General features: G+C 33.0%; 5 protein-coding genes and 1 long non-coding RNA gene across 23 annotated transcripts; 2 read left to right on the forward strand and 4 right to left on the reverse strand.

The window, feature by feature from the left end:
• Positions 1 to 5,234: 5,234 nt before the first annotated feature.
• Ciao1 (cytosolic iron-sulfur assembly component 1) lies at positions 5,235 to 44,403 on the reverse strand. Its single transcript, XM_076461131.1, has 6 exons — positions 44,134 to 44,403; positions 30,879 to 31,139; positions 8,846 to 8,934; positions 7,267 to 7,468; positions 6,096 to 6,183; positions 5,235 to 5,616 (listed from the first exon to the last, which is right to left on the reverse strand). The coding sequence occupies exons 1-6, from the start codon at positions 44,261 to 44,263 to the stop codon at positions 5,385 to 5,387; spliced, it is 1,002 nt and encodes a 333-aa protein (XP_076317246.1). The 5' UTR covers positions 44,264 to 44,403; the 3' UTR covers positions 5,235 to 5,384.
• A 7-nt stretch (positions 44,404 to 44,410) lies between these two features.
• On the forward strand, positions 44,411 to 45,822 carry LOC143229184 (uncharacterized). Its single transcript, XR_013015716.1, has 2 exons — positions 44,411 to 44,576; positions 45,530 to 45,822. It is a non-coding gene; the product is annotated as an uncharacterized LOC143229184 (long non-coding RNA).
• An 18,113-nt stretch (positions 45,823 to 63,935) lies between these two features.
• Su(fu) (suppressor of fused domain protein) lies at positions 63,936 to 142,879 on the reverse strand. 11 transcript variants are annotated; one of them, XR_013015723.1, is made up of 13 exons: positions 142,464 to 142,879; positions 138,567 to 138,701; positions 114,721 to 114,857; positions 104,056 to 104,198; positions 99,603 to 99,761; positions 88,353 to 88,518; positions 87,623 to 87,710; positions 78,044 to 78,199; positions 76,943 to 77,081; positions 73,303 to 73,371; positions 68,032 to 68,130; positions 66,792 to 66,938; positions 63,936 to 66,612 (listed from the first exon to the last, which is right to left on the reverse strand). XR_013015723.1 is itself a non-coding variant. In XM_076461136.1 (12 exons), the coding sequence occupies exons 1-11, from the start codon at positions 142,628 to 142,630 to the stop codon at positions 68,059 to 68,061; spliced, it is 1,431 nt and encodes a 476-aa protein (XP_076317251.1). In that variant the 5' UTR covers positions 142,631 to 142,879; the 3' UTR covers positions 63,936 to 66,612; positions 68,032 to 68,058. The 11 variants fall into 11 exon arrangements, 4 of the variants coding, with proteins under 4 accessions (XP_076317251.1, XP_076317248.1, XP_076317250.1 ...); XR_013015720.1 differs by having other exon boundaries at positions 138,567 to 138,713; positions 142,464 to 142,691; XR_013015721.1 differs by having other exon boundaries at positions 66,116 to 66,612; positions 67,991 to 68,130; positions 142,464 to 142,854.
• Positions 142,880 to 145,041: 2,162 nt separating this feature from the next.
• Positions 145,042 to 146,994, reverse strand: LOC143228054 (THAP domain-containing protein 2-like). Its single transcript, XM_076459393.1, has 2 exons — positions 146,715 to 146,994; positions 145,042 to 146,253 (listed from the first exon to the last, which is right to left on the reverse strand). The coding sequence occupies exons 1-2, from the start codon at positions 146,890 to 146,892 to the stop codon at positions 146,096 to 146,098; spliced, it is 336 nt and encodes a 111-aa protein (XP_076315508.1). The 5' UTR covers positions 146,893 to 146,994; the 3' UTR covers positions 145,042 to 146,095.
• A 44,222-nt stretch (positions 146,995 to 191,216) lies between these two features.
• LOC143229186 (stabilin-2-like) lies at positions 191,217 to 197,750 on the forward strand. Its single transcript, XM_076461137.1, has 3 exons — positions 191,217 to 191,693; positions 192,097 to 192,317; positions 194,285 to 197,750. Exons 1-3 carry the CDS (start codon positions 191,234 to 191,236, stop codon positions 194,414 to 194,416), a joined length of 813 nt encoding a protein of 270 aa, XP_076317252.1. The 5' UTR covers positions 191,217 to 191,233; the 3' UTR covers positions 194,417 to 197,750.
• A 3,881-nt stretch (positions 197,751 to 201,631) lies between these two features.
• Positions 201,632 to 225,529, reverse strand: galla-1 (cytosolic iron-sulfur assembly component galla-1). 8 transcript variants are annotated; one of them, XM_076461145.1, is made up of 7 exons: positions 225,080 to 225,293; positions 221,782 to 221,880; positions 220,027 to 220,188; positions 211,468 to 211,517; positions 208,390 to 208,435; positions 206,898 to 207,033; positions 201,632 to 201,768 (listed from the first exon to the last, which is right to left on the reverse strand). In XM_076461145.1, the coding sequence occupies exons 2-6, from the start codon at positions 221,828 to 221,830 to the stop codon at positions 206,930 to 206,932; spliced, it is 411 nt and encodes a 136-aa protein (XP_076317260.1). In that variant the 5' UTR covers positions 221,831 to 221,880; positions 225,080 to 225,293; the 3' UTR covers positions 201,632 to 201,768; positions 206,898 to 206,929. The 8 variants fall into 8 exon arrangements, with proteins under 8 accessions (XP_076317260.1, XP_076317254.1, XP_076317255.1 ...); XM_076461139.1 differs by lacking the exon at positions 201,632 to 201,768 and adding an exon at positions 225,511 to 225,529 and having other exon boundaries at positions 203,971 to 207,033; positions 225,080 to 225,151; XM_076461140.1 differs by lacking the exon at positions 201,632 to 201,768 and adding an exon at positions 225,313 to 225,329 and having other exon boundaries at positions 203,971 to 207,033; positions 225,080 to 225,151.
• Positions 225,530 to 288,358: the final 62,829 nt, after the last annotated feature.

Raw genomic sequence — 288,358 nt, forward strand, 5'->3', positions numbered from 1 at the left:
AAGGAGATAAATTCCCATTCGTTTCATATAAACTAACACAACTTGGAAGTAAGAAGTGGTACTAGCAAAAACTAGTCTGTCGGTGTTTGGGTAAGAAAAGTTCATACCCTGGAGAGTCAGTGTAAAATATTTTCTCAACCCAAAGGAGCCGTTTTTGCATATGGATATTATTTTGATCCTTTTCAGGGTAATGTCCATGTATTGTGGCTCATATATAGTGATTATTTTATTCTATCAGCAGAATGTCAAGTTTGTTGGTGGCATTTTTTTTATTGTTTAATACATATACATATATACATGTATATATATTATTATTATTTTTATTATTATTTAATATATATATATTTTATTTATTTTTATATTTAAAATACAAGTTAACTGGGGAGAGATATTTAGGACTAGCTTTATCATGTATGAGGTACCTGCCTAGTTCGCATAGTAATTCGTTTTTCATCCAATTCTTATTAAAATACATTATTGTACTATGTAGGAGTTTACTGGTATGGTTGGTATGTTCGAGTATTTGTGAATGAACTGAGATGATATAGTTCTTGGAACTCTGTATGCAGTTGTGAGGAGTGTATTTTGGATTGTTTGTAGTTTGTGGGGCAATCTGGAGTAGTGTGCCATTCGTATATAATTCTGGCTGTTGTTTCATTTTTGTTTGTTTGTTTTGGAATTTCGCACAAAGCTACTCGAGGGCTATCTGTGCTAGCCGTCCCTAATTTAGCAGTGTAAGACCAGAGGGAAGGCAGCTAGTCATCACCACCCACCGCCAACTCTTGGGCTACTCTTTTACCAACGAATAGTGGGATTGACCGTCACATTATAACGCCCCCACGGCTGGGAGGGCGAGCATGTTTGGCGCGACTCGGGCGCGAACCCGCGACCCTCAGATTACGAAGTGCACGCCTTAACGCGCTAGGCCATGCCAGGCCCTCTGTTGTTTCATGTGTTTTGTCAATTTCGTAAAGACTACGAATTGTGTTTTTGCTGTGTTTATTTTTATTCTATATTTTTGACAGTGTTCACTAATTCTATTTAGTTGCGGTTGTATGTTAGTGGCTGCTATCGTGGGTGTTACGGCACTTTTCCAGACTGTCACATCATCTGCGAACTGTGAAGAGAATCCATGATTCGGATCCCTCAGTGGCATATTGTTTACATACATGATGAAGAGTATAGGGCTAACCACCCCTCCCTAAGGGACACCAGCTTCAGGAGTAAAGTATTCAGAAAATGTTCCTTCAACATTTAATCTACACTTTCTATTTTACAAAAAGTTAGATAACCAGCGAATAATTCCTCGCGGTAGTTCCATTTCATTCATTCGGAACCTTAGACAATCGTACCATACAGTGTCGAATGCTTTCTCAATATCAAGGAAGCAAGCGACAGTACATTCTTTGTTATTGAAGCTATCTATTATGGTTTCGGTTAATCTGATTAGGTGGTCTGTCGTTTGTCTAAATTTCCTGAATCTATTTTGTTCTTTTGGTAATTTTGATGTTATCTCCAAGAATGTGGAGAGTCTATTACAAATTATTCTTTCAAGAATTTTGCCTACACAACTGGTCAGGCTGATTGGTTGGTAGCTATTAGGTTTATTTGCTGGCTTTCTTTCCTTATGGAACATTAATATATTTGCAAGCTTCCAAGAAACTGGGATGTATCCTGAGGATAGTGATAAGTTAAAAAGTGAATTTAGGTGGTCAAACAATTTAGGAGTGCCCTTTTTTAGAAGGATATAGGTTAGCTATAGGTTGGTACTAGCAGTCAGCCAGCTCGGGGTCATTTTGACGTTCGCGCGCTCTGTATAAAAGGGAGTTATGTTTGTTTACGCAACTTTCGTAATTTTCGGGTTCTTCTTAACATTGGGGGTGATAATGACCCCATTTATTTCACATTATATAACCCAGAGCCAATTAATAATGAACCCATACCCTCAATTCACGATTTTGCTAACACTGAGTGGGGCCAGTTCCGAACATTTCTTAACTCTTCTTCCATCATCATAGATTATACCTGTCTCAATGAAGATACGATCGACAACCTGATAGAAAAGAATTTCCCTTAATATGATGATTGGAACATTTTCTCCCTAGTTGTTCCTCTCTTCTAATTTATCTATCACCGCTTCAAGAAGTACGGAATTCAACATAAATTGCTTATAATATGTCGTAGCTCAAGCAAAGAACAACTTTTGTAACTTATTTGGTTACAAAGCCATCAAAGAGAAAATCAGAACTCTCTTGTCACACTCATCTGTCAAATCCTCTCTTTCAGTTAGTTATTTTATCTAATGTTTAATACTACATTATTTACAATCAATAAAAAACAAAGTTACAATCTATCAAATGACATATATTATATCGTCTTATGTACAGAGAATTATTTATTTCCTTTCCGATTCCAACTTTATTTCAATGGGAAACACATTGATGAGATCAGTAGAATTTTTAATGGTTCTTATCGCATAGTTAGAAATTCAGAAAAACTGTGATAATTATAGTATGTGTTATTTGATGATTTATGCTATTATTTAAGAATTATTTAACGCACTAGCATCATTAATACAAATATAATAAAGTTTCATTTACAGCCGACAGTAAAAGAAAAATAAAGACTCTCGTAAATGATATATTTCTTGTTTTTTATATGCATTTTCTATTTATTATTATTAAACCAACTATAGTGTAAAAAATTAAAACCTTTTCAAGTTACATTAGATAATTTGTTTGTTTGTTTTGGGGCCCGGCATGGCCTAGCGCGTAAGACATGCGACTCGTAATCCGAGGGTCGCAGGTTCGCGCCCGCGTCGCGCTAAACATGCTCGCCCTCCCAGCCGTGGGGGTGTATAATGTGACGGTCAATCCCACTATTCGTTGGTAAAAGAGTAGCCCAAGAGTTGGGGGTGGGTGGTGATGACTAGCTTCCTTCCCTCTAGTCTTACACTGCTAAATTAGGAACGGCTAGCACAGATAGCCCTCGAGTAGCTTTGTGCGAAATTCCAAAACATTTGTTTTTTGCGAATATAATGAAAATTTTGTTTGTGTGTTTTGGAATTTCGCACAAAGCTACTCGAGGGCTATCTGTGCTAGCCGTCCCTAATTTAGCAGTGTAAGACTAGAGGGAAGGAAGCTAGTCATCACCATCCACCGCCAACTCTTTTACCAACGAATAGTGGGATTGACCGTAACATTATAACGCCCCCACGGCTGAAAGGGCGAGCATGTTTGGCGCGACTGGGATGCGAACCAGCGACCCTCGGATTACGAGTCGCACGTTAATCAGTTTAAATCGCCAAGTAATATACACATTTTATGATGGGATTATTTGTTAGAAAGAACAGTAAAATTTAAGCATAAACATACATATATATATATTGTTAAGAGCCTTAAGTTATTTAGAATAAACAAATGTTTGGTTTGTTTTGAATTTCGCGTAAAGCTACACGAGAGCTATCTGTGATAGCCGTCCCTAATTTTGCAGTGTGAGGTTAGAGGAAAGGCAACTAGTCATCAACGAATAGTGGGATTGACTGTCATATTATAATGCTCCCAAGGCTGAAAGGGCGAGCATGTTTGGAATTATGGAGATTCGAACCCGCGACCCTCAGATTACGAGTTGAGTGTCTTACCCACCTGGCGATAAACAAATGTAGTTTCATGTTGCAATTTAAACTCATTCGAGAAATAAAAAAAGGTAATTTAGATTTCAATTTTTTTTCCTTTTTGGTGATTATTGAGTTAGAATAAAGAGAATAACAGATAAAATACAGTTTTACTGAAACAAATGAAATGGTTAGATATTACGCAAATGAAATTTGAAAGTTTTCATATGAAAAAAGTGTGTTTTTTTTTAAAAGTTAAAATTGCATTACTTGGAGCAGTGAATTTTTTGACTTCCTATAATCATGGAGAATTTTCTAGGTTAAGATATTTTGTTCTGATTATATATAAAACGTACTACAAGTTATAGTATGGAGACTCCAAAGGTCAATTTTTAAGTCGAATAAACTAAGCCCTTGCAATGAGAGTTCTTCCTTTGTACTCCTGTATTTATGCATGGGTTGTTAGACTACCTCACTCATAACAAGTAATTTTTTATTATGACATTTTATAAGTTTATTGTTCTCAGGTTATGTAAAGTTTGTTAGACAAGTGATTCACAAAACTTTTCTCGTATCTAATTCGTCAAAAAAATCCTTTACAGCATTCCTTACAAAAAACATTACTGCTATATTAGCAACTGTTTGTACCTAGTACAAACAATAATGCAGTGATTTATGTAGTGTCGTAATGAAACCCACTATACTAATAAAGAAATGTGATGTAGTCCTGTTGCAGTTTTGACTAGTACAGTTACAAATTACAATATGCAGAACTCTTGCATTTCATGGAACCTTAATATTCCAGGGAATTCCAGGATGTCTGTCAAAGAATTTGAGAAGCACAACGTTAGATTACTCCATTCTAAAGGGATGGGGGTAGGCAAGATGTGTAACTGTCTTTATATTTGAAAAGTTTTTGCCTTTCTCTTTGTTATTAAAATGGACAAGAAGGTTTTAGTATAATGAGATGATTCCCTTCTCTCAAATAATAAACGGTTAAAGTTTAATTTAGTTTTTGTTGGTTATAGATTTAGGAATGGCTGTGTTAACCTGGAGGTAAAGGGGGGAGAATGGTACTATGTATCTGCTATTCAATTAAGATATAATATTTTAATTTTTTTTCAGAACTCTTAGTTGGTCACTAGAGTTACGCAAATAATACTTTTAACTATTTCTGTCCTAAAAGTATATATGATTTGGGTTCACTAATTGGTATTTAACTTACTTTCCACAATGTTCAAAACTTAGACTGAATAAATATTGCAATTTACATTTTCATCATGAAGAAAGGGTGTTAAAAAACTTCCTAATTCATGCTTGTGGATCAAACCAATTTTATTTGATTTTGTATATCTTTGTTTAATAATAAAATTTATGTATTTGACAGTGAGATATATTTATTAATCACAGATACAATACCAGCATTTTTCATGTGTAGATTTCATTCTTGATCTGACACATTTAATTCTCAATGTAACATTTTTTTTACTTGATAGTAGAATAGGATAACTTATAATTTTCAACAAAACAAAACAACAACAAAAAAAAACAACAACACACAAAACAAAACAGCTTAATGATAAGTTACTTTTTACACATTCTGACTCACACTACACAGAAGTAGATTTGGTAAGTGAATATTTATTTATTTACTTGAAACTTTATATGAAGCAGCCTGGAAAGGTTCTACAAAATTCATAGATTTTTAGTATTCTAAAATTCAAAATTTATACCCTTATGGAGTTGCTGACAGTTTTATATAATGATGATATCATATATAAACTACTTTCCATAATTTTACAGTGCCATCATCACTACAAGAGGCTAACAATCCACCCCCTTTTGTATTCCAAGCTACAGAATTTACATCCTGGGAATGTGCTTTTGAAGCAGTTGCTACTAAATTAAATTGTGGTGCATTTGAGTCTGAGGAGTTTTCTTCTTGAAACAGCCTGATGGCATCATCACCTCCTGCTGTGACAATCAATTCTGAGATTGGGCACCTAATTGAATAATAAAGAAGTTGGTTTTCTATTATTACATATAGTCCAACAATTTATTATTAAAAAGTGTTTCACAACTTGTTGATAAGTTATTCATCCAGTTTCAGTAATATAAGACTTAAAAGGAGTAGCTAAGAAAAAACAAACCTGATACATATAGATGAACACTATCTAAGATTACATTTGCTAAGTGATCGATAGCTTTGCTTTACATGCTCAAACTAGCAAACACGATAAAAAAAATTGATGACACCAATCTCATATTTTTCATTATAGCACATGTAGAATAAAAATTTTAAAGAATTTATTATTAAAATATTTAAACAGTGATTTTAATTACAAGAAAAATCATGTACTTTTCTCTGTTGGTCTGTTGAGATGCTTGAAAATAGTTATTCATTGGATTTATGGAGCAAAAATGAAAATATTTCCTATCATGCAAAGCTTAAGAAACCAACCTTAGTTTTTTATATACTTACCAGTTAATGTCATAAACTGTACGAGGATGAAAACCTGACAAAGTACACACACACTTCCACACAGGATCTACTCTATTTGTAATTATACCTATACAAAGCAAGAGTGGCAGGCTTTTAGAAAATTTACTACTGAATGCAAATAATTAACATATATAGAGCACACAGTTTGGTAGTCATTTTTCAAAACTATTGTTTAAAAACAAAACGATACTAAAAATTATGAACTACTATACATTCTACATGTTTAATTGTTTAACTGTATCATCATCAGGAGTATATGTCAAAACATGTAGAATGTATGAAAATGTTCCAAATTTCACAGTTTTATTTTTATAAGTTAAGACAATTTGTAATGTATTTTGAGAATAGGAAAAGCCTGTAGTTTGTTTTTTCTTAGGTTTTAAAATTGCAGCTCTTTTGTTACTTTTAAAGTCTTCATAAGATTTTAGGGCAGATAACTTTAAAATAGAATGTTAGTAAATTATATACCTCAAATTATTTCATCTAATAATAAGAGTTTGCAACTTACAAATTGTCTAATTTTTTAAACTTCAAGGAAATTACATATTTAATTTTGCCTTTAAAATGCAGTTCAAACTGCACTCCACCAAAATACATTTGGAGTGAGAAAAAAAATGTTCATGGCTCTTCAAAGATGAAACTTCTGAAACAATACATAGGGTTAAAATTCTATAACCAAGAAATTCTCTAAAGAAAAAAATTATTAAATTTACTAATAAAAGTTACCTTTTTACTGTTAATTAAGTGCATTTCTTCTGGAAAAAGGTAGAAGCTGTTTTCTAAAATAACTGTGCATAAAATATTGAACAGATGCATATAAAACTGCAGAGTCAGTCTACTAAGTAGCATTTAGTAACCAGCAAAGGCATGTCAGAAACAACAAACTGTATAAAAATAGTTATTGCTAAAATTAGCATACAAAGATTGCACGATTGAAGAAAAAAAATAGACAACTGTATTCTTCATAAAATCTTAATTTATTCATGTCCATGGTTTTGCTAGTAAAGCCATCATCAGACATATACTGAAGTTTCTTTGAAATGTATAATTGTCTTTACTTTTTTGTTCCATTCTATAATTATCAAGTTTCATCAAGTACCAATTGTAATCAAGAATTAGATAATTTTAACTGTAATCATCATCACATTACCCTCACTATTTCCAGGTAAGTATTCTTTCCAAATTTTAATAGTTTTGTCATCACTACAAGAAGCCAGTCTTTTTCCAAAATGGTCAAAAGCAATGGACCAAACAGTTGATTCATGTGATTCTAATGAAGCAAAGCAGCACCAGTCATCACCATCTTCTTTAAACAATTTGATAGTGTTATCATAACCTGCTGATGCTAATATCTGAAAAAGAAAAGAATAATAAGAAAAGCAATGAGGAATAAATGTATGTGCACAAACCACATTTTGTTAGTGAAAGCCCAGGACAACTAACTTGTGCCACAATTTTTGAATCATGTATTCATTAAATATTAAACTTTCTGCATAAAAAAAATCTACCCAAAACATTTTGCACTATAAAACACATATTAACCAAGTTAGCACACTGAATATTGTTTTAAAAAACAAAAAAAAATAAATTCCATTTATCACTAAGTAATTAGGGATTAACTGTTTAACAGTGAATAATAACAACCACTAAGTATGGCAGTGTTTAATATGTAGGGATGGGCTAAGAAAATAATGACTGTTGCATTCAACCTATGACTCTATGATGCTTACAAGTAACTGCTAAAGTTGAGTTATAGCCTTATTTGAGTACCTATTTGCCATCATTAAGTGTTTCATAGCTTGTGCAGCTCACAGTATCATTGAAAAGTGTTACTAAAGTGGAGAACAGAGAACTAGCTAAAGACCCAAAGTGTTCATATTTCTTGTTTCTTTTCCCAAACTAGCCAAAAAATGTGTATATATTACCATTGAATTATAGAAATAAAATAAAAATCACCTATCAACCTCCTTCAATGAAATTGTTTAAAAAAAACTAAATGAAAGATACAAGTAATAAATATTTGTTTTGCATAAATTAAGTGTGATGTAGGAATGTTAGTGTCAAAAAATAAAGAAACAAGACAGGGATAAATACACAAACCATACAAAAATCATTACACAAGTAGTCAAACCTATCCAAGAATAGCTTTTACCTACAACTAAATGTTAAATTTCTCTCAGTTGCTGAATTCAGATTTGAATACAAACATTTAAACTGAATAGTGCTAAAAAATCTTATAGTGACTAATAACCAAAAGTTTATAAGACTGACTCAGTACTTACTGGTTACTTATGTAGGAAATTTTGTATGTTTTTGTGTATTCACCACTACCTTTTTTTCTGTGTTTTTGGTATTGCCATCCCTACATCATACTCAATTTTTGCAATTTTTTTTATTATTTGTAAATGTTAAATTGTCATAGTGAGATAAACTTATAAGTGGTACAGTGTAAAACGTTATTGTTTTACTATCATACCAAATTGAAGCCTGCTCAGGAAAAAAGTTCACAAGAATGGCCATATTTTGTTTCAATTCAGCATTTGTTTCACAAATGACATCCCACAGCTTTAAACAGTATATAAAAGTATTACCAGCTTGTGAAGCAAGACTACTTTTGAAAATCATTGCCTCATGTCATATAAACTATTTTTTGCTGGTCCTTGTGAACATATACATGATAAACAATTTTTAAATTGCTAAACCTTAGCTGCTTTTTACTATAAACCTACCTCTTTTTGTGGATGCCACAAAACTTTTTTCACATCTTGTGAGTGGGAGTTGAGAACACTGACACATTCATACTCATCATCATCAGAAACTGACAGTTGTAAGAAAGTAAAAAATAAAGTAATTTAGTGTTACATGGGGACTTATTATATGTTGTTTTACTCAAATATATCTCAGTAAGTAAAAAGTTTAACAACAAAAAAGTGAAATAGAAATCCAGCCAGTTTGACAGTGTGCAAAAAAAAAAAGACAGAAAATTAGAACTAAATAAACAATAGTATCTGCATGGTATATTTCTGTAACATAATTTTACACTCAGTAGCCACTTTATTTGGTACACCTATCTTGTATTGGATAGGACCCACTTTTGCCTCCAGAACAATCTGAAATCTTTGTGGCATGTTTTCAACAAGGTGCTGGAAACAGTCCTTAGGGATTTTGGTCCATGCTGACTCAATAGCATCATGCACTTCCTGCAGATTTGTTGGTCACACAATAATGCTGCAAACCTCCCCTTCCACCTCATCCCAAAAGTGCTCTATTGAATTGAAGTATGGGGACTGTGCAGGCTATTGGAGTACAGTGAGATCATTGTCATATTCATGAAACCAGCTTAAGATGATGCGTGCTTTGTGCCATGGTGCAATATCCTGCTGGAAGTAGCCATTGGAAAACAGATAGACTGTGACCATAAAGGGATGCAAATGGTCAGCAACAATGCTCAGGTATGCTGTAGCATTCAAACGATACTTATTTGGTATTAAGAGGCCTAATGTGTGCCAAGAAAACATTCCCCACACTATTACACTACCATCACCAGCCTGTACCATTGACACAATGCCAAATTCTGACCCTACCATCTGCATGTCCCAGTAGAAATCCAGATTTGTTAGACCAGGTGACATTTTTTCAATCTTTAGTCCTCCAGTTCTGGTGATTCCATGCCCACTGTAGCTTTTTCTTCCTATTTTTACCTGATAGGAGTGAAAATTGGGGTGGTCTTCTGGTGCTGTAGCCCATCCACTTCAAGTTTCGACATTGTGCATTCAGAGATGCTCTTCTGCACATCACTGTTGTTAAGAGTGATTATTTGAGTATTTGTAGCCCTCCTGTCAGCTTGAATGAGTCTGGTCATTCTCCTCTGACCTCTCTCATTAACAAGGTGTTTTCATCCACAGAACTGCTGCTCACTAGAATTTTTGTTTTTTGCACCATTCTCTGTAAACTGTAAAGAGTAGTTATTTGAGTATTTGTGGCCCTCCTGACAGCTTGAACAAGATTGGCCATTCTCCTCTAACCTATCTCATTAACAAGGTGTTTTTGTTATCATTAAAAGTTTTCTTGTCAATTAATAAATGTTGTTCTTTGTTCTCTGGGATCAAAGTGAATTTATTTGCACTGAATTATTTATCACTCACTGTAACAAGAATGTTATTGGTTTTATTACATGACAAGTAAAGACAATTATTTTTAATGAAAAATCAATTTCTTTAATTTTTATAGAGTGGTCTTGTTAAAATCTGTGGGTAGAAATTCACTGGGACATTATTTTTTGTATTTACAGCTTGTTACAGCTCTTGCTTGAGAAAAAGTTTACTCAGAAACAAGTATACTTGAAAGGTACTGTTAATGGACTACATGTCTAAGAAGTTTCAAATAATGATGTTTTGAGCTATTCAAAACATTGTTCAAAATTTCCTAGACAGATCCAGTTCATTAACAATACTTTTCAAATTTTTTACAGGTTTTACATCACATTGTGTGAATGATATACTTTCACGTAAAACAGTTTTAGTTTACAAAACAGTAACTTAATCTTAAATTGAGGTACCTGAAGATTTCTATCATATTAAGTAAAGAATTGTTTGAAAAAGTCAGTAAAAAGACAAACATCTGAAAATAGAAAGATTAGTCTCATTATAAAATAGTTAATTAAATGAATATAACTGATTAATAAGTATAACAAGTAATCACTTAACATATTCCATTACAGAGAAGGAAAAGTTCTTATACATTTTTTAATTATTTAAAGTAGTATTATCTTTTGTACTAATTTGGATTAACTAAATTTAATACAATTGATAAGTAAAAGTAAGATGGTCAAAGTTTATTGATTTAAATTGTACAACATCAAATTATGCTTAGTATATGTAATGGCAACTTAAGTTTATATATAACTTAACTTACTGGTAAGTCATAAAATAGGTTAAATACATTGTTTTATTAGACAAATACAAATCAAACATTGATTTATTGCTTTTTCCATGTTCTAAGAATTAACTTGTTCACATGAACTTATACTCATTAGTTTAAATTCAGCTTATGGGCCAGGTTTTCATAAGTGTCAATTTGATGATGTCAGCATTTTGGAGTAAACTTTTTTGAGTATGTACCACACATAAAAAATATAACAATTTCAAAATGATGGAGAGAGCTGTCCAAACACATGCAATACATAGAGTTTCTGTTAAGTTTTTTCAGCAAACCAAGGAAATAAGCCACATTGGGGTGTTAAATGTAGTATGTCACGAGCAGAAAATTTAATTTAAAAAATAACTAATGTATGTGCAAAATCCATTTCTTTATAACAGAACACAATTTTAAATAAAAGTACTCTCTTCATAACAAAAGCATGACTTTCACTAGGACTGTAGAGGAGGATTTGATTATATCTTTATTGGCATAGTTCTTAAATGTAATACTAAAGAACCAGTTTTAGAAAACTATTGTTTTTTCAATAAAGGATAGTACTTTTTACTATATAAAAACACTGCAGTTTATATCAGTAAAATGTATGAAAATTTTGAACTCTGTACATTAAATCATATTGATGGAATGAATTGTGTATTACTAGAGTCTAATACAAACACTTTTTCTGTGCAGTACTTCCCAGAAAAATAACAAAACCTTTTTTTTTAAACAATGAGGTATGAATACAATGATTAGTGATTACTAGCACAGAAAGTCACCTGTATGACTGTTACTTCTGTCCATAGGGTTGTGTTTTTACTAGTGGTGTTAAATGAACAATAATGTTAAAAACATTTTTACCTTAATTCTGATTTTATAATAAGTTAAATAAAATTGGTAAATATTAAGTGTCACCAATTTAATCTGTTTCATAGAGAACTTAACATTTTCAAACACTGAAAATGTATTTTACACAGATATTCATCTCCTTTCACATCTAAATTTCCCAATGCTGCTCTCCGTATGTAAACATTTTTGCTTACCACTAGGTTTGAAGCTCCCACCTAATACTGCTCTCTCGTTGCATGCAAATGAGCATGTGGTAACCCTCCACCAATTGAAGTTCAACACCACTTCTTAGTGCATGTGGTTCCCTCTATCATTACTTAAAGATCACATAAGAAAATAAGGTGCATCTGAAGAGAGAATGATGGGAGGTAACTATCTATTGGAAATATATTTTTAGAGTTGGGAAATGTTAACTTCAAATATGATACTAACATTCTACTAGATCTAGCTAAAATCCCATGTTGAAATGGTGGAAAGAACAGTGCAAAATTTTATCAACATAAGTCCCCTTTAGGAAGCATCCAAAGAGAACTTATGAAGTGTGACACCCTATACCTTAGAACAGTGTGGGGCACACTTGTGGGAGATTGCATCTTGACTGTAAAGAGTACGCTCTTAGTCCAGAAAAGAAGAAAGTGTCACAAGTGATTCAAGCTCAGTCCAACATCTGCATCAGGCTTTCAGAAGTGCTAGTTGTATGGTATGGCTATGGTGAATCATACCATATGTGATGGGTCAACTCCCAGCCAACTCCATACAGCACCAGGAATTTTGGCTTCTGGGCTGTGACAGGATGATGGACCCTATAAATTCTCATTGAACCTGATGAGGCAGAAAGAAAAAGTAACAATTGCTTTGCAACTAAAAGATAACTTGTGTTGGCTGGTCTTGAACCAATTCAAGATAAGACCACTCAGAAGCTAATTTCTAGGTAGTGGTAACATAGGAGAAAGCCATCTAGAGAGGTAATATGTATTACACTGTCCTACTCTCTAATGCGTGGAATTGGTCACAGTGTGAAGTATCCTGATGGAAAGAACCTGTAAACACCAACATACTTTTCCAAACAACAAAGAATGTGGTAAATGGGTAAGATGATGGACCCATTCAGTGAGAGTAACAGGAGAAAGATTGTAAGTAATTGAAGAATTCTATGGTAGAAAGAGATGGAATTGGGAACCATGAAAAGAAGAAATGTGGGCTAACTAACAAAGGAGTGCATTAATAGGATAGAGGGAATGAATGGGAATAAAGATGAGAATGATAAGAAGAGATATAGAGGTGAACATATGCACTGCAGATGTTTTATGGAGAAAAACATATCCAGGCAAAAAATAACATAAAAGTGATGAAACAGAATGCAAAAAGAATGAAAGGTGTACACATCAGAATGCCAATAATCATTGGCACAGAGAAGGAAATATAGTTTAAGGGGCAGATGGTTTAAGGAACAGGAAGTCAAAAGTGCAAATGGAAGTAAAGTGAAGGCATAATGAACAACATTAAAGACAGTCAGGTAGGCTAGAAGAATGGAAAGGGCTAGGGAGAAAAAAAAATCAACATAAAAGGAAAACCAGAATGTAGTCAAGAGAGCAACATGCATTAAGCAGAGGCAGCTGAGCTATGTACTTTCTGTTATTTCCTAACTATTGCAGAGCTTGATTTCATCACTTGCTCCTATGATTTTACATGTATGTCTGTATATAAAATGTTGAAACTGAGAGTCAACATAAAGTAGAGACAAAGAATCTGCAATAATTCAAAATTTTATGAGAAAGATGAAAATGCAATGATATACAAATAGTCAGGTTCATCCACATCCCTGCTTACAAGATTTCACCAAAATAATGCTGATAGCTGTGGGATGACAAAATTTATGTTCTATGATGTGGATGAATAAACAAGCTAGACAAGTTATTTAAACAAGTGGTCAAAGTGGAAGGGGATAAGTCACAAGAAGAGGAGGAATCCCATAGAAAAAAAGTAAATTGCCTTGAAAGGGATCAATGTAAGTGAAATAGAAACAACCAACTATAACAGGACAAAAGAGTTGATCAGATTTAGAATGATCATAAACAGAAAAATTAAAGGGAAAGTGACTGCAGAAAATATCCAATCACCTATCCAAGCAGCCCAAATATTGGGGAGGAGATAGCAGCTATGAAATGAAATCAATCTGTCCTTGTGGTGAAGAATGCAGGCATCAAAAGCGAAACAAAAGTGATACCTCTTGCAAGAAAGAAAAAGAAAAAATACATCATGAGAGAAAGATGGCACAGGAAACAAGTGACCAAAGATTCAAATGCAGGGCATGTACAAATCTTAAAGACTCATCATAAGCTTCAGTGAAGAAGAAAAACTGTAGTACTGATTAGAAAACATTAGAACAGAATTGTAAGAACCAGAGTAAAAAAGAGAATGATGAAAGTTATACTGCATCAAATGATCAAAGAAACATAAAGACTCTTCTAAAGCCAGGATAGAAATTTAATTTTTACTTTTGGTTTTGTTTGGAATTTCACAAAAAGCTACTTGAAGGCTGTCTGCCATTAGCTCTCCCTAATTTTGCAGTAATAGACTATAAGGAAGGTAGTTAGTCAACACCATTTACTGCCAACAGTTGGGCTACTCTTTTACTAATGAATAAATGGATTTAATACCACACTATAATGCTTATATGGTTGAAAAGTTGAGCATGATTGGTGTTAGATGGATTTGAACCAAACTGCAAGCTGAGCATCTTAACCACTAAGCTATGTCAGGCCTGGGTAGAAAGGAAGTGAGATGAGGAAGAGTTGAAAGACCTGGAGGAAAAGACTGGCAAATGGATGAGCATTGATAAATCATCCACCTACTGATAAAATGCATAGGTGGGCCACTGACAAAAGCAAGAAAAAAAACACAACAAAACCTGTTACTCCACAATATAAAAGTTTGTTCATTTTAGAAGGGGCCAGACAAGGGCCACATATGAAGATGAAAGTGTGCAATAATATTATGGTGAAAAATGAGCATCCAACACTGATGTGCAGTGCACAGGATGATGGTGTGTTCACCTCTATTATATCTCTTCTTATCACTTCTCATCTTATTCCCATCTTTATGGTCAGGGATGATGTTGTAACTGAGAGTCAACACAAAGCACAGGTTTAAAGAATCTGCAGTAATTCAACATATTATAAGTAGAGGTGCATGCAAAAAACTCACATAAGAATTAGAAGAATATAGCTGAAGTAAAACAAAAGCTCATATACTTGAATTATCAGAACAGCATAGAATAAATTTGGTGTTACTTGACCCTAGTATGTGATAAAAGAACCAGAAACATAGAGGAGGTTGCAGAAATAGCCGATTAAAGTCTTTCAAATACAAGGCAGACTCAGTAGAAGGCCAAGAGTGCTGGGTCTGAGATGAACGAACAATATTATACACAGTGGTGGTAATACTTCTCACCATCTGGACAACTTCAGTTGACAGGGAAAAATGATATGACAGCTCCAACAAAGGAAAGTCTGAATCTTGGAAGAATTCAGAAACATGGATATAACAAAACTGTATACAATAAGATTTGTATGAATTATTTCATGAAGAATAAGTCTGGTATGTCCACTTTGGAAAAGACCTACTAAAGAAACAATACTAAAGATTCAGGAATATATGTCCCCATAATTGGATTAAAAAAAATCAAATTAATATGAAAATTTGTATTATTATTTTGCAAAATCAACAAAATAAAGGAAAGAAATATAACACTTTGAATATTAACACAAAGTTTACAATAATGAGTGTAAAAAATTTCCTTATTTAAAAAAAACATATCTGAATCATTAGGAATGCCAAGGAAAGACTACTAAGCAATACTGACTTAAAATTGATCTTGGAGATGGAAGATGATGGTGACTGCATAAGATAATACCAAACTGCCCTAACAAGTGAGCAAGAAAAAGACAAAGAAGAGCAGAAAGAAAATACTCAAGGCAGAATGTATAGAACCAGGAGGCCATGAGTCTTGGGTCCAGCCTGAAAATAATGAAACAGAAATACTATCACCCAAAATCAGGGAGAGTAAAAGTCCTCCTGTGCTTCACTAGAATAGTTTGTAATAATAAAGAAAAAAAAGCTGAAGCTTCACAGAAAGCTTTCTGCTTTAAAAACATCTGAGACCTTTTATTGTAAGAGACATAATCCATAGTTAAGACTTTAAAAACGAATGGGATCTAAATAAAAAAAGAAAATTCACTTTTCTCACATTAACACTAATTTTTGGGATACAGTAGCAAGTTTTATAAAGGTAGTGATAAGCACATACTATGTAACCCTCTTGTTACAACTCTTCTTACAGTCATAGGTCAAAGAGCAATTCATCACATTTTTAGACTTACATTCAAAAATTTTGTTTAACTATTATTTTATGAATATATGTTAATAAGTTTGGTATCAAGTTCTAGATTACAATTTATATTTTAGTATTATATGTTAGTTTCTTAATTTGAAAGTAAATTTTTAAAAAACAACTAAATAAACTAAATATCAGTTTTCATAATCCATGTGGCATGTTGTTATGATGTCTAAATACAAATTATAGTTTCTTAAGAATTTAAAACTCAAATTATTGATACAGACAAACTAGAATACAGAATGAAAACCTTTTTTCTATTTGCTGAAATATCACTATAATTAGTGAAACAAATGTTTCCATTTTTGGAAACACTTCCTTTCATACACCTACTTTGTTATCTCATGGCTTTAGAACCAATCAAAACTTCAGAATTTCTTCCACATAGAGTTAAGAAGTTCCCAAGATTATTTTTGTGTCTTATCTTAGAAGGGGTATGGAAATTATATTCAAAATATCATATTTTCTAGACCAAAACAGCTTAATTATTATAATGCGTGGTAGATTTTAGTGGATTTCTGTGATATTGAGATCATTATTTACAACTTTCTGTTATTTAAAAATGCATACATGAAACCTAAAAAATACTTTGTTTTAAATCCTCCATGTGTGAAATTTGACAAGACTTATTAGCAAATTACTGCAAACAGCAAGTACAAAGTCAGTTAAGTTAACAATATTGTTTTCTATACTTCTTTATTTACTGTTCTATGTTTCAAGAAAAGTAACAGAATTTAAGAACTTATTTGTAAACAGTGATAATATGTATACATGTTTAATGTATTATAGCCAAAATGTGATGGTATTTTACAAAATACTGGTCCACTAAAACAAAGCCAAGACAAGACAAGACAAGCCATTTTATGAAGGTCAGTTTTACACCAGTGAATATAATATCATGAATGCACGTGCACTGCATCATTGCAACTTCTGTAAAGTTAGTCAGATATGACAGAATGATCAATTATATATATACACACACACACATGTAAAATTTTGTGATTTAGGCTACTTAAATTAAACATTTATGGTTTCTTGTTATAATAAGCAGTCATTCTAAAATGAAAAAAGCATTACTTGTGTCTATTTCCTAATTTTTATGGTGGTCATGAGATTGGTCAAATCAAGCAAAGTTATAGAGAAACAATAGTGAAAATAACAGATGAAGTACAATTTTTCTAAACAAAAGAAATGGCATTTGATAATTATTTGTAAGTTATAAAGATTTCATATGCTAAATTTTCTAATGTATAAAAGTATTTCTTAACCTAAAAATCAAAATTACTCTGCAGGTTGGTTAGTCAACATTCGAAAAGAAAAAGTGCATAAGGAAATCTTACTTAAAAAGTCTTAAAACTTAATAAGAAAATCTGATATTTTGTGTACTAAAGCCTTGCAATGTTTACTGATAATCTGCAAAAGTTTGCAAAACTATGTAAACTGTATTAAATGTTAATTTGTGAAGGATGACAGGAAAGTAGCTAACAACTATATACATTCAATGTCAAATAATAAATGAATATGAAAACAGTACTAATAATAAATTAACCAATATAAAGTAATAAGTCTCTAACATAAGAAGATATTTTGTCTCATTATTTGTTCAATTTTATTAGTTTCAATTTGTTATTTGATTTCAGTAGAATTAGCTTCTCAAAATTGTTATTTATCAATCCAGCTCATTTGGTTTTAAAATTTTGAAAAAATGAGCTGCATGCACAGCTGTATTAAACAAAATGGGCATATTATAGTAAATAAAGAGATTTTAAAGCTGGTTAAGGGAAGAAACATGATTATATATCTTTTGAAGCAGATGATTCTGTGCTCAGAAACAGTTGTTTGATCATTGCTACTTTGGGACAAATTACACTTTTTGCTTGTTATTTAAAGCACACAAAGTCTTTGTCATCCTCCTCAATGCTATAGAATGATGAAAACATTTAAATCAGTATTTGCTGAACTTTCATCATTCCCACCTTCTATCTTCTTTGAAAGTTTTTTAATCAAGCTAAGACAAATTCTTTCAGACCATGGGTGGATAGCAGCTGCAAAAATGTGATCCTCATTGATAAAGGCAGCTCAAAGCACTTTTAATTTCCTTAAATCAAAGCATTAACAAGTGGATTGCAAGTCTGATTTACCACAAAGATCTTTCAGTTTTGTCAAACATATGGTTAGTGTTAAAAGTAAGTAGTTATATATAGACCTTAGTTTCACTATGAAGTAAATCCAGCATGCATGCTAAAAGTTGCATGACAATTATGTATTCTTTGATGAAGTTTATATCCCAAAAATTTAAAATGAGCAGTGCTTAGTTAATCACACACTTTATTGTTATTATGCTTTCTATACAAATGAACACACTGCATCTTGAATTCCACCTCACAGAATAAGTAACAAGAAAAATTTTCCCTGATTTTTGTTGTATAAGGTCAACTGCTATTGTGCTGAGGCTCTATTAAATCCAAAGCATCCCAGTCTTGGCAAATGCTCATCAGGACACTATCTTCAATGTACCATTGCTCAAAGCCTTTTTTGCATCATTGGCTACTATTAAAATGTATGTGCTGCACATCAAAAACACTCAAGAATAAAGCAAACTTCACTGAACTTTGTCTCACTACTGATTATATCAGAAATCCAGTGGAAGTTTGTTTCATTTCCTCATCCTTCATCTCTTGACTCAAGTGTGCTTTGCTCTAGTTTGGAATGAATGGCATCACTGTTTACAGATTCAGTTCTTGATTCAATGGAAAAGATCCTGAAAAAAAAAAGTGAAATATATATATTAAAAAAAGAGGTGTGTGTGTGTGTCTATATATATGATTCATGGCTTAGCAGTACCATCTTGGCCCAATATGATGATAATTTTTCATGCAGCACTCCTCTATTTGTCATCAGCCATTCAAAGTGCCTGTTGATGACTGGTCTATAAAACAGTTAAAATCCAGGTTAAAGACACGGTAGATTTTGTGTTGCAGCTCTATAGGGAGAATGTTTAAAAGCCTAGAAGAGTAGAGAGAATATGGCATGATAACCAAAGTCTGAAATAAAGAGAAGGAAACAGTACTGGTATTTATATATACTTGTCTCAACTCAAGAAACATCTGCAGTACTTTTCATGCCTTTGCTTGAGCTTTCATTATTTGTCATTTTCATGCATTACATTTAAGCCATGCTTTCTTGAAAGCATTGTGTGTTAGATTGATGAATTTTGTTCAATTTGAAAAAAATTATTCAGTCAGACAAACAATTTCATAAAGACCTAACTTTACTTAACCCTACAAGACTCAGTGCCACTTTTAAATTCCTTAGTGCATTGGTACTGCATTACATTCAAAGTTTCATTATCATTGCATTCCAATGACATTATTATAGCATATGTTATAGTTCAAGGTATCATATTAAAGTTTTATTTCTAAAGAAACATCTAAACCAACAATTAAAAATTGCAGTTTCTGCTGTCATATGATCTGCTCATGGTCATAGTTTTTAAACTTTAAGAGCTTATACAGAAGGAACTGTGTGTGTGTGTGTGTGTGTGTGTGTGTGTGTGCACTGTAGATGATTCCTTTAGATGGCTAAGATATACCATACATATGTTGTTCACTGCTTTCTTAGTCATGTGTAAATAATTTCTCCTGAAAGAAACCACTGTAAACATTTCTTTAGTTTAAGATTGGTCTCACTACTTACAAAATTAAAGCTGTGTTGCTATGCAACAGTTTTAAGTTGAATGACATACTTATAAACAATAAAAAGACCACAGTTCACTCTTGAAGATCATTAATGTAATTGGAAATGAGTTCATACAATCATTTCCAAACAGGGTAAAATGAGTTCAAAGTCCACTGTTGAAAGAGAAATCTGTAAAGACAAGACAGTTGTATATTTCACAAATACAATATTTACTCACAACCACGGTTTTACCAGTAGAGGCATCATATTATGGTCTTGAATAAATGATGCATGTGAAATGCGTGTCTTGTTTTTTTCTCAATTTTGTAATTAGGTAGTTTCATCCAATACCAATGCTTTCAAGTATCAATTATATTTTGCTTTTATATTCTAATTAACACCTTTATTTGTGGTTTAAAATGCATAATTGAAAGGACTAATGATTTTTATAAAATTAATTTGTTGACGCCTGGATTGTAAAAGCTCATCAGATAAACAGACAGTTCGTGCAAGCACCACCTCTTTTAGGGAAACACTTCTTTAACTGGAGTCTGCAGATAATAAATATAAGCTCCCACAGGCACCAGTTGTTGTTATTGGCATAAACAATAAAAGACAAAGAACTGGAAGGGTAAAATTAAATATAATTGATAAGTGAAAAAATAAAAATAAGATTGAAAACTATTCTAGAAATAATTAAAAGGTATTACATATTTCCATTTGTTAATTTTAAAGATTTCATTGCACTACACTGTAGTCTGTTTCATCTGAGCATATTTTATTTATTCTAAGAGCTTGACTGCCAGTAATGTGTTGTTTAGTGTGAGAGAAGTGACAGCTTTAATAATGAAGATATTGAGGTCTGACTGTAGGTTTTTTTGTACAAGTCAGTGTGTAAAATAGTTTTTTTTAAGAAACTGTGATGTGAAGAAAGTTAATCTGCATAAGTGAGTAATTGCAAATAAACTTGATTGTTTTGTGAAAGGAGTTTGCGTACGTGATAAATTCTGTAAATGATTTAAGACTGGCTGTCCAAATGAAAAATATGTTGGCTATGTAATGTTTCAATGTATAAAGTTTTAAAGGGCTGAGTTGAAAAACCTAATTTTCAATATGATCCATAAAAATGTTGGCATAATTGGGAGCCATTTTGGTACCAATTGCAGTACTGTTAACCTGAATATAATGCTCATTATTAAATGCAAAGTTGTTCAGAGTTAAAACTAGGCTGGCAAGATTGGTTATTGTTTGAGGTTCTGATGGGTTAGAAAGGTTTAATGCACACTTAAGACTTTCTAGTCCTTCATCATGTGGAATGATGGTGTAAAGGAAAGAAACATCCATTGTGCAAAATCCCTCAGTATTAATATCTTCTACAATGTTAAGAAAGTGGGTAGTATCATTTATGTAAGAAGGCAGGGAAGAGGGAATACATTTTATGTGTTGGGCAACAAATGCAGACTGCATTTCATTAACCATGTTTATATTAAAAACTGAGTTGGCCAGGATTGTTTGGTTTGTGTATTTTGGGCAAAAGCTATCAGGAAAAAAGCTTGTCTAGGTATCAAATACTGAAAGGTTTCTTTGTTAATTTTACTGTTTTGGAGTTATTTTAGTTTATAAGTTATGGTCTTAATAAACTGAGATGTAGGATCATGTAAGAGTTTTTTATATAAATTAATGTCCTTTAGCTGCCTGTTAGCTTCCATGATTTAGTCATCATTGTTAAGAATAACAACAGCTCCAATAACAACTGCTGACTGTTGTTAGAATTAAGATTATTTGAAGCACTGTTTGGTTAATATTATTAGGACACTGCTTGGAAGATTTTAAGGTCTGTATTATGTTATTTTCTATAACTTTAATATAGCTTTCTAAATTTCGTTCTCTGTTTGGTGGAGGTGTCCATAGACTTTTCTTTAAAGTTCAGTGTATGCTGATTTTTCAGTTAGGTGGGGTGTGCTGTGAAAAAAATTTGTAAAGTCTTAATTTTTTAGATAATTCATGAAGGTCAAAAAAGTTTTAGCTCATTAGTATAACTGTTATTTGGGCAGAAGTTAATACCTTTCATAAGGAGACTGAGTTCTGCTTCAGAAAAAGTTATATCTGAAAGATTAAAAATGTTAGAGATGTGTTGGAAGTCTTCATTATTATTTGTATGTTTTATAAGGTTGCTGTTATTTTCAACAGATTTGTTAGTTTGAGAAGGCTTATGAATATTAGAATATAAAGTGTTTTTAAATGGTTTTCAGACTGTAGTTATGAGATAAAGGAATTTTATTAGTTTCTGGTAGACTGCTTAACGTTATGGTTAATTTTTTATGACAAAAAAAAAAGAATGCTATTAAAAGTGCTTTTTGAATTGGTGTTATTTGTAGAAGCTGATTTTTGTTATTATTTTTAAGAATATCAGTTTTATTTGTAAATATTGGTAATTCTTTTTCTTCCAGTAAAGGGTTGTACAGGTGATAATAGTGGGAAATTTCTTTGTCTAGAATATCCCTAGAAGTTTGACAGCAGATTTTAGTGATATTCATGAGTTCTCATAAACAGAGAAACAGGAGATGTTTGGAGTGACTTAGAAGAGGAAGACAAGAGTGGGAGAATGTTGTGGTAAATAAAATACTTGAAGTTTGAGGCCAGGGAAAAATACCAATAAAGTTGAGAAGTCTATCTTATGCAAGAAAATTAGTGGGTGGTATTATGATTGTGTGGTTAATGAAGGCAAGTAACAGTACTTTTGCTCAAATAAATATTTTCAGTATTTTACTCATCACTGTGACTAGAGATTTTGCAAATAATATATAAAAATTGTAAGATAATAAATAGTAAGTTTATACTTAAAATATGACAAAATAAATGTTACCTATTATATATGTAAAAATGGCTGGTTTGGGTTGAGAAAATTTTTTTCTACTATGTGTATATAGTTATACACATAAATATACAATTATGTGTATATATTAATCACAGTATATATATATCTGGGATTTTCTTAACTAATTATCTGACATGAAATATAAACTAGATAGTTCATGTGAATATCTTGTATTATCAATTGAAATGTGTTAAACAAGAAAAGTTTGTTAGAATTATCCAGCTCAGGAACTTGATAAAACATTCAAGAGTAATTCTATACTAAATATTTACATAAAAGTAAATTGATAAACCTTCTAAATTACTTATAAATTAAACTGAATATATAAACAGTAAATATTAATTATAACAAATACAAAGAACATTATATACATATTATGTATGTAAAAACAACTGGTATGGGTAGAGAAAGCAATATGTAGAGGAGCAAACAACGTTTCGACTTTCTTTGGTCATCGTCAGGTCATTATGTGCATTGTATCATGGACAGTTTTTGCTCCATATCACATCAGCTGAATATTTCACATAGTAGTAGTAAATCCAATTAAGTCCAAATAAATACATACAATAATTATATATACACAAAAACTATACAATTAAACAAAATTATATATAGTATACAAATGATCATAATTTATATTTTCTATTAAAAATGTAGCAAATATTGCTTTGCATACATGAAAATTGGAGTGACACAACCTGCAATCACTATGAATTTTCAAGTGTAGCATCAGTCCACTAGTTACTCCTGAAACAGAGGTGCTACATAGCAGGTGTTATGCACAGCTCTGATTGTAGTTACACGAGTTCAGAAATCTGTACATTTGTTGATCACCTGTGCATGTGTATCTTTGAAATACTATGCCTGTAAGTGCTTTACATAAAGTCACGAGTATGCAAAAAAAAAGTATCTTATTACACTTTTAAGAAAATGAATATTGTATTTGTATAATATACCTTAGGCTGAACCATATATTCTAATTATACTAGATATCTTTAATTAATTGCATTTTTATTTCTGGTAATACTCACATCAACAATGAAATTTCTTGTTTCAATTTTAAATACATCACTTTTAGTTATCTTACATAAAGAAGACAGTTGCAGTTCTCATTCATTTTGCAACTATTAGGTATAAGAGTAAATCCAGTGATTTCCTGAAGCACTTTGGTCAGGTGAGCTAAAATCCTACAAAGCACTTCCAGTATTATCTCATTATTTTACAGGTGTGGTATTAAAAAATGTTCAGTAAAGATTTAAAATTAATATTGTAATGGTGTTCTAGCTTGTATCCTAAAAAATGTGACAAAGTAATTTCAGTTGTGTAACTATAATGAGTTTCATCAGGTCCATGAAAATCACTTAATGGAAGCTTTCCTGAACTAAATTTAATTGATAGTTGTTTTGCAAATAAAAGATTGCATGCCTAGATATAAGAATAATGAAAAACTGTGCTGAGGAACAACTATTTAGTAACTTCTGTCATGAGAGCTTCTAACAGTCTACAATTGTAATTAAAATCAATTTCATTTTTAATTATGAGTAACAGTAAACTACAAATTCTCTCCATGAACACACTATCTTAGATCATCAGTAGGGTACCCTTACTGCTAGTAGGTAGCTTGCTCTGACTGTAAGTCAATATTAATCAGAAAAAAAATACAGTAGTTGTACAGATGCTTTAAACTAAGCAATCTGAGGCAAAATTTAAAAATGTTTAAATTAAAACACAATCATCTTATAAATTAACATTTTCCTGTATCAATAATGTGTTTCTTATAAAACCTCTTCTGACAGTTTAGTTTTATCATAACAAAAGTTTCTTTTCATTGCCAATCTAAGCATGCTCCAGCCTTTATACCCCCATTATATTCTAATACAGGGTGTTCGGAAAGTCACTGTGCACTTATATATTTATTAACGTACAAAACTGCACAGTGACTCTCCGAACACCCTGTATAAATTAAAATCTTGTGATTCTTTCTACTTGTGTTGATATGCCTCCTATATCAGATTTGCATACAAGTTCCTAATGATTACTTCCTTTTCACTTTGAGATGATCCAAATTAACAGATCCAAAACCATTTTATGAGAAGGAAGGGAAGAGTTAAGTATTATTAGAAACAGTTTTTTGACATAGTAAGATGTTAACTGCTGAAACACACCTCTTCTTACACTTTAGCTAGAATCCCATGTTGAAAAAGTGAATAGGCTAGTGATGGAAAGATACAAACAGAAAGCATTTACATATACAAAGAGGTGTGTGAAAATGAAATATAGTAATAACACACCAGTGAGGTATGCCATATTTTTGGAACAGGTATGGTCTTTGCCCTGACAGCATAAAATGTAATTCATGGGCAGTAAAGACCAGACCACAGAGGCAAATGTCTTATAACTTTAAAATAACATTAATTCATCCAGCCCCCAACCAATCAGATCTTCCACACCTCCTCATTGCAATTACAGGACTGAGGACCCAAACTGAAATCCCAAGTATAGTGGCTAGGGCATTAAGGCTGATTTATTCTTAGTCTTGTTTAGCAACATGGTACTATTGGAACCCAACATGAAAAGTACAAAATGTTGTATGGGGAGCCACCAGAATTATGAAGAAAATATGAGCAATACAAAAATGGACAAACCCTTGCCTCAACCTGATAAGTGCAAAATGCAACAAACTGAATTTGGAATTACATGACTTCACTCAGCTCAAAGAAACAGAGACTGGTTGATATTTGGTTGTTTGGAATTTACTGGTGCAAGGCAAATAGGCTACATGCACCAAAAAACAGTAAAAAATATAAAAGTAAAATTAGTATAAAATGAAAAAATAAAGTAAATTAAAACAAAATAATGTCCAAAATTCAGTTAACAGATTTCAATAGAATAAAAAGGCTAATGGTCCATAAAAAGTTAAAAACACAAAGACATTGGACAGTGTTACCATCACCAGTGACACTGTCCAATGTCAAGCATAAATCCAGAGAAAAGACAAGTTGTAACAACAGCACGTTAGTAAAACATAGGCTATTATGACTTGAGTTTCACAAAAGCCATACTATGATGGATCAGTCTCTGATAAAAGAAAACAATAAGTTAAAAAAAGTGTGAATAATGCATCACCTAATTCGGACAACTTCCTCTTCTGAGTATTATGGAAACAAGATGGCCAAAGAACAAAAGGACGCTTAATCTGGAAAAGGCTTGTAATAACGTTGCTCACTCCATGTCGATTGGGTTATTCATAATAAACAGAAGAAGATTCAGTGCCCACTGACCCCATCCTCCATGAAGTTTTATGAGGGCATGCATTACAATGTCAAACAAGGACATTGCAGCAATGCCAAAGTTTCATGAGCACTAGACCCAAACACCAGCATCAGAAAAAATGCCCAATACAACCAGCCAATTGACCCAGGGGTCCACCCCAAGGTACCTATCTACAGGAATTAAAGGCCCAAGTGGCATGTTGGGGTTGAACCCTTCAACCACCAAGATCCTCTCCTCCCCTTCATGGGTCACCATGCACAGCAAACACGTGGGTGGATGTTTAGATCCCAAAGGAGGTAAAGTGAAAGTACAGAACTTTCTCTGGGAGGGCCCATGGAAATGTACAGGTATGCACATTGAGGGGAAATGGAGATTACCTGGTTTAAGATTACCAACTAAAATCCTATCTCCCTAGCCTAAGAGACAAGGCAATATCTCCTGTTCATGAAATTAAAAGGAGGATACATTGCATCATGCCTGGAACTCCAATTAGAAAGAAGAGGATCTAGCCTCTGAAAATTTAATTATGGGTTTTCCAAGCAATGAAAAGCTAAGGCATGGCAGCACCCTCTCTCCATCTATCAGCAACTCTCAAGGTATGCAAGCAATGTCTAGGAAACATGGAAAGATTAGGTAATCACTCAAATGGTTGTTCCCCTTGTGATAAAGGAAAAGAATCATAAGTCACAGGGAGATGTGTACAAAACTACTTGATATACTAATACAAAACGGTGTAGAAGGTGAGATGTTTGTGTAAGGCTTTTGTTTAGCTGTCTAAGCAAAAGGAAATGGCTGGAAAAATAGAGTTTAAATTCTCCACATTCTGCTCTGAACCCCTGCAAGCTAAGTCATTGAGTTGACAGAAGAAACATCACAGCTCATGTAAGACTTCACTATTTTACATATGATAGATTCTATGTCCCCTACAGAAAGCTCACCCTTCCTTGATGACAGAACAAAATTAGACTTTAGAGGCAGCAGATTAAGAGCACTAAAAGATTCCATGCGTTTTCTTATAGCAAAGCCACACGGGCTATTTACTGAACCCACCAAGGGTAATCGAACCCCTGATTTTAGCATTGTAAATCCATAGACATACTGCTGTACTAGTGGGGGACAGAGATTCCATACCATAGATATGAATATGGGAATTCATATTAGAAATGTCTCAGTTCTTTGTTGTTTAGGAAATTAAAGAAAATAGACAAATTCAAAACCCAACAAAACAGGCCTGAAAAAATTTGTCTAAATTGTAGGTATAATAAAAGTTATACAACACATAAGAGAAACCTGCAACAATCACATAAAACTGTCGTCATAATATTCTATTCTTGAAAAAAAGTAAATAGGAAGTAAAAATAAGGAGCTTATTTAAAGATCTAATATATAGGAGCATTGATGTAGGTGGAGGGAATCACAAGATTTAAACTGCTATGGACACTGTAGTGGGGTATAAAGGCCAGAACAACCACAGTAAATTCTATACCAATGCTTAGATGGGTAGAGAAGAGAAACTTCTGTTGGGATAATGCTAAAGTGTGTTTTGGAAACAGATTTAAAAGACAGTCCGTAAGATTTTATAACATAGTTTCAAGCTCTGAAAAAAAAAGAGAAAGATATAATCTTTATAAAGACAAACTCTAGATCAGGAGTGGGCAACTGTGGAAAGCAGCATGCGGCCAGTGGATAGCATAATCATGGCCAGCTCTAGTTTAGGAATCAACTTTTCCATCATTTATTTTTTTTATTGCAAATTTGGTAATCAGCAACTGCACTGTCTCACATAATCGCTAATGCCGAGCTCTTCATCACTGCCACATTTTGTAACGTCAGTCTGGTTTAGATGCTTCTTATAGAGTGTATTGTTTTGCATGCACTTTTAAAGATATTTTTATTGTGCAACTTTAAAGTGTTTAAATATACTTTGTTTTTAATCCCATAATATGGATAGGTGAATAACTTGAAAATGAAAGAATCCAGATGATGGTGAACACTTAAAAAATAAAGGCACAATTTAATTGATTCTGGGCATTACTGCCAAAAACAGAATGTCGCATCACAGGAAAAACATGAAATGAGAATTTATTGAAAGTTGGGAGTTGAAATTTGCAGTGATTGAAGCAAATAATAAGCCAGTGTGTCTTTTATGTAACAAAGGTTTTAGAAATAATAAAGTATACAACCTTAAGCAACACTTTAACAATTTTCACGATGAATTTGATGTAAAATTTCCAGTTGATAGCAAAAATTGTATTAATGAAATTAGCTGTCTCAAAGCACAACTTCACGAACAAAAGGAATGCCTAAAATGATTCTTATCATCGATAGAATTAGTTATGTTAGCTAGCTATAAAGTAGCTTGGATTCTAGCTCAAAAAAGAAATCATTTTCTGATGCTGAACTATTAAAAGAAATATTGATTGTGGTCAATGAAACTCTGTTGGAGAATTATGATTCAAAAATAAAAGATGATATTCTTTAAAATGTAAATAATTTGCAATTAAGTCAAAGAACAATTGTTTGCAGAATAATCAGTGATGTCGAGAAACCCACTTGTTGAGAAATTTATATGCAAAAACGGCTCGTTTGGGTTGAGAAAATATTTTACATAGAAGAAGCTGACCAGCTTCCGGTCAGTTACCTCTTTCTTTGTGAACCTGACGATGACCGAAGAAGGTCGAAACGTTGTTCGCTCTTCTATGTAAAATATTTTCTCAACCCAAACGAGCCGTTTTTGCATATAAAAATGTTTGCAGAATGCTAGAGTTAGCAAAAGACATAGAAAATCAGTTGCTTGAACAACTAAGACTGTATTTCTCTTTTGCACTAGATAAGTCAACAGATATTAGTGACACTGCACAGTTGATATTTTGGGTTTGATATGTAGCTTCAGATCTTCAAGTGATGAAAAAAATGTTTTGCCTTCGTGGATTATGAGATTAAACATGTGGAAAAAACACTTTTGTAAAATTTCTTGAAATGTGAAAAAAATTAAATCTGGATTTTAAAAAATTGGTTTCTGTCACAACAGATGGTGCTCCTGCCATGACTTGGGCGAAATTAGGATTTGTTTTTCTTCTGAGGCAGCATTTAACTGAAAATAATGTGAAGTCCACGCTGCCATCTTTCCATTCCATTTTGCATCAGAAAAATGTATGTGCTCATATATCTAAAAGTGATGAATTGAAAATTCTGATGGACATTGTTGTAAAAATTGGGAATTATATTAGAAGTGGAAGCTCTCTCATCCATCGACAGTTTGTTGAGTCTTTGAGTAAAGCAGTGATCTTACTGATTTTGCAAATGTGCAATGGTTAAGTAGAGGAAACGTCTTGGAATGATTTACTTCTTTCTTCCCAAAATAAAAGAGTATCTTGTTGAAAAAGGTAAGATTGAAAGTTCCCTGAAATTGAAACTTTGTCATGGCAGTGTGATTTGCACTTTCTGTGCGACATGATGGCTCACTTGACAAACTGGGATACGAAGCTCCAGAGAAGAGGTAAAATAATAAGTGAGCAACCACACAACCTATTCATGAATTTCAACTAAAGCTAAACCTTCTTGCAGAACAATTACAAATGAATTATTTAACACATTTTGCAAAGTTGAATAGTTTTCTAAATAATAATAAGGATGATGATTTCTCTGATACTTAAGATGATCTCTATGTAAACTGGATCACAAATCTATCTTCAAAATTTGAATCACATTTCTCTGAATTTAAAAATTTAAAACTGATATTTGAATTTTTGCATGATCCATTTCAATTTGACTTAGGAAATTTCAGTAAGGAAATTACATTTTATTGTTTCTGAATAAGTGTGGATTTGAAGATGAGATGCTTACCCTGCAAAGTGTAGAACACATAAAAGGTAAACTAAAATGTTCTATCAGAGAGATGTGGCTCACTATTTTAATAAATGAGAGTTTACAAAATTTAAAGATAGCAGTTTCAGAATTATATGTCATGTTTGGATCCACATGGGTGTGTGAATCAACATTTTCTACACTAGATTTTCTCAAGTCTAGATACAGATCATTGGTTTACTGACATAAATTTAGAGGAAGAGCTAAGATGCTCATTGAGCATATATATTAAGCCAAATTGCACGAAACATTGATGAAAACCCCCCTCAATTTTCACATTGAAGGTTAGTTGAAATGCAATTATTTTGATTCAACTAACATCTTTCTTCTTCTTCTTTTTTTTTTGAATAGTGTGGCCAACATTGTTTCATTAGCCACAGCTATGGCCACTATGAAAAATAAGTTGTCCACCCCTGCTCTAGATATATAACATATTTACAGATGACACTCATATTACCAACTTGTCTTTTTATACCGTATGCTATGGATAAGGTCCATATATAGCATTATACTGAACAATTTTATATTTTTGACAGTTGCAACACTCAGTGTAAAAACTTATAAAACAAAACTGGAAAAGTCCATTCATTTTCTTAAAATATAAAACAAACAAAGCATCCCATCAATACTTAGTGAAAGTATTTGCAATATTGATCCAAGGCACCCCTTTTTAGCAAATTATTTTTACCAACAATGTCACTGACCCTCAAGCAATTTGGTGCATAAATAATTTAAAAATACATACACAAACTGATAACATTGCAGAGAATTACAATGCAATTCCAAGATTAATTAAACATGTATAACACTGATTTGTAAATTTATAAACCAAATTAACCAAGTGTACTACATTGCATGTTTTCTATACATTTACTCTTAATATAAAAAAATCAAACTTTTTTACCATCCCATATCCAGACACTTTTATCTCTACTACATGTGGCAAGAAATTTTCCTGATGCTGACCAAGCAACACTTTTAACTTCATTTTCATGTCCCTCAAGAGTTGCAGTGCATTCAAATTGTCCACTTTTTTTGTCCCAAATACAAGTAGTCGCATCAAAACTGGTTGAAGCTAACATGCTGCCACATGGAGACCAAGCTACACTACGAATTGTACGTTGATGTCCTTCAGTAAGAATGGTTTTGCATATCCAATTTTCATCTACAACACAAGAAATACAAAATTATATGATAAACTAAACAAAAACACATACATATTACACAAATATCAAAGATTACTTGTGTATAAATTTAATAGAAAACATCTGTTCTAGTTAACACTAGGGATATGGGTAGATAAAAGGGCCCATGTTATTATCTATTTGGACTGTTGCATCCCAATATGTACTGAATAATGTTACAATTTTCCTATACTGAAAACGTATTTCTGATAGGTACTTACCACAGCTCACATAAATAGGTATTATGATTCAGTACTGCCCTCTACATGAAAAAAAAACACATACCACAAGTCTTTTATCTCCCCTCAGTTGGAATTGAATGATTTCAATGCACCTCTCATGCAAATCAACATTTGATAGCCCTGTACCAATAAGAATGCAAGATACTCTCATGACGTATGACTCCCTCTATTCAATTCTATTGGCTATCACTGACTTTTGGCAGAAGATAAAAGCACTTGTTTTCAGTGGGGTAGAGGGTGGGAAGTGTGAGAAAAAGCAAGTACCTCTTAGAAGTACATTTTCAGTTTTGATATATTATAACTTCTGATACAGAACATTACCTTCTCTTAGATAAATCACTATAATCCCATGCTGAATAGATGGAGGGACCAGTGAAAAGAAAAGAAAGAAATCCTTTGAAAGCATCCAAAAGACACTCTCTAAGATGAGACAGTAAGATTTTACAATCTGATGTGGGGAAACACACCACTTCTGAATGCAGTTTACTCTTTGACTATCACAGAAAAATATTACACTAAGAGGAACACATTCAAGTGAAAGAAAACTAAGGCCAGATAGTGATCTAAACCATACAATATTTATGAAACTCAATTCCAAAAAAAAAATAAAAATAAAAGTAGATAAAATGAAAAGAATTGTCCCAGATCTAGAACAGGTACGGCATGATGGATTGTACATGGCAAGTCAACTACATCTAGAACTCATGTTGCTGGGTAACAACATTCATGTGGGAATCAGAAAAAGGATCATACCGATGGCAACTACAATAAAAACTCAAACATCTGGTTGGAGGATAAAAAAAGAGGGTCATACAGTCTTCATAAAATTTAAGAGCCCAGGGGAAATCAGAAACTCCAACTTATGAACAGGGCGCATATTAATATAAAAAATTGACAGATCAATCCAGAAATCTGACATCTAAAACTGAAAAGATGTCTGTGTAACATAAACTATCTCCTTCAATATTGAAATTGACTGAAACTGCCTCAAACACGGGATAATAAGCAATGAGGAATAGTGGAAGGGGAAGTACAGTAATAATCTGCAAGTACTTTTACTGTGATCCACAACACTAATAAAGTAACAAGAATGTAAATGATGGAAGAATACTGACACCTGTAATATGTGTTTCGACATACGTTGATTGGTTCAACTTTAAATCCAAAGTCAAGCTACTGGGAACCAACATCCACATGGGGTTACGATCCCAATCAACGGGGAGAATTTTAACAGCTAACTCCCATGCATTTCTCCTTCATATTGGAAAATACCACATTTTACATCAGCAAAGCACCACAGCCCTACTCTCAACTGAATGGTTTTATATCTTATGTTTCATTAACCCATTCAAGAGGATACCCCCACAGTCCGCCACTCTCATAGCTGAGTACTAGAAAGTGGTAAAAGTATTTCAAAATCCATTGGTTTGGTGTTTTATGGCATAAAGCAGCTAGGCTATCTGCACCAAACATCCAGTAAAAAGTTAAAGTAAATTTAGTAAAATTCATAAAAGGAAATTAAGGTAAAACAAAACATTAATAGTATTAAAACAATGTTTACATCTAGTCTACAGTGGTAAGAGAAAAACTACACTAATACAAGTTGTACAGGAATTTTTGTAGCATTAACTGCAATTATCATAATTTGCCAGGAAAACAAACAGGTAAGTTCAAAAATCACCATCAGTCACCTGAAGTTGGCCTTTCAAGTCCTTGTTCCATGTTATTTGATGTTATAGCCATTTTCAGAGAGTATAGTAATAAAAGTTTTAAAAGACCTGTAGCAAAATTTTAATAAGTTGCTAGGATGACTAACAGCTAGTTCAAACAGCAGTGTTAGTCTCCTGAAGTTGGCCTTTCCAGTTCTGGTTTCGAGTTATTTGACATTATGGCCATTTTCTAATTTCAAATAACTAGATGAACTTTGATTCTTAAAAGGGGAGCACATTTAAAAATGTCTAATGTATAAATTAAAATCTTAAATAGCATTAAAAAGATTAATGGCCTTTATAAAACTAAAAGCATTTCCAAGGTGGACAGTGTCACCATCATCATCAATAACACTGTCTAACATTATGGATAAACCTTGGGACAGATCCGGTTAAAAACAATCAGAAGAATAGCAACAGAAGCAGGAGATAGATGGTGCAGCATGTCATAGTGTACATCATCAGGTCCAACTGATGTGCTGCCAGACCAATGAAGGGCCAGTTTGAGTTCCACCAGTGTAAAGGGACAATTACAGTCATAGAGACAATCAGCTCGAAAGGAAAGAGGTGATTGCTTGGCCCGAGTCTTGATGGCTAAGAAGGTGGAGGAAGAAGCAAAAGTATTAGATACCCGACAAAAGCTTTCACCTAGAGTGCAATGTGGCAGGCAGGATTCCACTGCAGACGAGGATACAGTGAAAAATGTGTCCAGGTTTTAGGAATGCATTGAGCAGCTGCTTGTATGATACAGCCAGTTACTGCTGCCACACAGTCGTCTATTGATGGCTTACAGACAATAGCAGGATCAAGTTCTGAGAGAGCAGGGAAAGAGGGCCAACTTGCATGATACAGCATCCACTGGGGCATGCAGATCGAGTGACATCAACCACGGCCAGCCTCTCTCAAAATTATAGGAAAATGATCACTGCCTTGTGAATTATTTTCAACTTTCCATGTAAAATGTGAGAATAATAAAGGGGAGCAAATTGAGAGATCAATAGCAGTAGAGAACTGACTAGATGCATGAAAATAAGCAGAAGAACCAGTATTAAAAAGAGAAAGGTTGTGATCAGAGAGCATACACTCTACAGAGCGACCCCTCCTATCAATATCAGTACTACCCCAGAGGGGATAATGTCCATTAAAGTCCTCCGTGATTAAAAAGGGAGATTGCAACTGTTCAGTGAGAGCATCAAGGTGTTATTGATCATATGTCTCTCCAGGCAACAGGTAGAGAGAATAAACAGTAATAGTATGATCCAAGGAAACACGGATGGCTACAGCCTCCAAGGGTGTGTTGAATGGTAAAGACAAGGTAAGCATATGCTGATTAAACTCCATGTACTCGTCCATCACACAGCCTGTCATTTCTGTACAAAGAAAACTGCAGAAACTGACTGTATCTGTAGGTTTCAGAAATGTTTCGTGCAAGGAAAGACATACAGGATGATAGGAAGCAATCAGTGTTTTGTTGTATCCAGATTAGAATGTAAACCTTGACAGTTCCATTGTATCAAGATGGCCATTTTTATTTCTGTGTAGGTGGATTGGGTGGAGAACTCTTCTGTTTACAACCACATCTTTTTTCCTTACAGTCCTTATTCAAGGGAGGTCTACTGACCTCCATGGATCCTGCCCTGGGTTGACTGGGCAGATCTTTGCTGTTGGAAGGGGATTCCAGTGACTAAGGACATGAACAAATGATTGTTTTGCATCTTGGGGTGGAAGAAGAAGATGTATCTGAGGATATGCCTGTACTCGGAACCAAAGGGAGTGGATCTTGGGATTTGTTGGAATGTAATTAAGGGACAGAGGTAGGTGTTGAAGGTGATTCATCAACTTTTTTAACCATGGAGGTCAAAAGACTTTTCATTTGTTTTGAGAAAGATTCTTTGGAAGCCACAAAGAGATCTGTCTGCACTCCCACTGTAGTTGTGGAATGAAGTGCTGCAGCATATGAGATGAAGTGGTGGAAAGCAACTTTCAAGCCTCAGGATAAGTAATGTTATGAATATTTTTCAAATGCTGCACCTCTTTTTCTTCCAACCATTTAGGGCAGGAAAGAAAGTAGGACAGGCGATAGCCATTGCAATTGACACAATGAGGGTCCATTTTACACAGATAGGCATCATGATCCTTGCCACCACAACAAGAACACATCAAGGAACCACGACATGACTTCTTTGAGTGACCAAACTGCTAACACCGGAAACATCTGAAAGGGTTTGGAATGTATGGCTGTACCCTGCAATTAAAATAACCTGCCTTGATAGTGGCAGGTGAGTGTTGTGATGTAAATGTCAGAACGATGATACTGGTCGGTATTGCAATTCCATCTTTGTGAATGGAGATATGCCACACTGCAGAAACTCCATAAATGGAGAAACCAGTGAGAATCTCTGACTTGGGGATGTTCTTCAAACCCCTCTCAACAATAACTCCTGGTGTGAATTCAAAGTAACATGAGGTGTAATCTCAATAGGCATATCCATAATCACCTTTCAATGCAAGAGGAGTTCACTGTGTTGAGATGTGGATATCTCCACCAATGTGTCACAATATTGTAGCTTCTTTACTGAGTTTGGAGAGCCAGAAAGTCCCTCTAGTACATTCTGAATGAAAAAGGGAGATATTTGCCCTAAAGGTTTGTCTGAAATAGAATGTAGGATAAGAAAATGAGATACAACAGGTGTAACAGATGTTGAAGATTGCTGCACAGAATCTCCAAGATGTGGTCATTTACCTATGGATTGTTATTTTAATATTTTATTTAAGTTTTTATTTGGAGGATCCATAATAAAAAAAAGGGAAATTTTGGTGCCCACTGACCCCACCCACCATGAAGCGTTATGAGAAGATGCACTACAATACCAAACAAGAACACTGCAGCAATGCCAGAGTTTTGTAAGCACTATACCCAAACACCAACATCAGATACAATGTCACCAACACCTGTTGAGAACATCCAACACTGGTACTTGGTTGACCCTAGCCCAAGTGGTCCAACTGACTGACCCAAGAGGGGCCACCCCAAGACTGTCCATCTATTTGAACATACAGGAATCCACACCGAGAGGCCCATTAGAAGAAAAGGATGTAAAAATGCAGTTAAAGTTCAGAGGAATGACTGTACTTGAGACAGTGCAATAGGTGACCATGAAATGCTATTTTTAAAAGCAGATCACATTATGTTATTCAACAAAAGACATGGAAGGCACAGGCAGCAATCCCCTTCTGCTTTACCCATGTTGTCCAATATGCGAGTACTGTGAGCATAAACCTACAAGCGATTTTGTCAAACACCCCATTTGTGCAGTGTGCATTGCATGGCCATGACAGTATATTAAGAGTAGTCCACATGTCAGATTGAAGAATTTCCTCCAAGGGACAATGAAAATAAGAAACTAATGAAAAGGTAAGGTGTGAGATATGATGAGAAAGCACCCAGAACAAAGAAAAAAAGGAAAATGATTTAAAAGCCAAACCCAATTGATGAGGGTTGAAGGAGAAAGAGGAATAAAGAGGTAGGAATGGGCACAACAAAAGGAAGCTGTAAGAGTAATGTAACAGTAAAGGGCATGAACAGGATGTAAAAAATTAATCCAGATCTGGCTGAGAATAAAGGTTGAAAATGGAAGGAAGGGAAATCAATGAAAAGGAGAAGTTACCCTCATGAGCTACCAAAATTTTGTGGAAAGAAGAAGAATTGAGGCACAGTAGAAGATATATAGAATGATGAGGAGTACAAATGGCAAATAGATCAGACTTTAAACAATCATAAGTTACAGCACTTGGAAAAACAAAAGGTGTGGGATAAGGGTACCAAATAACCTGAGATGAAGGAGAGAAGAGGCCTTAAAAAGCCAATGAAGAAATCCATAATACAAGGAATGGTGAGTTCAGCAGGGAAAAAAACCCTTGCCCCAAAGACCAATGGTAGAAAACACTTCATTTATGTTGATAAACTTCCAGAAAAGAAAATGAATGACCTCCATGGCAAGGACCAGATGAAAACCAGGTGCAATAACACAAGTTAAGAAGAGCTGAATAAAGCAACAATGACCAATGTGGATGAAGAAGGTTGGAGTCAGAGGAAAAGGGGCAAGTTAGAGTTGAAGAAGCTGGTGAAACTATGGCTGAGCTGGCCAGAAGGAATGTGACACATAATGATATGAATATCAAAAGTGTGAACACAAAAAGAGAAGATCCAATGTAGGAATACAGAGGGTTCAAGAATGGGTACTACTCTGGTGATTGAGATAAGCAACAACTGTAAAATTGTTGGAATGGATCATTACCAGATGATTCCTGACCAGACGGAGAAAATGAATCAAAGTACAATCTACAGGAAGAAGCCCCAAAATGTTGATATGATAAGGTTGGGCCCAACTGAGATGGCTGTTGAGAAAAACACCCAAATGTACAAGATGTGTGGTAGATCACACGAATGACTCCTCCAACATGATTAATAAGCCCACTCAAGCAGCTGTTCACTGCGATGAGTATCCCTTTTTGAAATGAAATAACAGTAGCTAGCCCTCCATATAATGATGAAAACACAAGCCATGAGCACATAAATGACAAGTAAATGCTTTGAGCACCGAACAAAAACATACAGAGCCAGAGTATGTTTAAAGGACAGTGCATAAAACTGATAGATCATAGAATTGTAACTGGTGAGATACTGGGATATTCAAATAAGCAATCTGTAGTAAAAGATTGCTAAATAAATCAAGCTCTCTCTAAACCAGAACCCATTGGGTGGGTAGTCACTGGTACTGTTGGTAACATGCCCATCTACATTAAATAATACAAAAAGATGAGAAAACAACCTGAAGAATGAACAAGTAAAGGCTCAGAAGGATTAGGACTGGAAAGAGGAATAGGGGCTTCTCTTGGCTCTGACTGCAACAAACATGCTATCAAAGAAGAAAAGGTAGGCTTTTGATGCAAAAATTCCACACATGATTTCAAAGTTTCAGATACACAATTGAAAATATGTTGTTAAGAAATAGGACTCATACCTAAATCCATAAGATAAGGGGCAGCAAATGAATCTGGGACAAAGCCACATTTTGTCCCAGAAGATACCAATAACAGGAAAATCATGTGTAAAGTGAAAGCCTAAGACAACAATCTAGCTAATGTGGAGGTAATAAGAGAGATTTTGCCTTGAAAAACCTACAGGGTCTCAATGGATTGCCTCAGAAAGGAGATGGATGGTAGATAAATACCATAGGAGGAAAGTAAGTGTAAGATGAAAACTTACATGAAAGGGATGAAAACTGGGCATGGGTTAAATGCACAGGAAAATCAGGAACCAACCCTCACACAAGTAAAAATGACCCCAACTGTGAAGGGTCAAGAAACAGACAGTCAGCTTGATGGTAAGTTAATAACAACTGAACCATAGTCCATGCTGGCACCCTCAACCAATTGTGAAGCAAACTGCTCAACCTCAACCCTAATATCCTAGGAGGGTGAAAAAACTAAGTATGGATAGGAAGAACTATCTTGCAACAAAAAAGAACATGGATCACAGGAAATTCATGAAATAGATAAAACATCAGATACTTGAGAAATCATGTTTAAAAATGCAGTATTAGACCTAGTTGTTCTACAAGTGTGGCATAGGAAGACATGGCAAAATATGATTATGTGAAAAGGCTAATAAGATCTTCATTAGCCTGAACATGTATGATTTGCTCATGAAGAAGTGGGAGTAAGTCCAGGAGAAGAAAATTTACTTATAGAATGATCAATCTCACAGTAGATAATCACAGGTAAATTCAACAAAAGGTCTCCCCCATCTGCACCCTGTGAAATAGTGCTAGTAAAAAGTATGGTACTCTAAGTAGTAACACAAACCTCAGAATCCATTGTAGAAATATACATGAAACAAAAGTGTTTGATGTAAAAAATGCAAGTGCGAGAAAAAAAAGAAGACTGGGAAATGAATTTAAAGTAAAATACCTCTTGAATGTAAATAAAAATATTAATGATAAAATCCCACTTCAGAAATTAAACGATTAAAGTCATGAATGGAAATTACCTGAAAAGCACCAAACAAGAAGTGATGATAGTTTGATAGAACTGAAATGAGAGAGGCTCATGCATCATTATGATTTCCAGCAACAGAAAGGCATTGGATGCAGTTAATTACAAATGAGGGGAGATAAAAGGTTTGTGACATCCATATTTTATTTTATTTTTTGCATATAAAGGGCAACACTGAACAGTAATAGCTATTTATGTGAGAAAAAATGGTATAACATTCTGGAATCAACTCTTAATATTACACAAGTTTTGATTTAATTATTTTCAACATAAATGTTCTATCAAGACTGTTCTATCTACTATACTTTTGAAAATGAGAGAATCTTTCATAGCTGCAGCACTTGAAATTATTTTAGGCAGGATTAGAGTAAATTAATTTACAACACCTTTTTTATTTATTACAATTTTGTGCCCCAACAATATTAAAAGTGGGTTGCATGTATACCTAATTCATTTTTTATTGCTCATCAGGATCTCTACAAGGCTACCCTTAAATTAAAATTTTTTTAGGTAGGATTAGAGTAAATTGATCTATGATCCCTCTGGCTAAGTCAGATACATTAATGAAAAAGGGTTTCACTTCAAGAAATGACTGAGCTATAAGCTAAAAGTTTGTTGCAAAAAAACAAACCAAAAAACAGAACAACAAAAAACCCACAAACTCAGAGTTGTTTTATGAGCCACAGCCAGAAATGTCAATAATTACCTTACACATTTACTATTACATCCTTTATAACAATCAGAAAGAGAAGACACAGCACTAGTTGCAGGTGTGCCCCTAAAATGATAACATGAACTTTGGAGTTCATAATCAAGAAGAATGAATCAAAAACTGAAATTATAAATAAACATGCAACTGTAATAAATTGGGATTAAATTAAAGTGAAGAAACTGTCTGAATAAAATTGGAAGTAATTTAAATGAAAACCACTTCACGAGCATACTCAAATGGAATGCAAAAAACTTGAAACATACAAAGAAACATCTCTGAGTAGAAGTGTTGCCAAATGAGGAGTGATAGTTGTTAGAGATGTATAAAGGAAGTCACATGCATAATGTATGACATGCAACTATTGGTGGTGAAGTCACACATGATAATTTGCATGAGAGACGTATTGCAATCATTTGATTTTAGGAAAGTACTGTATCAGAGCCTTACTTTTATTACCAGTTTGTTTTAAGGAAGTAATTATAATACTAACTTATAATGTATTTTGCATAAATCTTAATAATGTAAGATACATTTCAATTTAAAAAGCCTTGTACACCTTAATAATATAACTCAATCTGTTTTCTTAGATGATATACATCAAATGTCTGTCATGAAGAAGTGCCAAGACTGCAGGCATATAGTATGTGTAACTTTGCAAGGTAACAGACAGAACAATACAAGTTGCTCATGGAATCTTAGACATATCAATCAAATAAATCATGAATAAATTTTTTTATAAACGTTTTTGACAGAATTTGATTTTTCTTGTTGTCATTACTATATTTTCCATTATAATCATATCTTAAGAAGTATTCATATATATATATATGATTACAATTATATGTTTGATTCTACATGGAAATTTAGGAAAGTGTTGTTTATATATTTTTATACGCTACTAGTTTCTTTTGTACTTTTTCATGTTTTAGAATTATCAGGAACTTGCACAGTAAGAAAAACTGAATAAGATATAAATTAGAAATGCAAATTTCACCTACAGTTGACACTTCCATAATGGATTTAACTTTTGTAATATAAACATATCACATACAAGTTCTATCCAGACTTACTAGTAAGAATCAGCTTAATTCAAATAAAATTATAATTATCCAAAATAACTCCAATATCAAACCCATGTAGAATCTATACATTACATACACAGTAAAGTGTTCACTTTTCTACAATGATAGGCCAAAGTTTTGGATGTGAAGGAAAATAATTTTGAACAGTCTCTCTCCCGCACTCCTGGCTGGTCTCTGCTTATTACATATCTTTCTTTATACCTGTCTGGTCATGTTGCCAACAATAAAAGGCAATTAAGAACTTTCTATCATTGAAACCATTGACTGAAACCTCCACAGACTTAATCTCTTGACAACTGGTTTTATGTTTTCATTCCCAACAGGATGTAGGTCATCCAATACATAAACACCTATATACTTTTAAAAATATCTATCACTATTGGTCCTATGTATAGCAATAGGTCAAAGTGTGCATGTTACAGCCTTTATACAGAGTTACATTCAAAAGTTAAACTATTTTATTGATGTATGTCACAAAGCTTGGTATCAAAACATATTTATAATTTAAGTTGTTATATTTTCTAACCCTTAACTTAATTTCAAAAAGAGATATCTGAATAAATTCTCAATCTGTATCTATAAGAGGTACTTGATTTAATGGTACTGCGACTTTTCATTTATAGCTTTTTTCACCTCTCTTATTTAACTAACTAGAAACACATGCTATAGATACTGATAAGCCAAATATAAAATTTTCTACCTTTTAGTTTTTAATTTTGCTTTACTAAGCTCTCACTATATTTGTTCAAACACAAAATTCTCTTCAATATCCTGTTTTATTACATGAAGTGAGTACAATCCTAACTGCTATTGTTAATGGATGTGTTTATAACCAATGGAAAGAACTATTTCAGTACTATGTCAGAAGTATTAGAACTGGGAGTGCTATAGCACCCCAACTCTGCATGTCAAGCAAAGCACCCTCACTTTGCAACTATTTCCTACACCACCACTATATGTTTCAGCAGTAAAACCTGGTAATTCATCAAAATGCCTTGATGTATTTGGACTGAAGGAGTAATACTTTGTTCTTAAAACTTATTTATAGGTTATAGTAAGAGTAGAATTGTATGTTCCAATAAAGTGTCTTGTGTATTTTGTGTTTTTAAGTGCACACTTATATCTGAAGGTGAGTAATGGCTCCATGGTGAAATGGGACAAATTTAGAAACTGATTGATGCAAGACAAATCTATTAAAAGGCATCAGTCCCCAGTTCTCTTGGGGACAACAAGCAGACAAAAGTAAAAGTTTGTATATTTATGTATATTTTTTCACAAAAGCAACTTAAATGTGTGAATTATAAACAAATTCAAATAAATTAAAATTTGTTATTCAGGCATACATATAGGATGTCTTTTGATGTCATATGATTTGATACTTTGTGACTATAACTTGCACAAAGCTTTAGGTGAGTCACCTAGTTTTCTGGTACATGGGTTAGACAGTTCACAGAGCAATGAAAAAAAAAGACAATCAAATGAAAACAGATGTAAACTTCTATTTCTTTTAATATGAACTGATTTTCACAAAGTAAATTTTGAAAGTATGAAACAAGAATTATCTGTTGTAAATTTGGAAACTGAATTAACTGGAGATACAGCTCAAAGGTAAAAACCTTTGAAAATAAATTTCTGAATATTCAAAACACAAAAAATGGTGGTGGTAAATAAAAAAAAAACAAGTTGGTTTGTAAATGTCATATAGAATAAGTTTAACCCTATATGCACGAGTTAGATTCAAAATGTGAACGCCAGAACCTTTAACAGAGAGCCCTTCAATGTAGTATTATGTACACAAGAGTTATCAACTATCCTTTATCCTAAATTATTGATATAGTGACAGTAGAGAAGAGACAATACTGGATGTAATACATATAGGAATAGTGAAAAATAACTGTAAACATGCAGGCACTTTATGGGATCTAGAGGTTATGCAAAGGCAACAGCAAACTGTATGATAGACAAAAGTATTTTTAGCCTTCCCTGAGCATAAACTTGCACTCCAACTTGCCACTGTCTATAACAGACTGACATCCTTGATTCAAAGATATATTATAACATATTTGATCTGTTGTACAACAGTTGTAAATTTTACTCAGAGTTTGGCATATTTCAAATAAATACACATTATAAACACAGAATTATAGTCAAAATTATTTCTTCAATACAACTACAGTTAAATACACCTATACAGTTTAGTAGATTAAATCTATTAAACTATCCAACATTGGTGTACCTACATAAAAACTGGATAAAAATCTAAAGAGATTATAATGTGAATTATTAGGTCACATTTTGAATATCATGTTTGGTCATGAGTGCATAACATTAAATTGTTTAAAATGCTTCAAAGAAGGGCAAGCATGATACCTGGAAAGGAAAGGTTCCCATATAAAGGCAGATTAACCCTACCACTATAGATCAGGGGTTAAAGGCCATGTCATTGTGATTGTTGATTTGCATTCAAAATTTTATAGAACTTCTATTTTATGAATTTATATCAATAAGTTTATTTCAAAATGTAGATTATAATTCATATTACACACTATTCAATTTCGTTATTTAAAAGTAAATATTAAACAAAACTTAAACATTGATTTTTGTATGTGACATGGTATGCTGAATGCTGTACTGATTCAAACTAGATATTTTTATGCTATAATACAAAGTATATAGTTCTGTATGAATTATAAGCCTAAATAACTGATACTAACATGCTACAATATAAAATAACCTATCTTTTCTGGTTGCTGAGAAATTATTCATGTAGTGGATCAAACATACTGGTCCTAATCGTTTTTAGAAACAGTTCCTTATGTACACTTACTTGTGTATATGACATGTGAATAACCAACTGAAAGGTGTCAGCTACTTACTATACTTATGGTTATGCATAAATGTGGAACTGACTATATTAGTTCCAAAAATTAGCCCTAACATTAATACTAGTAATACTATTAAACTATTGTTTCTATATTATTCATATAATACTTTTAGTTATGATCTTGAAAATAATATCCTATTGGCATTATCAATAGTAATGTTATAGTTAAGATTAATACTATTTATTAAACTAAAGTTGAAACATAAAGCACGCTTGGTTAGAAATTGTAGCGTCATACCGTATACGCTCATACACATATATATTGAGATTTAAATTTTAAAACTGTTACCTTTCTGAGCCCAAATTCGAATAGTTTTATCTGCACTACAACTGGCTAATAATGATCCCTGCGGATTCCATGCGACACACCAAACTCGATCGCCATGTCCTTGTAGGCATACAATTTCTCTTAACTCCATAATATCTAACTTAGTAGTAGGTTAAATCTTAAAGTTAAACAAGGTTTAGACTGTAGATATTTCTCTCTATATATCTCCCCCCTCATAACTATCGCTTTACCACGAAATTTCATCAATGCTCAAATAGCATGTGCGTAGCAGATATGCGCGTGCGTATGACCTGTCTTAAATAATCGTCCAAATATTATCTTTCTAGTTGTATCTTAACTTGTAAGAGGTGCGTAAGGTATGGTATTGTATGTTTACTTAATATTAATACTGTTGTTTTTTCGTTATTATACAGGCTTAGAATTGGTCATTTCCTTTTGAGAAGGTAATTTATTTCTGTACTTGTTTTAATTCCTAAATACTATTGCTTTTGTTTTCGGTATCAACAGCAACTGGTTATTGATATTAATACGTCATATTAATAATACCAGTATTAAATGTGTGAGATTGACATGATGTCAGTATATTTTATTTTTAAACAATTATATCATTACTTAAAAAATTCTTGAATACAGGTGAGTGTAGACTAATGAAAAAAAAAACTTGAAAGTGATCTAATTTCAAGTGTTGTATAAGCCTAATTTCAGTCTAAGACTGGTATTACAATTAGTGCTAGTAGTAATAATACTTACTAATGGTATAATAGTATTAATTCTGATAAATGTAAACAACTGTTCAAAATATAACCTTTTTATGATTAAAATTAAAACTAATAATGTCATATTAGGAGTATTATGTTTTCACATTTTGGGAAATATTTACAGATTAATTTTATTAAGTAATATAAGTTTTGTTGTGCTGGAGGAAGTAATACTACTGTGGTAATATTCTGAAGTAGTTGATTTTAATTTTCAGTTGTGCTGGCTGTGTTTGAATTTTTTAAGTATTTCAATTTCACAGTAGGTGCTGTTTAAAGAATTATGTTCTTGTGCTCATTCTGCTAGCCAACAAATTGTTTATAATGTTAACCATAGTAATATTATTAACAAATAATAACACTTGTATGTATTCTGATTTTATAAATGGATGAAACCTACTTTTGTGTCAGTATAATAACATGTAATGCATTACATTTATTTGCAAAACTGTAAATGTTGAATTTTTGTATTTGTTTAGAATTGTTTTATTTGTGCTTGCTTAGCTTTTTAAGTTGTTGTTATGTGTTGTTTTTTGAAGTTTTATTATCACCTAATTAACTCTACTTGAAATGTGAATATTTTGATAATAAGTTAAAGAATCTTGCTTATCTACATCAGTTCTTACTGTTTTTCTTTGTAGTGCTATTAGAGTTTTTATTCTTCCATTGTCTTCAAGCTTGATCAGACCTGGATTGAATATCAGCCAGAAGAAGTAATCAAAAGGAAACATTATTAATAGTGTCCAAGTTTTTAGATGTGATAGGTGCATTAGATTAAAAACAAAAAAGTTATGAGGAATTCTTTATCCTATGGTATTGGTATACTGAGAAAAAATAATGATGTGGCTTAATTGTTGTTTACTTTTCCCATTATACATTGAAAAGTTTGTGGTAATTTTGTTGATTTAACAATAAATTTTAATACTGACCACAAGTTAAGCATTCAGCTATATTTTATTTAAAATAGCTTGTAACCATAAGAACAATTTGACAGTTTTTAGTTTCAAACACAATGAATTTGGTAAATAGAGACCATTAAAACAGGCTAATAATGATCCCTGTGGATTACATGCAACACACCAAACTTGATCTCTGTGTATTGAAGGGGTCAATTTGGCTTATTTCTGTAAACTTTCTTTATTACTCTAAGAGAGTATTGTATTATAGTGTCATGTAAATAGTAATGACACAAGCAATAATTTGTTTCCTTAGTTTCAGCAGAATTCTACTTCAATCATTGGCAGTAAAATAGACACAGAATATAAGTTTGTAATTAAGTACAAAGCTACACAATAGGCTGTCTGTGATCTACCCACCATGGGTATTGAAACCTAGATTCTAGTGTTGTTAGTTGGCAGACATACCATTGTGCCACTAGAGGTTGTAAAGAAACTAAATGTGAAATGTTTATCAGTTCAAACTTTGATCAATAATAAAAAAAAAAAAAAAAAAGAGGCACGGTTAATCCATCACCTGAGACCTCCTGTTGACTATGTTCCATGTCTTGGCAATGTGCAGCTTGGAAACACTTGTCCTGCATACATCAAACAAGATATGGGGCATTAAGATTAAGAAATTTATTACAATAAATATGGAATTCAGCTTTGCATACCTTATTTTTGGTATTAAGTGCATCTTGCTTAGAGGGAATTTGGACATTGTCAGAAGAGTGCCCTTTTAATGCAGGAGTGCTAATGTACTTAACTATTTACTAAAAGAAGGATGTAATTCCAGAGCAGGCAAAAATACAAATTTAGTCCAGAAACAGTAGCAGGCTCACAGAAGTGCTATTTGTGTATTGTAACTTGGGTGCTTCAAACCATATGTGAATCATTCATCTGGTGTGATGTATGAGGAGGTTTCCCATGATCGTGACCTCAAGTTCAGTGAAGTATAATTGGAAAGTAACACCTGCCCTGTAAACTGAGTGAGGGTTTATATTGGCTGGATATTGAGTTTCCAATACCAGTCTACCTGAAAACACAACATTCAGTCAGTGATAAGAAAAGGGAAAGCCATTTCTACCACACTGACAGAACATTACTGCTCTACTCTCTACAGAGTGGAATGGATTGTATGTAGGAAAAATCCTGCATGGTTCAGACCTCAAATAGCTAGAAACTGGTGAGTAGCAAGGACTCCCATTTTTCACAATAAGAAAAAGAAGGAAAACCCAATGGAAGGTATCATAAAGACAGTAAAATGGGTGACCATGAAAACCCTATTTTTAAAAGCAGACCAACATTATATTTTAAACTGGATATAGGGGATGCACAGGGATCCCCTGTCTGCTTTATTTATGATAGTCCATTAGTGGATACAGTCTGGATGTGGCCTTGTTTAAGAGAAAGAACATTTCAAGGATTTCACTGGCAGTCTTATGGAACGCTCCATCTCCTAAGTGAGTGCCTAAAAAGGCTTTGATGGTCCTATATGTTTACCTTGTGTGACATCAGTTTTACTGAGCAGGATCCAGTAAGGTATGGAAAGGGAAAAGGTGTGTATAATGGTACTATGAGCATTCCATAACCTGATGATGATGAAACAGATTGCTGAGATAGTGTGTGAGGAAAAAATGTAAAGGATTGTCAAAGACATATAAAGTGCTAGATTGAATGCAAAAACACTTGGAAGCACTGAGGACTATCCTCATCCAAAGAATATGCTAAATGAATGAGTTGACAAAGCTGTCTAGTAAGGGTGATGTGAGAAATATCATGGGTCAAAGAAGTATTTCAAGGAATAAAGAGATGGGAACAATAAAAGAGACCACATAGCAATGATTTGTATGGAAAGGACAAGACAGGCAATCGGAACAAGAATAAAGATGGGAAAGATATAGGAATGAGCATGCTGAGGCATTTTGGGGAGAAAAGCATTATCAGGATAGAGAAAGGTAAAGGAGAAATGAGAGAGAATAGGGAATGAATCGGTGGCATACACAAAAAAATTGATGACCACAGGTGAAAAGGAGGAAGAAATAGGTTTTTAGAGATTGTATAAGGATATGGAAAACAAAGGTTCAAATAGAGGAAGGGTAATGACATGGAAACAGCATGCAGCTCAAAGCTGGGAAGGACAGGAAGATGGGGAGAACTAAAGTGTTTAAATAATTTGTGATGATGAGAAACTCATTTGAAGATCAAAATGTTGTTCTCTGCTTTATTTGTAAAAGTGTTAATACCTATACCAGTCATCCTGAGATACATTTAAAGTAGTTAAAAGAATGAAAGAACATAATGGGGAAGAAAACTTTATGGAAAGAGGAAAATTGACATGAGAGATAAATTTATGGTAACCAGCAATGGTTGCTATTGATGAACCACGGTTGAAAAGTTACATGAATAATTCAGAGAGATGGGGAACAGAAGGGGAAAGAATGGTGTTAGTTATCAACTCGCACCACACATTAAACTGGTTATTTCTAGTGTAATACATAGACGTGAACAGACACACTTTCACTGATTACAAGACACAAAACAACACAATAATTAAACAATAACAAAATTCAACATTTTAATGAATTAATCAAACAGTTATGCAGACTCAATCCCCAACTTGCCTTCAAACCACACAAACCTAATACTACTCGCTGATTTTCGTACATAAGATGGACTTCACCTAAACTTTTCTGATATTTTTACCTTGGCCTCAAACTTCAAATACTTTATTTTCCACTCTTGTCTTCCTCTTCCAAGTCACCCCAATAATATCCTATTCATACTTCTAATAGCCCTTCTACTCTTTCCTGTCCAAACTCTACATCTCTTCCTATCTCAGAAGCTACCAAATCTCACAGTGACACTCCTACCACTCAATCTACGTAATCAAAAACTCATTCATTCTCTCGCAGTGAATCTTGAAGTTCTCCTAGAGGACTAAGCACAAATCACACTTCCCCCAAAACATCACATTCCACAACTTGCAACATTCGGTTTTCTTATACTTCTGTTGTTGGTTCTGGTTTACCCACGAACCTTTCCACTCCATTATTTCTAAAACCACACCAAATTATTACCAATATAAACACCACACGTTCCATACTATAGTCTTCACCAGTCAATCAATCGCTTGTAAAACTACCTTAATTAGAACACCATAGTCTTTCATCTGTTAGCACAAACTCTCAGAACGACCAGCAATGCACTCCACTCTTAAAAAGATAGTTACTTTCCTATTCCTTCCCTTACACCAAGCGATGAACCACTCTATTACAGTAAAAAACAACTATTTCAGGAACTTAGAAAACTCGCTGAGAAACAAACAAAACATTATCAACCTGCCAAGTCACAAGTAATAAGATAAAAAAAACAGAAACGCACCTCAATCTCTCACATTGAAAACAACGATAACAGTAGGAGCACATGCCAAGAATTTTTGCAACAAATTGCAGCAATCCTCAAAAACACCTCCTTAGAACTCCTCAATATCACTAAAACATTCTGTCGATATTCTAGATAAAGACATTTTCCAATATTATTTATACAACCCTTTGGAGGAAGAAATAAAAAGAACTAAAAATTATAAATAAAACCGATACATTCCTTCTTAAAAAGAATAACAAAAAAATAATTTTCAATCAATAACACTAATATGGACTTAAATATCTGGATAGGTTGGAAAAAGTAGAAGTAGGAAATGAATTAGGAGGTGATTGAGAAACAAATATGTGCCAGAAGAGAGAGTAAATAACATGCCTGAAAAAACATGTCCCAAAATTACGAAAAAGGCCTAGAAGGGTCAATGACAGCACGAGTAGAAGATCTAGCAAAGGTATGTGGTGGAAAAAACAATTCTTGAAATCCCCTTTGTCACAAGTGAGAAATGTAGGAGGAAATATATTAGGTTCAGAAAAAGGTCCAGACTACAAGAAAGACACCTTTTCCAGTTGCACAAAAACAATGTCTTGTTGTCCTACACCAGACAAAAAGATACCTTTACTTGTGAATTAATAATGTGGAATGAAATGGCACAAAATCAGCAGGTGCCAGGTATGTTGCAATACTAAAATCTATATTTAATATTTCTACAACGGTCAATGTTTCTTTTTTAAAAAATGTTATATTTTGAAAGCTCAGAAGGAAAAAACACGTTTTTACACACAAATACAATACTAAAGCAAAAAGTTATGATTGAAAAATCAATGTAGGAGTTAGTTGCACAAGCAGGGTGTGACACACTCCTATCAGTGAAAGGTTGCCATTTGACTTATTTAGAGAGGAAATTTCCTTTCGTATTGGGATTGACTTGATGCTTAGGACAGGTGGAGAAGAGGTAAGGAGGAATAATTATGAAAGTGATACAGGTAAGTTGTGTAAAGAACAAAATTATGCTATTACAAAAGTATCGTTTAGAGCCTAATAGTCATACATTACCATGTAAGCAACTTGGTTCACATACCAACTTACATTAAATAAAAAACTTGGACTCTCCCACAGCCTATTTAAATGATGACATTACTACTAACACTATGTAACAAAATTTTTACTTTTTTATTATTCTTGGGAAGAAAGTGTTATGTCCCAATTGCTTTTGCCTAACGTAAATGGAAAAGACCTATTTTTCTCTTTAAACTTTGCTTTTGTGACCTGGAAGCATATAACAAAGACATGATGGGAGATTATATTTGGGAGCTGATACATGAAAGTGATATACATTACTACTCACTTCTAAACATATTTGTTCATTTATGTATAACTTTGGTATAAATACATGTAAATCTTGATTGATATGTTGTTTTATTCAGACCTCACGTAAATGAAAATGTGCAAATTTGCCCGTTTTTACATAGAAAATAGGTTAATTTCTAAATTTCATTATCCAGATCACAAAAGCAAAGTTTGAAGGGAATAATGGCCATTTTCTGTACTTTTACAACATAAGCAATTAAGAAATAACATATACTATCAAGGAACAAATTTTGTGTTACATAGTGTAATTGCCAATACCAATTGAATGCAATAATGGTTTCCAGAATGTTTGCATCTTTACAACAGAGAATACTAGTCATTCAACAGTTGGTAAACCAAATAGAAACTTTATTCAGTTTTTTTAATATTAATAACCATCACTGGGTAACCATATTCAATAGAAATTGTGTGGAAGGAACAATTCGAATATATGACAGCCTAGCAAAATGGCGGCTTCAAATGTAGATTGCCTGGCAGGAATATTTACACGTAAATATTCCCATTTCATTATATAAAATTCAGCTACACAACGATATATTGGGTGAGTCAGAAATGCAGCAACACGTGAAGATATGTTTTGCAAGCGGTAAGATGGCACCATTTACGCTAATTAAGGAAAGAAAATAACCATATTTTATAGATGTTAACCCTATGGTATGATGTTCACTGTGTAAAGAATGTTTCCTTTTAACATGTGAAAATGTGGGAAAAGGGGGACTTGGAAATAATAGTTTGTTTTTCACTTGTTCTAAATGTTAAAACGTGAAAATGTATAATGTATGCAACAGTGATATTTTATATATATCTTTTAGTGTTAATGTTTTGGTAACCATTGTAATTTTGTTTGGTTATGTATATTTCATTGTTATAATAACTTTTAGTGTTGCTTTTTATTTTAGTGTTTTCTTTTATTGAATTTTTCAGTAGTTGTTTTTTTTTTAATTTTGCGTAAAGCTACACGAGGGATATCTGTGCTAGCCATACCTAAGTTAACAATGTAAAACTAGAGGGAAAGCAGGTAGTCATCAACACTCACCGCCAACTCTTGGGCTACTATTTTATTAACGAATAGTGGAATTGACTATAACATTATACGCATCCACGGCTGAAAAGGCGATCATGATTGGTGTGACAAAGTAAACCCCGACTCTCGGGTTGCGAGTCGATCGCCTTAACCACCTGGTCATGCCGGCCGAATTCTTCAGATAAAAAACGAAGTTGTAAAGTATATTTTAACGGTAGTAATTCGTGAACTATTAGACGATGATGTAAATGAAGTGTCACTCTTGACATAAAACTGTAATACGTATGTAACAAATATGGGGTCCGGAAGGATGTGTTCCAATAAAAACATCCAAGATAAGTTTTTGAGTTTATATAAAAGACCGAGCTATTGGAGGTGAATGAATAATTATAATTTGACTGTTAACAGCCAATAGAAAAATATTTTTTTTTATTTTTGAATTTCGCGCAAAACTACACGTGTGCTATCTGCGCTAGCCATCTCTAATTTAGCAGTGTAAAACCAGAGAGAAGGCAGCTAGTCATCACCACCCATCGTCAACTCTTGGGCTACTCTTTTTACCAACGAATAGTGGGATTGACCACAACATTTTAACGCCCCCATGGCTAAAAGGGTGAACATGTTTGGTGTGAGGAGTATTCGAATTCGCAACTCTCGGAATACGAATCCAGTGCTTTAAACACCTGGTCATGTAGAGCCGAATTCTTCAGATAAAGAACGTAGTTGTAAAGTGTATTTTAAAGGTAGTAATTGGTGAACTATTAGACAATGGTGTAAATGAAGTGCCACTGGTTACTGTTAACATAAAACTGTAATGCGTATATAACAAATATGTGTCCGGATGGATTTGTTCCAATAAAAACATCCAAGAGAATTATTTGAATTTATATAAAATACCGAGCTATCAGAGGTGAGTGAATAATTATAAATTCACTGCAAACAGTCAATAGAGAAAGAGGATCTGAGGTTCTTGATTGTGGACAAACTCGTAAATGAGTTATTTTGGGAATATATCATGAAAATGACGATCCTGCACACAAAATGTTTTGAACATATTTGAAGTTAAAAGAACTGGAATGACAAAGAAAATTAGAACTTGGAGGTTATAAAAGAAATGAAACTAAAAAAAGTTAGAAATTAAAAAGGACAAAAGAATCAGATTAAAAGCGTTTGAAATTAGAAACCAAAAGAGTTCTAACATAAAATCGTCACAAAAGATTGACCCTGGTTGTTATATCAAAATAGTACCCCCATTTAATGAACATCAAAAAGATAAATACTTTCAACATTTCTAAAGTGCAACCCAAAGTTTGGAATAGCCAGAAAGTTCTTGGTAAATTTTATTGCAAATTATAATTAGAGACAAAACTCAAAAAGCTCATAATACATGGTACATTCTTGATTGACAATTGTATGAAATATGATGTAAAATCTGCCATTCTCAAAGCCTATGAACTAGTTTCTGAGACATACAGGCAAAAATTGTTTAATTATCGACAAGTAACAACCAATCTCATGTGGAATTAGCCTATGAAAAAGAAGTTTATTTTGGAAGATGGTGCTCGTGTAAAAAAGGTGAATGACAACTTTGAAATTCTGAAATAATTTATTTTGGTGTAATAATTTAAAAGATGTGTTAGGGATGACATCAAGAATTATCTTGATGAGAGTAAAGTAGAAATTTCGGAACAGGTTGTCACATTGACTGATGATGTTGCCTTTACTCGCTAAGTTAGAGCGAATACGCTCAAGCATTTTGATTCTTTTCTTATATAAATGGAGGTAGTAGTAGTTTCAGTGCTCATTCAGGTAGTTTTCGCAAGTACTCCTTTGCTCTTAAAGACCAAGAACAAGTTCGAAGTTCGGTCATTTAGGTTTAAGTAGTCCTATTTGTTATTATTAGAAGAGCACGGGTGACGTGATTTTCTAATGTGAAACTGAAAGCAAGGAATAAAAAGGTGTCACCTAATACTCTTGTTTCCTCGCATAAGAGTCATTGTGAGTCCGAACCTGTGAGAAAAGAATTTCTACCACTAGTGTCAGAGGTTTTGTATCCATTAGTAGGGACAAGTCTAATCCCATGCCTATTAAAATTACTGGGGCTACTCAGTCTTTTTATTGCAGAAAGCGCTGGCTTTTCTTGTGAGTCAGTCACTGTAGAATTTATTTTAGCCTAGCGCACTGAAGACAGCTTTGTGAATTTACCTCTGCATAAACGTTATTTACAGTTCGACTCAGTCTCAGGATTTGTTAACATATGTCTTAGGCCTAAGTTACCAATTAAAAATGTATCTTTGCTGCTGCGTAATGACTTGGCAAGTAGTCAGCTTGATGATGATCATTGTGTTATCTCGAACCACAACCCTTCTGAGACTAGTAAATTTGTTGAGGCAGAAATCTCAGATTTATTTCCAGCCTGTGCAATGACTCGAGGGATGGCCAAAAAGTCTTCAGTAGATACTGAAAATTCAACAAGGATTAAAGCTGTGTTACAGGATGATTTTATTGATTGGTCAGATATATTTATGTCGTATACCAGGAACAATGATCATTTTATGTTATCAAAAACTCTCTCTTAGAAATAAAGTTTGTAAGGGGTCTTATAGGGTATGAATGTTGAGTTGTTTTTGAAAAGACAGCTTCTTTTAGAAGAATGTAGAGATTCCGAGATTATTGTACTTGTGAATACGGACTTATCAGTGGATAAATTATAGACTGTCCATGTAGTATATCTCATTAAGAATTTTATACTCACGAGAAAATAACGCCCAGTTAATATTCTCCCCAATGAATAGTAACCTGTTCTTTCTTAAGTTGTTGTACATAAGGCATAGAGATGCGAGATTGTTTCGGTGTTTGCTTTACGTATAAATTTTCACTATTAAATTTTAGTTAAACGTAATCCGACGCCTATATTACAAATACGTAAGAATCATTACGAACGTCGGCGAATTTTATACGTAACAATATGAGCACAATATTTTTTGTAAATTAAACATTCAGGTATATAAATAAAACAAAAACTACTATGTTGCTTTTCATATATAATTAATGCCGAGAAAATCAATATGTTACCTATAATTTTGTAAATATAAACTTTTAATATATTACCTTGTCATCTGGGAACATCTCCAGTACATTTATAAGCGTTTATCACAATTATTACAGCCCTGACACAGCCAGGTGGGTTAAGGCGTTCGACTCGTAATATGAGGGTCGCGGGTTCGAATCTCCGTCACACCAAACATGCTCACCTTTTCAGCCGTGGGTGCGTTATAATGTGACGGTCAATCCCACTATTCGTTGGTAAAAGAGTAGCCCAAGAGTTGGCGGTGGGTGGTGATGACTAGTTGCCTTCCCTCTAGTCTTACACTGCTAAATTATGGACGGCTGGTGCAGATAGCCCTCGTGTAGCTTTGCACAAAATTAAAAAAAACAAACAATTATTGCTGTCAAGTATTATAGTACACAGACTGTAGCAGATGTATAATATTCTTTTTCTCGGGGTTTCGGTTTAAACACCTAAAGGTGAAGTCCTTAAAAATTCAGTCGGCCGAACAATAAGCTGGTGTTTTCGTAAAACATATATTGATGCTCACACTCGAGAACCTTCTGCATATTTAAAAATATTATGTATTATAATTCATCCCGGACGAGTCTCCGATTTGTTATGCTTCGTGCGTTGTGTATTACTATCTCAAATAACCGGACATTTAAATTTAGAAGTTCATTAAATATTAATATATATCAAGGGTATGATATTTGCCATTAAGAATGATAAACACAATTTCCTTTCGTAACACACATTTATTTGTAATAACACTATGTAACAAAATTTTTTTTTTTTGTTCCTGGGCAGAAAGTACCATTTCCCAATTGCTTGTGCCTGAAGTAAATGGAAAAGGCCTCTTTTTCTCTTCAAACTTTGCTTTTGTGATCTGAGTAATGAAATTTTCAAATTTACCCATTTTCCAAAACATTTCAGGTAGATTCAATGCTGAGTAGCTGATAGCGAATTTTCTCGAACTTACAATAATTTTCAAGAACTTTCTAGAATGTTGTAGAATTTACGAGAATTTTCTAGAACTTTCTATAGTAATATATATAAAGGGGCTCACCACTCTCCACTTCAGTTTAGTTCTAACTGCGTAAGTGAACACATAGACCGATCTGATTTTATCAGAGATGGTATCAAGAAGCTGCAAGCATTCTCCAGACGCATTCTGCTATGTGTGTGGCCAATTTATCAAGCGAAAAAGTACTCTCTGACAGCATCTGCTAAAATGTGTGAAGCCTACAAGCACATTTCGGTATGCCTGTCAGGGGATCAAAACAAACCCTGGGCACCTCATTTTACCTGTGAGAACTGCAAAAAACATCTAGAAGGTAAGACGGACAATTTTTGCTTGCTTGAATAGTAATATTTTATATTATACAAAGTTTAGACCTTTTAAAATTTAAATATCTTTTTATTTTTTAATTTCCAATAGTATAGAAAAAATATCACATATAAAACATTTTGTATGAACTTCTTACACATTAGTTGTGGATGAAATAAATTTATTCTTCATAATAACAATTTTATTTTGCTCTTTTGCAGGATGGTACAGAAGGGAAAAGAGAGCCATGAAGTTCACTATTTCAAAAATTTGGCGTGAACCCACTGACCACTCAAACAATTGCTACTTCTGCATAGTGGACCCTTCCATACGTCTTGCTGGCAAGAATGCATCTGCTATCCGGATCTTCCATCATCCATTGCCCCAGTGCCACACTGCCCTGAGCTCCCTGTACCCACTCTGCCAGAGAGAAAGCAGCCAGCCTTAGAAGAGAGCAGCAAATCAGAAGAGGAGGCAGACGTTGAAGATCCAGATTACAATTTCAGAGGTGCAGCTGACGAGAGAAACCCATACTACCCCAACTAAAGATATCTTAATGACTTGATCAGAGATTTTGCTCTAACAAAGTTGAATGCCGAGACTATATTTGGGGGCTGATACGTGAAAGTGATTTACATTACAGTCGCAAATCTCAAGAATCTACTCATTTATAAACATTTTTGTTCATTTATGTACAACTTTAGTATAAATACATGTAAATCTTGATTCATATGTTGTTTTATTCAGACCTTATGTAAATGAAAATGTGCAAATATGCCTGTTTTTACCTAGAAAATACGTTAATTTCTAAATTTCATTATCCAATTCACAGAAGCAAAGTTTGAAGGGAATAATGGCTATTTTTTGTACTTTTACAACATAAGTAATTAAGAAATAACATATACTATCAAGGAACAAAATTTGTGTTGCATAGTGTAGGCGTTAATCACAATTATAGCTTGCGAGGCCTATAGCACACTGACTGTGGCTGATTAATAATAACAATAATAATAGTCTTTAATGCTTCTGTGTTATATACACCAAGCATGCGAGATTCTTAAAATTTCGACAATGTTCGAGTATGCTAGCGTTTTAGTAAAACAAATATTGTTGATTTTTACTTCCAAAAATCATCTCCAAATTTCGAGTACAGGCGGGATTTGCGTAATACACATTCAACAATATAAACTGCTGGCCAAAATCTTAAGGCCACTGAACATAATGAAAAAAGATGCATTTAGCGTTGTTAGACTCAACCACTTATTTGAATAGAGCTTCGAAAGATGAAAATAAAAAAAAAACAAACTTTTTACCATTTAATAGGGAAAATGTGAACGAATGGTGGGATTAATCGTAACGCTCTCAAAGTTGAAAGAACGAGCATGTTCGGTGTGAAGGGGATTCGAACCCGCAACCTTCAGATTACCAGCCGAAAGCCTTAACCTGTCGGCCCATGCCGGGCCTGCCCATTTAGCCAACTTTTTTGTCTTTCCAATCGCACTCGGGTAGTTGGCAGTGCTTGATTTGCCTAGCTTTTCTGCGAGTTTACACACTGTTGTGCAAGGGTCTGTCTCAATTGTTTCCCTTAATGTTTTGTCATTCGTGATCTTCAAAACTTTTATCTCCATGTCGAAATTTTGGAACCAATGCTGAACTATACGTCCAATAACAGAACCATGGCCAAATGCCTGGTTGATGTTCCGTATAGTTTCGGTAGTTTGTTGTCCAGGTTTGAAGTCATAAAGAAAAAATCAGACAAAAGTCCTTCTTGTCCATACTGCTTTGGGGGTTGCAAAACTTACTCTGAGTAGAATTGAAACAAGAGACAATTAAGACACCTTGTAAGCGACGAACGCTGGATTAAACCAACCAACCAAGGATAAGTTACTTAATATTTAGCTTCTAAATGTCATCGTGAGAATTCCGGCATTCATTTCTGGACAACCTTATAATACAGAGTGAAATCTCACAGTTTGAAAGCTTAAGTACTTTCAACGCTATTTCAACTTTAATTTATACGTGTCGTTTACCGAGTATCATGTATGAGGCTTTAATAACATTAGGAGAAATATTTTATCACGATAAAACAGAAACAGTCTTTTGGGATGCACGCATCAAGCAGTTCGACAAAAGGAAGCAAACTGCACCAATGAATAATTGTGAACTGGAACTAGCCACTTAAAGGTGCACTGAAATATCAACATTATGCTAAATACTATTTTCAGTTAGTGCATTGTGCTAAAAAAATGCTAGAAGAAATACTGAGTAATTTTTGTGTGACTTTCAAAGTCGTGATACTACAAATAACTTGTCTTTCTTCAAAGATAACTAACTGACAAATGATACTCATTATTTTTGCAGTAGAGCTCATTTAGAATAGTAGGTGTAAAATACATTTTATAAAGGCGGGTTTTGTTTTTAATATCACCTTAATGAATTCATGATTTATTTTGACAAACAAAATTTGTTTTAAACTTGTTTGGTATGCATAACAAAATTGCATGTTGTTGAACGTGCTAGTAGCAGTGATGATTTTAATCTAGCTGCAATGGTGTGTTATCTTTATGCCTTATACAGTGATATCATTAATACTTCAGCCTAGCTGTCAACTAAATATGGGTACATCATGCAATCAAATCAACATTTCTTCTCCTTTTATTCCAGTGTCCTCATTTTTCCTACATTCGACCATACTACAAAGGTAGAGACCTCAATGTCACTACATTTTTGTTAACCTTTTTACTCGCTCATGCATAACCTTATGTGAGATTGATTTCATTGTTTTATCAGTTACTAGTAGCCCATATGGAGGATCTGGTCTTTAACCAAAGTTGAAGTGCCGTTTGCTTTTGTATTATTTCTTTCTCACAATAAATAATTGGATGTTTTAAAAATAGCATAGTCAGGTTACTTAACACGTTATTATTCAAAGTTCACACTGTCAAAATTTTATAACCTATCAAGATCTCTATTATTCTGTAGAATTAATCCTCCTGGCCACTATTTTTCGCCCACATAATTATACATATCATTTCTTTAGTTCTTCTCTCACTTGAATTGGTCCATAGCTTGCCATTTTTTGTAAAGCTCAATGACGATGACTTTATAATACCACTGTATCAAAGTCAGGGGCGTAGATCCTGGGAGGATGGGTTGATACATTCCCCCTTCATTTTAGGTGGGGGTATGGTGCATACAATCATCCCCCTACAGTTTGGTCTGTTGAATTGTTTTATTGCATCACAGGCCTACAAATTGTGTTTGTTACTGCAAGCCAGTTACTAGTACTACAAGTATTAATGCAGATAATCCAACAACCTTAAGCAAAGGAATAGAAACTTGCCATACAGAGGAAATACCATGTTAATCAGAGGACGAGTCTGAAAATGCTTGTGCAACTATTGCACATCAAGAACCACCAGATAGTTGTGAAACAAGTTTGTGCAGTAATGAAAAATCTGACATTCCACAGGTACAGTGTGGAAAGCCATATCATCCAGACGCACAACTAATACCGTGAGGGAAAGCAAAATCTCAACTTCCAGGGCAAGTGATTTGATGAGTTCCCATGGCTGCACTTCGACAATCAGACTCAAAAAGTCATATGCTTTCATTGTGCCAAGACAAAAAATAGAGGCCTTTTTACAGGGAAATTGGAGAGGCCAGTGGAGTATACCTTCATATCCACCAGTTTTTGCAACTGGAAAAAGGCAAAACAGAAATTCAACGAATACCAATCCTCCTCTCAGCACAAATTCGCTATATCTCCAGAAGGTTCACTCGATGTAACTCCAGTGATTGTCCAGCTACATGATGGAAAAAAGCAGCAGCAGGAAGAATGCAAAGGAAGTCTAGCCAAAATATTCAGAAGTTTTCGTTTCTTACTGCGTCAAGGTTTAGCATTACGTGGACATACTGATACGGAGGGGAACTTCCTGCAATTAATGAAGCTTCTGGAAGAGGAAGATCCTGAGTTGACGGTTTACTTGTCAAAGAAAACCACATTCACATCACTCCAGGCTCAGAATGAAATAATGGAGATGTTCAGTCATCAAATATTGAGGAACATAGCACACGAAGTGCAGCAAAGTAAAATCTTTGCATTAATGGTTGATGGCACTCAAAATGTTACAGGTGCCGAACAGGAAGCAATATGTGTACGATATGTAGATGAGAACCTTGACGTCCATGAGACATTTATTGGTTTGTATAGTGTTTCCAATACATTTGGTGAAACGATATCCTCGACTATACTTCATATACTGACTAGAATCAATTTACCACTGTCAGGATTAAGAGTACAAACTTATGATAGAGCCGTTAACATGAGTGGTGCGTACAGTGGATGCCAGGCAAAAATAAAAGAGAAGCAACCGTCAGCTTAGTTTTTTCACTGCGGAGCACACAAGGCTAATTTAATAATGCAACATACAGTTGAAGCTTGTGAATGTGTACGAGATTCTATCTAGTGGGTACATGAACTTGGTGTCTTGCTTCAGAGGTCAGGAAAATACAAGACAATCTTTGAAAATATTGTATCGTCAGACAGCCACAATGGTCCAGTTAAATACATCCGCCCACTGTGTCCAACACGCTGGTTGTGCCGCCTATTTGCAATTACATGTGCTAATGATCACTACAGTGACATTGTTGATCCTTTGTCTGAATTAGCAAATGAAAACTCGGATGTAGCAGTGAAAGCACGAGATATGCTGGACAGATTTGACAAAGAAAAGACAGTGTTAGGATTGTTGATGGCTCAGCATCCATTAGCTACATTAGAGGAACTAAACTGTGCATTCCAAGCAAAATCAGGGACAGTATCTGGCATGATTGAAGCAACTGCAATGACAGTTGAGCAATTGCAGGAATTGCGAACAAAGGAAAATTACAACAAGATATTTGATAAAGCTGAGAAAAAAATAACTTCCCTAGATCTGGTGCCTATTGAACTACCACGCATTCGCAGACCCCCCAGAAGGATCACAGGTGATGGCTCAGCACACTATTCTGCAACAGCTAGAGAGTACTACAGAAGCCAATATTTTGAATTTGTGGACACAGTTATAGAACATCTGACCACTAGATTTAATGCAGACAACAATGACTTGAGGCAATATCTGGTACTTGAGAACATGATCACATCTGGCAAGATTGACATCTCGGTTATAAACTTCTATCCAGAAATCTCTGCACAACGGCTCGAGTTTCAGTTGCCCATGTTCAAAGGAACAACAAAGCAGTATCTCTGAAAGGTGCGAAGAATGCTTACTGTAAAATGCATGAAACAAGCAAACAGATGTTTAGTGAAGTGTTTCTTCTCATGAAAATTTGAGTTGAAGATGGGTTGAATACGTGGTTAAGGTCAACTATGTCTCACTGCCGCCTTAACCATGTGGCAATTTCTCACACAAAGATGAGGACGACAAGATAAATATAGAAGAGCTTATGAAAGAATTCATAAACAGATCATCAAAAGAAGGTATACGCTTGGGAACATGTAGACTATAGGACTAAATGAATCTTACTTCAATGAAAAGTATGAATAATTATGTGCTACATTGTATTGATGTGTAATTTTCAAGAGTTCGCAAAGACATTTTAATTATTTTTATCAAACAACAATAACAGTTTTTCAGTAGATATAAACTTATTAAGGGTAATTACTAATTTTATTAATATTTGAAAACGTAATTCATGCATGAGTTATTAGTAACCTTGTCAAGTATAATGGCCATCTTTTATACTGTGCAGTGTGCAGGAATAAATTCATGTGCCAGTTAATTTGTGACACATTTGTCTTTATTCTATTAACATTTTGAAAACTGTTCACAACACCTCACTTATACAAACCTACATGGAAACCTTGAAGTATCATGGCAACAAGATTACTCTGCGACTGCATGTTTACAGCTTTCAGGTTCACGTAATCGTAGATTACCAATTTGCAAATTGAACAGTCCACAAAGTGGTTGCAAAAATCATCCACTCCCATCGGGTGTAAAAATTCTACGCCCCTGATCAAAATGTAAGCATAGAATAACCCCGATGCATGTCAGAACCACCTAATGGATGTTCTAAACCTCCACTGAGGAAAATTTGTAACCTACTATTACCTTTATTGTTATCATTAACAGCAGTTTGTTATAATAAAAGTAATAATAGATTATAGGTTGGCCTTGTTTTTTTAACTTGACTTATCTCCACATTTCGTGTTTTGGCGTTTATTCACATAGAAAACGTTTTTGTTATGGAACACATACGCACTGCAGACACTTCCTGATAAAACAAAACGGTATAAACCATTCTGCATAGGCATAAAACGGTAAAAAAATTCTCAAAGTTCTACTTGGAATATCGTTCTAACAGATGTTAAAAACATATATTTTCTGTGATAGCAATTTTATATTAAACACGCACTAAAATGGATCAGATGCACGAAATTAAAAAACAAACAAAATACTTTAAAGTCTTGTGTACCATGTTTTGTTTCGAAAATTTCACGTAAAGCTGCACAAAAGGGTATCTCACATACCATTCTTAGTTTTAAATTGATAGGATAGAAAAGACATCACTACCAGCTACTGTCTGACCGCAGGAATGGATACTAGTTACTTTTACGGCACAACTGCGATCCCAAATTACTAGGTACATTTTTCTGGGAATGGGCTGCGAACTATCCATTTTTATTCATAAATGAAGATATTTTGTTCTATAACTTCCACCATATAAAGGATATCGAATATCACTGTTAAACGTAATACATACATGTTTTTAATTATAGTTGTTCTCAAGTAAATATACGCCACACATGCTCTACAGCAGTAGTCTCTAATTTTCCACACCGGACACTGATAATAAATCCAATGGGCCGGGTCTGGTCAATTTGGCTTGCTTTTTTGTAATAATTGTTGCAAGAAACATACCCACTTAGCTGTACAGTACGATGTTTTAATAAAGACTTACTAAAGAAATGCACAATGAACTTGACAGTGAATTAATAAATTACGACTTTTTCCACCTACTAGTAATTTTTAAATTTATTTACAGCTTGCAGTGAATAGTTGGAAATTTTCGTATGTTAAAAATACTTTAAACTTTTCGATTGGGAGGGGGGGGGGTTGTCGTCACTTGTATCCAGAAAAATGAGAAACATTTCTTTCTTTGTTTATTCAGTATATACACATATATTTATTAATAATGTGTTGAATTAGGCCCCCACGAAACTCCTGTGGACACCCATGCTCAAAGTTGCAAATAAACTTCATAATATTATGTTCTTATAGTAGCTAAAGTTCAAGTCACAAATAAAACTGTTTGATCTGCTGTTATAATGGTAATTTATGTCAAAAATACGCACAAAGACGATGTTCCAACAGAAATTACGTTATCTGATAATGACCCAGATATTAATATTTCCAACCCTGCTTAATTTTTTACACCTACATAAAATCAGCATATATTAATCTTGTGTTAGCAAAGAGGCACAAACACTGTTCATAACTTGATATTTCTGCACCATTAACCATCTCTATACCTTATAAAATGTATCTCGTATGGTTAATGTGACATGAAGAGTAAGGAAACTGACCTTCTGCACACATATCAGAAAAAGATGTCTGAGCAGCATTTCAGTAAATCAGAATAGTATGCTTGGAAAAAAACCAAAAAAACAAATACGTATATGAAAAAGAAAAAAAAAAAGTTACATTTTATTAATCACTTTACCACTTTCCACCTACATGTGAAAAAGCACTTCAGGAAGACCCTTTCATTCACATAATGATGCATTCCACAGTTTTAATTTTTTTTTTAATTTGCAGATAAATATTTCCTGTTTTACAACTGTATGACTTCACCAAATGAGACATTGTATAGCGCTATTATATCTTATGCACACAGAAATACCAAACTGTGGACCTATATCATAAATATTTTACACACACAAACGATATGGATCACTGATGCATGCTTTATTACACAAACAAGTTGTTTGGCATTGCTATAAGTTTATACACATAAGAGTTTGGTAGTGTTCTATATACAAAGATAACATGTGCTGGCAACCAGGTTTGCTAAATCACAAACATCTTTTCTATCAAACTTACAAGCTTTGTAAACAATGAAACAGAACAGAAATTATTAAAGTGTGTTTATATGAGCACTAAACACTTTTTATAATATACTTTTTTACATACTGTTCTGGTATTTTTTTCTTAAGGCACTTTTTTAATTTTAGTGTAGATCAGAATTTACATTCATAATTGTCAGTAAAAAAAGAAATTTAAAAATTCCTATTGTTGAAATAAACCGATTTGATAAAAATGCTTCCTAAAACACAAAACTTCATTTCCAATTCTCAATTTATTTATTGTCATTGAATGTCTTATTTAAGACATAATAAATTAGTCAATATTTAAAATAGCTTCAAAATCTTAAGATATCAAATTCATTAAACAGTGCTGCACATTCCTCAAACTATTTAAAAACTTTAAATGCATAAATAATTCAAAATATATAAAGAAATAACAGTTACTGGGATATATTTTTTATAAAAATTAAGGAAGTCATACACTGTAAACATAATGGTAAGTACTTGTTATTAATAATTTTCTCCCCCTCCAAGTGGATTTAAGCAGTGTTTTCAAATATGTGACTTCTTCCATTTTTCTTTGATTTTAAAACAATGTTTTAGGCTCAATGCAGAGTAAAATCAAACTGCAGGAAAAGTCCGCAGAAAACAGTCTATATAGCTGTATTTTTATGTAACACTAAGCATCATGATCAATTACATTTCTCCAGTACAATCTATGAACAAGACAAAAAAGTTTCTTATATATTTCAGAAATTATTAATGAAACAGAAGTATTTGTCTGTACTTCCACATTAATACATAATAATTCCTATTACAATGAATTTAAATTTAATCCATTCTAATCACATATGCTTTAGATGAAGTGAGAATAGTGAAAAGGATACATATTACAATAAAAGTCCACCAATCTAATGACAATAGTTTTCATCAAACATACCTTTTACTTTTGATCTGTAATGCCAATTGCATATCTAACTTCACTTTTAGTGGTTTCTTAATTTATAATTTCTACACATTGTTTAAAAGTTAAGGCTTCTTACTTTTATGTCTTAATTCATAAATAAACTGCATATTCTCCAAATGAAAATGATACTACTAATCACAGTGCATGCTTAAAAATTATTTATGCAGTTCAACTAAAATAAATTTGAAAACATATCAGGTATACATAATGTTTCAAAAACTTCAGAAGAAAATATTTCAAACACATCTACTTATCTGTATTAAATATTTCTATAGTTTGAGACATTATTTCAAACACAAAAACTTATGGTAAAATAAAACTATTTTTACGTGATGATTTTCTGAAGTATTCCATTTCATCTTAAGTTCTTACATTTTAATGATTTCATGTCACTCTCTTCTATACTTCTCCTGGAAAGCATTTTGAAAATATTTTATTAACCATAAGTTTACTTATTACATAATTTTGTAATAAAAACATTACATGGATGAATTACAAAAGGGGATTTCATTAAAAAAAAGAAGTATATTGCATTTATAGAAAAAAACTTGTTTCACATTTTCAAAGGAACAGAAATGTTAACAGAAGAGTACATATGTATTATTGAGGAATCTTGCCCATAAATGGTCATACCAGCTAGTTTTCTTCAGTCTTGGGGGTTTTGTTTTATGTTACTTGTACTCATGAACAAACATTCAACTGAAACTGAAGGATTACTGGATAACAATGTTATCACACTTATTGTCTTTCCTACTTTTAATTTAATACTGAGGTCATACTTTTTCTTCTAATTTTGTGATTAATCTAGACTGGGATTCTCACACTGTATATTGAAAACTATCAAGAATCCAGTTAACTACAAAACAATCTTTGGCCCCTGCTGAAATGGAACTACTAACCCTTTGTTATTGTTCGGTGCTAATGCAGCAATTAAACAAAAAACAAATGATATGTGCATGTGTACAGTCTCCAAAACATTTCAAAGTGAAATTGTAAAAGTTTTTCATTTTTCTATTTAAAATGCTGATAATGATAAAATATAATTTTGTAATATGTTTAATTCACCCACCATACATTTATTTTCTAAGCTTTATTATTCATATTAAAATATTCAAAATTTTTACCCTTCAATACAAGTTCTCAACCAACACAAAATAGCCATGACAGTCATTTGCACAAATCATAAAACTAAACAAAATGGAAATTGTTGTACTGTCCTTATGTTTCAAATTCCACTTTCCAAGTGATAATAATCAAAGGTAACATGATTTTTGATCTGTTAATAAATAGCTTTATTTACAGTGTGCCACTTATCCAAGTGTTTTTATACTTTATACATTTGAATACAATTTTCCCACAAGCAATATCTTAGCATATCAAAAAACACCAATGAATAGACCTGCATATCAAACAAAGTCTAGGTAAACACATTATATCAATAAAATGGTATTATTTCAAAGCAGTCTTATCATCATGTTTAATGTAATATTTGAAGTTCATGATGATATTCCATGTGATGATTACTTTTGTCTTCAAAAACATGCTTCTGAACAATACTTTCAGGTTGAGTACCTGAAAGGAAAAAAAACTAGAATTTACAGCTTCAGAAGAATATTTTTATTAGCATTGTGCAAAAAAGCCTTTAAAGACAAATGTATGACATACCAAGGACAAAAGGTAAAGTTAAGTGGGACTACTAACTGCAATACATGTCCTTCACAATCAATAATAAAATTACTAATAATACTTACATTAGCTGAAATGTTTCTTTTTAAGGTACTCAGTATAAATGCTCCCTACTGAGAGTAGTTAGACTTGAATGATATTTTTCCCTGCATTCGTATCATAGGATTTACGTTTAAAGTCAGATATGGTAGTAGCCCAAGATCTTTCAGTAACTTCATATAAACAAAGGTTCTAAGTTAAAAACAACTTCAATTCTAAGTCACTCCTATTCACAAAAAAGGCTAGTATTAGACAATACATTCATGCTAGAACACCAAATCTTAGGACTACCATATCAAGTTTGATGACTTATAAACAAACAAGTGATCAAAGCTATTCAAAATGCACTAGTAAGTAGAACAAACAATAATGAAACATGCAGGTTGTAACTATTAACTATAGAGATACAAAACATATTTATTAAAGCATACATAACACCTATGAATAAGTAACTGATTTTTAAAAATAACACACAATATTTTCCATAACATTCCTCAATCCTCAGAAATTTTAAGATGATTGATTTAGCTACTGTTTACTAACTGATATTTGTACATTATTGTTTAGTCATCAAATGTATTTTTCTGAAGATATGAGTGGTTCTAATAAAATACTAAAAACAAATCAAGTATGTCAAATGTGTTACTTTTTTCATAGGTTAAATAAAAAGGAAAAGTTATCTTCTTAAAATACTTTGCAATTTTTTAAATACAATGATCTTATCCAACATACTTCTTGGTTCAGATTAAGCGGTACTAATAAAACCTTGTTACTAACTCTATAAAACTAAGAGATATCTGTCTACTTTTAATGAAATTAAATCATTCAGATTACTAAAAGTTTTTTCATAGAATAAATAAAAATATAAATCCAGTAATGTTATTTTCATATTAAAATTGCAGTTTTACAAACGTTTATTGGTAACTTAAAACATAATTATGTAAAAACACTATCAAGCAGATATAAAATATAAATTAATTTCTTTATCAATTTTTATTATTTGTAACAATGTGAGAAACACAAATGTTTTTAAATGCATTTTTAACCTTCCATAATACAGTCAACTACATAAAACTGTTAGGATTTTCTTTTCTTATGCCATCTTCATATACAGAAATTTATTTATATATTTAATAATAGAGGAAAGTGTAAATGTCTAATATTGACTGATAACAGTTTATGAACTGCATCAACTGTTATTACAACACCTAAACTTGTCTCTAACCAAAATTTATGGTGTGTTGTTTAGTCAAATGTGTTGTTTACTAAAATTCGTTAGTAATCCCTCGATGTTTAGTACTCTTCAGGAAGCAATGTGATGGACAGGTTTTTGTCTGGCCAGGAATAGGTTTTTGGTAATGATAACTGAAAAAAAAAAATTATATAAATTAGCTGTTAATACCCTTTTTTGAAAAAGATAAAAAGCTCTGATAAGACACATAGATACTTAATGTAAATGTTTTCTACTGAAAGAAAATATATAAATTACTTGACATTTTCCCCTGTACTTACATTATAGGTTTTAAGTTTAATGAGAATACTGTGATAACTCTCAAAGATACTCAATGGCTATCTGTGTTTTCTATTCCTAACTTTGAATGGATAGACTAGAGGTAAGGCAGCTAGTCAAAACCACCCACTCCCAACTCTTGTGCTACTCCTCAATTTATGAAAAAACAGGATTGACCAAAACATTATGAAATCCCATAATTGAAACAGTAAGCATGTTTAATGACAGGGTTCAATCTCACAATCAATTTTTTAAACAACTGTTGTGTGCTTTGACTTGGTAGATATATATTGAACTTACATTTTACTGATTGTGAAATTGAACCATATCATTAAACATGCTCACAATGTCCAGTATCTACATACTAGGTTAAAACACAACAGTTGTTAAAAAAATTTTAATCAAGATAATCTGGGAAAAAAATTCCTGTTCACACTTACAAAAAATATTAAAAGTGGTATAAACTATACTCAGGATGATTAGAAAACTGTTTTCTTACCATGGCTAACAAACATGAAATGGCCTGTATAAACTTTATCTCAAATAATAATAAAATTATAATTGTATTCATGCTTAACAAATAGGAAATATCCTGTTGAACATTATGCATTATAATTAGAAAAGAACAATTCTCATAATGCTTTAAAAAATGCACTTGGGTACGAGTGGGAATGGAGAAAACCAGTTTCACCTGGAATGCCTAAAAATTAAAAGCTGGATAATATTATAGAAAGGAATAATTATTATGAGCTAATATCTTAACACCTCTCACACAAAAGCTATCTTGTGCCCTCTGAGCACTGCTAAAAGAATTTTTAGTAATAAGTGCACAAGTCTTTATACCTTACCAATTTCATACCATTTTTGAATATGTACACATCATGTGACTACTCTCCATTTATAATGACACAGATAAATACCTCTCTTATTCCTACTCAATCCTCACTTTTGAGAATTGGCAGGTACTAGAATAAAAATTTCTTGTTTTAGTGGGGAGGAAGAGTGGAAACTGTGTGAAAGGAAGTAGGTGCCTATTGGAAATACATTTTCAGTGTAACAAAATGTTAACTTGCAAAACAGACATATCTCCTCCACACAAAGGCTAGAATCCCACATTGCAAAGGTGGAGGGTGTCGACACACAAAGTGACCATCCAAAATGAACAGAGGCACTCAAGAATGAAAATGAAGAATACTTATGAGGTACCACACTCTTTCAGGAATAAGTATGCTTTTCACACAAGAATGAGGAAAGGAACACAAAGTAGGTGAAAAAGATAGTGCTTGCACACTTGTAAAACTGTTAAGACGATGCAAGCTGTAACAACAAGTAATGAGAAAAAATATGTAACAGGAACAAGTGGCTAGTACATGTGGACCATGTTACTGATATATAACAACCCCAAATGGAATTAGAGTGCCATATGCCAAGCAACTGGAATTACAAAGACGAAATGAGCAACTGTCATAATTGGACAAGCTTCAAAACCACCATGTAAGAAAGAAATACCACAAACTGAACCTGCATTATGGGATCTAGGCATTGCCTAAACTCAACCGTAAAAACAGAGAAAGCTACAACCAGTATCACAGTCAAACTTATAACTCATTCAACCATAATTGCAGGGTAGGGACATCCTATAACCAGAATTATGAGGAGGACAAGCATCATTCACCCAACTGTTTGAATAGAGCATGTACATACCATTACTGGAATTACAAGACACATTTTCTCAAATCCAACCAGAAAAGCACAAAGGAACCTTCTGTAACCAGAATTAATGACAAGAGAGGTGTCTACTGCACAAAACTGTAGGAACAGGGTGTTGTCATCCTGAACTTGGAATTATGACAAATATTCCAACTAGGTCAACCCCAATTGTTGTTTGATCATTGGTTTTATTCACTGCAGTCTGCCCAGGCAGAAAATATTCAGAGAAACATCAACAGTGAACCAGCTTTTCTCTCTTCTCACTGAGTGTATAAATGAACATAATTATAGTAACATGGAATAACTATTAGGAGAGAGACTTCATGATCCACCAACTCAGCAACTGGGAATTGAGATGAGTAAGGGCTAAATTCTTTACTAAGAGAAATAAAAAAGGGGGAAGAAATCTGGACGAAAATTCCAATGCGTGACCATGTTTCCCTATTTTCAAAATCAAGTCAAGTGCAATTAAGGAATTAAAGGATGTGCAAAAATAAACTTCTGCTTTACTCATGAGGCTCACAAGTGACAGCCCATTAAATATATAATCATAATACACTGATACACACATACACCCCAAGAAAGCATCCAGTGGTACAACAGAAATGCTTCATGTCAGATTTGAGCAATATACAATTTTTTTCAATTAGTGAGGTTTTGAAATAAATCATACCTGATTAACACCTGTCACGGTGTGTGTGTAAAGAAGATGTTAATATTAGGGAAGCTGAAAAGAAATAATAAGACTAACCCAAAGCTAAAGTTAACAGATGTGTGTAAAATTCCCACGGAGGAAGAGGATATTTGCTAGAGGAAAACACAGTCAAACGTAGCAGATAACAAGTGACAAAAGTATTGGGAGTTGTTCACATTCCAGCCAAATGATCTCCTTCAAAGGAAAGCAAAGGTGAGCAATAATATGATGAGTTTGATGAGAAAAGACATTGTGGAGGTGGCAACTTTCCACCAAACAACTCGAAATAAGGTAGTCAGATGAATTGACAAACCCAATCAATGAAAGTAACAAGTTACAGAACACTGGAAACTAAAGGGTTTCAGGGAACAAGGAGTCAGGAATGCAAACCTTGGGAGGAAACAGAATATTCCATATAACACCTGAAAGAACAAACTAGACAAGGATGTCTATCTGGATTGGAATGGAAACGCACTGTAGGTGGGAAATAGAAGGTAAAAAGATAGATGTGAACCCAGAACAAGTCACTGGCAGTGTCAGTCCTGGGTAAAAAGGATCAAAGTCAAGATAGAAGATGATGCAAGAGGAATGGTATGGATGTGGGCAACATGAATGATATAAAAGCCTGAACAATAACTATGAGCAAGAAAGAGAAGGAATTAAGTTGTGAGGAAGTTAACACAGATGGTATATTTAGACAAATGCTGAAATGTAAGACAGGAAAGAATATAAAGAACAAAATGGAGATCCAAATACACAAAGCAAAAGAATAGAAAGAAGGGGAAGGAACAGGGAAAAGACAAAACCCAGAAGAAATGGAAGGAGACAGACAAGATTGCATGATAGCTGGACACAGATGGAGTGGACAGCCCTAAAACAAACTACAGCATGAAAAATAAGGAACAACAGTAACCAGAAGTATACTAACATCACTGGAAGATGGAAATGAAAGAAGTTCTCATGAATTGAGAAGAAAGAATGTTAAATGTGGAATCAGATCATGGGCTAAGATAATGGCAAAGAAAAAACCACGTGTGAAGAAACAGGGTGGTAACACCTATAGAAGAAGGAATCACTTTGTGATGAGAATCTTGTTGGGAGATAACTGAACCACCACAAGATGGAAGAAACTAAGAAAAATGCAAGCAAAGACCATAATGTGATGACAGAGGGGTCAGAAAAAAAAAGACCCAGAATTTGAAAGCAAAGGGACCAGGAATTGATACCTCATGTCTCAATAATACAAGTGACCATGGTGGAACAAAGTGTGAAAAACATGATATGAAAAAATATTCCTTGACTAACAAAAACTAGAAATCTCCCAGATGTAAATCTGGACAAGATGGAGTAAGCAGCAACCCTGCCATCATCTGGACTCTGTTCAACCACCAGGGATCTGAGAAGTTCCATTATTTGAGGACTGTTCACCAAAGGGAATGCACATGAATCTGATGTTCACATTTCCAATGAGATAGAATATATCAAGCCGTAAGAAAGTTGACAGTCGTGTCATCTGCTCGCTCCAAACCTGAAGACAAGAGAAGAAGACAGGCCCAGACAAAGGTTGAAAAGAACCATTTCCAAATGAATAAGGAATTGAGAGAAGGTCAAAATAGACTTCCCCTTTCATAAGGAAACAAACCCATTCTGTATGTTGTAAAAATAGAGAAATGTGAACTCTGGACAGAGAAAAGGAGGAAACACACGAGCCAGTCAAACCAGAAAAGAAAGAATGCAAGACTCACAGAGTGAAAAAGTCAGGTAAAAGTTTGTATTGCCTGGCAAAACACATAAAGAAATGTCTGAGATCATAAATGTAGGAAAAGAAGCTACAGCTATGCTCAGCACTGCAAATGGAAAAAAATAATCACATCACTGAAGTAAGAAGGGAAATTTTAAGTCTCACACTGGTGAAAAACTTGGACTTGGAAGCAATAACATATGCATTGTTACCTATTGCTGTAATATCATGCTCCTTCATAGAAAACCTCAAATTCATACTGCCAAGTTCAAGAATGAGAAAATCTTGAATGCAAATTTATGGAAAAAATGAGAAATTGTTGAACAAACTTCATTGACAATGGCAACAAAGCACAATCAGAAAATGTAGTTACATTTGGAAAAATTAAATATACAGCATACCAATAAGAAAGTGAGAATCGAATGGGAGTAGCAGAGAGAGTTAACTACATGATTATATGTGGCACAATGCTTTTGGTGGAGAGTAGTCACATGATATCTACATTTTCAGAAATGGTAAACAACTGGCAGAATATAAAGACTTTTTTTTAGTAATACTTAGGTGGCAGATATCGAATGAGACAGCTTTTGTGTTAGAAAATCATGTTTGTTTTGGAACCTTTTACCTCTCTCTCATCATAAGTTTGCTAATCTAAATCGGCATCTTTAATGTAAACTCTCAACTTTCAGCATTAGTTAGCTATTCTAACTAAGTATCTTTCATGTAAAATCTCACCTCTCAACATTAGTAACTTATTCTATATCAGCATCTTAAATATAAACTCTTCTCACTTATGTCTCTTAATAAGTATCTTAATGTAAATTATTATCCTCTCAGTGTTTGTTACTTTATCTAAACTTATACAGTCAAAGACACACTTACCCCTTCAACATTTGTTAGTTCATCTAGGTCCAAAATCATTTCTTCTACAAATTCTTCATCTAGTAAAACCTAAAAAAAATGTGTGAAAAAAATAACAAAAAACAACAACAACTTAATTTGTACACTATATAATAATCATAGCACATACATAATAAAAGCCATGTATTGTTCAAAACATTCCTTTTGTTGGCAATGCTTGACTCTGCTGGTAATATTCAAATTGTCTCAGTGGTTTGTTTCAAGCAGAGGTCTCAAGTTCAAATCCCAGTCAAGTTTTTGGTTTTTTTTTGTAACTTTTTTAATAACCTATAATATCTAAAGCAAGATAACAGAGCACTAACAAAAACGACGATATCTGATACTTTAGGGCCACTTTTAGACATCACTAAACATAAATATGTGACTGAATAGAGGAAGAACAATTAGTATGGTACTAAACTGCAATGAAAAGATACTGATAAATGGAGAAAACAATGCAACACCATACCAAATTCAAAGAGAGCCTAACCAGTAGCAAAAATTCCAATCAGTATTCTAGTGAATTAAATGACATATCAATATTTAATCAATTCAAAGATTAGAAATATACATCCTACTACAATTTGAAAGATGTTTGTTTGTCCTCTAATTTCCCTTTGGTTTTTTGCATCTGAATTTGTCAAATATGGTTTAACAATTAAAATGTGAATTATTAGCTAATTTTTTATGCCAAATTTATTCTCATACCATGAAAAAAAGTATTTTAATTAGATTTTGAATGTAACTAACTAAAACCTTGTGAAATGTATAGAAAAAAATTATTCCAGTACAGAAAGTGTTAATCAACTAGGGATAATTTAGGATGTGTCAAGAATGAGTTTTTTCCATTTAAAATGCATAAATTTCATAGCTTTACTGCTGGCTAAATGTACATAAGTCATCAGAAGTTGCTGCTAAGGGTGCTAATAGGGTTTTTCCAGTTTCATTTTTCTTTGCATGGGATATATATATATATTTTATTTACTTTCAGTTATTAAAACATTAATTCTAAAATAGCATTTCATCTTCATATCTCATCAATCATTTGAGGGATTCCTTTTTCACACATTGTTGAAACATACATTTAAGATAGGCACACAAAGTAAATTGTTTATAAGTCAAATTATTTATTGCTTTTTAATTTAACTGAAATAAAAAGTAAAATGTTATTTAAAATAATAAATTTTAGTGGATGTGAATTATTTTATTCTTATGCAATTTCATTGCACTACACAATTTCTCATCTAATTAGCCCTATAAGACTTGGCTGCTAAGATTCCTCACAGTTGACATCTTTCTCTTCATATTTAATTTTAGAAATAAAATTACTAAATGAAATAATTTAAAAGAAACTTCTTCAAAATTCGTAGTTTCAGAAACATAATTAATTTTTATCTTTTCTACTATTTCTAATAAATAAAATTCATTATTTAATTTAGTTACTTGCAATTAAGCTCTGAGTAGTTCATCTAAAAGATTATTTTTATATGAAGAATAAAAATACCATTCATTAACTTACAGATTTCACATTGCATTTACATAACCTGTATAACTTTCAAAATAAATATCAAATTTTTAAAAATAAATGTTTATATTTTATTTTCCATTTTATTTACTACATCACTTACTACTACATATTATCCTGAACATACATTGCAATGAAATTTTTAAATTAAAAAATGCCTTTGTATTTTACCTTTTTAAGAAGTCCTTTGAAACACGATTTTTTATTATGCATAAGTTCATGTCTTTATCTCTTCACGTGTAGTTTACTTTTAATTTTCCTTCCCAATTCTCTGTCTCTTTTTTTTGTTATATCAGTACATCAACTGGTGCCCACAGGGCTTTATTGTTATTATTACACTGTAATGCCCATACAGAAACTTGTTTCACTAACACTTTGCACATGCAAGTGACACCATCTTGTTCATATACAATCCAGGCAACAACAAGCTAAACTCATAAAAGTGTTAAATCTTTCAAATATTATAACATGATTTTCAGTACACAAATAATACACAATTAGGTAAAATATACTTTAACTGTTTCTCTAAGTATAAGATATTTAGGTAAGAAACTACCATAAGTGCTATAGTTAATCAAGCAGACAACAACATTAATGGCAGTTACAAGTATAACAGAGGAAACATTTGTGCCAATTTCAAATCAGCCATGGTGGAATAGTATAAACTGTGCTCTTTCTAACGAACGACTATGTATACTTATGTCAAGTAACTAGATGTACATTGTATATATCAAAGCAAAGTATAGAAGGTGTGTATGGCAACCATCAAGGGTTTGAAAATTTATGTTTCCCACACAAAGTAGCTACAGACTTTGGGCCTCAAGTGGATCACATGACATAAAACTGCAGATTAAATATATTTTTTTAATGTTTCCTTTGAAACAAATAACTTATAACTTAATAACATAAACACATTAACAATAATGTTAATTTCTTTGACATATATTAATAGTAAAGTGTTTTCATTGAAAATTGAATATAATGTAGTACCATATGCATAAAGGAACTTATAAATGCTACCAGGAGCCACAGGGTAAAATAATGCACCAAATAACATAGAATAATAACATGCAAAAAGCAATTCCTCATAATTATTAAAATTTTCTGGGTTTCAAATTACATGATAACAGAGATTAAAAATTCAGCCAATCTTGTCGATGTGTTTCACATGGGAACAGTTTGAACTGAAAGTGAAATACACAAGTCTCTGTACAGAAAATTTGATAGATTAAAACCTTGACTTTATATTTGTTATAAACAACATAGTATTAAAAGAGAACTACAGGCAATTTCTGAAAGAAAGAATGTGACAGGAGGCATCTGATGTTCTATTTGATGGCTATGAAATTATGCTTTGCTAAGTGATGATGACATTATAGTATGTAATTTATATTAGTTTCATACTTATTGGAAGGATGGTAAATAAATCAGAGAAGAGAGGATGCCTAAAGAAAAAAATCTCACAATTATCATACTAGAGGAAACCAAGGATTTTTTTTTTTAAATGTTGCTTTATATAATTAAGAACTTAAAACTTATATACCAATGAAATGTGGTTTATTAGCTGCATTTTTATGTGAGACTTATTCGTACACCATGACAGTGAAATAGTTTAAGTTTTAAATCTAATTCACAAAAACTTCATGACCTGAGCAGAAGAAGATATCTGTGGTAAGAGAGTCAATCAGCAAACTCCAAGAGTGAAACTGACAAACACTGGCAACTGTAATAATTAGCTTTATCTAATAGTTGCTACTCTTGATTAGCTTTATATAGTTGTAACACCATTTTTCGATTTCACTTCTAGTTTCATTTTGTTATTACATGCATTTAACTGACAGAAAAACTTTATTTAATTTCTAAAACCTAAAAATGTGATTAATTGTCACTATTATAATGTGTCCATTACTAAAAAGTATACTGTGTGTTCAGTGTAACATGAACCATATGGTCAATTCTTTTTTTATCTTTAATTATTGAGCTCTTACTGATCAGATGGTTAACTATAATAAAATAATTATTAGTCTTCTATTATACCCACTACTAAAGTCATAAGTGAATAATGAAGGTAATTTTGTTTAAAATATATCTACATACTTGTAGCCATGGCCCATGAGCAGCATATGGATGTTCGGCATCAGCAAAAGCTCCCACAACACTTGGAGCTACAAAGGTAATTGCAATGTCCCCTACAACACTTTTAAATGTGAAATGTCGACCATGTCGCAGCCTGCCCCTGTAAGAAAAAAGGTTTTGTTTTATTGTTTATTACATATTTTACATCTACAGTACATAAAACTTCATGTTTTATCTGTTTGTAATTATTTAATATCACACAGAACAAAGCAATTCATTTAAAATGTACATTATACCTTTTAAAATTACTGTATTAAAAACATTGTAATGTTTTTATTTACATTCAAAGCTAAGTATTACTTCTGAAACAATGAAATAAACATAACCGTAGTTAGAAATGTCTGTGAAAACCCATTAAACCCTGGTGAAGGAACTGAAAAAAAAGTACAGTTTGTGATGTCATCAAGTAAAATCATGCTACAAAGTTAAAGTAGCAAACTAATTTCAGTATTTATAATTGTACAATTTATTAAATAAAATACAAATTGTAGCATACATGAACTATTGCACAATAGCTAATTTCTTAAGTTGCAGCATTTGACTGAGAACTGTAAACCATTCAAAAGTATTATTCTAGAAGGTAGTGTTGTAACACAACTAATTAAAACATCAGAACCAGGAAGCGAGTAACAAAATGAAAATGCACTACAAAAAACCATTACATCAGAGAAAAAATACTGTAACTTAATTACCTACAGGACCAATTACAGGTAAAAGATATATAAAGCCAAGTCTTCTAAACTGCTGTATATCTAAAGAATAGTAGTAGATACAATATACTGTAGAAAACTTTTAACAATGTGCAGTTCTTAAACTGTAAGAAATAGTAGTTCAAGTAGTCAACTGACAGTAAAGGGTGTTTCAAAGTTCATCCACTGATGTGATCCTACAATCATCTTATAAACTACATGAAAGGATGGAATTTTTCTACATGATTATAACACACTTTCTAAACATAAATAAAACATGATCAGAGGAGAACAACAATTGAAAATAACATGAGTACCTCACCCAAAATTCAAACAGAATCAAATTAGGAGCTTCCAAATGAAGCGACAATACCTTAATGCTAATGGAAGTACAGTTCCAGCCTCTAAATTAAACTGGAGGTGTACTGATTCTAAAGTTCTAGTTTTAAGAAGTTCACCAGATTCTAGCATTCCTGGATAACTGCTGGCACTGCTATCATAACATTCTTTCCTAATGTTGCTATCATTTCTATCAGAAAACAAAAAAGAAAGTTAAAAGCTGAATTACTTATATAACTTATTATTTAAAAAATGCAATTTAAAAGATTACTAAATTTTACACAAGTGGTTTAATAACAATAAATATTTAATAGCTTTCTAATTAATTTTCTAAATAAATTCAATGACTTTTTGAACAAAATTACTTTCTTATGTGTAACCTGAGCAATTCTGGTTCACATGCTTACAAATAACTATAATAAAAACCTATTTTATATGTTTATATGAACCCAGGTCAAGTGTTTATGCTTTCACAAAATAGGAATATGTGTCTAGTTTATATATTCATAAGTAAGCAAATCTCAGGTCAAGTTTACGTTACATGCATTCAGAGCTCAGTTGTAGTTTACAAAATTATGTGCAATAAAAACTCATGTAGTCTCATGTGAACATGAAATTTGAATAAATATGTATCTAATTTACATACTAAGGTCTAATCAAGGCTTAAGTCTTTACATTTTTAAATGAAACTTGAATATGTCTTGTTTACATATTTAAGTGGAATAAGAACTCAGGTCTAGTCTATGTGTTTATATGAAATCTGAATGTATATGTAGTTTACACATTTAGTTGTAATATGGACTCAGGTTTACTTTACAAGAAACCTAAATATGCATGTCTAACTCACACAAAATCTGAATATACGTCTGCTTTACATAATTAAATGTAACAAATATATGCCTAGTTAATATATCTGAGAGTAATTAGAATTCACTAGTAATTCATATGAAATCTAAATATATGTCTAATTCACCTCTTAAGAGTAATTAAAGCTAAGACCTATATTACATGAAACCTGGTGTAATTAGAGCTGAAGTGTACGTGTTTACACGAAATCTGAATATATATCCAGTTTAGACACTTAGGTATAAATAATTTAGCCTAATGTAGAAAGAAAATGCATTATGTAAGTTATGTTAAAATTAAAAAAAGGTAGAAAATGGAAGTAAACCAAAGACGTTAATAGATTTTTATGTATAAATAATGTTAAAAAATTAAATAGACCCAATAAAGTCAATGGTTCATAACAAGCCAAACACATCATTAATGTGGACAGCATCACTTTGCCAATGACATTGTCCAACATCAAATGTAAAACAAATGGAATTAAAGCAATTGCACAAAAGTAAAACTTGGGTAATTGTGACTCGACTGTCACAAAGCAACATACTAACAGATCAGACCCTTGTGAAAAAACGATGATGTGTAAGGAAACTTAAGTCAATGCAGAGCCTAGATAAGACAATTTCCTCTGTCCAATTTCTATGAAAATTATAGTCAAACAACAACGAGCTTTATCTAAAACAGTTTTTTGTCTTGTTGCTCACCCCAAATCTACTGCCAACTGGCATGAAGCCTTGTCTTGGTGACAAGCCTCAGAGTGCACACAAAAGACAGGTGGAAGAGCATAGATGGATTTAGCAGTGGTGTTAATAAGTTAATTCACATGAATACCAACATGGCCAGGATTTCAAAAAAAATTAAATAGAGAATAATGACAATGAAAAATGAGCCAGTCTTTTCGGAATGTCTAAGAGAACTAGGTGAGGACTCATAATGAGCAATTCCAGAGCCATCCAAAGCTAAGTGAGTTAGTATAAATTGTACAATTAGTGTTTTGCTTAACTTGAACATGATCCAAGGAAAGAGAAGTGACATATAACTCAGGTAACAAAGAATCTGTAAAGGGGATCCAGTGAGCATTCACAGACTTACCAGACTAAAATAGAAGAATGGTTTGAAATATATTCATTAAGCAGAAGATAGTGCTTTCAATCAGTAGTAACTAACCTCTTCAGGTGACTCAAAAAAGGTCATAAGTGAGGATGGTTACAAGTTAGGGTAGGGTGAGCTTATCATCCTCAGGCAAAAATACCTGTCCCCAGTGATGAGGAAAGTTTAAATTAATTTATCAATTTAAATTATCTCATGGACTTTAAAAGGGTTAATTGTGTTGGATTCTTGGTTTCACTTAGAGCCAAAGCTCTTAGTTATTTATACTATCCACCTCAAAAAATAATTGTTGAGCATTTCAGACAAGCACAATAATTTGCAATTAAATATACATACAAGATGTCAGGCTAAAAAATGTCTTAAGAGATTCCAAGCTCTGTGTAAAGGATTGAAATGATGCTGATCCCAGCTAGATTTAGAACTACCAGCCAGGTAATATGTTTTGAATAAAAATGGGTATAGGGCCATATAACCATACAAATAGAGGTTCTGTAAAATGCTAAACTTCCATGTGGTGTTGTAACCCTTCTCATGATGTTTCTTCTTGAGGATGGCTTCTCTGGTCAACATTTTAAGTCAAATCAGATAGTCCATGTTAGAGTGATGTTTGTAGAAACCATACTGAGTAGGTGAAAAGAGGAAATTGTTTGACTTTACAAAAAAGGTATTAACCATCCTCTCAAAAACCTTACAAAGTAATTGACTTATAATTAGAGAAAATTTGAGGATCTTTATCAGTCTTAGAAAAAGGGATAATAGCCCAACTCTATACATATCTGGAAAATCTCCCTCTTGCTATTTCTGGTTAAAAACAACCAGAAGAAGAGCAAGAGAGGTAGGGAAGTGGTGGCAAATCATCTCCTATTTAATGTTGTCTGGCCAAATTAATGTAGAGTGATCCAAGTTCCACCAATGTAAATGGTTGATTATAGTCACAGAGACTACCTGCTTAAAAGGAGGGTAGTGATCTTTTGGCTTGTAACTTAAGAGCCAAGAAGGTAGAGGGAAGAGATAAAAGTACTGATATGGTAGAAAAAAGCATTCCCTAAGGTGTTAGCAATACCCAATAAATCAGCAATCGCTTGGTCATTGAAAAGCAAGATCAAAAGAGGTTGGGAAGTAAACTTTCTACAAACCTTTCAAATGCTGTCATAAATGTTTTTGAAACTGGTGGTCAAAGAGTAAACATAATCCAAGTTTCCTTCTGGTTTTGATATCTGGCATGTTGGGTATGTGTATGAGCCTGCTGAAAGGCCATGCAGTTTTGAATAGTTGGATATCTGCTAAAGTTGGTAATATCTGGTCTGGAACAGATAAGTATACTGTGGTAAATGTGTTGAGGGATCATATGAACAACTTCCTGGACAATGTGGTCAGTTACTGGCTCCATGCAACTGTTAATACTGGACGATAACAACATCAAAATCAAGTTAAAGAGAGTTGTGAAGGACAGTCTTTTACAGCTTCCACCACAGCACATGAGCCAAATGACATCAAATGTGGCTATAGTTCTTCTAAATGATATGAAAATAAACACTATCCCATGAGTCACTGTACATCCTCCACAACAAGAAAGAAAAGAACAAATGGATTGTTCTAAAGCAGTAAAAGATTAACTTTGAGAATAAAAGTATGGATATGAGCCAGAACTGAATAAGAGTGGTTGTGATCAGAGATCACACAATCCACAGAACAATTACTCCCACCAATATCAGCAAAATCCCATAGTGGACTGTCATGAAGGGAGCCAGAAACTGTTTCATAAAATCAATCAGCCTCCAGTGGTCCACTGAGATGCAAAGCAATGATGGGTGCATGTTAGTCAACCAGCAATGCCACACACCCAAAAATCCATCCATCACATAACCTGTCTTTCCTGTACAAGGAAAATTGCTGACTGTTGACAGTCTCAGGAACATCTATATGATGAAACACATGAATAATAATAATGAAGAATAATAAGGATCAATCAAGGCCTTAATCTCATCTAAACTAAAACAGAAATATCAATAGTTGTTTAATTGTACTAAAGTGGCCATTTTCAGTCAGAAGGAGCAAGAAAACCAGGTTGAGTTTTTTTTTTTTTTTGCAACCATATTAAGAAAGACCTCCATGGATCTTGCCACCTGGGTGGATGTGGCAAGTGCCAATCAAACAGGTTTGGTTCCATTAAATGCATGCGTGAACAAAAAATTGTAGTCTGCCACTCTGGGGTCAATGGAGATGGATTCTGTGGGAGCAACAGATATAGAAATGTAGACCTGTGTGAGCTGCAAGAGGAAACATCTTCTGAGTCATAGAATAACAAATGTTGTTAACAGTATTTTAACTATTGTACTTCTTTCTCCTCCAATCATTTAAAGTATGAACAAACATAACTGGGATAGAAACAGCAAAACTGAATCCAATCGACACTCATAGTTACTGATCTTTGCCACCATAACAAGCAAAAGTAAAAAAAAAACACTAACAGATTAAGTGTTTGAGCCACTGGCACTGTAAACATATGAGAGGGTTAGAAAACACAGGGCCTCACTTTGCAGTTCAGGTAACATAATTCAAAAATGGCAATTGGATGCAACAATAAAAACATCAAAATGAGAATGCTTGTAGGCTGTATTATTTAATCTTTTTAAGTGGATATGCTAGACAACTTAAACATTTTAGCTGGAGAAACCAGTGACAATTTTCAATTCTTGGATATAAAGCAAATACATTTTAATAATCCTTCCTTTTGAGGAATTAAAAGTAGTATGGAGTGTAACCTCAATAAGTATGTTCCTGATAGACTTTGATTTCAAAAGAAGTTAACCATCTGATGAAAGAGATGTTTTGGACCAAAGTGTCCCAGAATGCAACTTCTTTTCTTACTTAGAAGAGCCAAAAACCCACACTAATCCCTTCTGGAAGAAAAAGGCAGACATCTTCCTAGAAATTTATCTGACAATAAATGAAGAATGAGAAATTGAAGTACAAGAATACAAAGAGTTGGTTGGTTTGGTGTTTTATGGCTCCAAACATCCAGTAAAAAGTTAAAGTAAAATTATTAAAATTAATAAAAGGAAATTAAGGTAAAACAAAACAAAGTTTAATATTTGAATTAAAAACATAAATAGCATTAAATCCAGCAGTAAGAGAAAAACTATAGTAATACAAGTTGTAAAGGACTTTCTGTACTATAACTGTAATTATCATAACTCACCAGGAAGACTAACAGATAAATTCAAAAACCTCCATTAGTAACCTGAATTTGGCCTTTCCAATCCTGGTTTTGAGTTACTTGACATTATGGCCATTTTCTAATTTCAAATCAAATTACATGTACTTTGATTTTTAAAAGGGAATCATATTAAAAAAAGGTCTAATGAATATATTAATTAAATTAAGTAGCATTAAAAAGATTAATGGGCTTTAAAAACTAAAAACATTTCCAAGGTAGACAGTATTGCCAATAACACTAACGTTATGGATAAACCTTGGGACAAAACATGTTTAAAATGGTGTCACTGTTGAGAGTCGCAACGACAGCAAGACAGTAGAATGTGGCTTACTGTTACCCGAGTGTTACACAGACAACACACTGGTGCATCACATCCAGATAAAAGAAAATGATGAGTTAAAAAACTGTGACCAGTTAGTACAACTTCCTTTTTTCGATCCTTATGGAAGCAAGACGGCCAAAGTCCAATAGAGGGTTTTATTTGGAAAAGCTTGTTTTCACATTGCTAACTGTGAATCGTCTGCCAACTGACATGAAGCTGAGCCCTGAATACAGGACCATAGTCCATGTATGGAACAGGCACAGCAGTGATAGTGCCAGAGTAGACAGATTTAGCTGCAGTGTTGGAGAGCCCATTCCTGAAAATACCAAAGTGGCCTGGTATCCAGAAAAATTGGATAGAAGTAGATGTTAAAGAGAAATGGTCCAGTGAGTTTTGAATATCAGCAAAAACAGGATGGCAACTAACATGAAATGATTCCACAGCCAGTAGAGAACCAAGCGACTCAGCATAAATAGTGCAATTTGAGTACTGCTTAGTTTCTATGTGATCCAGGGCAAGAGAAGTGGCATACAGTTCAGCTGTGAACACAGAAGTTGTAGAGAGGATTCTGCACCCAACCATGGCAGAGCCCACACAGTCACCTGATTTCGAACAATCTGTATAAATAGGAATGGAAGGATGGTTCGAAAGATGTTCGGCAAATAACAGACAGTATTTCCAATTGGGAGTGTCTGCTTTTCTCAGATGGCTTAAAGAGAAGTCACATTTGGGGAGAGTAACAAGCCATGGTGGGATGGGCTGACCAGTGGATACAGCAATGTTATCCAAGGACAGACCCAATTCATCCAACTGCTCCTGGATACGAAGGCCAAAAGGAGCAATGGTAGATCATCTGTTCTGAAAAAGCCTGGCTCATCGAGGAAAGAAAACACAACCACAGGTGGGATGCTTTGGTAAGGAACAAAGTTTCAAAGCATACAGTAAAGACAGTTGCAAATGGCTGAGGTGCAAAGAAGGTTGATGAAATTCTGTATATAAGTTCTAAACTGGGGAAGTGCAGAGCTAAAGTCCCTGATGATAAATCAACACTAAGGGGGATGCAAAGAGAAGGAAATTGTTGTCACTGTGCAATGAGTTTCTTTTTAATTTTATTTTGACCTACATTTCTTTTTAAATATTCATACAATAAAGATTCAGTATTTATTGATACTACCCACCATTAAGTCCTACATGCTTCCCTACTATACAAGTACAGTGCAGCCCATACCAGGATTTCATGGGCACTATACTGAAACACCAGCACAAGATAATAACATCCAAAACACCAATTATGGACAACTAATAATGGCACTAATCTGACCCTTGTTGCATAGAATTGGGTGGGGGGTTGTACCTCAAAGCAATCAGTGTACAATGTTCAAGACCAAAGTGGTACAATGAAATGTGCAATACCTCCTAAACCACTTAACCATCAGGACCCTCTTCTTTCCTTCATGGGATATTATAAATAGCAAACATGTAGATAGATTTTGGATCCCAGAGGAGATGCACTGTATAGAAAGAACTTTCTCAAGCAGGTACCCTCATCATGTACTGGAAATCACACCAATAGTCAGATTTATATAAAAGTTTCTGTGAAATTTGAATATATGTCTAATTTACATATTTTGGTGTAATCAAAACTCATGTTTGCATTACATATAGATGTTGTGAAATCTTAAATAAATTTAGTTTATATAGTTAGGTGAAAGCAAAATGTAAGTGTGGTTCACATGTTTATAAGAAAATTAAGTGATGTCTAGTTTACATACTTAGGTATAATGAGAACTCGGTCATAGTGTATATGAATTTGAAATAAATCATTCTACAAAAAAAAACATAGAATACACCTCTGATTAGAGGAAAATGGATGTGATGATGAAATATGCAGAGGTGATCAACAGTGCACTTAGAAATCTTCTCACTTCTATGCTGAATGATAAGTAGACAAAAAGAGCTATCACCCATTGTTTTGTTTTTTTTAGGTGGAGTGAGGATAGCTGAATGTCATTTTTGGGAAATATTTCTACATTTTATTGCACAACAATTAAATATTTACAGGTCAACTATTTGTAAAGTGCTGAAGAAATGGAGGTTCACAGGTAACAGTGAACCAAAGAAATGACCAGGTAGGTGTAAAATAGTGACTGACAGGAGCTGACACACCTTGAAAAGACTAATGACCTCATCTTGCCATCAGACAAGAATCTGTGTTTGGAGATATGAGCAGCCACAGACTATAAGTGTTTCCACAATATGTTGAGAGCTGCATGACATGGATTTTCATGGAAGAGCTACAAATGCACAATGTTGATTGGGATGGGATAAGGCACACAGAATCTGAAGCTTGGATCAATGGAAAATGATCCTGTGGAGTGACAGGTCATGCTACATACTCTTCCACATGGATGGATGTGTTTGGGTGTGGATGATGCTTATTATCTGAGTGTGTTGTCCCAACAGTGAAGTTGGGAGGTGGCAGTTACATGACTTAGGGGTAATTCTGGTATGAACTAGGTCCATTGGTTACAATGTATCGATCCATGAATGCTAAGTCCTACACGATGTTCTGAACAATTCTGTGTGTCCTGTATGACAATTTTATGGTACAGGCTCTTATGTCATCCAACATGATAATGCTTCATATCACAAAGCCAGGAATTTGAATGTGTGGTTTAAACGGAATAACACTGAAACATTGCAGTGGTCAGCACAAAGCCCAAACCTTATCCTAAAAGAACATCTTTGGGATTTAATAGAATGCAGAATTATGGCAAGGCCAAGACTGCCCCCATCAGCAGTAAAGCTTACTAATGCTTTAAAGTAGGAATGGAGCACAATTCCAACAGCTTTAAACCAGAAATTAGCAGAAAGTCTTCCACAAGTATTGAAGCATTAGGCCAACACACTATTAATTTCTTGGAATGAAGACATGTTTTATTCATAACTATCCATGACTTTTGATAAGATAATGTATATGTCTAGTTTACATATGTAGGCATAACAATACGTTAGTTATAGTTTTTATATTTAGTAGTTATTACAACGTTTTTATAGTTTATATGTTTTGGTTGAGTATATGTCTAGTTTACACATTTAAGTGGTGTAATAAGAACTCAGGTGTATTTTCATGCTCACACAATACATGAATACATCTATTTTATACATTTAGATGTAATGATAAGTCAGCTATAGTTGTTTTTGTTTTTTTTATTTTGCGAAAAGCTACATGAGGGTTATCTGTGCTAGCCATCCCTAATTTAGCACTTTAAGACTAAAGAAAAGGCAGCTAGTCATCACCACCCACTGCCAACTCTTGGCCTACACTTTTTACCAATGAATAGTGAGATTCACTATAACTTTATAATGCCCCCATGGCTGAAAAGGAGAGCATGCTTGGTGTGATGGGGATTTAAACCCGTAACCCTCAGATTATGAGTCAAGTGTCTTAACCACCTGGCCATGCCAAGCCACTAGGTATGGTTTACATCAAATGTGATTATATGTGTTGTTTACACAGTTTTAATAATATAAGGAAGGTAAAGTTTACATGAAATCTGATTACATGTGTTGTTTACATAGGTGTAATGATAAGTCAGATATAGTTTGATGTTTCATGAATTTGTTTGTTTGTATGGAATTAAGCACAAAGTTATACAATGGGCTATCTGTGCTCTGCTCACCACAGGTCTAGAAACTTAGTTCCTAGTGGGGTGAGTCCATAGCCATACCAAAGTGCTACTGGGGGCAATTGTTTACATGAAACCTGAATGTGTGTCTAATTTTTATATTTAAGTGTAATCAAAGGTTTATGTGTTTGGATATAATCAGAAATAATGTCCTGATCTCAATATAAATGATTGCTCTTGAAATATTAAACACAAAATTATAATAACTAAGTTTTAAGTTCTTTGATTAAGAGTATATGTAAAAGTAAATCATAAAACATTTACATTTCTTACAACAGAGTGAGACAATATACTAATAATATGAATCACACAATTTTCTTTAATCATCTTATAATAAATTTACTTGTTACAAATTTTGGAAAGCATCATTGTTTTTTAACTGCTTGTAGGAAAATAACTTAATAATTAATTTCCAATACTTTAGAATACCTGGAACTGTGACTTGATTTAATAGGTGGAAGGACAGGTTTGGTGTTCAAAAGACCTTTCTTCAATGTACTCTTTATTTGTTCAGACTCTATTCACAAAGACAGTATCATACTTATTTAGACATAAACAAAACAAAATGAACAAGAACCTTAGGAGAGTACTTTTTAGAAGTTTTGTAAGTAATATTACATTGATAAACAGTATGATACAATTACACATATCTAAGAACACAGACTGTTTGATTATAAGAGTTTAATGAAGATACTGTCACACTTTTATCTATCCAAGCAGCAAGTCTACCTGAGTATGGTCAGATTTGAAAACACATTTCATTAAATTTGTATTTATTTTGGCAGTTATTTGCAGTTTACATATTTATGTATTAATACATGTCTAGTTTACACATTTAAGTCTTGTAATGCAAACTCAGATGTAGATTAATGATTACATAAAATCTGAATACATCTAGTATTCATCTAGTCAAACTACCTTTTCATATTCGTCCTAAAATATGTGGATAATTTTCATTTGCCTATAAGCAAAATACCTCTAAGGGAACCAGCCAGAATATTACAAGTGTAAAATCCTGTATCTATGAGATCAGGTAATTATTATATTAACAATAAAAATATATACATATAAAAATAGCAATTCACAAACACTTACTGCAGATATATTAATTTTCAGAAAAAAATACTCTTCTCTATAAATACAAAAATTTGTGCATTACCAAGCTCTGAAATTTGTGGAATGAAGGTTTCATTGTCTTTATCATACTGTCCCTCTGAACTATGGGACCTTATCCTTGAAGATGGTCGGTTTTCAGACCAGGTACAGCGTGCACTAACACCACTTAAGTTAGAACCATCCACTTCAATCCCTTTGTCAACAGCTTCCTGCAAAAAATATAATGATTAAAGTAACCATATAAATACATGTCAATTTCTAGCCAAGACAGAATTAACTAACAAAGTTAAAGTGTCATGAGTGCACATGCACCAATCCACTGATGTAGAGGCCAAAAAACCCTTCAATCTGAGGCTGATGTCATGACTAGGAGCATAGAGAAATTTTTAAATGTTGCACTATTTTCTTGCAATCTGACTTACTTATACCAATTACTGGTATTTGCTAACTGATTAATCATGGGGCTCATTAATCAATTATTGTATGCCCCTTTAACCCCACCTTCATACATGCTAAAAAGAAGAAGAAAGAACACTGAGCATAGGCTGCTTTCATAACTTTTTCAATTACTGCATCTTTATAGCATGGAATTAATCTTCCTATTTTCATTCAAATTGTTTTAAGCAATTTTCATTATTTGTGAAAAAAAATCACCACAATTTTTAAAAAAAAGATAATCTGGACATTTTCTACTCGATGAATGAAATACTAATGTTGAATAAATACCACCAAGTTGTCATCATTATGTTTATTTCTAAATCAAATAAACTGATAGCTAAGTAAAACATGTTTTACTATCACCAACAAATACAGCAATATTTATAATTAAGCAATATCACAATTGAAAATAAGCAAATAGTCAATTAGTTTATGTACACTGTTTGAATAAGATAAACATAATCTTAAATAAAGACTTGAGCATAAGAATACTGTAGTTGACTACCACTTATTAGCCCTTTTGCTATAATACACGTCAGTTCGTCCACACATTTACAAACATTAAGTATTTGTATTATAACTGTTGATACAGCACGTGTATCTTCACAAACATTGGCAGACTTTTAATAAAGATTACAAGCATTTAATATATAAAAATCAGATTTTTTTATGAAATATTTTTGCTAAAGATCTGTTAGTGAAAATAGAATGTTTCATTACTAGTCTGAGTGCAAAGTGATTTTGTGTTATGATTAAAAAATATTCTTTGTCCCAAAAATCTCAAATGTTATTTGTGTAATAAATAAATTTCATAGATACATTTCAAATGTTTGTTTTCAGTAAAACTTTATATTTTATTTTCTATACTCTAATTATGTGAAGTCTGTCACTTAACCAACCTCATAACCATCATAATAAAAATGAGAAAATAAATATAAATTATGCTTTTTTGTGCTAGAATAAGTACATATTACACAAAAATACAAATGTTTAGCCTAAGTAGCTTAAGTCTCATAATGCTATATATTTACATATATATATATATTTTATTATATTGACCTTCCAGTTATGCATAGCTAACACTACAAAACAGGTCACATATCCAGTAATACAAAACTGATCTTTAATCTTCCTACTCTGGGCTGTGTTTTAGTGGACTAGTATTTTGTAATACACAGTCGCATTTCAATTATTATACAATACACACACACACACACATTATAACCATAAATTTTTAAGCCATAAACAAAACACATTAAATTAAACAAAATAGGCTGCATATTTTTAATAAATCCTAAGGTACAAGATACAAAGTGGGATTATAAAATGTATCCTAGGTTTTGGAGGTGACTGAGGAAGTAAGACCCACATTGTGGTGGGGATACACTGTTTATCAATCTTAACCTCCAATTTGCTAGTCTCATATAAAAAGATTAGAAATTAAAAAATTAGGAGGTCAAGATGTGGATGCTCAAGACCACAATGTCTCACATCTATATCACCCTTCACTGCCTGCAGACAGTTGTGGAAAGGTGACTGCTCTCCCAAGTTAAAATAAGAATAAGAAAAAGATAAACATAAAAAGATGAAAAATAAATAAAGTAAAATGAAAATATGGTACTACCATTTGGGGGAAAGTGAGATAAAACTAACCTTTTGACTATCATGCAGCTTAAGGTGTACATCTGCATAAAGTAGTGCTAAGTTCTTAGATGACCTTATTTTTAACTGAAAATAATTTTTTGTAACTTTTAGTAGAACTTCTCTGATTTTACTTTCTTTGTATTTATTACAGAATAATTTAATAATTTTATCTAAAATTTCTTCTTTCATATCAGTATATCAGCATTATTAATAAAATATTTTAATCTATTACAATATCTGAATAACTGCAAAATTATAATGTTTTCTAGCTGATTAAATAATAAATCTGTATGTTATTTTTTAAAAATTTATGTGGGATAATTTTTCTTTTAATTTTTAAGTATATATAATTTCCATTCCAAAAACCATCTTGGTGGATAAGCTGTAATGTGATTAAGTTTCCAAATATATTCATCAGTATTTTCTTCAAGAGATTTTAAAATATTATTTTCATTACATTTTGTTGTTATTCTGTATTTAGCTCCTTTTTGATTATTTCACGTAAAATTTTGTCTTTTATAACATCTAAATTACCAGTAAGAATATGTTTATGAAAAGTATCAACAAATAAACTATTTTCACATTCACAAGGTAAATTATTAATATCATCTACATTTAAATTAGCTAACAAACTTTTATAATTATACATTAAAGGACCAACTGGAACTTCATATTCATAACTGACAGTATGTCTTAAGTTTTTACAAGGAAAAATATTGTTTTTAGATTGATGAATAATTTTAAAAATCTATAAATCATTGAATATTTTATGTCTAAAATTAATTATCAAATATGAAGGTTTTACTTTCCATTTTTCCTTCTCAAAACTTGAAACATTCATCAACATTTTATAATGTATATAAGTAAGTCAGTGATTTGCATCATCATTTCAAAAGTTATATTTATTTATTATGTTAATTAATACTTTTATTTTGGGAAGATTAAGTTAATAAATCTTTTTAAAAAACAGTTTATGTATATCAATGCTAGAATAGAAACTATTATCTAAGTAACTACACAATTCTGAAAAATTAACCCATTTTACTTTATTATTTTCTTTACTTCTAGTTTTCTTATTTTTATGAATTAAGTTATCTATAAAGAAAAAATAGCAATACAATAATTATTGCTCAAATTCAAAGCAGTAGAACTATTGAAATCTAGGCTTAATCCATAATGATATAATGTTTATAGTTTTAAAATATGAAAGTTTTCTCTTTGAAGTCTATTGGTGTCTTCATTAACTATTTCTAATACAGTTATTTTAACCAAAGTAAAAGGATGAATCCTGAAATGTTTCAATTCCATAGAATTCATTAAATTGTTTTTAACTTGAGATCTATATAAATTTATAATATATGTTCCATATATTACATAATCCATATTACATTTAGTACATGTTAATAAATAAATTATAGTTTTTATTTTACAAAAGGAATTAGTGTAAGTAATAGAGTGAAAAGTATTTAGAGCAGGACATGTGAGACATCTTTTGCTATTACATTTCCAGCAATATAATTACTATAACCAGCTTGCTAGCCTAAATTATAGTTTCAATTTAATATGTCACTAGTTAAAGCTATTATACTTAACTTCAGTGGAAGGTGGGACATAGTCAACAACCATTCACATACATTGAATAAATTTTAGTGAAATTAAATAATTACATCCAAATGAGTAAACAAAATCATGAGGAAAGACTGCATTAAAAACAGCAAATCCCAACCTCTGATTAATTGTATTATAACCATAAATTGTAAGCCATAAACAAAACACATTAAAATTATAGAAAATACATTGCATATTTTAAAAATTTGTTTCTACTCAGTTGTTACTGGACACAGGTTGCTAAGCCTTTTAAAATTTCATACATGAAGGATATCAAACAAATTTTTTTTTCAGGTTTTATACATACAGCTGAATAGTTAAAAAAAATCAAACAACTATACTGATACTATAGAATTTTTACTATAATTTATTAAGCTTAGTAACGAAGATTTATTTAGAATTTAAAAATTATGAAACTTCAGATAAACTATAGACACAACCTACAACCTTGAATATTTCGATCAAAGAACATGGTTGCCCTTTCAAAGACCAAAATGGCTGAAAAAAACACTTTGGGAAGATTCTAAACTGTTGATTGGTTATTCACATCATATACTGTAGTAAGAGTATATGAGGGGCTACTCATAAAATGGAAAGAATTGAATGAGGCCACCATATATGATTCACAACGTAAGCCATGTCTTAGCAAAATAAAAAAAATATGAGGTTCTTATTTTATAATCTAACTTGTCAATATTAGTAATCTGAGTTCCTAATTTTATAAAAATATAGACTTCTTATTTGGACATAGCAAACATCTAATTTTAAGCAGTGCTGCATTCAAATAACAGCATAATACGACTCACTAAAATCTATATTTAGATGTGTTCTTTTAATATCTACTTTTAAATTAAGAAATTAACTCATATATAATATTAAAGTTTGAATTATAACCTACAATCTTATTCCAAACTTATTGACATAAATTCATAAAACAGTAATTCCATAAAATTCTGAATGCAAGTCAACAAATGCAATGACATGTCCTTTGACCCCTGACCCATCGTGAAAGGGTTAAACAGTAAACTTATTTGATTTGATAATGATTTTATTTGATAATCATAACAAAAAAAAATACTCATGTTTACAAATACTGCAACTCAGTAAAAACCATAGTATACTTTCTCAAAAATAAAAATACTGTAATTTAAAACAAATAACCAAATATCAACATACCATTATTTCAAACATCTATAACTTATCACACAAACACTTTCAAAGTTCAAAACTAAAAAAAAACTGAAAGAAAAAATTTTCAGAAACTTTAAAAAAATAGTAAGTCTTAAATATATATGTTTACTTTTATTGTGTAATAGTTTGGGTTTTGCTCTCTTTACTCATACTCAAACTTTCTTTATAGTTATTTTCAAAGCTGTGTTTCATTAATAAATGATCAAATGACTCAATGTGGCACTATTACAATATTTAAACCAAGGATTCTAAAAAAACTAAGGGAAACATTTTAAAAATCAACAAAATGATAACATATTTTCAAAATGTCACAGATTCTTAGTAAAAAAAGTTATTCTTTGGGTTAGGTAGATAAGTTCTCAAATAGTCAAGTGGTTATTCTTTTTCTTATACACAAAACTTTGCAGCTGTGCAGAAATGAATACAACTTTTTTTTTTCAAGAGTTATCCTAAATAAATGTTAGAAAATGGAACATATCAATTTTAAAATTTTAGTACTAAAACTGTTGAAATATAGTTAGAATTAAAAGTATAAATTTACCTTAAAATCTACCTTTTAAAATATTTTATCAAGAGCAGAAACACAGTTTTTAGAGTTCAGACACAATAATTGAAATTTAGTTACTTTTTAATCCTAAATTATGCCCATGAAAGTGTCTCATATATGATACAACCAAACTCTTTGACATCTAGAAACAATAAATAATTTATTCGTTTATCATTCACCTATTGCAACAATACTGTGTGCACATTTCCATACTTGTTATTTTAAATAATTCATTATACAGGGTGTTCGGAAAGTCACTGTGCAGTTTTGTAATCATATTTTATTATATTTCAAATTTTGATCCCAATATGGTTTTAACAACTGAAGAACGTGTATGGCTCGTTGAACACGTATTCCGAGAAGGTGGTAGATACACAGATGTGGTACGACAGCAATTTGCTGAAAAATTCCCAGATACACCTGTTTCACATCACAATGCAGTTCATAACCTTGTTGATAAGTTTTGGGAAACAGGATCAGTGGATGATGCCAAATGCTGTGGAAGGCCAGCAAAGCTATCGATGGAAAAACTGTTGGATATTTCTGACAGTGTGATGCAGAGTCCATCAAAATCATTACAAAAGGTAGCTCAGCAGCATGATATTGGTCTTGAAACTGCTCATAAGGCCATCAGAGAGAAATTAAAGCTCTTCCCATACAAAATAATGGAGGTACAAGAAAAATGTAAGCAACTGATGATGAAAAACAAATATGCTATTGCAGATGGTTTAACCAATTTATCGAAGAGAATACAGCTAATGTGTTGGATGTGACCTTTTTCACCAAACAAGCATGGTTCCATCTCTCAGGTTAGGTTAATTCACAAATTTCAAGATTGTGGTCATCCAATAATCCTCACAGTTTGCACAAAACATCCCTACATGATTTCAAGTTTAGTGTGTGGGTTGCGATTTCCAGACGCTGAATTGTTGGTCCTATTTTCTTTATGAACACAATAAACAGCGAGCACTATTGTTCAGAGATTCTTCACACCTTCATCAGTCAGATGACAAGTGATGAAATCAATTACTCATGGTTTCAACAGGATGGTGCTACTGCCCACACATCTTACAGATCCATGCAGTTATTAAAGGAATGTTTTGGAGACCGCATTATTTCCAAAGACATGTGGCCCCCATGCACACCAGATCTTAATCTACCAGACTTTTATCTATGGGAAGCAGCAAAATCTGCAGTGTATCGAGATTGTCCACGCACGCTGGATGACTTCAAAGCAGCGATAACAGCATTCGTTCACTCTATTTCAAGCCAGCAACTGATAGCGGTGTTTAGAAACAAAATGAGAAGGATCCAAGCCTGTATTGATGCCAACAGGGGTCACTTTCAACATTGTTTATAATTGTCATTCATATTTACCTCCTGTATTTTATATTGAAACATGTCTGTTAATAAATATATAAGTGCACAGTGACTTTCCGAACACCCTGTATTTTCACATGTTTATGACACTGTCAAGGTTTTAAGTGGTGTATTTATACTTAAATCAGTTGCTGAAATGCCAAAGGGTATAAATATACATAAAAGACTATTTTTTAGGCAAACAAGTACTTAGCTAATATAAAATCATTATAGTTTTTGACATTCTTAAAGCAGCCTAGATTTGAAGTCAAACAACATAAAAATATCAACTGAATTTGTGAAATATATTATTGTTGAAAGTATACCTTAAAAATGAAAAAAACTTTACACAGAATGGTATTAATTTTATAAATTACCTAAAACAGGACAACAACATCAAAATTATAAAAGCAGATAAAGGCAATGCAACAGTAATAATGAATAAAAACTAGTACATTCAAAAATGTCTTACACCCAACCACTATACTGCTATAGACATACTGACAATACAATGCTTAATTCACATCTACAGAATACACACTTAGTTTTTTCAACCACATTAACACCATACACCCAAACATTAACTTTGACTGTGAATAGGAGAAAAACTAATCAAATAACATTTTTAACCTCAAGATCACAACAACCGATACGCAATGCTAAACAAAAATTCACAGAAAAATCACCCATACTGGACTATGCATTCCCTGGTACTCAGCACATGAAACAAAACAAAAACTCAACATATTAAGAAACTAAATAAACACAGCCATAAAACTAACTATGCTCACCTGATAAAATTAATGATGAAATTAACTAAAAAGTACATTTCATCAACATCAACAAATTTACTTCAAAAACCAATGAACAATTATGCACACACACCTACACCAACAACAAACAAATAATAATAAACTGAAAAAACAACAAACTCTAAAACCTTACACTGATGCATACCATATATTCCTGATATCAGTGAAAATATAACCAACATTTGGAAAAACTTACAACAAAACATGACATTCCAGTAAACACTAAATTTATTCAAAAACCAGGTATGAAACTAAAATCCATACTGTGTAAAAACTACACTGACAAACATAACACCAATATTATTCATAAAATACAATGCAACAACTGCCACAACATTAATATGGGAGAAACAAGCAGATAAATGAAAATCAGATTCAAAGAACAAAACCACTTTTACACATTTTTGAACAATACAAATCAGGAAACACCAACATACTAAGAAGGGAAACAAATACAAAATCAAAGAAGCCCTACTGTTACAAGAACTCAAACCTTTATATCTTTTTAATTAATAACTTAACACCTAACTGCAATGCCTCCTACACTGTTACTGTTTACACTCTCATCCCTATAACTTGCACCCAGCAACAGTCAGTTACAAACTCTCTTTGTTAACTTGAAGATGACCAGAGAAGGTTGAAATTGTTCTGTATTTTAATCTAATTAAAGTTTAATACCCATGCCAGCCATATTTAGAATACTAACTATCTATTATCATCAACATACAGTGTAATGAAATATTTAAAATTAACAAATGAATACATACATACCTTCAAAGTCTTAGTAGAAATTCACTAGAATAGTCATATTTTTCTTACTTCCATAATTTTAATTTATCTAATCACTTACAGTCATTTACACTTTTCTATCAAATTCTTTGTCTCTTACAATTTATGATGATACAACAACAAATGTCTAGGAGGCTTTGCAAAGAAATTTCAGGAGACTCTGCATGTAGAGTTGTTGATTCAGCCAAATGGTACTTGCACACATGCTGTGTTTATAAGCCTTTACAATCCAGATGTCAGCAAGTTAAACTAGGCACATGCACCTTCCCCTCCAGAACACAGGCCAGACAGCAATTTTTAAATGTACTTGCATGACACATTGTATGAAGCAAAAGTAAAATTTAAAGAGACTGCAATTTCCTTGGCAAAATTTCTTGTTATTACCATAAAATGGATACAAACATGTAGCAGTAGAATATACAGAGAATGAGCATGTTACTCGAATAATAAAAATTACAAAAAATAAATTTTAAATTATTTACTGTAACAGTAAGTGGATCAGATGCATTCAGCTAATAATTCATATTTTAATTTTATATAAGTTTTAAGTTATTAAATTTATAAAGCAATACTAAAAAAACAAACTTAATTTCCTCTAGTGCAAGAAATGTCATTTTTTCTCTATGCATCCCTTCTTCTCTAATTTATTTACCTCCCCTCCAAGAAGTACAAACCTAACGTAAATTATTCATAATAATATTGTCATTGCTCAGGCAAAGCATAATTTTTATAGCCTTCAATTTTGTTTGGTTACAAAACAAATGAACAGAAAATTTGACTCTTCTTGCCACAACCACCTATCGCATCCTCCCTCTCAAGATTTGTCAACAGTTCTCTCTGATGTTCAATACCATATTACTTATAACTAATATAAAGCTAAGGTTTTGATCTATGAAATTCCTTATAATATTACTTTGTACATTATATAGAAAATTATTCTTTTAGTATAAACTTTGATCCCACAGGAAAGATACTGACTAGTTTGGATGAATTTGTAATGGCTCTTGTCGCATAGTCAGTCTTAAACACACAGACTAGCAGAAGTTCTTAGCTTCATTTGGGTTATTAGCTTGATCTATTATAGATGACTATGTCAGTGTATGTATCCTGAACCCATATTAGCATAAAAGTATAATGTTTATACTTTTGTTCTTCTTCTACAGGATGTGGCCTGTTTACAAAGGTACCTTTCCCACCAACCTGTCATCTCATTTTAAAATTAAATAATAAAAAAAATACCTCTTTAGTTAATGGATCTTATAAATTAGAAAACAATAGTTTTTTTTTTAATTTTGTAATTTATTCATTTCATTATATACTTTTAACAACAATATTAGGTTATACTTTTATTGCCATTATTCAAAAGCTTTGTTGTTAAAATGCACTGGCTTTCCTATATATACATATATATTAGAAGTTGTTATATAAGGAGACAATATATTTTTCTATGTGGGTTTTTGCCAGAGCATCCCTCAATAAAAAAGATGTGCATGCATGTGCATATCTGTCTGTGATTTATATCTATGATTTGTAACATAACAAACCATTTCTTTTCTATGCAGTTTTTTATAGCTGGTCTCATTAAGAAAATGTACGTACATGTCGATAAGTAATAATACCCGAGTTTCTAGGTTTTTTCTTCTTGAAGCTGTGGTAGACACATTTCAGCATATTTTTTCACATAAAAATATGTGCATGCTTATGCATACATAAATAAGTAATAACACACTAGTGCAAACCCTAAGAAATCTCTTAGTATGGGTACAAAATTTCAGGTTTCTAGCTTCTTTCCTCTTGGAGTTTAAGTGGTCACACTTACAAAGACGTATGTGCATGTATGTGATTTCTATTTTTAGTTAAGAAACCATTTCTATGTGGTTTTGTTTGCTAACTTTCCTCATTAAAAATATGCATCTGTGCATGTACATGGACAAATAATAATACCCAGGTGCACACCCATCAAGGTGCATATATACAAGGATGGGTGCAAAAGTTCAGGTTTCTAGGTCTTTTGCTCTTGAGCTATGGTGGTCACATTCTTTCTTTTGTAGTTTGTTTGCTTGTTTACCTCACAAATAGATGTACATCCACTTAGTATGTGTGCAAAATTTGAGGTTTTTAAGTTTCTTCCTTTGGAATCATAGCAGTCACACATACAGACTTGCCCTTTTATTATACACATACACACAAAATAAAAATTAGACAAAACAAAATAATTCAAATGAGTTCATTGTGGTTTATTTTTTAAAAGTGATACTTTTTTCAGATTTTATCAGTTTATAGACAATTTAATTTTATTCCCTGACTGATTATAGAAAAAGAAAAGTTTGAGAACTAAATTCAATTATAATTTAAGAACTCACTATGGTTTGGATGTATCTAGCACAAACCTGAGTTAAACTTACAAAAATTTAAACTGGAAAAATAACTATGCTATGTGTCACAACCATTTCTTTATCACACAGCACAATTTTAAATAAAAGTACTCTCCTCACAACAAGAACATGACTCTCACTGTGAAGTTTTATTATTATATCTTTATTGATGTAAATTGTAAATATAGTTCTAAAAATATCAAATTCTTAAAAATAAACTTAATTTTTCTTTAAAGGGTACCTCTTTTAACATATAAAAACATTACAATTTACATCAGCACAATCCAAACAATGTTACTGTGCAGTACTTTGCAGAAAATTATTTTCTAAAATATATTAACTTTTTAAAAATTTTGCTGATTGAGGTATGAATACTATAATTAGTAATTACTAGTACAAACAGTCATCCTTAGAGCAGTATTTCTCCTAGTTACAATAATTTTACAATTCAATGGCTTTATTCTGAAGCCAGAAAACAAAAGCAACTTATTAAATATTTAAAGATCAGACTAAAACCATGCATAACTCACCTGGACATTAAGATCTAGATCAAACATACTTTCTCCTCTCCTCATGTCTGTAACTAACCAAGGACTACCAGCTCCTTCAATGTTTTTCATTAAATCAATCACACCTGGACCATTCCATCTCTGAGCTGCCATTAATTCTTCTCCACATACACCTACAATCTATAGTTGAAAAAGCAAATAGATTACAAGACAGTATGTACAATTCTAAAACATAGTATGAGAAGGTACTAGTGAAAGAGCTTTTAATAAAACACAGAGGTTTTCACATATAGCTAAAGATAGTAACCCTAGAATTACTAGTAGGATCTCTATGAAATTCCTTAGTTCTTTCACACAAACACATACACACACAATGAGCTCATTCATATTGGCTTAGTTCGTGAGCTCAAATTAACCTTTGTAGTTTCCATACTGTAACTTCTAATATATTTTATGTATTTTCATAGAATTTCAGGAGCTTTCAAGAGGCATTTGTACATACAAAAAAAAATCAGAATCTTTAATGAAGTATTTTCACTAAATATTCCTCCATGAATATATGGAATCAAAGTGTTGACTGCTTTCAGTGTAAAATGATTTTTCCTGTTACAATTAAAAATGATTTTCTTCAACTGACAACTGTCGAAATGCATTTGCATAATCTCAAAACCTCCTAAATAAATTTCAAACATGTTTTTTAATTAAATGTTATCTATTATTTTTTCCACCTTAACTCTATATGATGTTGGCCAATTTGATTTACCTTGTAACTACCACAAAGAAATAAATTTAAATTACCCCTTTTTTCTCTAAAATGACTTTAAATTGTAACACAAAACAGTATTTGCTTATTATAAATAGCTTTAAGCTTGTAACAGTACACATCTGTTTATAATTAAATACTATTTTATTTCCCTCTAAACTACATCTAACTAAAATCCCAACAAACTAGTTGTAAATCATTTTGTAAATGCATAGCTTACATTGCTTTATTGAATTACATAATGCAATTACATAAGAGCCACTTGAGAGATGCTTGCAACCATACATCATAAAAATGTAATTATTATTATTACTTTTCATTTTATCTAATGTCACCTGAAAATAACTTATTTTTGATTTAGTTATTTTTATAATAATAATAAATAAAAGATGGACATCAAAAAGAAGAAATACAGAACTTCTTTTTTTTTTATACTGTAAATGAAACTTAACCCTACTTTGTTTTGTACTAATGGTACTACTATGCTATATTATTATTTATTTAGTTAAATAAATCAACTAACAATGCAGAATAACATGTAAAAAGCAAGTAATTTCCTATAACTATCACAATTTTTTCTGGCTTTCTATCTATATAACAAGAGTCATTAAAAATTCAGCAAAGCTTGTCAATGCATCTCCTGCATGAACAAAGTTTGAAATGCAAGTGAACCAAGCACGTCTCCAAAAGGAAAACAATATAATACAATGCATGATTACACAGAATAAACCTATGGTTTTGAGTTGGTTATAAAAATATACAATTAAATGTGAAAGAGAACTAGTAGCAAGTTGTAAAAGAAGATGTGACAGAATGGTATGGGAAGAGTATTCTCTGTATGTGTATGTGCTTTATAGCAAAGTCACATCAGGCTATCTGCCATGTCTGTCAAGTGGAATCAAACTCCTGATCTTACTGTTATAAATCTGTAGACTTAACGTAGGGGTCTGATTTTTTTAGTTTATGGCTCTGAAATCAAATAAGAGTGAAAGCTATATAAATTGTGCTTTGCATAAGTAATAACAATATTATAATGAGTAATTCATGTTAAATTTCTTACTTCTTCAAGGGGTGTTAAATAAAATGAGAGAAGAGAGATACCTAGAAAGCAAATGTCACAATTCTCATCCTACGGAAAATTGAGGATTTCCATTTTTAATATTGCATTATAAAATTAACAGATTAAAATTTATATAATTTTAAAATCTGTATTATTAGCTATGTTTTGATGCAAAGTGTATCCATATGCCATGATAATAAAGTGATTAAATTTGAAGAAACTCAGTAACAACTTCTGACATGCACAAGAAAAGATGTCTATATGGAAAAAGTTAAACACATTTTGTATAAGCTATTTATAACCCAAAATGCTTGCATTTTAATTCATTTGTTAGTTACAGGGTCCCTAATAATGACATAACCAAATTTAGAAGTATTAATTCCACTATACATTTTCAACAGAAAATTAGTTGTTACATCTCATTTTTTGATCACTTCTTTACACACAATGTTGCAACAAGTGCCAAAAGAAAACCAAAAATCAACTTAATATAAGAGTACTACTAAGAACTCTTAGTCAACATGTTCCTTTTATGTTGACCAAAGTTGAAGTTAATGGTATATGCACAAGTCAATGTTTAACGGTTAAAATATTCAATTTTTAAATCATAAAGTAGTATTACACAGATTTAAATCACAAAGACAAACATGATTCAAGTGTTGGATTATAAAACAGTACAAAGTGATATGGATGTATACAAGGACGACATTCTATTTTAGGATTATAATACAGTATCAAGATCTCAAATGCTAAATTACCATATCCTACAAAAATAAAGGCACATGGATAGTTATGAATTAAACATGTCTTTACTACAAGAAATTAAAAGCATGTTGGCCTTCCTTTGGCCTTAATGACTGCTTTAATTTGACATGGAAGACTGTCTACCAATTCCTGATAGAAAGCTGTTGGAATTGTGCTCCACTCCTCTTTCAAAGGGTTAGTTAGCTCCACTACTGAAAAGGGTAGTCTTAGCCTTGCCCTAATTTTGCATTCTATTTCATCCCAAAGATGTTCTATTAGGTTGAGAATGGGGGTCTATGCTGGCCACTGCAATGTTCCAATGTTATTCTCTTCAAACCACACATTCAAAATCCTTGCTTTGTGACACAAAGCATTATCATGTTGGAAGACAAACAGAATTGTTCAGAACATCATGTAGGACTTAGCATTCATGGATCCATACATTGTAACCAATGGACCTAGTTCATACCACAAGAAGCACCCCCAAGTCATGTAACTGCCACCTCCAAACTTCACTGTTGGGACAACATACTCAAATTATGAGCATCCTCCACACCCAAACACATCCATCAATGTGGAAGAGTATGTAGCATGACCTGTCACTCCACAGGAACAATTTCCATTGATCCAAGCTTCACGTTCTGCATGCCTTATCTCATCCCAATCAATGCTGTGCGTTTGTTAGCTCTTTCATGAAAATTCATGCCATGCAGCTCTCAACATGTTGTGGAAACATTTATGGTATTGTCTGTGGTTGCTCACATCTCCAAACCCAGATTCTTTAGGGTTTGATGGCAAGATGAGGTCATAAGCCTTTTCAAGGTGTGTCAGCTCCTGTCCGTCACTATTTTACACCTACCTCGTCATTTCTTTGGCTCACTGCCACCTGTGGACTTCCATTTCTTCAGCACTTTACAAATAGTTGATCTGTAAATATTTAATTGTTGTGCAATAAAATGTAGAAATATTTTCCTAAAATGACATCCAACTATCCTCACCCCACCTAAAAAACAACAACAAGGAGTTCTAAATGAACTGCTAATCACCTTTAAGGTCAAACTATTTGCATATTTTGTCATCACACCCATCTTCCTACAATCAGGTGTGTGTCCTATGGCTTTTAGTAGGATAGTGTATATGGCAGCAAACATGTCTTGTCAAAACGTATATAGTGCTGATACAATGAGTGCAGCATCTATCAAGTATACTAATCATATATTATTAAGCAAAAATTTCTGTTCTTTTGGTTATGATTTTGTTCATCATTTATTTATTATTCTTTCTATTGTTTAGTTGATCTATGAGCTTTTATTCACATTAAAATGCTAACTCACCTTCTAACTGATCATGTTTGAGTAAATATGTATGTCTTATGAAACTGTACAAACTTCCCAAGAAGTGGCATAGAGATACTGTTAATGTAGCAAAGGATTGTGTAAATTTATAATCACATGAGATGTACTTTTTTGACCTATGCTGCAAATAAGTGCTCTGCTATAAATTCATAAACAGTCATGAGATATGAACAATATAGTTACTGAATTACTCATGTTTACCACTTGATATTGTTATTAATACTGAAATGTTATTTTGAAATGTTGTTTGTTGTTTTGTTTTTTAGAATAAAGTTATTTTCTTCTTCCAGTTCTTTTTTTCTCATTCCATTATATAAAATAATTAATACTGATATTTATGTTTTATTTTTCATTAACATTTGTCTCAAGTCCGAGCCAGGCATGTGTTTATTGCTTCAGTTAATAAATTGCTTTTCTGTTGAATCCCACATGTGGTGGTGTATTATTTTAGACTGTTACAATATATATTATTATGTTATAATATAATTTACATATATTTAAACTAAACTACATTCTGTTGTTTAGAATTTATTGCTAATATACAAAATATACCTGTACAAAATTTACTGGTCCAAATGGTGTCATCACAGTCCCCAACTGAGGATCTTCTGTCATTAGCATGTGTTGAATTCGGGACTCACTGTTATCTAGTGGACAGTGCCATGATACGTGGTCTCCAGCACACAGAATGTTCTCTAAAATATAACAATTTATAATCAATAACAAATTATAAAGTTATGAATACAGTTAAAATTTATAATCAATAACAAATTATAAAGTTATGAATACAGTTAAAATTGATGTAACAGAGAAATGACACATGCAAATTGTTGATCTGGAAATGTTTAATTGTTGCCTGCTTCCTCACTGATCCAAGTGTTCTTCTTCTTCTTTGCAATAATTTTAATCAATTCTTTATCTTTCTAGATTTTATGAAGATGTACCTGCATTTGTTTTTTGTGTCCCTAAGCTCATAACTGATTTTTTCAAAGCGAAGAAAAATACTTAAGTGTTTCAATTAAGTTAGGACAAACAAACAAATTTCAAATTAAACTATCCATCCTGCTTTATTATGATAAAAAGAAGTTACTAAACTTAACATTTCTCTTACTAAAAATTTATTACAAATAGATAGATACTTCTCTGTACCACACAACTGCTGTGGAATTTCCTGTATATACTACAAGCCTAGAACAAACTCCCATCACTACATTTCTAAATGTACTGTGTTAGCCTATAATCAGCATAATGCTGTAGCTCTCCACCACTAGGGGAGATGACACAACATCCATATCCAGTAAGCCCTGTAAACACTAGCTCTTAATCATAGATCCATTATTGAAAGTCAAGCAAAATATGTCACAAGCGAGGAGGAAGAGAAGGAAATTGGGTCTATCTAAAATACATTTTCAAACAAACAAAATGTTGACTTAAGAAACCTTACTTACCCCTCTGCACTAGTGACACCTAGAACCACACACTGAAGATTATGGTGAGGCAAAAACTAATCAATTACAAAATTAATCTCTTTTGTGTAATAATGAAATAAAGGGAAATTCTCTTAACCCTTTTACATTGGGCTTGGTATAACATACACGAGTCAAGTACTTATACTATAATATTTGATGCAGTATATTAGGTGGTTGGCATTTTATAACGCAAAGCAACTAGGCTATCTGCACCCAACAACTGGCAAAAAAAAATTAAAATAAAGTAAAATTATTAAACTTTGTATAAAGGAATCATGTTAAAACAAAACAAAGCCCAAACTTTGAATTAAAAAATTAAATACTGTTAAAAAGGCCAATGACCCTTAAAAAACTTAAAACATTTGTAAGGTGGACAGTGTTTGTTTGTTTTGAATTTTGCACAAAGGTACATGAGGGTTATCTGCACTAGCCACTCCTAATTTAGAGGGAAAGTAGCTAGTCATCACCACCCACCACCAGCTCTTGGGCTACTATTTTAACAACAAATAGTGGGGTTGACCATCACATTATAATGCCCCCACAGCTGAAAGGGCATGCATGTTTGGTGTGATGGGGATTCAAACCTGCAACCCTGAGGTTATGAGCTGAGTGCCTTTATACCACCTGGCCTAGTGTCACCATTGTCAATGATATTGTCTAACATCTAAAATGGTGCCATCATTCAGAGTCATAACAATGGCACGACAGTAAAATGTGGACTATTGTGACTTGAGTATCACACAGACAACACATTGGTGCATCAGTCTCAGGTAAAAGAAAATGATGAGTTAAAAACTGTGACCAATGCATAGTCTAATTAGGACAACTTCCTCTTTCTGATCCTTATGGAAACAAGGAGGCCAAAGTCCAATGGAGAGTTTTTTTCTGGAAAAGTTTGTTTTCACATTGCTCACTCCAGGTAGACTGCCAACTGATGCAGAGCTGAGCCTTGAATACAGAGCTATATTCTATGTATGGAACAGACACAGCAGTGGTAGTGCCAGAGCAGACAGACTTAGCTGCAGTGTCAGTGATCTTGTTCCTGCAAATATCAACATGGCCTGGTATCCAGAAAAACAGGATAGAAGTAGATGTTAAAGCAAAATGGTCCAGTCAGTTTTGAATATCAGCAAGAACAGGATGAGAACTAAGTGTGAGTGATTCCACGGCCAGTACAGAGCTAAGCAAGATGGTATAAATAGTACAGTTCGAGTACTGCTTAGCTTCTATGTGATCCAGGGCAAGAGAAATAGCACACAATTCAGCAGTAAAAACAGAAACTGTAGAGGAAATTCTGTGCACAACCATTGAACTACACCAAACCGTGGCAGATCCCACAGAGTCATCTGATTTTGAACCATCCATATAAATGGGAATGGAAGGATGGTTCGAAAGATGTTAAGCAAATAAAAGACAGTGCTTCCAATTGGAAGTATCCACTTTTCTCAGCTGACTCAAACTAAGGTCCCACTTGGGGATGGTAATAAGCCATGGTGTGATGGACTGACCAGTGGATACAGCAAGGTAATTCAAGGACAGACCCAATTTATCCAACTGCACCTGAATACAAAAGCCACAAGAAACAACAGCAGTTTGTCTGTTCTGAAAAAGCAAGGTCCATTGAGGAAGGAAAATCCAACCACAGGTGGGATGCTGTGGTATGGATCAAAGTTTTGAAGCATACAGTAAAGACATGAGTAGAGGAGGTTCATGAGATTCTATGTGCAAATTCTGGACTGGGGAAAAGTGGAAAGCCCGGTGCAGAGCTGAAGTACCTAATGATGAACGAGGTCCAGCATCTTCATGGCAGAGGTCCTGGCAGAGCCACAGACCAGAGATCCATAGTCTAGTTTCGACTGAACGAGAGCAAGATATTTCTTGCTTAGCATAGAAAATTCATCTGCTCCCCAAGAGGTGGAAGAGAGGACATGGAGGATGTTCAGTGCCCTTGTACACTTGACTCATAGCTGCCTTATGTGTGGTATAAAGGTCAGTTTATGGTCAAAGATAAGCCCCACAAACTTTACCTCAGAGACAACAGAAAGCACAACTTCATCAACACAGAGTTCAGGACTGGGGTAAATACCCTGTTGGCGGCAAAAGTGCATGCAAACAGTTTTAGAGAGAGAAAAGGTAAAACCAATTGTCGTAGTCCACTTCAGTAAATGATTGAGGACAGTCTGTAACTGCTGCTCAATAAACCTCATGTTCAACTACTGACACAAGATGCAGAAGTCATCGACATAGAGCCCATTTGTAACAGTATGAGGGAGTTGTCCAATGATGGCATTAATCTTTATATTGAAAAGTGTGACACTCAAGATACACCCTGAGGGACTCCAAGTTCCTGTGGGAAAGAACGGGAAAGTATCGAACCTACACAAACTTGAAATCGCCTTCCCATATAAGTCATGGTCTTCAAAATGCCATACCTCCATGCAGTATAATAAGCCTTCTCAAAGTCAAAGAATACTGATACAAGATGTTGTCACTCAAGAAAGGCTTCTCTGATTGATGCTTTAAGTCAAATCAAGTGGTCAACGGATGGTGTCCTATCACAGTGTGTGTTGATTGATTCAAGGAACCAAATAAAATGAGCATTAGTCATCCTCCACCACTGACAAGGTTACCATGGAAAATGTGTCGAGGTTTTAGGAATACATTGAGCAGCTGTCTGGATAATACAGTCATTCACTGCTGTCATGCAGTAGTCTATCGATGGCTTACAGATAATGGCAGAATCAAGTTCAATGAGAGCAGTGAAAGAGAGCAAGTTGGTTTGATCCAGCAGGGCATGCAGGTCAGGTGGCACAGATCACGGCCAGTCTCTCTCAAAATTATAGGAAAATTATCACTGCCCCGTGAATTACTGTCAACCCTCCATGAAAAGTGAGAAAATAGTGAAGGGGAGCAGACTGAGAGATCAACAGCAGTAAAAGAATGACTATGTGCAAAAAAATAAGTATAAGAACCAGTACTAAAGAGAGAAAGGTTGTAATCTGAGAGCATACATTCTACAGAAAGATCCCTCCCATCAATATCAGCACTTACCATTAAAGTCCCCCAGGATTAAAAAGGGAGATAGCAACTGTTCAATGAGAGCATCACAGTCTGACTGATCATAGCTCTTTCCAGAAGACAGGTAGAGAGAACAAACAGTGATGGTACAACCCAAGGAAAAACAAATGGCTACAGTCTCCAATGGTGTGTTGAGTAGCAAAGACAGGGTGAGCACATGTTGATCAACCAGCAGTGCCATATCTCCATGCACTCATCCATCAAACAACCTGTCATTTCTGTACAAATAAAACTCATGAAAGGTAACTGTCAGAAGATTTCCAAAATGGCTGTACCTTGCAACTAAGACAACTTGTCTTGATAGTGGCAGGTGGTTGTAGTGATGTAAACCTCAAAATTATGACACTGGTTGGCATCATAATTCCATTTTTACGAGTAGAGATGTGTCTCACTGCACAATCTCCTTGGGTGGAGAAACCAGCGAGTATCTCTGACTCAGGGATGTTCTTCAAATCCCTTTCAACAATAACTCCTCTTGATGAATTTAAAGTAATATGAGGAGTAACCTCAATGGGTATATCCCTAATGATCTTTGAATGCAAAAGGAGCTCACTGTGTTTAGAAGTGAATGTTTCAACCAATATGTTACCAGAATGAAGCTTTTTGACTGAATTAGGAGAGCCAGCAAGTCTCTTCTGAATAAGAAAGGGGAGACATTTGCCCTAAAGATTTATCTGACAAAGAATGTAAGATTAGAAAATGAGATGAAAATCTTGAAGATTGCTGTTCAGAATCTTCAAGTTGTGATCGTTTACCAATGGTCTATTTTTTTCATTATTTTATTTAGATTTCTATAAGGGATATCCATAATAAAGAATGTTTTGGTGTCCACTGTCCCCACCCACCATGGAGCCCTATGAAGGGATGCACTACAGTGCCAAACAAGGAAATTGCAGCAATGCATTGGTTTCATGAGCACTATACTCAAACACCAATATCAGATCCAATGTCCACATCCAACACTGGTTGACCCTAGCCCAAGTGAACTATTAGATTGACCCGAAGAAGGGGGTGCACCCCAAGGTCGCTCATCTACTGGAATTCAAGGCCAAAGTGGTGTGTTAGGGTTGGACCCCTGAACCACCAGGATCCTCTCTTCCCTTTCATGGGTCACCACACATGGCAAACACATGGGTGAACATTTAGATCCCAGAGGAGGTAAATTGAAATATCAAAACCTTCTCTGGGATGTCCCCTCACCATGTACAGGAATCCACACTGGGGGGTGTATCATGTTTATCTTCACAAAATTTGGAGGACTTTCAGTAAAGAGTGCAAGTCCTTTGTGCACAAAAAAATCAGATTTTTTTAATTGAGTATATTTACTTATGATTTATTTCTGAAAATATCAAGTCTCTTTCCTTACTGTCCATGTGTGAAGTGATTTTTATGCTATAATTAAAAACTATTCTTCATCTCCAAAAAATCTGAAATATTAGCACAATATTTCAAACCTCTTAAATATATTTCAAGTGTTTGTTGTAAGAATTTATGTTTTGTATATTATTTTCTCTACTCCAAATATGAAGGGTCTTTAAATTTAATTGGCCTTGTATCCACCACTAAAAAAATAGGAAGTAAATATAAATTATACTTTTTTTTCTTTTTAGAATGACTACACATTATAATACAAAAATACAATGTTTAGTCTAAACAGCTTAAATTTCATAACATTACCTATTTATTACACTGACCTTCCAGTTGAGCTTGGCTAACATTACAGAAACTGTACTGAAGCAGCACACAAGTTACCATATCCAATAATATAAAACTGACCTTTGGTCTTTACAAAGTGTCCTGTCTCAACTGTTCTTTAGTGGACTCGTATTTGGAAAAATACATTAAAATTGCAATTATTATAAATATGTAATATTCTAAGCTCTCTCTCTCTGTCTGTGTGTGTGTGTGTGTGTATGTCTATATATAATACCATGATTTATTTTGAAGCAACTGAGGTACCTGAGCAATCATGAATGAGAAATGAAGAGACACCAAAGCAGATAACTGATCACAAAAGATGTGCTCTATATCTCTTACAGCCCATTAATGGGACTCTCTGTAGAAACAAACCAGAGAATCATTCATTCAGGAAGCCTTTGATACCAAGATCTTCTTGCATGAAGACACAGTAGAAATGGTAGAACCCTTCCTCTATGAGAACAAAGAAAAACTCCCAGGAATATGTTGGAGTCACAAGGGATCAAATGGAAGTGGATGAGGAAAAAAAGAAGCTGGAGTACAAAACAAATCATGAAGAGAACTTAAGAAAGAACTTGCATTACAGGTGTGAAAGGGGGAGAAAGAGGCAAATGCCAACAGTTTCAAATCCAAGAACTGGCTCAAAAATAGATTCATACCAGTTATTATAGGAAGATAGAATTAAGATGGTAAATAAATAAGAATGGATGTCCTTGTCAAAACTATCAGTGCTGAGTTCAAAAGTGAAGACAGAGCAAAGGAATAATGTAAACATAAGAATAAGTTGATTAGATAGCTGGAAATAAATTTGGTTTCTTTCAAATTTCTTAAAAAAGCTATGTAAAACTGTGTAATAGCTGTCCCTATTTTAGCAGTAACAGACTAGAGGAAAATCAACACCACCCACTGTCAACTTTTGGACTAGTCTTTTACCAAGTGTGAGCATGTTTGGTGTGATGGGGATTTTAAACTTTTCGAGATGGGTTTGGTATAATATGAGTTCATATACACATTTTCACATATTAAGTATAAATACAATAACTTCTGATGCAGTATGTGTATCTTCACAAAATGTGATAAAGGTTTAGTAAAGATTATAATATTTTGTACACAAAATCAAATTTTTAAGTAAGTATTTTTAATAGAGATTTGTTTGTGAATATATCATGTCTGTTTAATTACTGGTCAAACTGCAAAATTAATTTTTTCTTACATTTGTTTTCAGTAAGATTTTATATTTTGTCTGTTATTTTCTTTACCCTAACTGTGTAGGGTCTCTCAACTTGACCAATCTTGTAACCATCATAAGAAAGTGGGAAATAAACATAAATTCATTTTTTAATTCTAGAATGGTTACAAGTTATAACACAAAAATACAAATGTTTAGTCCAAGTAGCTTAAGTCTCATAATGTTATATATTTATTTATTTATTATTATATTGACCTCCAAGTCATTCTTGGCTAACATTACATGACTTCCATTGATGCAGCACACATGCACTCATGCCATATCCAATACTATAAAATTGACCTTTAATCCTTACAAAGTGATCCTATCTTGACTGTGTTTTAATGGACTACTATTTTGTAAGATATAGTCACATTTCAATTATTATACACTATATATGTACATAAAGAAATTACTATTTAGAAATAAATTATTAAACCTATTTTTCTAAAAATATAGAACAATAAATAAAAACATAATGCAAACAATTATCTCTTCTAGCTAAGACCTTTGAACCCTTTTGCTGCTGAACATCGATTGCTAAGCCTCTTAAATTTCACACATGGAGATTATGGAACAAATTTTTTTTTTTAAGGTTTTATATATAGTTGAATAACCACAAAATTATAAATTGCTATATCAATACCACAGAATTCCACTATAATTTACCAAGCTTAGTAACTAAGCTGTATTTAGGTCTTAAAAAAACAAAATCTGAGCAGACTAAAGACAAGATCTACCTGCTTGAAATCTTAGTTTGAAAGAACATAGCAACCTTTTAACAGATGAAAATGGCTGAGAAAACTGCTAATAAAACATTCAAACCTGTCAAATAGTTATTCATATGTCATATATTAAAGTAAGCATACATAAAGGGCCATTTCTGAAAATAGAAAAAGTACCAGTGTTCGATTCAGTGCAATAGCCATATCTCAGCAAAATAAAAAGCTACAAGGTTCTTATTTTATATTCTGTCTTGCAAATACTGGTAATTTGAGTTCCTAATTCATACAAAACTACTGACTTTTAATTTTGACTTCAGAAACACCTAATTTAAACCAGTGCTACACTCAACATAGTATGTGATGCAAAAATCAATATTCAGGTGTGTTCATTTAATATTTACTTTCAAATTAAGAAACTAACTAATATATAATACAAACATTCGATACTAAACTTATTGATAAAATAGTAGTTCAATAAAATTTCGACTGTAAGTCAACAAACATGATGATATGGCATTTGATCCATGATCCACTGTGAAAGGGTTAACTCATGACTCTCAGATTTTGAGTTGAGTGTCTTAACCATCTGATCAGGCCAGCAAAGAAGGAGACAAAAAAAATAAAGAAAAGAATCCCAAGCAGATTGATAAGGCATAAGAGACTGAGGTTCAAAAAATAGATAACAAGGAGAATAAGAATAATGTTTATCAAAGTGGAAATACAGCAGAAGGAAACTCTCAAAGTAAAGCAGCTTGTGGCATGTTCAGGAAATTCCATAGACACTGAGTATGAGATTATAGCTCTAACTGGTGCAAAGATGTAAGAAACTTTTCTGAACTGAATATTTCTTAAAATTTTAGTCTGATGCTTGCTAAATTTCTGATTTTCCTTAAAAAAAATCAGTCTGAAACACTGAAAGATTATTTAATATTTGCAACCCAAAGTGATTTATCTTGCAATATGCAGTATTGAAAATAACAGTTGGATATTAAAAAGTAATCAATAAAATTTTGAGTAAGTACAACCAAACCATGTTTATCTGCATGAGGTGCATTCAGACAAATTATCTGTCATATGGGGTAGTATTTCTTACCAAAGTTATACATATGTAGCAACTGGGTGAGTGCTTTTTAGATACTGTACATATTGTAAAAAATATCTAAAGAAGCTATAAAAAATTTCTCACATCTGTAGTATGATCTTCAGTTTTCTAAATTTCCCACCAGATTTTTGTTGTTCTTTAAGGGAGCACCACCTAATAGCTTTCTCATGAAACCATATATTACTGCTAAAACCACCGTATTTACTCCGACATAAATAATTCATAATATGCCCTCCCCATTCATATTTAAAAGTCAGTTGTAGCTCTTTTCAAAGCTGTGCTTCATTAGGAAGAGCAATTGTTGTGACATCATAAAAGGGAAGGAACTAAGAGTGTGTAGTAAATTAGTAATAAAACCAGTAAGAGAAAAGGAAAATCACATATTCTAAAATGATGCAGTTTTTCTAACCAATATAATTTTGTATTTTCAATTTGTTTTTGGGTATTCATGCAAACATAACTAATCAAAGGCTATTTGTAAATGTAGTCCCTAACTGCGAACCGATAAACCAGAGGAAAAATTTAACCATCACCTTTATAATTTGCCCACACCCAAAATCAAGGAGGTATCTATTGTTTCTTAATGGTAATGGGATGTAAATAATAAACTAGCAGATCTGTAGTCCAGCACATTAAACACTAGGTCATGTTTGGTTTCTATTCTTTGGATGTATTGAAAAATATTAATAAATTATCTATAAAAATACTGCTTACAGATGATGCTTCTCCAATTGCAAAGAAATGTAAGTTGGAAAATGTTCTTCATTTTTCTTTGCAAATCATGCATTACAAATGTTATACAATTAAGAAATATCAAGTTAAAAATATTTTTAAGTTAAAATAAAGTTAGAATTATTATTTGTACATTAATTTTTAATCCTATATGCAGATATGTATTTGGCACTCAAATGGTGCTGACTTGTCTTAATAAGTCTGGTGTCATAATATGTTTCTATTCTTAAATATAAGAAAATAAAGAAAATTGCAATTTTACTCTAAATAATAAAAAAATGGGGTGTCCAACCAAATTTAGTAAAATTAAACCTCATTTTTGATCAAATTCAATTATGTCGAAACAAAATGAAATGTACTGCCTCAAAAAAAATCCCTGAATATGGAGTTCTTTTTACAAAACACCTTGCAAATGAGATAATTTAATATTACATGGTGAGACTAGTGTCTTCATAAGATAAAAGCGCACAGAAGAGAGCTGTGTGGAAAACCTTTACTTTGGTAATACATAATACAGTTCACTGAGGAATTTTGTAGTAAATATGTCCTATCCATAGATAACTATACAATAAAACATAGCTAACTGTTGCTAACATGAAAATAGTCATGTGCAACCACTCACTCCCAAAAAAAAAAAGACTTTCATCTCTCATGATTTAAAATATAATTGCCATTTTCAAGACACAAAATAATAGTTGTTACTATAAAAAAATAACAATTTACCTGTAACTAAAGACTTTCATCTGCTTATTCATGACAGTAACAATGGTCAAAGAAGATAAAGGTGTCTGATAACTTTTAGATATAATGTGGAACTTATATAATCATATTAGACAACAAGTCTTTTAACATAACCACATTGGAACTGCAGTTGGAATCAGTATCAGTTCACATCATCTAAGTAAGGTAGCCAACAGATAATGTTATCCCACACAAAAAATAAAAAGCTGTGTATTTTTTAAATAGGGTAAAGCTTAATTCAGACATTTTAAAACTCTCACACACTTTCACAGTAGAAAATGCTAAAAGTGTACAATTAAAAATAAATTCTGAATATTTTAATTTGACAAGAGGTAGAAAAATAAATTACAATTTCATTAAAAAAAGGTATACGAGGTTTAACGGTTCACCATAACTGCTTGGGTGTAGCTGCACTGTTTAAAATTTGAGTCATTAATAACTAACCTGATTGAAAAACATATTTTGCTAATGCTTGCATGATTGCAGCAGGCCACGTTGGAGGAGCTGTTTCTTCTGCTTCTCTCTTTAGGCGAAAAGTCAACTCAAAGCCAAATCCACTTGGGGTGTCACTGCCTGATATTCTGTGTAAAATAAATAAAACACTGAACACACAGAGTAATAAAATATTGGTCTATATCCTATATGCAAGAAAAGCTATTATTTGTATATCAATATCATCTGGATTTATATTAGGTTATTCAAAAAATAATGGTCAATTTTAAATTTTAACTTTAATAAGAAATAAAAAAATTCAAAAGCAACTTTATTAATTGAAATAAAAACTTAGTGAATCCACACACTTTTGCTAACAAGAAACAAGATTATTTATGCCATGAAGATAAAACTCTGAAGTCCTAGTACTTAAAAATTATTTAAAGCCAATCTCTGTTACTGCTTTGTTGTTGACTATTTTGCTGTGTAAAAAAAAACTATCCAAGTGCTTGAAAAAGTGGTAGTCGGTGGGCGACAGGTCTGGGGAGTAAGGAGGATGAAGTAATGTTTCATAACACAATTCACTGAACTGAAGCATAATTTGAGCAACATGTGGCCGAGCATTATCATGAAGTAAGATTGGTTCTCTTTGATTGACTAATGCTAGCATTTTTTTTTAATGCAACACTCTATGCATTACTTCCAATTCTTGACAGTAAACCTCCACAGAGATATTTTGGCACTGGATGAACAAGCTGTAATAGATAATACCAGCTATAGCTATAGACCACCATACAGTAACCATAATCATCTGTTGGTGCAACATTGGCTTTGGGAAGTGTTTTGGAGCTTTGTTATACTTGAGTCATTAACAGATTACTTTCTGTCGTCAAAGTATCCACTTGTTGTCACAGGTGGCAAGCTGATCAAGAAATGAGTCATTTCTGTTATCATGAAGTAAGAATGGTTCTCTTTGATTGACCAATGCTAGCTTTTTTTTTTTAATGCAACATTCTATGCATTACTTCCAATTCTTGAAAGTAAACCTCCACAGAGTTATTTTGGCCGTGGATGAACAAGTTGTAATGGATAATACCAGCTACAGACCACCATACAGTGACCATAATCATCCGTTGGTGCAACATTGGCTTTGGGAAGTGTTTTGGAGCTTTGTTACAGTTGAGTCATTAACAGATTGCTTTCTGTTGTCAAAGTATCCACTTGGTGTCACAGGTGGCAATTTGATCAAGAAATGGGTCATTTCTGTTATGTAAAATCAGCATAAAGAACAGTTGAAAATGGTGATTTTTTCTGATTTTCATTGAGTTAGTGTGGAACCCACTTATTGAGCATTTTCACATTTCCAGTTTGCTTGAGATAGTTTGAAATTGTGGAAATGCAAACACCCAATTTTTGTGCCATTTCTCAAACAGTTTTGTGTGGGTTTTTTCCACTAATGCTCTCAGTCATTTCCAACAGCAGAATGATGTTCTCTGCCCTCCTTACATTCAAAACTCACATCTCTATTATGAAACTTTTGGAAACAATGCTATACTGTATGTTCGGAGGTGGTTCCTTCACCCCATGATTGGCTGATATTGTGAGCTGTTTGAGATCTATTATGACCAAGTTTGAATTCATGTAAAATAATTATGACAATTTTTTTTCCATCATTAATTTTAAAGGCCTGAAATATTGGAAATAAAATGTAAGAAAAGAATAAAAGCACTAATGAATAGAAAAAACTTTAGTTTTTCAGTAGTATATATGAATTCATAAAAAAAGGTTTCTTATCCCTATAAATGACTAAAATTAGTATAAAAATCCACCATTATTTTTTGAACAACCTAATAATATGAAAACTTCAGTATCAGTCAAAGAAAATCTACAGAGCTCAAACTCTCAACAAATTTAAAGAATGAACTTTAAATACATGAATGAAAGAAAAATGGTTTACATTGTTATATCTGTAATAATGGAAGTCTGTGTTCTGACATGATGCAAGTAATATAATTCTGGAAATAATGACAAACAGCACATATACCATTACTCTTCTACTTATGAAGGTATATTCTTACCTGATATTACGAAATAATAAACCAGTGATTGAGCAACGTTTTTCAAAAAGACAGTGAACTATGCTTTGAATGGTTAATGTTACATTACTTTCATAAACAAACAACAGTTATTAGAGATTTCTAAACATTTTGTGTATGTTTCTAACAGTTAAATTGAAAATTTGTTTAGAACTTTTTTGTGAACACTGTTATAAACAAATGGTTTATATCAAAAATTGTTTTTTGGTATGCAAAAACATTTAGTGAAAAACAAAACTTGTGCTTTCATGTGCTCACAGCCAGCATCTAAAAGAACACCAGAACATTATTTAATGACCTATAAATTTACCAAAGCATGTCAAAATCAAATTCTTTCATGTCACCTTGATAACAGTGCAAAACATTCATATGCAACCACTCACCCCAATCAAAAAAAAATGTCTCTCATGATTTAAGAGATGATTTTCATTTTCAAGACAAATAATAGTTATCACTATAACAAAAACGTTTTTTTTCTTAATCTGAAAATGACCTAGGAAAGTCGAAACATTGTTCTCTCCTTATCAGTAAAAGAGTTAATACCCATACCAGCCATTCTGAGATATATTTTTATTTCAAGAGGGTTTCTCGTCATCAAGAATTGTCTTCTACAATCGTGTTTTCTACAAAGGCAGTTGCTACCCATTCTAGTTTACTCATCATAAATACTTTGCCTAAACAATCTAACAAAGAAATAATAAAAGTTGATATCTTGTGATTTTGGAGAAATGGCAAAAGTGACACATTGTAAGCGTCAAGATTTGAAACATTTAACGAAAGAATGTACATCGAGCAAGAATATGATACATTTTTAATAATTTTTAACCAGTACAATGTGGATCTTTATTATAAAGCATTTAAAGTTTTCATTTCTTTCTTTTTTAAGGTTGGAAAATTGATTATTACATACTCAATAAAGATAATTAGAAGCATATATTTAATAAGGCCAATTTGAGAAAAAAAAACAACTTTAGCAACCAATCTAAAGATTCCTCCTTTTATGAATGAAAACTTTCAAACCCTGTTACTTTGTTTAAGCTTCAGTTGGAAAATAAGTTTGTTTTAAAAGGTGGTTTAGCTCCAAATGTGCAGTGACAGCAAATGTTTTCAAAATTATGGCTGAAAAAATGATGAATTTAGGCAATAAACCTCAAAAATTTGTTTGTCTCTCACATTGGTCATGTAACATTATGTGTCTATCATGCACTAGTCACAAGGTCAATTCCTATTTTTATTTTTCACTTGTTGAAATAAATAATGGAAAATGCCACATTTATTGATAACTACAACTGTTTCAAATTTAATTAAGCTTCTAAGTACATTCTCTGTAGTCATTATAATTTTTAAGGTTAAACTGTCAACAATACTACACAATGACGTCACTAGCTTTACTGTGAAAAATCAGAAACAGATTGATTGTGTAGTATAATAATTAGCACTTGGTGATTTGAGATTGTAACATGATCAATGAAAGCAGTAATTATAACCAATTCAAAGGGCAGCACAGAAGATAGTTGCATGTGTTTCAGCAATGCAAGGTATTAATGATAATACTGCAGGATTTAAAGACAAGAGTATCCACCAATGCTGATTTCTTCCCACACAATTCCACCAAATGTCACGCATCTATATAAAAGTGACACTGACAATGTATTTATGACAGGTATTCACCTTTAAACACAGAATAGTTTTCTTCCTCATGATTTTGCGAATCATGCTGAAGCCACTGAGGTTTTACCCACTACCATGTGAAGCTACATGTCATCATTATATATTTAAAAACCTCCTACACCATTAGACTCACTGGGCCAAATAAGGTGTGGCCAAAGGGCACTTATAAGTACTTGTGCTATCCTCCTTTACAGCCAGTCTTTATGGGCCCTATGCCCTATATGGGCAAAGTATGGAATCATGTCTTTATGGATAATTATATGAACTTCCACTTGACCACCAGTCACTACAGGCCCCTTGAACTGCAATGGGAATAGAATATGTGATACAACCTTGATAAATATGCCACATTCATCACAGCTCTACTGTCAGCCTTTATGACCCTCAAGCTAAGTGTGAGAAAAGGGCACAGTATTACATACACCTCCATTCAACTGCCAATCACTATAAGTTGAACAAGTAAGATTTGTAAAATAAAAATATATAAAGGAATAGTATAGCAAGTTGTACCATGAGTCCACCTGAAGATTGTAATGTATCATAGTTATTTACATGGAATGGATTACTTCTGAATAAGAAAAACTAGATATTTTGGGGTTTTTGAGTAGAAATCAATGGAAAAAAAAATCATGAAAGTGGACAACTATTGTAAAATGATTGCAGATTCACTTGTAACAAATAAAGGAGTGTATATATCTTTATCAACTGTAAAAGCTATTGATGAGTAAAATGAAATGAATGGCAACTGCCTGTTGTAAGGTGTAAAAGGACAATATTTCAAAAGTCAACTATCTTTTGTCATATTGCTCATTATCACAACAGCCCCATTTCTCCTCCTACATGAACCCTTTGTTTCAGTCTCAAAAGTTAGATCCCAACTTGTGAAGATTTTCCATAGTCAATCATCTCAGTGGCTGGGAAATAGCAAGTGGTACGGGTTTCCTTTGTACCACTCAATGATGGGAGGAGTGGAGAATTTGCATATGAGAGGTCCAGAAACTGTGCCCAGATCCTCATCAGTATTCCAGATCAAAAAGGTATTTTACTGGAGACAGTCAAATGAGTGATCAAGAAATTCTATTTGTAAAAGTCAGCAAGCACTATCCTTAAAAATGGGAAGAAACAATGACTTAATTAAAGTAATTTATTATCAATGTACTCCAATGAAGTTATTATCATATTCATCAAGTACATTATAATTCAAAGTTTAATATTACCTAAAATTTTTATTCCTTTGTTTCAAAATAAACCACTAAATGCTATTAAGAACTTCAGTTTTCTTGTTAAATGACATGCTCGTGGTTAAACATATCTTTTCTTTCATTTCATCTGTTTTGTACCTCAGTTTAAATTTTGCCCAGATGGTCAAAGCACATACTGCATGTTGACCAATAATTAAGTCAAACTACAATAATTTATAAATAACTGAAAGAACAGATTTCAAGACATATTTCCCATACATTTTACAATGGAACATGTGATGGAAAGTAACTGCAAAAGCATACAGTTGTTAAGTGCATAATTGTTAAACTTTGTTCTTAGGTTGGTTGGTTGGTTAATTTAGTGTTTTATGGCACAAAGCAGCTAGGCTATCTGCACCAAACATCCAGTAAAAAGGTAAAAAATAAAGTAAATGTAGTAAAATTCATGAAAGGAAATGAAGGTAAAACAAAACAGCATTGAAAAACAGAAAAAGCATAAAACCAATGTTGACACCTAGTCTACAATGTTAAGAGAGAAAGCAGAGTTAGAGAAGTTGTAAAGGACTTTCTCTAGCATAATGGTAATGATCATAACCCACCAGGAAGACTAACAGGTAAGTACAAAAACCACCGTCAGTCACCTGAAATTGGCCTTTCCAGTCCTTGTTCCGGGTTATGCGTCATTATGGCCAGTATCAAAAAGTAAAGTAATAAAAGTGTCAAAAGACATGCAACAAAATTGTAATAATAACTTGCCACGACTAACGGGTAGTTCAAACAGCAGCATCAGTCACCTGAAGTTGGCCTTTCCAGTACCGGTGTTGAGTTATTTAATGTTATGGCCAATTTCTAATTTCAAAGCAAACTAGAGAGACTGTGATTCTTAAAAGGGAACCACATTAAAAAAGGTGTAATGTATAAATTAAAAAACTTAAATGACATTACAATGATAAATGGCCTTTAAAAAACTAAAAACTTTATCAAGGTGGACAGTGTCACCATCACCAATAAAACTATCTAACGTTATGGACAAACCTTGGGACAACATGTTTAAAATGGTGCCATCGTTACAGCTCTCAATGATGGCAAGAAAGTAAAATGTGGCTTATTGTGACCTGAGTGTCACACAGACTACACACTGGTGCATCAGTTCCAGATAAAAGAAAACGATGAGTTAAAAAACTGTGACCAAAGCATAGTCTAGTTAGAACAACTTCCTCCTTCGGAACCTTATGGAAGCTAGACAGCCAAAGTCCAATATAGGGTTTTATTTGGAAAAGCTTGTTGTCGTGTTGTTCACTCCAAGTTGACTGCCAGCTGGCATGGAGCTGAGCCTTGAATACAGGATCATAGTCTATGTATAGAATAGGCACAGTGGTGACAGTGCCAGAGCAGATAGATTTAGCTGCCATGTCTGCAAGCTCGTTCCCGGGAATACCAACATGGCCTGGTATCCAGAGAAACTGGATAGAAGTAGATGTTAATGAGAAATGGGCCAGTCGGTTTTGAATATCAGCGAGAACAGGGTGTGAGCCAACGTGAAACGATTCCAGGGCCAGAAGAGAACTAAGCGAGTCAGTATAACTAGTGCAGTTGGAGTACTACTTAGCTTCAATATGATCCAGGGCAAGAGAAATGGTGTACAGTTCAGCAGTGAACACAGAAGCTGTAGAGGGGGTTTCTGCATGCAACCACCGAACTGCAACAAACCATGGCAGAGCCCAGAGAGTTACCTGATTTGGAACCATCTGTATAAATCGGAATGGAAAGATTGTTCAGTAAATAAAAGACAGTACTTCCAATCAGGAGTATCTGCCTTTCTCAGATGACTTAAAAAAAGGTCACATTTGGGGACTGTAATAAGCCATGGTGGGATGGGCTGACCAGTGGATTCTGCAATATTATCCAATTACAGACCCAATTCATATAATTGCACCTGGACGCGAAGGCCAAAAGGAGCAATGACAGATCATCTGTTCTGAAAAAGTATGGCCCACTGAGGAAAGAAAACACATCCCCAAGTGGGATGCTTTGGTAAGGAGCGAAGTTTCAAAGAATATAGTAAAGACAGTTGCAAACGGCGAAGGTGCAGAGAAGGTTCATGAGATTCTATGTATAAGCTCTGAAGTGGGGAGGTGCGGAAAGCCCTGGTGCAGAGCCAAAGTCCTTGATGATGAATGGGGTCCAGCATCTTTAAGGCCGAGGGTCTGGCAGAGCCATAAACAATTGATCCATAATCAAGTTTCGATCGAATAAGAGCCCGATATATCTTTAACACAGAACACTGATCCACTCCCCAACTGGTGGTAGAGAGGACACAGAGGATGCTCAGTACTCTTGTGCATTTGACCTGTAGCTGCTTTAAGTCTGGTATAAAGGTCAGCTCATGGTAAAAAATAAGCCCCAAGAACTTGGTGTCAGGGACCACTGGCAGTGAAACTTCACAGATACGGAGTTCAGGATCAGGGTGAATACCCTGTTGGCAGCAAAAGTGCATGCAAACGGTTTTAGAGAGAGAGAAAGTAAAGAAGTTCGCCGTGGTCTACTTCAGTACACGATGGAGGGCAGTTTGTAGTTGCCGCTCAATATATCTCATGTTGAACGACTGACACTCAAAACACAGCCCTGAGGGACCCCAAGTTCCTGTAGAAAAGAACGGGAAAGTGTCGAACCCACACGAACTTGGAATCTCCTATCCATTAAAATTTTTTTACTAAACATGGGTAAATGGCCACTCAACCCATATATATGGAGGTCTCGCAAAATGCCATACCTTCATGTTGTGTCATAAGCCTTCTCAATGTCAAAGAATATTGATACACGATGTTGTCGTTTGAGAAAGGCTTCTCTGATTAATGTTCCAAGTCGAATTAGGTGGTCCGTGGTGGAGTGCTGTTGTTGGAACCCACACTGGGTGGGTGAGAAGAGTTGTTTGATTCGAGAAACCAAACAAGACGAGCATTAACCATCCTCTCTGACGTCTTACAGAGACAGCTCGTCAAAGCAATTGGACAGTAGTTTGAAGGAATCTTGGGATCTTTCTCACGCTTAGAGAAAGGTAAGATAATAGCCTTGCACCAGGCATTAGGAAAAACATTCTCCTGCCAGATCCAGTTGAAGACAATCAGAAGGACATCAAGAGAAGCAGGAGATAGATGGTACAGCATGTCATAATGAATACCACCAGGTCCAACAGACGTACTGGCAGACCGATGAAGGGCCATTTTCAGTTCTACCAGGGTAAAGGGACAATTATAGTCAAAGAAACAGTCAGTTCGAAAGGAAAGAGGTGATTGCTCTGCCCGAGTCTTGATGGCCAGGAAGGTGGAGGAACAAGTAGAAGTGCTAGATACCCGGCAAAAGCTTTCACCTAGAGTGTCAGCGATGTTCTGGACATCAGTCACCTCCTGACCATCAGAGAGTAAGATCGAGAGGGGACAGAATTGTAGTGCCCATTAACCTTTTGAATCCTGTTTCATATGATCTTGGAACTGGTGGTAGAAGATATGCTAGTTGTGAACTTAATCCAAGATTCCTTCTGGCTTTGATGTCTTACCCACCTAGCATGTGCACGGGCCCGTTGGAAAGCAACACGGTTTGAAAGTGTGGGATATCTACGAAAAGTATCCCAGGCCCGTTTTTGAGCCTCCCGTGCTAAGTGGCAAGCAGGATTCCACCACGGATGAGGATATTGTGGAAAACGTGTCAAGGTTTTAGGAATACACTGAGCAGTTGCTTGTATAATACAGTCAGTTACCGCTGCTATACAGTCGTCTATTGATGGCTGAGTTGCGATGGCAGGATCAAGTTCTGTGAGAGCAGTGAAAGTGGACCAGTCTGCCTGATTTAGCTTCCACCAGGGCACGCGGGTAGGGTGGCATCAACCACGGCCAGTCTCTCTCAAAAGGATCAGAAAATGATCACTGCCTAGTGGATTACTGTCAACCCTCCATGAAAAATGGGAGAATAATGAAGGGGAGCAAACCGAGAGATCAATAGCAGTAAAGGACTGACTAGGTGCATGAAAGTAAGTGGAAGAACCAGTATTGAAAAGAGAAAGATTGTGATCAGAGAGCATCCGCTCTACAGATCGACCTCTCCCATACATAACAGCACTTCCCCAGAGGGGATGATGTCCATTAAAATCCCCCAGGATTAGAAATGGAGATGGCAACTGTTCAACGAGAGCATCAAGGTCTGATTGATCATATGTCTCTCCAGGAGACAGGTACAGAGAACAAACAGTGATGGTATAACCCAAGGAAACACAGATGGCTACGGCCTCCAAGGGTGTGTTGAGTGACAAAGACATGGGTGGGCACATGCTGATCAACCAACAGTGCCACCCCTCCATGTACTCGACCATCACACAACCTGTAATTTCTGTACAGAGAAAACTGCCGAATGGAGACTGTATCAGCAGATTTGAGAAATGTTTCTTGTAAAGAAAGACAAACAGGATGGTAGGAAGCAATCAGCGTTTTGATATCATCCAGCTTAGAACGTAAACCTCGACAGTTCCATTGTATCAAGGTGGCCATTTTTAATGAGTAGGCGAAATGGCTGGAGAACCCTTCTGTTTATGACCACATCTTTTTTCCTTACTGTCCTTATTCAGAGGAGGTCTATCGACCTCCATAGATCCTGCCCTGGGTCGATTGGGCAGGTCTTTGTTGTTAGAAGGGGGTTCCAGTGACTGAGAATGAGAACGAATGATTGTTTTGTATCTTGGGGTGGGAGAAAAAGATGTATCTGAAGAAATGCCTGAATTTGAAACCAAAAGATGTGGATCTTGGGGTTTGTTGGAATGTATGGGAGGAACAGAGATGGGTGTAGAAGTTGATTCATCAACCTTTTTAACCATGGAGGTCAAAAGGCTTTTCATTTGTTTTGAAAACGATTCTCTTGGAGGCATAGAGAGATCTGTCTGCACTCCCACTGTAGTTGTGGAACGAAGTGCAGCAGCATATGTCCAAGATGAAGTGGTGGACAGCAATTTCCGGGCCTCAGGATAACTAATGCTATATGAGTTGTTTTCAAATGCTGCATCTCTTTTTACTCCAACCATTTAGGGCATGAACAAAAGTAGGAAGGGTGAGAACCATTGCAATTGACACAATGTGGGTCTGTGTCACAATCATAGGCATCGTGGTCCTTGCCACCACAACAAGCACATGTCAGGGAACCACGACATGACGTCTTTGAGTGGCCCGAACCTCCGACATTGGAAACATCGGAGAGGGTTTGGAATGTATGGACGTACCCTGCATTGATGGTGGCAGGTGCACATGGTGATGTAAATGTCAAAACGAGGATATTTATCGGCAGTGTAACTCCATCTTTGCCAGTGAAGATGCTCCTCACTGCAGAAACTCCTTGAGCAAGAATCTCCGACTCAGGGATGTTCTTCAAATCCCTCTCAACAACAACTCCTCGTGATGAATTCAATAGCATGAGTGGTAACCTCAATAGGTACATCCCCGATTGCCTTTGAATTCAAGAGGAGTTCACTGTATTGGGATGTGGATGTTTCAACCAATATGTCTCCAGATCAAAGCTTCTTTATTGACTTGGAGATCCAGCAAGTCCCTCTAGTCCCTTCTGAATAAAAAAGGGGGACATTTGCCCTAAAGGTTTTTCTGAAAGAGAATGTAATATAAGAAAATGAGGTATGTGTGTTACAGATGTTGAAGATTGCTGCTCAGAGTCTTCAAGACGTGATCGTTTACCTATTGACTGTTTTTCACTATTTTATTTAAATTTTTCCCTAGGAGGATCCATAGGGAAAAAGTCAAATTTCGATACCCACTGACCCCACCCACCATGGAGCCCTATAAGGGGATGTACTACAATGTCATGCAAGGACATTGCAGCAACGCCAGGGTTTTGTGAGCACTATACCCAAACACCAGTATCAGACACAATGTCCACAACACCTGTTGAGAACTTCCAACACTGGTACTTGGTTGACTCTTGCCTAAGTGGACCAGCTGACTGACCCAAGGAGGGCCACCCAAAGGCTGCCCGTCTACAGGAATTCAAGGCCAAAGTGGTGTGTTAGGGTTGGACTCCTCAACCACTAGGATCATCTCCTCCCCTTCACAGGTCACCACGCACAACAAACACGTGGGTGGATGTTTAGATCCCAGAGGAGGTAACCAGAAAAAACAGAACCTTCCCTGAGAGGTCCCTCACCATGTACAGGAATCCACACTGAGGGGTTATTCTTAGGAGTTGACTTTTTCTTCTCACCTTCCACATATTAGTTTGATAAAAAATTAAATTACATTTTGATTTTATATTATATTTAATTGTGTACTATTCATATTTCAAAATTCATATTTGAAAGGTTTAATGATTTTTTTTTTAAATTTACACTTTGCTTCATTCAACATGTGTTTTATAAATAAGCAACTGCAAAAACTTTTACAAAGAAAATGTTATATCACCCACTGGGCACCAGTTGATGTTTGTTGACAAAAATAATCAACAATAATAAATAGAAGAAGAAAATAAAGCATTAAAAATAAAACGTAGTGAAAAAAGTAACGATGTGAAAGTACACATGTGAGCTAAAAATAATTATTTATGATTATTCCATGAAGCATCAAATGTATATACATATTTCTTTCCTTAATTTTAAACATTTCGTTGCACTGTACATTTATGATAATTGCTAGAGTTAGTGATATATAGAAGAAAAGGAAAATAAAATGCAAACACTTGATATTCATTAAGGAGGTTCTAGAGGTTATGCAAACAAAATGTGAAAACTGAAAGGTACTAAATAGTATTTTTTACTTCACATAAGCATTACCTTGCAAGTGAACTATTTAGTCCAAGAGCAAAGAGTAGAAAAAATAAAAATTAAGTATCCTACTTTTTTGGAACTATATAGTTTTTGGTAAGTTATTGTCAAATTTCAAAAATTTAATCTAATAGTTTTATTTTTTTGAATGAAATATGATGAGAGAGACATTACCTATGGACAATACCAACAGTCAATAGCCTTAAGGTTAAAGAACAAGTTGTAAGAGGTTCATATGGGTCCTGATTAAGTGTATGAAAAACCATATTTAGATTCCAATCAGGCAAGGGAGCAGGACAAGAGGGGAGGGCTTATGGATAAAGGGTGAACAGAAGAGGGTAGAAAAAAAAATCATTTGTCAGTATCAGGAAAGGAGGGTGGTGGAAGATGACATCTGATAATTTGTGATGGTAGAGACAGGCAAGCCATGGAAGAGGAGATAGTACCTCCACAGGAGTGCTTCATTTTCTCCAAGCTCACCCATTCATTTTGAACAGTTGCTTTCTGCTTGGTTTGATATTAGTGTGCCTACACTGACCCATGCACTTTTGCATCCAGAATTACAAGCAGGATATGAAACAGAGAGCGTACTTCATGTTGCCAAGTGTTACCTGGCAGGTAAGTTCTCCCAAACTCAACTGTAGAAGAATGTAAAGAGCTTTCTTCAATCAGAATTAAGAAGAAGAGAAAGCCTCATAGAAACAGAGTGTTGTATCTTGGAACTGACATTACAAAAAGGATCCAACATATGTTGGATACCCTCCAACTAACTTGAGAAAAAGCATCCAGCGGAAATAGAAGGGAAACCAGCTGTGCCTTCTTTCCACTGAGTGAATAATCATGAGTATGTATGGTAATGTGAATTACTAATCTCATTCAAGAGGAAGCCTCTATGGTCTAGCAACTGTGAATTGGGAAGTGGTAAGGAATCTCATGTTCCACTGGAAAAAAAAAAAAGAAGGAAGGACAAATAAACATGTTGGGAAATCTGAAGGAATGTCACATCAGAATAAAAATGTAAATTTTGCAATTCCCTATTTTCAAAAACAGACTGACCCCATTCAATCAATGTGTCAGGAGAGATAGGCAGTGATTTTCTTCTGTTTCACTCATGAAGTCCATGAGAGGCAGTCCAGCAGATATGGAAGTAGAACCCACATTGTGGTGGGGATACACTGCCTATCAGTCTTAACCTCCAATTTGCTAGTCTCACAAAAGAAATAGACATGATTAGATTAGAAATTGGGAGAGGAAGATGGTGCTCAATCCCACAACTATGGACAATTGTGGAAAGGTGACTGCTCTCCCAAGTTAAAATAAGAATAAGAAAAAGATAAACACAAGAAGAAAAAGTTAAAAATAGAAAATAAAGAAATAAGTTACTACCATTTGGGGATAGGTAAGATGAAACTTACCTCTTGAAGTTAGTATTCCTGCTCCCCAGTATGGTAGAGGCACTAATTAACATGACGTTCAACCATATCAGCATACTAAGTTTACTGTGACTGTCGTGGTTTTATATACAGCTCAATGTGTACATCTGCATTAAGTAGTGCCAAGTTCTTTTATGACCCTATTTTTAACTAAAAACTAAACTGCCTCATTGCAGCTTGTACCCTAGGATCTTTTTTTAAAAATGTTTTGTTTTAGCTTAAAAATTATGGTTATAATTAATCAGAGGTTGGGATTTGCTATTTCTAATGCAGTCCTCCTTATGATTTTGTTTTCTTATTTAACTTCATATATATATATATATATATATATATATACACACACACACACCACTGGTCTAGCAAAAATGCTGCAATCAGTATATAGTGTGGATTTGAGGTAAAGCATACCTTGCCAAGCAAAACCCACTACAGAGTAGGATCCCATTATCAGTAGTTAAAACTGGAGTTTCTGAAACAAAAATATAAATGAAATGAAAAGACATACCCCAATCAAAGGAAATTTGATATGTGCAAAAACATCATGGAAAGAGATCAAATTTAACAGAGGAAGACACAGCAAGGTCATGCATATAATAATGAGCAATGAAGGTATAATGGAAGTGGTCTACATTCCAGCCCAAACAATATCTTCCAAAGGTAGCCAAGAGGATAATGACATGAAGAATTTGATAAGAAGAAACACTGTGGAGATGGCAATCTTCCATGGTTAAGTCCAAATATATCAGCCTAATGAGTTCATGAACCCAACCAGTAAGCATAATATGAAACAAATCATGGGAAATTGCTGGGTTCCAGGGAATAAAATGTTAGGAACATACATCCCAAAGAATAACAGTTGCACATTAGGTTTTGAAAGTCAGATGAAGACAGAGTAAATAAGGGAAGAAATGTTCTCAAGGCAAAGAAACAGAGGGAGGAAAGGTGCTCAAATTTGTTCATCTCAGTTTAAGGCTCAAAAGAAGGGCAGTGAGTGGAAGGAAAGAAGCTGAGGGTCCTAGCTGCATAATGGATCACACCACACAACAGATAATGGTCATCACATTTACCACAGATAAGGAACTTCTAGTAGAAATATTCACAGTTTGTTTTGTGTGAGGAAATTCTTCTCTCACATCAGTTGAAGCAGTATTCACACCAAACTCTGAAATAAGATGAGTATATATAAACTTAAACTATATGAAAAAGCCACAAATCTCAGAAAATTCAGAATATGTTGGTGCATGACAGTTCTGAGGAAAAGAATGAGGATTTATGAGCATGAACTGAAGAGGGAATCACTTAATGTAGAAATGTCACATTCTTATTGGTGGCAGGTTCTGTTGCACAATGACATTATCATTTGCAGTAGCACAAATTCACATATTTCTCATGAGATTAGAAAGGATTTTTCATAAAGCTTGCAACTCTTTTTGACAGAACATACAAAATTCTGTGTCAGAATTTATACATTCTCCCCAAATGCGTACGAGTTTTTTCTCTGGATGCAGGTTGAAACTCAACTGCTACAAACAAGTTATTCTGTGTCATACCTCATTGATAATGCTTGTTTCTGTCTGTATATTACATGCAGTTGTTCATTAAAAAAAACCCTATATTTGTGGTGAGTCAGAACTAACAGACAGTGACCCTCTGCTTCTGTTCTGAGAGAACCAGACAGAAACGACATATAATGAGTTTATATTTGTGTGGTGAGAGATGGTTTGTTTTGTCCAGATGACCAGACAACTGTATCATTAGTTGGAAGTGCTTCAGTATTTTCCTAATGGCACTATAAGATACTTGTAGTCTCTCTATAATAGCTTTCTATGATTTTGATCTGTCACGTGATCTGAGCAAACTGCTGAAATTTCAGTCTATACCAATAAAAAATATATGATATGGTTTTGGAAATACTTCTATATTCTTCTAAAAGTACGTTTAACTCTCTGTATATGAACTTGATCATCTTGATTGATCTTGTAACCACCATGTAGCCTTGATCCTATACATACTATAACTTTTAATATACCTTCACAAAATTTGGCAAGCTTTTAGTAAACAATAAAAATTCAGTGTACACAAAATTTCAGATTTTGTAATAGAGTATTTGACAAAATAATTGCCTCTGAATTTAAGAAGTCTTAACTAAATCAATCTGAGTGTAAGGTAATATTCTTTTTAAGAACAAAACACTTTTTCATTTTACAGTTTCCATATTTCATTTGCACAACTTTAGAACCTTCAATAGGAATGTTGAAAGTCCCCTCTAACACTATGTTATTTTCTCTATCTTAAAACTTACTGATTCTGCCAATTTAACCAATCTTGTAACTACCACATAACAAAAAATTTTATATGCAAATAAATCTAGCTTACCTCTTCTTCTTTCTAGGAAACTACACATTGTGATAGGCAATTACTCACTGTTCATTCTTAAAGCCAAAGTTAATACTTTTTATTTTGTTTTACTTCTTTACAGCTGCACTTTACCATCCCTGAGTACAATGAAAACTGATATGTGGAAGTTGTTTTTTTTATATACAAAAAAATCAAGTTACCAAAAACATCCTGAATTAGAGAACCACAAATTTTCTCAATGTAAATATTATCACGAGTAACTGTTTAAATTTTCTTTCCATTTTCAAGTTAAGTAACTTAAGTTTTTAATTCTTACATTTTAAGTACTTTTATAACAATAAAGATAAAATATATATAAAACAAATAATTTAGTAATTACATCTAGAATTTTGTCTGTTCAAGCTTTTGTACTTCTTTATAAAATAATTCCTTAATGTTCATAAGGCCTATTATTTTGTAAAAATAGTGTTGTCTCACAATCAGATTATGTGCCTATGATTTGCATAACAATGAACTGAAGAGAGTGGTATTTTCTAATACTTGTTAAGCTTTGTTTTAGCTACGATATTACAAACTCAGTTATCCTTTAAAATTGTTTTTTGCAATATATTATGCACAAAAGATTTCTTTTATATGATAAAAATTATTTACAACTACATCTTAATAATAACTGTCATTTCAAATTATAGTCTCTTTGTTTCTTTTCAACGTAAAACATTTTGAGTGCCACTACTTAAACAAATGCTACAGTTTTCCTACATTAAAAATATTTCTGACAAGGTACTTTACTTCCACTCACACTCATAACTATAATCCCATGTTTAATATGTGGAGGGACCAATGCATGGGAAATAACAGAAGTATCCTTCAAAAGCATTCAAAGGACAGACCCAAGGGAGAACCCTCAGAAAGAGGATAAAATGTGAAGAACTGCACCACTTCTGTACCAGATATACTCTTCTCCTCAGATGAGACTGATCTGGGTGAATAATTCTGTGGAACAAAACCCTATATGGATAAAAGAGGGGATGTGCCCCAAGGTGTATAGTGAATAAAGAGTGACGAATCATACATAGCAAGTCAACTACATCCAAAACTTCACCACCAGGAACTGACATCCATGCAGGGAATATGGAAGAGAATCATACTGTTTTCACTTCAAGTTAAGCCAACCAGAGGGAGAAATCCCACCACCAATCTGAGAATAGGACACATCTGAGCAGAATGAACTACGTATGTGCGTATATGTGTATATATATATATATATATATATACATATATCCCATCAATGAAACTACCCCAAATGCAGTAACATCATCAGTAAAAAAGACATTAAGTGGTTAGTACAAGAGAAAGAAACAGAGCAACAACCAAGTATACAAACACAGTTAAGTACACTTGAAATGAATGGAGTGAGGAAGCAGAATAAACTCTGAACACACATGTAATGACTTATGTTGATTGGTTCAGCTCTAAATCCAAAACTCAACTGTGGGAACTGACACCAATGCAGGGGAAGAATAAGAGATCCCAATAACACAACATTTGGTGACTGATTCCTCTCTAAATCTAAGACTTAACTATCAAGAACCAACTTCTATGTGGGAGTAGGATGAGGGATCCCATTCATGTATACACCAGCAGACACCAGACACCACCATCTTACTCTTAACTGAATGGAGGCATTACTGTTTATATTGAATATCTTTCACTCAGGATAATGCCTCCATGATCCCCCACCATAGCAGCTTGGAGCTAGAAAGTGGTAAGAACTCTCTCACTCCACTGGAAAAAACAGAAGGGAAAAACATGGTGAACAGTCTGGAGGAACATTCAGATTGGATAGAGTGCAATGGGTGACCATGAAAACCATATTTTGAAAAGCAGGAAAAACATAATTTATTCAATCTAAAAAATGGCAAGAATGGGCAGCTATCCTTTTCTGCTTTAGAGATGGGTGAGTAGGTCCAGAATAGGTATACGTAAGAATCAAATATATCACAACGAATAACCTACAAGTGATCTTGTGAATCACACGATCTCTACTTTTATGTGACTGTAATGAGCAGTGTGTATTTTGTGAGCATGGAAATTATGAAAATGAAGTCAACTTGGCTTTACAATGTGGGTTTTAATACAATTCTAAGTGATAAAAGGATGCCTGGACAAGCACCACTCACTAAAGAGTGAGATCCTGGGCAAAACATGCAATAGGCCTATGAAAAATAATATACAGTAAAACCTGTCTAAGGCGAAATCGCATGTGACCGAGTAAAATTTTTGGCTTAAGCAGATTTTCTGGCTTAGACAGTGAACATGCATTTCCTTAATTATGTATACTTTTTGAGCAGAACGTTATACTTCCTTGACTACAGGGAAGTAAAATGTTTGTGAATAAAGTTATTATACTGTTTATGCTGCATTTATTAGAATAAGAACAAAAACAGACATTCAAAGTACACAAAATCTTAATCAAATTTATTTGAAAAAGTGTCCAATTTCAACTGTTTTGTTTTTTTAATGGGCTTTCTCATGTGGTTAAAAGAGAACACCAATTCTAGAGCCTTTTCATGAAGTTCATTTTCCCCTTCATTTTTGCATACAATTTGATTGAGTTAATACAACTTAAAACTTGCGATGAAGTAGGAATTTCTGTTTTCTTACAATCTTTTACATTTTGTTCATCTTCTGAATCTCTCACATTGTTACTATCTTGTGATTCTATCGTAGATTTTAAATCAATTTCATCAGTTTCTGTTAAAACATTATTGTCAAAATTCAGAAAACTTTCCACACTGACAGAATCATCTGCATCAATCTTCTCAATCAGAGTTTGGATTTCTCTAGAATTATCATAACAAATAACATCTCCACACTCTCTGCCATTATCAAGATTAACTCCAAAGTTTTGAAAGCACTTTATTACACACTCTTATGAATTTGATTGAATGTCTTAAAAATGCAATTGCATCTAACATGTCAATTTTCATGGTCATTTCAGGTGTTCTCTTACAGTCGTCGATGTTTGCAATAATATGCTGAAGCATCAATTTTCTGTATTTCAATTTTATACATTGTGTAATTCCATTATCTAGTGGCTGTAGAACTGATGTTGTACTTTTGGGTGACAAGTTAAATTATCTAGGAAAAGTAGAATATTCCTATTTTCTTATTGCATTCTTTTGTTTAATTTGTTCAAAAATTTCACAAATAAAGCACTTGTCATCCACGCTTTATTATTCGCTTTCCATTCCACAGGAAACTAATTCTTTCTTAAATTTTTTAAACAGCCCAGATTTTCACTTTTACCTATTAACCATGGTTTCTTTAGTTTTCCATCAGCAAATGTAACTAAAAGTACAGTCAATTGTTCTTTCAAATAGTGACCTCCGGAATATTGACAGCAGAAAAAAGAACAATATATTTAACCAACACTTATTGTAACAAAATGTACAAGAATTTATTAATATTTCAACAAATTATTACTTAAATATGAAATTAATATTCAATCAAAACATTTTTTCCACCTTATTGAGGTTCTAATCTTACTTGTTGATAGATGAGGCTGGTGAAATATAGTTTTCTGTCTGCATTACGCAGTTTCTGCCATATAGAGGAATCTTACAATAATGCTGCAAAATTTTGAGATTTCTGGCTTGTGCAGGTTTCTGCCCTATGTAGTTTCTAGGTTAGGTTTTTACTGTGTGTATATATATTAAGATGGTTCTTGAAAATGAAATTTAGAAAAGTCATGCTCCTAACCCTTAAAATTTTTGGCATGTAAGAAAAAGCCCTTGTGGTGAAATTTTAAGTCATTTGGACTACATTTAGGAGTTATACTCAGAGGTTGTAATTTCACATATTGACTCACATAAATGTTTGGAGTTGATTATTTATTCTCTACTGCTATACTTCTCATTTTGACCATTCCAGTTGATCTTGCTCTATACTGCAGATTTTGAAGTTTTTTTTAACTGTGTATAGCACAGCTGTAATCTGGTGTATGCAGACCACTGAGACAAATTTATTTATTTAATTAGTATTATCATATATTTATTATTTACTGTAAGTTTTTTCATTAAATTCTAATCAATTTTGTTTTGTTTTCTTTTCAAAATAATTGATACCTATCAATGATTGATCATGACAACTTGTTCTAAGGATTACCTTTAGAAACCAGATGATGGGACTGAAGGAACTAAACTTCCTTCTAAAGGACAAGTTCTTCATTCTTTCTGCACCTTCACGTTAAAGTGGAAAAGAAAACTAGGGAAAATGCCATAACAGTAATCATACATGTAACAGAATTCTGGGAGAAAGCAAAAATTCCAAGGATCCGTAAGATAATGCAATTACTGAAGTAGAGAAGTAGTACACAGTTTATCCAAGTTTGAAGAAAGAAAAAAACAGAAGATCAGCTTCACAGATACAGAAGAAGAATGACTTTAAGGCAGAAATGACCAACTTGTTTGATATAGCCATTTCTGATGACCTCACAATAACAACAAATCAAGATCAAGAATTCCTGATTGCTCAATGGGAAGTAAGCCATAGAGGAACAATGGGACCAACTGATGCCAAGCAACCTACAGAAGATAACCGATCTCTGAAGAAGAAGATAATGGAAGAAGAATGAAGAAGTCAATGAGAGAAGGAAGTCACAGCATCCTCAAACACAGTACAATTGGAGTCATTTTCCACAAGCAACACAGATGAATCTGCAAATGATGAGGAAGATTCTGCTATTGCTGTTGAAGGGTCAAAAAGAACATAATATCTCAGTCACTGTCTATGGCTCTTCACAGGACAAAGCTGTCAGACAGAGCTGCTATTTATGTTCTAAACAGAAGCAGTAAGCTCAACTGGTCAAATTCCTGAAGAATTCAACATCAACCACTCCTCCATCCAATGCATACATCAGAATCACTGAAAAATGCTCATAGAAACCCTGAAAGATGAGTTTCACAATGATATGCCTTTGATTGTCCACTGGAATGAAAAACTCCTCAGCAACTTGACAATCAAGAAACATATTGCTGCCATACAATTACTCTTTCTGACAATGGGTCCTCCCAGCTGCTGGAAGTTAACAAGTTAGCAAATGAAACAGGATCAGAACAAGCTAAAGCTGTAATAGCAGCTCTTAATGAATGGGGTTTGAAAGAGAAGGTTATAGGATTGTCTTTTGACACTACAGCTGTTAATACTGGGCAAAAGTAAAGTGCATGTATTCTCATACTGACAGAAATTCATATGCAACTGCAGCTTAATGACCCAGAGTTAACGGTTTGGGCTGAAACTTCACCGACAAAATGAAAGAACCTTCGAGAAAACTACTGCAATTTCATAAGGCTCTCATTGATCTTCATGGGAGTCACTTCTCCATGGGCATTCACTTTATGGCACCTGGTCCCATGCACCATGCTAGGTGGATGTTCAAGATAATATACTCTCTCATGATATGGCTTGTTCATGATTAGTTCAATCAAAGTGACAGATAAAGGAGAAAAATGGTCTTAAGCTGATGTGTGTCTTTGCAGTTAAGATCTACCTCAAGGCACTGATTGAAGCTCCTGTCTGGGTCAGCACCAAACAATGACCTGAATCTTCTGAAGGCTTTCCACGCCAATGCCACAATCAACACAGCTGTATCAAAAGCTGTTCTAGACAAGTTCTCATCACTCTTCTGGTACCTGTCAGGGGAGCTGGTGACCTTGTTTTTTCTTATCCATCTGTGTCCTCTTCTACAAAAAAACTTATGGCAAGGGCAGAAAGGGAATATGAAGGGACAGAAGATGCTCCAAACCAACAGACAGTCAATCCAGCAGCTTCAGCTATCTGACTTTATGATTAGATGGTCTCTATCCTTCTTTGAAAGCTTCATCTGTCCACTGACTTCCTAGACCAGGATCCAGACACTCAGCCAGCTAGAGAGGATTACAAGGAGGCTCTCAAGGTTGTCAACAGTAAAACTAATATATACTTCATGTTCTGACAGAACACTGCAGGAGGTTTCCCAGATTCCAGGAAATCAACACTTAATGGGCAACGAGTGGCTGATAACCATGATACCCCCACCTTTGAACAGCTAATACTACCTTTTCAAGGAGGGGGAACTGAATGCTTGTGTTTTTAGGCCACCAGAAGTTCCCTGTTTATTCTTATGAAAGTATCTTGAATCACGATATTTATCAAAACTTTAAAGTCACTCTGCAACCCTTAAAATTTGATTTATTGAAAAAATATTTCACATGCAGAAGTTTTACCTCAATACCAAAAAAAATTAAAGGTTAGGAGTAAAACAATTAAAAAAAAATTTGCATGATGTAGCTAAGAATCACTTTAATATATACATATATTAGTTTGTTATAGCTTAAAAACAAGTTGAAACAAAAATAAATTAAACAAAAAAATGCTGCACTAATTGAAATGATCCAAGGGTACAAACTATAAAGTGGAATTATAAAATGTATCCTAAGTTTTGGAGATGACAGTGGAAGTAGGACCAACACTGCAGTGGGGATACACCATCTATCAGTCTTAACTTATATCTGCTAGTCTAACATAAGAAATTAAAGACTAGCAATAAATATATAAATTAGGAGAGCAAGATGTGGGTGCTCAAGCACACAACATCCCACATCTATATTATCCTTCACTGTCTGCAGATAGTTGTGGAAAGTTGACTACTCTCCCAAGTGAAGAAGAAAAGAACTGAAATAAAAATAAGCAAATAAGGTACTACCATTTGGGGGTAAGTAAGTTAAAACTTACCTCTTGAAGTTTCCAGTCCCCAATATGGTAGTACCTTATTTTCTTACTTTTATTTCAATTAGTGCAGCATTTTTTATTTCAGCTTGTATTTCTAAGTTATAACAAACTAATATACATACAGGTGATCTGTAACAACAATGAAAGTACCTGAAACATGACACACCAGGTTATGGGTTCAAAAAATAAAGATCCCCTGTCTACTATAAAGGGAATAAGAGTGAATGTCCCTTGCTGAGTAAAATAATTCACCACCATCAAATAGTCAAAGGGAAAAATGACTAATCAAAATCCAGACAAGTGGAAGATCATGTGGGACTGTCTAAAGCACAAGGGTGTTAACACTGTAAGACCTTTCTTCCATAAACCATTGTCCTGAAACCTTCTACTGACCAACCCATGGTTTCCAACTCTTTAGATGAGCATCAAAGAAGAAAAACAAATCCAGATGAGGAGGAGGAAGTGGCAAACTCAACAGCATTGGGGTATTTGTGAAACCACCAACACGTATAATTAAAGAAGGAAAGCAAAAGTTGAGAGGAAAAATCCAAAATAAACCTAACAAGAGACTGCAGTTGTACAGCTTCTCTTGGTAAATGTAAATGTACCAGGCAAAAAGGGAGAAGTACTTCCATAGAAATCATATCCTCCAATGCATTAGAACCATTTGAGTAGCAAGACAGTAAACTGTAATAGCATGAGTAACAGAAAACCATTTGACGAGGAAAGTGGATGGTCCCAATGTAGATGGGTATATAAAAAGACAATCCCTAAATAGATGAGAGTATTAGGTAGGGAACAGGGAAACTTATCCAACTGAAAAATCCAACCATCCAAGTTGCTTGGTAAGAAGCAGATTAATATACTATGATAATCACATTTAGCAGCAGCTTACTAAAGCCAGACTTCAGAGTAGTGGAGTGAATTAAACCCTTCAAGACAGATAAATTGCAGACTGGCTGATAAAAGACATATGGAAATGAAACAAGTGCAAAGAGCAAGGCAAGAAAATAGTACCATACTACGCATTGAGAAAAACCCAAGATAGGTTCCTGAGAAAAGCAAGTAAGAATGTGTACCATAAGCAATCATAGTCGTGCTGAAACTGCTCACCCAGTTGTGATCAAAGACTACCTATTAAAACAGAGAAGAACATAAAGGTGATTGAGGTGGAATCTAACCAATCCAGAATTCCAGTCAACATTGAACATACATAAAGAATGGAGAAACCCATAGGTATAACAGATAAAGGACAGAAAAGTAGTAAACATGGAACATAAATTAAGGTGGCAATGACTCAGAATAAGACAAGAGCAGCCAAAATATAGAATACATCATGAATAAATATAGAATATGCTCATGAATTACTCTTTTTTCATGCAAATTACTAAGACTCTATTAATAAAGTACCCATTTAATGTAAATCTCTAAAACCATAACAGTGAAACTGTTATTGTTTACACAAATCACAAACACTGAATCTAGTAAATTCTATGCAAATTAGGAACAGCATACTCACTCATGAACTCGTCCATCTCCATGCAAATCTGAGAGTCCAAAGCTGATGTAATGCCAATGTGGAGGAATACCCTTCTCTTCATCACCAGGATTACTATACATACTGACATAGTCTAGAGGATCAGGACCACCTAACCTAAAAATATCACTATAATCTTCACTATAAAAATTACATAATCAAACAGAACAGCATAAGGTAATGATATAACTTTTACAGCTATTTAACTTAATAATCTTTACTAAAACAAATTCAATTCCACAACAGCAAAAATCAGTGGCACGTAAATACTAGAATTTTTAGAAAGTTAAAATACAAATAAACTTGTACTACAGACATAAAATATTGTTCATGCCTTTCTTTATCAAAGTGCATCATACATGTATGAAGTATAAAATGAAATGTATATTGTTTTAAACCATAGAAAATGCAAAGCAATAAGTTGGAACTATGTGTTTTTTATGTAGTATATAAAAATAAATTACTTTATATAAGGTCATAAAATTGAACTATTAAAAAAATCATGCATTTCTGCAATTGAATAAAACCACATTAGGATAAATATCTGAATCACCTTGGACAGGAAGTATAAGACTGAAACCATATGGGCATTCCTTTCCACTCAGACAGATGCTAGATAGATCAGTTAACATGCTATTTTTAGATACAAGGAAATTAAAAAGCCAAGGAGGAAAGAACAAGAAAAAATACAAAAAAAACTCTTCCTGTTTAACTCCATGAGCACTAGACTTGGAAAATAAAACTTATAGAGTTTAATTATATGCATTCTTTAAGATGTGTACAAGGAATAAAAACACATGATGAATCTTCCACATTGACAAACAACAAAATTTAAAGGTAATACTACTTTTCTTACATGCTTATACTGAATAAATATGTTATTCCTGAAAGAGGTACAAGTTTGTCAACTAATTTTTTTTAAGTAGATTTGCTTTCTGGTTTCCTGTGCTAAACATTCTGGTAATTACAGAGTAAAGCAAGTAACGTTTCACAGGATATTTTTCATTTTATTGTCAATGAACAGAATTTCAGTTCTTTGATATAATACTATACAATGATTTATTTCTTGGATAATGTGAATACTAATAAAATAGAGCCAAGAATATTGTCTGGGTATGTTTGTGTTAATATACATATTTATACAAATGTCACAAGCTTTCTTAAAGATGTATGCATATACATTATCATAAGCAATACATAACATCTACTGTACTATTTAAATATACCAAACATACATAATTTTATACATTCACCTGAACTAAGTATATGAATACCACTACACTGTACGTATGTAATACATAACATCTACATGCTGAACACACTATATAAAGAATATAAAAGATGTATCTGATGGTACTTTGATAAATATCTATATGTGTGTATGTGTGTGTATTACCACATAATCCATACATGTAACACCTAACAGTTATTACCCAACTACACCAGATATAAAATACATGAAATATATATTGGTAGTATGCATAACATTCACTACCACTACTACAAGGACAAATACAGATATACCACTTCCAAGTTTTGCACTTGAAATCTGGAAGAGTAGCTTATCTTTCCTGTGCTTACATAAAAAAAACAGAAAACAAGGTTTGTTGGTTTTAAACTAAGAATGCATATAAAAGTACACAACTTCTTAATAAGTTGCATAATTCTTTGTCACACCAAGAATAGATTTATATTTAGTGATAACAATTTTAGATCTTTGATATAATACCCAATCAAGAAGTACCACGGTTTTCTGGGTTTGTGTACATATACCTGTCTTCAACCATCTTAATTTTTTTTATTTTCCTAAACACTAATTTTATTTACATGTACAATAATCCAAACAGTGTAAATTACATTTATGATGTTACATGCTTACATGTATAATCACCCACATACCATTATTTTTAAATGACAATATTTACCTTCACTAATACTTCTCTATTTGTTTTCTATTAAGAAAAAAAAAACCTTTTTAAAAGGTATTTACAGCAGTAATGGTATTAAATTACAAGTGATGCTAAAAATATTACAAATATACTGGTCAATAAAACTTAAACAGTAAAATTAAACTGACATATTTTATTGTTAAGTTTATTTACAGTAGGTTCTAGTTAAAGAGAAAACCAGGTACAATAGGCAATGATGTTTTAATTATGCAAGCTTTAATTTTTAAATGTGCTACAGATCAGAAATAGGAAAAGTTGCTTCTATAGTACGTAGTCTGGAGTAGACAGTAACAGAAAAAAAATAACCTACATGACCACACAGTTCCCTGTTATCCCTTGAAAATGAAATATAATTGAAAAAGGAAATTACATTAAATTCTGTACACAAGTTTGGCACAAGAGAAGCACTGGCATGCATGTAAAACAAACAGCAACACAGACATTAGAAAAATAACACTGTTTTTACTGGAACTTAGCTTATCTTTTCCAAGTCTTAAGCTCATGTTCTCTCAGTCTACAATTTTCAAACAAACAGCAAAAGAAGTGAGAGGCCTTTGTCCTATCTATCCCCACCTCCAAATAATCTTTCTCTTCTTAAAAGGATAAAGGTTAAGAAGTCTATAAACTGCAAAACATTTTTGCCACTATGGTAAGAAAAATATAGACTTGCTAAAAAAAAAAAAAAATATAGAAGCAAATTACTAAAATAATACTTCCCAAACTTTTGAGCTATGGCCAAAATAACTTCAATGATTTTGATTCAGTTTGCACGAAGTATAGTTGGCTACAATATTATCTTTGTTGAGAAAGCACTGTTCTTATGAAACTACAGCTAAATTAGAATACTAAAACTGTTAATTAATAAAACTACAGAGTGGATAATAAATATAAGCTTTAGAAGGACAAATCTAGTCTTGTTGTTTAACAAAATTACAACATTCAGTATATGTTATAAACTGGTAAAATGACCTATCTTAATATCTGAACTACTATGTGTAACATTTTGCTCTACATATATAGCATTTAAGAAGCAACAAGTTTTCTTGTTAGATCATAACTGTGAGATTCATTTCAATAAATGCCCATTTGCTTGTATCCAGCTCTCTCTCCACAAGTACTCACCACACTCTCTTTCGAACTCTTCCATCCTATTATATCTACCATATCTAAAGCAGTGAATTCAATCTTTTCTAAAGTTTGGTCACTCTGTTTGCAAAATAATCTTTCCAAATTTGGAGATAACTTTTACCCTACCAAATCTTAAACATAAAAAAAAAAAAAATAATGCATCAACTCTTTTAGTTTTTATAATTTTGAATACTTCAATCAATCCCTTCAAATCTTTCTCTTCTCAAGAGAAAATAGTTTTAAAGACCTAAATCCATTATAATAATGAAAGTCCTTTTATCCCTTACTAGTATTAATACTACTAGTACTAGTAGCTTTCCTTTGAAGGTTGAGTCTGTAGACCTAAATATATCAGATATACCTTTTTAATTTTTTTATTAACAATGTGTTTGGGGAATGCATAAAGAAGAAAGGAAAGATATTGGCGAGCTGTAGACATTATGCCACCTTGTTTATTCTTATGCATGATAAATGTAGTTTTCAACATTTTAATAAAAAAGTTAATTGTTTAACATTATATTTGTATAATATCGTTGTTAATTATGATACTTAACATTTACTTTGAATATTTAAGGATATGAGATTCATTAATCTACTACCTAATTACCAGTGGTCATGCACATCACACGTGTGGATTAGCTATTGTGTTTCTAATTATTCTGCAGATTAAACCACTGGAAATAACGACTAAAGGTTAAGCCTAATAACAAGAAGGTTTTCTAACTTTACTTATATAGCTTAGGTCTTACAGTATCATAGTTCTGACTCTTGAGTGTTACTATTATTATGACTTCAGACATACCAGTACTTGACAACTGCTGTAACTTGGAGAGGATTAGGCTGATCAGGATATAATCTACGACACAATGCATATAATGTGTCTAATCCTGGAGCAACTGGGGATAAACCGATAATTGGAGTGTGGCTAGGAAACGTCTGAACAGGACCACCCTCTCCTGCCTCCATCATTTTGTCTACCTATATACCTAAGCCTAACAGTGTAACACAACAATACCTAAACTTATATATTATTAACGCCTTACTTCTTCTCTCAAATAACAAAGCATAATTATCCATTTATTTCAAATCAACATACATATTATCATTATTATGTATATCAGTATTATCCCAAATTAGTAAACACAGAGAAAAAATATTATTAATCAAATAATATTAATAAACACGCCATCTATTAACAGGATAACAAAATAGTAGCTTACTTACAATCCTAGCTCTTGGAAAATGACTGATAGGTTTTTGTTTGTTGGTTTTGTTTTGGAATTTCGCGCAAAGTTACACAAGGGCTATTTGCACTAGCCGTCCCTAATTTAGCAATGTCAGACTAGAGGGACGGCAGCTAGTCATCACCACTCACCACCAACTCTTGGGCTACTCTTTTACCAACGAATAGTGGGATTGAACGTTACTTTATAACCCCCACGGCTGAAAGGGCAAGCATGTTTGGTGCGACGGTGATTCGATCCCGCGATCCTCAGATAACGAGTCGAACGCCTTAACCCACCTGGCCATTATAAAGGACTGATAATTTATTTGATATTAGACAGTTTGAATATGTCAAATTACGATATTACTAATTATCAATCGGTCGTAATATACAATGTAAGTTTTATAGCGATTTATAATGTAAGAACAAAAAGAAATACACAAGTTCAATGTTCATGTGAATTTTCATAATTTACAACTATAAATCTTCTCACTGTAAAATATAACATACAAACAATGTTATTAACGAATATATGGCATTAACACCATAACAGGTAGTTTAACTTTATACGAAGACTAGCCTAAAGTAACTGAAAATTTAATCCTGTTTCAAACTTTTAAGAATAAAATGGGTTTTGTGTACTTGTTACACTTTTATCAGTGCAATATGCTTTTTTTTTTAATTGGTTGCACTTTTATAATATATAGTTACTTAAATTATGCAAGTTTAAAACTTCAATCACAAACATTTAACTAATCTTTAAAGGATAAAAATCATAAATTTTATACAATAAAAATTGTTATTAAATGAACGACACGGATTGTCTGATGTCTTGTCATTCTATGAAACCGAATTTTTAGGGAAAGAGAACTAAAAAAGAAACAGAATTAATGCTGAAGAAATTAATTTGAAGAACCATCTTTAGCACCGTTTAAAGTTTTCACCTTAATTCCTCATTTTTAGATCGGCCAGGTTGTTAAAGAGCTCAACTCGTTATAATGTACGGTCAATCCCACTATTCTTTGGTAAAACAGTAGCCTAAGAGTTGAAGGTGGGTGGTGATGACTAGCTGCTTTCTGTCTAGTCTTCCACTACTAAATCAGGGACGGCTAGCTCAGATAGCCCAAGTGTAGCTTTGCGAGAAATTCAAATAACAAACACACACACACACAAACATATATATATATATACACACATATACACTTAGGTTTATATATATGTTTTGATTAATTTTTTTATGCAAAAGTTACATTTTGGTGCCGTAACGAGATCTGTCATAATTATTGTATTATAGTTTGTTTTTTTTTGTATTTCGCGCAAAGCTACTCGAGGGCTATCTGCGCTAGCCGTCCCTAATGTTGCAGCTTAAGACTAGAGGGAAGGCAGCTAGTCGTCGCCACCCACCGCCAACTCTTGGGCTACTTTTTTTACCGATGAATAGTGGGATTAACCGTCACATCATAACGCCCCCACGGTTGAAAAGTCGTGCATGTTTGGTGCAACAGGTATTCGAACCCGCGACCCTCAGATTACGAGTCGAACGCCTTAACACACTTGGCCATGCCGGGCCTGTATTATAGTATTTTTAATTAGTATCTCAACATATATATATATAAGCAAAGTTTTTAAAATCCAGATAATTTGTTCTCAGAAATATTGAACTGCAAGGTCAGGCCACCTATTTGCTGAAATAGCTAAATTAGGGACGGCTAGAGCAAATATCCCTTTTGTAGCTTTGCGCAAAATTCAAAAAGAAACAAATGTTTCTGGATCTCTGACCAGTCAGATCTCTATATTGGAGAAACAAGTAGAAAAATGGAAACCAGATTCGAAGAACATAAACACACACGCCTTCACACGTTTTCGAACACTGCAAGTCAAATAAACACAACATAACCATAGAAAACACTCAAATACTAAATAAAGAAATAAACATAAACAAACGCAAAATTAAAGAAGTCTTACTTATACAACAACTTAAACTCAAAATAAACCAATATAAAGGAACGCCTTTATACCTATATTAATATAATAAAATAAATAAAATTATATATTCAAACATTTAACACCGTTCTCTACATTCCGACACTCAGTTACATAACCCATTCCAAACATGTGGTCAGCTTCCGGTCAGTTACCTCTTTCTTTCTTTGTGAACCTGACGATGACCGAAGAAGGCCGAAACGTTGTTCGCTCTTCTATGTAAAATATTTTCTCAACCCAAACGAGCCGTTTTTTTTTTTTTTTGCGTATAGAGGTTTTGCGTGAACCTATTAGTGTCACGTGACCACAACGAGATTTGTAAACATACCGCCATATTGAGTGGCAAGTGTCCCGCATGACTGAACGAGTTAACAACTGCTGTATTCAGTACTATTCACATGTAAATGACTGCCGCTGGCTTTTCATCACTTGTAGCACACCTGACAGGTGCTCAAAAGGTCAGGTATGAGGAAAAAGTGAAGGAACTGGGTGTAGGAGACCCGTATATGCTCCCGCCATGTGTATTTACGCCAGTAATATCCAGCCAAGACAACGTTGCTCAGAGTCAGACTGTTGCCGAAGTAGATCTGCCAAATATTACATATGGTGACATTTATATATATTTGATAAACAGGACTTCCACCTATACAAAAGACACGGGCAACGTCATTCTTAGTTTCTCTCTCTCAGGCCAGAAAACAAATGTTGGTACCAGTCGAATATTCATGACATTTATGACCTCCTGAAATATGCGTGATACTGTTGAGGTGTGCAATCCAAATATGTATCCTAAGAGCTGCAGTGGCACATCCAATCGCAGTCTCATGAGTGTCAATATGAATTGTTGAAATTTAGAGACTGACTGTGTATCTCGGAAATATCTGTAAATTTGGTTGAATATGATTATCATCACTGCATATGACGGCAGACCTGTACAGTATTTGACCTTCTCGTCGTCATTTGCAAAAGTAGCATCTTCGAAACAGTTCGCTTTTGCTATACTTTTGTAGTGGATGACTTCATTCCGCAACTGTTGGCATTCAGATTCAAGTCTAACTAAGTCTGTGAATGATATTTCCGTCTGCATACATGTCTCAGTTGTATATTGTGATGTACACAAGTCAAAATTATCACATGTAGCTTCAAGTTCATCAGCAGAATCAGTACAGCTGCTATCAGTGCCAGCAGATTCTATGAAAGCAAGGTCAAGCAGCCCAGCAGCAGCTTCATGTCTCTTTTGTTGTTCTTTTCTCCTTTTGGTCACTTTTTTTCCTGTTTTCATATTTACACAATTCAGCAGCTTTCCTTCTCTTCAGGGGAGAACGTGTAAAATGAAATATGGAAGGTACATAGTCAGGTGATAGGGGATCATCACTCTTCGTCCCTGAAACAGAGTACAATAATTTAGTTAAGATATAGATCTACAGGCATCATCAGATAATATTTATATATATAACAGATACACTGTACACTTTTCACTGAATATATATATATATAACTGAATATGCTGAACATTGTTTAACAACTGATTGTACAGCCAACAAAGTAATTATTTGCACACTTTTTAATCTTGTGCCAGTTGTGGTTTTCTGATGAATCACTTAAATTGGTCCTTTAAGAGATATTAACATTTTGTCTTAATGTACAAATGGCTATATAACCTATTTATCATGAATGATATTGTTCCTTCAGTAAATTTACTATTCAGTTATTTAAAATTAAAAAAAAAAGTGTGCAAAAAATTTCTTTGACTGGTGCTGCAATGTGTTCTGCTATACATATATCATGCATGTAAGTTTCAATTTATTCAGCCTGTCAGCCTGGCTATAGATCAATTATACATACCTGACACAAAATGTTTACTACAAAGTCTGGTGTGCTCTGTGGGTGTCCAGTTTTTCCTATTGACAGCTGCAATCCATCGTCTTCTTCGGTCGGGATCTTTAGGAAATCTGTAGTATGACACATTTTCCACCTGTCCATGTCGATTTGAACAGCTAAATGCACAACACGAGTGTACCATCGCGCACTTTTGACTATGAATCACCCTTGTGTTGGAATATAAACACGCCGAGCGTGCCACCCATCATGGCGGTCAGCAGTAACTAGGTCAAGAGTGACGTCACACGCAAAACCTCTATATAGTTGTTCATGAGTGTTGATAACATAACTTAGACAACTACTATCTCTGTTGTATCCCAAGTGGTTAAGTTATCCCTGGTATTGGGGAAAAGGCATCATTGGAATTAGATATTGCAAATGTAGTGCCTCATCTTCCATGCAGCACCTAATAACTCCTTGAGTGGCATCCATACTGATTGGACGTGTTTTTTCCCATGCTTTCAAACTAATTTTTAAAAAAAATTATATAGTTTAATTGTGTCTTCACTATTCATTTACTAGGTTTATACTTTTCGGATTATTCTGAGTTGCTGAATGGTTGTCCTCTACTACCATGTGATGTTTCACCTGAACATGAAGATGAGACTTTTAACAGTCTATTCTCTTTTTCTCTATATGCCTCATTGTCAAGTTTCATTTCACGGAAGGTATCTACACCTCATATTCCCCTTATCTACTAAATAATTGAGGTGTTTGTGTTTTTCCTTGTTTACTATGATTCTTCACCCGCGTTTCTCTGTGCCACGCCGATGGGCCAGTATCTCTTATTTAAACTCCCTCACTAGATGTTTTGGCTCATGTGAATTATTTTGGAACCAATTATATTTGTGGTCAGTATGCCGTGACACCCACATATTGTAGGAAGACCTAGATTTAGCATAACATTTTCCTATTTAGACTCGTGACATTTTAACTCGCTTCTCCCCTTAGGGGTTAGAATTCCAATACTTTGATTACCTTCTCCTGGCCTCAGTTTTCTTGTTTTTCTTCATGACATGGCTATCCTTTTCCACCCTTTTCTTGCTATCATGGCTCCTCTGTTGTTGTGATCTTTTGACATCATAATGCACTTTTGTTGCATGTGTATGTGCCACCCTCTTCATTATGTCATTTGTGCAGAGCTTCTTTTCAGTGCGAGGTTTTTAGTGTTGTTTTTCTCGGGGAGGAGAGGGCATTCCCGATTCTCTGTAATCTGAGATGAGTCAATGTGGTTGTTTATCTTTCTTTCCTTATTGACCTCCCGTTTAACCCAACCCTTCCTTTGTCTCGCCCTTCTTCTTCCTTTATGTTTTATGGTCCCAGCCTTTCACAATTCTGAGATCGAATGTCAATACTTATGATGTCACAGAGGAAAACTGATGGTATTGGAGACTATGTAGTGGATCGGGATCCTGTTGAGGCTGGGCTCTGTACTTTGTCTGATGGTACTTCAACATGAACCCATGGGTTTTACAAGTTGTGTTCGAGGGTCTGATTCTCAAATTTAATTCTCCTTTTCCATTGTTCAAGCATTCCATTTCCTTCCAGCCTGCATCTTTCTGTGGTAGTACGGATACTGCTTCATAAGAGTGCCATCAAACAGAGATTCTCTTCATCCAGGTTTTTCTTTTCATATGTTTGTTGTCCCCAATAAAACCATATACTTCTCCTCTGTCGCCGATATTTTGACTCTGAATTGCTTCTTGGTTCTATTTCGTTTCTCTAAGTAGTCATAATTGTTCTTTCAATGGATTTTCAATGGGCTATGGCAGACGATAGTAGATGATTCATAAGCATATCTTCACTTTCTTATCTTCTCTGCATCCTGATATTACATCTATCAAGGTTGTGTTTTCAGATCTAAGCCCTTCTCTTTGGATTTGTTTTTGCTCCTTATGTTTTTGTCAGATGGTAAGTGAATGTACCATCTTAATTCCTGGCGCATTCATTTCTACTGGATACTTCAAGCTTTCTCACAGGCTGCCTCTGTCTTTTATACTTAGTTTACCCTATGAGCAGTTGATCGGGTTGGTTGGATCATAAGGAGGAGAAGTTTTTCCTTACTCTCATGCAATACCTTATTCATATTGGAATATTGTTTAATTTCCTTCTCAGTTGAACCAAACCTTCTCACTTTCTCTAAAAGCCCTCATCTCTCTTGGTTTTGTCCAAATGCATCACCTTCAGTTTGGGATCTCTTGGATACTCCTTTCTCCCTTCCTTACAGACTGACTTTACTTGGTGGTTGAATTGAGATACCATTTCTAAGGGTATTTCTTATCCTTTTCTGGAATATCAGCTTTTCATTGATGCCTCTCTTTTGGTAGGGGTGCCTACCTGGATTCTTGGAAGGTCATCTCTTCATATTAATCTCTTGGAATTCCTCACGGTTTGTCACACATGGGTTCACTTCATTCTGGCTATTCAGGGCTGATTGGTGTTGGTTCATCCCAACAACTCGACTTATACATCTTATACATCTCCGAGCAAGGAGGCACATGGTTAATAGGTCTCTATTTTCAGGCACTAGGCCTCTTGAATTGGGTTCAAGGCCACCATATTCATTTTGTGGCTTGTCATATTCTGGATGCCCCTGAAACTTTTCAAGGATCACATATCTCCTCCTTAAAAGGTTCTCTCTATGAAGTGATCAATGGACTTTCTGGTGTTTTCAGGGTTTTATTTACAGTTGAGTATTCCAGCTTTGAATGTCTTTACCATAACTCTTAACTCCCAGCTCCCATTATTTTGGTTTATTCTTCAACATCCCTTGGCTGAGGTGTTAGATGCTCTCATTCTGGACTGGATGTGTCTCTACCTGTATCATACCCTTCCTTCTATTTGCTTCCCCTGGGTCCTTAACATAATCCAGACCACTCCATGTTGTGTTCTTTTAGTGATTAACCTTTTTTCCAATAGAACTGTGGTTTGCACTACTGCACCAGCTAGTGCTGTCACATACTCTTCTGTTCCCTCTTTCCACACCCTTTTATGCCAGTCCCAGTTTGGTGTATGTGTGCCATACTTCTGTTTCCACGCTCCATCTTCACGTTAGATTTCACTCTGTTCCTGTCAAGGTGAATCCGCCTTTCACAGCGAATGAGATCCTTGATTTCCCATTATGTTTGTCCATAAAGACGTTCATCCTGACCCTTACACTTATAGACTAACATAAGTAAAACGGAAGTTGATTATAGCCCATCCCAGAGGATCGTTGATTTTCCATTCTGTTTATGTCTATGTCTTTATACCAACAGAAATAGTATAGGTAATGTATTTGGTCCATATCCGTGGTTATCCTCCTTCTTTTCCTACTTTTCCCCACATCACTTCCATTTTCCTGTCTCTTTGACTGGGGCCTCTCAGTCTCTTGAGTTGTTGGCTATCGTACTGCATTGTCAACCACATTTAATTTTACACAATATCCCTGTGTCTTCCATTTGCTTGTCCTTTCCTCTTTGTTTCATCCACTCTCCTCACCCATCCCCTCGTCTTGCTTCTGTCCTGGATTTGAACCTCAATATAGTCCTCTATGCCCTGTTCTTCTTCCACTGAAATTATCGTTCAACTGTTTCTTCTATCACCGTGCCTTAAAGGCTGTTCTTTACTGTTTTTGTGAAGATGTTATCAATCGAACATGTTTGCTATTGATAACTACTGCACCTTATTTCATAGTTTATATATGTTATTTTACTGATAAATTTTTCCTGCACAGACTTTGCCTTTACTCCCATATCTTTTCCTTACATACTACAACTTTATGACCATCCGACCTTGAATTCCAAGATAGGGTTCTTTGCTGTTATATGGCATGCACGGCTTCCATCTGTGGTTCCTGTCATGGCTAGGTGGTTAAGGCACTCCACTCGTAATCTGAGGGTCGCAGGTTTGAATCCTATTAACACCAAACAAGCTCGTTCTTTAAACCTATAGGGCGTTATAATGTGACGGTCAATGCCACCATTCTTCTTGCAATTCTCTTCTTTCGCCCATCTTTCCCTGTCACATCAAACATGTTAGCCCTTTCAGCCGTGGGGGCGTTATAATGTGATGGCAAGTCCCACTATTCGTTGGTTAAAGAGTAGCTCAAGAGTTGGCAGTAAGTGGTGATGACTAGCTGCCTCTCTTGTAGTCTTACACTGCTAAATTAGGACGGCTGGTGCAGATAGCCCTCGTGTAGCATTGCGCGAAGTTCAAAACAAACCAAATCTTCTGTGGTTCTTATTTGTTTATTCCTGGATTGGCGAGCTTATTCTTACCTTTCACTGGATGATTGTTGTCTCTTCTGTGTTTCTTTCAATCAAATCTATCATTTCCACATATCCTTGACTAGTCATTTCCATCATCTGTTAGTAAATATCATTTGTGTTAGTATGTGGACTACTCCTCATATCTTTACTACTCGTTATCTTCACCTTCTGGCCATTTCCTGTTCTACAGGTTTTCATCTTCTTCCCGTGCCATTTTGAGTTTCACGATTTCTAGTGGGTGAGTACTTTTTCTATTTCTACCTTTTCTTTGCACCTCAAAATCCTGTTTTGTGGTGAGTGTTGTCTGACAAGATATACTTATTTTTAAATGTGCACTATATAACTTACGTGTCAATTTCACACACCGCTGAGATGGGATATTCCACAAAACCACTTGTGTTTTTTATTTATAAAGATGTTCATCTCGAACCTTACACTTATGAGCAAGCATAAGTAAAAGAAATATGGATTATACCTCATCCCTGAGGATCCGTATATTGTCGATCATTGGATTATTCTGTTTTTCAAAACGAAGTATCATTGGTCACTTATTGCACTATCTCTGGTGCAGCATTTTTTCAGAATCTCAAACATGCTGTTTCTCAACTTCTTCTAATGGATTATGGGAGACCTTGCAGCTTACCAATTGCTAGCCACCGGAGTAGTGGAGCATAGAGGCTTCTTCCTGAATGTGGTCTTTCCACTCAACTGAGAGTAGAGCAGTTGCATTCTGCTGATGTAGATAACATTGACACTTATCCAGTGCATAACTGATGTACAATTCAAGATGCTACTAGATGATGAACAATGCATTCTATCAAATGTTATTTTGCCCGTGTGGCTGAGACATTCTCCTTTCTACCATCCTTCAGATACATGTTTCTAGCAGATATGGTGATGTTTAGACCTGGACCAGTCACAAAAATCCTGACATGTGTGTGGCCAGGTACTCTCTTCTTACCATGGACTGGACACTAAATATCCATTGCCACCTGGTATTTGAGTGGAGATCTTACTTTGCTGTTCACTATTCTACCTTCCCCTGGATATAATTTCTTTATGGATATGGTAATGCTTGAGTTGGATGTACATACATGATGATATAAGTCTTTAGTATAAAAGCTCATCTTACCTGTCATTTCCCATATCTGGGATGAAAGTACAGAATCCTCTTCCAACTGTTAATCAGATATCACTATCACGGCTTAACTTGTGTTGACTGAGATGGATTTCCTATTAACTGTCTAACGTGTCCTAGCCACTCTATACCAGGAATCCATTGATTTAATTTACTTAATTTACTGGGGCCACTCCTTTGTTTCTGCCCTTATTAAAACACATTTTTCGCATGGGAAAGAGCATACCTGGCTCATAATTGGTACGGTCTCCCACAGGTGTGTTACCTTCTGTTTATTTGCAACTTCATATTCTTTCTTTGGGCCCTTTCTAAAGGAGGATCGTCTCACCAGACGGTGTGCCAATTCAATGAGGAATTCTAGATGTGTGAGAGAGGTAAGATATTGTAGCAAAGTTACCATCTCCTTACAGAGAAAATGTATTTTTGTTAGATACATCCATTCATGTTTCACAACCGACCTTCCCACTACCAGTGTAGGTTTTGTTTGTTTTGCCCACTTTCAAAGTGATTAGGGGTTGAACGGAAGAGAGGGAACTAGTGTGTCACATTTCAACTGATGGAGGGTTGTTGGAGATGTTAAACATAAATACATATAAGTGTAGATGGAAGTATCGAGGCCAGTGGGAAACAAAAATTTGTTCCTATATAGAACATTAAAGCAAAAACAGCTATTTGTGAAATGAGGTAACTATCAACTGGAAAGATACTGTCAGTATTAACATTCTATCACTACATTAATCAAAATATCAGGTACTCTGTACCGTAAAATGATACCTTACGGGTCAATAATCATAGTTAACTACATAGCATAGATTCTTGACATTCAGATCATATCTTTTTCCATTCTCGTAGCTTAAATAATTGTGTTTATTATGTAATTGATTCATTAACATTACAAAACACTCATGAATTATTTTGTATAATATTCTCAGAGGCATGTGAGAATACGCTTATTTATTTATTCAGATGTTTATCTATACATTGGTATATATATATATATATCTTTGTTTCAATAGTACATCATTACATACCCTAATATCTTGACCACGTTACCTCTGACTCTAGCTCAAATTGTAATTCAACTGTTGAACTTTAACCTGTGTAGCTACTTTTAGTAGTCTAGGTTTAGTAAAGTGTTGCCAAGTAAATCGAACTCTAGCATTTTTATTTTCAAGTTTCACAAAATAAATAATTACATCTGAATTCATCTGAACCAAGACCTTCTTTTAGCTAATGAAAATTTTTCATAAGTCAAAATAAATTATTTGTGATATTACTATATTATATAGAGTATATATTCATATTCACAACTCTCTCATTGCATGTAGAAAAGTTATGTAATTTTTGACGTATTGACAACAAAACGTATGCAATACCTTCTTGGATATTCTGTTTCTCTGCCAAATCAAGTGTGTGATTCTTGTGAAACACTTTTCCTCAGAAACATATTTGATACGTCAAAAACAAAGCCCGTAGAGCCCCTTTACTGTATTTTATAATTCTTATCCATTATCATCAGTTGCAAAAACTTTCAGTACTTTACACATTATACCTACAAGCACCAGGTGGTCTAAACTGTGTTCATCGAGCATTTATCATATGATATTCTTTGGATATATCTTGTTATAAAACATTGTTTGATAGCTTAAGAATAAGGTTAGCAAAACCCTTTTAATCTAGTTAATCTTGCAGTCAAAAGACCATCCTGACTTCAGATGATCAAGTGGTAATCATACAATGCGCTGCATACACTGTACCATACAATACCACTCAATAGCTACGAAATCTATGGTTGGCCACCATTTCAGCTGGTTGCCGAACTTCCATTTGCCTTTTCTAGTTGTAAATCTACTTATACCAATATCGTAGTTTTTGGTATTCAGTGGAAATTGTACAGTGTACTATAAACACTGTAAGGCAAACATCACTTGATATCTTGGAAATCAAGGATGGCCACCTCATTCCAGTCATCAGGTGTTTGACCTACTGATAACACTAGTTTTTCTTTAGATTTAATTCAAATAACACCAATAGGAGGTTGTCATCGTTAGTTTAATAGACTGTATGAGGCGAATTTTGCCTTTAGATTTTTTACTTTCAACAAGACTTATGCTTAAAAGCCAGATAAGTACTTTTAGCTCTTCCCTCATCCTCTTCAAAGTCATATTGGGATAAGAAAGTGCTTTCATTTACATTTGACCTGACTACCTCCTCTTCTAATTCCTCTCAAGCCAATTCATTGGTCACTTATGAACACAGCTGGTTGACAGTTACAATGCATTTGCACAGGCACTTCGACAGCTGTTACTCTTACGTCTGTAAACCAACTAGAATAACAAGATTGGGTATGATCTGGCTGGAGCCAAAACATTTCTACACTCCTGGTACATACGAAGCCACATCCAACCTTACTTTAACACGTTAATTTATTTACTAACTTACTGCAGCGTCTTTTTTATCATATCGTGGCCTTTCATAGCTGTTCGTGTGCCAACTCTTGTGCATCAATTAAGTCACGAATATACTGTAGAATATCTGCAATAACAGTTGAACAATTGATCATTTCTAAAGGAGGCATACATTCTTAACTAAACATTAGTATATTGAGCAAACAAATCGTTGTTCTCTGTTTGGTTGAATGATATATGCCACCAGGTGTTTACCACAGTTGATTAAGTTTAATTTAACAATTTTAGCAAGTATGCACTTAACAGTCTGTGTTATATTTACTTGTAACCCATGAGACTAGGGGTAATAAAGTAACGTTTGCATATTTACAACGGCTCAGCAGGGTCGTGTGGTTAAGGCGCTTGGCTCGTAATTTGAGGGTCGTCGATTCGAATCCTCTTAATACCAAATATGCTCACCCTTTCAGCTGTGGGGGCGTTATAATGTTTCAATCAATCCCACTATTATTTGGTAAAAGAGTAGCCCAAGAGGTCGTCTAAAAACTGAAGAGTGAATTTTCTTCAAAATAGTTCCCTTAAGAAAAGTGTATATTAAGCGCATTTATCAAGTATATGAAATTGGAAATAGGAAGCAGAGGAGACACAAAAAAAAAAGATTTCTTAGAAATAAAAGCGCACATCAAGTGCATCTTTTCATACCAATAATATGAAAATAAAATATTACAGGAAATTTTAGAAAAATACAGAAGCTTCGATAGATTTTGGGTAAAACATTTTTTAAACACGTTAAAAAAGATTTATTTAGAAGGAAAATTAGATATAACTCTCCTATTGCCTTCACTTCTCAGAATGTCATACAAATGTAACATATGACTCCTATAAATCTTAACATATTGCTTTCAAAGTTCACAAACAAAAATGTCTTGAAAACAAATCAAGTTAAAGATGGAATAAAACTGTATTGAGTGCCTAATAATTTTCTGAATTTAAGAATTTCAAAAGAATATTCATATCCCTGAATCCGTTTCTTTTTTTGAGAAGCGTGGTAAAATCGAACGTAATTGAAATTCTCCAAATTTCTGTCTCTTCTGTAGTCTTCTCTCTTGTACTCTTCATTTCTTTGAAAACATAAGAGTGGAAGATTACGAACACAATGAAAAGTATTTTTTGTTTGTAAGATAAAACAAGCCCAATTCTCTTATGAGAATAAAAAAATTAAAAATTGTTTATATTGGAAAACTAGCCGTAATAACCTCCTAGACTGAATACTTTAAATTATTCTTTTTGAAGTGTTTCTGTTTTTGAGAAGTATATAAAAATATGCGTAAATGAAATTTTGGGAACCACTCTTTGCTTCAATATTTGGAGTTTTTGGAAAATATTTAAATTTTTAAGAGCATACACGAGGCGCACCTTGGTAGACAATTAACACCAAAATAGATATTTTACTAAGTGTTTGAGAAATACCAAAGCACTGGCAGTTTTATGAAAACATTAGTTTTGAAAACGCACAAAAATTGCGTATTTTAAATTAAAATTGATTATGAATTTTCGATTTTCTTCATTTCTTGTAAAATAAAAAAAGTAAAAGATTGCGAATATAATGAAAATTTTGTTTGTTTGTTTTTGAATTTCGCACAAAGCTACTCGAGGGCTATCTGTGCTAGCCGTCCCTAATTTAGCAGTGTAAGACTAGAGGGAAGGCAGCTAGTCATCACCACCCACCGCCAACTCTTGAGCTACTCTTTTACCAACGAATAGTGGGATTGACCATCATATTATAACGTCCTCACGGTTGAAAGGGCGAGCATGTTTGGCGCGACGGGGATTATGAGTCGCACGCCTTAACACGCTTGGCCATGCCGGGTTATAATGAAAATATTTATTGTTTCGAAAGCTTTGTTTGTTTGTTTTGTTTGTTTTTTGTAATTTCGCACAAAGCTACTCGAGGGCTATCTGTGCTAGCCGTCCCTAATTTAGCAGTGTAAGACTAGAGGGAAGGCAGCTAGTCATCACCACCCACCGCCAACTCTTGGGCTACTCTTTACCAACGAATAGTGGGATTGACCGTCACATTATACACCCCCACGGCTGGGAGGGCGAGCATGTTTAGCGCGACGCGGGCGCGAACCCGCGACCCTCGGATTACGAGGCGCACGCCTTACGCGCTAGGCCATGCCGGGCCGTTTCGAAAGCTAAAACAAGTAATTTTCCTTTATCCGGAATAAATAAAAATTGTACTCGGAAAGTAACCGTAATAACCTTCTTCACTGCCTAATTTTGAATGAAAATTCTTATTTTTTCTTTATTCTTGAGAAGTGTAGTGAAATCATACATATCCTTTATAAACAATTTTTGCTTAAATACTGGGAGTTTTGATGGGAAAAAAGTTCTATTTTGATAAGAAAACATCAAGTGCACCTATGTAGTTCAATAATATCAAAATAAATTGCTCACGAAAAGTTTGAAAAATACCAAGATAGTTTTATAAAAAAAAATAATTTTTTCAAACAAGTAAAAAAGTTCGAAATTCAAGTTAAAATTGAAGGTAAGAACTTCAATTCTTTTCAATTTGTAGATAAACTTGAGTGAAACGTTACCAATTTAACGAAATATACTTAGCTTTTAAAACGAGAAAAACAAAAATAATAATTTTTCCTTTATGACGAGAAATCTACATGAAATAAAATTGTGTCTCAGAAGAGCTGTTATTAAAACTGTTACTGAAAGGAGAGAACAACATTTCAACCTAACTAGATCATCCTCAGGTTAAGAGAGAGAATTTGAATGTGACCGTTGATAGGTACGGGATCTTAGGGAACATTGTAAGTGGATGTCAGGTTATTAATAAGTATAGGTATAAAGGTGTGTATTTATATTGGTTTAATTTTGGTTTTAGTTGCTGTATACGTAGGACTTTGATTTTGTTTATACTTGTTTCCTTACTCAATATCCGGATGTTTTCTATAGGTATGTTGTGTTTATTTGATTTACAGTGCTCAAAAACGTGTAAAGGTGTTTTTTGAATCTACTTTCCATTTTTTCTGTTTGTTTTTCCCATATAGAATGTGTGTTTTTTAGAACAAAGTCACATCAGGCTTTCTGCTGAATCCACCGAGGGGAATCGAACCCCTGATTTTAGCGTTGTAAATCAAGAGACATACCGCTGTACTAGCGAGGGACTCCAATATAGTAGTTGTGGCAGTTATCACATTGCATTTTATAAATTATGTTAGTGTTGTGTTTGTCAGTGTAGTTTTTATATAGTATGGACTTTAGTTTTGTACCTTTTTTTTTAAATAAATTTAATGTTGTGTTTTGTTATAAGTTTTTTTCCAAATGTTGGTTGTTTTTTCACTGACGTCGGGAACATATAGTATGGAGCAGTATAAGGTTTTGTAGTTTGTTGTATCTTGGGACTTGTTGTTGGTGTGTGCGTGTGTGAGGAAATTTGTTGATGTTGATGAAGTGTTGTTTGATTTTGTTGATTTCATCGTTGATTTTATCGGGTGAGAATAGTTTTGTGGCTGTGTTTATTTGATTTCTTTAAATGTTGAGTTTTTGTTTTGTTTCATGTGCTGAGCCCTAGGGAATGTATAATTCAGTATAGGTGATTTTTCTGTGGATTCCTGATTTGAATAGTGTGTCAGTTCTACTTATTTTGAGGTTAAGAAATGCTACTTGGCTAGTTTTTTTTCTGGGGTGTGTAGAGTTAACGCGATTGAAAAAACTAAGTGTGTGTTCTGTAAATGTGAATCCAGCAATTGTATCATCAACATGCTTGTACTCGTATAGTAGTGGGTGTAAGGCTGAATTGATCCCTTGTGATTCAATCTGTGCCATAAAAATGTTGGCTAGAACTGGTGACACGGGATTCCCCATACTTAAGCCATTTATTTGTAGGTAGTTTTTGCTATTGAACATATAGTTAGGTTTAGTGGTAGTGAATTCTATAAGAGTTGATACTTGGTTGCTGGGGGTGTGTATCAATGGGATGGAGTCTTAGCTACAAAGTTCTAAAGCTAACTTGTAGGCTCCAGTTGTTGGGACTTCTGTGAAGAAGGAGATTACATCAAACTTTATGATTTAGTTGATTAAGGATATATTTAAAGTTGAAAGAGTCTTTGAAAAAGGAGCTAGCTGATGTTACATAGTTAGAAAATGTCCACACTATATATTTACCGAGATTGTAGTTAAACGATTCGTAGGTCAACATTATGGGTCGCAGAGGACAATTTGGTTTGTGAGGTTTGAGGGTGCCGTATAGTTGTGGTGTGCGTGAGTCGGTCTTTCGTAGGTAATAATAAATGTTTTCTGATATATTTTTTCATTTGTTGTAGTATTTTGTTCAACTGGTTTTCCTGTGTTTTTGTTGGATTTGTGTTTAGTGGTTTAAATTTGCTTGTATCTGATAAGGTGTTCATTTTTTGAATGTATTCATTTGTGTTCATTATAACTACAGAATTGCCTTTATCAGCTTTTAGAATTTTGATGTTGTTGTCTTGTTTTAAGGTTGTTTATAGACTTAATATCTTTTGTATGAGGTTGTTTTTTAGATTTCTTTTCTGTGAAGTTATGTTGATATTTTGTGTGAAAATTCTTTGAAAAAGTTGTTTAAGATACTGTTTTGAGATGTTTCAAGGAAATGGATGTTTTCAGTTCTTCCTGGAAAGATAGGTTTTGGTTGTTGGTGCAATTGTTGTCGAAGTTGTCTTCTTTCTGTAGGTTGTTTTGTTGGGATTTTCAGTTTGTGTATAGTGGAGCACCAGTCTTCTAGCTAGGTCTTCGATGCAGGCTTTCATTTCGATGGAAGGAATATTTCTAGGTGTTAGTGCGAAGTCAAGTTCTTTGTTCAGTGGATGTATTTCTTCATTGCTTAATTTTCGGTCGGATCTGTTAATTACGAGGTTTGTTGCTGGTTCGTCGTGTTGGCGTCTTTTTTGTTGTTGGCACCTTAATTTATCTAGTTTCTTGTTGTGGCGGACCTTCTTTTCCTTGTCGTTCTTACTATTGAGTTAATTGATGTTGCATTGTATGAGTCAATAAATGTCTGGTTCAACGCAGCAAGCCAGTTGATAGTCTAAATTAACTGGAAAAACTTATAACAACATTCCAGTAAACACCAAATTTATTCAAAAACCATGTACAAAACTAAAGTCCATAAAATCTCGTACACGTTTATATTCTCGTCCCAAAGACATGTGTTCGTCAACGGCCACATTCAAATTCTCTCTTTCTTAACCTGAAGATAACCTAGAAAGGTCGAAACGTTGTTCTCTTCTTATCAAAAAGTGTTAATACCCATACCAGCCGTTCTGAGATACATAATAATTTTTCCGTTATGCAGAAAAAAAAGTTCAAGATCGTTTAAAATTGAAAAGTGACCACAATAAACGTCTATAGTGAACAATTATAAATGAAACATTTTCTTTTTGAAGTTCTATTCATAAAACATTTCATGAAATCTTACATGCACGGAATTTTCGCAACCAATCTTTGCTTAAATAGAAGTGTACGTGAAGTGTATCTGTATCTTTCTACACTAATAATATGGAAAGAGATATTTCATGAAGTTATTGAAAAATATCAATGCATTGGTAGTTTTGATAAAAACATAATTTTTCGAAACATACAAAAATTGAATGTAAATTTTTTATTTCATTCCCAATAACTATGACAGTTAAGTACTCAGTAAAGCTGATGGATATTAGACATTCCAGACAAAGTACCTTACTAAAGTCTATCCCCTCATCTGGCTGAGGAGATTAAACGGTATGCTGAATCTTTTTCAAAACAAAATATTTTTAGACAATGATTAGATTACATGCTTCAGGTGTAGTAATTAGTCAATTACTCACAAATAACACTTCAACGACCCTGGATTAAAGAATCCTTGAATGTAGTATAACATAGTGTTTAAAAAAATAATATTTTTTGCTCTTTTGAACTAGTTTAAGGGTTTTACCAACTACCCATAAAGATTTTACAGTTGATAGAAAAGAATTATACAAATATCTTTGGATAATATTTTCATTATTAAATAAACTTTGCTACTTTTCAAAGGCTATGAAACTGAAACTTAATTAACCTTCAGAGTACCACTCACTACTGCCAAGGTTTCACTTTCGTGCACCTCAAATGTTCTACGTTTGTAGTTTACTATCTTGTTGCTGAGGCTTTTCCTTTTCTGGAAAGCATATATACTATATATGACCATGTCTTGTACAGTTACAATAAATAATATTTTTTAAATCACTGTTTTGAAGATCTATGTTTTATAATTTGGCATGAAAGTGACTTTCACCTGACACTGAAGCTCATTCTATATATTTTTAGCAAAAGATATATCTGTTTATTGTCTTCAGCTGAAATAGCTGTAAGTTTACGGATTCACAATGCTAAAATGAGGGGTTTGATGCTCCTTGGTGGACAAAGTAAAGAGCCAAACGTGGCTTTGCTGAAAGAAAAACACTCACTATCTATGTTTTGCTGGTTCTCGATTATGTATTATTGTTTTTCCATTAATTTTGTATTTGTACAGAGGATGTTTCATTAAAATGTACCATAACCTCAGATTTATCATTTACCCAATTGTGCATATGTTCTATAAACTATAAATGTCATTAAAAAAACGTTCAAAAACAGCGTTGGAAACTCTTGTTTTAACATGTTATCATGTATTCAATCAACGAATTTATTTGTTAGAACTTCATCTTTGTTCTAGTCAAGTGCAATGAATATTACGTAATTGTTTTGCTTTCTTTGTAATTCCATTGATATAAAATCTGGTGCAATTGTGCTAAAGCTTCCTTATACTTGAATGTATTTTCTATTGAATCAGCATAGTTTAGGATGAGCTTCCTATAGTGTCTTGCTAACTTCATGTAGGATCTAACTTGCTAGCTAGTTGTCAGAGCTGATGCATCTTGTATGCAGATCAGTATCGTTCCTTCCATGGTGCCTCCTATTGGCACAGGAGACTCACACATTTAGAAATCGGATTTCGATACTTGTTGTGGGCAGAGCACAGATAGCCCATTGTGTAACTTTGTGCTTAATTCCAAACAAACAAAGAAATTCTTCCATGGCAACCTATCATCCATTCAACTTGTGTCTATATAGCAATATATAGGCCTGATGATAGGATCTGCTGCTCTCACTATCCTGTACAGTGCTCTGAGTTTCTTTAAGTAGTCTTCCTATCTGGTGCTGTTGGTCAACATGATGTTCACATAATGCTAGATGTCGGTGGTTTTGTGTAACATCATAGAATTGAATGTTGCTGCTGAGTTGAGTAACTTAAACATCATCCTCTTGAACTAATAGCAACCATGCGGTGTCACAAAATATGTCTTCTTTTTATAATCTTTTTCCATTAATATCTGTCAATAACCTTTGAGGATGATCTTGGTAAAGAACTTGGCCCCATTTAGTTTCACCATAAATCCCTGGGTTGCTCTTAGTTTTGATATCGAACTTTGTCACAAGGTTCAATTTCCTGAAATACACTACTGGCCAAAATCTTAAGGCCAATAAACATAAAGAAAAAAATATGCATTTTGCGTTGTTAGACTCAACCACTTATTTGAGTAGAGCTTCGATGGATGAAAATAAGAAAAGAGAAAATAAAAATAAAAACCTTTTTAAGCATTTAATAGGGAAAATGTGAACACTATGAAATTAGCCTAAATACTAGTTGGTCAAAAGTTTAAGACCATACCAAAAATAAGTCTTAAATAGTGTACGAAATGCCCAACAAGACGTCTCAGTAGGGAGTTGTACGGCCGTCATTGCGTATAACTTCAAACATTCGCTATGGCTTGGTAGATATAAGTGCTTGCAGAAGGCTGGCTGGAATGTTATTCCAAGTGGTGAAGATGGCTTCACGAAGATCATGCACTGTTTGGAATTGACGTCCATTTCTACAGACTTCCTTTGCTATTCACCCCCAAATATTTTCAATGAGGTTCAGTTCGGACGAACACGCTGGATGGTCCAAAAAATTACGTTATTCGCCATGAAAACGTCCTTTGTCCTGCGGGAATTGTGGATTGCAGCGTTGTCCTGCTGAAAAATACAGTCATTTCCACCCAAGGGAGGGCCTTTAGTCAATAAGGATGCTTTCTCTAACATGCCAATGTAGCCATCTGCTGTTTGACGCCCCTGTATAACCTGAAGCTCCATTGTTCCATGGAAGGAGAAAGCACCCGAGATCATGATGGAACCTCCTTCACTGTGTCGTGTAGAAAATGTCTCCGGTGGGATATCCTTGTCGTACAAGTGACGTTGGAAGCCAACTGGACCATCCAGGTTAAATTTTTTCTCATCAGAGAACAAAACCTTCGTCCACTTTTCTACGTCCTATGTTTGGTGCTTCTCAGCAATGTTTAACCGAGCTGTTTCGTGGTGTGGAAGGAGGCGTGGCCTTTAAAAACGTTTATGGTTTTTAAAGCCTTTCTCTCGTAGATGCCGTTTTATTGTTCTTGAGCTGCATTCTGCGTCCGTAAGGGCCTTAATCTGGTTCGACGATCGACTGGTGTCTTGTCGGACAACCCGTCGAATCCTCCTGCTCAACGCCGGCGATATATTCTTGGGCCGATCACTTGAAATTCTCGTTCCATATCCCTAAGGGTCTTTTAAGAAATTTGCAACAGCAGCTTTACTACACCCAATCTCACCAGCGATGGCATGTTGAGAGAGACCTTGCTTTTGCAGCTCGACAATTCTGCCACATTTAAACTATGTCAACTTTTTAGCCTTTGCCATGTTTTTACCCAATGTAACACAGGAGATGTCAGTTGGAGATGTTGACAACGCTAATGCTTGAACACAAATGACTAAATTTCTTTACGTGTTTACCGATTAACGTTTCGTTTCAGTATGGTCTTAAGCCTTTGACCAGCTAGTATTTAGGCTAACTTCATAGTGTTCACATCTTCCCTATTAAATGCTAAAAAGTTTTTATTTTTATTTGTCATTTTCTTATTTTCATCTTTCGAAGCTCTACTCAAATAAGTGGTTGAGTCTAACATCGCAAAATGCATATTTTTTCTTTATGTTCATTGGCCTTAAGATTTTGGCCAACAGTGTATGTGCAAAAATGAATCGAACCATCCGCCTTCTTCACGATTATCACTGGTGAATGGTAGGCTGAATTCAAAGGCTCAATTATTCCATCTTCTAACATTTTTGCTTGATCGTATCTCATTTCACATTGGATATCTGATATGGCTTTGCCTTGACGGGATCCCTGGTCATTGTCTTGATCTTGTGGTATGTAATGTCTGTTTTCCTGGTCTGCATGCGAAGACATCTGCATTCTGGCACAGTATATCTTGTAGTTCTATCTTGTGCTTGCTAGTTAGTTCATGACTACTGTTGATGTCTTTGCACGTCTACATATCATCTCTACGCCATGGTCTTAGGTTAAGTAATCTTTCATCTTCTATGACAAAGTCAGTTTCTTCTGGTTCTACATCTGACAGCCACATTTGCAGTGTTCATTGGTACCTTATTTGCTACACTCGTTAGGTCTTCTTCCCTCTTTAATTACCCCTTAAATAGATTTGTGTGGTGTATCTTGGTTCCCGTCTATTTTCACCTTGTAATAAATTTTATTGACCACTTTCTACACTTCAAAAGGTTCTTTCCACTGCAGGGTGAGTTTGTTGTTGTATGTTAGTAACAGAACTAGGACATTTAGTCCAACCTTGAAACATCGGTCTTTGGTCTTCTTGTCATAGAAGTGCTTTTGGCTGCATCAAGCTGCATACAAATTCTTCATAGCTAGTTCACAAGTCTTTTCCAGTCTGTTTTTGAGGTCTAACACGAACTGTTATGTGTTCCACACTTCTGACTCTTCTTCTGTTCACAGTTCTTACCATATCTGCATTAGGACTCCTCCTTCTATACAGTTACTCAAAGGGTGAAAATTGTGTACTTGCGAGTGGGACTTCTTGGTAAGCAAAGAATGTTGCTTGCAGCTATCTATTCCATTCACGTGATCTCTCATGGTACATCTTAGGCATACTATTTGAAACTGCATTGAGCCTATCACACGGTCCATTACATCTGGGTTTGTATGGGGAAGCAATGAGCTGTCTAGTGCTAATGAGTCTGGATTACTCTTGCATCAGTTATGAGGTAAATTGGGTCCATCTGTCCTTTAACACATTCGTTCCTAAGGTTATATTCGTGGAATTTTGCTTTGGTTCAATTTTAGTTTTTATACCGAATAATATTTTTTGTTAGATTTAGAGCTAGTACATATAAATATGGTTTTATTAATTAAAAAGAAAGAGGAGCAAGGGCGTCTATGAAAGTCCGTTTACCTCCAGAACTATGTCACTCATATTGCTTTTGTTCTAACAAGAAGTATACTTTATTTTTGTAATATCACAAGTGAGAAATAAAGAACAAAAAGTATAGTTCTTTACATGGATTTACAATTCAAATGTTTGTTTTCTAACATATAATCATATAATAAACATACACTCACTTTACATGTTGTGATATGATACACGTGTTTAACTGCCTAAACATTACTTTAAACATAACAAAAACATAACAAAAGTTTAAGAATAGGCCTTATAAACCAGACTCAAATATCCCTTTACAAATTTAAAGCACTGTGAGTTACATTTCTGTGATATGAATTTAACAAGGTATTGTGCATCAGTCATATGTAAGTGACACGGGAGCAAATGTGTTAAGACTTTGTTTGGAAAGACTAATCTGTAAAACACTTCTAGAAGGGTTTCTGCCACTATTTTATTTTTACCGTTGGTAGTACTGTGGCTTCTTGCAACAGTCGACTACTGTTGACACATACTGGTTGTTCTTGTTGGATACAGGTACGAGTGACCCAATCTATTTCAAAAAATGCTTTGTTGAATGGCTTTTCTATGAGAGGCACCTTACGCAGTAGCACCTTGTCCCCTTTCTTCTAGATATTGTCATTTGGCCAATGTAACATGACCTGCAAAATCTGGTCATATCTCCAACGATCCTCACCAATGGAAGTTGCTGGTGATTCTGTCTGGTCTTCTAAACGGCCTAAGTGACCTCCAACAATCGGCTCCTGAGCCAACTTCATAATGTGTGTCCAGTATTATGTTGTTACTATGACATGTTTAATTTCACCAGTGAAACTGTCTTGATAGCTGCGGTACAACACTCCCTTTTAGCATTCTATTCTATAGGTTTTTCCCTAACATCATGTGCTTGACTTTCTCCTAGGCACTATCTCAAAGTTTATGCAGTAAAGGGTCTTTCTTTTATTCTTTCTTCAGATCCCATAGATTCAGTTGTATAGTGCCAAATAAAGAAATGTGGGAATGTGCTTTGAAAATGTTACTATTATTATTTCACAATATGTAGTCGTAAATTGTAACTGAAATGTAATTAAAATGTTATCATAAAAATTAATTTTATCTTACCATGAACTTTTGAATTGTTGTTGTTTTTAAATTAAGCACAAAGCTACACAATGGGCTATCTGTGCTCTACTTACCACTGGTATCGAAACCCGGATTATAGCGTTATAAATCCGCAAACATAATGCTGTGCCAGCGGGGAGCACTTTAAATTTCTCGAGAACTTATTAACAGAGTTTTCAAGCTTGATCCAGAGTGATTTCCTTGTGCTTGGCTACTCTTAGTTATGTATCAGTTGTACAAATAGTCGTCTGGCTTCCAGTTTTGAATCAGAGAACCATGAAGTTAACGAGCATAAAATCCCTCACATAGTTGATTAACAACCTGGTAACTGTTTCTGTAATGACAATGTTTATGCTTCTAAAGCCTTGACTGCATTCAGAAGAACTGCATGGGATGACTTCTAAACACACAGTTAAAGGATTCAGATTTGATAGAATATGACATCCTCACCTGTTTAGAAAGTATCTTTATGCTGTGGCTGTCTTAGAAAATAACAATCTGAAATGTTTACCATGAGATTCTGTTTCCATTTCTCCAAAGCCTGGATTTTTCTCTGTTGACCACCCATTGACTTCTAAGATAAGAGTTCAGAAATTATGTTTGGAATGGAATTAGAAGTGCCTGACTCATTTGGTTTATGAAAAGAAGTTGGTGTGAATAACCGTTGCTTCATATTGTTTATGATATTGTTTAAAAAATTACCATGATTAATTGTTATTATCTAATAGTGTTATTTGTTTTTTTAATTTTGCACAGAGCTATACGAAGACTATCTGCGCTAGCTGACCCTAATTTAGCAGTGTAAGACTAGAGGGAAGGCAGCTAGTCATCACCACCCACCGCCAACTCTTGGGCTACTATTTTACCAACGAATAGTGGGATTGACCGTCACATTATACACCCCCATGGCTGGGAGGGCGAGCATGTTTGGCGCGACGCGGGCGCGAACCCGCGACCCTCGGATTACGAGTCGCACCCTTACGCGCTAGGCCATGCCGGGCCGTAAAAAGACAAGAATGAAGGCGACTATTCATCATCAACCACCACCAAATCTTGGGTTACTCTTTTAGTAGTGAATAGTGGGACTGACTATCACGTTATAATGCCTCTCAGGGTTGAAAGGGCGAGCATGTTTAGTTGAAAGAGGATTTGAAACCGCGACATTCAGATTGCCCTAACCAAACCGTCACTGTTATTAATGAAATTTCATTTTATTAATGGCATTCTCTGCTTCTAAGATCATTTTACCATTATGTTTCTTAATTGCTTTTAATAACTGTACGCTGAAATTAATTAGCTTGCTTGTATAAACTATAGTAATTTTCGTTTTTTATAGGGCTTCTAAAGCGATTAACAAGAAGGCTAAGTTTGGAAAATTAGCTAACCAAATCAGGTTGTATTTATATTACTGAAAACTAAACATTTATTGGTTACTCTGTAAGTATACTTAAATAAGAAAAAAATATCTTCTTAAGTTCTTGTACTTTTTTACGCGTATACCGCTAAATACCGACGGCCACGGGAGGTAACTAACTTTCAATTACCTAACAAGTCTATTGGATTAGATCAGACTTGATATACAGCCATATTGTACATATTATCTCTGACTTTTAAAAAGTACTTTAGGTAATATTTGTTGCAACTACTGTACTACATTTAAGCTAATAAAACCTACCCAACTGTATTTTCGAAACCAGGAAAATTCTAACGCCAAGAGTGGCGATTGATTGCGTGATTTTCAAAAGGTTTCTAACTTAGCCACTTACAGTAAAATAAACATATAAAATAGGTGTGAAAAATTGGAAGCAGAAATTCTCTGGAGATTTACTTTGTAATTTCGTGGTCCATACTAAAAAGGCAGGAAAGCACTATTCATTTTGTTTTATTGAGCTTCTAAGTCAGTTGGTAACAATATAATAAGTACAGAAAATAACTGTGGAAAAGTGAGAAGTACAAACTCGAACCATAAACTGTTTGGAACTTTTTGATCAATGCTAATAGAACTGTACATTTTATTTTGCATTATGCAATATTTTCCTTCATTATATTTTGATAACTTGCTTATAATATGTATGAAAGAGTTAATGATTCTTTCTTCTAAGAGTAGGCAAAATTTAGCGAAATTAGATATTTGTAAGGTCAAATTTATTAAAATAGCCAACATTCCAGCTAAAACATTGTTCCTATACCGTTACAGAAATCCACATTAGAAATGTCATATTTTCTGAATTGGGACTTATATTTTGCTTAATTTTCTTCTCTTAGCTCTAGTCGTGACTGTCTTCTTTTCGTCTAGTTCCTCCAGACTTTCACTGCCTCGTATATTGTCAATTACCGAGTCATAGATAGATGTTTTTATAAACATGGCCTCAAGGTCTCTCATATGATACGGAGTGTCCACTTTTATTCATATTATGGGTTACTTTCTCACTGTCCCACCAGTATACAGCTACAGATATATATTGCTCTTCATTTGGTTATCAAATAGTAGACTAATTCTCATTGCTGCACCTACTATCTCTTAGGACTTTTACTTTATTTTTCTCAATATAGCCTTCACCTACTAGCATGTTGTGGTTTGTTGGCACATCTCAATATGTGTCAGATGCTCCAATCATCAGTGACATTTTTGATCGATTTGTTAACTTGAGCTGACTATCAACAATGCATTGTTTAATAATGGTGATAGTATTTTCTTCTTGTGCAAAATCTAACAGATTGCCTTCATTTTATTTCTTCTTGCAGTAGCAACCCTGGTGGTATTCACTCTTTTCTTGTTATTGCCAGCAGTATATTTATGGGCAGCTCCAGCTATATGTTGAACTTTCTGCTCCTGTTTGTTGGTGACAGACTTTCACTCCCTTGCAATGTGTTCCATTTTATGGCAACTATAGCATCTCTTCTTCCTTCTGTTTGTTTTCTTCTTGTCGCCGTTTATACCATCTTGCTTCTGGTAAGCAACCCCTAGCTTCGACCTAGACTACTTATTTTTGGAGTTGCCAATTATACTACCTTCATGGGCTGCCTTGTACTATTCTGACAGTTTGGTAATCTCGTTCATATTTTTTCCTGCTATATTCTTTAGAAAGAGTGACGTGTCAGTGAATCATGTCATCATAAACTGTTCAAATATTAGTAAATCTGCTAGTTTATCAAAAGTATCTTTACATTTGGTCATCTAATAACTACATTTCCTCTATTGTCAGAATTTGTCTCTCTGAACTTTCTGTAAGTGCCACTTTTAACTTGTCATTGTCCAAGACATATTCTAGTGTCATGCTGAGAAAAGGAGGCTGAGACAAACTATTTAGTTACATTTGTCTCATTTCTGACTTTGGGCAAATCTTTCATACTACCCCAGGAAAGCATCATGCCATCTGGCCCTGACCACATTCCCATTCACTTCTTTGCTTTTCCCCCTCTCTAAGTCTTTTTGTTGTTTAACAAACTCATATATTGCCGTTTTTGAGTCCAAGTCACTTGTCCCTCTCTATACACTTATCAAAATCACAGTCAATATGATTGTATAATGTGGTTGTAACCTATACAATATTTTGTCACCACTATAGGCCTCTTTGCTGCTGTTATTTTTGTCTTCTACCTCACTTTAGTGCTATAGTTTCTGACTGGCTCATCACTGCCAGGTTTTGTAGAGCTGGATTCTTTATGGTAGGTGTATGTAAAGTGTTGGCGATATATTTCAACTATAAACAAAGACCAATATAGGATGTTTGTTTTAAAATAATATATTGAAATAAATCAAATGCGTATATATAAATGTTTGTTACACTGTTGGTTATCACAATTATATCCATAGTTTTAAATAATTATCTTTTGTGTCAATTACCACAGGGACTGATTTTCTTACTTTGGAACACAATTAACTAGCTGAATTTTTCTGGTTACGCTGTTATTAGGGTACAGTCTGTGATACTTTCGCTTTTAAAAACCACCATTATGCACTCTTCATCACTAAACTCACTATTGTGCAGTGTAGAACTAGAACTAAATGCCTCAGCAAATACTTAAACTGACTGCTATAGTGACTTAAGTTAGATATGTCTATTAAATGATCATGCCATTGCTCATCAAAATAAGAAACGAGAACTCTGTTTCTCGAAAATCTATATATTCCACTATTGTACAGCGTATATGCATCTTGATGCATTTACCAGATTTAAATTGAAAGTTTTAGCCTAATGCTGTTACTGACCTATATAAAGTCTGTGCACTGCAAGATATGAACTATTATAATAAATAAATTGTAGAGTTTTATCTATATTACTTGCTTTGTCTGGTTAATTTAAACCAAATATTTTTATTTGGTTTATTGTTTGTAGCAGTAGTTATAATACGAGCTTTAGGACAGGTAACGTTAAATCTTAGATGACTTAAAATGGTATTAACAGGATTTAATGCTTGACAAGACTCCATGATAACAATTAAGAAACAAGTGGCTATATAATACAATGTCCATTTATTAAAAATGGGCCTGTTTAGATATGAATTGTTTGGGTCTTCGAACTTTATGTTTCGTATTCATCCATCTATCTACATTTCCAACAAGCTTTTTGTGGGATATTCACAGATGATAACTGTTCTGCAAATTCTTTCCTTCTGGTAGAGTAAAAATTCTTTCATTTCGATACAACATTATTGATTATATCGATTATGTTGCTGTTTTGGACAGATCTTCCATTGATAACATCTCCTCCTAATCATTCCATTCTACATCTCCATTCGACAATATTACACTGTACACTGTTGATGATATCTAAACTTTTGTCAGATAGCGATTCCATTTAAATTTTAATAAAGATTTGATAACGTTTTTGCAACTTATTGAACATCTTGAATTTATCATCAGCAGGTAAAGGATTATTACATATGAGAGGTTTCATATTTTTATCCATAGAGTTTAAAACTTTATGAAGAGGTATTACATAATATTTAGGGTGATAAAGGGACACTATTACCTTTTCAGGAACTAGTATTATTCCTTTGTCATTTTCAATTTTAAAGCCCACCTGCTTTAACAACAGCCTATCCTGCCAAGCAATGAAATAATGAATATATTGATGCTACGAGTAATGGAAAATACCCTCTTATCTGTAATATAAGTTTTTATTCTGTTTAACAGATGTTTCTTATGAAACAATGTTCTCAATAATGGTTGTATTGTCTAAGTTTTTGGTTTTGTATGCTCATCAATGGAAAATTAACCATTGAAACATTTAAGGGATATTCACAAATACGTGTTGTAAAATCATTGTTAATCCCAGCAACCATATCTTTAATTTATTTACGTGTGTGTTGCTTAACGCTAGGTGTCACTATGAATAAATAACGAAAAGAGTGTGTGAACAAAAAGTATTGTGTAAAAGTGTTAGGAAAACGTCAAAAATTAAATTCCAGGCTACTTTTAAAGAACATTGGGAGGTAAATCATAGGTGAAACATCAAAATTTTACTAATAATAATATTTAGTACAACAGGAACTCAGAGGAAGTACTTGAATTCAACAAACAGTTAATATTTTGTGTGTCCCCCTTTTGCTTTAATATCTGCAGACAGTTTTTCAGCCATAGTTGAAACATATTTAATTAAAGTATTATTTTGGGATTTCTCTCCTCTACCCCCTTCATATCAAACAACAAACAAGTTAAAGTCGTTGAATTAAATAATTTTCCTAATTTTTTGATGAATATAACACCACTAAACATATTTTCCTGAGACCCTCCATACTTTCCTATCGTCACGATACCAATACTGGAAACTGCACAATACATAGTAGCCTTAAAACACTCACCTTAAGAGATGCAAATTTTATTGTAAGTAACTATCCTTGTAATAGAAAGCACTGTAACACTTGGGTTAACACAGACTCAAGAACATTCGTGCAAGGCCCTAAATCAAGTATTTACGTTAAGAATCGATATAACTGCATATCAAAGTGCGTCATATATTCTACCGTTTGCTCATGTTGTGCAAAATTATGTATAGGCGAAACCAGTACATTATTAACAAAAAGTACCCAAGAACATTTTAGAGATATTAATAATTGTAATACCAGTGGCTCGACACTTTAATTTGCACAATAGTACCTTGAACATTTCAAAATACTTGTTTAGAAGAAGGTCTCTGCAAACAAATATAATCGTAAATTACAATAAAACAAAATAATTTATAACCCGGAAACTTTCCACCCAAATGTACTAAATGAACCTTTTAGTTTCTTATAATATTTCACGCTTTAGTTTTTCCACACTTAAATTCTTTAATACAGTAAATTACGTATCCATCTATTCATTAAAAACAAAACAAAGTGCAATACATGTATAATTATATATGTGTGTACGTGTGCGCGTACACATGTGGTTGTATGTTTTTATATAACTGCATGTATTGATGTATATGTGTATATATACGTATAGGGAGAGGTATATAAATGTTTGTTTGTTTTTGAATTTCGCACAAAGCTACTCGAGGGCTATCTGTGCTAGCCGTCCCTAATTTAGCAGTGTAAGACTAGAGGGAAGGCAGCTAGTCATCACCACCCACCGCCAACTCTTGGGCTACTATTTTTCCAATGAAAAGTGGGATTGACCGTTACATTATAACGCCCCCACGGCTGAAAGGGTGAGCACGTTTGGCGCAACGGGGATGCTAACCCGCGACCCTCAGATTACGAGTCGCACGGCTCGGCCATGCCGGGCCTATATATAAATGTATGCGTGTGTGTCTGTGTATATATATATATATATATTAGTGAAATTAAATAATTACATTCAAATGGAGCCAAATAAGTAAACAAAATCGTGAGGAAAGTTTGCGTTAAAAACAGCAAATTCCAACCTCTGATTAATTATATTATAACCATGAATTTTTAAGCCATAAACAAAACATTAAAATTAAAAAAGATACGCAGCATATTTTTAAAAGGATCCCATGGTACAAGCTACAACAAGGAATTATAAAATGTATCCTAGGTTTTGGAGGTGACTGTGGAAATAGGACCCACATTGCGGTGGGGATACACCATCTATCAATCATAGCCTCCTATTTGCTAGTCTCACATAAGAAGATTAGAAATTTAGAAATTAGGAGAGCCAGATGTGGGTGCTCAAGCGCACAACGTCCCACATCTATATCACCATTCACTGCATGTAGGCAGTTGTGGGAAGGTGACTGCTCTCCCAGGTAAAAAAAAAAGAAGATAAACATAAAAAGATGAAAAATAAAAAATAATAAAAAATAGGGAAAATTAGGCACTACCCTTTGGGGGTTAGTGAGATAAAACTTGACTCTTAAAGTTAGCATTTCTGTTTCCAGTATGGTAGAGGTACTAATTAATACAACATCAGACTGTAAGAATAAAATTAAATGTATAGACAACAAAACTAGAAACATTTTGGTTGAATTCTTAATTTAGACTGTCTGATGATTAAATCTGTTTGTTTTTATTAAAGACGTTGGTGATATATTAGAATTCAGAAACGACTTAAAGTTAACATTTTAATTGGTTCTGAAAGGGATTAACATTTGACAGCCTCCACTGCACTTTCCGACCTCAAGCTTGATTTCTCAAAATGTATTTATTTCGCTTTACTGCACTTTCCGACCTCAAGCTTGATTTCTCAAAATGTATTTATTTCGCTTAACTCTGAAATGTGAGTTTAGGGTATACTATAGGTTGGAGACAGTAATAATCGTCCCATTTTTGATGGGTTATATGTTATTACTTTATAAAATACACGACGTTTTCATTTTAGAGCCGTATTTACAGAACTGTTCTTTTTAAAACCATGACTATAATTACCATCCATTATTTTACAATGTTCCTATATAGGTGCTTTTATCGCTGTCTAACAGAAAGTGATATGTCTTACTTTACATTGTAGTTCTTTTACTTATTATAATTATATATGTTTGATTTTTACTACCTTGTAGAAATTAGGTCATGCCCTCGGATAATGTATGTTTAAGCGTCACGTCATGTGACGCAAAGATATTTCCAAGGTTTTTTAAAACATGTTTAATTATGTCAAATTACTATAGGGTTCCGAATAATAACAGAGTCCAGAATAATAGTACAGGGTGGAAAAGCGCCTGAAAATAGAAATCGTGCATATATGTTAATGAGCGGTATAATACGATTATACAACCTAGTAACACATGTGGTGTTGATTACGCATCCTGGTGAATCATGCACAAATTAGGTCAATACCCTTGAGACGTCATTAAGTGTTTAGTTTACGAATTTGTGTGAAATTAGGTCAAAGTCATGTTTATTTCTACCTCAATATGAGCGTTTTAAGTATTTCCATCACATGCGCACAGAGCCGTACATTAAAATCAACAAACGCCTTAGACATCACCATTTGGCAATTTTGCACCAACAGTAAATATATTCATAGAATTAGTTTTCTGTATTAGCCAAGGTTGTCGTTAGGTGTTGTTACATTCCTTCCTTATTCATCCAATCCCAGTCTGCAGGTTTTGGGAGTACTAGTATAGCTATCATGGTTTATTCCCACACGTAATCTTACTGGTAAACAGTGCTCTTGTCGTTCTGGTGTAATGTTGAATAAACTGGAAAGATTACCTCCAGAGACCAACTTTTTAAATATGTTTGTCATTTCATCAACAGTATAATTTATCACGAGAAACAACAACTGAAATATTTTGTTAATAACTCTTTTATTGTTATAATAGTCACCTTATATATTTTGTTTATTCTTTCTTCAAATAGACGATATTTGAAAGCTATGGGTTAAAATGTCTTTCTGTGTAGTATCTAAAAAAGATTCGTTGATAACTATGATTATTTGATTAACTATAGATTAAACAATAAATTAATTTATTCTTGTTAATATTGATCTCATGAATTAGCACGTTACAAGAATAATGTGCTTGAGTAAGATGATCTATTTCACATCGTTCTTTCTTCATTAGTTCTTATTTAGGGTACACTTGTTAATCAAATATATTAATAAGCTTTGGTTTAATTTATTTATTTATTCTGTAACTTTTTCATTATGAACTATAGTATTTATGTAAGTATCAAAATGAGACATTTGTGCACATAACTTCTGCCATTCTGAATTTGATAGAACAAAGAGAATCTTACTTGATAATTTTTCAATAACATGATAACCAGATCAGTACCTAAACAATATAGAGGGGATATTATTAATACACGCAATTTTAATTACGCGATTCCGTCCTTCTAGATGAAAATCGTGTTCATTTCTACTCTCTACAGCTACGGTGATGTTTGAAATCCACTATTTAAAATTACTCTCATTCTGTTGAAAAAAAAGTAATACCTTCCTTGGTTGGATGTAGTTTTCCTTTTCCAAAGTCCTTGAACTGTTGAATATGAATATTCAAATTATTCTTGCAACCTGAGAGAATGATGTAACGGTCATTCCAAATAAAATAGGGCCTGGCATGGCCAAGCGCGTAAGGCGTGCGGCTCGTAATCCGAGGGTCGCGGGTTCGCGCCCGCGTCGCGCTAAACATGCTCGCCCTCCCAGCCGTGGGGGCGTATAATGTGACGGTCAATCCCACTATTCGTTGGTAAAAGAGTAGCCCAAGAGTTGGCGGTGGGTGGTGATGACTAGCTGCCTTCCCTCTAGTCTTACACTGCTAAATTAGGGACGGCTAGCACAGATAGCCCTCGAGTAGCTTTGTGCGAAATTCCAAAAACAAACAAACCGAATAAGATAATTATGAGATGATCCAGGTAATTCTTCACGTTGTATAATAGTAGAGGAATCTAACTGTCGTTTTTTTATGTTTTACTGGTTCGTCTTTGCTGCTGGATTTGATCTTTTTTGTTGTTTTCAATATCAAAAATCACATAAACATGAATATGACTCAAAATAATCATTACTATGTCAAAGAAACACAAAATTAGATTTATAAAGGAAGAAATGTATTTAACGATATACATACATTTAAAGGCTGGTTCGTCATTCTTTATTTCATGTAATAAAACTCCATCATTATGATGATTAGTGGTGAAAGGTAGAAAATATTTATATATGAATTGAAAGCTATTTATATATAGTCGAGATACATGGTTCGGCTGTGTATTGCAAAACAGACTTTTTAAAATTAGAAGTGACCTTTGTTATATGTGTCAAAACCTCATTCTAGGTATCGTTATGTTTGAATAGATGAATTCACTGTTTCAAAAATAAAACATTATACTTGCTATGGCGGCTACATAGTAATAGAGCAGTGATGAAGTTTGAATGGAATGTTGATGAACTTTAACAAAACTTTGAATTTTATGCTTATTTATTGGTTTCCCATGACAACAAATTATAACTGCAACGTTTCACGAGTTTTATTTTTATGGTATGATTTAAAGTGAATAATCTATAGAAAATGGAAAGTTTTGCTTTTTTAAGTATTAGCAACTAATATTTAGAAACATATGTGACGGCCTCTGAGATAGTGTTTGCTTGTTTTGGAATTTCGCACAAAGCTACTCGAGGGCTATCTGTGCTAGCCGTCCCTAATTTAGCAGTGTAAGACTAGAGGGAAGGCAGCTAGTCATCACCACCCACCGCCAACTCTTGGGCTACTCTTTTACCAACGAAAAGTGGGATTGACCGTAACATTATAACGCCCCCACGGCTGGGAGGGCGAGCATGTTTGGCGCGACTCGGGCGCGAACCCGCGACCCTCAGATTACGCAGCGCACGCCTTAACGCGCTAGGCCATGCCAGGGTCAAAATTGTAACGCTTAATCTAAGATAGTGAAGTTTCTATTTTCTAATCTTTGATGACGTGTTGAGACAATAGTGTCATCCTCCTCCTCTGACAGCATAAGTTACCACGTGATTATATTTGGATTCAAAATAGTTTTGGTCTATGTTTCGTGAACTTTTATTAAAAATCTATGGATAAATGTAAGTCATTCCTTTATTATTTTTAGTTATAGCAACATTAATTACTAGGATTGTTATATAATTAAATCTAATCGTATGACTTGTGTATTTTTAATTTTAATAAAAACAATTTTGCATGCATATGTTACAAACACGTATAAACACGTCTCTATCATTTATTTTTAGCTTAATTTCTTTGAATGAAATCGAGACGTGTTTATACGTCTTATGACTATACACTGGATTTGAGAAAGTCATTGCCTGAATGATCCTAGAAAGTCCTTCTTCAAAGTGACTGAGGAATACATCAGAGTTATCTTCAGATGTTGTTGTACTCGTTGTAGAGATGTTATACCACTGAGGTTGAGTCTGTTGGCCTCTTCGTTTTATCATCAGTGCAACCAAGGTCTTAGCTTCTTTTGGTTTGTCTAAAATTAACAGGAGCTGCCCATTTATTGGAGATCTAAGAGATGGATGCCAGGAGCTTTCCTACGTCAGATGTGTTGGCGAATAACGCATCTTCATTCACGAGCACCTTCAAAGCTAAAGTCAACTCCTCGAGTTTTGGGGTTGTCTCGATCGCGTTTTCTTGGTCGAAGAAAAATCCTGAATAATGTGATTTTCATCATCGACACTTCATTCTTTTATAACAGTTTCTCAAAGAAAAAGAGCTTTGACACACGATAAAGATAATCATCACTAGTTAATTGGAGACAATATAGCTATTTAGATCCAGAACTTGACTTTATATGGTAAACGTATGAATTGAAAATGCACAGTTAATAAGTTCCAGTTTGTTAAGAGGTCAGCTAGATGTGAAGATTGAAATTGCTCACAACTACCTGGTTGAACCCATTGCTTCTCCTCCAAAACTATTTTTAGAATCTCAGTAATATACTATACGCTTATGTTCTAATTTCCCATAAGATATACATTCCTAATGCCACTGAATTCCTTTGTTCAGATGCCTCATTGGGTTCTACTTGACCAATACTAAGTGTCTTTCTTTTGTCATCTCCATAGCATTGGAAAGCATGCTTGCGGTAAAACTGGACCCTAAACACATACACTGGCATCAGTTAAGTAATGCTAGCTTTCACTTTTGATCATCAGGATCCACAAACATTTCTGCTGCCTTTTCTGAAATACCTTCTTTCATTTACACATATATTATTTTCTGCCTCCTCTGGTGTACTTTCAGCTTGCATTTTCATACAAATTATACTTTTATTTGTACTAAAATAGTGTTTAAAGATGTATAGAAAATTCTTTGTTTTTCTTAGTACTTCAGTCGCATATTTGTAAACATTTTATCATAATCACATAAAATACTAAATAAATCAAATTTATATTTAATATGATATTTAAAGTACTATTTGTGAGTTTAGTGCCAACTCATAACTTCACTTACTCAAACATTGCATTTGAAAACAATTAAAATGTCTTGTTCTACTTTTACCATCATGAAGTCATAAATCAAGGGTCGCAAAACCCTTTCAACTTGGATTTCAAAATTCATGCTTCTAGTTATCAATCTCAGTTCTGCAAACTGTTGTTACACTAGGTGTAACGTCTATTGGCACCGATCATAATAAACTTGGTCAGTAGAGCAGCTCTCATCCTATATCTTATGAATATCTCAAAAATTATTCTCTGCTTGATAGCTCGGAAAGTAAGGGTTTCAAAACTGTTTTTTTTCTCATTAATCTTTCAAGGAATAAAACTGTTTTAACCTTTTAGCTCCACTTTGTACAACCTATTTATGTTGTAAATAATTTATTGTTGTACATTTATGTTAATATCTATGTTTCAGTTTAATGCATGTAATGTATATTGTTAAATGTGGATTGTGAAAGTCCTGTCTGTTCTCTAAATTTGTAGAAGATTCTCAAGTGTAAGAATTAACAATGTACGATATATGTATGTTAAATACTAGTGACTGCCAGCTCAATTTTCGAGAATCTCGCCTAATGAATATAAAAGGTAGCCATCGCAAAATGCGGTGAGACAGTATAATATTGTTTGATCGCTACAGTAAGTATACTCTAAACCTCGAAAGTTATAATTTTGTAAAACGCTTATTTATTAGAAAACTATAGATATTTGACTAGGAAAGTTTATATATTTTGAATATTATGAAGCGTTCAACTGCAAAGAATTAACTTCGAACGTTAGTATTTTTACGAGGACATCAGATATCTTCCTCGATGAAAAGTGAGCTTATTAACCGCGAGACGCTAACTTTGCCGTTAAGAGAAGTATACCTGTGTATCAACATAAAATTAATTCGCTCTCCATGAACCGTCGATAAATGATTCCGTTTCAGACCAGATAAAAGACTCGGTACTGTTTGCAAGTTTGTAAAACTTTCGTATATAAACCACCATTTGTAATAACCACGTATTATTGTTGTTTGTATATTAAAATATATTTGTGCTAAGAAAGAAAACTGTGTGTACATGTCTTGTTTGCAAATATCATAAATTGAGTAATATTGACATTCAATTAACTTCTAAATTAAAATTTAAATTTCTGGTTATTTGAAATCATAATACGTAACGTACGTAACAAAACTCGGAGACTCGTCTGAGATAAATTATAGTAGTAAAAATGTGCTATATATTACATCTACGAGCGCCAGCAGTCCTAGTTTCGTCGTAATAAAATAAAAATCATACATTACAGTGCATGCGCCGCATGGTAAACATACTTGATTGTTTAGAAAGCAAGGATTGCTGCTTTATTTCTATTAGTACTTGGCCTAACTATCTTTCAGGATGCTGATAATCAGATGGAAGTTATGTTGCTCATGCATTCTGTAAGATAACACAACCCACTATCTTGGAATTATCGTGTCAAAAATGTACTCATATAGAAAATTATAGTCAAAAAGCAATTTTAATGAAATGTACTTTCTAACACCTGAAAATATCTGAAACTTTTATATAATGATTCTTAAAGGTATATATGTTTGTTTTTCGCAAAGCTACACGAGGGCTATTTGCACTAGCTGTTCCTAACTCAGCAGTGTAAGACCATAGGGAAGGTAGGTAGTCATCACCACCCACCGTTAACTCTTAGGCTACTCTTTTGTCTATGAATAGTGAGATTGATCGTCACATTATAACGCCCCACGGCTGAAAGGGTGAGCATGTTTGGTGCGAGAGTGATTCGAACCCGCGACTCTCAGATTACGAGTCCAGCGCCTTAACCGCCTGGCCAGGCTGGGGCAGGAAGCTCAAAAACAAAAAACTTTAATATTATCTTTAAGAAAATCTCAGGAAAGCCAAGTAATAAACATGCTTGTAGCAAAAATAATTTTCTTTAGTACGTGCCAGCTGCTGTTTTTTATTTTTATCAAAAGAAGCAAAATTGTAAAAAAAAAGTTATTATTTATCGCTAGTACAGCGGTATGTCTACGGATTTACAACGCTAAAATCAGGGGTTCGATTCCCCTCGGTGGGCACAGCAGATAGCCCAATGTGGCTTTGCTATAAGAAAAACACACACATAGTTTATCGTTAGATCTAGGAGATAAGTGTGTTAGAATGTTTATTGTATCAAAGTAACAACTGTTTCCCCAACAATTACTACATGGTGCGTGTATGGGTTTGTTTGTTTTGAATTTCGCACAAAGCTACTCGAAGACTATCTGTGCTAGCCGTCTCTAATTTAGCAGTGTAAAACTAGAGGGAAGGCAGCTAATCATCACCACCCACCGCCAACTCTTGGACAACTCTTTTACCAAACGAGTAGTGGGATTGACCGTCATATTATAACGCCCCCACGGCAGAAAGGGCGAGCATGTTTGGCGCGACGGGGATGCGAACCCTCAGTCGCACGCCTTAACACGCTTGGCCATGCCAGGCACCACTGTCTACAATTTCAAAATACTAACCAAAGGGAAGGCAGCTGGTCAGCAGAGCACTTTTACTCACCGCCCGTGCTTAAAGATTAACTATCACCCTTACAGCTCACCCACAGCCTTAACATGCGAGAAATATTTTGTGATGTTGCACGGATTAGAAAAAATGTTCTTAGCTCTGAAATTCAGAGTTCTAACACAAGTTGAACCAGCACCCATATGTATAAGAAATATTCTTGTAAATTTTGAAAGAAGTATATTGAATTTTTTCATTTTTTTCACAAACTGGCAACAAGGAAGATTCAGAAAATGTTAAGATGATTTTTATAAATTTTGTTTATGTTTTTTGCTGCATGTTTTACATATTTTACATGTTAAAATCTTTTCATTCTTTATCAATAATTTTGTAATTTTATGAGTTCTGATCAATAGCAGTAATCTGATTCAAGAGAGCAGTTTTATGTTTTGGGTTACTTTTTACTGTATTATGATTTTTTATGTCTATAATGCTAAATATAATGAATATCTGCTTTGTATTTAGGAATGGGCGGAAAAAATAACCTGCCGCATTGAACCTATTATTCTATGATGGTTACAAATAACTGATAAATTTGAGTTATAGCCTTATTTAGCATCTAATTGCCATTATCGAGGTTTTTACAGTGTCATTGAAAAGTTCTGCTAAAGTAGAGGACTAGGAACTAGTTAAAGAGCCAAAGTGTTCATTTTTCATTTTCCTTTTGCCACCCTATCCAAAAAATGTGTGATGTTTTCACAGTGGTGTTAGTACGACAGGGAAACACTTCGGAACAGATTATGACTAATCACAGTAGTGCTCAGTTAAAGCTAAAAAATAATAATTCTAGTATGAACGAAGCTAGTTTTCTTATAAAAATTTGAGTTTCATTTAGAAAAAAACTTAAGTACAAGTTAAAACAGGCATTATCAGCTAATAATAAATGAATATTAGATGACTTTAACATGTAGAATGCTGTGTACACTATATAATCAGTGTCTTCAGGGAGCTAACCTTTACCTTATGTAGGAAGTATATAAGTAAAAATAACCATACACAAAGTATTAAATTATATTACACATATTCGTAGAACACACTATCTTTCAGTCAGGAGAAAAAATGTGACAAATAAGTAGTGAAAAATATTTTGTAAACATAAAGTGATACAGGGATAGCAGTGTCAAAAAAAAAAAGCAAACACGAATATGCTCTTTCCTTACTATAGGTTCCTCAACATTAAGTCCCAAGAAGTCAAGATTATGACCACTGATAATTAATATTCTACTGTAACCAGTTGTATGGTGTAATATTATATCTGAGGTTATTCTATTAGTGTAATGAAGAAACTCACAAAATTCATGTGATATTAACAATGCACATTACTATTGAATAATAAAAATAAAATAAAAGTTCACTTATCAACCTATTTCAACGAAGTCATTTAAAAAAAACAAACGAGTAAATAAAAAGTCCACAAAAGTTAATTCTGGGGTAAGGATGGCAATACGTATAGAAACAAGGTGGGAATGAATGCACAAAACCGTTATTCAAAGAATAACTTTTATTTACAATGAATGTTAAATTCTTGTCAGGTTGCACGAATTCTAGCTTAAGTAAAAGCATTTAAACTGAATGCACAAAACCATACAAAAATATTCCTACATAAGTAGCCAGTAAGTACTGAGTCAATCTTAAAACATATGATCATTAGCTACTGTAAGATTGTATAGTACTATTCAGTTTAAATGCTTTTACTTAAACCAGACTAACTTATTTCTGTATTTCTCGACATTGCTATCTTTACATCACATTTAGACTTTGCAAAATTTTTGTTTATTACTTGTTTTATTTTTAAGTCAAAGTAACTTAAAGATTTTCTTTTCTCAATTTTAAACAAAATATAGAGCCATATTATAAAGATAATGCAAATTTTTGATAAGGCTAAGAACTATTACATCATGAATTTAGGTAAAGCTAAGCCCTCCTACTAGCCCGGTATGGTCAGGAGGGTCAAGGCGTTCTACTCGTAATTTGAGAGTCGCGGGTTCGAATTCTCTTCGCACCAAATATGCTCGCCCTTTTAGCCATGGGGGCATTATAATGTGACGGTCAATCCCACTATTCGTTGGTAAAAGAGTAGCCCAAGAGTTGGCGGTGGGTGGTGATAACTATCTGCCTTCCCTCTAGTCTTACACTGCTAAATTAGGGATGGCTAGCGCAGATATCCCTTGAGTAGCTTTGTACGAAATTCGAAACAAACCCTCCTGCCAAAAAAAAAATACAGTACCTATAAAATTGGTTGGGTTTATTGATTGAAAATACAAAGATGTATACTTGTACATAGGCCTGGCATGGCCTAGCGCGTTAAGGCGTGCGCTTCGTAATCTGAGGGTCGCGGGTTCGCGCCAAACATGCTCGCCCTCTCAGCCGTGGGGGCGTTATAATGTAACGGTCAATCCCACTATTCGTTGGTACTAAGAGTAGCCCAAGAGTTGGCGGTGGGTGGTGATGACTAGCTGCCTTCCCTCTACTAAATTAGGGACGGCTCGGTGCAGTGGGCTAACAATCTGCTCACTAAAATACTTGTTCATGAAACCGCAAGAGATTGCGGCCCTATTTTCCTTAATGGAATCGAGTGGGTAAATAGATAGAATAGATACTTGTACATAACTTAATTTGTATAGTAAAATATATTTGTTCTAAGAAAGAAAACTGAGTGTAAATCTTGTTTGCAAATATCATAAACTTGATGATATTGACATTCAATTAACTTCTAAAATAAAAGTGAAATTTTCGGCTATTTGAAATCTTAATACGTAACGTACATAACATAAATCGAAGACTCGTCCGAGATAAATTATAATAGTAACAATGTGCTATACACTACATCTACTAGCAATATGTGGAGATCAATCAAGGCAACTACAAGAAAGTTTATGTTTTTCGAGGATATAATAAGAAAATTAAAAACGTAAGTTATATTTAAACCAGTATTTAAATTTACTATATTCTACAGTGCAATAACTCTAATTCCTATCTATTTAGCCAACCAGTGCCACAGTGGTATTTCTGGGAACTTATAACGCTAGAAATTGGGGTTTGATACACGTGGTGGGCAGAACGTAGATACCCATTGTATAGCTGTGTGCTAAGTTCAAACAAACAAATCTGCATATGTATATTAACAATATTTCAGATGAACTCGATTTAAATAATTACTTAAGAGAAAAATATCAGAATCTACTTGGCATGACCTAATCTACATGAAGTTGTTGTTAACAGCTTTGGTGGAGAAAATATCAACGTATAAGAGAAATTACTGGTTGTTAATTGAACATTTTAACTTCTTTTCATTTGATATAGAGGGTCAAAATTTTAAAGTTATACTAATATACTATATGATGCTCAGTAAACAAATAACATACGTTCGAGTGGTTAATAACAAAATTAATGTTTCTTATGTTTTTGTGTTTTCTCTTTATCCTGAATAATATTGCTTGTCTTCTTCTTTGTTGCAATACATTATAGAAATCAGCGTTACATTAATAAATCAATTATAAGTAGGTAGCTTCTGAAAACAGTTGTAAATTTATAGAAGCTTATCAAACTATTATATGATTTAAATGCTTAACATTTAGTGGAAACGCAAATTTGTAAAATTATAAAAGTGTTTTTAAAAGTAAATTACTGTAAGGTTTTTCGTGGGTTGGTAAATTTTTATACAGCATAAAGAAACGCAGTACATTTGATAGTAAATACAATGAGTTATGAGTGGTAATCCTTCACACATATCATATCTAATATATTGAATAAAATATTTCAGAAAAAAGTATTAGTAAAAGATAAAAACTGAGGTTTAAAAAAAAGAGATTCCAAGGCAGTAAAAACCTGAGTAATAAATAATAAAGAAAGAAGAGATAATAAGATAGGAAAAGCAACAACAACAAATGAGAGTGAACAAGATATGTGTATTTGTGATTATATAAAATTGATGCACAGTGATTTTCTCTTCAAAAAACCGAAAGTTGGAAGGATTAATTAAGTAAAATATCCTTTGTTGACAAGTATAGCAAAGAAAAGACAAATTCTGTGGAAACTATTTATTTAAACAATAACCATTACAAATACACAAAACATAATGAAACATCACTAAACAATGGGAAATCAAATTTTTAACGAAACTTCGACTTTAGCAGAAATCAAACTAAATCAAAACTACTAATTATTCAAATTAAAACAAAGTAAAACGAAATGAAAATAAAATTTAAATAACTAAAAATAACAGTGAAATAGGCACAAGTTTCAATGCACCTAAAGGTGGAGATCAGTCTCTTTAGATTGATAGCGGACCTGTGGCCTTATTATATAGGTTGTTAGATTGTTTCCTTAGCTCTTTGGTTGTCTTTCTAATACTTTTTTCAGCTGGTTCACCTGGTGAAGTTCCGTTTGCTAAAAGCAAACTGATCGATGATCAAGAAAAGCATCTACAGATGTTTTCTGTATTTAAATATACACTCTCAAAAGATGAACTAGAGAGTGTTCCAGATGGTTACTTTTGGAAAAATGGTGTGCTCATGAGAAAATGAAGACCACCAAATGTATTAGCTTCAAAAGACGGGGTTGTAGTTTATCAATTGGTCGTTTCAAAAGCATATCATTCGGAAATATTGAAAACTGCCCATGAACTTTCGATTGGAGCTCAGTTAAGAGTCAACAAGATGTGTGACAAATTTTTAAGATATTTCTTTTGGCCAAAAATTAGGCAAGATGTTTCTCACTTTTGTTACACTTGTCACACATGTCAGTTAGCTAGAAAACCTAATAGAAAAATTTCTTTTACTCCTCTGAAACCAATTCCAAACGTTCAAGGAACGTATCAGTGATGTAATAATTGATTGTGTTACGTAAAAAAGATATCATTTGTGTTTAAGCACTCTCAGGTGATATGAAACTTTATTATCATGAAGTTATTTGTTTTAATTATGTTGTATGTTGTTAGTGAAAGAAGGTGCAACACATTTACCATTATACATTTATTTTAGTGTCTACGTTTGTTTCTGTATAGTTTCATTTTTGTTTGTGACGTACATTCTTAAATATGTGTTGCGCAAGTCCCGACTACTATAGAACTTTGTAGAACGTTCTTGAGAATAAAAATCAACAATACTTGTTAGACAAAAGCGCGCTAGAATATTGTTGAAAATTGTAGAAACTCACATAATTGATATATAAGACCGACGCGCCGAGAAACGGAGGAGAATAATACTGGACAACTACAGTCGGTGTGCCACAGGTCTAGGAAACTATAATTGTAATTAACGCCTATTAATAAAAAAAACTACAGAATTGAACTAGTAAAGGTTATAGATTTTAAACATTACAGACCATTCAGCTTCAGTGAATAACTTCGGACGTTATTATTCCTGTGAGGACATTGAATATCTTCATCGGTAAGAAGTGAATTTAATAGCGGTACGAGGCCAATCAAGGAACAACATCTAGCTAGCTTAAGCGAGGCGTATGACAATATTAACTCACAATTAATTTGCTTGTAGTGGACCGGGATAGTCTACAAAAATATTCAGTTCTAGACCGGATATAAGACACAGTATTGTTTGTACGTTTCTAAAACTCTTGTATATAAACCATCATTTGTAATAACCTGATGGTGAATTCTACTATTCGTTTGTGAAAGAGTAGCCCAAGAGTTGGCGGTGGTGGATGACTAGCTGCCTTCCTTCGTTTTAATCTTTCAGCGTTAAATGAGGAACGGCTAGCACAGATAGCTCTCGTGTGGCTTTACGCAAAATTAAGAAACAAGCGAACAAACAAACCTAAATTAGTTTAGGTTACTACATCTTGAGCTAAAAAAACAGATTTAAAAAACCCTAAACAGTAACAACAGCTGTTTTTTTATAAAGTTGTCACCATTAATTTAATTTATTTTTGTAAATCTGTTCTAGATGCATTACATCATCCCATTAGCTCTTCTTTATTATAATTTTATGTTATAACACAAAGAAAACACATAACACCAATACCAAAAAAATTAGTTTTGAAGGACTAAATTTAGTATCTGTGCATTTTAAAGGAAGGTAAAAAAAAAAATCAGTATTCAGAATAAGAAATTCATTTTAAATAAACTTCTCTCCTCTGCAGTCCCCTTTACACCAAAGATGCTGGCCCTTTCAGCCGGGAGGGCGTTATAATGTTCGGTCAATCCCACTATTCGTTGGTAAAAGAGTAGCCCAAGAGATGGCGGTGGGTGGTGATGATTATCTGCCTTCCCTCTAGTCTTACACTGTTAAATTAGGGATGGCTAGCACAGATAGCCCTCGAGTAACTTTGTGTGAAGTTCAAACTAAACCAAACTCCTCAGTAGTGAAGAATTTTGTTATATTCATGAACATTATAAAAGTATTTCCACTTCCACCACCAGTAAACAAAGATACACTGTATTCAGTAGAGAACATGTTGGTTGGTTGGTTTTGGGAATTGGCCTTACGCACTTGGCCATGCCAGGCCTAGAGAACATGTGAGAATTATATAAATGTTGTTTTTTATATAATGTATTCAGTTGAAATTTTCCTATTAAAATTTGCTTGTGGGTAAGATTGTTTTAATGGATAAAGGTGGAATTTAACATGTAACAATAATGAGTGTGCGGACTGGATAAAATCAGTGTGGATTTTTCATTACAGCATAGTATTTAGCGGCAGTCTAAATAATTCTAACAGCATATTGGCAAAATGCTACATCAAAATTAATTTCAAAATATTATTTACTTATTGATTTATTTGCTTATTCTCGCTAACAGTAAGGTACATAAATAGCTACTAATTTTTAATCAACCTTTAATGGAAAGAAATTAGAAATAGGAGAGAAAGTTTCCACGGTAGCTGATATATTTTATTACACATGCACTTGTTATAAATGACACTTTGAACATATCTAAGACACAGTTACGTGTTTACGATGAAAAACACACTGCAAAAAGATAGAACCACATTCAAAACACTGAATATGTTTAACTTGAGTCTACAGATGTTAGAAATTTAAAAATAGATGTAAAATATTTTACATGTTTTAACAATTGCCAAGAATAGAAATCCTTTCCAATTAAGAGCTAATTGTATAAAGGTCAGTGAATAACGCACATTAACACAGTTGATTTTAAATAATATTTAATTTTATAGTCACAAAAACCCAAAAAACTGAGTAAAGACAATATGTTTAACACGTAATTAATATCACTGATGAGAAACTCTGTTTTTCCATCCGTTTTCCCAAATTAGTAAAAAGTCACTAGTAACTCATCAGTTAATTCCAGATCTGAGAAGTAATTGTCAATTTATCAGTAAATCTCTCACCTGATAAGTTTACTGCTAATGCATTAGTTAATCTTACCTGAAAAGTTCACTGCTAATCTATTATCTGGCGAGTTCGCTATTAATTCATTAGTTAATCCATTATCTGACAAATTTACTGTTAGTATATTACCTGACAATATTACTGTTAATTCTTTACTTAGCCTATTACTAAAAAAATGTTTTGTTAATTTATTAGTTAATCCATTATGTGACAAGTTTAGATGAATCAGTTAATTCCTTACCTGACAGTTCACTGTTAATTCTTTAGTTAATGTCTACTTAATTAGTCTTTGACGATTCATCAGTTAATCCATTATATGAGAAGCTCATTGTTAGTTCATTTGTTAATGCATATTGTAAGGAAATTAAAATTATTTCGCACTGTAATGAATTCACTGTTTGCTCATTTGTTAGTTCCTTAATTATAACATTAGTTGTTATCTACCAAATTATTTCCACGTCTCTGGATTGTCTTGTTTAAGAATCAATAACCTTATTTATTTATTTTTGTCATCACACATCCATTGTAATGTAGTTTCAAAATGTGTAAAAATACAAGTATGGCTAAAATCGCAGAAAAAAATCAAACATACTATTTGATGGTTTGCTATGAAAGCAAAGACCTGCAAATCGGCTCATCTGTCTATCTGTGCTCTGCTCACCATGAGTGTCGAAACTCGTTTATAAGCTTTTAGGCCCAATTTTTCGGCCAAATAATCTTTAAATGTACATTTGTTTTAAACGTTGATCATAATATTTCGCTTGCAGTAGCTGCACTCGTGTTTTGTGTTCAGACGCTATCGCATTATAATACTTTTTTTTTTGTAGTCAATATTAAACAAATGTATGACTTTGTTGAACTTTTGGCCTGGCATGGCCAAGCGCGTAAGGCGTGCGACTCGTAATTCACGGGTTCGCGCCCGCGTCGCGCTAAACATGCTCGCCCTCACAGACGTGGGAGCGTATAATGTGACGGTCAATCCCACTATTCGTTGGTAAAAGAGTAACCCAAGAGTTGGCGGTGGGTGGTGATGACTAGCTACTTTCCCTCTAGTCTTACACTGCTAAATTAGGGACGGCTAGCACAGATAGCCCTCGAGTAGCTTTGTGCGAAATTCCAAACAAACAAACTTGTTGAACTTTTAACGGATTACAGAATACTTATATTCTGTAATCTGAAGGATTACACTGTGATACTGAAATAGACGTTTTTAAAGTATTATTTTGCAATTTTGCATTTAATAACCCAGTAGTTTATATAAAACACACATAAAGAAGCTTAAGACTTACCATGATTTGGATAGACATTCCTTGTTTATAAGAATTATATAAATTCTTTACACATTTTTTATTTAAATAAAATCTATATGTATATATGTAAAAACGGCTCGTTTGGGTTGTGAAAATATTTTACGTAGAGGAGCGAACAACGTTTCGACCTTCTTCGGTCATCGTCAGATTCACAAAGAATGAAAGAAATAACTGACCGGAAGCTGAACTCATGTTTGAAAGGGGTTGTGTGACTGAGTGTCGGAATGTAGAGGGCGGTGTTAGGTGTTTGAATATATAATTTTATATTATTTATTTTATTATTTTTAATATAGGTATAAAGGTGTTCCTTTGTATTGGTTTATTTTGGGTTTAAGTTGTTGTGTAAGTATAACGTTGTTCGCTCCTCTACGTAAAATATTTTCTCAACCCAAACGAGCCGTTTTTACATATACATTTCTCTACAAGTGAGTTTTCTTGGCATCACAAATTTATCTGTGTCATATACATCAAACAACTGTATCAATGCTTAGTTGAACACACAATAAAATATAATTTTCCTTATACAGGATCTTGCTTAGGAGTAGTAGATTTGTTTGAAAGTCTTTCAGATAACACCTGAAATGATTTTTTCCTCGTTACTTGAAGTTGTTTCTGTGTTCTACTTTACAGATCATTCCGTGTTACTATCTGATAGAACTGATTATTGTAAAACTATAATCATTTTAAACAAACAGAAGGGTTGTTAAGGGAAAATGGTCTTTATTATTACAGAATAGTCAAGTTGTTTTCATTTGTTATTTCATAAACTTAAACATAGTTGTCACGATTATTATTCTCTACAGCTTAATACCAGGTGTTAACTGTGTATTAACACATTGACACAGTATGCACGTTATGGAAAAAATTGAAACAATAACAAACAAGCGTTAATACCTGTTATCTTTTACTTGTTTTGTTTTGATATTATGAACAAAGCTATATGAAGGGATATCTGCGCTCTGCCTACCACGGCTATCGAAACGCGGTTTCTAGCAGTATAAATCCACAGACTTAACCAATGTGCACAAACTCTATTGAAGACCAGGGAGTGCCTAGAAAACATAAACATAAAAATAATTTTTGACAACGTGTTGTCTTTTTATTATACTTATTACTGAAGACAAGATGGTGCCTAATACCGAAACAAAGAAAACTTATTATTGAATTATAAGATAATGCTTTGTATTGAAGATGCAGATAGTAGTTAATATTAAAGGCACTTCTTGAAGTTGTAAATCATCTTTTCATCCCCTTATTAATAAAATCTGCTCGTAATCTGCCGAATCGTGTGAGATGTTACTCCACTAAAAAACTTCATTCGACAGCTTCTCAAAATGTTGTTATTTCGATTTCCTCGGTGTACAAATCGAAGTATATTAAAGGTTTATTTTCGAAAGCCTTGTTGAACTTTATGAAATGTTTTCTCTTTTACTGATTTAAATTTCTCTTTCTTAAAAATAATAGCAACCATGGTGATAATAAGCAAGGTATCATTCTTTATCACCTTAAGGTAGGCATGCTTTCCAGACCAAAGATGTTTAGATTTAGTTGGTTTGGTGTTTTATGGCGCAAAGCAACTAGGCTATCTGCGGCCTGTTTGGAAAACAGGCTTATAATGAATGAGAAGCATACTGCTCTATTGCTTTATGCAATTATTTTATTTAGTGACCTATTTTCAGTCTCTCAAGGAAAAGTGTGTAGGGGAAGGAGGAGTTAACATTTAATATAATCGAATAAAATATACATAGTTGGCACAATTACTTGACCAATAACGCAGGTAAATCATGAAATTGTTTTCGCTACAACACAACACAAACGGAGCACGTGATTCAATTTTGTGTTCAATAAAACAAGTGGTGCTTAAAACTGGCACATCCAGTAAAATAAAGGTGTTATATCGCGAGACTGGATTATACTACGAGTCAACGAACGTGCTACTTAAGCTCATGACGAAGTTACAGTTCATCACACTCCTTACTTTTGTGTTAATTTCCTTGACGTGTCTTATCAATTCTCATAGATACCATGGATATTACAGATACCATAGATATAATCCCCGACATTACCATCGATTTTACAGTCATCCGTACTACGGGTACTATCCTTATCACCACGCCTATAGATTTGGAATTCACAATCATAATCCACCAAATACCGTTTTAGACATCTTTGAAAATCCGCGATTTAGCAATCTAACATCTTTAATCGATCAAGCAGAACTGAGAGAGACTTTGTCCAGAGAAGGTACGTATATATATATTATTACTAATAAGTTTTAGAAAACGTCTGTTATATGAAAAACAACAACAAAATACGCTGAAACAATCCATGATCAATAAGAGTTAATCTTAAACAAAGGATTTAGGGACAATAACTTATTTTAACATTGTTATGTATTATAATTTATTTCATACAAGTCTCCGATTTATCATGCTACATACGATTTCTAATAGCCGGAAATTTTAATTTATAATTTATCTAAATGTCAGTATGTGTTAAATTTATGATATTTACCAACAGTTTTGACACACACAATTTTCCTCTTAACACAAACATATTTAGATTAATGATCTTTTGTAAACACCACTAAATTTATTGCATATTTTGTTAAGTTTTACGTTTTGAGCATGGATGATTCTAATTTCAGGTCCATTTACCATATTCGCTCCCACAAACAAGGCTTTCGAACGCCTTCCACAAGAAACGCTACAGAAAGTGGCATCGGATAATGATGTTCTGAAACGAGTGTTACAATATCACGTGATAAGTGGAAGGAAAGTTTCACTTTATGATTTAAGAAATGGCCAAGAACTGGAGACATTGCTGTCTGACGAGCCGCCTCTTGTGATAAAATTTTTTCACGGAAGAGTAAGATACCAACATTCTTATGTATAATTAATAATTCAGTAGTATTAATTGTCACCTTTTTCCCACTTTTTATAATTATATTGTGATTGTAGAATCTAAATATATTAAGGCATAACATTTTTGGTCCTCTACTGACACAAGGAAATGTCTGCAGACTTTCAACGCTAGAAACCAGGTTTCGATACCTGTGATGAGCAGAGCACAGATAGCTCAACGTGTAGCTTTCTGTTCAACTTTAGACAAAGAAACAATGTGTTTGTAAGCTGTAGAAAAATATTCCCCACCTTCTGCTGTCAACCTGTGGAATATGTATATATTTATTAAGTCACAAGAAACGATTTATTAGTGTTTCTAAAAATACCAGTATAATGTGTAATATAATAACTTGCTTATAATGAAATTTAAATTAATCTTTTCCTCGGTTGAAAAAGCCTATTCTGATTTTTGTCCAGAATATTCCAAGATTACTTGGCTCTTCTTTGCAACTATATTTTAAGTAGTGTCAAACATTCCCAGTTAAATTAATATCAAGTTTGTAATTGGCCATTTCACAATTTTTGAACCGCCTACTACTTCCTGCTTTTCTAAATACATTTAATCCAGCGAGGCAATATATTTTGCTAAAATTAAAAGTCTAATCCAATAAATAATGATCTACTGAATATTTTGTGGCGAACAAGGATGTTGTGTATAATTCGTTTCTCACAGTATCTTTAATTTTAGCAGTATTACATGCTCCTAGGATAGAGAACAAATTTTCACCACTATGCTTCAGAGTTTTACTTTCACACTCTTACTTACTTAAACTTCTTTCTTATGGCTGAAACTTCTCGCAAAAGCTCTCACTGTGTTTCATCAGTATGTATTCTACTCGTTATTCAAATGTCTAACATCCTTTCCAAAGTTTAAATGTATGACCATGTTCGTATATAAATTATTAAGCTTTCAGCTCCGGATTTCACATGTAAACAACTTTTTGTTTTTCAAAACTGTCTTCAAACAGTTTTATTGCTGATTCTAATTACATTTATAGGTTGTCTTTTCGCATTTGTTTCTTGGGTGTTTCAATAGTTAAATTTAGTTTTTGTGTTGTTAAGCGCAAAGCTACATCATTTGCTACGTGTGCTCTACTAACCAAGGTTATAAAAATCTGGTTTTTATCGTTGTAATCCTGCAATCGTATCGCTATACCACTGATAAAAGTTTTCAAATGGCTTCATGTTGAAAAGATTCGAAGAATGTTGTCCTCTAGTATAAAATAATATATAACTTAATTTACAGAACAAATTTATATCGCAATACTGAGTTGTTGTTTTTTTACTCAAACTTATGACCAGTACTGTATATTTTTCCTATCTGAATGAAAAACGTGTAGCATAAGAACAAAAATACATTAGATGTAAAACATTTAATGTGTGTACCATATAAAGTATTATATATAATTATTGAAATAATTGGTTTGTGTATAAAATGAAAATATTATAGAATTACTCCTGCACCTTTGAATGCAAATAAAGTGCTCTAGAGTACAGCTATAATAGTCTGAATAGTTTTCACTTGCCAACAGTGTCCACGCGTACTGTTTCTAAAACTACAGACAGTGATATTATACCCAGCAGTAGTGAATGCACTCCTGGCTCTCACGATAGAAATGATACATGAAAATTACGTAGAAATAAAAAATTTAGCTAACGTAAATAAATTTATGTAACGTATTGAGGAGAATGTTCATGTTTTAGTAGGAACTGTACAAAATTTAAGAAGTAGGTGCATGAAACTAGTACTTTTGATAAAGAAACAGGAAAGAAAATGCATTTTAAAACGTATTGTTTTTCTATTATATTCTCTAACAATTTAAGTGCAATTACACTTAGTATGCAACTAATAATTGTATATCATAAGCACCTTTCATAACTATTTGTAATGTAATACATTATAAATAAACAATGCATTTATGATATTTATAGCATCCCACTGTGAATGATAAACGAGTTTTGAAAGGAAACTTATATGCAAAAAACGGAGTTGTTCACGTTATTGACGAAGTACTGATACCTCCATCTGTTGCTGACGAAATGAATCCTTCACGGGAGCCTTAGGAAAACTTTCCGTTCTGCCTTGATATACCAATATTGCTACTTGAATAGATGTGTTCACTTGTACTGTCAAATATTAATTGTATTAAAACTTTTATACTTGAAGTAGATGAATATTGTTTGATTTTGTCTAGATATACATGAATAAAAAAGATAAATACTAATGTTATAAATTATAAATGTCACAACTTTCAACTGTAACAGTGAACTTTTTTTACTGGTTTTAATTTAGATTAGTGAATGGCAAAGAAACTTAGCATTTGATATAAAATATTTAAACCAAGTTTTCTATGTAAATTTAATGTTTTTTTCACAATATTCTCTGTTACAATCAATTTGTAGCATAACTTGAAATAAGCAGCATAATCTCTCCCTATTCAATGATATTTCTTTTACTTACTTTCATGCACGTAGTCAGTATTTTATTGCTATAGATCTCTACACTTTATTCTCATTTTTCTTGAAGTGTGGAGAGTGACCTACACCATTTCTCCACCATCTTACAGTAAACTGGCTGTGGTCGATGCTATCCGATCTGCGTGCAACAGCGGAAGTTGGACCAGGCCAATTGTTCCTCTTTCATCAATCTATTGAAAGTTGATCCTGGCATTGTCTGTCTTTTATCTGGTGACGACTGTGTGAGAGCAGTGACTGACTGTATATTCTAGGCACCTGCTTTCTAGTCCTGTGACCTCGACATGTTTTCCTCAGTATCCTCATCCATTGTAGGGTCCAGCCTGTTAGGAAGTACAAGAGACTCAAAATCGAGCTCTTGTACTTCTGATCTGGAACATTTTTCACCCAATAGAAAGAGTTAAAGCAAAATATATTGTAAAAACAATCCTTTGCTCTGTATTAACATATTGCTTAGGTAGGTAGAACGCCAGAACACCTAACTGTTCATTATTCCACAGGTAGAAAGTTCAACCTGAGTGTGGCGAGAGTTATAAGTCAGTCTTTTTCAAACTGAAGAAATAGGTGCACGAGGTACTCATTACAATAATGAGGTGGAAAGATTATTATCTCAGAACTGTTCCTCAAGGAAAAGTCAAGCTTAACCTGGCTGGATCTAACATATTGGAATGGCATTGTTCAAAACATACTGAAGTGTTCTGTACTCCACAAGAGGTAATGGCACTACTGCTTAAATGAGGGGAGAATCTACTTGGTTTTGCATTACTGGAATTGCACCAACTGATGATGAACTCCTTACTTAAACTACTCCAGCAACTGAGGAAGCAAGTGTTCTCTATTACTCCACTAGAAGTAAATGAGGGAAGTGGTGTGGAGAATTGGAGAAGTGCATGGACCATTGGCATTAGGCACAATAATCTGGAATTAAGTCCCGTACTTAGAAACAATTCAATAGCTTACTTGAACTAAAGACAGCAGGCACATACTTGGTACTGTCATTTTGAATGACATAATATATATATATATATGCCAAAGTAGTCTTGTAAAAAAAAATAACAGTAGGTACGGAGCAGAGGTAGGTTGGCTTAACACTTTCTGTACTTCACTACTCAGTGTGAATTAACACTAGCCATAGGGTTGATTCCATTGATATAAAGTGGTGTACAGTAAAACCTGAAAAGGGAAAAGGAAAACTTGAAGAACAAATAACAACTCTTATCTTACAAAAGCCTCTAGGTAGACTGAAGGGAGGCCAAATCCAAAAATATAAGAAACCACTATGTGAGATAGAAATGTGTTAGGTGTCATCCACATTCTACAATTTGGCTTGTAGAATTTCATCCTAAGGACAAAATTTCGTGAGAGGGCAAACTTGATAGGAGGCAACAAGATAAAACATACAGATGTCCTCACCCAATGAAGAATACACCAACCAGATGAGCTGACCAATCATCCAGTTAAACTCGAAGGCGACAAATTATGAGACTAGGTGAAATAAAAGGCCAAAAGTGGGTGCAATTATATAAAGAGAAGTTATAGAAAGAAACAGTAATCACTATTTTGAGCATTCAATTCTTTGGAATAAAGGAATGTTACAGAAATCAACTGTTTTAAGTCATTAAAAATGTGTAACACAGCCAATGGAAAAATGTTCAAATGAGGTCTCCTACAAGCAAGCAGAATGAAAGCTATGCATTCGGAGACAGATGATGGATGAAAAAGAAACCCAAAGATCCAAACAGGGAGCTAGTGATAGCCTGGAAAACACTGCAGAGGTTCCAGTCAGAAAGAGAAACCAAATGAGTAGGACATTTATCAACTGATGAGAAAAGACCTAGTAAGATCAGCCACAGTCGAAGAAGAGAGAAAGGTCTGGTAAGAAATGAAAGGTCATGGACAACGTGTCTCAATAACAGGCAAACGTAGACACAAATAAGCGCAGGTAAAACAACATCAAGATGTAGAATAATAAGACTACTCAGCAGAAAGAAGCGGAGAAAGGACCAACGGCAGGAAATGATATATTTTTGCTAATAAGAGAGCCAGTGTGGAGTAAAAGCCCAGGACGACTGAGACACAAAACAGGCCACTATATGTAAAGAGTCTGAATGTCACTCAATGGACTGGACAAACCCAAGTATGAAGCCAAAAGGGCGATATCTCATAGTAAAATATATAAATACAAGGCTGATGTAGAAGGAACTCCCAAAAAGAAAATGGAAGAGTTATTAATGGAAAAATAAACTTATCATACAGATCATCGTATTTCCTTGACAATTATTCTCCCTTCATTTGACAGAACCTGTTGAGAACGTCCATAGCTGGAGGAGAAATCGTTATTTTGAAGTTTTAAGATCATTACAATATCTTCCACATATTAAATAATTAAAAGTAACATTAATATTTACATTGGCTGTACATATGAATTTATTAGTGCTCAAAAACATTACACAAACTGACTGACTTGTAGGATATATCCATCATATGATTGCCAATTTCATACAATAGCAACTAGTATTACTAGTAGGCAACGGTTCTAGTAAATCAATCCCAGGTATATTTCATGATTCCGTAACTTTGATGTTGGAAAAAACCTGATATAACATCATGGTAAGCAGGCATGTTCTCTATTATCTACAGCAGTATACTTTTTCCAAGTTATTTTATTATTTAAATTTACCACTGTCATTCTGACAACATGCGTCCAGGATATCTAATAATGATCTTATTCCTGCCAACTGGACCCTTTGTTCTTTAGCTAACTGATATCTACTGCCAATACAAATATATCAGTGTTAAAGTAATCTATATTGCCATTAGAAAAACTTCAAGATTAAGTGTTGTATAACTTGTCTGTGTTGTATATGAATACACATTTTAGGATTGTTAATTTTTTAGTGAATAAAAGTTTTTGTTTCTTTTACCAATAGTTTATTCAGATGGTTCATTTTCACACAAAACGAGCGCCTGAACCCATCAGGCGATGCCAAGCATGAAAAGAAGAATACCCACAATATTTCATTATTTTGTGCGAGTTAAAGTTCCGAATAATACATGAATTTCAGAGAAAATGAAAACAAGAATACTGTCAATATGTCATTATTTTGTGTGATACAAGGTTTCCAATAATATGTGAAACACACAGAAAATGTAAACAAGAATACCGTAAATATTTCATTATTTTCTATGATGGAAGGTTTCTAATAATATATGATTCTCAACAAAAATGTAATCAAGAGTAGTGTCAATATTTCATAATTTTGTGTAAAATGACATTATCAGTAATATATGAATCACACAGAAAATGTAAACAAGAATGCTGTCAATATTTCATATTGTGTGGGATACATGGTTTCCAATGATATTTGAATCAATCAGAAGATGTAAACCAGAAGACCGTAAATATTCCATTATTTTGTGTGTTGCAACTTTGAAATATTATTTGAATTACACAGAAGATGTAAATGATTTTACCGTGAATATTTCATTATTTTGAGTGAGAAAAGGTTTCTAATAATACTTGAATCTCAGAGAAGAGATAAACAAGAATACTGTCAGCATATCATTAGTTTATATGACACAAGGTTTGCCAATAATATATGAATCACACAGAAAATATAAACAAAAATACAGTCAATATTCCATTTATTTGTGTGATACAAGATTCCCAATAGTATAGGAATAACACAGAAAATGTAAACAAGAATGCCGTCAATATTGATTATTTTGTGTGATACGAGATTTCCACTAGTGTTTGAAACCCACAGAGAATGTAAACAAGAATACTATCAATATTTCATTATTTTGGGTGATACAAGGTTTCCAATAATAGTTGAATCACAAAGAAGATGTAAAGGAGAATACTGTCAATATTTTCTGTGATGCAAGGTTTTCTCTAATAAATGAATCAAACAGAAAATGTAGACAAGAATACCGTTAATATTTCATTATTTTTAGTGATGCAAGTTTTCTGATAATATATAAATCACTCAGAAAACTTAAACAATAATACCGTCAAAATTTCATTTTGTTCTGTCATGAAATGTTTCTATTAAGATATGAATCACACCGAAATTGTAAACAAGAATACCGTCAGTATATAATTATTTTGTGTGATACTAGGTCTCTTATAATATACGAATCTCAGAGAAAATGTAAACAAAAATACTATCAAAATATATTTATTTTGTATGATACAAGTTTCCAATAACATATTAGTCACACAGGAAATGTAAGCAAAAATAAAGTCAATCTTTTATTATTTTGTTTGGTGCTATGTCTCTAACAATATATAAATCTGAGAGAAAAAGTAAACGATTTCAACGTGAATATTTCATTATTTTGAGGGAGGTAAGGTTTTTTATTAGTACTTGAATCTCAGAGCAAAGTAAACAAGAAAACTATCACTTTGTGATAAATTTGTGGGTCACAAAGTTTTCAATAATGTATGATTCACACAGAAAATGTAGACAAGAATACCGTAAATATTTCATTATTTTGTGTGATACAAGGTTCCCAATAATATATGGATTAAACAGAAAATGTAAACAAGAATACCGTCAATATTTCATTATTTTGTGTGATACTAGGTTTTCAATAATATTTGAATGACCCAGATGATGAAAATGACAATACTGTGAATATTTTGTGTGATGCAAGGTTTCCATTAAAATATGAAACACACAGAAAATGTAAATAAGAATACGGTCTATATTTCTTTATTTTGTGTGATGTAAGGTTTCTAACAACATATGAACTGCGAAGAAACTGTAATGAAGAATACCGTAATTATTCCATTATTTTAAATGAAACAATTTTTCCAATAATATACGGATCACACAGAAAATGTAAACAAGAGTACCATAGATATTTCATTGTTATGTTTGATACAAGGTATCGAATGATATATAAATCGCACAGAAAATGTAAACAAGAATACCGTCAGTATTCCATTGTTTTGTGTGATGCAATATTTCTAATAGTACATGAATCTGAGAGAAAATATAAATAAGAATGTCGTAAATATTTCATTATTTTATGCCATGCAAGTTTTCCAATAATATATGAATCACACTAAAAGTGTAGCCCCCCAGTGGCGTATGTCTGCGGACTTACAACGCTAGAAACCGGGTTTTGATACCCGTGGTGGGCAGAGCACGGAAAACCCATTGTGTCGCTTTGTGCTTAATTCAAAACAACAACACCAAAATGTAAACAAGAATACCGTAAATATTCCATTATTTTGAATGTCACAAGGTTTCCTATAATATATAAATTACACATAAAAGGTAAACAAGAACACCGTAAATATTTCATTTATTTGTGTGATAAAAGATTCACAATAATATATGATCAACACTGAAATTCAAAATAAGAATACCGTTAATATTTCATTATTTCTGGTGAAGCAAGTGTTCTAATAATATATGAATCTCAATGGAAATGTAAACAAGAATACTGTCAATATTTCATTATTTTGGGTGATGGAAGATTCCTGACAATACATGAATCTCATAGAAAATATAGACAAGGATACTGTCAATATTTTATTATTTTGTATGATACAAGATTTCAAATAATATATGAATCGAGTAGAAAATGTAAGCAAGACTATTGTGAATATTTCAATATTTTGAGTGATGTAAGTTTTTAATAATATATGAATGACGCAAAAACTTTAAACAATAATATCGTCAATATTTTATCTTTTTATATGATGAAAGGTTTCTAATAATATATAAATCATATAGAAACTGTGAAAACGAATAAGTGAATATTTCATTACTTTGTGTGTCACAAGATTTCGAATACTATATGAATCAAGCGGAAAATGTAAACAAGAATGTCGTTAATATTTCATTATGTTGTGTGATGGAAGGTTTCCAACAAAAAATGAATCTCAGAGAAAAGGTAAAGAGGAATACTGTCAATGTATCTTTATTTTATTTCCAATAATATATATGAATTGAATAGAAATTATAAAGAAGAATGCTGTCAATAAGCCATTACTTTGTGTGATACAAAACATTTTCAATAAAATATGAATCACATATAAAATGTAAACAAGAATACTGTCAATATTTTGAGTGAAACAAGGTTTTATATAATATATAAAACACACTGAAAATGTAAACAAGAATATCGTCTATATTTGATTACTTTGTGTGATGTTAGGTCTCTATTAATAAATGAATCTTAGAGTAAATGTAAAGAAGAATACTGTCAATATTTCAATATTTTGTGTCATACAAGGTTTATATTAATATACGAAAGATACAGAAGATGTAGAGGAGAATACCGTCAATATTTCATAATTTTATGTGAGGCAAGGCTTCTAATAATACGTGAATCTTAGAGGAACGGTAAATTAGAAGACTGTCAACTATTTCATTATTTTGTGTGACACAAAGTTTCGACTAATATATTATTCAAAAAGAAAATTGATACAAGAATACCGTTAATATTTCATTATTTTGTGTGATGTACGGTTTCCAATAATATATGAATCAAACAGATAGAAAATGATACAAGGTTTCCTGTAATATATGAATTACACAGAAAATGTAAACAAGAACACCGTAAATATTTCATTTATTTGTGTGATAAAAGATTCTCAATAATATATGATCAACACTGAAATTCAAAACAAAAATGCCGTCAATATTTCATTATTTTTAGTGAAGCAAGTGTTCTAATAATATATGAATCTCAATGGAAATGTAAACAAGAATAGTGTCAATATTTTCATTATTTTGGGTGATGGAAGATTCCTAAGAATACATGAATCTCATAGAAAATGTAGACAAGAATACTGTCAATATTTTATTATTTTGTATGATACAAATTTCAAATAATATATGAATCAAACAGAAAATGTAAATAAGAATACCTTCAATGTTTCATTATTTTCTGGGATGGAAGATTTCTAATAATATATGAATCTAAGAAAAAATGTAAACAAGACTATTGTCAATATTCCTATCTTTTGAGTGATGCAAGATTTGATTAATATATGAATCACACATAAACTGTAAACAAGAATACTGTCAATATATTGTGTAAGGCAAGGTTTCCAATAATATATGAATCACACACAAAATATAAAGATGCATACCGTCAATATTTCATTATTTTGTGTGATGTACGGTTTCAATAATATATGAATCAAACAGTAAATGTAAAAAAGAATACCGTCAATGTTTGATTATTTTTTGTGATGCAAGGTTTCGAATAATGTATGAAGAACAAAGAAAATGTAAAGAAGTATATTGTGAATATTTAATTATTTTTAGTGATGCAAGTTTTCTAATAATATATAAATCGTTCAGAATAATATATAAATCACAGTAAAAGTGTAAAATAGAATACCGTAAATATTCCATTATTTTGCATGATTCAATGTTTCCAATAATATATAAATCAAACTGAAAATGTAAAGAAGAGAGTCGCCTGTATTTCATTATTTTGCGTGGTGGAATGTTTCTTAAATTTCGTGAATCACACAGAATATGTAAACAAGAATGCCGTCCATATTTCATTAATGTGTGTGATACAAGGTTTCCAATAATATTTGAATCACCCAGAAGATGTAAACGAGAATAGCGTTAATATCTCATTGTTTTGTGCGATGCAATGTTTCGAACAATATATGAAACAAACAAAAAATGTAAACAAGAATAAATTTTATTTTCTATAAAATGACATTATCAGTAATATATGAATCACACAGAAAATGTAAACGAGAATTGTGTCAGGATTTCATTATTGTGTGTGCAACACGGTTTTCAAAGATATTTGAAACACACAGAAGACGCAAAATAGAATACCGTCAATATTGCATTATTTAGTGTGATGCAAGGTTTCGAATTATGTATGAATCAAACGGAAAATGTAAACAAGAATGTCGTCAATATTCCATTATTTTATGTCATACAAGGTTTTCAATAACATATGAATCACACAGAAAATGTAAATACGAATGCCGTAAATATTCCATTATTTTGTGTGATACAAGTTTGGAATATTATTTGAATGACACAGAAGATGTAAACGATTTTACAGTTAATATTTAATTATTTTGAGTGAGGCAATGTTTCTAAAAATACTTGAATCTCAGAGAAAGGGTAAATAAGAATACTGTGACAACATCATTATTTTTTTGTGACACAAGATTGCCAATAATATATGAATCATACAGAAAATGTAAACAAAAATAATGCCAATATTTCATTACTTTGTATGATACAAGATATGATTGATATATGAATCACACAGATAATGACAAAAAGAATATTTCATTATTTTGCATAATGCTAGGTCTCTAATAATACACAAATCTCAGAGATAATGTAAAGAAAAATACTTTAAATATTTAAATATTTTTGTCAAACAAGATTTTAAATAATATATGAATAACAAAGAAGATATAAACGAGAATACCGTCAACATTTTATTATTTTAAGAGGCAAGGCTTCATATAATACATTAATCTTAGAGAAACGGTAAAATAGAATACTGCTACTATTTCATTATTTTGTGTGACACAAGGTTTACTGTTATATACGAATCAAAAAGAAAGTAAATACAAGAATACCGTCAATATTTTATTATGTTGTGTGATGCAAGGTTTTAAGTAATGGTTGAATCACACAGATTATGTCAACGAGATTACCGTAAATACTGAATTATTGTTCGAGATGAAAGTTTTTTTTAAGACATGAACGTCGGAGGAAATGTAAAAAAACAAAACAAAAAACAATCAAATTTCATAATTTTGTAAGATGCGAGGTTTCTATTAATACATGAAGTTCAAAAAACATGAAAACAAGAATACTGTCGATATTTCATTATTTTGTCTGATTCAAGGTTTCCAATAATATTTGAATCACCCAGAAGATGTAAACAATAATATCGTCAATATTTTATCATTTTATAAGATGGAAGGTTTCTAATAATATGTAAATCACAAAGAAAATGTAAACAAAAATACTGTAGATATTTCATTAATTTGTGTGACACAAGATTTCCAATAATATATGAATCACGCAGAAAATGTAAACAAGAATACCATTAATATTTCATTATGTTGTGTGATGGAAGGTTTCCAATAATATATGAATCTCAGAGAAAAGTTAAAGAGGAATCTGTCAATGTATCTTTATTTTATTTCCAATAACATACGAGTTGGACAGAAATTATAAACAAAAATGCTGTGAATATTCCATTACTTTGTGTGATACAAAACATTTTCAATAAAATATGAATCACATATAAAATGTAAACAAGAATACTGCCAATATTTTGTGTGAGGCAAGATTTTCAATAATATACGAAACGCACAGAAAATGTAAACAATAATACCGTCAATATTTCACTATATTTTATCATGGTAGGCTTCTAATAATACATGAATCACATAGAAACTGTAAACAGGAATACCGTCAAAATTTCATTTTGTTCTGTGATGTAATGTTTCTAATAAGATATGAATAACACCGAAATTGTAAACAAGAATACCGTTAATATTTATTTATTTTTTGTGATGATAGGTCTCTAATAATACAAGAATATGAGAGAAAATGTAAACCAAAATACTATCAAAATATATTTATTTTGTGTGATACAATGTTTCCAATAACATAACAATCCCGAAGGAATGTAAGGAAAAATAAAGTAAATATTTCATTATTTAGTGTGATAAAGGTTTTCAATATTTGAATGACTCAGATGATGTGAACGAGAATACTGTCAATGTTTTGTGTGATACAAGGTTTCTAATAATACATGAACGCCACAGAAGCTGTAAAGAAGAATACCGTAAATATTCCATTATTTTGAATGATACAATGTTTCCAATAATATATGAATTACAAAGAAAATGTAAACAAGAACACCGTAAATATTTCATTAAGTCATGCAGGTTTTCCAATAACATATGAATCACATAGAAAATGTAACTGGTGTACCGCCTGCATTTCATTAATCTGCGCGATAAAAGGTTTCTTAAATTTGGTGAATCACTTAAAATATGTAAACAACAATGCCGTCAATATTTCATTATTACGTGTGATTCAAGATTTCCAATAATATTTGAATCACATAGAAGATGTAAAGGAGAACACTGTCAATATTTTGTGTAGCGCAAGGTTTCAAATAATATATGAATCATACAGAAAACGTAAATAAGAATACCGCAAATATTCTAATATTTTGAATAATACAAGGTTTCCTATAATATATGAATTACAAAAAAAAGTAAACAAGAATATCGTCAATATTTCATTATGTTGTGTGATGCAAGATTTTCAGTAATATGCAAATCACACAGAAAATATAAAGAACACCGTCAATATTTCATTATTTTGTGTAACAGAAGGTTTCAAATAATGTTTGAATGATACAGAAGATGTAAATAAGAATACCGTAAATACTGCATTATTGTTCGAGATGCAAGATTCTTATAATACATGAATCTCAGAAAAATGTAAAAAAGAATACTGTCAATATTTCATAATTTTGTATGATGTGAGGTTTCTATTAATACATTAAGTTCAGAAAAAAATTAAGACAAGAATACTTTCGATATTTCATTATTTTGTGTGATTCAAGGTTTCCAATAATATTTGAATCACCCAGAAGATGTAAACGGGGATACTGTCAATATTTCATTACTTAATGTGATACAAGATTTCGCATTATATATGAATCACACATAAAATGTTTATACGAATACTGTCAATATCTCATTATTGTGTGATACAAGGTTTCTAGTAATATATGAATCACACAAAATATAAAAAAGAATACCCTCAATAATCTATTACTTTGTATCATTTCCTCATCAGAATTATCTCCATCATGAAAACCACTGGTTTATTTTATTTCTAAAGCAGCATTGTAGGAAGGTATTTCACTGGTCTTTTACATACTTTTAACAGCGTATATATTTTTTGGTGTGTTCTAATGTTAATATCCTTACTGTCTTTTAACATTGTATATTTTAAAATCACAAAATAAGTCTTTTTTTTTTTTTACCCTAAATCGTTCTGGTTTTCTTCACCAATACTGATTATTTAAGTCTCATGGTAGAGTTATGTTGATTTAAATTAAAAAGAACTATGCACCTGAAAAGTATGTCTAGGAAGTGTGGTTTATTCACACAATACCTAGAGGTATAATATAATAAATTACATTTATTGTTAATGATTTATTTGTTAAAATTTAGTTTTATCAATCACAATAACTTTAATATTTTGAAAATAGCATTTACTTAACATCAAGCATTTTAGCATAAATACATTAAAAACTAACATCATCTAAAGTAAACAGGAAAAAAACCCACAAAAACAGACAAGGTAGTTCTACGTTCACTTTTATTATACACCACTGTATAGTAAAAGTGAATACAACCCTGAAGTATTAGTAAATAAAACTTTCAAATTAAAGTTTTTTCACACCCTTATTTTACATTAGATGATCTATAATTTTTGTACAGAGCACCAAAATTTCCTGTATATGAACCCAAAGATGTATGTTACTTAAAATCTGTTTTCAAAACAAAATTAACTTTTTTGGTAAGTTATCATATCAATGAAAGTTGAGTACATTTTCTCTCTCTTGTATACAACTAGTTTAGTCACTTTCATATTTCCAAATTTTACCACAGTCTAACTGAATATTGCTTTATTTGAATAAACTGTCATTTTTGTTACAAAGTGATCTTATCCTAACAATTTTATAAGTTAAAAATATATAATCCTCTCGTCATAATGGTTACTCCATTAAACATTTCTAGATATTCAGTATGATGTTCAAACTCATTTTTCTTTCAATGTTTTTGTTTGTACAAGTCTGTAATTATTAAAAAATTAGTTCTAGCTTTTATATTAGGATGTTAATGTTCAAAACTGTTAATTAGTGCATGTTACACAAAAAAAGGATTTTTGGTTTTAACAAACCATTATTTTCATAATGAATAAGCAACTAAAAGTAACAAAATTTTTTTTTAATAGAAAAAATATCTTTAAGACACAACTAGAAGTTGTTTTCTATGTTACATTTGAGTGCTTACCTTTTAGATTAGAAACACAATGTATATAAATATCATATATCATTCAGTGACTCTGTACATTGCATAATGAGCTCTCTTAAACTTGGATTTTCCATAGCAGCTGCAATTCTTTCTTTGTCATTAATCTGCTTGTTTACTACGAAAAAAGAAATAACAAGGTAAATTAAATCATGATGACAAAAAACCCACTTGAAGTAAAAATGTATTCTCAAGATGGCTGGTATGGGTATTAGCACTTTAATTAAATAAAGTGTGGAACAATGTTTTGACCTACAAAGATAAAATAAACAGTCCTGGAGTAATGTACTAAAATCTACTCATCTGCAATGTCTTTATTCTATTAGAAGGAATAAAGCAAGTTAGTTAAACACTTTCTTAATAAAGTGAAAATTTAATCTTCAGGTGTGGTAAATGCCATGTTTTTATTTTACTTGGATAAATGAAGTAATAACTTGGTAAATGAGTAATGTACCCTTACCTTCTGGAGTAATAAGGTACAGTGGGAAGAACAGCACATGATAATCTTGTAAAAACAAACAAAAACAACAAAAAAAATCACATAATTTACCTTAAAATAATTTGAAGTAGAGACTCAAATACTTCTTTTAGCAAGAAAACTAAGTCAGTTATAAACATTTTATAAAGTTGCAAAGTTAATATCATGGGTATGATAAGTGTGTGTTTTCTTACAGCAAAGCCACAAGGTATGATAAGAGCCACATTTTTAGTTAAGTGTAAAATCAAACATTCCTCTGATAAAATAATATTATCAAAATATTAGTATAAGTAAACATTATATTTTTATTTTAGTAGGAAGAAAAAAAATAAGTTTTGTGAGGGAGTGATATATAATTAATATCTGAGGAGTGATAATTGTCAAGTATTTCAGTATGACAGCAATTTCTAACATATGGTTCACATCCACATGCAAGGTTATAAAAAGACAATTACAGTTAAATCTTTTTCTTCTGAATTAAAAAAAAAACACACTTTGAAACTGTACTGCCAATGTATTGGTTGCTATTTGGAGTTGCTTAGATTTTTGTCTCAAAAAGGGTGAAAAAGAAAAATTTTGGGGAGCATTTCAGTTTGAAGTAAAACATGAAAAAAGAAATATTATATATATATAGACACACACACACACACACACAATTTTTTCTCCTGTACTGATATGCAATAAATCTCTTTCATTAGGAAGAACAAAACAAATCAATTAATGAAGAAAGTGATATAATCTACCTTTCTAGATTGGAATTAGTTCTTTAATTGTAAAGAAGAATTAGAATTTACTCCTTTGGAATGGTACCATGTAAGTATAACAATTTAGTAGAAAGTAAAGCTAATCTTACAACTGATACCATCTATTCCTTTAAAGTGGTCTAACATTTATTTCAGCATGATGGGTTAGCTTAGTATCGAAATAAGAGACTATAGATTTCCTAGAAGTGGCAAATGTTATGCCTTTATTTTATGTTTTTATTCCTTGGCTCACCTTCCTCTTCAGTAGAATGGCATCCCTTCTTCAGATTCACATCCAACTAAATCATAATAGAAAACCAAAGATATAGTGCTTATCAACACTGGTAATATGCTTTTTCTTTGATTACTCAATACCAAAGTACTGTACAATATTTTAAAACTTTTTTTTGCAATGTGTAAAAGACACATCAGACCTCTCTGCTTTGTATTATACAAGTACAATATGAATACAGAAAAGTGGTTGCCAGTTAAAAGAAAATTTTGGCAATAAATAGTTGTGGGAATACTGCAAAACAGCCAAAACTGAAAATGTATGCTGCCGAGTGAAATGAGGGGAATTTTTAGTAGATTATATTTTAACATATACATTACAGGTACTGAATAAATATGCACAAACAACTTTCAGAAAAAAAATTATGCAAAATAATTCCAAAAATAACTTTTAGTTGTACAAAAAGGTGTAAGCATAAAAAACAAATCCTCAAATATAGACTCACACAAGTCTTCTGCTTCTGTGCTGATAATAAATTGACATGCCATTCATCTTCTGTGTGGTGTTTACAAAGGGCCTTTTCACCATTACTGCCATAATTCAGACAGCAGTTAGAAATAATATGGAAACACTGTCTAAGAATGTTAGTTTTTCCTACTCACTGTCTGTACGGTCTATTTAACTAATAGTTTAATCTGCACCATTGCCAATGATATTTATTTTTCACAAGTTTATCAATGAGAATTGGGTAATCTCCACCCTTCAACCCCCATAAGAGAGTCATGCAACCAATTACAACGTAGGTATAAAAGAGGGTAATAAATAAGAATTAATAGAAGTGATTTTTGTCATGTAGTGGTGCATTATTAAACTATGATTATATGTATAGGAATATAAGAAATTTCCCTTTTAATTCTTTAAAGTTTCTACAACATTTCTATTCCTGTATGAAATAATAGTAAACACATACACTCCTGGCCAAAATCTTAAGGCCAATGAACATAAAGAAAAAATATGCATTTTGCGTTGTTAGACTCAACCACTTAATTGAGTAGAGCTTTGAAAGATGAAAATAAGAAAAGGGAAATTAAAAATAAAAATTTTTTTAGCATTTAATAGGGAAAATGTGAACACTATGAAATTAGCCTAAATATTAGCTGGTCAAAAGTTTAAGACATTCCAAAAAGAAGTCCTAAACAGGGCAGGAAATGCCCAACAACAGATCTCAGTAGTGAGTCGAGCAGCCATCATTGCAAATAACTTCAAACATTCACTTTGGCATGGTCGATATAAGCATTTGCAGAAGGCTGGTTGGAATGTTATTCCAAGTGGTGAAGATGGCTTCACAAAGATCATGCACTGTTTGGAATTGACATCCATTTCTATATACTTCCCTTGCCATCCACCCCCAAACATTTTCAATTGGGTTCAGTTCGAATGAACACGCTGGATGGTCCAAAAGAATCACGTTATTCACCATGAAAACGTCCTTTGTCCTGCAGGCATTGTGGATTGCAGTGTTGTCCTGCTGAAAGATCCAGTCATTTCCACACACGCTAGGGCCTTCAGTCAATAAGGATGCTCTCTCCAACATGCCAGTGTAGCCAGCTGCTGTTTAATGCCCCTATATAATCTGAAGCTCCATTGTTCCATGGAAGAAAGCACCCCAATTCATGATGGAACCTCCTCTACTGTGTTGTGTAGAAAATGTTTCTGGTGGGATATCCTTATCATGCCAGTAATGTTGGAAGCCATCTGGACCATCCAGGTTAAAAATTTTTTCTCATCAAGAGACCAAAACCTTCATTTACTTTTCTATGTCTCATGTTTGGTGCTTCTCAGCAAAGTTTAACCGAGCTGTTTCGTGGTGAGGAAGGAGGCGTGGCCTTTGAAGACTTTTATGGTTTTTAAAGTCTTTCTCTTGTAGATGCCATCTTACTGTTCTTGAGCTGCATTCTGCACCTGTAAGGGCCTTAATTTTGTTTGATGATCGGCTGGTGTCTTGCTGGATAACCCGTTGAATCCTCCTACTCAATGCCAGTGAAATTTTCTTGGGTCAATCACTTGAAATTCTGATTCCGTATCCCTTAGGGTCTTTTAAGAAATTTGCAACAGCAGTTTTACTATGCCCAATCTCACCAGCAATAGCACATTGAAAGAGACCTTGCTTTTGCAGCTCGACAATTCTGCCACATTTAAACTATGTCAACTTTTTAGCCTTTGCCATGTTTTTACCCAATGTAACACAGGGGATGTCAGTGAGAGATGTTGACAACACTAACGCTTGAACACAAATGACCAAATTTCATTACATGTTTACCAATTAATGCTTCATTTCAATATGGTCTTAAACTTTTGACCAGCTAGTATTTGGGCTAATTTCACAGTGTTCACATTTTCCCTATTAAATGCTAAAACTTTTTTTTTTTATTTTCCCTTTTCTTATTTTTATCTTTCAAAGCTCTACTCAAATAAATGGTTGTGCCTAACAATGCAAAATGCATATTTTTTCTTCATGTTTATTGGCCTTAAGATTTTGGCCAGCAGTGTATCTATCTATCTATCTATCTATCTATCTACAGTTAATGAGACAAAATATTTGCAAGTATATGTAAAGAGATTAGACTGTTTAAAGTGCAAAGTATCTATTTCTATACATTTTTGTACAGACTAAAACTTTTCAGAGTTACAACTTTCAACTTTTTCATAAAAACTGATTTTATAATTCTCAGAGTGGCTTCTTCTTTATTTTAAACATAACTTGCACTTGATAAAATGCACAGTTTATTTAGATTTGTATTACATCTAAACTCTAAGCAAGCACATGATCGTCTTTTGTACTAGTGTCATAAAATCAAGTTTCACAACTAACTATTAACAGATAGGTAGATACTATGTTGGAATAAAATGTTTGATTGTTAAAATGTTGTAATGAGTTACCACATGCAATATTACACAAAAAAAGTTTCAGTTTTTCTACAAATAAGAATTTAGAGCTCAATTAAGAAAGGTAAGAATATCTTAAAATAAAGTAAAATTACATACACACATATATATATATATATATATAGAGAGAGAGAGAGAGAGATATTTTAGTACCTTGAATTTATGCTGAAAGCATTTCTCAAGCTTGACTCTTAGGCACAAACCTGGAAAGATTTGAAAAGAAGCAAAGCATAAGTAAATATAAATAAGTCGCATGGAATTATCAGTTTAGTACATATGTGATTTTTAAATGTTATACACAAACATTAATGATATGTCTCATAACAACAAGTAAATATTCTCTAATATAGAACACATCAATACATAAAAAAATTTATGTGTATGTTATGTGTGTTTGTATGCGTACAGTTGGAATTAAAGCATTTTAAATTCATCCTTTTATTTCTGTTAAGATAACTATATTAGAAATTGTTAATGAAGATACCAATAGACTTCAAAGAGAGAAGAACTTCTGTATTTTAAAATTAATAACATGAAATTCTTATGGATTAAACCATGATTTTAATAACTCTATTACTTTGAATTTTTGTAATGGTTACTGTATTGCAAATTTTTTCTTTATGGATAACTTTCTCACAAAAGTAAGAAAATAAGGGGTAAAAAAAATATATATAGTAATTTAGATAATTTTGATTCTAGTATTATTGTGCGTAAGTTATATTTTAAAACTTATCAACATAATATTCATAAAATAGGAGCATTAATTGAAATAATCATGCAAGGAACTTACTTTTACATGTTATAAAATACTGACTAAAATTCAATGATTTATCAAGTTTTGAAAAAGAAAGTGCAAATTAAAGGTTCATATTTGGTGATTAATTTTAAACAAGGTATTCAATGACTTGCAGATTTCTAAAATTATTCATCAATCTATAAAAAAAATATTTTTCCTTGTTAAAACTTAAAACCCACCATTAGTTATAAATATGAAGTATCAATTGGTCCATTGTTATAGAATTATAAAAGTCTTTTAACTAACTTAAATGTACATAAAGTTTGTTCATTAGTGTGCTTTTGAATTTTGCACAAAACTACATGAGGGCTATTTGTGTTGTACATGAAGTTAAAACCTTGTAAGCATGAAAACAGTTTATTTATTGATACTTTTCATAAACACATACTACTGATAACTTTAAATTATAAAAGATAAATTATGTGAAATACTTAAAACAGGATCTAAATTCAGACAAAATTTTCACAAAATGTAATATGCAAAACATTCTAAGATCTATTGAAAACAATATTGATAAATATATTTTGGAACTTAACAATATGTTGTACACCTAGATGATTTTTAGAATGGAAGATTTATGCACTTAAAAAAAAACAACTAAATTATTCTCTAGAAAAGTAAAGAAATATATTGATTTATCATTTCATTAGTTAAAAAATAAGATTCAAGAATTACAAGAAATATATGTTATAGTTCCTATCGATAAAGCTAAATGTAATTTTGGTTTTATTTGTAAAAGGTTTTATGCATAAATTATGATAAACCAACAGTACACAAGCATTGAAACTTATTAACCAATCTAAAGATACAGTAATTAATTATTTCATTAAAAACTGATAAAAACACTTTATCACAAATCAAATTTTTTGTAGATTTACCTATATGCTATTTCCAAACTCCATAAGCTTCTGATTAAATTTAGATTTATTTCTAGTTCAATCAGAGCAATTACCAAGCAGATGAACCATTTCATAAAATAAACTACTTTGTATTTTATTTGATAAAATTAAATTATAAGTGTTACTAATAAGAAACACACATTTTTAATAATAAACAATAATTAATTCATTTCACAAAATTTAAGAAATTGTGAACAAGTGAAGGATATTTAAACATCTGATTTTACCACACTGTATGCCATAATTCTCCAATCAACTGAAATATTTTTGTTACAAATTCATTAACAAAACAATTTTGTTATCATTTCATAGTACTGGAAGAAAGAAAATTTAGCTCCAAAAACATAAAACATATTAAGTTTTTGAACTTACATTAATTATACATTTTTCAATAACCAGGTATTTCAACAATTAATAGGATTTCCAATGGGACCTAACTATTCTACTTGTATTGCAAATTTGTATTTTCATTTTTGTGAGAAAATGTTTATTGAGAATTAGATAAGCACAGACATATTTGCTTTAATTTACAGATATATGGATGATGTAATTAGTATAAATAATCCTAAGATAAATAATGTTGTTAATACTATTTATGAGGTAGAATTAGAAATTGTCTAATGCCAAAAGTACATTATTTAAATTTATAAATTAAAATAATTGATAACAATATCAATCCAAATAATTTTGATAAAATATTTTTTATTTTCCAATATGTATGGTTTACCCTCTTAACAGTAATGTACCATGCTCGTTATAAGCATTATAACTTCACAATTGCTCAGATTTTGTAAAATTTGTAATAAATTATAATATTTTATTATTAATATTGAATTAATAATGCAAAAATTAATATTTAATGTATTTAACAGATAAACTCTAAATAACACTATTAACATATTCTGTGATAAATATAAGAACTTATTAAATTATTTTATATATAAAGTACAAATTCTGGAAATTTTACAAAAGGTCTCTGATAAATATTTTCAGTTGTTAATAAGGCCATTTAAACAACTTAGCACTACTTTTATGAGGATGAAAACCTTATTGCATATAAAAGCTTGTTTAGAGCTTGAAAACTGGTAGTTACAGTTAATGGGTGATGGTTAAGAGTATACTAGTTAGTTTAGATGAATGGTTGGGACCCTTTTATTACTCTAATGGGCTATTAATTAGTGCCTTATCACCATAATGGGCATTGGAATGCCAACTTTAAAAGATAAATTTATCTTATTTACCTCCAAATGGTAGAAACTTATCATTATTACATTTTTTTTCTTTTTCCTCTTCTTTACTTTGGTGAGCAGTCACCTTTTCACACTTGTTTGCAGGCAGTGAAAGGTAATATATATATGGGGAACGTGGTGGGCTTAAGCACCCACATCTTGCTCTTCTAATTTCTATTTATTTTGATTATTTTATTATTTAATTATTATCATTTATGAATTTCTTCATTTGAGACAGGTGAACAGATGTTAAGACTGATAGGTGGTGTATCCCCACTGCAATGTGGGCCCTACTTCTGCAGTCATATTCAAAACCTAGGTTATATTTTATATCCCACATTATAACCTGTATGTTAGGAATCCTCTTTATTTATGCAGCATTTTTTATTTTTGTTTAGGCTTGTGCTTGTTTATGGGAAAATATTATTAGTCAAAGGTTTGTATTTGCTATTTTTAACATAATCTTTCCTTAAGATTTATTTTACTTGACTGATGAGTATTCATATTCTACACATATATATAGCACAAAATTTAAAATGGGGGATGAAGAAAATTGCTTTATAATTCATCACATGAATGCAGACTAAAATTATTTTATGTTGCTTTTTTATTGTTATTCATCATTGTCTAATTTCTATCAAATAGTGATCTTTTATTAGCATTTTGCTTTAGTTTAACATTAAACTATCAATCCCATTTCCTGTGTTATTGCAGATAGAAATTGTCTGAACCATTTTATAGAATTTTCCACACAACAATTTGACTTTTATGCAGAGCTATCTATTGCCAAAATCATACATTACCTGACAATGAAGACTTTATGATAGGGAAGGTAAGAAAACATTATGGAAAAAACTGATGTGATAAAGAAAACATAACATTCAAAGTTCACATAAGTTAGTAAGTAATATGTGGTAAAATAAAATATTCTGACATTTTTATGCTTTGTGTGAAAAAATATAGGGAACCAACTATCTTCTTTAGAGGCACTTAAAGGGATTCCATTGTCCAAGTGCCTTGGACTTGGACTAAAAAAAATCAAATGTTACCATGAACATAGATATGTATATGAATAAATGTTTAAAAAATCATGTAGCTATGATTGATTATTCAAAGAAAACTGGTACTTAGACTTTATATTTAAAGAGTAATAAAATTATCATATTCCCTCATGTAAGTACTTTAAAAGAATTTTAAGTTAAGCCTTTACCTATTGGGAATAATATAATTCCTTCCTCTCTCTTAAAGAAACAACAAAGAAAAACATATGTAATATGAAACAGATATATAATGTTGACAAACAATGCTGTTGCAAACAGCTGTTAAACAAACAAAATAAAAATAAGAAATGACATTAAAAATAAGAATAGTTATAAATCAGTATATATGCAATATAGGCAATGTACAGATATAAAACAATATTTTAAAAATACACAATTTACCTTTGATAGTGTTTTTTCACAAAATACTTGATGTTACACTAAAAAATGTAAGGTCTTTTTATCTGCACTAGGAATCAATTTATAAACTTGTCACATTTTTGCCCAACTATCATACACTTAAAGCTGTGTCACAAACATTTCTTTCTTTGAAATCAACATTAACATTATAAACATGTCCACAGACCATGTCACCTTTTAGCAGTGAAACACATACACTCTTAAAAGGCAATTTTTAACACTAAGATATTTTACAGCCAGAATACCAAGATCACATTTGTAGAAGCAAATTTTGTACAATAAGGCACCCTTGTTTACATTAAAAAAAAGTGTTGATTACATTAATTTTACAGAAATTAAAAGTTGATGTCAAATAACCTCTGTGAAGGGTAATTTAAAGCATATAATGTGAAAACAAAATTTATCTGTGGTGAAACCTACTACTGTAGATGTGTTCACCAAACTCTTATCTTTTATGACACTAATTCCTATAGAATTAAAGACTATTACTTAATAATTGTTCTCAATAGGTTAAAAGAACCTACTTTTTTATATGCCAAATTTAAATAAACTATAATACTTCACATTTTACATTTCTACCATAAAATATACACATATACATAAAAACTATACCATTATTATATCCCTATATCAAGACTTGGTTTACTACATGTAGCTAAATCTAACCACTTTTTTAATGCAAAATAATTAAGGCATTGTTGGCAAATTACAAGTTTTAAATATCACTGAAGGTGTTATTTATACTTAAGCACAAAGCTACACAGTGGGCTATGTGTCCTTTGTCCAACATGGGTACAGATATTCAAATTTTAGCATTACAAGTCTGCACACATAATGCTAAGCCATTTAAGGGCTATCAATAATGAAGAGAAAATTCTTAAGCAGTACAGAAAGCAAGCAAAAAATGAATAATAAAATGCCATAAAAGGTAATTAAATTCCTGATTCATAGATGTTTATCTTTGTATTGACAAGAAAAAATCCAAAGTAAACAGAGAAACAAATAAAAATACTAATTGATCAGTACAGTGCGAGTCTAAAGAATTTTCAGGATCAATAATAAAAAGGAATTTTTAAAACATCATGGAAGTGAAAACAAAAAATAGACATTATACATTTGTTGGACTCCTGTAGTAGTATAAACAATGAAAAATAAAAACAGAGAAACATACTATTCAAAGCAGCAATGATAACAAAAATCCTAAAGAATCATAAAGTCTTATTTGTTTAGTTAAGCTTCTGAATCAGTAGTGATGACAAGATGGATTCATAATAATTTAGAGAAATAAGAAACAAGTCACTATTTAACAAACATTATTTTTGTAACAATAGTCATGACAGAATATCCTGAAGAATCATGTACACAAAGACAAACTTTTGTAATACTGGAGTCATAAGAAATGACAGAAACCAAATACAGAGAAAAGAAAAGCATGCTGACAATACACACAGTACACTTTTCTTTTAACAGGCATTTTTATTAAAGTTGTTAAAATGTAAAAACTAAAAAACAAAGATTTTATTTTATTTTTTTGGCACATGTAGCTAATAGCTAATGTTTGACTTTACTTAATTAGAAACATTTTGAGACCAATCCACTGTAAACATTAAAACTACTCTACATATTTCAATAGTTTCCTCCATTGATATATGCAGTTTAGGGAAGATCATGGATTGATCTCAGTAAAAATGTTTTTCATTGTGTAAAGCAAAGCATTGTTAGTATTAAAGTGGAACAAAAACTATCTTGAAAAACACCAAATCAACAAAAATGATGATTAAAAAAAATCATCAGTTACATATTGGAAAACATCAAATCTGAACAAAGTTTCTAGTTTCAGAAAATGAGTCAAAAACTAAAAGAAAAACTGACATTACCAGAATCAATGGATCCCATTTTAAAGTGACTAACAGAAAATCAGATATTTATGGTAAAGCCCCAACAGTTTGTATATTTCTCCTATAATCATTACTACCAAGAAAAATTGCACTTTATCTAGAAAACATTTTCTGGTTGTGGTATTTTGTTTCCATGGAAAGATTTATAAAATGCAAAAGCAGTGCTGTGTATTTGAAGTAATTAAAATAATTAAGCATCCTATCTAATCACAATGTTTTGGGACAACATAGAACCTTCTGGTCCATCTCAGCTGCTCAATCCTCTATATTAAATTAAAATTATTAAAAAAATAAATCTTAAAGCCAGCCCTTATCATTCATACACTTATCAAGCTTTTTACTAAATACAAATTAACTGCCTTTACAACATCCACAAGCAACCCATTCCAAAGATCAATGACCCTGTTAGAAAAATGAAACTTAGTTAAAGATAACTCCTACCCTGCAAAAATTTATATTTGTATACCCTAGTCCTACTATTTTCACTGTTAAAATATAAATGATGATGCATTAACACCATAAATTCCTTTTACAAACTGAAACACTTGAATCAGATCCTCCCCTTTACTCTTTTTTCTTTTTTTAAGAGAAAACAGTTTTAGCCTCTCCTTATATGACAACCCCTCCATCCCATGCATCATTCTAGTAACCCTTCTCGGAGCCCTTTCCAAAAATTCAATGTATTTTCTAAGGTAAGGAGTTTGAACACAGTATTCCAAATGTGGCCTAACCAGTGACTTGCACAATGAAATTATAACCTCTTTAGACTTGTATGCAATGAAATTTTATTTGCCACACCATTATCAATAACACACTACTTAGATGGCTTTAGAGATTGATTAATTATCATACCAAGATCCCTTTTCTTTGTAACACTGCTAAGGTTATTACCACCTGAATTATAATTCAAATTATGATAACCCACATGCATTATCTTGCATTTATTATAATTAAAACCCATCTGATATTTATTTGCACAACTCACTAAATGATCTAAATCATTTTGTAAATCAGCAGTATCTTCTTCACAGGTAGCAACACTCAGAAACTTAATATCCTCTGCAAATATAAGTAATGGACTGACTATTTCTTCTTCTTCTATATCACTGATGTAAAAAGTCCTAAAGACTGAGACTTGAAGTACCCTACTTGTGACATTAATCCAATTTGACTAAAATCCACTTGCAACAATCTTTTGCTTTCTTCCATCCACATACTCTGCTATCCAGTTTGCTAACTTGTCTCCCATACCTATAGGGATAATTGTTTTTACAAGTCTTTTATGTGGCACCTTGTCAAATGCTTTTAACAAATCCAGATATATCAAATCTACACCCTTACTCTCATCTACATAAGCAGGAACCTTTTCAAAAATGTCAAAAAATGTGTAAGGTAAGATTTTCTCTTACTGAAGCCATATTGACTATCCAATAAAATTCTAAACTTTATTAACTTACTTTACAAAGTATTTTTCATCAGTTTTTCCCACAAACCTTTCCTACAACTGACGCAAGACTAATGAGTCTTTAATTACTGGAAGCATTTTTATTGCTTCCCTTGAAAAGAGGAGTTACATTAGCTAATTTCCAATTTTCTGGTACCTGCTCACTATATTCAAAAACTGAGAAAAAATAGTAGTAAGTGGCTCACATATTCAATCTTGGGGAAATATTATTTTGCCCAAAATTCTGAAATCTGATGGCAATACATGGTGTTCAGTAACTGTGAGATTAAAACCTAAGTACATCAAAACTATTCCACAATATATGATACTGGATAAGTACTTCTAGTATAAATGACATTTTGAAATAAATAGTATGAATAAAAATGACAAAATAATCATCTTATTTAGAGGCACTTTCAAAACTTGGGTATCAGGAGAAAGTAATAAAACTCAACAGTGACTGTACTGGTAGCTTAAATGTCTACAAAACATTATTTTCTTGCTCTAATCTAATATTTTTGTTGTGGCAATGGTCATTCTAAACTTTTTTGTTACATTTTTGCATTGTTTTAATGCTTTTCCTTAGTTATGGTCCAACATTTCTAATGGGATGTGATTTTATTTTATAAGTGATAGTTTACAGTTGTTTTTTTACTAAACATATCAATTGATAAATATGTTGATATCAAATAGTGGTACATTTGAAGACTTGCAAAAATATATGGTTAAATTTTTTCCCAAATCAGAATGTTGGCTGGAATGAAGCTTACAAACATCAATATTAAAATGTTTCACACTGTTTGACATGAATGATTACACACAATGAGAGTAAGCACAGATTACCCTGACATGCAAAAAGGTGATTCTGTATTTTTCTTATCCTACAAGTCTTCATATATTTCTTTCATTTCACTGGCAACTGCACTGCAGTAACATATATTTAACTGAATCAGGCACTAGGAGAGAGCAAGAATAAAAACCCTTACCTATGAGAGTTGCTAGGGAACAGTGAGGAACTGTTGGAGTAAACTGTATGCTAATTAAGAGACTGTCTCCAAAAGGTTTTATATCAATATCACTTTCACTAACCACATCCAACTGTTCCAGGGTTTGAGGAAGCTCTGGGTCACGAATGTCTTTTATCAAATCTTAAATTAAAAAGAAGACAACATATTATCCCTCATATTGCTAACAAGTGATGAGATTACTTGAGCAAACAATAATCCACTGGTTATAACAGTAATTACAAGAACTGGTAACCTCTTCTCCATAAAAAGAGGTAGAGAAGAAATTATTCATTCATTTATTATCTCCATTTTACACAAAGGACAACACTCAAATAACAGGGAAACTATATACTAGAGTAGAGCATCAATGTTGTCATTTATGGGCTTAAATACATGGTTTATGGGATTTATTTACATAGTGAGAAGATACAATGGAAGTTTAAATTTTAATACTAAAGTTAACAAGTTTGTTTTTTTTACATTAATTAAAATATATTCAATTAACATATAGACAAGGACTACATCTAGTTGGATTTTGTTACATGTACCCTGGACTGTTTAAATTAGTGAAAAGGAGATCTTCCTGAATGAAATGGGCATTAGTCATCACCATGTAGTTTATTTTACAATCAAATAACATGAACATATCTATTTTCCTCACAGCCACAGAAGTGAAATTCTTTTGTTCCTAGTTACCATGCATTAATAGCATCTGCTAGAACAAATCAAGTATACAATAACTGAACATGTACAGGGTGACATTTAGTGGATAACTTCACAACTACAGCCACATTTTATTTATTTTTATGCATATTTATTATATTTCAAAAGAATATAATTCAAGTGTGTGCTGTGGACAAGTAATATAAATGGTGGTGTCTCATTCTCATTCTTTACATCAAGTACAATACAAAATAACATAAAAAGTAAAATAACTATGCTAGATACATAAAAATAAGATTTACATAGTTAATGGAAGGAAATTCATCACATGTAACTACTGTAACATTTGAAATCTACAAGTTCTGTAAAGGAAACACCCCTGATAACCATAATTCTTTTATTTAAAAAACTTGCTGGAATAAAAATTAATCTATGTTAGACACTTGTTAAAATATGTTTGATATATTTACTTGGGTTTAATTATACATACTATTAAGTTTTATCCCACATACACAATTTAGAAAAGTCAGGATTATGGAATTTTGTAGCTTCTGAACAAAATGAAAACCAAGATCTCTTAAGATTATACAACTCTGGTATTTAAATAAATGATTAGCAGGGATATATTACTTTCAATAACAAAGTTCTTTTATTTTCTTCAAAAATTTATAAAATGTTGAAGGATGAACTGCAATTTAAAAAATCAACTAAGGTTACATTTCCTTTTAGGTTATTTAAGGTATATTGTCTGCTGATGTTGACTCTAAGTATGAGAAAAATAGCAATACAGTGCTTTTAACTTTTATTACATATTGTAAAAAGCAGCACTAATTATTGAAAACTATGTACACAATAATTATCAAGTGATATACATAAGAAGGTTCACAAACTCCAAATGTATATAAAAAGCAAACAAAGTGAACTAACAAATTATGTTGCTTATATTTCTCTGTAGCACCTATACTACAAAATAATTAATTAACTACACTAATGCAAAAGTACATATAAACATTTACTGTACAAACAGATATCTAACAAATTCATCAAACGTAGTGCAGTAAACAAACTTACCATAGATTTCCCCAACCAGAATTTCACTATCAAAGTTAGTAGTGTCCATATTCTGACTCTTCTACATGATTGACATCAAAATTTCACTCCATTCAATAGCTGTATTCTCAATGTTATGGGAAAAATAAAAAAAATAATCATCTTTGATAATCTTGTAAATCAATTTTTTATTTTAATTGATTGGGTATTATGTTGAATAAATGTATGCTATTGTAGTATGCATGAATTTTGGTGACAGACTATTATCATGATTGCTTGAAGCAATTATACACATTTTAAACAGATTGCAAGATATAATCATAAAATATTCCTAGCAACATGTCATAAAAAATGTGTATTACAGGGAAATGAGCTAAAGAGAAACCTTTAACACAAGTTTGTATGGTCTCTTCTTGTTAGTTATAAATATGTACATCTTTCATTAATATTGTATCAGTATAACATACGGAGAACAAGGAAGGCACCATTTGGTCTGTACATCGATTCACAGGAAAAAGACAGTACTTAAACTCACTTTATTCTTTAGGAAACCAGTTATTTCAGTTTTAAATTCTTAGAAGGTTCTGACCTTCAGTTCTTCTGACAGCATTTCATTCCATAAATTTATAACACTGACAGAAAAATAAAACTGTCTTAACAAGATCCTAACCAGTCTTTCTTCCAAATCTTAAAATGTGTCCTATCATTCTTTTTAGAATTCATTAAAAAAATCAGAGGCCTTTAATTTATCAAAGCCTTAGATGACCTTGCAAACTTTAATAATGCCAGCTTTCACTGTTCTTTTCTCATTAGAAAATAAGAGAACTTAACCTGTCCCTATATGATAACCCTCCATTTTTATCATCTTAAGGGCATACCTCTGAATATTTCCAAGTCAATATTATTCCTTAGACAAGGAGGTCAAAACTGTATACATTATTCAAGTAAGGCCTAATAAAGAATTAAAAAACCAAAAAACAACCAACAATTCTCTTTTGCCTTTTAATCAATATGCACATGGATAAATCGTAACATTCTATTAGCAGGAGAGCATTGCTTCAAATACTGTTTACAATCATGCCAAGATCTTTTTATGAAAATATTTACAAAAACAATGTGGCAATTCTTTTGTTCTAATGTTTATAGGAGTTAAAAGTGTGTTATAAAGATAAATTCAAAGATAATGCACTCAGGATAGGAAACAAATTGGTGAATCTAATGTATCATTATACTCACAATGTAAATTGTAACAAATTTGTAATAAAGGATGGGTGTACTCAAGACTAAAATTAATAATTTCTGGTGAATGACAGCCAATATCACACTGAAGGGCAATCATGGCTATAACTCGCTCTGAAGACACCAAGGTCACATCCTGAGCTGTTTCTTCCAACTTTCTTCAGTCATACACACACACACACACATACATATAGACTAGACTGTGTGTGTGTGACTAGAAATTACAGGTTGTAACCAAAGTTTGATTTTAGTAGAATACTAGTTCTGGGTATTGTGTTAAGTACTGGAAAATAAATCTTTATTTCTGAGGGTGATGAACTCTTTGGTGCACATGTTGTTTACAGCAAAAGCAAAAAAAACAAAAAAAAAAAAACAAGGTGAAGATTTAATTCTTTAAATGCCTTTTTAACCACAAAAGCAATGGCCAAGTGATACAAGTTCACATATTTGATATGCACTTTCAACTTGCATTCCATAAAATTACTCTATAAACAGGTTAAACAAACAAACAGGTGACAAAAAATAGGTTTGATAAGTACAAGAATATGTGCACAACAATTGGGTTTTCTAATAATTATTAACAGATGTAAATACCCTTCTATAAAAGCTTACTGGTTGTTATTTGTATACTTTATATGATTAACATGTTGGTGTTAGAAAAATAAGTCCTGAGGAGTTTACCTAAAGGTTTTCAAATGAGAATAAATTATTATTAGGCTAATGAAGGAAAACCAGCAAATACACCATGAATTTATTCATTTAATTTATTCTGCTTGAATTATGGGTGATCAACTTCTAATATAATCTTATAGTCAAAATATGACTGCAAAATTGAAGTCTGGTTAGAACATTTCTATTACACCCCTAGCATTAAAAGTGTTAGTATATACTTGTAACTCATAGGTAAAAACTGCTACATTAATAGTTTATGTGCACATTCCATATCAGATTTATATTTGTATTACCTTTAGTTAAAATTCCTTGTGATAATAATTATGTTACAATATAAAAATGTAATAGTAATGATAAATATTTTACATGTTTTTATAGAATAGAGTCACTAATAGAATGTGAAGCAGTTTGTTTCTCTTGTTGACTTTTTCCCTTTATTTTCATATACAGAGTGACCCATAATTCATTTCATGTAACATTGTGCAAGTATCATGAAAAATTGAAAGGCAATATATAAGAGGAAAATTGTCTATGTCAAACAATATGACACACCATCTTATCAACAAAGAGCTCTTCAGGTATAAAGATGTTAGATACCATTGTTTTTTAGTGCTCAAAACAAATAGAACCATGTTGACAATTTAAAGTTTAAAAGTTAAGCTATTTTACATAAGTACCAAAATCCTCTAAATATATGCATTCCTTTCTCAATTACAGCACATTTTTCGTCTTTTGAAGTTGAACTGAAGGATTTTGACAGAAGTAGCAAAGTTACTCATGCCATTTAGGCAGTGCTGTGTTTGTATCAGTGGTATGGACACATGTCTTAAGTTTTATTTACTTGCAAGGTTAGACAGGGAGGCTAATGTTGGATACTTGGCTCGGCTGCGATGTCAAGTTCAAATCTTGATTATATTTGTTAAGCACAAAGCTACATAGTGGGATATTTGCGTTGTGCTCACTACAGATATCAAAAACCTAGATATTAGCATAATAAGCCTTCATTTCAAACTCAGTGTCCCAGGAGAGGGGGCTACTGATTACGCCGAGCTTTTTTTATTTTTGGTTTATCAAAGAAATTATAGCATTTCTTTCATGTTACTTTTATTATAATAACTAAACTGAAATAAAGTGAGACAGCTTAAAAATTGAAGTCTGACTAGTCTGGCAGTCACGACTAGAATTCCTAAAAATATTGCACTTGTAATAAAAAAATATTTTTATACTAGTTTACAATAGGCAATTACTCTTACAGAAACAATGGGTAAGAATATAAGATTGTTATTACCAGAATATTATGAAGTTTCTTAAACTAAAATTAATTAAGGTATGAAATTTACGTTAAAATTTAGATATCTAAATCACATTTATGTACCATTAGTATTACCGAGTTTCAATTTGCACTTACACGTAAATACTGCGTCACTAACTGTAACAGCTTTCCATACATCACTAGAAACTTGAATTGGAAAGTTCCGAACTGTGAATGAGAAAAAAAATAAGAAAAGTATAACATAAATCTTCTACACGGCTCTATACTTGAATGATATATGTAACGAATTTAGGTGATGAACGAGCATTACAATCCTACGTTTCCTAGTTATCAATGTATGGAACTTTACGAATTATGCAACCACATACATATAAGATATTGGCTTTCATTATGACCTAAGACGTACGAAAGGTTGTTTTATATTTTATTTTAATTAAAATTTTAACATTCATACCAGCCATTTCATGAATACAAGTATTGGAGGACTTTACCAAATGGTTAATTTGAAACTATAAATGAAAAAAAAACAATCGTTTAAAATAAAAGTAACAATTATTCAGCATTACCAATAGAAATAAAATAAATCAGTGAATCCAACTATTTGGTTAATTGTCCGAAATGACGTTGTATAACGCACTGTTTATGTAATACGCTTTAAAAAAGTTGTTCATCTGAATGCATAGTTAAGAATTACCAAATACACTGAAATTTTCTAGTCTAGCGTTTCATAAATGTTTCAAGCTCACGCACTACTTATTGTTTATTTTTTTTAGAATTGCAAACCCAGAAATAATTTAAAGTAATAAAAAACCAAGTAAAATATTAATATTTTTAATACTTACCCATCAATGCAAAGGATACGATTGTTTGTTTGTTTTTTCTGGCCCATTTGAAAAACATATGGTACCATTTTCGTCATTTTGTAGGTAACCAAAAGACTGGCATGTGTATACAGTTAAAGTGTGAGCATAGAAGTGAGGAGAGTAGTATGTATATGTACACAAAGATCACATATAAAGGTTATTAAAAATTGTATGTTTTTTAATTATTAATTGTGTCATGTAGTACCAACACTAGCTCCATTTACCACCAGCAGTACACCGTACACGTATCAAAGCTTCATAACCCTTGCTTCAGTCTATTGCCTTACCCCTCATTGTTACAGCAGTAATTCTGTGAACTTACAACACTAGAAATCAAGTTTAAATACCTGTGGTGTAGCATTGTGTTTAGTTTCAAAGAAACTCTAAGCTATCAGTTAAATTAAAAAGAGGGACGGCTAGTAGTAAAGTAAATTAACCTTCGAGACCTTGGGCATGATTAAATGAATCACTCGAAAGGGTCTGCCTTCTTAAGACCAGAATTAAAATTAGACCTCACATTGGTCAAGAGATAAAGGAGCTAAGAGTTTGTGCCGGAAAAAAACGAAAAAACACATCTCAGAATCATTTATTATCCGCTATACCGCGGCTAAAAATACTTATTTTTTAAATGTTATAAGAAAGTTTGTAGTTACATCAACAAAATAATTATTCAACTGAGCACAGACATGTACGATTGATAATAACACACTGCTGTTCAAACACATACGAGTATAATATACAAATCACTATAACTCTCGTATACTGACCGGAGAGTTTCTTAATTAAAAAATTGGAAACTCATCACCGTCCTTAATTTAGCAGTGTAAGACTAGAGGGAAGACAGCTAGTCATTACCACTCACCGCCAACTTTTGGGCTATTATTTTACCAACGAAAAGTGGGATTGACCGCCATATTATAACGTCTCCACGACTGAAAGGGCGAGCGTGTTTGGTGTGATGAGGATTCGAATCCGCAACTCTCAGATTACGAGTCGAGTGTCTTAACTACCTGGCCATGCCGGGCCTAAAATGGTATTAAAAAGAACATCCTACAAAACAAAAGACTAACATTTACAAATGGACTGAGTTTGAAACTTGAACCTACAATATGCTGTATGAATAGCTATATATATATCTGACAGCAAAACACGTATGGTTTAAATTTGAAATATTTTTATACTGAAATTAATAATTGACTATGTTGATTTATTGGCTTTTAGTCAATATACCATGTGTCCTTGAAATGAATTGTATTAAAATGCACAAACTAATATTATGGATAAGTAACTGATTACATGAAGAGGATTCCTACACTGATATTTCGAAGAAAAATAATACAATCTTTTTATGCCAAATTAAAACCACGTGAACATTTTCTGTGTGCTTAGAATATATCATGATATTTTAACCGATGTAGAGTTTACGCAAAATAAGAATTTTTATTTCATTCATATGCAATATATTATTAAAGATGTAGCCAATGCATGTGCAGTGGAAACACATAACATATATACAGTTCAATTTCATATTCCCAATGAAGCTGTGGAAGCAAGAACGAAACACACATTTGATGACACATTAATATCGTTCAGGGTACAGAAACTTCAGTTCTCACAGGCCATAAAGTTTGTTTGTTTGTTTGTTGTAAAGCTAAACCTCATTGGTCTATCTTCTATGTTTACCGTAGGGAATCGAGTCCCCGATTGTAGCAGGGAATAGCACGTAAAGAAGTATGAATCAATAAGCTTGGATTTTTATTGCAATGTTATATAATTTAACGTAATGAATGTGTTTACGTTTATTTCAACCTCAGTCTTTAGGAATGTATCACATGGAAAAAGTTGTCATAGAAATAAAAGCTTTCCAAACATTGAGTTTTATGGTATATAATAATATATATTCATATCTTGAAATGACGATTAACATAAGCCCATAAAGTATTAAGTTTTCTGGAGTAATCACTATTTCTGATTGTGATAAATTCCAAATATAGGTTGCCAATTATTAGCAGTGACAGTCCTAGCATAATTTTCGAGGAAGTTTAATTACCATAACCTTTGAAAAACGAGTCAGAATGGTTTTGATCTCAACACATTCAATAGATATTGAGCAAACTTTAAACTCTTCTCTGTTGGAGTCAGTATTATTACATAACAAAAATAACGGTTCAAACAATATTGTAGTGAATATTCGTTAATGCGTGTGAATAGGTTTAGAAAAGTAGTAATAGGATGCTTGTCATCATAACCATGTTCAAATATAATGCAATATATAGAAATACAATAACGGAGAAATCTTACTTAACGTATACTGGCCCGGCATGGCCAAACGTGTTAAGGCGTGCGACTCGTAATCTGAGGGTCGCGGGTTCGCATCCCCGTCGCGCCAAACATGCTCGCCCTTTCAGCCGTGGGGGCGTTATAATGTGACGGTCAATCCTACTATTCGTTGGTAAAAGAGTAGCCCAAGAGTTGGCGGTGGTGGTAATGACTAGCTGTTTTCCCTCTAGTCTTACACTGCTAAATTAGGGAGGCTAGCACAGAGAGCGCTCGAGTAGCTTTGTGCGAAATTCAAAAACAAACAAAACAAACTTAACGTATATATATATATATATTTAGATGTGTGACCAAAATAATAAATATAACGTGATGTTATCTATTGAATGATACCACAAACAAAATCCATAAAAAGAATTCACATTTTGGGCATTCATGATTCAGACAAGTAGAAAAACAAACTATGATATGTGCAACAACAATTCCTTTACCACAGAACACAAGTTTAAATAAAAGTACTCTCCTCAAGACAAGAACACAACTTTCACTAGAATTGTACGTGAGGGTATGATTATATATTTGTTTATGTACTTTGTAAATATAGCAATAAAAAATGAATCTTTTTAAAAAAGCTGTTATTTTATGAACAAAGGGTATAACATTTTAATATATAAAAACATTACAGTTTATATCAACATAATCCGAATAATTTTTCTGCACAGTATTTTCCAATTCTTTTTTAAAAGAATGTCACTGTAGTGATCATTAGCACATGTAATTGCAGATAATTGGCACAACCAGCGTGTTGGACACAGTGGGCAGATGTATTTAACTGGACCATTGTGGCTGTCTGACGATACAATATTTTCAAAGATTGTCTTGTATTTGCCTGACCTCTGAAGCAAGACACTAAGTTCATGTACCCACTGGATAGAATCTCGAACACATTCATAAGCTTCAACTGCATGTTGCATTATTAAATTAGCCTTGTGTGCTCCGCAGTGAAAAAACAAAGCTGACGGTTGCTTCTCTTTTATTTTTGCCTGGCATCCACTGTACGCACCACTTATGTTAGTGGCCCCATCATAAGTTTGTGCTCTTAATCCTGACAGTGGTAAATTGAGTCCAGTCAGTACATGAAGTATAGTCGAGGATATTGTTTCACCAGTTGTATTGGAAACTCTGTACAAACCAAGAAATGTCTCATGGACGTCAAGGTTCTCATCTACATATCGTACACATATTGCTTCCTGTTCGGCATCTGTAACATCTTGAGTGCCATCAACCATTAATGCAAAGATTATAATTTGCTGCACTTCGTGTGCTATGTTCCTCAGTATTTGATGGCTGAACATCTCCATTATTTCATTCTGAGCCTGGAGTGATGTGAATGTGGTTTTCTTTGACAAGTAGGCCGTCAACTCAGGATCTTCCTTTTCCTGGAGCTTCATTAACTGCAAGAAGTTCCCATCCGTATCAGTATGTCCACGTAATGATAAACCTTGACGCAGTAAGAAATGTAAACTTCTGAATATTTTGGCTAGACTTCTTTTGCATTCTTCCTGCTGCTTCTTTTTTCCATCCTATAGCTGGACAGTCACTGGAGTTACATCAAGTGAACCTTCTGGAGATATAGCAAATCTGTGCTGAGAGGAGGATTGGTGTACGTCGAATTTCTGTTTTGCCTTTTTCCAGTTGCAAAAACCGGTGGATGTGAAGGTATACTCCACTGGCCTCTCCAATTTTCCTGCAAAAAGGTCTCTATTTTCCGCTTTGGTACAATGAAAGCATATGACGTTTTGAGTCTGATTGTCGAAGTGCAGCCATGGGAACTCATCAAACCACTTACCTTGGAAGTTGATATTTTGAGATTTTGCTTTCTGTCGTGGTATTAGTTGTGCGTCTGGATGATATGACTTTCCACATTGTATCTGTGGAATGTCAAAATTTTCATTACTGCACAAACGTGTTTCACAACTATCTGATGGTTCATGATGTGCAATAGTTGTACAAGCATTTACAGACTCGTCCTCTGATGAACATGGTATTTCCTCTGTATGGAAAGTTTCTATTCCTTTGCTTGAGGTTGTTGGATTATCTTCATCTGCATTGTCACTTGTAGTACTAGTAACTGACTTGCAGAACTGTCTAATATCGGAAAGTTTCAGACGCTTGCTTGTCATAATTGGAATCTGTTTCCCAGATGACTCAACAGGCTAAAATATAGTCTTTATTGAAAAACTCTAACGTACAACGAACAAAGATAGAACAGAATGGAAATAGGACTGAACTGTATAATGCATTTAAGTCGAACGCGCGAACCTCACAGTGACTACCGAGCCGGGCCCGGCATGGCCAAGCGTGTTAAGGCGTGCGACTCGCGGGTTTGCATCCCCATCGCGCCAAACATGCTCGCCCTCCCAGCCGTGGGGGCGTTATAATGTGACGGTCAATCACTATTCGTTAGTAAAAGAGTAGCCCAAGAGTTGGCGGTGGGTGGTGATGACTAGCTGCTTTCCCTCTAATCTTACACTGCTAAATTATGGACGGCTAGCACAGATAGCCCTCGAGTAGCTTTGTGCGAAATTCCAAAACAAACAAAATACATTAACTGGTGCTAATGCTTGTATTCTTATTTGTATTCACAAATATTACTTTTATGCTCATAAAAATGTTGCAATGTTAATCGTATAGTATTTATGTGTAATTTGCTGATTAGGTCTAAATAATATTATTAACTTGGACAATAATGTAAGTAATATTACATATAGATATAGAAATGTTATTATGCTGGAAAAGTTAAGCAAGAACTTTTAAGTATTGGTTTAGACTTTAGAATAATATTCTAACTTTAGAGTTGCTTGAAAGATAAATGATTAAGACGATAGTAATTGTACTTTGGAGGATGTCGGTTATCATTACTCTGTGAATAAATGATTTAGCAACTCTTTAGTCATTTATGGTTGTATCATAAGATGAAAAGCCACAATTTTGTACATGAATATTTTTTACTCATCTTTTAGATATAAATATTAATACTCTTTATACTTCTGCAAACATCACGAACATTATTTCAGGCTCAGCACATAAATGGGATTCTATACGCTTTTTATGTTTGTGTACTCAATTTGAATTTAATTTGCTGGTTAGAGTTTGGGCTAATAATTCATAATATTTGAGTATTTATGTTTATAAGCACTACAATTATTTTATTTTTCTTAAACGAAAGTCATGTTAAATTCGATTATGACATTTAAAACAATATCTTTATGCCCCATTTTACTGCAAAAGAGAAATATGATTTCAAGATCCCCTTTTGGGTACAACATTGTTAGCCCCAGTAGCAGAACGCTATGTTTACGGATTTACAAAGCTAAAAACTGGAACAAATAGCCCATTGTGTATCTTTGTGCTTAATTCAAAACATTATCATAAATAATTATTGTGATTATGTTATTTCAGCTGTTTAAAAAAGTATAATTTGTTTGGGATTATTTGAATATTTAAATAATTAATCCACATGATGATTTGTACTGATAAATGGGATATAAAGCAACAAGTGATGTATAAATATACAAGTTAAAACTAAATTCCGGAAACAAAATAACATACTATTACTCTTCTTTAATACCTAGTTTCGATACAACAGCTTGATGAAGTATATCAAAGAAGAATGTGACACATTTGATTTCCGAAACTAAACTCATACTTAATTTATTCACGTTGTATTATTGCCGAAACTGTTTTATGTACTGTTTACCAGTAACCACGTTATTTTTGAGGTCAAAGTTGATTTACTAATTATAAAAACTTTGAAATTGTTTCACGTTATTAATGTTTCTCCGTCTTCATGCATTATTTGTTATACTGCATTACCAATTCAGGATAATATACATTGCACATTAACACCCATTAACAACAAGACAATCTCTGTTTAATAGGTATATCTAGCTAACTTTAACTTAGTCTTATTCTGCAATTTATTTTTGAAATTGCATCTTAATACGGTTGTTTGATGTACACTTAGAGAAAATACGTGACAAAGATATAATTCAATGTGATCAGAAAATATTAAATTTACTTGTTGGATAACTGAATATAAAATGAGTTTGTCATACTAAAGTTTTAAACCATGCGATTTAAAAATAAAAGTAGTGCTAAATTATGTAAGATAGGAGTAAAGATGACATATATTTTATTATTTTTTAGAAAAACGTTAATATCAGTGTAAAACACCATCTATTGGTTAGAAACTGAAATTGTAAAAGGTGTAACATTGCTCATATATGTTATTCCTTCTGTAGAATTCTCTTTCCACAAACCGAGGTATTTAAACATTATCTTATTTATTTTTTACATTTTTTATCTTTATATAATAGCTATTGCAAGAGTATTAAAATTAGAATAATTCACAACGAACACCTGTAAACTTAAATAACTAATTGATATCATAAAGAAATATATATTTTCTTATTTCCCTAAGTAATATGTAATAGAACTACTTATTCAACGTCTCATTGCATTGTAATTATGTATATATGTATTTATGAATTTTAAATATTCCTGCTACAGCGTATTTGTTTTTACTTTGTATTTATTAAATTTTCTGTGATTAGCTGATAGAAAATAAACATATATACGGGATGACAAGAAACCCACTTGAAGTAAAAGTGTATCAAAAAGACGGCTGGTATGGGTATTAAAACTTTAATTAGAATAAAGTACAGAACATTGTTTCAACCTTCTTAGGTCATCTTCAGGTCAACAAGGAAAGAGTTTGCATATGGTTGCATTTGATGCTATTGCCTACATGCATGGAGTAGTTATTGAGTAAATACCTGAACACCAACAGAGAAGGTAGCGTATGATTGGACAAACATGTAAGACTTGTTATTCTGGTTTGTACATATTGTTTTTTAGTATTTCTTTGTCAATAATACATAAACACCTGTTTTTTTTTTTTTTTTTTTATAAAACGACACCCTTTTCGAAACATATCAACGTCTTGTTCAGATACTCTCTTTGTACTTGGTATAGAGTCATAACTTTTTAAGTGCCAGAAGTTATATGGTGTCAAATTGTTCGACTGTCAAGAAAAGGTGTGACGCAAACGAACATTGTAGGATATCCCAATGTAGTGTGCCCAGAATCCTCTAAACGTCATGGGACTACAAAAAACGTTGTTCCAGGAAAGTCTATTGGTAGACGCTGAAAAAACTACTGTCCGAAATGACTGTATTTTGATGAGGTTAAGATATCATGGTCAAAAGAAGTCTTGCAACATCTAACACAGGAATAGCATGAACACATTCATAACTGGAGGTCAACTTTGTTTTTAAAAAATACACATGTATCATCAACATACCAGTATATTTTGTATAAATGGTTAAACTGTTCGCAACAAATCTCTACTCACTTTTTTTTTCTTTCAACTAGCCAAATATGGTGCAATACCTGAACCCACAGACAATTCTTCACATAGTTCATAATGAAAAACATAAAAAAATTGACCTTTTGGTGACAAATTGTAATAACATAAACCAAACAGCGTCACCTTTGATTTGGAAGCAATATCAGTTAGAAATCTTGTGACCTTCACCTCTGATATTAAATTATAAAAAAAGAAGGAAATAAGTCAGAAAAGAAACGAAAAATATAAGAAAATAGATTTGATACGAATTCACTAGAATGTAGTTTTGCAGGTGCAACTATACGATATTTTATCCCTTATATATGTGCGGCCCGGCATGGCCAAGCGTGTTAAGGCGTTCGACTCGTAATCTGAAGGTCGCGGGTTCGAATCCCGGTCGCGCCAAACATGCTCGCCCTTTCAGCCGAGGGGGCGTTATAATCTGACTGTCAATCCCACTATTCGTTGGTAAAAGAGTAGCCCACGAGTTGGCGGTGGGTGGTGATGACTAGTTGCCTTCCCTCTAGCTGCCTTCACACTGCTAAATTAGGGACGGCTAGCGCAGATAGCCCTCGAGTAGCTTTGCGCGAAATTCAAAACAAACAAACCAACCATTATATATATAATCGTATCTGATACAAATAGCCTTTATGCATGTTTTCAGTGAAATTTCTACAGATAGCTGTTTCAGATCCCCTACATATTTTTTCTTCTGAACAACAGATAATCTTTTTTTTTTTGCTATAGATAGCGTTTGTGTGGCCCAAATATTTTTTACTTGATCTGATAAAGGTCACAATGTTAAGATTAACTTTTATTTCACTTTTGGTGCACGATATGGAAGTCTTTTTGTCTTTTTTTGTTTTGGAATTAGTGAACTGCATTACTTTAGTATTTATAGTAAATATAATAGCAACAAAACTAATATAAGTAAAAGACTGTAGCTCTAGAAACCATATTTCGCTTCGACACTTACCACAGACTCAAGGCAACACTACATCTACAATTAATAGTATATATAACAGTTTGAGTGGGTAATGTATTTGTGATATTATATTCATGCAAAAAAAGCCACGTAACAAAGAAGTGTGATCGAAAATAGTAGCAACAATAGTACACATACATCAGATTTGAAGTAAACACAGTTTATGACAGCAATACAGTTGAAAGCAAAGTATTTAATGCGATTATTTCTGGTTTTAACTCTTCAATCAGAAGCGCTTCCTTGAGTTTCTTGTCTAGAAATGTAGGAGGTATATTTAAAATTACGATAGCAGGAGAACATTTGGATCGTTAAGAATGATATGTTTGTTGATCATATGGTCAGTAGTATCTCTTGTTAATTCTACTACATCTAACGTCAGTGGTGTATTGGTTTATGCCTAAGTACACGAATCTTAGTGTTTCTCTTTCGAAACGTTCAGAACATGGTTTTGAATGTCATCATGTGAATAACATAACACAACTGTCATTTCGTGAGTAATTCAATGGCACAAACAAGATAATTGTGAGAATTATAGTGTGAGTTCTAGCTTAAATATGACTAGCAAAAGTGTAAGTAACTTACCAAGTTTACATTTTATAGAGAGTTTGTTTGTTTTGGAATTTCGCACAAAGCTACTCGAGGGCTATCTGTGCTAGCCGTCCCTAATTTAGCAGTGTAAGACTAGAGGAAAGGCAGCTAGTCATCACCACCCACCGCCAATTCTTGGGCTACTCTTTTACTAACGAAAAGTGGGATTGACCGTCACATTATAACGCCCCCACGGCTGGAAGGGCGAGCATGTTTGGCGCGACTCGGGCGCGAACCCGCGACCCTCAGATTACGAAGCGCACGCCTTAACGCGCTTGGCCATGCCAGGCCTTTTATAGAGAGAGTACAGTAGAAACAGCTTATAAAATACTATATTTCAGCGTTTCAGTTGAAGTTTTTATGTAGCGTTCAGGTTAGTCATCTGTTTCAGAGTAATATGGAACTGGTTGATGATATCTGTAGGATTTGAATAGAGGAACTGCAATGTCACCCACCAAGAATGATTCCACGTTTCATAGTATACTTAATGCATAGGTGTGCTTAGCACAAAATTCTCTATACATGATAGATGTGATATACAATCCTTAATACTTATTTTAATATTAAAATAACCATGTAAGAAGTTTGTAGTGAATCAAGGTAACCAAAAAGAAAATGTGCTACCTTTTTTGAAAGTATGAAGAGTTTTAAGGTAGAATATTTTTATACAATTACAATTTATATTAGGTTTGTGTTCTTTGAGCTGTCAATGACACACAAGAGCTTTGCAATTATTGTGCTCAAAGTTATCTAAAAATTTATGTTTAAATGTAAGAGGAAATTTAATTATAAATTTTTATTTCTGTTCCATTTTCTTTATTAATAATTTTATATGTACTAGAATAATATAAGTTTTCTTTAGCATTATTTTCATAAAGTACAATGTCGAAACAACAAAGCCATCATTTTTATCACGTATCTTAACAATGACACTAGAAACATTAATTTTTCAGATTCTTGCAGGTATAAGTATTTTTATAATTCATACCACAGTGGAGCTTATTGTTTTTAAAACCAATAAGATTTACCACGAGTTCATGTTGAAATCCAATGAATATTTTGTAGTTTCTTCAAGCCTCCCAGACTGTCTGCTGACTTACAACAGTAGAATCCGAGTTTCTGTGGTGAGCAGATAGCCCACTGTGTTGCTTCAAAAGCCCCCATGATGGGCAGTCATATTAGAACATCAAAGGAAAATTTTAAATTAGGCATAGTTGGTGCTGGAATAAAACCTGATTTCAGTCATGTTTGTCTCGAAATTGTTACCGTCCTTGTTATTTAAAATTTTCTCATTTTAGTGTTCACTGATTTTTCTACTATTTTTAGTTCACCGTAGATTGCTTAATGTATAATATAGAAATGACAGTGCATCCAGTATTGCTATCGGTGAATCTGGTAGAAAGTGGAAACTGAGATTCTTTTGTTCAGACGATGAACGTTCCGATTGATAGAACAGATTCATCGCCCACTATGGCTCTTATGGTTAATTACCAGAGAATATCTATTATCGATTATCATTGATCGGGTTATATTCTAGTTGTCAAAGTAGAGATAGATTCAATAGGCTGGGGAACATTTTTATTTAGTTTTTTCAGTTTAGGTGGACAGCTATCTCGAGCTTTGGATGGTTTAGTATTCTTTCTAGATGACAAGTACTGAATACTGAGCTTTCATCTATTCTATACAATTTTGATCCGTGCACAGGGTAAAGCAGAATGATCACCATGGGTGCTATACCAGAAATAAAATTTAACAGTTTGAAGCCAAAATTAACTCTTAATGTGAAAAAGTCAAGCTTATTGAAAAACAAATTACATGACATCGGTTGTACCTTGAACTAGCAAAATATTATTTCTTTTCTTAGAATTAAGCACCAAACTTTATAAGGGATTATTTGTGGTCTACCCATCACGGGTATTGAACTTCCATTTTGAGTGGTATGAATCCGCAGACTTACTGCTGTGCTACTGGGGTAAGAAATTAATATGAAGAAACTTAGACAAGTTATATCTTGCAGTGGTCTCGTTAAATCGGCAGTAAGTTTACAAACCAGCTTCTCCGTGGCTGACTTTCTGTAGCTTTACATTAAAAAAATCTACAACTAAATGAAGAATTGAGAACTAATCTTGTTGATTATTTTTGTAATTAAAAGGACTGCGTTTAGTCTGTACAGATATTAATCTGAAATTAATAATCCTAGGTGAATAATGATGTAAATTAAAAGGAAAGAAAAACGAACAAAAACTTAAAAAAAACGTTTGTTGATTTTATGTGAAATATTTCCAAACTTTAGAAAAGTGAATTCATATCAACCACAAGCACGTGTTTTGAGTCCTTCTCAATCCAGTCCTTCTCAATCCAGGATATTCGATGTACGACTTCTCAGGCACAGCGTGCACATTAAAAAAATTAGCGTGCGTTTAGAGGAAATGAGATAAATTAATATGAAACGCTCTATATAATTAAGCTGAACGGACATGGGTGGTGATGACTAGCTGCCTTCCCGTCAAGCTAGTCTTACTTTCATCCACATTAAGTTTTAACTTTCATTTCTAGTGAAACATGAAATTAGGGAATTTCGCTAGCATCGGCGCTAGCCGGCCTAATTTAGATAGCCCTCTTGGGTAGAATAGTGGGATTGAACGTCACATTATAACGCCCCACGGCTGGGAAGCATTTCAAAACAAACAAGTGTTTACGATGAAAATTAAAATTTGCACACTGCAAAATGATAGAACCACATTCAAAACACAGCATGAATATGTTTAACTTGAGGTCTACAGATGTTAGAAATTTAAGAATAGATTTGAACATAAAGACACAGCTATTTTACATGTTTTAACAATTGCCAAGAATAGAAATCCTTTCCAATTAAGAGCTTAATTGTATGAAGTTCAGTGAATAACACACTGCAAAAGATAGAACATTAACACAGTTGATTTTAAATGATATTTTTAACTTTAGAAATAGAGCTAATTGTATGAAGTTCACAAAACACAGTTGATTTTAAATGATATTTAACTTTATAGTCACAAAAACCCAAAAAACTGAGTAAAGACAATATGTTTAACACGTAATTAATATCACTGATGAGAAACTCTGTTTATCCATCCGTTTTCCCAAATTAGTAAAATGTCACTAGTAACTCATCAGTTAATTCCAGATCTGAGAAGTAATTGTCAATTTATCAGTAAATCTCTCACCTGATAAGTTTACTGCTGATGTATTAGTTAATCTTACCTGAAAAGTTCACTGCTAATCTATTATCTGGCGAGTTCGCTGTTAATTCATTAGTTAATCCATTATCTGACAAATTTACTGTTAGTATATTACCTGATAATATTACTGTTAATTCTTTACTTAGCCTATTGCTAAAAAAAATGTTTTGTTAATTTATTAGTTAATCCATTATATGACAAGTTTAGATGAATCAATTAATTCCTTACCTGACAGTTCACTGTTAATCCTTTAGTTAATGTATACTTAATAAGTCTTTGACGATTCATCAGTTAATCCATTATATGAGAAGCTCATTGTTAGTTCATTTGTTAATGCATATTGTAAGGAAATTAAAATTATCTCGCTCTGTAATGAATTCACTGTTTGCTCATTTGTTAGTTCCTTAATTATAACATTAGTTATAATCTACCAAATTATTTCCACGTCTCTGGATTGTCTTGTTTAAGAATCAATAACCTTATTTATTTATACTCTAAAGAGTATTGTATGATATTACCAGACACTTAAAAATGTCTGATATTTTAGACAATTTGGTAGATAAAAAAATTGCTTTTATTTTTGGTTGAAAATGTAAATTATGATATTGCCTTTTCTATATTCAGATACATTTAAGTATACCTGACTCTGACCATCATTTTCTTCATTCTCATTTAAAGTTAGACGTGTTCAATGTTTTTTTTTTTTTTTCAAATCTTCAGTTAAACGTTAGGTATAACTCAGAATATTTTCTTCTCCATCTTCAGCTGAAGTTAGTTATACTTAGGATATTCTTTTCTCCACTTCATCTTGAGTTAGATATACCCTCGATATTTTTTTCTCTATCTTCAACTAAATTTAGGTATACTCTGGATATCTTCTTCTTCTTTTCAATCTTCAACTAAAGTTAAGTATATTCTGGAATCTTCTTCTTCTTCAACTGAGGTTAGGTATACTTAGGATATCCTTTTCACTGTTTTCAACTACAATTAAGTAACTGATTTATCTGTGAATAAAATGCTGCAAGAAGTAAATTATGATTTCAGTACACATAGATACACACTGGAGTGAAAACAATATTGGTGAAAGAAAATATTGGTAACTCATTAATAGTGAGTTTTACAGGTGGTCATATAGCTCAGTAACTATGACAACGACTGATATTCGACCGCATGCTATGTTGTAGCGAACTAAACAGTAGTCACTTATTAAGATTATTAGGCAAGTCAAATACGACAGTTTTGCACTTAATCAGCTAGATATAAAATGTCAGTAACATAGGAATTGAAATACTAAGGTGGTCTATATATAGGTATTGGTTAGTACTGGTTATATAACTTGTAGTTTCCTGAAAATTACTTCTTAAAACTCTAACAAAATGGTGTATTTTAAAAACTGTTTTTTTATCAAAGAACTTTCAACATATTGTTATAACTCAGTTCGTTTGAAAAGCAAATCGCCATGAACCCTCAAATAAACTAGAATGATAAACTATTTATATTGCCCTCCTTTAGTTTGATTAAATAAAAAAAAAGACAAACAGTAAATATTTAGGATTGATGAAGTGGCAACTGTTAGATGGCGCATGATGTAAGTCACGAAATGACCATATTTTACAATTTTAAAAGACGTTACGACTAAAACATCACACGTTTGCTTCACGTTGACTTGTGTTATTCAGGTATAGAAAACGTAAATTTCTCATCAGATGTTGTTCGAATGTTAACTTTTACGTAAATATTCTGAAACACTCCTGATAAAAAAGCGGATATAAAGTGAATTTAAAAAAACAATTAAACTATTTTAATATAACGTACTCCATGAAATGGATTTACAAAGCTCATGTCTACAACTGACGTATTTAGTGAAGTCGTGAAAAGTTACTGGGGAAATGTTGTTTCCTTCTCTATTTGTACATTGATTTAACGTTACGAAATGTTAAGAAATATATAGACCTTTCACATACATACACACACAGGAAGGCGTAGATTGTTCTTGTGGTTGAGCTCTGGATATCAGAGCTGGTGAAAGGGTATGAGTTTCAGAAATGCCATTAATTAATATAAGCACAATAAGCTGTGATCTGTTATACGTGTGGCATTCATTTTCTTTGGGTGTATGATGGTTGGTGGGATGCTACTGACTGATTTGCCTTTCATCTGGTCAGTAGTTCAGTGTTATGCCACAATATAGATACAAAAACATATTTTTTAAAAAAACTTTATTTGTAAGAATACTATTGAACAGTAAAAGTTTTGAATAATATATACATATATATACGTATAGTATAAAGCAATCGTGAGATATGAAAATTCATGCATAAATATTTAAAAAGTCCTTGTTATGGGTAGACCATCATCCTTCTCACTTTACTTTTAACTCGCACTTTGTTTTATGAAAGCTGGTGCTTTGAATAAATGAAAGAGTAAAGGAATTCTTGAGTGAGTGTTATTTAGCTAATAATACCTTATCTCCTATTTTTGCAAGACTTCTTCAGAATTATTATCAATTTCAGTAGGAGTTTAATGTATTTAACATTAATTGACCATGGAGAATAATCGAATTTGCAGAAATCAAATCAAGAGATTATAGTATTATATACCAAATTATATAATATTATGTTCTCATAATTATTACGTCATATACGTTAATGTTGGTACGTACATTAAAATATAAGGGAGATAGTAACCTAGAGATATTACCTGGCCTATCATTGTAGGGCACTGCTGTATAAATCCATCTACAACAGGGATAATATCACCAGGGGCAGAACGGGTACAAATAAAAAAAAAAAAAAACTTTTTAAAAGTAAGTAAATATAGGGATGGCTACAAACAAAACAAAATTGGCCCGGCATGGCCAAGTGGTGAGGGTGCTTGATTTGCAGTCTAAGGGGTAATGGATTCGAATTCCCTTTACACCAAACATGCTCGATATTTAAGCCGTGAGGGAGTTATAATGTGACGGTCAATCCGACTATTCGTAGGAAAAAAAGTAGCCCAAGAGTTTGGGGTGGGTGGTGATGACTAGCTGCCTTCTCTCTAGTCTTACACTGCTAAATTAGGGGCGGCTAGCGTAGATAGCCCTCGTGTAGCTTTGTGCGAAATTCAAAACCAAACCTAAAAACAATTGAAAGAAGTTAGTAGGGATGGCGTTTATGATACATCGTCTCTACACAATTGCATGGGCACAGAGTGGAGTAGAATGTAAATTAAACTCAACTGTGATTTAATAGTTATGTTGGAATGATACAAATATCATCGCTATTCTCTTGTTTGTATTGTTTTTTAAGGATTGATAGTAGCCATCCCTACATTTACTTTACTTCCTTACTTGTTTTATTTTTCAAAGCAGATATAGGAAAGCTGTTTTATAACCACGTTTTAAATAGAATGCGGTTCCAACTATAATATTTATTGTTTATCTATTATTAGCCAGTAATTTCTGTTTCACCACGTACTTAAACGTTTTTAAAGGAACGCCAAATACCTGTAAAAAATACTAATTTTAAAAGGCAATGATAACATCGTTTACCCTAGAATTATGATCCTTTTTAAATTACTACTAGTTATTAATAATACTTATATAAGCGGATACTTCTCTTGAAACTATCTCACCTCAGTGAAACTGGTTGATACCATTGATTTGATTTTTCAGTTATTGTGTAATAAAATATAAACAGAAGAAAGAAGAACAAAAAATGCGAACATTTTTTCTATTATATTTACAGACATTACGAGAACTTGTGACTCGATCATTACATAGATATTATCATAAAATGAAACATTATTTAGTGTTGTAAAGTTCTGATGATTTGTTGAGGCGATATTTAAAATACCAGTTCGTTAAAGAATCCGAACCACCCCTACACTCGAGAATACGAAAGGCAGCTTGAACGAAATCAAATTAACTTTCTCGATCACGTGCTACGTGAAACCTGCACATGTGCGGTATAAAATTATATATTTAGAATAATTGTTATAACAATATAAAAAGATAGAAACGTGTGGTCTTCTCACATACAACAATATTAGAAACACAACTTTGGTCCGAGGTAGTTTTAAAATATTTTCTGTAGGCGTTTCACATGAAACGAATTTCTACTGGTTATGTAAGTACATAAATCCATAAAATTATGTTGAATTCAATATACGCTTATTTTAATCTTGCGCAAGATCTACCTCCTCCTCACCTGGAGTGGAGCAATCAACATAAAGCAGTATTAAAATTTGATACAATTGTCATGCATATATATATAATACGTTCTAATCGTACATAGGTTGTGCTCTCTCCTGGTGTAACAAGGGAAAGACGCTTATCGTGTATATTTGTTTTTTGAATTTCTCCCAAACCTACACGAGGGTTATCTGCGCTAGATAGAATATTTCCACCTTGCTGCAATACATTGCCATGATAACGCTTTACTTATCACACGTAATATCATCTACTTGCAAACAGATCTATTATGTGTGTTAAATGTGCTACGAAACAATGTTTTATTTTGTGAGGCTATGATATTCTCATATAACCATGCTGAGGGGGTGCATTTGTAAATAGTTTTTCATATAAATCATTGCTACAGTTCTTGACATTATAGGTCTAAACAGCAATTCAAATATAAATCTTCACAGTGATAAACCCGTTCTATTAATTCCACGATTTCAACTATTGTTTAATATGTCAGTAGACTAGGTGATTTTAGTATATCAGCATCAGAAAACTAAATCTTAGAACACAGCAAAGCGTTAAATAGATTATCTTACTGAATTTGTTAATAAAAATGGTCTTGAGAACTTCAAATAACTTTCGGTTGCGCCAAACCCAAAAGGGGCAATCTCATGTAAACTTCAAATAAAAATATATTTTGCAGCTGATTATCAGTCAGAAAATAACAACGTTTTTGATAAATCACGATAAAAAACTTTCATTTCTATATAATTGTTATATAATTATCACACTTTTGAAGTTAGATCTTTAAATTTTATATATTTTAACAGCATCTTAAATAATCATTTTTTTTTCTATTTTTCTGAACTAAATCTATAAAACTGACAGGAAAGAGACGTACACTAATTCATTCTTACAATATGCTTATTAAAAATATTTACCACGAATCACAACAGTGGTGGCACAACATGGTTGTAGTAATGACCTGACAGTTTTTTCTTTTTCTGAATTATATGAGGGTTTGCTTGGCTAGAGTTATTACTTTGATATATTAGATAAGTGGAATTCGTAGCAGGAAACTTTGTGACTTGCAATTTTTTATTTCAATTTAAGATGGGTATTTTCTTTGATCGAGAATATAATTCGCAGTCTATGCATTAAGGGCTTGAGTACAGTTGAAACGCACACCAATTGGTTTCAACCGACTAGCTTTACAAATATTCGTCGTTTTTACTAATTTATATTCATCAGATGTATGTATGCTAGATTCTAATTAATAGCTTCTCTAGTGTAGTGTTTACATATGAATATGAAGCCCAATAAAGTGTAGTTCCCGTTGTCACACAAAACCTGGCGAAACAAGGATGATTTGTAGGTTTAATAAGTGTCGAAAATCATGCTTAACTGCAGATTTATGATACAATTACTCCCAATCAATTCAATATAAAATTGTTCATATCCGAGATGTATTAAAAGTAATCAGATCTATTTTATGTTTGTTTTTGAATTTCGAGCAAAGGTACACGAGGGTTATCTGCGCTAGCCGTCCGTAATTTTGCAGTGTAAGATTGGAGGGATTGCAAGTAGTCATCATTATCCATCGCTAACTCTTGACCTATTCTTTTGCCAACGAATAGTTGGATTAAATGTCACATTATAACGTCTCCACGGCTGAAAGGGTGAGCATATTTGGTGTGACGAGGAGTTGAACCCGCGACTCTCGGATTAGGAGTCGAGTGCCTTAACCACCTGGCCATGCCGCGCTTCTATTTTTTGTCTGCCATAGGTCACTTTCCAGATTATCTTTGGTTCAAGAGGATTAACTTAGTCAGTGTCCTGGAATTCAGCAAAAGACTTCGCCGAAAGTAACTTGTGGCAGGTTAAAAGCAACTCTAGAATAATAATGTTACACATATCATATTTGGAATATATATTAACTAATTATGAAAGTTGTGACAAAAACATTTGCAGTCAAATGGGATTTTTAAATGGAGTCAATGAGGTGTAATTACAGCACTGTAAATTTATTTCGCATGTAAATAATAATCATTAACAAATAATATAAAGTATACTAATAATATCTAAATTAAAATTGAATCACATTATCAACACTTGAAATTTTATACAACGGTATGCTGGCATCGTTGGATGAAACTGTTCAATAACATTATTCATTGTATTTCCATGTAAGCTGTAAATAATAACAACATGATTTCTGTTTGGTACATCAGTATTAATAATACCAAGATATTTTATTTCGTCTGTATTTAACTATCTGATAACGGCTACACTTACATAGCAGTCCAATAACTCAGTTTATGACAGGATGTACAATAATGATCTAATAAAACTTGCATTTTAAGATAATGGTAAAAGGTAAGTATAGAAATTCAGGCCCGGCATGGCCAAGCGTGTTAAGGCGTGTGACTCGTAATCTGAGGGTCACGGGTTCGCATCCCCGCCGCGCCAAACATGCTCGCCCTTTCAGCCGTGGGGGCGTTATACTGTGACGGTCAATCCCACTATTCGTTGATAAAAGGGTGGTAATGACCAGCTGCCTTCCCTCTAGTCTTACACTGCTAAATTAGGGACGGCTAGCACAGATAGCCCTCGAGTAACTTTGTGCGAACTTCAAAAAAACAAAACAAAATAAACAAGTATAGAAAATCACCATAACTATTAATATTTCAGGTAAGGGGTACAAACTACAGGTGATACATAAAAATCTGGGAATAATTAAAAGTTACATATTATAGATTAAGCTTATATACTGGTGAAACATAACTAGCCTGATGCTCAATCTGAAAAAGGGGCTACAGAGCATACGCAACTGGTCAGAGAAGAGCTTGAAAAAGGCAACACAGTCATTTAGTACATGGTTGAGTACAATTAGCTCTCTGACGAGTCTGTGAAGATTCACATTGTAAAAATATTGTATACGATTAGCTGTGAAGAGCCAGAATGTGGTGTCTTAATATAATTAGCTTGTTAATGGACCAGAGAAAACGTTTAGTCTTTGAAATGGTCAGTCTGTAATGTGCAGCATTATGTGACATGTTTATATAGTTATTTCGTTGATTAGTCGTACACTGCTAAAAAGGTTTTGAAAAAGTTTGTCGTACTGGTAGAACCTGAATGTAGTTTCTTGATAATTTTAAAAGACATAACAAAGGAGGACCATAATCACTTGGATGACTACCTTTGAAGAATAGTATGTTACAAGTAAGCTTAAAATCTCTTGTGAATAGATATGAGAATACTGCACGCATGGTACAGACTGACTATAATTGACTTGTCGATGGATCTGAGAAAACATCAAATGAGCATATATATCTAATCTCGGAATATGTGAGTGTGTACTGTTGGAACTTTATGATTTGACTGATGGGTACATGATTGAGCAAAATGATCTTGTTGAGGCGAAGAATAATTAGATTTCTGAAAATCTGTGGAGACACACATAGTATTAGTTCAACATAAGTTTATTTAAGGGTTCGTGAAGATTCACAAGGTATAGTCCATCGCTGAGACAACGGGGTAAGTCTTGGGATTTGCAACGCTAAAATCAGAAGTTCGATTTCCCTCGGCGGACACAGCATTTAACGACTTGTATATGCCAATGTAGATACATACAACAAACTGTCATTGTTTTCTATGGAAGGTGAAAAACTAGCAGTTTGCTTTAGAGTAGCAACGGGAACCAAAACTTCCCCTCACATGCCTTCACCATCCAAGTGACAGCTTTGCTAACATAGAATGCTTAATAACCACGAAAGCTGTTGCAACAGAAGTTAACAGATCTGCTGATACTGTTAACAGGACGATGAGGAAGAATATGAAACTAGCAAACACTCACAAGTTTCCATTCATACGTCTAAGTAATGATTGTCTTGGCACGAACTCTCCCCAGTGGGTAAGCTGTAGCTCTAAAGGTTTATAACGCTAAAATCGAAAATCGGCATTCGATACCCGTGGTCAGCATAGCACAGATAGTCTATTGTGCAGCTTTGTTCTTAACAAGGAACAGGCAGAAAACTCGAGGACAAATATGACTGAAGATATAATCCCATTCGACAAATATATGAAATACTCTTATGCAGCTTTAATGGAAAGCCATGCTTTTGATTGTTATGAAAGAGAGCTTGAAAATAAAAATCAGCGTGCAGTGTACGAAAATGTTTGCAAAGGTCTGTGGTTTAAGACTGGCTACGCTATCCTTTGCAGAAGCTTGTTACAGTGGAAAATACAACGTTAGATAGTAGTTTATAATCATGGTTGTTCAACTTTGTATGATTGACAATGAAGAAATTTATTCCAAAGCCAGAACTGAACTTGGAACACCGTTTTCACAAAGTAAAATTAGCCATAGTGAAAATAAAATAGTAATTGTACTAAAGAAATAAAAAAGAAAATCTTCTCATTTTGTGTCATACGCACACACTCAAATTTATCTATCAACCTATCTATCTAGTCTGATATTACCACGTGTATATTACAAAACTTTGTAGAAAGGTCTGGTGTAATAAAAAAAAACAATAGTTACTATTCTTACCATGCAGTATAGCAATAAAACCAGATGAACTGCTTGAAAAAAATATGATTGGGTTATGTAGTGACAAGAACCCAATAACTCCGAGGATACTAAAATAATACATCGATCAATTAAAAATATGTTAACGTTTGTTTGTAATGACCCTCTTTCTTTTTAGATATAGTGGTGAAAACTTGACATTTAGATGCAGTCCGTCAATGATGTTTTGCTAAAGAAAAAATATTTGAAATTATGAGAAATTGTGATAATAAGCACTTTAAAAAAGAAACAGTTTACATTTCTTATACACATATACTTGTAAATTTAGGTATTTCTGTATTACTTTTACATACAGGAAAATCACAGCCTTTGTTGGTTTGTTTTTCAGCGACAAGCTTCACAATGGGCTATTTTCAATGTGCCCGCTCCAGTGAGGAAACAAAATTTTAGATAATAAGTTGGTTTGTAGTTCAGCACAAAGCTACACAAAGGGCTGTCTAATTTCTGTCCATCACCGGTAGTGAAATTCAGTTTAGAGCGTCGTAATCTTGCAGATACACCATTGTGCCTCTAGGGGCCGAATAATAAATTTTCATTCTTTCCGCTCAGCTCCTGGGAACCTCATGTTTGCTAAAATACTGGTCTAAGCAAAATGAAGTACAATACTGTACAAAGTAAAAGTATTTTTTTATATTATTCTAATCATTTGGCTGCACATACAATAAGATTTCGATTACTGTGCTGTCTAATATGAAATTTATTATATTTTAAACCTGGACTAACATTAAACGAATATTGTAAGGAACGTTCAATTGAGAGCATGTAACTCATGTCTAGCAAATTTTTATTCCTATATAGTAAAACCTGTAACTCAGGCTATTAATGTTAGATAGTATTACTTGTAACTTATGTTTTGCAGGTCATTAATGTTGTATAAGCGTAAAAACCAAACGAGTAGTATTTACGTAACAACAGTGAAAACAAATATTCTTGATTTAATTTCATGCAAACAGAATGAAGCAACATTTCCATACGTATCAAATAATACTCCAGATATCTAGGTATACGAGTTACTTGTTTTGTAGAAAAATGGCTTTGGTGTTTCACAGTTAAAAAATGTTGCACAAAGTAAAGTGGGATTTCGACACTATGGTAGTGCTGTACAAGCTAAAGCATATGTGTTTTCTATGTTCTTATAAAAACGTCCAGGCTAAGTACGATCTATTTCAATAAAGTGTTTTGTTTCGATTAATAAAATACTATACAGTATAAAGCAGTTTTTGTATTATAACACTGTTCAGATGAAACATGTTTTCTTTATTATTTTTTGTTATTATTTCAATATGTATTTGTGAGTGTGTTTTTTTATAGCAAAGCCACATCGGGCTATCTGCTGAGCCCACCGAGGGGAATCAAGCCCTTGATTTTAGCGTGGAAATCCGTAGACTTACCGCTGTATTAGCGGGGGCGTTATTTCAATGAGGAAAGCTGTTTAAATAATTAATAGAATATTACCCAGAGAAGAAAAGGTTTGCACTTCACTTTAATATTGTCGTAAGGCAAATCTTTTGCCTTAATATGGAGATCCACTAAATATGACCACTTCTCTTTGTTAACGTGACACAAGTGGATAAGGTAACTCTTCTAGGTTAATGTGATACGTTACTGGATAAGACAGCTTCTATAGATTATTCTGATACTTGTTTTATTAGGATACTCAAAATATTTAAGCTTTATACTGTCAATCACTGTTTGTATTTTAATGAAACACTTCTGGAGAAGCTGTAAAACGAAACGTTGAGTGACCAATTAAAGAAAATTAACAATTTAAACATATAAATAGAAAATTCGTTCGAATTTACTTAACCTGAAAGTGATTAGGAAACAAATGAAAACTTGATAATTTTTTAACATTGTTCAAACTAGCACTCTACCTGCGTCAATTCATTTTATTTCCATTTACTTAATATAAACAGATGTCTGTTTTTTTTAATTTTGCACAAAGTTACACAGGCCAATCTGCGCTAGCCGTCCCTAATTTAGCAGTGTAAGACTTAGAGGAACGGCAGTTAGTCATCAGCACCCACCGCTAACTCTTGAGGTGCTTTTTTATCAACTAATAGTGGGATTACTGCACATATAACGCCCCCATGGCTGAAAGAGCGATTCGAACCCGCGAGCCTCGGAAGAGGATATCAGTGGTAGCGTTAAGTAAACGCCTTTCTTGGAATTTAAGAATATTTTTTCATGTGGTATTAATGTAAAAGCTTGACTTACCTAATTTAACAGACATTTAGCTCTTTTATAGCTATGTTTCTGAAAGATTTAGATTTCGTAACTGAATTTCTTACAATTTGCAAAATAATTCTTGTACGTTTAACATGTTCGAAGCATTTTTAATCGTTTTGAATTCATTCAGAATTGTGATAAATATGTGTTTTGCCATTTCTACTCTCAGTAAAAAAACACCTAGAAAATTGATTTCGATTAACACTTGATGTTTGCAGGACAGATAGTTTTATGAGAACGATATTCAAATTAACACGTATTTAAAGTATAATTGTAATTTGTAAAGTTTCATACAAATATACAACCATTTTCATATTGGTTTTATGTACAATAAACCCAGCCTCAAGTTCTTATAGTCAAGACGTTTTAGATAATTTAGCTAAATGCTTGTTTTACAATATGCATATTTCATGACTGCCAGAGGAAATTTGGTATTGTTTATTATGAAGCATCTTGAGAAGTGCACATGGAGCATTCTGAAAACACTCTGAAAGCACAGTATTTTTTAAAAAATGTATATAAAGAATTAACTTCGTGAACTGTTTTCCAAAAATGCTGTCATATTAGCAATACATACATACCTTTTGTGAAAATTTTCAGAGTTGTTCATAATTTCAGTAGACATTTTTGCATATTAAAAGTTAGATTTTCCAATTCCGTTACCACTCATATATAAATGATATACATTCACGAACAAAGTTTCTCATGTTGTTACACATGTTATAAACTACACTACATGGCTCATATTGTTGGAAAAGTAACCTCAATGCCTTTTTATATTTTTCAAGGTTCTATTGAACCATCCAATATCTAACGTGGAACATGAACTTTGAAAGACGGGGAGAATTTCAACTTTCTTGTACAAAGCTATTCGTTCTCTTTTATAAATGTCTGTCAGCGCACCTATAAATCCTAGAATTGAAACCCTTAATTTTGTACTCGATAGTGAAATAGGCGCATTCTGATTCTGCTGTTATGGTTCAAATGGTTATGTGCTTGATCACCAAGAGGGTAGCCTGTTTGTCTAATGTATAAACTCCCACATTTTTTTTCACATTACAATAAATTATACATCCAGTAGTACACATAATGGATTGTCTTATGTTAAATGTTAAGTTTTTGTTACCTTTTACATATGTAATGCTATTTATGTGTTGGCATGCGACACATGTTTACATGTTTGTTTGTTTGGACTATCATTTTATTTTTGTTTTAGGTTACTGTGTGCAAGTATGTTTTTCTTACATTTGTGTCATATGTGTACGAAATAATTGGTGGATTTTCGAAAACAGATTTAGTGGTTGAGTCTTCAGTAAATATTGTGTAATTGTCTAGCAAAATCACTTTGGTCTTTGTTTTGATCTGATGGTTAGTTAGCACATGCAAAATAAGATCGGTGTTTTTTTTTTTTTTTTTGGTAGGATTTATTATTTATTCCTAGATATATATATATATATAAACTAGCTTTAGTGGGTGCATTATGGATTACAGAACTGGAATAGGATTGTCTTTTTAAGAACTTTTTTAATGTTTTTCGTTTTCCATCTATAAATATTATGATCATTAGACAATTTGAATAATCGTAGTTGAGGTGATAATGGTATGACTTTTTGTTACAGAACGAGTTGGAAACTAGAAATTTATAAACCATCAACTCTGTTATGTTTTTATTTCCTTTTTTCTTTCATATATGACATTATAATATTTTTGTAAAAGATGTAATTTTTCAGTAACTCATCATTCAAATACTACAAATGCAATTTTTGAGATCTGCAGTTGCGCTTTTATTATAAGTCTAGTGATCTAACGAAAATGCTAGCTCGAAATGTCATCTACCAAAATAACTAATAAAAAGAAATAAACAAATTCATGAAATTTGTAATATATTCATTTATTTCTCTAGTTCGATCTTCTGTGCGATAAACTATATGTCCTTTTTGAAAGTTAAGAATTGACAAAAACAACAGTTGGAAATTCTAATACAACTCTCTGCATTAGGTTTGTAAACGAGAAACAATGGGACAATAATTTGACGCCATCGATTTGATAACTTAACCAAAACAGGCATACAGAAAAAATGTTTTCGTAAATCTGATGCACCTATTTGATAACTAAATTGCGACAGGTTTACAACTGAAAAATAATAAATTAGCAGACAATAAACAAGAAGTTAACAAATGAATACAACATTTTGATATCTTTAATACAACACGATTATAATTTTTATATATAGCAGGTTGACATTTTCAATTTAAGTGACTGAGAAACAGTTGACTGATAAGTTTTCTTTTGCACCTTCGTCAAGTGTTATAGCCTGCTTAGGCCAAACATTACCTCGTCACGATAAATGGATACATGGAAAGCAGTATATTGAAACTAGAGTACAAAAACGATTAACTGTTAAACAACAAGTTGCAAAATACACAAAACTGGCAAATTTTACTTGACCAAGCAAACTGAAAACTGTTATACAATATGTTGATAACTGTTAAAAAACAAATTAGTGATTTTTAAGTAAACAAAAAGAACAACAAAAAGGCAACAACATTACAAAACAATTCGGCAAGATTATCGAGAATGATCAGTGTAATAAGTAACATTTACAGCAGTAATAAAAATATAATGAAATAAGTCTGAAAATTATATTTAATAAATTAACTATTTTGATTTAATTGATATGTTGACAACTGGAAAAGCAAGTAGTAAATGTTAATAATAAATGCTAAATTTAATAAAGAAAATTGACAATGAAAATAAAAGACGTTAACAAATGCTTTAAAAGAAATTTATTTATATATCAAAACAGGTTTACAATAGTTCTGAGTGATAGGTTTGACAGAATAAATTCTACAATGAAAGAAAATAACTTAGATTAAGTAATAAAACCAACTGAAATGAAAGAAAATGATCGTTATTATAAATTGATAAATTTAACAAAACAGTTTTTAATAATAAAACAAAACTATAATAAAAGAAACTAGTGAATTTAATTAATAGTTTGACAGTTGTAACGAGGCAACTGAGAAATAATCGTTCAAATTTACCAAAACTAGCTAAAATTTACCATTAAAATATATTTATAAATAAATACAATGCTGCAAGCACATAATTTTACCACTATCGTTGGGATTTATTTCTAGTGAATGAGATAAAATGAAAAATATGCTTGATAAACAATAAAAAAAATTGAATGAAATATACAATAACAGATTTAATAATGACAAATGATCTAAAATTCGAAAGTGTTAACACTTCATACCTAAGTGGTTGTTAACAAGAAGAATAGATTATCTGATTATAATGTATGGACTAAAGACTGCTATCAACAAGGTTTTGCGCTACGTACTCATAGAATGGTATATATATATATATATATATAGTTTTACCTCTATTCAATTAATAGAAAGTTATACAATAAGCGAGCAATTAAAAATATCTTCCTTTCTTGTCGACAGTTTTAGCTTACTTAGTTGCTAATTGATTTTGTCTGTCTAAGAAGTAAAATAATTCATTAACCAACAGCAGATTCTGTTAATCTGAACTAACTCAGAAGTAAATCTTTCACTGCTACTGATAGAGTTTTCATCGTATTTGAGAAGAAATTCACTAATAAAAGAATTAAATGAATTATAAATATAGTGTAACGCAGCGGGATGTATCTTTATAGTACTTCTCTCTCTAGTCACGGAAAGTTTAGGAGGTGAAAACGAATTAAATATGGTTAAAATAAAGCTTTTTGAAATAGAGTGAATATTTACGAAATATTACATTCTATTCATAAAAATATTTTACTGAATGAAAGGAAACACCCAGTTTTAAAAATAATTAAATAAATGTCATATTAATCCTGTCGCAACATACTTCTTCTTTAGAAAATGTTATTTGCATGTCATGAGCAGGTCTTATTGATTTGAAAATGATCCTATTTTAAAAATGAATCAAATTCAAGCGCATACAACCGGGTCCTAAAAGTTTTATTTAGTTTAGATACAAGGAGACACTGCATTTCAAAAATGATTAATTAAAGCCTACACTAAATATTCGCATTGTTATGATCTTTATAAATTGACAATAGACATCATAAAGGTACCGGATTGCCCCACAAAAAAACAACCGATGTGAGTTAAACTATTATCAACCTTAGTGTGATATAACACCATGTACCTATTGCTAATAAAGACAGCCTCTCCAAACAAAATATTCTCTCGTGCGTTGTACCTGGTGATGACTATTAAACACTTCCATACGTTGTAAGCCCGGCATTTTCAGGTGGTTAAGGCGTTCGAATCGTAATCCGAGGGTTGCGGGTTCGAATTCCCGTCACACCAAACATGCTTACCCTTTCAGCCGTGGGAGCGCTATAATGTGACAGTCAAGCCCACTATTCGTTGGTAAAAAAGTAGCCCAAGAGTTGGCGATGGGTGGTGATGACTAGCTGCCTTCCCTCTAGTCTTACACTGCTAAATTAGGGACGGGAGCGCAGATAACCCTCGTGTAGCTTTGCGCGAAATTCAAAACAAACAAACAAACAAACAATCGATACATTGTAACTTGCCTTTTTCCTGGTTTTATCTTCCCGTTTACTTATTCCTGAAAGTTCATCATAGCATGCTGTTGTACTAATATTTTTAATATAATTATTACACTTATTTATTTTGACACCAGCAGTTATTGTTTAGCAGTAATTGCTATTCATTCGACTCCTTTCTGTGAATCAGCGATGGACATAAGCGCTAAAATTCGAGGTTGTGTGGATAGATGAACAGTTGTTTGCAGCAATTTGTTGGCGAGTCGAACCAGCATCACGTTAAGCTTTTATGCGAATTCTCTGCTTTACTGACAATTTTCTTCGCTTTTTTGAGCTGTGAGATGACAACAAAACTTAATACATAGTATTAAACCTGTTTTTATGAAGATTTATTTGTGGAATGTTATTAATTTGATATCTTCTAACATATGCTAACTCCTTGCTAACTTCTGTCTACATAGTTAAGACTGCATGGCAGTTATTTCAAAACTTAAATTTGATCGTTATGTTCATTCATGCAGAGTCTTTATGTCATGCCCTTGGTACAAGTATATAGGAATTTTAAAGAATGATGAGTATTTTCACCTTGGTTCATTCAATTGTCAACATTGATCAGCGTAGCATTACCATAGTGTTAAAATGTACATTTTATAATGGTATGGAAAAATTAATCACATTAAATAGGAAGAATGATAAAGTATTATCTTGTTCTAGCAATTGTATACAGCATTGTATGTCACTATAATTACTTTGCCAACCAAGTTCCTTGTGCACTAAAGTGTTTCGTTGAGTACTCATTGTATGCTTGCAATTTCTTTGATGACACACGTTGTTCATTAAACAAATCATGTGAGGCCCAGCATGGCCAAGCATGTTAAGGAGTGCGACTCATAAGCTGAGGGTCGCGGATTCGCATCCCCGTCGCGCCAAACATGCTCGCCCTTTCAGCCGTGGGGGCGTTATAATGTGATGGTCAATCCCACTATTCGTTGGTGAAAGAGTAGCCCAAGAGTCGGCGGTGGGTGGTGATGACTAGCTGCCTTCACTTTAGTCTTACACTGCTAAATTATGGACGACTAACACAGATAGCCCTCGAGTAGCTTTGTGCGAAATTAAAAAACAAACAAACAAACAAACAAATCATGTTCTCAGTTTGCACAAATTTCTGACTTAATGTAGACTTGTTTCTGATGTTGACAAACTAATATACATGAAATAAAATAAAGAGTGAATTAGTATTTGTAAAGCATGTGGACACCATGAAGATATTATAGTTATATAAATAATATAACTGTAGAAACATACAGTATGTGTTTCTGAAGCAGTAATTCATTTTAAGTCTTTTTCGTGTTAACGTAGGATAATGCTTTAAAATATACAATTATTGCTTTTCCACGATGTACACTGCCGTTAATTTCGTAGTGTCAATAGTTAAAAATAAAAGCACCTAATTTTTGAATTGTTTTGACCAACATGTTATGTACGAGATGAATATACCTTTTAGTGAACGAATAAGGTAGTGTACTCAAAATGAGGTTGCTTAACAAAATGAATCACTTTCAATCAGTTTATTACATTAGTTATCATGTCACTCAAGTAAACCTGTCGCCATTGTCGTTGACTGTTATAGGTTTAGTAACAGTGTTTATTCTTTATGGATTTCATCTTTGTCTTTAGCCATCAAACTAAACTGGTTCAATAGTTATAGGTATTACACCTTCTGACATAAACACATTTTTTAGCTTTAGTTAGATGCCACTTTGTGATAAAATATTTGAAGTAATAAAAATTTAGCCCGCTCAACAAACAAATAACTGTTGTTTTCGAGGTATTATAGAAATAAATTGACAAAAGGAGCTTACATAAATGAAAAATGTTTCTAAGGGCGAAGTACAATTATTTTTGAATATCACTAAACATTTAAAAACATTATATTGATCGTACACAAGCGTAGAAATCAGTTAGTCTATTCTTTTACCTTTTTTATTGGCATTTCGTTGGCAGGTGTTATTTTAAAATCTCGTAAATTTTTCTGATTCTCTTAAAATACAGGTATTGTTGAATGCCCTTGTGAAATAAAAAAATCTATTTAACAGTGAAGTAAAAAATCCCAAATATCCTTTAATAGCATACATTCCTTTCAGTCGTGTATTCTCTATTCAATAATAGGTTGAAATAGAAGGAAACTTAATGTTGACATTTCATGCAGTCTTACATGTTTATAGATTTATGGTGATGATTAGCAAATTCACAAACTATTCGTAGGCGTTAAAGTTATTTTCAACTTATTTGATAGTAAATTACAATTTAACTGGCAATATATATAAATTATTATAATTATATTATTTGTTCACAGTACTCTCCTATCTTTAAGACATAATTTTTATACCACAGATCAATTTAAGTAAACGTCTGTAAAAACAATGCATGTGATAATCGTTATACCTAATCACAATAACTATAAATAAAACAGTTCTCGAAAATTCTCATTGCTAAGTGGTTTAGAAAAAAAATTACACTCACGTCTTTAGATAGATTTGACGTTTTATGTATATAAAACGTAATCACAATTATAGATTATTTTATATCATTTGTTTTGTTTAAAAACATACGACTGATACTTTTAATAACATCTTTATAGACAGAAAAAATGGTTTTGTATTGTAAAACTATAAGCAATGTCCTATATGATTTTTTTTTATTTGGTTCATCCCTTAAAAATTATACATACGATCTTTAATTCCGGTTTAGATTTCAGTTTTTTTTTGTTTTTTTTAAATAAAGCTATTGTAAATTCTTGTGCTAGTCACTTTTTCTTTAGGAATCTTAAATAAAATCTCAATGAGAAGATCAATGATCGAGAAACTAAAACAGTTACTTTTATAGGTTTAGAATAAGGAACTGCAACGCTTCTACAAAACCACAGTGTAGCATAAAAATTATTTGTAATAATTAAGAAAAAAAAGTTTAAGTTACCCCTATAGTTACGTCAAGTACCACATAAATGACTACTTATAACTGATTTTAAAAATACACAAGCCATATTGTGTACTAACAGAAAGTAACGCGAAAATGATTATCTGCAACAGGTTAAAAAATAAACGTATTAAAAGGTTCTCCAGTAGGTCAGAGATAAGTTTACATACTTATAATGCCAAAATCAGGGCCTCGATTCCTTGCGAAGGACACAGGAAATAACCCAACAAAAAGCAACAAGAATTATGATAAAACTATAGTCACAATTTTAAATAACGAGCGTAAAAGAATTAAACTGATCATGACTGTTAGATAAGATTAAGTGTGACGAAAATGATTACCTATTGTAGGAAGGTCACTCTCTCTAACCGTCCGTAACCTTGAAGTGATAATCTAGAAAGCAGGTAGTCTACCTCACTCACCATCGAGACATTGGTTACTCTACTCGAGTGGTGGTATTTAAGTGCTCTTATAACACATCTATGGCCCTAAAGTTTAGAGCGTAGCTTCAGTGTTTTTTTTAGCACTAATGGAGCGAGAACCATGGAACTTCAGATGCATAGACCTGGCATTTGAAGTAAGTAAAGAACGCATGTTTAAAGCAATGTACATGCTTTAATATTAAGAGGTACTGCACTTGTACTTAATATGACAAATGTCTAATACTAAGACTCCATGTCGTTATTTCATAATTTTGTTCTTATTAAAGTTCTCTTTGTATTTCAATGTATGGTATAGCATGCTTGCTGTATTATCGTTTTCTCAACTATTGTTTTTATCTAAATTATTAATAGAGCCAGCAAATAGTTGTGATATTTTGTAAAACATTATGGAAACCTTTGTGAAATATACTAGAGATAAACGAAGTTAGTGCTTCATAATTTAATATCTGATATAATAAACTACAAAGAATACATTAAACTGAACCGAAACTGTAAAATAATTAAAAATGATAAAAATATCAATAATTCCTTTATTTTACTTACTATATATGTATTTTATTTTTTTGTATATGTAGTTCACTAATGTCACTACACGAGTAAATAACATCGCGCTTAGAAATGGTAAACAGTTACGAAAACGTTTTTTTTTGTTAACATAAATGTTTTTATCTAGAAGGGTGACCAAAGTTTAGGGTATTCGTACAGTAAATGAATGGTGTGATTGGGGGATGATTTAAGCACGAACATCTGTTCTTGTTAATAAGATGAAAATTCACAGCTTTAAAGATGTAAATGTAAAAGAAATAAGGATATATTGGAGAATGTAAACGTATCGTTTATATATCAAAGTCCAGAGGGTATTGTTATGGGACTTGAAAGTTTGTCTCGTGAAAGGTTCCGAATAGATTGGCTCAGTAAAGTGATGTTTTTGGAACAGAGTTATCACCAATGATTGAGTAAATAGGAGAACATAATCTAGCAGTCAGTAATTTAAATCAAAGACAGTATTAAGAGGAACTGGGAAAATTCTGAAGTTGATTACAGATCTTTCGGTCCTGGAGTATCTTAGCAGTTGGAATATAATTACTAAATGGCGAAAGATTGTGTATACAATTATTAATTGGAGCTAGAGGAATCACTGTAACAGATCATCAGATTACAGAAAATATATTGTTGGACATCGATAGAAACAGATATGGCTATCCTCTGACAAGTATTACAGATAGGTGTAGAATCCAGTTTATAACACAAACAAGCAGTACTAACGAACCGTGAGTTTGGAAAAATTAGTGTAATGCAGAAGGAGTAGGAAATTAAAGAACAGATTATACCTTTATGCAATTCACGGATCCCTCCTTTTTGGTAAAGAAAAGAAAAATTCACAAATAAATTATCGGCTAGCTCAATGAATAATAATTAACAATTAATTGTGAAATCATATGTTATTGAAACACCGTATTTTAGACTATTAATGGTGTGTAGTGTCAAAAACTTACAAATATGCTGTACATGTTTGTTTGTTTTTGAATTGCGCGCAATACTATACGAGGGCTATCTGCGCTGGCCGTCACAAATTTAATAATGTAATACTAGAGGGAAGGCAGTTAATTATTACCGCCCACGGCCAACTCTTGGGCTACTCTTTTACCAACGAATAATGGGATTGACCGTCACTTTTTAACGCCTCCAGGGTTGAAAGGGCGAGTATGTTTGGTGGGATAGAGATTCGAACCCGCGACCCTCAGATTATAAGTCGAGTGCCTTAACCACCTGGCCATGCTGGGCCTATACAATTGTACGTATCAGCTCAGTAGTAATATGACAAGAAATAATTTATACATTGAAAATTCTTGTTTCGGGTAGTTAGAAGTCAGTGAAAGTGAATTATATTTGATAACAAGATTCGTTGTTCTATTCGTAAGTATTGCAATTCATAGGTTAGCTAGAGACATTTTATTATAATAGTCTCCAAAGTTTAACAATAAGTCCTTAATTTGTAAGCCAAATCTTAAATATATACTAACGCAAGCATTTTTTGTATCATTTCATTAAAACATCCAAGAAATCATACTTGAAAGGTCGAAATATAAGGTATAATATGTACAAAATTGTACGTTTTGTTATTGTTTAATTAAAGTAAACACATCTTTAATTCGAAAGTCTGAACACCAGAAATTATCGGTCGTTATTATGAAAATGTAATATTTAAACAAAATAAGAGACGTAATTAACATAAAGTTCTACTTAAATTAACTAACTTGTAAATTTCATAGAAAGGTTATACCTTATTGTTTGTGCAAAACTATTTAAACATATGGAGTTGTAACCTGTGTTGTGGATTTTCGCATTCATGAGACTCAGCAGTGTTGACGCAAACGTGTGAAGTGTCAGCTGTTGTGTGGTAAGAGAGAGTGATTTATGAGTTTTCAGGCTTTATTGTAAAATATTAATTTCTACAAACCTTTCGTTCAGTACAAGCAGACAGATCACTAAACGTTTCTTTGTTATGGTGTTTTTACAGGCTGCAAATGAATGTTGCTTTGTGATACGCACTTTGTAATGTAAGATTTATTTGAACAAGAATATTTATATTAAGAAGCATACCGCCAAACCGCGATCGTTAACGAAAAACAGTAGCCATGAAATATAAGAGCATGAACTAGGAATTCAGATGCATAAGCCTAAGCAAGTTCACACGAAGTGGAACACAATATTTCAAAAGGTATTTAAATTATTACAACATTATAAGGATCAGAGCATGCTGTGATATTATACGTAACCAACTTACATTGATAAAGCCGAATGTTATTCTAGTTAGTTCCATTTTCCCACCTTTATAACAAACAACGCTGTTTTGGATTTATCCTTGAAAGATAAGTTTTAGAATTATTTTTGTTTCTAAATGATTTAGTTCTAGTATTAAGGAATCTAAACAGAAAATATCACTGTACTATTAGCATTCATTGTGTACGTGTTACCATGTTAACAAGAAAGATTAGCTTACAATTAGCATTCATTCAGATATTGCTAAACTAAAGGAAAAGCATAATTGTGCTGTTGATAGTCGTTGTACACATATCACTAGGCTAGCACAGTAGAATAGCTGTACTAATAATATATACAATCAAAAGAAGTATTCTTCCTTACAATAAAAACTGCAATCTAAAATAAAAACAATTATATTCTTTGTGCAAATATTATGTATTATTGACATTCGATATTCACATATTACTAATCATCTGTTCACTTGAAACTACTTCATATCTATTACTATTAAAATAATATACATATATTATTTTAGAGAAAATTAATACTAATTACGTTAAGTAAACAAAATCAGAAGGAAGGACTGCATTTAAAACAGCAAATCCAACTATCTGACTAATAGGTGATGCTTGGGTGTTATACTAGTTTATTTAAATAACTGGATGTGACTTTTCATACTAGTACAATTTGTTTACTCAGTTACCAGTTAGTGCCTTTCTACCATAATGGGTACTGGAATGCTAACTTCAGGAGGTAAGGTTTTAACTTAATCACCCTTAAATGGTAGTATCTTATTTTTCTTATTCTTATTTCTTCTTTACTTTGGAGAGCAGTCACTTTCTCACAACTGTCTCCAGGCAGTGAAGGGTGATATAGATGTGGGACTTTATGGGCTTAAGCACCTACATCTCGCTCTCCTAATTTCCATTTCTGTATCTATTGCTACTTTTTATTTATTATGTCAGACTGCCGAATGGAGGTTAAGACTGATAGACAGTGTATCCCGACTGCAATGTGGGTGCCACTAATCAGTCACCTCCAAAACCTAGGGTACATTTTATATCCCACATTATAGCTTGTACCTTGGGATGCTTTCAATAAGTGCGGCGTTTTTTGTTTAATTTATTTTTGTTACGGCTTGTTTCTAAGTTATAACAAACCGATATGTACTATTTATATATATAATTGTATAAAATTTATATAATTTTTATGCTCTACAATCGCGTTTTATTAGGATTTAAAATTCATAAGATATTTAGGAAAACTATTAATTTGTTCTTTTACTTAAAATATCACTACTAAATTTGTGGATTATCAATGCACGATAAGAAGAAATTTGTCTTTTTTTTTTTCAAGTGCCGATTTCTTTGGCACGTTTCCACCCGATAAATCACATCCATTTTTCCTACTATTAGAATTAATCTAATTGTTTTTAGATCGATTCTTCAATTTAATTATCTCGGTATTGTTCACTCTGAGTAACATTTCATAATTTAATATGAAATAATACATGTCTTAATTAATTAAAGTTTAATTCGAGCAAGTTACGCGAGCAAGTAAAAATTGAGGCAACAGTAGCCGTTTTAGCTAACGCCATTCAATCCGCACTTATCTTAGTTCTTAGACTAAAAGATTTTTTTTAATTTATGCATTTATACATGACTTACTCTTAAACCTTTACACTCTCAAATGGCGTGGTTTAACGGAATTAACTGTCTACTAATATGTGCACACTTCACGTTGTAATTTTTTGTAAAATTAAAAAAAACAACAACAAGAATTTGTAAATCCAGAATTTTCTTTCACTAGTTCATTGTGTGTTTAAATTAGGTTTTATTTGCGCTCATTAATGCGTGTCACCCTCCTATGATGTTTTGTTTCATCAATATGTGCTCTATAAAATCTGTACGTCAGAATACGTGTACATGCGTTCATGAAACCTACTAGCTGAGCAATAATGTCAGAATTGAAACTCTGAACAACTGAAAGACAATTGAAGTGTTTTTGACTGGATTTCAAGAAGCTTGGTTTAATTCTGACAGAAATGTGTATGTAACGTCTCTCAACACTACAATAAGCAAAGCGACTGCAAGCGGAGTATTCAGAAAACGGAATTTCCTTTTCGAATCCTCAAACGAATAAAAAGAAAAAAATGCCTGTGACGAGGGAAGGAAAAAAGTTTATTGAACCAGCAGAAGACGAATGTACTTTTACTATCAAACTATATATATATCATTTTGTTTATATGAATAAAAAAGTCTTATAACCTGAATGACGCACAATGCAACCAATTAAGCTAGAATGAGAACTTCGTGAAAGTTTAATGTACTTCAACTAATAGAACCTGATTCACGAAAGTATGAATGGAATCTGATATATTCAGCGTAACGTAGGACTGCTTACTCAGAGAGTGAGAGAGAGAAGAAACCTCAACGACACCCACTGCCTACTGCTAATTTTAACCAAATAATGGGATGGATCGTCACTTTCAAAATGTACCTTTAGCTGGAAATGTGAGCATATTCAACTATGAATTAAACCGGATTGGTCCTTGTTCAATGAATTCGATTGTTAATCCTTTCGGTCTATAACTAACTCTCAAGCCACAGCAGCAGAACAGTAACGGAATATATAGGTTGATATACATTGTCAAACTGATGAAAAAACGAAATGCCCTTCTAATTGAATGATTTTTAATTTATATTTTTATTCTATATACTACTCATTCAATTACGTCTCCCCATTCAAGTTTGTCTTTGAACATAAAAAGGTCCACCTTTCGAAAGCGCTCGTGCTATAGATAGAGTTTTTATCGTTTTAGTATATCTTTTCTCTTGTAACAGAGGCTTGTCTTACGTAACTGTTTAATCATGGGAGTAATGTTTATACGTTTACCAAAAATCTTTGTCTCATAGTACAAACAAGAGATGGCATAACACTGTTTTTATAATATATTTTGTGCTTAACCACGATAATAATATTTACGGTTACAAGGATACTTCGCCTTGCAGTACAATGTAGAATTGAATACTGTTCTCTTGTTCTTTTATTGTAGAGGTTTTTGCTAAACCACGAGAGTCACGTTCACAATTGTACTAAAAAAGCGTTAAACTTGTGTGGTAATGCAATCCGAGTTTATAGATCACAGCTTGTGAAAGAATATTATTTTGTCTAGTGGAACTATCAAATGTTATGATGAACAAAGGTTGACAGAATACTTTTGTATTATTAGAGTAATTTGACATTACAATTTTATAATAAAGCATTGTGTGGAAAACACTTTGTTTCTAAAGTATGTCATTTCTAAGTTGATTTCTCTAGCAGGAAAATTCGAGTATAATAGGTGTTTCTGTCTTACAACTATCAATGGCCAATCAGTTGTCTGTTAACGTTCTCTTCATCAGATGTTAGAAGTTCAAAGAAAAAGTTATTTTTCCGAGAGTAGTATTTGTTTTGACAATTCAAGCAGATTCATAGTTTTGTTTGTTACGTAATTAAAACTGAAATAACTAGAAATATGTAAGATTATTTATACTTGTTATGAAGAAGAGGGCTACAGCAGGGTTTGTTTCCGTTACTTATTTTTTACCTGTCCTACAATTTGAAAGCACATGTTAAATATAAGTCATAAAATCTTAACTTATGCGCTTCTCTGTACGCAGCCATAAATAACCTGTGACTGAATAAGAGAGAGAGAGAAATAAATACTATATTTTACTTCCATTAATTCCCATGGCCTTATCGTATTTATTATTGTTGTTACAGGTCGTGACATGTCAAGAAATATTTCACTTTTTAACAGTTTTCTGCTAGGTTGCACACCTGAAGACGTAAAGAAATTGCTTTAATCTTCCACATCTATATGTAGACTTTATAAAACAAAAATATGTTATACATTTAGAGCAGGAATCGAAATTTATGGAGAGATGAAAGCGGATATACCATGAATAATGTTGAATTTGTGATTCATTTATTTCCCAATCGTATGTGTATTGTAGTTTTGTAAATGAAAAGAAAGAAAAGTTGCATTCAAACTGGATTTTTGTTGGCGTGTTTTAAGCCACGGATATTCATACAATGCTCAGTTAATCTAACTAAAAAATGTGATTTTTAAAAGTTATTTAAAGGACATTTAAAGCCGAGAGATTTACAAAACCCTGTTATAATGGTAACTTGAATCAACTCGACGAAATCAGCTTTCATAAACAAAAAAAGAACATTTATTACTTAGAAAACTAGTTAATCTAAATAAGCATTGAAGTGGATTTAAACGGAAACAATTTAAATATATTTTTCCATTATTGCCGATTTTTGAATGTGAGAATCTATCCTTACGTTAAATTTCTATTTGTATCACTTTAGTGAGAGGTTAAAAAATCAGATGCATTAAGCTTCTTCAGGTTTAGGCTATCCAATCATGCACTTAATAAGCTAGAGAAAAGTTTTTGCTTAATTTTAAAAAGCAATTTGTTGGGAATCGACGAGGATAAGGGACTTGCATTATTGTAATTAACTTATGAAAAAAAGGTATATGTCTTTCTTTTAGTAGTTTGGCTGTATACATTGATATAGGTCCTCAGCTATAAATCCATGTTTAAAAATGTCCAATTCTTTAAAACTAGTACACTAGATGGAAGCTCATTATTCATGACTGTATATGAATGCAAGGTTTGTTTTATTGTTTACGTAATAGTTCGTTTTTTTTGGAAAATCATATAGGAATGGAAACAGTTACCAGCTTGAGAAGTCAATAGTTATAAGAAAGTAACATAAAGTTATTAAGAGCTATTTGGATACATTTTATTGACTTTGCATTTTTTTCCGGTCTCATTCAAAGTGTAACTATAATTACAAGTTAGGAACATAACAACACATTTACTGGCTCCAGCACGTATTAGTTAGGGTCTTGATTGAGATATACAGTAAATATGACACCCGAAAAAAAATTAATGAATTCTTGCTCACCGTTACTAACAAGAAATGAGAGCAGTGAATTGTAAGAGAAAATATTAATAAGGCTGGGATTTCATTCCCAGTATATTAAAGACCGAATAAGCAGTACAAGAACCTAAGATTATAAGGCTTGGAAAAACAAAACAAACAACTGCTTTTATACTTTATCAAACAAATTTACATAATATTATAATCATACCTCCTCTTTATACAATGGACTGATCATTTACTAATCTGTGGAACGTAGTAGTCATGGTAGCGTTTAGGAAAAAAAGACTAAAGACTGGATGCTTGTTCGTTTTTTTGTTGAATTTCATGCAAAGCTACACGAGGGCTATCTGCGATAGCCGTCCCTAAGTTAGCAGTGAAACAGTAGAAGGAAGGCAACCTAGTCATCACCACCCACCGCCAACTCTTGGGCCACTTTTTAACAAACGAATAGTGGGATTGACCGTAACATTACAACGCTTCCACGGTTGAAAGGCCGAACATGTTTGGTGCGACAGGGATTCGAACCCGCAATCCTTAGATTACGAGTCCAACGCCTTAACCTACCTGGCCATGCTGGGCTAGACTGGATGCAATTATATGGGATGAAGTAAATAAAACATGTGACACGAAGAATATAAAACTTTTTTAAAAAGAGCAAAATAAGAAGAAATCTGAAGGAAACAACCGCAAAAAACTATTTATAAAAGGAGTCAAAAGAGTTCATTAAAACTTTTATACGGAGGTAAAAACAACAAGAAAATATTAATGAAATAACGAATTTTTAGCGAATGCATAATAACATTTAAGTGAAATAAAAACCAAACATAATAAAGAATCAAAGGGAACGAACTTATCAGATGAAAATGAACTCGAAGGAGAAGACGTTAAAATAAATTAATGTAAAAAAAAGCAAGAAAGTGGCAGGATCGGAGTTAGGATCGTATAGCTGGTGTGCCTGAAACTCAGGTCCTTTCTTTTTGTCTAGAGTATGCGAGAGATTGTGTTTTAGTGTAGACGCTGGTGTCAAAGTAGATACATGGAGGATAATGATGATTTCAGTAGCTTCTGTTCTTCTTGACTACTTGGATAGCAAAACTTGAACTGATAGAAATAATCGATTACCTGCACTACAGTAGCAATAAATCGTCAGAATGTCATACTGAGCTAGAAAAACTAGTTGACAATAGAAAACCTATTGTTTAATTGAATTAAGTATACGATTTTTGATTTTATTGCCAAACGATAAAACTCAACTGTTTGAGATAGAAATAATATAATTAAGGTTGTATTACATCCATACATTAAGCTGAGACTATTATTTCTGAAAAAGAAAACTGTTCACACCAACAACATTCTGTTGTCAAAGGGATGATGTGTATCTTTATGCATAGTAGTTGATATATAATAGTTTTCCTTTGCATTTAAACTCCCGAGTCTTTTAAAAGCTAGAGAGATAATAATATTTTGTATTTATAACAGTTTCATTATTTTTTTATTAATTTATGGACCAGGTATGGTTAGCGTACCAAACTAAAATTCAGAAGGGCCAAAGTTGGAGCTCGTGATATGCTTCTGAGTAATTTTTGTTGTGAACAGATTTTAAACGTGGTAACTCTTCTCGTTATTTGATCCTGAGAAGCCTTGTAGATGACAACTGTTTCTAATTAGGTTTCATCTGCTTGATCAGCATTGCTAAATTAAAGATGGCCATACCTGAACATATAAGTCTGTGGCCAGATTGTTTAGTCAGTATGCCATTTAACATATTATTCAAGCAAAACTGACAAGTACCACAATTTTAAAGCAGAAAATTATTATTACGGTGGGATAAGTATTCTACTTATTTCGGTAATGTATATCTCTACCGTGTGCATATGCATTTTAAGAAATAATTTTTAATTTGATTTTCATGATTTCAAATAGAGAAGTATAGTTACTCCATTACATTGGTTCTTTCTTCTGAGATACATATTAATGATACATCATTTTCAAATGTAGTACTTCATTGTTTAATGTAAATATTGAAACTCTAAACTGTTGGTTTGGACTGTTTTGTTATTTTTATAATATTATGATGATTAATAGAATTGAATAAATGATTTGGATCAAGATATTTTTGTTAAGCATTTTATGTTTTTGCCTTAAACAAATAAAGTTTTACTAGTATTGATAATAGTGATCCATAATTTTGTAACTACCATATAGCATTCTTCTTACATTAACCTCTACACTTGTTATGCATTTTTTTATAATTATGATTCAGTGTGACTTATTGATTAGTGTGGCGCTGAACTTTTGCAGTCTCAGCTACTGAGAATGGCGGAATCATATGGAAACTGTCTTTGATAGTTTTTAAAACATCCTGCATTATGTCAAGACTCCTGAATACACATTATGATCTTCAATTTGTCTCTATTGAAATTCACTTCTCCTATGTAGAGTTGTTTCAGACATATAAATATTTTAAATATGAGGTTCTTCTTTTCGTATTATTGTTACAAGCAGTAAGGCGTTTGAGCTTATTTGTTAAGGCCGCAAATGTAAACAATTTAATATACCATGAAGTAGTAAGTAATATAGAAAGATAAAGGTATAGGTAATGAAAAACAAAACAAAAAAATGAAAATCAGACAGACAAATCAGGACTTTATTATATAATAAGTATCCTGGTAGGTGGATAGACGAATTCTACTCATTAAACACTTTTACCGATTTAGAATTATATGAGAAGGATGGAAGCCCATCAATAAAAAACTATCGTGATGTATACACACACACATATATACAGGGGGTTGACAAATAAGTGAACCCTTGAAAATATTGTTCATTTGTTATATCTTTTATTAGATAACAGAAAAAATATGTAAAACTATATATTTTTGGAACGCACTCGACAAGATCTGTTAAAATGTGATTCAAATTCTAATTTTAACACTGACTTTTGTAAATATCTGAACTTTTCATGATTTTAATTACATTTTATCATAAAAACTTTTGTGAATCAGTTGTAGTTTCTTAGACCTTCGTATTCCAATTAGTCTACAAAATGATTAAACAAGTTTCTATGTAATAACCGAAAGTAAAATGAAACTCAAAATAGTACAAATCAATTTCACAAGTTAATATTCAATTGGCATCTGCTTCACATCGACGTGGCATATTTTCAGTAAGTTTGTGCAAATATACCTGAGTGATTAACTGTCATCCTTGTTTGTGTATTTCAAAAAGTTCAACTTTCGTGTTGGGCTTGCCATTTTTTGTTAATCAGTTTAACTCAGCCTATCAATTTCCAATCGAATTGATACCAGATGATCAACCGGACTACTTATTTCTAAGATATCTCTTAACGACTCCATAAACATCATGATGCTTGATAAGTATGATTGAATGATATTTACACGATGACCAGATAATAAATTTAAAATGAGATCATCACAAATTTAGTTAACATCCTACACTTACACAAACTTCCGATACAAAAAAAGGGCTTATGGGGTGAGTTTTGAAATTTTTCTATTAAAAATAAATTGTTCATTTGTTTAATTTTCTTCATATCACTGTAATAATCTTTAATAGCTTCATTTAAAATATATTCACGTAACGTAAGGGTAAATACATTTTATTTCAAGGATTCTTTTTGTCTTGTAGATAATACTATTTTGTATCTTATATTTTAAGAAGGAGCAGTCATCAGAAGTCACACTAAAGTCTATTTATGCAAAAACGGCTCGTTTGGGTTGAAAAAATATTTTACATAGAAGAGCGAACAACGTTTCGACCTACTTCGGTCATCGTCAGGTTCACAAAGAAAGAGGTAACTGACCGGAAGCTGACCACATGTTTGAAAGGGGTTGTGTAACTGAGTGTCGGAATGTAGAGGGCGGTGTTAGATGTTTGAATATATAATTTTATTTATTTTATTATATTAATATAGGTATAAAGACGTTCCTTTATATTGATTTATTTTGGGTTTAAGTTGTTGTATAAGTAAGGCTTCTTTAATTTTGCGTTTGTTTATGTTTGTTATCTTTATCTTAATCTAAATCAATTTAATCATAAAGCCTTAATGGCCAGTTTCGATGTTATATCCCTCTTTACAGAAGTTACAACCACTGAAGCCTGCAAGATAGCCTTAGAACTCTATATCCGAGACCCTAACCCAACTATAGACATTCCCAGTAACCAATTAGCAACCCTCATAGAATTCACCACGATAAAGACAAACCTCATGTTCAACAACCAAAACTATATACAAACAAATGGCCTAAGCATGGGCAACCCAGTATCACCAGTTCTAGCCAATATTTTTATGACACAAGTTGAAACACAAGCAATTAACACAGCATTACATCCACCACTATACTGGTACAGATATGTAGATGACACGGTTGCGGGATTCAAATCTACAGAACACATACTTAATTTTTTCAATCACATTAACTCCATACATCCCAACATTAACTTCACATTTGAACAGGAAGAAAGCAATCAAATATCATTTCTTAACCTCAAAATTACAAGAACCGACACACAATTCAAACAGAAATCCACCGAAAAATCACCCATACTGGACTATACATTCCTTGGGACTCAGCACATTAAACAAAACAAAAACTCAACATACTAAGAAACCAAATAAACACAGCCATAAAACTATGCTCACCAGATAAAATTAACGGTGAATTAGACAAAATAAAACAATACTTCATCAACATCAATAAGTTTCCTCCACAAACCGTAGAAAACATTATACGTACACACCTAGACAGAAAGCAAAATCAACCAAAAAAAGTAAATATATCTCACGAATCAAAAAATCACGAAACCATATACTGCTGTATACCATATATATTCCTGACATCAGCAGACAAATAACCAACATTTGGCAAAAACTAGTAACAAAATATGACATTCCAGTTAATTCCAAATTTATTCAAAAACCAGGCACAAAACTGAAGTCTATACTATGTAAAAACTACACTGACAAACACCACACCAACATTATTTATAAAATACAATGTGATAACTGCCACGACTTCTATATTAGAGAAACTAGTAGAAAAATGGAAACCAGATTCAAAGAACATAAAAAGTCACTTTCATACGTTTTCGAACACTGCAAGTCAAATAAACACAACATAACCATAGAAAACACTCAAATACTAAATAAAGAAACAAACATAAACAAACGCAAAATTAAAGAAGCCTTACTTATACAACAACTTAAACCCAAAATAAATCAATATAAAGGAACGTCTTTATACCTATATTAATATAATAAAATAAATAAAATTATATATTCAAACATCTAACACCGCCCTCTACATTCCGACACTCAGTTACACAACCCCTTTCAAACATATGGTCAGCTTCCGGTCAGTTACCTCTTTCTTTGTGAATCTGACGATGACCGAAGAAGGTCGAAACGTTGTTCGCTCTTCTATGTAAAATATTTTCTCAACTCAAACGAGCCGTTTTTGCATATAAATTTCTCTACAAGTGGGTTTTCTCGACATCACTGATTAAAGTCTATTTGATTTTATTCTTTTCACTGTATTTCACAAAGTTGGCTTGGGCGTTTTGTGTCTGTTTCTGGTATAGTTTTATTCATGTAATCTTGTAAATAATGGAATATTTTGCACATAATATCTCAAGACAACTGAAATTAGAAACTACACTAAATAAGTGTTTCAGCTGTTGCATGTCACGTGATATGGGTATTTCCAGATTTAGCGCGTAATTTGAGAGAATCTCTAAAATTCTCTGTGAGTCCTTCACCCGTTAGATTTGCAACAATGAAAAAACATAAAAAGGAATATTCCCTATTTCTCAATCCATTTATGTTTATATATCTTATACATGGAGTACACCTGTCAGTTTTGAAGCATCTGTTGTCTCATTTGCTAAACTACTATAAATTTTATTACTTTTCACATTTTCACTGCCTTTTTTATGATAATATTTTCACAACACTTAACTGTATGATTTGAGTACGTTTGATAACCAAAATAACACTTGTATGACATTTTGTTTAAAATATTTTCGAGCACCTGATTGGTTTTAATAATGCATTTCTATATTTCAAGCACGCTCTTTTTTAAGTCTAATTTAATGTCATCAAGATGCTCTTTTAATCACATATGTTGTAAGCCAAAAGAAAACTGTTTTAAGAATAGAAACGAACAGTTTTTATCAACTGTCTTCTTTAATTGAAATGAAACGTTATTAATTTTTATTTCAAATCATTTTCTAAACTCTTTGGATTTATGACAGATAGTTTGCGGTAATTTCTTTTGTTATGAATGTTCTTTAAACTCTTAAAAATAAACACACATGTACTCCAAGGTTTTGCCTTCCACAACTGTTTACTTTTGGGCTCAAAACAGAACAAACATGTAGTATTTTTTTGTTTTTTATGACTGTGAGTGAATATTGGATGAGCATTCAGCCTTTTAGTATGGAATGAAAACAAAAATTTAGTTATAGAGTTCTAAGTTTTCTTAAATCTTATAAATAGAGCACCATCTGCTGGAAACTCACTTATTTTTACGAAATTTATAATATCAAACTTACCCACTATATCACTTCACTAGAGGTACAAGTAAACATAGTTACTCTTGTTCCTGTTTCTTTGTCACGTTTCAGGTTCTTTGCTACATAATTAAGGAATTAGGAAGATGAAATGATTAATTACAGAATCTCATCTTTTCTTAGATGGTTTCATATTTCACCCAAATAAATGCACCTAAGTTAATGATTACTCACGAAACAGACCAATTCACTCTTTGTCTTTGTTTTTGGAATCCATGTGATGATTCTGGTATATTGAGATTGCTACTTGCGTTTCTAACCTGTAATAATTCTCAAACTGTTGAAGGCAGTGTTATGGAATACATGTTTGATAAACTAATTGACCGCTATATGTTATGTTTACATGCAAAAGTGCATATACCTCACGTGAGGCTACAAAACGTAAGAGATCCCACTACTAATTCTGCTGTCCATCCTGATCAAGAGAGAGTGAATAAGTATTAAAATATAGATCACAAAGCGATAAATTTATTCTAAACTGGAACACAGATTTAAGTGATCTATTGGGCTCTATTTTTTGTAATTTTTCATAATTCTTATGTTTTTGTATGACGTTGAGAGAGAAAAACAGAAAGGTAAACGTCTCCTTACTTCGCCACTTATTCATTTGTAATTTATTATTTTATCTATGAAAGCTGCAATAGTCCGGAGCTCATAACCTTTTTATTTTAGTAGTTGGTATTTTTATTAAAAAATCAGATAGGAGAAAGATTAAAACTTAGTATCTGCAAAGTTGATAACTAAATCAAGATAGGATTCCTTGGTGAAATGTAGTTCAGTAACTCTGTAATTTCAAGTTAAAGTATATGCGTTTTAGTAATGGATGACATAACTAGTATCATTTTATTACTACAGTTAAACATTCTATTGTATTGGGCCAAGTTGATTTTTGTTAATGTTTTCATAATTGTATTTACTAGTAAATTGATGTTTAAAATCTCAATTAAAGGACTATAATCCAGTACAATATAAACAATACCATTATCAAATGTTGATTTTTTTCAGAAGCATCTTAATTTTTCCAGTTTTTAAATGTTTCTACAATTACTAATTTTATTATTTGTAAATTTTGATAGCTTAGGATAGCGTAAATTCATATTTGAGGGTAATTTAGAATCCCTTGATTTAATTGAATATTTTTAAAGTACTACTGGTAACATCTTTGAAACATGTTTATTTTGCAAGCACATGGATTAATTGTATTTTTATCAAATAAATTAGAAATTTCTGGTAACTTAATCAATAGTTCAAATATATATTTTAACGATTTTTAGTGAACCAATGATTTTTTAAACATATTGTCATATTTTGATTCGAGAATATCTTCTCACAAGAAAGTAGATCATGTATATAACAGCAAAGTAAAAATTTATTCGATAAAGATTGAAAAAAAACTGAAGTGATAAAACGGAGATTTAAAAATATCAGTAAATCACTAAACTGAAACTGTCGGTTGGTTAGTCTTAGAACTTTTTACGCAAACTACTCAAGGGCTATATGCATGCACCGCCCTTAATTTGGAACTGACAGACTAGGGTGCTATTGTACCATCGCAACTTCTACCTGACCGAATACTACCTGATCGTTACTCAACGTGCACGGATAGCTCTCGAGTGGTTCTGTGCGAAACTCAAATAGAAGCATACAGTATGTTTAGATAACAACTCTAAGGAATAGTCCAGCGACTATTCTCTTAATAGGTTCAGGTTCAAGTAATTTTCTGTCAGTTCGTTCAGATAATTACTTTACAGAATAAAACAGTCTTTACGGTGTATATGTTTATATAAACGATTCCACAAAGTGATTTAGTGCTTGAAATAAGTGGCTAAAGCTTTTTAGGCAAGAGATATAATCAGATGATTTTTTTACAGAACAAATCTTATTCTTGAGTTGTGACGGGATTAAGATCATGTTTAATTGCTATTGTTATTTAAGATGCTCGGAATGATGTTAAAATAGTATAATTACCTTTCTGAGCCAGGATAAAAGTTTCAAAAAGTTATAAAACGAATGAAAATAAATTTGTTAACATAATTTCAAAATATCTTGCAATTATTTTACAGAAAAATTAGCCTACGCTTTCATAATTCCTTTTTTATGGAAACTGAAACTGATACTTCTTTTTATAATATTATGAGATATTTTGTTGATGTACTTTTATTTCACATTTTTCTTGTATCTTAAACAGTTTTTATAAATGTTGTATACGAAGGTAAAAAGAGGAGAGGATATAACTCTAAAAATATAATTGTGAAACTTAAATATTATTTATACGTGAATTTTAATTAAATAATTATCATCAACAAGTATAATGAAGTAAGGAATATGTTAGTTTTGCGAACATTAATTGTTCGTTTTGTTTTTAATTTCTTGCAAAGCTGTCCCTAATTTAGCAGTTTAAGATTAGAGGGAGGGCATCTAGTTATCATTACTCACCGCCAACTCTTGGGCTGCTCTTTTACTAACCAATATTGGGATTGACTGTCACATTATAACGCCCCATCGACTGAAAGGTGAGCATATTTGGTGTAACAGGGATTTGAACCCACGACCCTCAGGTTACGAGTCCAGCACCATAACCACCTGGCCATGCCAGGCCAAGCAAACATTAATATTAAAAAAATATAGGGAATGCTCTACACAAATATAAGATTTTATTGAAAAAACCATTAACCTTATTTTTGTAGGTTATTAATAAGTCGACAAAGAAAAAGGTACATATATATAAATTGATTACTTTGAGAAATAATTTATTATCTCAATCATATTTTCATAGTGGGGAATTAACAGTTTTTCTTGATGACGAGAAACGCCCTTGAAATAAAAATGTATCTCATGGGCACTAACACTGTATCTCAGAACGGCTGGTATGGGTACTAACACTGTTATTGATAATTTTATTTATCAATATTTTATTGAGATACATTAACGTTATAATTGTAGCTTAGTTTTTCCATTCTTAGCTACATAATCTTAATATATATGTATCTAACTTTGTTTTATAGAATATTTATTAATCTACCTTAAAGTTTTTGAGTTTCATGGACAGTGTGGGACGGTATTGGTACTAACGTCAAAAACATCTCAATGGTAATTGTAAGCAACTGATTCCTTGAGAACAACTTGCAGTACGTTCTATGTGATTGATCGGTTTACAATCACAACTCTCTTTAATGTCTATATTATTAAAACGTCTATAAAACTAAATCTTAGTAAATAAAATCTATTTATCATAATTGTATTTACTAGTAAATTGATGTTTAAAATCTCAATTAAAGGACTATAATCCAGTACAATATAAACAATACCATCATCAAATGTTGATTTTTTTCAGAAGCAGCTTAATTTTTTTAGTTTCTTATATATTTCTACAATTACTAGAAAATAAGATAGATAGATCACTGATAATTAGTAAAACACTGACGAAAACACGAAGAAATAAACTAAAGCAAACAACTCCACGAAATAATTCAGATCTTTTAGTTTGTAAGTCGGAATGAAGGACTCTCCCGGCTTAAAAAGATAGATCACTGATAATTAGTAAACACTAACGAAAACATGAAGAAACCAACTTAAACGATTTTCTCTTGATAATGTGTAAAACGTATATGTAAAATCACTACCATATTGATAAATCTGTAAGACCAGTGCTTAGGTAAAATATGTACTAATGCTGATATTTTATTATATCTTTATTGATATATTAATCTAATTCACTTTTATTTAAATGTTCTCAAACAAAACAGAAGTGACGATATTTAGAAAACTGGAATTCTAGACAAAAGTCAGTAATAGCTCGTAGAAATATGTTACTCAGTTTTTTAAAGATATATTTACCTGTGATGTAAAATTTCGTGTTGATTATTATATAAGATACTTCTAATTGCTTTCTACGTTTGAAGTGGCTTTTTGTTGGCATTTTATTGTTTTGGTTGTCGTAAGCATATTATCTGGGACGTAGAACAAAATAGAGCGTTATACATCTGATTGGAGAAATCCTTTTTGTCTGAGATCAAAAACCTATGAAGATGGCTAATTAGAACAATCTGGTAAAAAGAAAGAAATGACTTTAGAAGAACGTTGATAAAGTTTTAAAGGAAATTTAGAAAGACAATTCGATTAAATAATTTGTACTAATTACAGAATGACAAAAATGCCTGTGATAAGAGCTCTCTGTAATGTTCGTTTTAATTAGCTATGAGTAAGTCATGCTACCAACAGCAGGCATATACATAGTGCTGGTTTCTTCAAATAGTTATTTAATGCTGTAAATACTGAAAAACAAAGATAGATCACTGATAATTAGTAAACATTGACGAAAACACGAAGAAACCAACTGAAGCGAACAACTCCACTAAATAATTCAGATCTTTTAGCTTGTAAGTCGGAATGAAGGGCTTTCCGGGCTTAAAAAGATAGCTTTGGTCAATACGTCTAGCAAAGAACCTTGACAAAACAAATCACTTGTTCTAGTTCGAATGAAGTCTACTTAAAGTACGTTTGTAATACCACTAGCTGATTGGTTCTACGGACCATCAAGATATCTTTGTCATAATAGAATATCACTAGTACAAATATACTAATATGAATGACATTATAAACTCAGATAAACTCTTTCTCGACATACATTAAGTATAGCAAATAAGTAACAATTCAAAACAAATTTGCCCTTATCAGTGCATCTGATACAAAAAATCTACCTTGTTGCATACAAAAAATAAGCTTGCGATTTTATTTTGCAGTTTCTTTATTGTAGAGACAAATCAAGTTATATCTTACTAGTGCGTTCAACTAAACAAATAAACACGAGACCTCCATATCAGTATTTCTATTTAACAAAGATTTTTCTCGTCATTTCGTCTAATCAAGGCAAATTTACATCAACTTTAACGAATTCAAAACCAAGAAAAGAGGGTTTTCTTTACACAAGTCTAGTTAGATGGTTAAACAAACAAAAAGAAGGTTATCCCTATATCGATATGTCTAGTTGATTGATTGCATATACCAAAACAAGGCTTAGCTTGTAAATTTTGTCTCTCCTTATGATCTCATGCAGCACAACAAGACCTCGCGAGTCAATATATTTCCACTGATTTTAACGGGGATCCTCGTTTGTCTAATTTGTTCTATTCACAGTCTGCCCCAATGATTCTAATATGAAAAATAACACGTTATTCATAAATGTGACTAAATGGATGTCTCTAAGGCAAGATATATGTCATGTTAATACCCTCGAGGAACAATAAAAGGCTCCTTTTGTCAGTCAGAGTATCAAGCGGGATGAACGGTTTCGCGGACTGAGACAGGGCCTCTTTCTAAACAAAGTTACTCACCAACAAAAACTCTACCATTTCAATAAGTCTAGCTGAACAACTATCATAAATATAACCAATTAAGGGACGGATGGTGTGAAATACTACTTTTGTAAATAAATCAAACAGGTCAACTCTACAAATCGTGACAAGAACTCTCTTCAGATGCCTAGCTGAACAAGACAAGAAATTTTAGCTGAGCACTTTAAACTACCAAGATATAAAAACTTTATTGTACATATGACTAATTGTACATTCCGTATTACCAAATTAAAATGTTTTTGTAAATATATTTAAGTGAATATCTCAAACTACCAAGACAAAACTTTTCTCAAATATATCTAACTGGACACCACAAAATCCTGAAATATAAACACTTTTTTATAAACATGTATAGCTGAATATACCAAAATGTCAACACAACACTTTTCGTAAACACGTCTAACTGAAAAACAAAACACCAAGATAAAAACTTTCTTGCATCTATATAGCTAAGTCAGGATTTTACTCCTGCAATCATGTGACTGAAATTTCATCTTTGGTCAGGGTGATGACTGGACAGAAATGCTCAACGTTAAGACGTATAGCTGTCAACCTGAGCTATTTTGTACAACGTCCTTGTGGCTAAAAAATAACAGAAATGTTAATGATATCTAATTAATGCTCAAATGTAATTATTAATTCTACAAAGGAGAATTACTTATTGTACTGGGCTCTAAACACTTGAGACAACTGCTTATGAATATTTTAGCTAAAGATGATGTACTATGGTGGTGTACAGTTCTGCAATTTTATATTTTTTCTTACTTGGTTCTCAGTTGAACTTTGTAAAAATGACTTAGCGATTAGCTTGTTTGTGTTTTGACAATATTATTTAATTCATGCAAAATAGAAGATTGTACTTTTTTCTGTCTAGAAACAAAATGAATGGAACTTGATTGAACAAGTAATCGCTCGTTATAACATAATTTGTTTGTGTTTCTTTATTCAATAATTATGGTCTGGAAGTGATATACTGTCAATGTTCAAAGTCATACGTTATGTATATGAGCACACTGCGCAGTTTCAGCTGTAAAGTCTTTATACAGAATGACAAACAATCCAGTTACTAGTTCTTTTATGGCAATAGGTTCTACTGGCTCTTTATTTTACCTCTAACTATTTTTTTTCAAAATTAGGGATGTCTATGCTCGGATCTTAAAGGCCCCTAACTTGGCTGTCAAATTTGAAAATTCTGACTAAAGTAATTTTATTCGCAGAGTTTAGCAACATTATCCAAATAACTTATTTTTGCTTATCAGGGAAGACATTTTGTGTGAGCATTTACTAATAGGTAAGGAAAATAAATTCCATAAACTTACAAAGGTTGAAAATATGTTGTATTGTACTAACTTTTTAGCAGAATGAACAGCTAAACAAGTTGTCTACTAGAGCATACATTTGACATTTGTAGTCGAATCTATTTCCTTTTTTTTCATATCGAGTAAGTGAAATAAACTCTTCTTGGTGAAATAAACAAAACTAAAAATCTTAAAATTATTCAGATTGAGAGATGAAGTTGTAAGCCTGCTTTGAACAAAATTACTGATCTGATGTAAACATTTGACTACCGTTAATAACATATAAAAGATTGTTCAATATATTTAACTGTTAGAAAATGCCAATTTAGACAGGGGCTAAGGCACAATTATGTTCTAACTCAAAGTGTTTTCCTATTTGGGTGATGTCTGGTTACGTTACTTTTTTAGGTACGAAAAACAACAGGGTTGTAGCAAGTTTTCCATCATTGTTGATTTGTTTATTTACAGGTACAAAAAGCCACTCGCTAGTACAGCGGTAAGTCTACGGATTTACAACGCTAAAAGTAGGGGCTCGATTCCCCTCGATGGGTTCAGCAGATAGCTCGATGTGGCCTTGCAATTAGAAAACACACACACACTCGTACGGAAAATCACTGTAGCAGCTGAAGACATTCGTTACCAGCATGGAGCTGAACAAATCACTCAAAATAAGAACTAGTCAAGGCGACGACTTTTGAATAGTAAATCAGGTAGTCAAGCGATGCCATAAAAGACTCTTCAAGTAGTCGCTAAAATCGATGACTACCTAATAGGACCATGAAACATTAGTCATTTTTACTATTGTGTAGTCGGAAAATAGTCAGGTGATTGTGGCAGGGATACCTGGCAGGTAATAAATTTGACAGCTCTATGATAGTCGTTATGACTTTCGTTAGGTAGTCATTCTGACCAATGCTGACTACCTGACAATAGTCTCGTTGCCAACTTGCAAACCACTACAGAGTAGTCATGACATAGTCAGTGTGACCCTATTCGTCCAAAGAGCGGTTGTCATTATGACTATCCATTAACAATGGACTGTTGTTATTATGACTATCCAACGACCATGGAAGATAAGTCATGTTGACCCGGTCAGGACCACCTCTGCAATGTCACTGTTAGGCAAAGAGATCATCTTCAGTCAGTTGTGGTCAGCAGAACCATAACTGAGCAGTCAACCCCGCTGCCATCTGATGATTCAACCTAAGTCCCAGTAATCTGCCACCATCCTGAAAAATATAAAATGCATTTTAGCAGCACCATTTTTATTCCAAACTGAATACAAGTGTGCATCAATATACATGTACCAAAATAAAATTCAAAATACAGCAACAATTTGAAAATAAACAACTGAACATTACAATTGGTTTTTGAAAATTCACTCTGGATCAAATACACATGACAAGTTACTATTACCAGATCTAATATAACCTTATAGCTTTGAACACTTTCCTCTTCCTTTACCTTTGGACGTTTTGACAAATTTTCCGCTGCTGTGACATTCAAGAGATCAAGCAACTGAAGAACACAACTGTCTGCATCTTTATCAGATTTGGTTATTTTCCTGGACTCATCATAGAGCTTCAGGTCAACTCTTTCAACAATGTTGAAAGTTTTCTTGAGTTTTGTTGGAAATGCAAAGGTGAAGATATAAAAACTCCCTACATACATAGTGAATGCTTCCACAAAATCTTCAGTGGCACAAATATCAAAGCAATCAACATTTAGTTTGAATTCCTGATTACAAAACTGAGAAATTGAACCACATTGCATGTATATACCACTCTAAGCAGGTTCCCTAACTTCAGTACCCACCATGATACTTTCACTTTCTTTTAGAAGAAAAGAGATACCAAGAATGACAATACTAGATATAACATTAGGCACGTGTGAGTACTGTTTCATAAGAAATGCTAACAATGGATTATTTTATGGTGATATGTTTCTGTCCTGCAGGTGAGAATTTACTGAGTCCTTATATTGAGAGAGAAAGTTGGACACTCCTTTTTCTGCATCATTTCCTAGCCGCTTAAATTCATTCAATAGCTGTGCTGGTGATGCCACAAGGAAAGGATAATGCTCTATAAGTTCATTGACAGGAGTGTTGTCAATGACCAGTTTCCTACGATCATGCAGAGTTTTGTCCATAAGCAAGTCCACTTTACAAAGATCACCCTTTTTTTCTACAATGCAGACCAGTTTTCATCCATTTCTTGTGTTTTTCGGTGGACGTTTCATCCTCCCCAACTGGCTTTTCACACAAGTATTGCTTTAATCCATATAGTTTTTGTTCTGAGATGTTGTTTGGAGATGGGGTTTCATCTGTTGCGGCTTTCGTCTTTTTCTTTCTTTTTTGGATTATAGGCAATGTTGAATTCTTCCGCTTTCTATTATTCTGGAATTTCTGACGAAGCCTCATCCTCCACAGCTCCTACAATTAGAATTGGCAGAATTAGTTTTATTGAGAATGAATAACAAAACTGCCCTGGTATAACTATAATTATTTTAAACAGTATTACTTTTAAACCACTTTTGGCATTTTTTGGATTTAATTCGAGAAACTGAAAGTCATACATATACTCGTTAATAAATCAGTTGTACGAGTTCATCTTGACAATGTATTCTCTTTAGCGTCAAATTAGTTGAGTTTCATTAGTTGAGTTATGTTACATCGTATACAAAACAAATATTTCAAAGTAGCAAAATAGTATTTTCCACAGCCCCTCCTTTGTAGATATATGTACTTGTGTGTATTTTAACAAATATAACTTCCCACAAAATTTTCACTTGTTTCTTCACTAATTTTATGCAACACAAAAGGCCCGGCATGGCCGATCGTGTTAAGGCGTGCGACTCGTAATCTGAGGGTCGCGGGTTCGCATCCCCGTCGCACTAAACATGCTCGTCCTTTCAGGCGTGGGGGCGTTATAATGTGATGGTCAATTCCACTATTCGTTGGTAAAAGAGTAGCCCAAGAGTTGGCGGTGGGTGGTGCTGACTAGCTGCCTTCTTTCTAGTCTTACACTGCTAAATGAGGGACAGCTAGCACAGATAGCCCTCGAGTAGCTTTGTGCGAAATTCAAAAAACAAACAAACAAACAAGCAACACAAAAAATGCCATTGAAGTTATTTTGTAACTAATGAACATATTTTTTGCAGAATACATCTATACCCTTACAAATGGTGATATGGTCATTCCTGTTATGCACTTTAGGACGAATTTTATTGGGCTCATTGGCTTTAGGGCTCATAAAGTCAAATGTATAGATAAAAGAATATATTTGTGATGAAAATATATTTTCACAACAAACATAACATAATGCACAAGTGCATAGTACTTACACAAACACCTTGGGGTGTTAGATTTGGGGGCATCTGACAGCTGAAGGTAGCGCTTAAATATTTCATCCACTACTTAGTAATACTGCCTTGAAGTGGGATATTTGGAAAATAGAGGTTAAGCAGGCTATCAGGAACAGATGAAGACATCTGAAGAGATATAATTACACGCTTGTAATCAGAAATGGTACACATGGTATTCACTGCACAGCACTTACAAGGTATAGTTGGAAACCTCAGTGTAGACTTGCATCCAGTAAATGGAAGCGACCTTTTTTCTCAACAGGCTTCCCTTGCGACAACAGCAAAGCAGTAGATCCAGGCAGACTTGGCAAATTTTCCTGCTTAAAGGGTACTGGCCAAGACTTGAATGCTAAGATGCTGACCGAAGAAAATATCAAATAGTTCAAAACACTTACAAATTGGGGTTGACTGATTCCAATGAAATACTAACTAAGGCCTACTTGTCTCAAGTGAAAGATGAAACTATTTCTCCAACAGATTGAAAGATTTGTTTGACATTCATTAGGACATATCCTACCATGATAATATGGACTGAATTTGTTCAGTACTAAGACCGGGTGAAGATTCACTCTGCTTGCTTGAAGGCACTTCAGGGTTCGGTGGATTCTGGTCAAACATAAATATTTAACGGGTCTAAATTTGTAATAACAGAAATTTACAATAGTAATTGTGCTATGTTGAATAATGTATATTGAACAATTTTACTTCGTTTCTTTGGAATAAAGATTCCACAGTGTAATTTCCAATGACTACATAAATGATTATAATCACTCAAATTTAAATGGGTTGCGCATTCTTACAAACGACTTATCACAACAGCTATCTCTCCGTCGGAGGTTCCAGCATTAGAAACCAGAGAAACGCGCAACTTTGCTCGTGGATTTGAAATGTCAGACCATTGAACATTCACCCAGTTCTGTCAGTCTTCCATGTACACTTGAGCTGACAAGTTGGTAGCATCTACATCCAGATTTAGGTTGTCAGAAATCTTACTGGGCAACAATCCCAGATCATCCACTAACACCACAATATTTTTTCATTGTATGTAATGTGGTAGGATAAAGCCATCTCTCTGGAATCTAAAAGTATGGCACTAATAAAAAATGATTTATATGTATACACATGCAGAAAAGTTGTCATTGAAGAACAACTACAAAACACCAAAAAGATATATTAAATTTCCATAAAGTTAACATCAGCAGGACTGGTTATAAATCAGCAAAACAAGTAATTTGGTTTTTTCCCTAACAAATAGTAGCCTTTAAAAGGTGGAAGCAAGTATAACTAGTCTGATCTCAATAGATGGTGATGATAGTGGTGACTTGGGTGCAAATATGCATGTTACATATTAATATGACACAAGTCTTCTCTGTTTGAAAATTTTGATGAAATTTGTCACTAGAAGGTACACACCAAGTTACATAAAATAGGTTAAAATATACCACTGATTACCGAGTTCTGTTTAAAATTTGTCATCATTCAGTCACCACGAATGTAGTGATGTAGGATGATCATATTTTCACCTTTGTTCACATAACAAGGCAATGGGTAATGATCATAAAGATCTGGAATGCTCAGGAGTTCATAGTTTCTCATTGGCTCTAGAATGTAAGCATGAAGATGCCTGTGATAATCAACAGTTTGGTATCTTTGACAATACAAAAAGTTTACCCCAAAGAACAAAGCAACAGATCACTGAAGAAAATTGAAAACTCGAATTCATAGCTACTGACAACCATTGTCCCTGTGTTGTATGTGAGGCATTTGACTGTACAACCTAATGCTTTCCCAACAAATGCACTGAGAAGGTTTCGCTCTTCTCCAAGTGAATTCACAGGCTATCTGACAGGATTAATCAGGTCAAAAGCATCTATTCCAAGAAATCCATTGCTTTCCAGATGTGAACAGAGTTTATACTGGTGTTTCATTGCCATTGTTTTGGCTAGATTCTTCCTGTTTTTGGTACGTCTTGCAACATCAACAAAAAAACTGTTTGGCCTCACATCTCATGGTCCACACATTTCTCAGTGGACCAAATCTGCGGGCTATCTCTGGGTAATGCAAAGTAAAATGTCCCTTTGGCTTGAGAGTTCTATTTGGAAATTCTTTTTCATAAAGATAATGGAACTGTTGAATCGCATCATTTAAGAATTCAATGCTTGCATATGACATTGATTTACACATTATCAATTCTACCATATCCAGCAGAGCCAACAGAACTTCCCATTTGTTGTTGCCTTCTAGCACTGCACCACCCACCAGTATTGGAAATAACCTTAAGAGACACCAAAATTGCACAGCTTTTTGCTTAATGTGTACAGACCCTCTCAGAATAACAAGCTCAGGCCTATTGATTTTATCAGTTCCTTTGTAGTAGAACTCCTTCATTCTGCCTACAAGGTACTGAAAGCTGAAGTATCCAGACAAGACATACTGATCTATGAGTAAAACTAAAATTTCTGACACCAAGCCAGATTCAAAAAGGTCATGTAATATATCAGGTGGTAGAGCATTTGCCACATGAAATTGCTGCAGAACGTTCAGGGGCGATCTTTTTAAACCCTATATGTACTTGACAAAGTTGGTTCAGTTTCGACCATTGAAACTTGGTAATTATAGGATGCAATAGATCTCTCTGGACATTTTGAAGTGTCAGTCAACGTTCTTAAATCATCCCGAGTTACCATGCAGAATCTACATGATCTAAGAGAAGAAAATGATTCAAGAAACCCTCTTATATTTTTGTAAGTAATTTTTTCATTTTTACGCAGTTACAGAATGTTTTTAGCTAAGGTTCTTTGCTTGTCTGTGACAACCATCTCCTTATTACCACAAACTGCCTCATCACTGTCAGAGTTTTTATACCTCTGTTCCATAAAGTACTCGGCACATTCACTACCAGCTTCATTATCATGCATACTGGTAGTAGCAAATCATTCATGCTTTTTATTTATATGTCTTTTCAAACATCTGATGCTTTTGAATGGTCTTTCACATCCATTAATCCCACACGGGACAACAAATCCAGGCTCATGCTCATGAACCAAAGAAAAATATGAAAGAAGCTTGATACAATGCCTAACCTTATAATTACATTTAATGCAAAGGAAAATATTGAAAACTTCTGGCTCTTCTGCCATGTTTAACTCCAAAATTTACCAAACTTCACAGTGTCTATTAATAAATATCACGCAAGAAATGTATCTAAATGTCACGGGTTTTCATTCTGGAGCGTAAAATGTATCATTTATTTAACTAAATTTAATGATAAATTTCAACGATAACAACTAGCAAATGTCGATCGCCCGCAAACCGACGATGTATCCTTGGACTTGCCCTCAATCTAGCGAATAAAAACGTACTTCAAAACCCCCCCGGGGGGTAGCCACAAACATTCATTGGCCAGACCTCAACCTAACTAACATATTCACAAAATTGGACAGAAATCCGAAAGGAATTGCAGACTGTAGAGTGAACACAAGGAACTCTCTGCAAACGCATACGCATGCTGATGCATGATCCATAGAAAATCCTCCGATTTTCGTAAGGGTATACAATTTTTATTATTTTAACTACACAACTCGGTTGCTCATGACTCGATGCAATATCCCTCGGATCTTACATTTCTCTCACCGGTATGGATGTGGTATGGATTATGGGAGGGTTCCAAAGTCTGAGAAAGTTCCCTGGGAGAAAAGAAGGAAAAGGAGTTGTGGGAATATTTTGCAGGATCACAGGCTTTCTATTCATAGTGTACGGCCTGGCGCTGGCTCCTACCTCGCACCATTCGATTTCAAAGTATAGAGTTTAAAAATTTAAACACATTTTGTACCTAAAGAGATTTTTAGGTAGTTTGTATGTCTCCCACTAGTACAGCGGTACATCTCTGGATTTACAACGCTAAAATCAGGGGTTCGATTCCCCTCGGTGAGCTCAGCAGATAGCCCGATGTGGCTTTGCTATAAGAAAACACACAGATAGTTTGTAATATTAAATTAAAGAAACACACATTAAACACAATATATATTTCACTTTTTCGCTGTTTTCAAATGATTTGTCTTGCCGCCCCCATTTGTAACTCTATTGTTGGCTGTGTCAGTGGATCTCGCCATAATATACACGTCGCATAAAGTGTGTACGCTTTAGCATTTGTAGCTCTGCTGATTTGTTAAAAATAAGGATGTATTATTTACGTATTATCGTATGTCATCTTCCATTATCAAATATCAGACGAGGTCCCTTTTAATGAGTATACAACTTTCATCTGTGTAGCGGTGGCTGTAACAAATCTTTTTAGCAGCGGTGTAGTTGGCGCTAAATTTAACAGAGCAGCAACATGGATCATTGCGGGCTTTTGATTCTACCACAGGATATGCATTCAAGATACCAAATATGTGCATTTGTGATGTCAAGACTGGAGAATGTTTTCAATTTCATACTTGCTTCAAAGCATTACCTAAATATAAATATTCCTACCCTACTACCACTGGATTACAGTAGTACAGACCTACACAATATAACGGACAACCATCCTTATTTACACATAATAAGTTGTACAAAAAATACGGATGGATTCATTTCAGCTAATCTAGAAAGTTAAACATTTGAATTCTTATATTGTTTTATTGAAACATAGTATAGGAAAATAAGACATAAACGATTAATATTTACCTGGATTTCTTCTTTCCGTCATCTGCGCTGTTGCATGACAATTTGCAATGTCAGTACAAGTTTCGGTCATTATAAATTCTATAAACGTCATATGTAATTCTCTGATGTGTAACAAAATATTGCTGTGTGTGATTCCCCCTTGCCCCCTTTGGGTTTATTGTGTCATCCCTACCTTCGGCTGCCGCTAAGGAGTGAACCGTGCCGTCTTCACTGCCCCCTTGTGTATGTATTGTTGTATGTGAGCCCCTAAATCCCCTCTCGACCACCTTGAGGAATGATCATCCTTTCATCAAAAATAACACCGACAGTCCTCCTTGCACAAGGAACTCCCGCCTTCAGATAAACTCGACCTGGTACACTTCTCTGAAAAAGAGATAGCCTCGCTCGCGCCTAATGTAGCTGCTTTCCATTTGTACTCGATTTGCACTGCGAATCACTTGACGAATTGGATTAATTTCCCGGACGTGTAGTGTCAGCGTGAGTGTTAACCACGTGGGGAAAGCTATTTCAGTCATAACTTAGATCTTTGTGGATTGTAATAATAAATGTATTGATTATTGGATTTCATATTCAAATATTCCAAGACACGCACAGAACAATATAAAAACACAATTGTCAAATAAAACAGTGAAGAAATAGTAGTGGTCGATAAATAAGATTTATTTAGGTAGGATTTATTTTGTGTGAAAGAAATTTATCTCCCCCTCAAAAAAAGTAAATAAATAAATACATAAATTCTTGCAAAGTTTGCTCCTGGTCACGTTTCAATTGTATTTATGGAACAAAATGCATGTGTACAGTCATTTGTTTGAACTGCACCTTAAGATTATAAAAAACATCAAGTGTCAATTCATGAGTTAATGCTGCCTGTGGTGTTGGTCTTTCTGACCACAAAGTAGTTCTTAAGACTAGCATAGCAGTGCTGCTATGAAGTAGTCAAGGTGACTGGGAAGTGATCAAACAGACTGGGACATGGTCATTCTGACTGGGAAGTAGTCAAACTGACTAATTGCTTAAATTGACTAAGAGTTAGTCAAACTGACTAGTAATAGATCATCGTTACTACTTAATAGTCAATTTCATATCCACGACTACAAAATAATAGTCATCTTGCTTATTGATACATTTTAGATAGTCAATTTGACAGCGACCACGATATCTCTAAAGCAGAAAATAGACGTGACTTTGCCCTGGTAGTCGTAATAAACAACTTTTATTTAGAGTGAATTGGTTCCAACTCCAAGGCGTAGATTATACTAGCTAAATACTTCTGAACGATAGGTACCTACCAGTGAACATATGAAGGGAAGGTCACCTTTAATTAGCGACATACCTTTGTTAGTCTAGGTGACATTGTTTATTCAAAAGAGAAGAAATAAGAAATAAAATCTTAGATATGTAGATGTATCAGACAACTTTGTTGTTATGGCGAAATTAACAATATGAAGAGAAAAGAACAAAATCTTAGGCTACAATGCAAATAATAATTATATTTTTATCTAAAAAACAAAACTTCACTACAAAAGTCATGTGATGTTTACAATTGAAAGAAAATACTGTAAAATGTTTTGAATAGGGATAACAGAACGATTAATATCAAGAATGAATAATTCAGTATTTTACACAAGAACTTGGCATTACAAGGTTATTTTTTTACGAAAACTTTAGCCAAGTAGCATTTATTAATAGAATAATGTTAACATAGATACAAGATTAACTGTTAGGCTTAAAACAGCTGCAGACTGCAGATTTTCCCTCGCATTTTTCTTAATTTGTTCATCACGAATTCAAATTAGAAGTGGATAAAAAATGTATTTTAGATCTATCTTTTCATGTCCTTCACTAAATACCACCAGAACTCATAGGTTTCATTGTGTAATGATCAAAACATTTCTTTACAAGGTTAGTTATCACACAAGTTTCGGAATACGAAGTTAGTAATTACAAAACATGGATTATATGTAATTCATTATTACTAAAATTATGGGTTACACAAGGTTAATTTTTACACAAACTTCACAATAATACGTTCGTTATTTTACAAATTTGGCTATACGAGATTAATTATTAAGCAAATTAAACAATACAAAATTAGTTATTACAAAACACAAGTTTAGGATAATTATTTTGGTCTCTTCTTGTCTGTTTTTTGAA

The sequence above is a fragment of the Tachypleus tridentatus genome, chromosome 10 (genome assembly GCF_004210375.1).
Source record: "Tachypleus tridentatus isolate NWPU-2018 chromosome 10, ASM421037v1, whole genome shotgun sequence".
Lineage (NCBI taxonomy): Eukaryota > Metazoa > Arthropoda > Merostomata > Xiphosura > Limulidae > Tachypleus > Tachypleus tridentatus.

Bases quoted from the DNA above. Each gene is read 5' to 3' on its own strand.
- Ciao1 (XM_076461131.1), bottom strand. From the start codon at position 44,263: ATGGAGTTAAGAGAAATTGTATGCCTACAAGGACATGGCGATCGAGTT. The intron at 31,140-44,133 runs GTAACAGTTTTA...CTTGTGTTGTAG, and splicing joins TCGAATTTGGGCTCAGAAAG to ATGAAAATTGGATATGCAAA. The intron at 5,617-6,095 runs GTAAGTATATAA...TTATTCAATTAG, and splicing joins ACAGTTTATGACATTAACTG to GTGCCCAATCTCAGAATTGA.
- LOC143229186 (XM_076461137.1), top strand. From the start codon at position 191,234: ATGAAATTGTTTTCGCTACAACACAACACAAACGGAGCACGTGATTCA. The intron at 191,694-192,096 runs GTACGTATATAT...TTCTAATTTCAG, and splicing joins AGAGACTTTGTCCAGAGAAG to GTCCATTTACCATATTCGCT. The intron at 192,318-194,284 runs GTAAGATACCAA...TGATATTTATAG, and splicing joins TAAAATTTTTTCACGGAAGA to CATCCCACTGTGAATGATAA.
- galla-1 (XM_076461145.1), bottom strand. From the start codon at position 221,830: ATGGACACTACTAACTTTGATAGTGAAATTCTGGTTGGGGAAATCTAT. The intron at 211,518-220,026 runs GTAAGGGTTTTT...AAATCTTTCCAG, and splicing joins TTCCCTAGCAACTCTCATAG to GTTTGTGCCTAAGAGTCAAG. The intron at 207,034-208,389 runs GTGAGCCAAGGA...CTTTTTTCGTAG, and splicing joins CCATTCTACTGAAGAGGAAG to TAAACAAGCAGATTAATGAC.
- LOC143228054 (XM_076459393.1), bottom strand. From the start codon at position 146,892: ATGGTACACTCGTGTTGTGCATTTAGCTGTTCAAATCGACATGGACAG. The intron at 146,254-146,714 runs GTATGTATAATT...ACTCTGTTTCAG, and splicing joins TAGTAAACATTTTGTGTCAG to GGACGAAGAGTGATGATCCC.